The sequence below is a fragment of the Microtus oregoni genome, unplaced genomic scaffold, assembly GCF_018167655.1.
Source record: "Microtus oregoni isolate MIOR12 unplaced genomic scaffold, Mior012 000019F_ref0000042, whole genome shotgun sequence".
NCBI lineage: Eukaryota > Metazoa > Chordata > Mammalia > Rodentia > Cricetidae > Microtus > Microtus oregoni.
In genome coordinates this window covers 37119050-37402778 of record NW_024543078.1, presented here as the reverse complement: position 1 = coordinate 37402778, position 283729 = coordinate 37119050, and the positions used below count along the sequence as shown (strand labels likewise).

Genomic DNA, 283729 nt, shown 5'->3' with positions numbered 1-283729 from the left:
CTGCTTCAGCTGTCAGTTTTCTTGGACTATTCAAATCTTTATCACCATCTAAGGTTTTGTTTAAATGAACTATTAGATCAGGTGTTATCCCAACGGCTGGTCGTAGACTGGAAATGTCTCCTAACAATCTTTGGAAGTCATTAAGAGTCTTTAACCGGTCTCTCCTAATTTGTGCCTTTTGCGTTTTAATTTTCTCTAACCCTATTCTGTAACCTAGGTAATTAATAGAATTTCCTCTTTGAATCGCCGGCAGCCGAGCGGGGAAAGGAGAGGTTCTAAAACCAAACGTTGGGTGCCAACTAAAGGCGTAAGTCATAAACAATGCCACACCAGTTTGGAATTATGATTAATAGGGTGGTATTTATTTAAAGGGGAAAAAACTTACAGATCACTGTCAGCCCTCTGCGCAACCAGGAAGGGAGTCTAGTCGCCGACGGAGCAGGAAGTGAAGAGAGAGAGGAGAGGGAAGTGGCTGCTTTTTTAAAGGGAGAGAGACCACGCCCCAATGGGCTGGTATCTCAGCGGCGATAGGCTGGAGGAGTGGGAGGACCTCCCGTAACAATAATGCAGTATTTTCTCTGTATTTGTCAAATGTGATGGATTAGACATTGTTGATATTCTTATTGCCTGTATATATTGTATATAGTTAGTGTACTTATTGTGTAAAGTTTTTCTTATATTAGTTATAGTCTTTTTTGTTTTAGACAAAAAATGGGAAATGTAGTGATATTTTGTTTATGCTTTAACAAATCAAGCTTGCCTGAAGATCAGAATGCAGAGCTAAGCCACCAGAGGCCAGGCAGTGGTTATACACACCTTTAATCCCAGGATTTAGGTTGCAGAGGCAGATAGATCTCTTAGTTCAAGGTCAAGTCTATAAGAGAAACAGAGTTCACACAAAGGTGATCCCAGCACTTGGGATCCCACGCCTTTAATCCCATCACCAGGGAGGTGGAGACAGGAGTGATATGGATGGCAGAAAGAGGAATATAAGGTAGGAGAAGACAGGAGCTAATTGCAGTCTGAGGATGCAGTCTGAGGTGCAGTCTGAAGCAGTCAATCAGAGGAAGCAGTCTGAGGAGGCAGATTGTCCTTTTGGTCTGAGGATTTGGTAGAGGTAAAATGATGGAGGAAGGTCATTGGTTAAGTAATAAAGCAACTGCTTGGCCCCATAGGTTAAAACATAGGTGGGAGGAGTAAACAGAACAGAATGCTGGGAGGAAGAGGAAGTGAGCTCAGAGGCCATGCTCCCCTCTCCCGGGCAGACGCCATGAAGCAAGATGCCAGGTCAGACATGCTGAATCTTTCCCGGTAAGACTGATGCTACACAGATTATAAGAGATGGATTGATCGGGATATGAGAATTAGCCTGTAAGGGCTAGAGTTAATGGGCCAAGCAGTGTTTAAAAGAATACAATTTGTGTGTTGTTATTTCTGGTGTAAAGCTAGCAGTGCGGGAGCCAGGCAGGACAAAAAGCAGGCCCGCAGCTCCCCACAACAGTAAAAGGTTTCTTTTTTTTAAGATTTATTTATTTATTAAGCATACAATGTACTGCTGGCAAGGAAGGCACCAGGTCTCATTACAGATGGTTGTGAACCACCGTGTGGTTGCTGGGAATTGAACTCGGGACCTCTGGAAGAGCAGCCAGTGCTCTTAACCTCTGAGCCATCTCTCCAGCCCCTGGTAAAAGGTTTCTTTAGTCATTGGCTATGCTGCTTTTCTGATCTCTCAGCTTTCACCCCCTAATATCTGACTCTGGGTTTTATTAAGAATAATTAGAATTCATTCTACAGTTACCATTTAAGGTTTTATTTTAAACATATTATTCAGTTCATCATTTTTTACCACAATAGTGGGCCATAGGTAGGAAAATGTCTCCTAGCAATTTTTGAAGTCATTAAGTTCTGTACTTGGTCTCTCCTGATTTTCACCTTTTGGAGTCTAATTTTTTGTATACCTATTTTATATCCTAAATAACTAACTAACAGAATCTCCTCTTTGTATTATTTCAGAAGTAATTTGTAATTCCCGACAGGGCAAAATTTTCTTTACTTCTTCAAACATTCTTTCTAAAGTATCTACATTTGAGTCAGCTAGTAACATACTGTCCATATAGTGGTTAACTATAGATTGAGGAAATTGGTTATCATTTCCAATGACTGACATATAAAATATTGGCACAGGGTGTGACTATTTCCTGTGGGAGAACCTTCCAATGATATCTCTTAACAGGCTGAGAATTATTATAAGTAGGCACCATGAAGGTGAATGTTTGTCTGTCTTTTTCTTGTAAAGGAATAGTGAAGAACCTATCTTTTAAATCAATAACTATAAGAGGCCATCCTTTAGATATTACAGAAGGCAAAGGAATGCTAGACTATAAAGAGCCCAATGGTTGAGTCACCTTATTAATAGCTCTTAGATCTAATACTATTCTCCAGTTTCCAGATTTCTTTTTAATAACAAATATAGGAGAATTCCAAGAGTTTGTTGATCCTTCAATATGCTAAGCATTTAGTTGCTCCTGTAACAGCTGCCCTATGACCTGCAGTTTCTCCGTTGTTAAAGTTCATTGCTCAATCTATATAGGTTTGTCCACCAACCATTTTAAAGGTAGGGATGTTGGTGACTTTGAAAGATCAGCAGTTGGTTGGAGACATGCTTTGGTGGTTAAGAACACTGGCTGTTTTTCCAGAGTACCTGAGTTCAATCCCGGTATTCACATGGCAGTTTACAACTGTCTATCACTCCAGTTCTAGCGGATCTGCTGCCCTCACACAGGCATACATGTGACAAAACACCAAACAAATTTAAAAAGAGAGATCAGCAACTCTTGTGCCATGTTCTTATATAATCTGAATGGTCAGTGGCTGCTCTTATAATACCTTCTAATATTTTTCCCAGAAAAATACATTAATTTATGGTTAGTTTCTAATACTGGAGGGATGTTAATCTGAGTATTTCATTGCTGTAACAAATCACATTCCAACAAAGTCATTGTTATGGTAGTCACATATGACTTCAATTTTCCTCTCTGTCCTTCTGGCCCTATATACATTCAACCCATCTCACACTGTATTTTACCTGAGATAAAGTTCCAGTCCCTAAAAGCTGAACATTTACCTCCTGAAGAAATCAGTTTTGATTCCAAGATTCTGGTGCAATTATTGTTATTTCTCCACCTGTGTCTATTCAATGACATCATTTATTTGTATTTTTAATTATGGTCTTTGATTTTTTTTAAAGATTTATTTATCTATTTATTTATTTATTTATTATGTACACAGTGTTCAGCCTCCATGTATGCCCACACGCCAGAAGAGGGTACCAGATCTCATTACAGATGGTTGTGAGCCACCATGTGGTTGCTCGGAATTGAACTCAGGACCTCTGGAAGAGCAGTCGGTTCTCTTAACCTCTGAGCTATCTCTCCAGCCCCTGGTCTTTGTTTATTTATAGAAGTTTGCCAAAGTATTTGCTTTACAGTTCTCCTGAATTTTTGTTCTCTCTTCTATAGCTGTTCTATTATCCAGAACAGTATGATTTCTTACAATAGGTATTAGGTTCTTTAATTGCTCTGTGAAGGAGTGTCCTCCAGGATGACAGGAAATGACTGAACTTAATTTGGCCCCTCAATGTGTTTCCTAATTGCAAAGGGTTACCTTGACTGTCCATCATTGATCTCACTCATTAGTCCAATGCCTGTCCTTGCCACACCTGCTGCATAATTCAGAAGGGAGGGGTTTCTGTTTGGATTATGCGTAGAAAAAACATTGTTTCTAGAAATGCTCTGTTTACAATCCTTTTTTAGGTGACTTTGTTTACCACAATTGAAATACTTGACATTTTTTTCTTCTAACCTTTTCCTATCCAAGCATCATCATGGTCATGAGATTCAATATTGATTGTATCTCAGATCCATTCCTCCAAGGGTGCTTATCTTTAATGGCCTAATTACCCTTTGCATTGTGCATTAACCTTTTCAAATGCCAGAGATTTAATTATTATTTGTCTAGCTTTTGAATTTGGTATCATTCTATTTACTGCTGAAGTCAATCTGTAAGAAATCCATGAAGGTTTCCTTTGGGCCCTGTGTAACTTTTGTAAATGACTCAATTTTCTTTCCTGCTTCTCCAATTTTGGCAAGCATTCAAAGCTGCTGCATGACATAAATCCAATGTGTGGTCATTATATAGAGATTGCCTTTGTACATTAGTGTAATCTCTCTCTCCAAGAAGTTTGTTTTGGGAGATTTCCATACCTCTAAGCCCTACTTCATTGTCCAATGGTCTTAGCCTCATCTTTCCACCAGGCCCTCCATTGTAATTGAGGACCAAGCTCCAAGACTGCTGTAACCAAACCTCCCCATTCTTTATACATTAACCATGAGTTTAACATCTGCTTCACAAAGGGTGAATGCATACCATATGAGACTATCACTTCCTTGAATCGCCTTAACTGTAACATTTCCACAAGAGTTCATTCAGCTCTTTCACAACCTTGGGGATATCTATTGTTTGTCAGTTGTTTCTGTAAGGCTACCTGATAAATTAAAATTGGCTGTTTGAAAACTTTCAGCTGTTCCTTCTAACCGTAAAGTGCAATGCTGAGATTGGTTCCCTGTAGTGGCATTTCATTTGTATTTTAATAAATAAAACTTGCCTGAAGATCAGAGAGTAAAACAGACCCACTGGTCAGCTTTAGAGACCAGGCAGTGGTAACACACACCTTTAATTAATCCCAGTAGCCACACTAGTTGCCAGAGAAACTGGGTGGTGCTGGCATTTTATCCCAGCCCTAGAGAGGATTATAAAACAGGAGACAGCTCGTTTTCACAGTCTCATTCTGAGATTCCTGGAGGCAGGATCACTTTTTCTGATTGAGGTAGAGGTAAGAGCCATTGGCTGGCTGCTTTGCATCTTCAGGTTTAACCCCAATTTCTCTGAGTTCCTATTAATCATGCTTCAGTTAAAGCATTTACATTCCTCTATCTGGATCTGAATATATTTAAGATCTGTTTTAATAAGTTAGAAAAAAAGCCTGTGTCTTGGCACTCATATCAACCAATACTTTTTTCTTTTTTTCTTGATTTTTATTGCACTCTACATTTTTCTCTGCTCCTCTCCCTGCATCTCCCCTCCCTCTTCATCCTCCCCCAAGGTCCCCATTCTCCCAATTTACTCAGGAGATCTTGTCTTTTTATACTTTCCATGTAGATTATATCTATGTATGTCTCTCTTAGGGTCCTCATTGTTATCTTAGTTCTCTGGGATTGTGGTTTGTAGGCTGGCTTTCTTTGCTTTATGTTTAAAATCCACCTTTGAGTCAGTACATGTGATAATTGTCTTTCTGTGTCTGGGTTACCTCACTCAAAATAATGTTTTATAGCTCCATCCATTTTCCTGCAAAATTCAAGATGTCATTTTTTTCTGCTGTGTAGTACTCCATTGTGTAAATGTACCACATTTTCCTTATCCATTCTTTGGTCGAGGGGCATTTAGGTTGTTTCCAGGTTCTGGCTATGACAAACAAAGCTGCTATGAACATAGTTGAGCACATGTCCTTGTGGCACGATTGAGCATCCTTTGGATATATACCCAAAAGTGGTATTACTGTGTCTTGAGGAAGGTTGTTTCCTAATTTTCTGAGAAGTCGCCACACTGACAACCAAAGGGGTTGTACCAGCTTGCATTCCCACCAGCAATGCATAAAGTGTTCCCTTTTCCCCACAACCTCTCCAGCATAAGTTGTCATGTACCTGTCACGTGGCAGGAATGCCCTAGCTGACCTCTTAGCGTTTCTTCCAGTTTGGCTGTGCAAGACGTACAAAGGGAGCTGGAGGCGCTGAAACATCACTCAGGAATCCCAGTTAAAGACTTGTCACCTTTGTCACCCTCTGTCATCAACAACTGGACCCTGTTGTTGACCATTTAGATGGTTTTCAGTTCTTATTATGAAAAATTAGGTCAGGTCGGGCAGGAGACACAGCTCAGCTAGGTTGTGGTTAAGGGCACTGGCTGCTCATGCAGAGCACTTGAGTTCAATTCCCAGCTTGCACATGGTGGCCTGCAACCATCTGTAAGTCCAGTTCTAGAGGACCCAATCTGCTCTGACTTCCATGGGCATGTGGTTCACATTTGCAGGCATCCATACACATGACGTAGTAAAGAAACAAAAACTAGGTCAGGTGTAGTGGTCACACATGTAACCTCAGCTATTTCCTGCTGAGGGAGGGAGGATCAAGGGAGATCAAGGTGGGTGGGCAAGATGGCTGAGCAGTTAAAAAAGCACTTGTTGCCTATCCTAAAGCCCTGAGTCCCACATGATGGAAGGGGAGACCTGACTTCTACACGTCGTCCTCGAAACCCCACGGGTGCTACTTGCATGTTCCCAAGTTCAATTACAGGAGTGCATCACCAAGCCCAGCTCCCAAAAAGACTTTTTTATTTTGTTTATCTGGTTCTGGAAACTGGACCCAGGGTCTTGGCCTTAGCTAAGCAAGTGATTCCTTATCCCACCCAAGCTACAGCTTCGGTACTCTGAAAACACACGAGCCTGTCCCTTAGAACACAGCTGCACTGACCATACCTGATACCAACAAATGAAATTACTGGAACCAAAGCTAAATGTGTTTCCAGGGCTTTAAAATAGAGTGCAAAACCTCTCTGGAGAGCGGCACCAACTCATGCTCAGAGCAGAGCTACCTGAACAGGCTTACCTCAGCTCTGATGGTGATAAGACAAACGTCTGCTGGTTTGAAAACTGAAAACGGTTTCAGTTTTTTGGTACCCCGCGTATGCCGGGCAAACACTCCACTGCTGGTCTCACCCTTACTCCCTCAAAATGATTTCATTTTCATTTATTCAACAAGTATTTATGAGTGTCTTTTATGTACAATGTATGGTGCTGGGAGGCGGAAGTAATGAGGGCTGTGTTAATAAAAAAGAAAATTAATATATTGGGTGGTGGTGGTGCACACCTTTAATCCCAGCACTTGGAAGGCAGAAGCAGGTGGATCTCTGAGACCAGTATGGTCTACAAAACCAGTTCCAGAATAGAATATAGAGAAACTCTGTCTCAAAAAACAAAACAAAAAAAAAAACAGAAAAAAAAGAAGAAAAATACAAACTGTATATAATGACAGACTTGTAGATCTCAGTATGAAGCAGACTAAGGCAGAAGGGTCATGAGTTTATGGCCTGTCTCAAAAAGGAAAACAAAGTCTGGAGGATCCTCAAAACCAGAGCTTGAATCCCCAAAGACCCAACTAAGTGGCTTAGGTGTAAATTCCAGCCTTAAAAAGTAGAGTCAGTGCACGCTCCCTAGTGACTCTGTTCATGTTGGTGAGTACTGTGTTTGAGGGACAGATTCTGACTCATGAATGTGCTGGCAGAACAATCAAACATAATTCCCAACATCAACCTAGGCCTCTGCATGCGCGTGGACTTTTATGTATTCAATCCCACACACCTAAGCACCCCACATAGGAAAAGCATGCAGCCACAGGTACTCCACACGCACAAACCAAACACAAGTCACCAAACAAAAAGTAAGGCCTGGTGAGACGCCACCACCATCAGGTTCAAGGGCATGTGTTGTTAATCCCAGCACTCAAGAGGCAGAAGCAGGCAGATCTCTGTGAGTTCGAGGTCAGCTGTGTCTAGAGAATGATTTCCAGGCCAGTCTGGGGATGGGGGAGGAAAACAACAAACAAACAAATAAAAAAACCAAAAGCAAAACAAATGCACAAACGAAAAGTAAAAACAAAACAAAAAGGTGGTGGTGAGGTGATCTGGAGATGCAGCACTCCTAATAGCAACTGTGTGCAGGCATGGGGACCTGAGTCTGGATCCCAGACACCAGGTAAAAAGTCACACAGGAACATATGTGCCCCTGTAACCTTGGTGCTCTGGGAGATGGGAATGGGGAACAGGAGGGTCACCAGGGTTTGCTGTCCAACCACATAGTTCTAGGCTCAGGAAGAAACAGAAGCCCTGTCTTAAAGGAAAGATGGCGGCAGGACACTGGACATTCTCCTCTGAACTCCATGTGTGCTCACACAAGTACAAGAAATACTTGATATTCAATTTTATTATTAAAGATATTATTTATCTATAATATATAGAAAATTTTCTTTGGTTGATCATTGGACTGGGAGTGGAGAGAGAGAGAGAATTACATATATATGTGTGTGTGTGTGTGTGTGTGTGTGCGCCCTATCCCCCTCCATGCCCTATCTCCCCCTAAAAAATAAACCCCAAACCTTGACCCTTCAGTCAGGAACAACAAACACCAAGTTTTTTGGGTTCATGTCTGCAGCCCAAGCACTTGTGAGGTTGAAGCCAGAAGACTTGTAAGTTCAAGGCTAGCCTGGGTTACAGAGTCAGACCTAATTGTTTTTTTTTCTTTAGGTTTTTCGAGACAGGGTGTCTCTGTAGCTTTGGATCCTGTTCTGGAACTAGCTCTTGTAGACCAGGCTGGCCTCAAACTCACAGAGATCCGCCTGCCTCTGCCTCCCGAGTGCTAGGATTAAAGGCAGTCATCTTGTCAGCTAGAGGTCCTGGGTGTCATCCCCAGATCACAAAATTCCCAGGGTTTCTGAGACCAGAGAGAGTGTCTGAAACAACTCACACACATTATAATAACAAAGTGCCAACAATCCTGCTCCTCAGAGGAAGGCTGAGAGGACCAAAGGAGTGGGCATCTTTTACCCAAAGCTACACAGTTGGCAAGAGGAAAGCTGTGGCCTGAACTTTGAACTTGGGTTTGCTTGTCTTCAAACTGTGTTCTATTCCCACTTGAAGGGCCCGCTTGCTGCTGTGGCCAGAAAACCAGCTTTTCCGAGGGTGAAGAAAGTGGGCTGGCTCCTCGTGCCTGTCAGTCCAGCCTGACAAGAGTGAGCAGGCTGGTTTCTGGCTGTCTCGTACCTGTGTTTCTCTTCATATCCCAGAGGGTCCGCTGAGTCAAGCCTGGGTGTTGGAGGTAAAGCCTCAGGAGCTGCCACAGTGTTTGCCTTTCTCATTTGCCCATTCAGCAGTCTGTACAATGTGATCATCAGAGCAGGTACCTCCTGGGATTACGGTAAAGGGTAAACCAAAGAACAGATTTAGTATTCTGCACAGTCAACAATATTAGCTGCTATTATCCGTGCCCAGGCCTTGCCCTTGTGGGACTTTGGAAGGTGTTGGGAAAACACACATTTTTGTTTGTCATTTTTATTATGTTTTAGACAGGGTCCCACTATGTTGCCCTGGTTAGTCTGGTACTCACTACATAGAGCAGGCTGGCCTTGAACTTTTGGGTAATCCCCCTACTTCTGTTTCCTAAGTGCTAAGATTACAGACATGTGCCACCACACCATGCAGGGAAAAAAAACATTTAAAAGGTTTAAATTAATTTATCTATTTGTGTATGAGGAAGTCACAAAGGTCAGAGGACAACCTGAAGTGTTGGCTCTGTGTCTCCAAAATGCTGGCTCCGGGAATTCAACCCAGGTCATCAGGCTTAGCAGCAACACATTTTTATGCCAAGTCATCTTACTAGTTCTAAAAATACATTTTTGAAACAAGATTACAAAATAACACATATAGATAATTTAATAATTAAAAATGTTGGGAAAAACCCAACATCCTTCTTTTCCCAGCTATCTGGGAGGCAGAGACATGAGACTGAGTTTGAGGCCGGCCTAGGCAGCCCAGCAAGCTCCTTTTGGTTTGTTTTAAAGTGGAAAGGGTGTTGTGAACTGCTGTCCACTGGACGTGACAGCATCATGACACTCAAGAGTGCACAGCAGCTACCATCATCTGCACAGCGAGATCCAGCCACTCCACAGTCCAACATGGATGCGAGGACTTGGAGGGCTCCCAAACTAGCTGAGGAGCGATTGACTGTTAATGGCTGCTGGGGGAAACCGAGTCATTTTTCTTGGAGGGTGTGGCCACTGGCAGAGTATCCATGCTCAGGTGGATACCCCACACCAACGGGCACAAACAGCACCAACTGGACTCAGTGAGTTATTAGAAAAATAAAAAGATATGAGATGCGGGGGGAGAAGTACGGGGGTAGGTATAAAAGAGAGCATTTTGATTAGATGTGATCAAGGTTCACTATATATAGGAATAAAAAGTTTTCTAAAAACTAATAAGTAAAAAATAAAAGAGAATGCCTGGCAGTGGTGGTATACACCTTTAATCCCAGCACTCGGGAGGCAGAGGCAGGTGGGTCTCTGAGTTCGAGACCAGCCTGGTCTACAGAGAAACCCTGTCTCAAAAAAACAGAGATAGAGACAGAGAGAAATAAGCAGCAACCAAAGAAAACTAATATATATATATATATATATATATATATATATATGCAGAAGACTCTTCTCTCTCTCTTTCTCTCTCTCTCTAAGACAGGGTTTCTCTATACTGGAACTTGCTTTGTAGACCAGACTGGCCTTGAACTCACAGAGATCCACCTGCCTCTGCCTCCTAAGTGCTGGGATTAAAGGTGTATACCACCACCGCCCGGTTTGTAGCTCTTAACTCTTTTTTTTAATATTTATTTTATTTATTATGTATACAATATTCTGTCTGTGTGTATGCCTGAAGGCCAGAAGAGGGCACCAGACTTCTTTACAGATGGTTGTGAGCCACCATGTGGTTGCCGGGAATTGAACTCAGGACCTTTGGAAGAGCAGGCAATGCTCTTAGCCACTGAGCCATCTCTCCAGCCCTGAGCTCTTAACTCTTGGTAATATCATGGGTTCTTAGGGAATTTTTCCTGTTGCTCCCATATATTTTCTGAAATTCCTATGGTTTCCACAGCCAGGAAAAACTGACAAGAAGAACAGAGCTGTAAAGACTGAATGGGGGCTTTCCTTGTCTGGGCTTCTGCAGAGGGTGGTCCAGGAAAAGGGGGTCCGAACAAAGAGAGAATTGGGACTGGGGAGAGAAGTCAAGAGAAGACTTTTCTGTGTCCTTATTTCTTGTCTGTCTGCTTCTCTGGGCTTTGGAATTCCTGGTGGCAAGATCTGAAGTCTAGTTTGTTTACTAATGTATTCTCTAGCATCTAAAAAACCCACGAAACAAAACAAGAAAGTCTTGCGCTTAGTAGGTGCTCAATCAATGCTAATCTAAGGAATGAGTGAATGACCTCCACAGCTCTTCTTTGCCTGAGAGACAATGATGCTCTTCAGTTTGCTATCCAGCTGGTGCAGAGCCAAAACTGAGGTACACAGTTTCCATGGCAACTGAAGAAGGGCCAACAGGCCAGCAGCAGGAGGCAGACTCAGGGATTGTGAGCTCTGCTTCTCTTCAAGGTGTAGCCTAGAAACTGGGAACAAGGCAATAGGCTCTGTCAACAGAGATGGAGGGGGAAAGATCTTCATAAACAGTTATCCCATTTGTCACCGGGCAGGCTGGTTCAGCCAGTCAATGAGTGCTCAGGTAGGTGAGCTATAAAGGATGGGAGGCTCTAGTCTGGACCCAGAGGTGTCACCTTGAACAAGCATTTTAACCCCTCTGAGTCTCCTTCATAAGAGGGGAGGTTTGATGGAAAGGTGTGTAGTGGAGGTGTGAACGTGCAGCCATTGTGGAAAGGTCTGCTGGTTCCACACGAAGTTAAATACAGAAGCTGGCCATGGCAGTGTATGCTGTAACTGTAGCACTCAGGAAGCCAAGGCAGGGGATTGCCAGCTCTAGGCCAGTCTGAGTTGTGTGTTGAGATTCTATAAAAACATCTGGACGTTTAAAGTTATAGATGCCTGTGGGCCCAAGAGATGGGTGAGATAGAGAACCGGGTTATGGAAAATCTCTGGCTTCGCAGAAGCACCTCCGTGGTCAACTTTGGTATCTTCCCTTGCCTCCAGCTACTTCTCCAAGGAATTCCTGAGTCACTAGGCTTTCTCCAGAATCTGCATTTGCAAAATGGGGCTGTATCCTTTGTTTTCCTTAGAGCACTATGGGTGAGGAGTCCTGAGAACTCTTTTGCAAGGTGAGCCCTCTGGGTACATATGGTACCCAGTTTTTTCTTTTCTTTCTTTTTTTCCTTTTTCTTTTGGACAAGGAATACACAGAGGAAACCTTGTCCTGGAACTCACATCTGTAGATCCACCTGCCTCTGCCTCCCAAATGCTTGGATACAGGGGTGGGCTGCCAACCCGGCAGCATCTGTTTTCGACACATAGCCTACTGAGATCCAGCGCCTAATCATAGGAGCCACTAATGGGGTTCAGACTCCTGGCCAGGAGGACCCATAGCTGAATTGACTCCTGACTCTACCACCAACAGTGTGGGTGTGGGCAAGTCACTCACTTTCCACTTTGTCTGATGTAAATGTAAACATGCACCTCTAACCTGGAGAGAAGTGGATAAGGTGGACGCTGACAAATAAGACCCTTCTCTTTCTGCTCCCCAGCCCTGCCTGAGAAAGAACAGGGCCCTAGAAAACACTAGATGTATGTATGCTCTTTCTTGGAACCCTCAACAGCAAGCACTTCTGGCTCCCAGAATCTGCCTCAAAAATGCTGGGACCGACAGATTAAGGCAAAAACAGGATTTGAGCCCAATGGAACAGATCTTTCTTTAGGGTCAGGGAGTTTTCCTCAAATCTTATCCATCATTTTCTCTAGTAAATCTGGACTGTACTGTCTGAAGAGGGTGAATTCTCCATTAAGAGAGATGCTGCTTTGTCCAGTGTACAGGTTAAGAAACTGGCACATAGAAGTCAAGTAATTGGAACCAAGACACAACCAGAGAGCTCAGGTCTAGGATTTGAACTAGGGTCCTCTTACAGTGCCAGGCCAAGAAGCTTCAGAGAGTGCATGGCTAGGCTCAAGTTAGGCGCGCGGTGGTGGCAACCTCGCGCCGAGTTTAAAGCCTGGCCCGTTCATTTGCATGTTAATACCCAGAATGCTTTTCCACAGACACCGCTTCTTTTAATGGAAGCGCTCAGTTTGGAGCCGTGTAAAGTTTGGAATGTGTATTTCGCTCCCTTGCAACTGTGGGAACTTTGCGCCGGTACACGTGCCTTGCCTAGTCTCAGGCTCTGAGCCCAATGGCTCAGCGGCGGCCCCAGCAAGGCAACCTCCGTGTCCAACCCTCATCTGGTAGCATCCTCAGGCGGGTTAGGGACAAAGCGCTCAGGCCTGGCCGCAGGGTCCGCGGTCAGAGTGCCCGGCATTTTGTTGGGCGGCGGGCGGCAGGCATGCTTCTGGCTTGGGGAAGATCGGGGACACTTCTCGATCCCTAGGTTCCCTACTTTCCCTCAAAACTGCTGGGACGTGCAGGAGCCGTTGATTTTGTCCGTCTTGCCCATCGCCATCACTAGGTTGCTTCCTTGAGCAGGCGACTTTACTGCTCCCTGGGGCACAAAGCCCAAGGAGCGGTGGGTGGGGAAAACGACCTATCTCCCTAGTTATCCAGACACACAGGCCATTTGCCTCGGTCAGTACGAGGCGGGCAGAAGGTTCCGCCTGCGTCGGGCCGGGACCCCGCGTCCTTCTTAGGGCTGCAGAACGGGAGAAGGTCGCAGCCGACTTCTGGGGATTTCGGCCATCAAAGGAGAGCTAGGCAGGGTGCTGATGCCCGCCCGACCTGAGGGTGCGCAAGGCAGACTGGAGGGGGGGCTCAGATCCACACGCTCTGGCCGCCCCTCCCGCACGCTCGCCTACACTCTGGGCGGGCAGCGGAGGGGCCGCTGTTGCTGGTTTGCTGGCTCGGCGCTCGGATTGTATTGGTCGGGGTCGGGAAAGGGGGGGCGCTGAGGCTGCAGCCCCCGGCCCCGCGGGCGGGGTGGGGAGGCGGGGGCTCAGGCTGCGCTAGCATTGGCGGAGCTGGGGAGTGGGGAGGGGGGGCAGGAAGCGGGGGGGGGGGAGCGGAGCTGCAGGGGGGTGTATAAATAGGGAATGGGGGGACGTGCATCCTCCGCTGGGTGAGGGGGGGTGCTCGGCACAAAGAAAGTGGAAAGTTTGCGGCGCTAGGCGGCCCAGGCTAGGGAGCCCGGTGCGCACGTGCGGGGCAGGGACCACCGAGACCCCCCACGCCGAGCTCACTGCTTTTTTTTCTTTCTGCAAGCTGGGGGGGGGTGTTGTTGGTATCGCCCCCTCCTTCTCCTCCCCCCAGGGGTGAAAGTGCAAGAGGAAGTGCAGCCGCTGCCATCTTTCCTCCGTTCCGAACGCACTGAGCCTGGGGCCGCATCGCCGCCGCTCCGCCGCCACCCGTGCCTGGCCTGCGGAAGGGCCCACTCTGCCACTGCCACCCACTCGCTTCGGCCGCCGCCTTCGCCGGCCTCCAAGACCCGGCCTACACCACCGCTCCCGTGCGCGCCGACCGCCGCCTTCGCCTTCGCCTTTTGTTTCCTTTGCTCCGGCGCCCCCGCCCCGGCTCGCGCTTTGCAGGGGACGCAGCGCGCGCCCCCAGCGGGCCCGGGAAAAGCCTCGGAGCGCGCGCTTGCGCTTGCGCGGCGGACCCCTCCTCCTCCCTGCGCGCGCGCGCCTTTTGGCTGCGCGCCGGCGCCGCCTGGCGGGCGGGAGGGGAGGTGGTGGCCGCGTTTGCAGGAGGGGCGCACCTCTTCGCTGGTTTACCCCCTGGAAGGTAGACCGAGAAAAGGAGCCGGGTAGGAGGAGAGCGAGTGCGGCGCCGGGTACGGCGGGGTGTGGGGTAGCTATGTGGGGGGCAGTGCACCGCTGGGTCTAGACGTTCTGATTCGGGCAGGGGGCGTGTGCGCTGGGCGCACCTGCGAGGACTACCCAGCACCGGGCCGCACGTGCCGGGAGTGTGATTTGTCCGCTGAGCAAGGCGTCTCGCTGCCTAGGGGAAGGGACTGGAGACCGGCGAGTGCCCGGCCCGACTAACGGGGAGCGGGCAGCGGCCATGGAGCGGGTCAACGACGCTTCCTGCGGCCCGTCGGGCTGCTACACCTACCAGGTGAGCAGACACAGTACGGAGATGCTGCACAACCTGAACCAGCAACGCAAAAACGGCGGGCGCTTTTGCGACGTGCTGCTACGGGTGGGCGACGAGAGCTTCCCGGCGCACCGCGCCGTACTGGCTGCCTGTAGCGAGTACTTCGAGTCTGTGTTCAGCGCCCAATTGGGCGACGGCGGAGCTGCAGACGGGGGTCCTGCTGATGTGGGAGGCGCGGCGGCGGCTCCGGGCGGCGGAACTGGAGGCAGCCGTGAGCTGGAGATGCACACCATCAGTTCCAAAGTGTTCGGAGACATCCTGGACTTCGCTTACACGTCCCGAATTGTAGTGCGCCTAGAGAGCTTCCCTGAGCTCATGACGGCCGCCAAGTTCCTACTGATGAGGTCGGTCATCGAGATCTGCCAGGAAGTCATCAAACAGTCCAACGTGCAGATCCTGGTGCCCCCTGCCCGGGCTGATATCATGCTCTTTCGCCCTCCTGGAACCTCTGACTTGGGCTTCCCTTTGGACATGACCAACGGGGCAGCCTTGGCAGCCAACAGTAACGGTATTGCTGGCAGCATGCAGCCCGAGGAAGAGGCTGCCAGGGCCACAGGTGCAGCTATTGCAGGCCAAGCTTCCCTGCCTGTATTACCTGGGGTAGACCGCTTGCCCATGGTGGCAGGACCCCTATCCCCCCAACTGCTGACTTCTCCATTCCCCAATGTGGCATCCAGTGCTCCTCCACTGACTGGCAAGCGAGGCCGGGGACGCCCCAGGAAGGCCAACCTGCTAGACTCCATGTTTGGGTCTCCAGGGGGCTTGAGGGAAGCAGGCATTCTTCCATGTGGTCTGTGCGGGAAAGTGTTCACTGATGCCAACCGGCTCCGGCAACATGAGGCCCAGCACGGCGTCACTAGCCTACAGTTGGGCTATATCGATCTTCCTCCTCCAAGGCTGGGTGAGAATGGGCTACCCATCTCCGAGGACCCCGACGGCCCCAGAAAGAGGAGCCGGACCAGGAAGCAGGTGGCTTGTGAGATCTGTGGCAAGATCTTCCGAGACGTGTACCATCTCAACCGGCATAAGCTGTCCCACTCTGGGGAGAAGCCGTACTCCTGCCCGGTTTGTGGTCTGCGGTTCAAGAGAAAAGACCGCATGTCCTACCATGTGAGGTCCCATGATGGGTCAGTGGGCAAGCCGTACATCTGCCAGAGCTGTGGGAAAGGCTTCTCCAGGTGAGAATGGCCCCTTCCCCCACACTCTACCGTGTACTATCTTAGTTATGCCTCTTGAGACAGTTCCTTGCCAGGACAAGGATCTGGGGATGTGGATCTTGTGGGGGTGGAGGGTCACTGGACCTTAACAGAGCATGTCATGTTTAGACAAAATGTTTTAAGAGATGGTGTGGCCAAGAGCTGCATCTGTCCCTTCAGGCAAGTTCTCCAACACTCGGGCACTACTATCCTCCTCCCGAGGCCTATGGGAAGGGGCCGGATTCCTCAGGCCAGGGCCATTGGGCCTCCCCATTCTTCTCCCCTGGTTCCCTTTGTGTTTCCGGCACCAGGCGTGGGGCCCCCTCTGGGGGCGGGAGGCTGGGCTCCTCCCTCGACTTTCCCCGCCTGAATGGCTGCGGAGGGAGGGCCTGAACAAGTGCGTCTAGGACTCCTTATACTCCCGAGGCCCAGATCCTTCACCGGTTTGAGTAGGTCAGCCAGGAGCTGTAGTTCCCAGCTTTGCCCCTCATGTGACCTAGGATCGAGAGGCGTAAAGCCGGCTATCAGGGCTGTTTTGCAATAGTAATACTAGAATCTGATGCGCGCTCTGGCCCACTGGCCCTAGAATCCAGTGAGCCCACAGGTCCTGTGTCTGTTCTCGACAGATGAAAGGCAGAGGCCCTCTTAAACTTTTAGTGAGCCTTCTTGGTAACTGAGGACTTCCTGGGAGCAGGGGGCTGGGTTGTTTTTTTTTTTTTTTTTCCAGTTTGAGAATATTGAATAAAAGGCTGGTTTTAACTGGAATCCTGAGGACCTTGTGTGTGTCAGCTTAGGGACAGGGAATTCCCTCAGAGGGGCCCCAACTTCCAACCAGTCTTACCGGTCAGACAGCCCCTGCCCACCTGCTCTGGCGGGCATCTGGCCTGCCAGCCCAGCTGGGGACTTAAGGCTCCATCCCTGGCCTCTGGGGACTGAATTCCATCCGGGTGGCATTCATTGGCTGCTGTGGCGGGAGAGGCTGGGGGAGGGGAATGCAGAGCTTCTAAGGGGCTTTAGTCTGGACAATGAGTTCCACACCCCCCTCCCAGAAAGGCTGGGGCAAGGCATCCCTGTGTCATTCTAAAGCTGCTGCCTCAGGTCCTAGGAATCATTGAATTTCTACTGGGGGTGGGGTGGGTGGGGTGGGGTTAGCTAGATCAGAGTGAAACATTTGCTTCCCCCCCCCCCCTTGGGGGGGGTTGAGATGCTTGGAGCCAGAGCTGGGTGGTGACTTTGTCTTTGTCTTGCTGGGGTGGAGTCCTCCCTAGGAGAGGAGGTGGGGAGGAGGGAGGGAGACTGACCAAGTTTGGTCCATCTTTTTTGATGTCTTCTTAAAGTCTGTTGCTCTCTTCTCCAGGCCTGATCACTTGAATGGACACATCAAGCAGGTGCACACTTCTGAGCGACCTCACAAGTGTCAGGTAGGGATGGGACCAGGGTGAAGTTGGGTGGAAGAATGTGTTGCTGTGCTCCGAGCCTTTGGCCATGGGCAGGCTGCTGTGTCAGCCAGCTGACTGACCACTGCTTTGCACACACCTCCCACTTTGTCTCTCCAGTGTCTCCCTCGGCCCTCCTTTGTTCTAGACCCCAGCCCTCTTTGCTTCCCCCAGGGCTGAGATCCTCTTTCTTGGTTACTTGGTTCTGTTGCTTAGCTTTCCTGTCCTGGCCTTTGCAGGCTTCTGGCTGGTGGGCCACACTGCCACAAGTGTTGTCCTGGTGAGTCTGACACCTTGCTGGGCCTGGCTGCTGGTTTCCAGTAGTTTTTATGAACTGTAGGGATTGCAAAAGGGCTTCTGCTGGCCCAGCTAACAACCCTTCCCCTGGTTTGAGCTGAGTGGGAACTCAGGTTCCATCAGTGGAGAAAGCATGGCATTAGGAGAGGCTGGAGGTAGGGAGAGGGTGGTCCCATTCCAAGGCAAACAGCAGGAGCAAGGCAAGGCATTCTCTTCCAGTGTGCAATCTCATACGGAAGGCTGGACTGGATTTTCTCCTGTCTGCTTGAATTCTGTCTGGAGGCTCTATGGGCACCTAGAAGATGAGTTTTCCTTCCTGGCCTCTAAGCATTTCTGTGTGATGAAATATACACCGTCTTCTTGGTTGTTTTCCCCTCTGCTGATTTCAAGACAGTGTCGTGAGATACTCCTATAGTCTCTGACAGGGATAGCTACTTCTAACTTGTTGGCCAGCGCAGGTTCCAGGAGACGAGAGGAAGGAATGGATGTGCACAGGAGGGCAGAGTTCCAAGGACTAGGGGTAAGCCTTCTTCACAGAGGCATGGCTAGGCAGACTCTCCCAAGGATGCTGACTCAAGATAGGCCTGCTGGAATCTGTCTTTGCCTTGCTGCTTTCTGCCTCTCCATCTCTGACTCTGTTGTCACAGAGCACATTCTGATTCCCAGGTAGTGTGCTGAGCAGCCCCAGGCAGGATAGGAGGATCCCAGAGGGCAATGGGGGTGTGCCCGATGGCCTGGGGGGGTAACCTGCACTCTCTGCCCTTTTTCCAGGTGTGGGTTGGGAGCAGCAGCGGCCTGCCGCCCCTGGAACCTCTTCCTAGCGACCTGCCATCATGGGACTTTGCCCAGCCAGCTTTGTGGAGGTCGTCCCATTCAGTTCCTGATACCGCCTTTTCCCTCTCTCTAAAAAAGTCCTTCCCAGCCATTGAAAACCTGAGCCCAGCACACTCCAGCAATGCTCTCTTCTGCCCAGCCCCGCCAGGATATCTGAGGCAGGGTTGGACAACCCCAGAGGGTAGCCGGGCCTTTACTCAGTGGCCTGTAGGCTAGCCTGTAGGCTAGCCTGGGTCCTTCTGGAGTGGTGGAGGGGAGTGGTGGCTGGCTGGAAACCTTGCTTTTGGGAGAAGCCAGCAAGATGGTTCCTGCCCACCATTCCCAGATCTTTCCCCCAGCTGAAAGCTCTCAAATAGTGATTAGCAAGGAACACCTTTCTGAATGCCCCCTCCTCAGTCTCTTTCTGAACACTCTTGTCTCCCCTCCCCCTACCTTGACAGGGGATACCCTGGGCAAGCAACCTTGTCTGGGTGACTCTGGAAGTTGGAGATTGTCAGGAGCTAAGCCCCCCCTGTGTGCTTCCCTTTCCATGGCCTCACTTCTCATACTGATTGGGGTTTCTGGCCACCTTCCTCCCACTTGGGAGTAACTCCACCTCCCGAGAAGCCTCTGGCACAGCTTCAACAAGGGTCCATTGTGCTGTTGTGCTCTTCCTCCTCACAAGGTCCTGCTTCCATTTCTGCCTAGTGAGTTAGATGCTCATGGTTGAGTTTTTTTTTTTTTTTTTTCCAGCTGCTCTGCTCAGAACTAAACTAACCAGTAGCTTTGTATTGTGATACATGGCTTTAGGGGCTGACAAAGCAGATAGACACTCCCTCCCCCAGGTCCCTTGGTGTGTCCCTTAAGCCCTGCATACTCTGCTGGGAGATCAGGAGTGAAGATAAAAGTTTTCATTCTAACATTTGAGGCTTTGTGTGTTTTGTCCTTGGTCTGTTATAACAACTGGCATTATTGTCCCTTGGTGTATGAGCCAGCTCCTGCCCTGCCTCTGCCCTTCTGCACACTCTCTCATAGACCTGACCCTGTAGCCAGAACCTTCTGAAGACCCAGCAAGGTATGTGCTGCTGGCTGTCACACTCTAGGCTTAGTTAAACCTCAGGGGCCTCCTCAGCCACAGAGAATGAAAAGGGTCGGTTACTCAGACTGATAGAAAAGCCTTTTGAAGGTAAGGGGCAGGGAGCCTCAGGCTTGAGTCTCCTTAACTGGTTCACATGCCCCAGCCATTGTCCTGGCCTGGAATTCAGCCAGAGCTAAGAGGCTGGAGTGTCTTAGCCCTCTTCCATTGCTTCTAGTGACCCCATGTCTGAGGCTGGTCAGACAAGGATGGGGGGAGGGGGTAACATTCAAGACAAAGGGGCTAAGCCAGTGGAGCTAGACTTTATGTGTTACCCTTAGATTTTTTTTCCTGGCTTTTCAAGGTACCCCTTATGTCTTCTGACTGCTAAGGCCTCTTAGGGTTGGGGGGTCCCATCCTCCAGCTGCCCCAATCAGGACTGAAAGCTTTAGAAAATGTGGTGGGGTGGACATTAAGCATGACAGGCTCAGTGGTAAGTAGTGATGATAGGCCTGTTAACAGTCGCAGACTGTGAGCCTTGGCTGAGCACACAGTAGGCACTTCAAGCCAGGAGGCAGTCACACTATGCTCTTGGTTGGCTGGCTTCCTTTCAGGGCCCTTCTGTTTACTCCCTGTCTGAAGAATGGGGAGTTCTTTCTTCTGGGTCTCCTCTTTAAGGTCTGTCTCCCTCAGCCCCTTCATGTGACTAGCCTCTTTTGTGTTCTGTGCGGTCAGAAGTTCTGATTGGCCCAGACTTGGACTCACACACAGAAAAGCCCGGGGACTCCAGCCACAGAGGCCAATTGAACAGGAAAGCCAACAGTTACTTTAGTTTGGATGTGTATCAAGGTGGTAGTTTTTATTGTGCCTTCTTTATTCCAATAGGAGAGTGGAGGACAAGGTAGAGGATGCCAGCTGCATCTTCAGTTTTAATTTTGCTTAATTAATCCCCAAATATTTAATCCATTTGAGGATAATCTAGGGTTAGCTGTCCATTATTTTAGGTACCAAAGTACGACAGGGCAAAGCCTTTAAAGGAAAGATGGGAAATGGTTGTCAAGAGAAACAAGGTATCTTACTCTCCAGAAAGAGGAAGACAATCCTTCCACCTGGTCATGTTTGAGAGTAAAATGTTCTTGGTAGTTGAGGTGGCACACACCTTTGATCCCAGTATTTGGGAGTGAGGCAGTGGATCTCTGTGTTCACTGTCAACCTGGTCTACATGATGAGCCTATGTTTCAAAAATTGAAAACAAGCACCCACACTCTCACAGCGGAGCTAGCTCTTATCCCTGGATGACCACATGTCTGTCCCTCTCCCCCAGAGGTGTGTTTATGAGAGCCCTTGCTGTGGTTTACAGGGCGCTAGCCTGGGTGGCAGAGTCTGAACAGCCCTCTCACTGTGGCCTATCACTGGGTCATGATGATAAATAACCTTGAGACTGAATAGCCAAGATGCTTTCTAGGTTGTCCAGGTGCTGGAGTTTGCCTGCACATCCTTGCCCCAAGTACACAGGGTCAGTGTCAACACCTTTCTTTCTAGAATGCACCTGTATTGCCTTCAGAAGCGGAAAGGGTATAGACTTGAGGTCAGTTCTCAACTCACAGGGCATCTGTCTGCCCAGCTATACACTGGTCAAGACAAAAAGACCTCTGTGTAGCTGGAAGATGGCTTGGAGACTGATCTGGTCAGGGTGTTTAGATTGTTCCTTTCTCTGCTATTTGAGCCTTGGGCAAGTACACTATCTCATGTTAGCTTCCACATTTGTCAAAGAAAAACATAAAAGCAGAATGATACTAGGGTGACCTGTTTAAGTTAGCACTGTTTACTTGTGATGACAGAGAACAGGAGCCGGCTTGTGCTGGTGCAGGTGTCTGGTGTTGAGGAGGGAAATGGTGGCGGCATCTACCTCCATGCATTGCTGTCAGCTTCATGCTTTGACTGTACAGTAAGGACATACATATGTGTATGTGAGGACAGTGGTCAGACACTTACTTTGAGATTTCAGGTTATCAAGACCCACTTCTAACAGGAAATAAAGGCAGCTCCCTTCTGGCAAGCTGATGGGGTAGCGGATTAATAGCAGCACCCTCCACTGTGAAGGTTGCTTTCTCTTACAGCCCTAAAGCGAAGCACACACAGGGAAAAGAAATTTAAGTTCAATTTGACTTTAGCCCCTGAGGCATCTCCATGGAACCAAAATAGCTTGAAAGCCACTGGGTCTGCCTCTTTTCAAGGCTTTGTGACATTCTGTGTTCCACAAGGCACCCCAGCCTTTGCATGCCCCAACAGAGGAAGGGATGTTGGGGAGAGATAATTGCTAGGGAGCAAGATCCTCATTCTCAGGGTGTGGGTTCTGACCGTTACTTCACAGTTACAGAGCCAAGCTGCGAGTTGTGCTGGGTTGTACCTTTCAGTGGCTGCACATTCCTAGAGTGTGCAGGGGTAACAGCCTGCCTTAGGGGCCTGCTAAATGCGTGAGCCACAAAACACCAACGTCTCTGTATCAGTCTGAGCTCAGAGCCTGCCCCGCCACGCTGGTGTCACTCTTCTTAGCAACCCTTCTCCACCATAACATTGCACAGATGTCCTCAATGCCTGCAGCCCACTTCCTCCATTCTCACATTAGCAGAACTGACACTATCATTTTATAAGCTGCTTTTTAAATTCACATTACAAGAATATTATGAAGTGTTATCTTTGTACTTTGTCCTGCCTTTTCCATTTCCCTGTGGCCAAGACAAATGTCATATTTGAATGAAGCAAATATACTGGAGTCTTTGAATAAAGCAATAAGGGGAAACCCTGGGATAGGGAGCAGGAAGACTGGTTTATGTACTGTAACTCACTTATTGCCATTGCTCCTAAAGTCAGTGCTTTGTGGTTAAGAACGAGCAGATGTAGAGGTGCACACCTGTGATCCCGGCACTCTGCAGAAGGATGAGCAGTTCAAGGTCAGGTTCAACTACACGGACTTTGAGGTTAGCCTGCGATGTATGAGACCCTGTCTCGGAAAATCAAAGGTGGGGAGAAAGAAAATGAACAAATACTTAACTCTTCACTCAGTAGAGGAGCATAGGACTTAACTGGTCATGTCTTGAGCTTGTCTGTCTGTGGTAAAGAACCAACAATTCTATCTCATATCCCATGAAATAGCACTGTGGCAAGGAAGGGCAGCCCCTTGGCATTGTGAGTAGAGCCTTACCTACTCTACCTGAACCACCCAGCTTTCTAAAGGGACTGATTGCACAAGGTAACAGAAACGGCTTTGCTTCCTGGTGTACTCGGCCAAGTGTGAGATGTCTGTTGTTCCTCATCTTGTTTTCCTTTCTGAACTCAGACCTGCAATGCCTCTTTTGCTACTCGAGACCGTCTGCGCTCCCATCTGGCCTGTCATGAAGACAAGGTACCCTGCCAGGTGTGTGGGAAGTACCTGCGGGCAGCATACATGGCAGATCACCTGAAGAAGCACAGCGAGGGACCCAGCAATTTCTGCAGTATCTGTAACCGAGGTAATTTTCCCATTGTCTCCTCACTTTAGAGGATGGGCCTGATCTTGTGGAGAGCCCACTCTTCCCGGACTGAGAAATGCCTTCACCCAGGCTTTGAGCACATCTCTCAGCTAGTTGTCTGAAACCTCTCCCTTTCCAAGAGGCTTGGGTGCTTAAAAGAGCCCAAGAGACTTAATAATGGGAACAGAAGGAAAGAGGTGATTCCCCCAACTCGGGGTCAAATACACCTTCCACAGTGGCAGGATAGATGAATTCACAAATACACTAAACAGAGGTTGGCTAGCAAATGAGACTCAACAGCCAGGGAAGGAGGCTGGATCTGGAGATGAGCAAGAGACAAAAACTTTCTGGCATAAATATTTAAAAGATTCCAAACATATTGTGGTCTTGATGAAAGAAAGGCAAAATGGAAGGTGCTCTGAGAGGACAGTGCGTTGAGGCGAAGGTTGGCCTGTGTGGTGTCTAGCTGTGGCAGCAGTGTTATTTTGGATGAAGTCCGCCATGTTCCTGAGGCTCTGCTGGGTAGAGTTGGCTGTCGGAAGTGCTGGGAGTTTGTTTGCAAGCAGTGTCTGTGCTGAAGGAGGTTGGGGCGAGGCTGCTGCTGGCTTTGGCCACTTGGGCATGTTGCTTGTTGTTTCCCGGGGCCTCTTGTGTCAGTGTTTTAGTAAGTCTAGTATCTGACTTAATGGGTTGAACACTGAACCAGGAATCAGGAGACAGGGTTCAGTTTCAGCCTTTGCTATGTAGCTTTGGGCTCTCCTTGCCTTGCTTCTTCTCTTAAAAGTGATTAAGAGCCTTCCCCTTTCCATCTCATGGGGTTGCTGTTGAGTACCCTAAGAGAAAGTAACTGAGAATTCTTGTACCTTTGGGACACCCCTCCTTATACTGTAAAAGGGTAAAATGGTTTGATGCTGCTTCCTGATAGTCTGGTTTGGACAAGGCACAGGACCCCCTGCAGGGTGCTGTCTCCGTGAGGCACACTGCTGGGTAGATGTTTTCTTGGAGTCCTGGAACCAGGTGCCTTCCAGAGACCTCTCTCTGATTTGCCTTGAATGCAGCCACTAGCGGCTTCAGCAGCTTCAGTGACTTCGTTTCCCTCGAGGTGCAAATGTTGGGGTGGTGAGGGCAGGCATCTTAGAAAGCTGGTTTCTGCCTCGTTTCATCCTAACCTGGCTTCCAGAGAGTACCTCCAAATACCTCTAAACTTGCCGAAAAGCACCCTCAGAAGGACTTTGTCAAGTTTTCCCTATCCTGGACTGGTTCCGTTGGCAGAGCTGAGCGCTGTGAAAAGGATGTTAATAAAACCGGAAGTCCAGCCTGGATGACAGGCTCAGGCAAGAACTGCACAGCAGCCCAGGTGGGGCAGCAGCGAGGTTCACCCATCAGGACACAGTTTTCCTCAAGAGCTGCAAAGAGGACTTGAAAACCAGCCACAAGCCATGTGACTAGAGTGTGGCATTCACAGAGTAAAGCCAGAGCCTACCAAGACTGTGGACACAGGCTCGAGAGCAGTCTTCAGCAGCAAGTCCCACTCCTCCAGGACCAACCTGTGCTGAGTGCTCAGAAGAGAAAACAGCTGCAGCCATTCTCAGGCGAGGAAAAGCTGGATGCCGCCTCTGGAAGACCAAACGGACAGCAACACACAGACGCCGACAAAACAAGAGGGTGGAAGAGGATGAGGGGGCTCTGTGTCATCCTTTGCCCTGTGCCACCAAGGAATCAGGCTTAAATAAATGAATGTTCTTGGAGCTGGGCTTGTGAATTGATGGTAGAGCACCTGCCTGGCATGTCATGGCTTTTTGTCCAGTCCCAGGCACTGCAGAATAGTCTCAGGTGAGACTGAATCAGGTGAACTCACAGGTATCTTCTTCTAGTCCAATAATATTTTGTTACATTTTTTGGATTATTTTTAAATTGTGTGTGTGCGTGTGTGTGTGCGCGTGTGTACCATGTATGTACAGGAGCCCATGGAAGACATCAGATCTCCTAGAACTAGAGTTACAGGAGGTAGTGAGCCAGGATGTGGGTGCTAGGAACCAAAATTGGGTGCTGTTACAGAGGATTGTTTTTAACCACCGAGCCGTCTTTCTATCCCTACTGTTGTTGTAATAGGAGCGGCGGGGCTGCGTCCCCAGCACCCCGGCCGCCTGCTAGCTTATTCCCCGAAAAAATTACACGGAAACTGTATTCTTTTGAACACTGCTTGGCCCATTAGCTCTAGCCCTTACTGGCTAATTCTGATATCCCGATCAACCCATTTCTAATAAACTGTGTAGCACCGGTCTTACTGGGAAAGATTTAGCATGTCTGACCTGGTGGCTTGCTTCATTGCGTGCGTCTGCCCAGGAGAGGGGAGGATGGCCTCTGCTCCAGAGAGCGGAGCTGTCGAGTCTGCCCGGGAGAGGGGAGCATGGCGTCTCTGCGCTCACTTCCTCTTCCTCCCAGCATTCTGTTCTGTTTACTCCACCCACCTATGTTCTAACCAGTAAAATGGGCCAAGGCAGTTTCTTTATTTTTTAACCAATGACCTTCCTCCATCATACTGTGAAGCCCAGGCTGGCCTCAGCTTGCAGAATTGCTTGTGATCTTTGCATTGGAGAGACTGAGGCAAGAAGACAGCTCAAATTCCAAGCCAGCTAATGCTACACAGCGAGCTCTTGTCACAAAGGAGGTCAGGCCTAGTGGCCTGTTCCTGTGGCACTTACAGGGCTGAGGCAGGAGTATTCTCATGAACTCAAGGATAGCCTGGGCTAAATGGCAATTACTAGGCCAGACAAGACCTTCTGCCATAAAACAGAACAAACAACAACAAAAATACACAAGAGGGGGTTAGAGAGATGACTCAGAGATTAAGAGCACTTAGCTGCCCTTCGAGAGGACCTGCCTTCGATTCCCAGCACCTACGTGGCAGTTCACAGCTGTCTGTAACTCCTGTTCAGGGGATCCAGCACTCTCATTCAGACATACCTGCAGGCAAAACACCAATGTACATAAAATAAAAATAAATAAACACACAAACACACAAGTGGAGGCCAGGTGTGGTGATGCACACCTTTGATCCCAGCACTTGGGTGGCAGAGGCAGGCAGATCTCTTGGGTTCAAGCCAGTCTGGTCTATAAAGTGAGTTCCAAGACAGCCACGGTTACACAGAGAAACCCTGTCTTGAAAAACAAACAAAACACACACAAAGGAAACTTTCTCCTGTCAGATGAGCACGAGGGCAGCAAGGTGGTGCTGTGCCACTCTCCTGCACTGGCAGTCTTAATACACTGTTAGATTTGGCCCCTCCAGGGTTTGGACACAGAAAACGCAGTCCCCAGTCTCTGCAGGGACACAGATGAGAAAATACAACTGAAGAATAGTGGCCTCGCGCCATAACAAACTCTGTTTCTGGAGAGGATCAGACTTACTGGCAGCAGTCACATGTGTGCTCAGTGCTTCCATCATGGAGGCCCAACATCAAGCTGAGTAGGTGGGTGAGCTTAGAATTTCAGCTAAATACACTTGGCCTCAAAGATATGTTCTGCCCAGAAACTCAGTTTCTGTTTCATCCCAACACTTGACTTGCTGAGTTGCTATGTTTAAGCTCTGGGCTTTAAGTGGCAGCTGTGGGTCTGTTCTTGCCACTTTCTAGTTAAGTTTGCTATAGGTAGTACCATCCGCAAGCAGGAGAAAGTCAAGGGAATCCAGCCACATATTCCACAGAATGGTTTCTGGGAATATACAGCATGTTTTTATTGAGTATCTGCTGTATTTTCTTGGTAGATCACTCTCCCTACACAGAGTGCTTTTCTTTCCATTCACTTTGACTGTAGTAGACTTGTTCTGGCATTCCATGAGGGGGCTTCACTCTACTTCAGAGGCCCCAAAGGAATGAAAAACCAAAGAAAAATTCTCTTGTGAATTGGTAGCATTGTATCATCAGAAAGTTCTGTTGTCTTATACTGGTTTCCAGGGCCACTGTGTCCTGTTGGGTGTGTTTGGGTTTTACAATGCTACCTGGAGGGGTAGGACTAAAAGCCTCCTTCTCTTCTCTTTAGCCTTGCCGACCCGTTCTTGGCTATAGCCTACTTCTTAGGAATGTCTGTCCTCCAGTGTCTGGCCTCAGGCCAAGCACTTAAGTATAGCCCAAACAGCTCCCCAGGCAGGCCAGACAACTAGCACCTGGTCCAGGTCAATCTTTGAAGTAACTGTATTAAGAAAGGAAATACTCTCCTAATCACACATTTCCCTCGAGGACCACCACCACCTGCTATCCTCAGGAGTTTTTGCTAAAGAAAGTTCCCATAAGCCAGCCCTCTGTTTCCTGGCAGCCCATTCTAACACATTCATTACCGCACAGTTGTGGTGATGATAATGAACCCTATTGCACAAGTCCAAAGGACTTTTTTGTTGTTTGTTTTAAAGCTCAAGGGCAATTTTTTACTAGACTTTGAAAGAAAATTATCAGGGTATATTAGGCAGAGTTCTCTAGAGGAACAGAACTGATAGAATGTAAGTGTGTGTGTGTGTGTGTGTGTGTGTGTATAAGAAAAGGTGATTTATTAGAATGGCTTACAGGCTGTGGTCCAGCTAGTCCAACTGTGAGTGGCCTAGCTTGCTCATACTCTCAATACCTTTCATTGGTAGAGAGAACAAGCTTCCTTCTTCCAAGTTTTTTATATAAGCTGCCAACAGAAGATGTGGCCCAGATTAATGGTGGATCTTCCCATCTCAGAAGAGCCAGACTAAAAGTGGGTTCACTTCAAATTATTTAATTAAAAAAATCCCTCACAAAGCCAGGCGGTGGTGGCGTAAGCCTTTAATCCCAGCACTTGGGAGGCAGAGACGGGGTCTCTGTGAGTTCAAGGACAGTCTGATCTACAAGAGCGAGTTCCAGGACAGCCAGGGCTGTTAGGCAGAGAATCCCTGTCTCAGGGGAGAAAAAAGAACCCTAACAGGTATACATGACATGGCTGCTTGAGTTTTAGTTAATTCCAGATGTAGTCAAGCTGACAACCAAGAATAGCCATCACACAGGTAGACAAGTAGCTGCTGGGAAAACAGGAGGAAAAAGTCTGTCTTGCCTTTTAAATTAAGAATGTGACATGCCCACCGGGCAGTGGTGGCGCACGCCTTTAATCCCAGCACTCGGGAGGCAGAGGCAGTCGGATCTCTGGGAGTTCGAGGCCAGCCTGGTCTACAAGAGCTAGTTCCAGGACAGGCTCCAAAGCTGTCTCAAAAAACAAAAACAAACAAACAAACAAACAAAAAAGAATGTGACACATATGAAAATTACTAAGTCTCTTATTTACTAATCGGTAAAATGAGTATAAAATAATAATTTACAACAGGTAGAGTGTTTGGGGAACTTTGTAGAGTACTTCTTGCAGCACGCTGGGCCCTCGCACACTAAGAGCATTTAAAAGTGAACCTTTCGCGGAGCAGTGATGACACACGCCTTTGATCCCAGCACTCAGATGGATCTCTGAGTTCAAGGCTATCCTGGTCTACAGAGCAAGTTCCAGGACAGCCAAGGCTACACAGAGAAACCCTGTCTCAAAAAACCAAAAATATAAATAAATGTAATGAAACAAACTTAAATGGAAGCTGAAATACCTAAATGTGCTGGCCAGATCTGGAGTGGATTAAAGGAATAAAATGAGGGCACTGACCTAAGTGAGCATTATAGTAAAAAGCTTTGGCTCCTGCTAATGGTCCTTTCTGATCCTTGACTATGGTGGGATTTAATGACACACTTCCTCCCTGTCAAACTCAAGTCAGTCATTTTATTGGCCTGCCTGATTCTGTGGCTGTCGTCCTTGCAAGGCCTTGTGACATTTGTGGAAACTGGCTCAAGACCTGTTCTTCTAGCCTGAGATACTCGTACCTTAAACTGACTGCCACACAAGGAGTAAAGTGGAGCAGCTCTGCGATGCCTGGAGATCATCCTACGAGAACCTGACAGATGTTCCTAGACCAAATCCAGAAGACCACCATGGACAAGGGATGACCACGCTGCCACTTTTGTGTAACTCCCTGTCTCTGTTCTTCAGAAGGTGGAATCGGTTCTTAAATTATTGTTCTGAAGGTGGAAAAATTAAAATAGAGCATGCTCCAACATGCTCTATCCCCTGGAAGCTTCCTTGGGGACTTCATTTGTCTCCATTGGGTTTCCCTGTAAGTGATAATAAGCAGGCTTCTGCTGGCTGGAACCCCATATGCTTATCTGACCACATTTCTAGCCATGGTCTCTGCAGCTGACATGGGCCTGTGCGACATCACTCAAATCACCTGGTACTGAGGCACCAAGTGAGCCAAGCTGGCTGGCCTGGGCCCTTCAATATAGCCTTTCCAGAGAAGCTGACTCATGGACAGTGGCACTCTCCATCCTGACCTCATGGCCTGACGTGATTGCAGATGTTTCTGAGCCAAGGAGAGGACCCCTTCCAGGTGCAGCTGACCAGGAAATGCTAGCCAGAGCTGCCAAAGAAAAGGCATGGGGAGCAGAGAGTTATCTCTTGCTGGCTGTGGGATCTCATCTCCTTTTGTCTTGTTTAGGTTTCTCCTCTGCCTCCTACTTAAAGGTCCATGTTAAAACCCACCACGGTGTTCCCCTTCCCCAGGTCTCCAGGCACCAGGAACCCATCCTGAATGGGGGAGCAGCGTTCCACTGCGCCAGGACCTATGGCAACAAAGGCAAGCGACCCCTTGCTCTGCACTTTGCTTCTCTGCGCAGACTGTGTTGTGGGGGCGCTGGGCCGGGTGGTGGGGAGGCAAGAATCGCAGTGCTCTCCAGGACAAAGTTATCATGGGTATCTCACTCCCAAGTGAGTGAGGCTTTAGGGTACTGCTGATCCAGCCTGCCTCCTCTTCCCCAGCCTTCCTTCCTCTTGGGTAGCCCCTATTGTCTGGAGCCCTGCAGGGTTGCCCTAGGGACAGAAGAGGAGCACTGCATGATGAATTACTCTGGGTCTACCCACTGCCTGTTGCCCTGTAGGATGGTATGGACCTGTGGCTGAACGCTTTCTCCTTGGTTGTTACTATGGGTGGGTGGGAGCCAGTGGCTGGCTTCTTCCATGGTATCGGTGGTTTGTTGCCACAAGTGGCCTTTTCCAAGGAGCCTCTGGCTGCATTTGTGAGATGCATGGCAGTAAATGAGCTACCTGATTGCCTCTGATTTGGAGTTGGTTTGTTTGACAAGAGTTCCAGGCTTACCGTTAACTTGGTTCATGTTGTTTGGTGTCTCGCTGTTATTGCCTTTTCGCCAGGGGCATGGCAGATGGTAGAGATGGCATGCTCCATGCTCCCATCACAGACCTCCCATCCTGGCATGGCTCTCTGGACCCAGGCAGGAAGCTGTTATTTGGCAGTAGACCCCAGTGTGGGCCAGGCAAGGTAGGACAGTAAGGGGCATTTCTTGGTGTGGATGGGGCTACCCAGCTGACAAAGTTGTTCAGAGTTGCTGTTCTGTGTACTTTGGCTGTATGGTCCTGGAAGGGTCTCTGCAGAAGTGGAAAGGTTGTAAAAGCCTCATGTAAGGGTTGGTGCTGTCTGAGCCATTAGGAAGATCTAGCTGAGTAGAGGATCTCATGGTTCCAGTTTTGCCTGCTTTGTGAAGATAGCCACTGGCCTAGTGCAGCGGACAGGCCACTGACACATCTGCTCATCATAATCAGAATAGTTTTACTCCAGAGGCACCTCTGGAAGCACCTAGGAATTGGACGTCTCTGGGTTGTTCTGGGCAGAGGTAGGAGGGATCCCCTCCTAGCCTTCCTTCCTTTAAGCAGGCTGAGATGATGGTGAACTCTACACACACATCTGCATGAAGAGTTTAAAGTGAAGGGAGGCTGGTGGCCCCGGGCACTGTCATCTTGCTCCTATAGGCATTCTAGACTCCTAGACAGACCAGCCAAACCTCCGTGGGTTCTGCCAGGTTAGTTAATGGCCAACTATCCCTCCAGAGCCTGTGAGCTGGCCTCTCATGGTCCCTCCAGGAGGGGACAGATCCAGTGCCTGACCTCATCTCTTCCCTGGTTTTTTTTTTTTTTTCATAGAAGGCCAGAAATGCTCACATCAGGATCTGATTGAGAGCTCTGATTCCTATGGTGACCTCTCAGACGCCAGTGACCTGAAGACACCAGAGAAACAGAGTGCCAACGGCTCTTTCTCCTGTGACATGGCAGTCCCTAAAAACAAAATGGACTCTGACGGGGAGAAGAAGTACCCATGCCCTGAATGTGGGAGCTTCTTCCGTTCTAAGTCCTACTTGAACAAACACATCCAGAAGGTGCATGTCCGGGCCCTTGGGGGTCCCTTAGGGGACCTAGGCCCTGCCCTTGGCTCACCTTTCTCTCCCCAGCAGAACATGTCTCTTCTTGAGTCCTTTGGATTTCAGATTGTCCAGTCAGCGTTTGCGTCATCTCTGGTGGATCCTGAAGTGGACCAGCAGCCCATGGGGCCTGAAGGGAAGTAAGACGTACTGTGTCCCCACAGAACAGCCTCTGGGGACTGCCAAGAAATGCTGCAAATGTGGAGGGAAGTGATGTCTTTGGGTTCTGGAGCTGAGAGATTTTTATTCATTTTTAACCTCCATCCCTGCCCCTACCCTACTCCCCTTCCTGTCCATCACCCATTTCTCCTGATGGCCTTAGAAACAAACAGACTCTCATCCGATACTCTCTGCAGAAATATTTGAGAGACCAGGTATGGGACAAGGGCAGAAAACACTACATAGGCCTCTCCAGCAGCACCGGTCCTGGTTCTTCTAGTTCTGAGTGAGAGCTTCTGGTACTCAGCTCTTGGTGATCTTGGATCTCAGTGGTTTTGGTGCCCCCTACCCCCAACTTCTTTCATTCCTCATCCCCCTTCCTATGTCCTCAAAAGGAAATTACAGTTGGGTCTCTGCCCTCTCATGGCCAACTATTTTTAAGAAAGCCAGAAACCTACAGCATCCCATGGACTATAGTATGAGTGTCCTCTGAGAGCCCTTTGAGGTTGGCCCTGGTCTTCCTGAGATACTGGAAGCTAACATTTCACTGCCAGGACAAGCTTATCTACTGAGGACACATCTACCCCAAATTCCAGTTTCTTACTTGATTTTAGCCATTCAACTTGCTGTTGGGTTTTGATCTCTAATTCTTATTCTTGTTATTTTTAGGACCAGTTGTAGTGAGTTGCTACTGAAAGCTACCCCAGGTGACACAGAGCTCTTTGTAAACCGCAGTCACACTTTAGGGTTAGTATTAAACTTTGTTTAGATGTACCATAATAAACTTGGCTAGTTGTTTGAAGTCTATGGAAGAAATAGTTTTATGCAAAATTTTAAAAAAAAAATTCCAGTCTGATCAGGAAGCGATTTCAATGGTGTTGGGGGCCAGGAAAGTTGAAGAGCCTCAGGTAGAGACATTGTGTACCTTGGTTGTGTTACACTTGAGCAAGCCCAGGTTGACCTTGTGATGTGAATTGATCTGATCAGACTATATTAAAAACATTAGTATGATACTCTGCCTGCTCCCCTGAGTCCAGTTTTTCAGCTGTGTCTTTGGGACCTGGACATCAGCAGTCTATACCCCTTGTCAGGGAGGGGCAGTAAATGATTCTCCATTGCACCAGTTCCCTGTGCCTCATATGGGTAGATGTTCCCACCAAAAGACAGGTTTCCAGGACTCATTTACTCATTCAGTTCTTGTTTGCACTGCTGTGTACCAGGTATGTTTTTAAGCTCTGTAATAACAAAACAGCCCTTGGCCTGACTACAAGATTTAAGTATGGCTTTCAGGCAATGAGGAGTACAAGAGGAAAATGGCAAAAGGTGATGATGGGTTGGTGACAGCTAGTAGGTAGGGTAGCCCCCTCAAAGCAATGACCTGTTACAACTGGGAGAATATGTCAGGGAGAGAAACATGACCAGGAGGTTCACCCTCACATGTTGTAGGTGGTTTTGTTGTTCATTAGTTGTGAATGTATGAAGAGAAGATAGTCTTAGTTCTGTGTATGTATGTGCACATGTGGAGGCCAGAGGACAGTCTCCAGTGCTGTTCTAGAGGAGCCATCCACCTTGTTTTTAAAGGTGCTCTCTCACTGACCTGGAATTCGCCAAGTGGGCTAGCCTGCAGGCCCCTGGAATCCACTTCCAGTTCTGGGATTACAAGTGCACAGCACTGACATGGGCTCAAGGGCTCAAACTCAGGTCCTCATGTTTGCAAGACAAGCATTTTACCAACTGAGCCCCTAAAAGGAGAATTAATGGAAACAAAAACCAATCACAAGCCGGGCGATGGTGGCGCACGCCTTTAATCCCAGCACTCGGGAGGCAGAGGCAGGCGGATCTCTGTGAGTTCGAGACCAGCCTGGTCTACAGAGCTAGTTCCAGGACAGGCTCCAAAGCCACAGAGAAACCCTGTCTTGAAAAAAAAAAAAAAAACAATCACAAGAGGGACTGGGAGGCTTATAATACTGCAGGGATCTTGAGAAATCCCGAAATGAATAGAAAGTCTTTGATCTCCAAACAAGAAGAAACAAGTAGTGATAGAGAAGATAAATAGCAAGAGGGACAAAGCACAAAACTGCATAATTCCACATTAATAGTAATCACATTGCTATCTGATTTAAAGGTAAGTTTTTCTGGCTACATTTTTAAAGTAAGTCATCCATGGGTAACTTCCTACACTACACTTTGTGGACTGCAGAATCAAGGGTTGGCCATTTGATGCGAGTTAGCAAAGAAAGGCTGGCCTAGCACGCTGGAATTTTGCAGACATGTGGCTTTGTGACTATTACAGAATTTGCAACCCAATTATTCTTATGTTAAAGTATAGACCTTGAGCCAAGACTTAAATGTGTTTGGCCTCTGGACACCCTGGCCCTGCCCGGGGCAAGTGAGGACTGTAGTTATAAAGGAGTTTCTATCAGTGCCTCATGGCAGGAAGTGAACAACAAAACAAGCAGGTGCTCCTGCCTGCCCCCAACTACCTGGACCCTCCATGCCACAGACAGAAAGCTGTGTAAAACATGAAGGGTAATGGCCTTCGTGCCTGTCCAGGGTAGAGAGCTCATGCTTTTGCTCCTGAGCAAACCTTCAAGCCTCAACGTCCTCATCAGCATACTGCCATCACAAGCTAAGGATCTACCTGCTCTTCAGCTCAGCTGTGAAAGTGGCCCTGTTACTAGTCACCCACTTCCTGCAAGTGACAAACAGGTGCGGAGGTAAGCAAGCTCTTCATACCTAGAATGACACCTCCCACTCCCACCCCACCCCACCCTGGTGACTGGGACCGTACCCCAGACTTCCCTGGGCTTACTAAAGTAAAGGGTAGATCTGTCCACAGGCATACCATAGTGCTAGCTCAACTACTGCTGGAAGGTCCGGGCCATGAATCACAGGCGGAGACCGAGAGGCCCTGTACTCAGCTCCTATGGCAGATTAGCCTGTGAAGGTGAGGGAGATCCCATGTCAGAAAGGGTCCTAGTGAACATTGCTATGGACAAATTTGATCACCAGCAAATTAGAACCTGGATACCTAGCAAGACAGGCTTCCTGATCCTTCTCTTAGCAGCCTAGAGTGCCTCCATCCCCACAAAATAACTACATCTAACTTACCTTTGGATTTCCCACGCCATCCCTTGCTTCCTACTTGGTATTCTCCAAGATCAAGTCCCCACTTGATCTTTCTCTTTAATATGTCAGGCCTTTATGGCATTTTCCCTGTCATACCCTGTTCCAAATAAATGCAGGCATCATTAATAATAATGACACATGAGGGGTGCCAAGCACCTGCCTGAACTGTCCATGTATGATTCATATCCACTCAGGCAGTAAAGAGCTTACACCAGACAGCAGTAGGCAATCCAGGGAGACCGGAGTCCAGCAGTGCACCCAGCCTCCCATGGGGACTGGTCTTTCTTTACCCCAGCTGCCCTGGCCAACTGGAGCTTCCACACAGACTGCACAAGCTTAGAGCCCCAAGTTACCCCTAGCCTGTCCTCTTAGCTCTGCCCACAGCATGTCCCATCCTATCTTAATCTGCATGTCTGCATCTTCCAGTTTCCACAGCCTTCTTTAACTCTTGCTGCTCTCCTAAGCCCTGTCCTTTCTCAGGTAACCATCACTATGCTGTGGTTCATGCTTATCCCATCAACAGCCAACCTACTTCAGACCCCTACACTACCACTTTCAGAGAGAGCTGGGTCTAGTTAGAAAAACAACCAAAAAACTTCCTTTCAATTTATTTCAACCATCTCTGATTAGATGCCTTCAATGTAATGGAGAGAGTGAACAAGAGCAGGACTGACTACTATTCCTGCAGGGCACCAACAGGTAAGCATTTTTGCCGTTAGGAAGGGAGTGTTTATCCTGGCTTACAATTTGATGATGTACCATGTTGAAGAAAAGTCGGTAGCAGGAGTATGAGGCAGTATGTCACAGACTGCTCAGAGGAAACAGATTATCCAAAATATATTTATTTATTTTTGACCATGTAAAACTGCAGAGGTGTAGTGGCAGATGCTTAAAAGCCCAGCGCTTGGAAGGTCAGGAGTTTAAGGCCAGCCTCAGCCACTTAGGGAGTTCAAGGCCAGCTTGGGCTGTGTTTACAAAAACGTTTTAAAAAGTAAAGCACTTGGGTGTTATAACTAAATAAGTTATTCTCTGGTTGGACTGCATTTGGGTCCCCAGCTGCCATTTTATTGCAAGTTCAGCTTCTGCTCTGCTCGATCTAATCCTGTTTAGGGTCTCTGGTTTTATTCAGAACCAGGGTTTGGCCTCCTGCTAGCAGGCTCAAGGTTCATGACTTATTTGAAACCCAAAGCTTGGGATTCCGTGGTCTGCTATCAGTTCACTGACCCAGGCAGTACACTGCTATATCCTCTAGTAAGGCTGCTCTATGGGGGCACACACAAGGGGTCCAATGTGCTCATCACCAAGGCTGCCTACCCAAATCACTTTCTACCCTGTTTTTTTTGTTTTTGTTTTGTTTTGTTTTTGAGACAGGATCTCTCTATGTAGCTCTGTAGACTGGACTGGCCTTGAATGGAGATGCTTGCTGCCTCTTGAATATGGAGATTAAAGGTGGTGGCACAAAAGGCTGAAAAGATGGCTCAGCAGGTAAAGAGCATTGATTGCTCTTCCAGAGGACCTGGGTTCAATTCCCAGTACCCAAATGGCAGATCATAACTGTAACACGAGTAACCAGGGGATTTGGCACACTCACAAACACATACATGAAAGCAAAACACCAACGCACATTTAAAAAAAAAAAAAGGTAGCAGCACCATGCCCATCCCAGAGAACAACCCTTTAGAGTCTGATCTTCCACTATGGATCCCACAATCCAACTAAGATTTGTGCAGGAAGCACGTGAGGCATCTCACTAGACCTTTAGGGGTTTTTGTTTGTTTTGGTTTTTTTGAGATTGTCTCACCAAGTAGCTTCTACTGGTTTGTACTCCCTATGTACTGGAATACTGGGATTAAAGCCCTGGCAGCCCTTTAACTTCACAGCTTTGCTTAGGATGGTGGTAAACTATTGGCTTGTGTATGCTGCTTCCTTTGCCTGTGGTTCTTTTTTGTTGTTGTTTTGTGGGGTTTTTGTTTTGTTTTGCTTTTTGAAACAGGGTTTTTCTGTGTTAACAGTCCTGGCTGTCCTGAAACTCTCTGTAAACCAGGTTGGCATCGAACTCACAGAGATCCACCTGCCTCTGCCGCCCAAGTCCTGGGATTAAAAGCATGCGCCATCACCACCAAGCTATCCTACAACATTTTTTATGACTATTTCCCCATATAAGACCAAGTTTCTTTGAAAATGGGATGTAAAGATAACTCATCTTGAGGGCTTGAAAGATGGCTCAATGGTTAAGAGTACCAGTGCTCTTCCAAAGGACTTGTGTTTGATTCCCAGAGCCACATGGTGGCTCATCCCCAGTTCCTGGGGATGCAGTGTCCTTTTCTGACTGTCTCAGGCACCAGGCACACATGTGGTACACAGATACAAGCAGGAAGAAGACCCATACATAAAAATTTTAAATTAAAAACATAACTCATCTCAGTTACCTAGAATAGTACCTGACCCTTCACAGTCACTAATCCATTCAACAGCTCTCCTTTCTGAATGGCCACCATGTGCTGAGAAAGACTTAATTTTTGCCTTAGGAGAGAGAGAGAGAGAGAGAGAGAGAGCGCGCATGTAGTTCTATGGGGCAAGAGACATGCATAAATAAATGTCTTTACAAGAGGAAACACGACAGGGATAGGGGAAACAAGTGCTCTAATGTGCTGGCAGAAGCTGAGAAGCCAAAAGTCAGGTCTGAGAAAGTCATGGCATTAGAGAAGGTCCCTAGAGTATGCTTAAGACCTATGTGGGGTGGACAGGAGCAGAGGGGCTCAGTGGGACAAACTGCTCTGAAGTACAAATACCAACTGACATCAAAGTACAAACCCCTTCATCCTACCATGGGAGAAAGAGCCTTGTCAGATTACAGAAGAGCTTCTAGAAAAAGGTGGCCAGTTACCAGGCCAAAGGGGTCAGTCTGCACGAGCGCTTCCTGAAGCTACATGCCAGGATAACAGTGTAACTTGGCCTCTCAACTCCAAGCGGTTCACTAGCAGTCCTCACCTCAGAGCCTCTTTGCAAAGCCAGGGCAAAGGCCCAGCCGGGACGCAAGGGAGAGATGGAAGCCCAGGATGGGTAGACATTCCACTACTTGGGACTCCTTTCCAGGATTCATCCCACCCTCGGGTTCGAAAACATCTTAAATGTTTTAAGCTATAAACGGGGACTGGGAACTCCAAATAGGTGATCCTTGTCCCTTGTGTAATGTACTCTGCCCTCTTACCCCCCCAATACACATTGAGCTAATTTTTCTCACTAATAACTGAAACTAGAATACACTGGTCCATCCTACAGGGTAAGAACAGTCAGCTCCAACCCTGACAAGGAGTCTTGGGAGCTCTTTTTCTTTATTTTCTCCTTTAATGGATTTCCCTTTCTTTAAAGATGAGCCCTTACTCCCCCAGCATCAGCTCAGACCTGGACACCAGGCCCTATGCTTCATTCTCTTCTAAATCAGTGGGCCGGGCAGTGGTGGCACACGCCTTTAATCCCAGCACTCGGGAGGCAGAGGTAGAGGCAGAGGCAGGCGGATCTCTATGAGTTTGAGGCTAACCTGGTCTACAAGGGCTAGTTCCAGGACAGGCTCCAAAGCTACAGAGAAACTCTGTCTCGGAAAAAAAAAATCAGTGTATGTTCAGATGTGGACACCGCTCAAGGGTAACAGTCCTAGGCAGCACAGATACACATACTGCTTTAGGCTTTCCATGATTCCTGCCTGCCACAGAGAACACTTTGCCAGCTGGTCTGGTCCCCAGCTGCCCCCTGGTGGCTGCCTTCCCTCTTTTTATCTTCCTCCTGGGCCTACTCTTACCTTCAGGGATTCAACTCCTCCTGTCCTTTTGTAGAAGGCACCTCCCCCTTAAAAGAAAAAAAACGGGCTAGGGATACAGCTCAGTGGGTAGAATGCTGGCCTAACATGCACGAAGCCCCACACTGGGTTCCAGCACCACATAACACTGGGTGTGATGGACCCTTGCAATAGCAGCACTTGTAGAGGCAGGAGGGTCAGAAGTTCAGAGTCATCTTCAGCTATATAGCGAATATGAGCCCAGCCTGGGCCTCATAAGACATTATCTTAAAAACAAGTAACAACAAAATCACACACTTGTCAAGAATCTTCAAAATATTTACCTCCCTTGACCTAAGAATCCCACTGGTGGAAACTTTAAAACAGAGTAACTCAAAGATTTTTTTGGTGGTTTTTTTTTTTTTTTTTTTTTTTTTTTTTTTTTTTTTTTTGTCTTTCAAGACAGGGTTTCTCTGTGTAACAGCCCTGACTGTCTTGGAACTCACTATGTAGACCAGGCTGGCTTCAAACTCACAGAGATTCTCCTGCCTCTGCCTCCTGAGTGCTGATATTAAAGGTGTGCGCCACCAATGACTGGCTCTTTAAAAAATGTTTAAAGTTAGAGCTGTAGAGATGACTCAGTAGGTAAAGAGCATTAACTGTTCTTCCAGAGGACCCAGGTTCAATTCCCAGTATCCACATGGCAGGTCACAACTGTCTGTAAATCAGTTCCAGGGGATCTTACACATAAAATAGTTAAATCATAAAAATTCCTTTAAAAATATAAATTTTTTAAAGCTATAAAAAATCAGCTATAAGAAAACAACATTGCTTCTGTTATAAGGCCTGAACAATGTTAAAAAAAAAAAAGGATGCATAGAAAAGACTGGACAGAAATGTAATTGCACTTGGCTTACTTGCATGCCTCACCCTGAATCAATACAAAGCACTTTACAGTTGTAACAAGTCAAACCCTTCTTTTCCATTGGGTGGTTTGATGTATACCAAACAGGAACTTGAAATGTTGGCACAGTAGTAAGAGCACTTGGTATAAGGTCAAGAATAAAACCCGGGTTTGACTACAGGTATCACAAACAACACAGAATTTAAAACCTTTCAGAACTGAGTCTCTGTTATGTAAGACTCATTTAAAATGTTTACAGACATAAGATGATTCACCTTTGGGCTGGAGAGGTGGCTCAGTAGTGAAGAGCATTGGCTGTTCTTCCAGAGGACCCACAGTCATTTCTCAACACCCACATGGTAGCTCTCAAACTCTAGTTCCAGTCTATCTGATGCCCCCTTCTGACCTCCATAGAGATCAGGCACATACATGCGGGCAAAACACCCATATATGATTATAAAATCAATCGTTAAAAATATTCATTCTGTATGCGTATGAATGCAGGGGCTTGTTAATGCTAGGTAAAGGTTCTACCATCAAGCTATAATCCCAACTCTAATATTCATGTTGAAATGCTTATCTCAAGATCCCCTTCCTGGGATCAAGGGGATTCGTATTGGAAAGGAAGAAGTTAAGCTTTCGTTATTTGTAGATGATATGATAGTATACATAAGCGACCCCAAAAACTCTACCAAAGAACTCCTACAGCTGATAAACACCTTTGGTAATGTGGCAGGATACAAGATCAACTCCAAAAAATCAGTTGCCTTCCTATACACTAAGGATAAGGAAGCAGAGAGGGAAATCAGAGAAGCATCACCTTTCACGATAGCCACAAATAGCATAAAATATCTTGGGGTAACTCTGACCAAGGAAGTGAAAGATCTATTTGACAAGAACTTTAAGTCTTTGAAGAAAGAAATTGAAGAGGACACCAGAAAATGGAAGGGTCTCCCTTGCTCTTGGATTAGGAGGATCAACATAGTAAAAATGGCAATTCTACCAAAAGCAATCTATAGATTCAATGCAATCCCCATCAAAATTCTTCACAGATCTGGAGAAGACAATAATCAACTTTATATGGAAAAACAAAAAACCCAAGATAGCCAAAACAATCTTATACAATAAAGGATCGTCTGGAGGCATCCCCATCCCTGACTTCAAACTCTATTACAGAGCTACAGTATTTTTTTGTTTGTTTGTTTGTTTTTCGAGACAGGGTTTCTCTGTGGTTTTTGGAGCCTGTCCTGGAACTAGCTCTTGTAGACCAGGCTGGTCTCGAACTCACAGAGACCCGTCTGCCTCTGCCTCCCGAGTGCTGGGATTAAAGGCGTGCGCCACCACCGCCCGGCCAGAGCTACAGTATTGAAAACAGCTTGGTATTGGCATAAAAACAGAGAAGTCGACCAATGGACTTGAATAGAAGACCCTGACTTTAACCCACAAACCTATGAACACCTGATTTTCGATAAAGGAGCTAAAAGTATACAATGGAAAAAAGAGAGCATCTTCAACAAATTGTGCGGGCAAAACTGGATGTCAATCTGTAGAAGAATGAAAATAGATCCATATCTATCACCATGCACAAAACTTAAGTCCAAATGGATTAAAGACCTCAATATCAGTCCGAACACACTGAACCTGAAAGAAGAGAAAGTGGGAAGTACTCTACAACACATGGGCACAGGAGACCACTTCCTACGTATAACCCCAGCAGCACAGTCACTAAGGGTCTCATTGAATAAATGGGACCTCCTGAGACTGAGAAGCTTCTGTAAAGCAAAGGACACTGTCACTAAGACAAAAAGGCAACCCACTGACTGGGAGAAGATCTTCACCAACCCTGCAACTGGCAAAGGTCTGATCTCCAAAATATATAAAGGACTCAAGAAACTAGACCGTAAAAGGCTAATCAACCCAATTATAAAATGGGGCACTGAGCTGAACAGAGAATTCTCAACAGAAGAAGTTCAAATGGCCAAAAGACACTTAAGGTCATGCTCAATTTCCTTAGCAATCAGGGAAATGCAAATCAAGACAACTTTAAGAAACCATCTTACACCTGTAAGAATGGCTAAAATAAAAAACACCAATGACAGCCTTTGCTGGAGAGGTTGTGGAGAAAGGGGTACACTCATCCATTGCTGGTGGGAATGCAAAGTTGTGCAACCACTTTGGAAAGCAGTGTGGCGGTTTCTCAGAAAATTCGGGATCAACCTACCCCTGGACCCAGCAATACCACTCTTGGGAATATACCCAAGAGATGCCCTATCATACAACAAAAGTATATGCTCAACTATGTTCATAGCAGCATTGTTTGTAATAGCCAGAACCTGGAAACAACCTAGATGCCCTTCAATGGAAGAATGGATGAAGAAAGTATGGAATTTATACATATTAGAGTACTACTCAGCAGTAAAAAACAAGGACTTCTTGAATTTTGCATGCAAATGGATGGAAATAGAAAACACTATCCTGAGTGAGGTAAGCCAGACCCAAAAAGAGGAACATGGGATGTACTCACTCATATTTGGTTTCTAGCCATAAATAAAGGACATTGAGCCTATAATTCGTGATCCTAGAGAAGCTAAATAAGAAGGTGAACCCAAAGAAAAACAGATAGGCATCCTCCTGAATATTAACCTTCATCAGGCAAGGAAAGGAGATAGAGACAGAGACCCACATTGGAGCACGGGACAGAAATCTCAAGGTCCAAATCAGGAGCAGAAGGAGACAGAGCACGAGCAAGGAACTCAGGACCGCGAGGGGTGCACCCACACACTGAGACAATGGGGATGTTCTATCGGGAACTCACCAAGGCCAGCTGGCCTGGGTCTGAAAAAGTCTGGGATAAAACCGGACTCGCTGAACATAGTGGACAATGAGGACTACTGAGAACTCAAGAACAATAGCAATGGGTTTTTGATCCTACTGCACGTACTGGCTTTGTGGGAGCCTAGGCAGTTTGGATGTTCACCTTACTAGACCTGGATGGAGGTGGGTGGTCCTTGGACTTCCCACAGGGCAGGGAACCCTGATTGCTCTTTGGGCTGACAAAGGAGGGGGACTTGGTTGGGGGAGGGCGAGGGAAATGGGAGGCGGTGGCGGGGAAGAGACAGAAATCTTTAATAAATTAATTAATTAATTAAAAAAAAAGATCCCCTTCCTGGGTGACTTGTGGAAGGTAGATGTCATAGTCTGGATCTAGCATGCCCTTAAAAATCCTGCCTGTGTGTTAAAGACTTGGTCCTCAGCTTAGCACTATTAGTTTGGGCAAATTTGAATAAAGCTGCCATAAGCATCCGTGTGTAGCTAGGTGGGCGGACATATGCTTTCAACTACTTTGTATAAATACCAAGAAACATGCTTGCTGAGTCATATGGTAGGAACATGTTGAGTTTTCCTTTTCCTTCTTTTTTCTTGTGGGTGGGTGCATTTATGTGTGTACATGTGGAAGTCAGAGGCTGATATCGGTCTCTTCCTCACATTTTTGTTTTTTAAGACAGGGTTTCACTGAATCCGGAGCTCACCGATTTGGCAATTTGGCTGCCCCAGCTAGCATCCTGGTCAGTGAGCTCCAGTATTGGGACTGCAGACCTGTTCCACTGTGCTTGACTTCTATGTGTTAGGGATCCAAACTCAAGAGTCTCATTCTTTTTTTTTTTTTTTAGATTTATTTATTTATTATGTATACAACATTCTGCCTCCATGTATGCCCGCACGCCAGAGGAGGGCACCAGATCTCAGTACAGATGGTTGTGAGCCACCATGTGGTTGCTGGGTATTGAACTCAGGACCTTTTGGAAGAGCAGCCAGTGCTCTTAACCTCTGAGCCATCTCTCCAGCCCCAAGAGTCTCATTCTTATGTAACAAACACTTTGCCCACTGAGCCATCCGCACAGCCCCCCCCCCTTTTTTTTGAGATGTGGTACCATTTAGGCCAGCCTAGTCTTAAACTCATATGCAGTTTAAGGTGGCTCCAAATTCCAGATCCTTCCTCTACTATAAACACACACACACAACTTTTTGTTATTGTTTGTTATTTGAGCCAGGGTCTCATTACATGTAGACAAGGCTGATTCTGAATTCACAGAGATCCCCTGCCTTTACCTCCTGATTAAAGTTGAGCGCTAAAGATGGAAACCAGGGCCTCTGAATCTGAGGTGAGTGCTCTGACAGTAAGGCTCAGCAGTTTGGTGTCTGCTTTTGTTGTTGTTTTGTTTGTTTTTCAAGACAGGGTTTCTCTGTTGCTTTCTTTGGACCCTGTCCTGGAACTAGCTTTTGTAGACCAGGCTGGCCTCAAACTCAGAAATCCACCTGCCTCTGCCTCCCGAGTACTAGGATTAAAGGTGTGCGCCACCACCGCCCAGTGTCTGCTTATTTTTTAAATAATTTATTTTTATTTTATTTTGTGATTGTGTGAGGGTGTTAGATCTTGGAGTTACAGATACTTGTGAGCTGCCATGTGGGTGCTGGGTTCTCTGGAAGAGCAGATAGTGCTCTCAACCACTGAGCCATGTCTCCAGCCTTGTTTTTAGCTTATTTTTAAAATGGGTTATTGTTTAGTTTTAACAGTATATAGCTCAGTGCTGTTTAGCACTTTTCTCAATAAAATATGCTAGGTTTAGTGGTCCTTACTCTAAAACTAGCTCGTAGGAGACTAAGGTAAGAGGATTTTTGTGAGTTCACAACCAGTCTGAGTTGCAGAGATCCTGTCTCATCAAAGACAGAATTAAAAATTAGTGTCACAAGTAGTTTAGGTCACCTGTGCCGGCACATACCTGTATGTAATCTAGCATTTAAAAGGATGAGAGAGAATTCCAAGTTCTAAGGCAGGGGCTGGAGAGAGGGCTCAGTGGGTCAGAGCATTTGTTGCTCTTACAGAGGACATGCTGGCTCACAACCATCAGTAACTCCAGTTCCCAGGGAATCTCTGAAGCCCTCTTCTGACCTGTGGACACCAGGCACATGAATGGAATACACTGCTGGAATGGAATATATCTGCTGACAAAGTACTTATACACATAAAATTTTTAAAAAAATTAAAAAAAAACCCAGCTAAATCTAGGGCCAGGCATAGTGGTACATGCCTTTAATCCTAGCCCTCAAGAGGTAGAGGCAAGTGGATCTCTATGAGTTTGAGGTCAGTCTGGTCTGTATAGTGAGCTGCAGGCAAGTCAGGGTATAATAGTGAGACTCTGGCTCCAAAAAATCCTAAATAAATAAATCTAAAACAAATCTTGTTTTGTTTTTGGTATTTTGAGACAGGTTTTCTCTGTGTTGCCTTAGCTGTCCTAGAAGTTGCTCTGTAGCCCAGGCTGGCCTTGAACACCTGTCTCTGCCTCCTGAGTGCTGGAATTAAAAGCAAGTGCCATTACTTCCTGGCAAAAATGTATTTATTTTATTTTATTTTATTTTTTAGGAAAAAGTTTTAGGACAGTCTGGGTTATATAGTGATTTTTTTTTTTTCCGAGACAGGGTTTCTCTGTAGCTTTGGTGCCTGTCCTGGAACTAGTTCTTGTAGACCAGGCTGGCCTCGAACTCCTGAGTGCTGGGATTAAAGGCGTGCGCCACCACCGCCCGGCTAGTGAAGTGATCTTATTTAAAAAAAAAAGTTCTAGCCGGGCGGTGGTGGCGCACGCCTTTAATCCCAGCACTCGGGAGGCAGAGGCAGGCGGATCTCTGTGAGTTCGAGGCCAGCCTGGTCTACAAGAGCTAGTTCCAGGACAGGAACCAAAAGCTACGGAGAAACCCTGTCTCGAAAAATCAAAAAAAAAAAAAAAGTTCTAAAGCAGGTAGTAGTGGCGTTTAATCCCAGCACTTGTGAGGCAGAGGCAGGCAGTGTCTGTGAGTTCCAGGACAGCAGGGCTACACAGAGAAACCCTGTCTGGGAAACCAAACAAAGTTCTGGGTATATTTTGCATAATGGTCCTTAGTCAACTGTGTCTCATGCAAATATTTTCTTCCAGTGTGTTGGCTCATCCTCTCGTTCTCTTGATACTGTATTTCCCAGAGCATAAACTTTTGTAATTTTCATTAAGCCCATCTTATCAATTCTTATCAATGGTTTCCTTCATGCGTCATGCTTTTGGCATTCTCCCCCTTGCTTTTCTGTCTCTATCTAGTTATGCAACCTGGGTCAGCTCTGAACTTGGCTTCGAAGTGACTCTTAGCTGGAACTGATCACCATGGCATGGTGTCTCTACAAGTAATCACTATACTCCAAGTCATCTAGACTTTTAAAAAACCATGTAATCATGTGTGTGTTCCTTCAGCCAATGGGCTCGTACTTCAGCGACTATTGGCTTGAAGGAGTGGAAGGTCCTCCCGCAGCAGTGTGTGTGCATGTATGTGTCACAGCACACATGTGAATGTTAGAGGACTATTGCTGGAACTTGTTCTCTTCTACAATTTGGACCAGATACTCAATTCAGGTTGTCAATCTTAGCAAAATTGCCTTTATTTGCTGAGCCATCTCACTGACCCTCCATCTAGACACCCTTTCTCCCATAGAGTTTCAAGTTTAGTTTTATGTATTTTATTCTATGATAGTAAGTTAATTTTTGTTAAGGTATAATGTATGTGTCTAATTTCTTTTTCATGTAGCTGTGTAGTTGTTCTGCCATCATTGCGTATAAAAACTATCTTTTCTCCACGGTGTTGTCTTTGTTCCACTGGGAACAGTGGCAGCACACCTGCAGTCCCAGCTACTTGGGAGGCCTAAGGCTGACTCAGGAGAATCAGTTGAGCTCAGGAGTTCAGGACTGGTCTGGGCAACAAAGTGATCAGTCTGCGCTATTTGTGGGTCCTATTCTTGCACTCATCTATTTGTCTATTACATGAGGTATCTATCGCCTGTCCTCTCACCAGTAAGAGGCTGTCTCACTTGTTATCATTTGTGTGCACGTGTGGCTGGAGACTGGAAGTCAGAGGACAGCTTCCAGCTGGCTCTTGACCATTTCTTTCCAGCACACGGTCCTAGGCATGGAACCCAGGTCATGCCGCTACCTACCAGGTCTTGCCACTCCCCTCATTTTGAGTCTGAAGATCAGAAAATGTCAGTCCTCCAGATGTACTCCCTTATTTCAATGCTGGTTTGACTATTTTGAGTTTTTTTTTCTCCCTCCAGGTAAACTTTAGGATTAGTTTGCCTATATCCACAAAACAACTCACTGGGACTTTGGGATGATTCTCAATCTACAGGTCAGGTTGGGGAAGACTTACATCTTGGCAACATTGTGTCTTCCTATTCACAAACATGGAAGGTCTCTCCTTTAGTTTTCTGATTTTGTTCATTGAAGAGATTTGTAGGTGTTTTGTTAAATCTGTGCCTTATGCTTCATTTTCTACTGGTTCGCTGCTGGTGTATAGGGAAGCAACTGAGTTTCGTGTATTAACCTTATATCCTGTAGTTTCTCTACAATGGCTTATCAGTAACAGTTTTTCTGTCAGTTCTTTGGGTTTTCTAGAAATGGGTAGATTATTCCAAGCTTTGTGTCTTTTATGTCTTTTGCTATATTGCACTTACTATGCCTTCCCACATGGTGTAAAAAGGAGCAGGAGAGCAAAACCTAACCTTGTTCCTTACCTTGGTGGTGAGAAAACTTATAATTTAACTATAATATTAGTTAAAGTGTTTCACATTGAAAAGGTTCCTGTGTACTCCTAGTTTACAGTTTTGAAATCATAAATGGGATTAATTAAAAATCTTTACATTTTATTTACTGTGTGTATATCATGGTGCATGTGTGAAGGTCAGCAGACAATTTACAGGTAGGAATTGGCTCCTTCCTCCCACATCCCCACATGTGGGTCCTGGAGTTGAACTCAGCTCATCAAACCTATCAGAAGGTACCTTTCCCATTGAGCGTCCTGTCAGCTATTTCAAACATTTCTTTCTTATGTTTAAAACAACTTTTAAAATTTTATATATATAGTTTTTTTTTGTATACATGTCTGGGTCCTGCAGAGACCAGAAGGCACTGGATCCACTAAGAATGGAGTTACAGATGGTTGTGAACTGCCATGTGGGTGCTGGGAATTGAACCTAGGTCCTCCCCAAGAGCAGCCAGCACTCTTGACTGCTGAGTCTTCCCTCTGGCCCTCAAATGTTTCTTATTAATAGTCATCTCCCTGAGTAAGCCCAGTGGTAGTTATAGCCCCTTCCTTGTTCACCACAAATGTCGTTTACTCGTGTCCTGAAGAGAGACTATTTCCTGTTTTATTAATTTGATGCTGGCTGCTAATACCTTCCACATTCTAAAATTTATTTTTGTGTGCATGCAGGATCAGTTCTTTCCTTCCACCATGTGAGCTTTGGTGTCACATGTCATCAGCCTTGTTGACAAGAACCATTATCTGCTGAGCCATCCACTGCCCCCAAAGCCTATTGTCTTTGTTCCACTCTAAGTGGAATCATTCTGGATCTTAGGGCTTGGGATTGGAGAGGAGAGGTTCTACCCTTAGCATCTTACCATATATAACCCTCTTTCTGGGGCCTCAAAAGGGCTGGAAACTGGGGAGCATAATTCTGCTCTAGCTCACTTTTTGGAGAGCTGTGTCTTGTGGAAAGACAAGCCAGTAGGTCTGAACAACTAAGAAACACGTGATCTGGGCTGTGGCAGGTATGGGGACTTCTGCTTTGTACTTAGGACTGAAGAAGGTAGCCCCAGCAGAACCCACCCGAGATTCAGAATAGTTAATGGGTTTAAGGATTGAGGGCTGGGATCATGCATCCAACGCAGGATGGCAAATTCTGAGCCACTCCACTTTCACTCACCATCACACTCTGTGTATAGGAACCCAAACAAGACTTTGACAGCTCTGGCTGCCTGTTGTGACTATGCCTGACCTCAGGCTGCCTTCTCTTAGATGCAGAGGGAGCTCATCTCTGCTCTCAATGTGGAGTCTGGTCTTCACAAATGCTGAGTCAGTGGTGGACTCGTGTGGTTGGAATTCTGCTTGTACAGTACTTCAGACCAGGGGACCCACCTGAGGCGTGAAGCCACCATCCCTGATCCTTATACAGTAGGCTACATTTCCATTTTCTTTACATCAAACTGTCCTCTTCCTCTTCCAACCTGTTTGAACTGGCTAGAGTATTTCACCATAATGTTCTCTTTTTCTCTTCCCAGAATTTGCCTCTGGTTCCAGTCCTCTGTCATCAGGAGTGCTTGAATGCATCTGACCAGAAAAGACCAGAAAGGGGAGCCATGAGGGTGGAATGATATTCTTCAGCTAGGCAAAACACACGGGCTAGGATGTGGGTTCATGGAAGAGTACTGGCCCAACATCTGTGAGGCCCTGGGTTCAATCACCATGATGACCACCACCATCCCACCCCCTCCACACTACCAACATCTGTGAGGCCCTGGGTTCAATCACCATGATGACCACCACCATCCCACCCCCTCCACACTACCAACTACATATTTGAAATGGCAGTTTTAAGATTCAGGAGACTGAAAAGTCGTATGGATGTTGTATAGTAATTTCCTTGGATAAAACACTGCATCTTGGAGGGAAAATGTGAAGATGCTATATGTTCTGGGTGGTGGTGGTGGAGATAAATATTCCATCTCGAAAGCAAACTCATTAAAACTCAGAAAGTAAGCACAAATGTTTCAGCAAGTTCCTGAAACTGACCAGATTAACTAGGCCTGGTTGTCCCCAAGATACATAAGCAATAAGAACTGGAGAGAGACAGCTCTGACCAGACCAGCTGCCTGTTGTTTATGAGCTCCATAGTTCCAGCTGCTACCGATGCACTGTGAGTTTTTGTTGATTAAAAATAAACTCACTGGTTTGCCAGGCTGGACTCTGGTGGTCCCTTTACTTTGCTCTGTCACCACTTCACAATCAGGAGAAAACATTTGCTCACATCTCCCCATCAAGAGTGTTGCACAATAACGGAGTTCATCCATCCATTTGTCAGCAGTTTACTAAGGGGTTGGGAATGTAGCTCAACTCACAGAACGCTTGTTAGGAAGCCCTGTGTTCAGTCCCCAGCACCACATAAACTGTTCCAATCCTGAACCTCACGTGGTACAGTGAAAACATGGAAGAATTGGTAAGCAGAGGTCAAGCATTTGGGACAAAGTAGTGTGTAGTAGGTTCATGTCACTCAAGTGGGACAGACAAAAAAATGTAACTTGAGGCCTGAAGAAATGACTTGATGGCTAAAAGCACTTGCTGCTCTTCCAGAGGACCTGAATTTGATTTCCAGCACCCATGTCAGATGGCTTACAAACAGCTATAACTCTGCCTACAGGGGACTCAGCAGCTTCTTGTGGCCTCCACAAGTATCTGTATGCACGTGGTGCACACAGACTCATGCACACACACTTTTAAAAATAAAAGCCAAGCATGTTAGTACATGCCTTTAATCTAAGCAATCAGAAGACAGAAGCAGGAAGATCTCTATGAGTCAAGGTCAGCTTGGTCTACATATCAAATTTCAGACCAGCAAAGACTACATAGCAAGACCTTATCTTAACTTCCCCACTCCCAAACAACAAAATAATAGAATGTACGGCCAGAAAATACTGTTTCTACAAAAAGCTCAATGACAGAGCACTTGCCTAGCATGCACAGTATGTCACACACACACACACACGTGCAAAGGAGCACATGTACCCCCAGACACACATACACAGAAAGAGAACAACGTTAGGTATAATAAAACCTCCAACAGCAATAAAAATTAAGCACACTCTTCCCATCCAAGGGAAAGAACATCAAGAACAAGTAGAAAAGCCGGGCAGTGGTGGAGCACACCTTTAATCCCAACAGGCAGAGGCAGGCGGATCTCTGTGAGTTTAGGCCAGCCTGGTCTACAAGAGCTAGTTCCAGGATAGGCGCCAAAGCTACAGAAACCCTGTTTTGAGAAACCAAAAGAGAAAGAAAAAAAACTATTCACTACACTAGCACACTAACCCAGTTATGATAGAGAGTTGCATTGGGATGAAGGGAGCAAGCGTGGGGGATATGGAAAATTAGAACTTTGCACATGCTTTCTTGGAAGTTGTATATAATGAAGCCAGGGTTTGAGAGATGGCTTAGCAGTTAAAAAGCACTTGCTGTTCTTGCAGGGGACTGAAGTTCTGTTCAGAAAATCCAAGATAGCAGCTATCCTTGCCTCTTGTTCCATGAGATTTGGTACCCTTTTCTGACCTCTGTGGGCACTAGGCATGTAAATAGTACACAGACATACATACAAGGCATGTAATAAAATACAATCAATAAGCTAGGCTGTGGTGGTGCATGTCTTTAATCCCAGCACTTGGGAGGCAGAGGCAGTCGGATTACTGAATTCAAGGCTAGCCTGGTCTATATAGAGAGTTTCAGGACAGCCAGGGATAGACAAAGAAACCCTGTTTCAAAAAAAAAAACCCAAATGAATAAATAAATAACATAAATAAGCTAAATGTAAAGCTAGGCATGGTAGCACATGCCTTTAATCCCTGTTTTTAGGAGGCTGTGCAAACTGCTGAGTCCAAGGCCAGCCTGCTTTACATAGCAAGCTCCAGGCAAGTGAAGGCTACATAGTGAGACCCTGTTTCAAAACAAAACACACGCAAACAATATAAGCCAACAAACAAAATTAAAAGAAAGAAAAAATTAAATGTAGCTCAGTGCCTACCTAGCATGCATGCATGGACCCTTTTTCACTCCCCAACACTGAAAAAAAAACCAATATTGTTCATCCAGGACAAGAAATATTAGGGCTGGGGAGATGGTTCTATCAATAAAGTCCTTGCCTTGAAAGCATGATGACGTGAGCTTGATCCCTAGAACCCATGTACAAAAAAAAGCTAGGTGTACCCCTGCACTGCTTACAGTCCCAGTGTTTGTGAGGCAGACACAAGTGGATCCCAGCCTAATCTGTGGGGTCTAAATCAATGAGAAGGCCCTGTCTCATAAAACCAAAGTGGAAGTGTCTGAGGAACACTCCCTGAGGCTGACCTCTGGCAGTACACTAGCACAAGCACACTCACAAGAAATAAATCTGAAACCATGTACTTTCAAGCCTCAATCATCACTGGATCTCCACATAATCTTTAACTTTTATGTGTATGGGTATGCTTGTATGACTGTGCAAGCCTGGTGCCCCAGAGGTCAGAAGAGTGCACCAGATCCTCTGGAATTGGAATTAAAGATAATTGTGAGCCATCATGTGGGTGCTGGGAACTAAACCTGGGTCCTTGGAAGAACAGCAGTACTCTTAACAGCTGAGCCATCTCTCCAGCCCTGACCTTTCTTGTAAACATGGTGCTGGGGACTGAGTCATGAGCTTATATATGCTAGGTAAGTGCTCTACCATTCAGCTGCATCTTCAGTTCTTCTTAGTTTCCTTTTGCTAAGGTACCCAAGTAGGCCTTGAACTTGTGATCCTCCTGCCTCAGTCTCCCAAGTAGCCAGGATTTGAAATTTACATTACCCTTGCCTACCTCATCTGTAGGATTTAATTTCACCTTGTATAGTCCATGCTAGCTTCCAATAGTTACAAATAGTTATGCACTAACAACTTTACTGAAATGGGCACAGAACCTAAAAAGGAATGCCAGCTTTTTCAGAAAGTAAAAAGGAACTCAAAACTGTCCATGGGAATATTACTGAGATGCACATTCTTTCTGTTGCTTAAAAGGGAAAGAGTGTTCAGTAATGATAGTAAGGAAATCCGGGGGTGGGGCAGGGAGCAGGGCTGAGGAAGCACTGAGTGAATGAAGTCTTGAATGAATGTGTATTGTTTAACATGGGCACAGCTATGGAAAAATGGGAAAGTCTTCCCTGAACTACGCTCAAGGAAATGGCAATTCCTTCTCTCTTGGTGCTTGTGGGAATGTTGACAGTATATGCAGAAAATGCCCACCATAGCTCCCTGTCCTCCATGTTTACTGCCTGAAGACCCCTCCCCTACAGAGATTGCTCCTGTCAAAATTAGCTAAACCTGCCTCTTTGTTTAGCTTCATGCAATAACCCTGCCCTCCTTGTTCAACAGGGTATAGTAAAAATGCTTAATTTTCTGGATGCTGAGGCTTCTCCATTAGACAGTTCAGTGCATCCAATCCAAGCTTTTTTGTTAGTGAGTTTGTCTTTTCCTTATTCCCTTGCTGTCCCAGTCATGTGGAAGCCTGTAAGCCATGCTAGGACTTGGCAAGGGTGGGGAGTGAAGGTTATTTCTATTAGCACTGAGGTCACCAGGTTCTTTCAACAGGGCCTAGATCGTCTGGGAGTTCCTCTGTAAACACAGGACAGACTAGAAATTGCTGGCAGCCCGAGAGATTCAAAAGACAAGTTCTCTCAGTCAGTAATGGATCTCAGGAAAAGGTGTTCATGTGTGTATCCCAGCACTTGGAAATACAAGATAAGAGGTTTAATACAAGTTCTAGGCTATCCTGGGCTTCTACTTCCAAACAACAAAAAGCTAGTCATGGTGGCACAAGCCTGTAATCTCATCACTGAGGGATGGAGGCAGGAGGGTCAGTTCATCATCAGCTACACAGTCAGTTTGACCCAGCCTGGCTACAAAAGATACTGTCTCAGAAAACAACAAAAATCCTTACAATTCAGGTGGTGGTGGCTCAAGGCTTTAAATTTTAGCACTCGGGGGTCAGAAGCAGGCAGATTTCTGAGTTTAAGGCCAGCATGGTCCACATAGTGAGTTCTAGGACAGTCCAGGCTACACAGAAAACCCAACCAAACATAAAAACCTTTCCAAACAAAAAAGAAAGAGAGTGAGAGAAAATGGTTGCAATTTACCACAAAACATATAGCACTGTCGCAAGGCTCCTGAGCTTTTCTTAGCAGGCCTTCTGTCCACATCTGTCAGGAAGGGTCTGTCTAAGGGAGACGGAGCAGCCCAAAGCAGTCGCTAGCACTCCCTGACATCTAGGGGGGAAACAATACCTAAGAAGTTTGTGTACAGATCTCATAATATGGGGCCAGGCTTTGCCGTATATTAAAAACCAACAGATGAAGCAATAAGCCAACCACAGCAGTTAGGCGGTAGGACAAACACTTCTTTTTTAGTTACTATTTTATGTACATTGGTGTTTTGCTTTCAGGTATGTCTGTATGAGGGCAAAGGATTCCCTGGAACTGTTATAGACAGCTGTGAGCTGCCATGTGGGTGCTGGAAATTGAACCCAGGTCCTTTGGAAGAGCTGTCAGTGCTCTTAACCGCTGAGCCATCTCTCTAGCCCCTGGACAAACACTTCTTAACTACTTTAAATGGTAACAGTGCTGACTATTTGAGTGATCCACAAAGGAGTTGATGAGCTAAGAAAAGCAAAAAGGAGAACACAAAGTACAGATTACTGTATACAGTACTAAAATCACAAGCATATTTGGAGTAATAAAAATGACCCAGATAAAGCAGCATGCACCTATAAATCCAGCTATTTGATAAGCTGAGGCAGGAGGACACCTTGGAGTCTAGGATTGGAAGTTTGAAGCCAACCTCAGCGACACAGTGAAAATCATTTAAAAAAATAATAAAATAAAAATGTGCGGGTTAATAAAAATGAACATTTATACAGCTAATAAAATTATACAGTACTGGTATAGAGGATGTGTGTACCTCAATGAATAAAATTAAGAGTCCAAAAATAGACAGCTCTATGGACTATTAGTTTTCCACTAGGGTATTAAGACCATTTAAGAGCACACTGAAGTTTAGCAAGATTTAAAGTTTTGTACATAGGACTATCAAGAAAGTGAAGAAGGGGCTGGAAATTAACAATGGAGTGCATGTTCAGTATTCAAGAGGACCTGAAAAAAAGCGGGGAGGGGCGGGAGCGGCATTAGTCACAAGAATTCCAGGGAGCTAGTTCAAGAGCCTCAGACCCCAGGATTAGGGCTATCATGCTGTCCCATTCCTGAAGCCTGTGTGAGGACCATCACAAGAGGCTGCCAAACACTATGGGAAATTAGAGTTGCTGTGGCATGAATGAGGAAGACACTCAATGTCCTCCTTCAGTCTAATGCCTGGACTCTTAACTCAGGTCTTCAAGCTTGCAGGACTGTTACCCAATAAGCCATCTTGCCAGCTTCGTTCTCTCATTCTCTCCCTTGCTCCCCTCTCTTCTGGTTTTGTTTTTGGACAGCATCTCACTACATAGCCCAAGACAGCCTTAAACTTAGGGATACTCTTGCCAAGCCTCCTAGTGATGTAATTACAGGCATTTTTTTTTTTAACCGTGCCTGGCTTCCAGTAGTTTCCTATATGTAAACAGGTCCTATGTTTGTCCCTTCTCATGGCCCTGTTCAGTCTGGACCCTCCAGACCTTCCAGATGCCCCTGGTTGAGCTCTCCCTCACATCTACAACAAAACCTTCTCCTCAACCATAACTAGGAGTGGTCGTGTCCTCATTTTCATTCAATTTTTTTGGCTATCCCAAGTTGCTTTTAAGTCAGGGTCTCTCTACATAATCCCAACTATCTTGGAACTCACTTTGTAGACCAGGATGGCCTTGAATTCACAGAGAATCATCTGCCTCTGCTTCCCAAGTGCTGGGATTAAAAGTGTGAGCCACCACTGCCAAGCTGTTCAATGTTTTTTAACACCATCACTATAAGTAAAGCACAGATTCTTTTCAAAGTTTATGCTCATAAAGTATTTGATAAACTTCTGTGTAAGTCAGTGCTATGCTCATGCTAGGTTTTGGCAAATCTTGCTTTATATTTATTTCAGTTTTTTCAAGGCAGGGTTTTTCTGTTTATTTCTGGCTGCCTCGAACTCACAGAGATCTGCCTGTCTCTGCCTCTCAGAATGCTGGGATTAAAGGCACATGACACCACTGCCCAGCATTTTATATTATTTTATGTGTATAGAATTTTGCTTTTGTTTTTTGTTGTTTTTTGAGACAGGGTTTCTCCGTAGCTTTGGAGCCTGTCCTGCAACTAGTTCTTGTAGGCCAGGCTGGCCTTGAACTCACAGAGGTCTGCTTGCCTCTTTCTCCCGAGTACTGGGATTAAAGTTGTGCACCACTGCCGCCAGGCCTGTATGGATGTTTTTCTGCATTTGTCTATATTGTTTGCATGCCTGGTATGACAGAGGCCAGAATAGGGTGTTGGATTCCCAGGCCTAGATACAAAGCACCTATTGCTCTTTAACTCATGAGCCATTTCTCCAGTTAGCAAGCCCTTTCCCCCAAAACACACATACACATAATTTAAAAATAATAATAAAATCTAAATACCTCTGGTCTATACTTACCAACTATCTCATGCTTAACAGCTAAGTTTACAGTATCCGGTCTTCCTATGACCCTATGAGCATGTTTTCATAAATGGGAAAGCTATGTAATTTTTCTTACTTCCTTTCCTTCTTAGTTTCTTTTTTCTTTTCATTTTCCAAGACAGGGTTTCTCTGTGTAACTGCTGTGATTATCCTGGAATTCGCTCTGTAGACCAGGCTGGCCTTGATTAAAGGCGTGAGCCACCACCGCCCAGCTCAAAGTTTGTGACAGGGTCTCATACAACTTAGTCTAGTCTCAAACTCCCTGTGTTCATACTCAAGGATGATCTTGAACTTGTGATCCTCCTGCCTCTACATCCAGAGCTGGGATTACAGGGTTGTACTCCCCCACCCAGTTTGTGCTGTTAGGGGTCAAACACACTATCAGCTGAGGTGTTTAAGAGGACATGGCTCTGCACTTATGAGATCTGAGTTCAAATCCTCAGCACAAACATTAAAAGCCAGGCATGGCTATGTGTGCCTTATAATTCAGCACTAGAGAGCATGGAGAGGAGGGTCCCCGGAACTTGAGTGTGTTCTCAGGAGGATCACTGGCCAGCCAGCCCAGCTTAAGTGTCCTCCTTCTGCTTCAGTAAGAAATCCTGTTTCAAGGCAGTAAGACCCGAGACATCCTGCTCTTCCTTCTCTACACACACAGGCACATATCACACACCCCACGGGGTACCGCCCCCCACATACATGCAAATTCTTTTGGGAGGGGGCATTTATTTGTATGAGTGTTTGGTCAGCATGTGTGATATGGGCCAGGCTGGTGTCTGGAGGTTAGAAGAGGGTGCTGGATCTCTGCAACTGGATACAGTTGCTTTTGAGCTAAGTGAGGGGAACTGAACCTGGACCTTCTGCAAGAACAAGTGCTTCTAAGCACTGAACCATTTCTCAACCCTGACACAATGTTTGCTTTTTTTTTTTTTTAAAGAAACACCTCAGGAGAGTTGGAGAGACAGTTCAGAGGTCAGGAGTACTTGCCGCTCTTCCAGAGAACCTGAGTTCCCAGGGCACACAACAGTCACATCCCATGGCCCACAACTGCCTGGAACCCATGTTCTAGAGGACCCGAAGCTTTCCTCTGAGTGCAGACACAGATAGACACACAAATAAAAATAAACGTTTTCTTTTAAAAAGACACCTCAGGATTCAATCACTTCTAATTAGTTAGAATCGTGTCAGCTTTCTACTATGATAAAGTCCATAAAACTTACTTAGCAGTGTTACTTTCCCTTCCCTACATTATTGTGGCAAGATCAAAACAGAGTCTCCCATTTCTATTCTGGGACTTGCCTGAGTCACAAGGTAGTCTTGGCAAATCACTCTGCTCTATCTCTCAATTTACTGAGGCTGCTTGGGAACTTCAACTGCCAGCCAAACTAGCTCCAAAAGTCCCAAGTTACGTGGTGGATGTGGTTTAAGGATAGGAATGCATTACTGCAACTGGATTTCCTACAGACTGGTGGGGGGAGCCATTTTACTTAATTTTAGGGCTGGTAGAAAGGGCAGACTTTACAATACAGCTAGCAATCCCAGTGTTTGTATAACATGCATTTTCAACTAAAGACACCCTCTCCGCATTCCTACTATATATGGGTACCCCAAACCTCAAATGTGAGTAAAGGAATGTGACTGACCTGACCTTGGCAAAGTACAGTTTAAATACATACATATGGCTAGAGTTGCTTCCAATATTCTTACTTGTGCTGCCAATGTGCTCTTAAATGCCTCCTGCTTTTGTAATCAGCATCATCTCTCACTACTGCTCTGGGCTTTAGCCCTAATCCAGCCCACTCCACGATGCCTTCTGACACAATGGCTCTGTACTCACAGACGGAAAAAAGAAGAAAAGCTCTGGGGATGCAGTCGTGCAGGTCGCAAATGGATCTGCTGCTAAGCAAAGCCTGAACCTCTCGTCATTCTTGACTTGGCTGAGTTCCTCTCTTGGCTCAGGGTTAGTGATCTAGTATGGTCTAGGAGGCTTAGGACCCAGGGGGCGCCTTTTAGCTGACAAACACCTCGACTGCAGCAAGCTAGCTGGGAAGCTCCCAGTTCTAAAGAGAGGCTGTTTACCAGAAGAGCGAGCATAACAAGGGCCGGTCTCACTGCAAGGCTGGGAACTAGGAAGCAAAACTGCTGCCAAGGAGACCCCATTCGGACACTGGCTGTTCAGTCACCTGCAAGCCGGAAGAGGCAAGGATGCTGTTGGCAGTGGTACATATATTTCTTCTCAGCAACATGCTTCTGGCAGGAGCCTATGGATCTGGAGGTGAGATTACATTGTTTTTTTTTTTTCTTTCTGCAGCAACTTAATGAAGCAGAACGGGTAGAGCCCCCCGATTTCCCAAACGTGGCTAGGCTGACAGAGAAGGAAGCTTTTGGCTGTTTTCTTGTTATCCTACGAAAGCTCTTCTTCTCCCCTCTCTCTCCTTCCTTGCCAGAGGCTTGCAGCTCCATCTTTGCCATTAAGAACAAAGACAAGTCACTTTCTCTTCCCCTTTCCGTGTGCATGAGTGGATGGAGCTTGGTCCCCAGAGTCCTGCCCTTTTAAAGTCCTTTTGCTTGATGTGGCAGGCGCACAGACCTCCTCCCCTCTCCAGCTTCCTCCCGTGGCTCTCCGCTGAGGGGAGTGGGAGCTGAAGAGATGTGGCAGATTCCCTCAGCTGAAGTCTCAAATCATTGGCTTCACTAAATCAAAGGCTTTTGTGGAATTCTCCTGGGAGCTGGTGGTGTCTGTTAAACTAGCAGAAGGTGGCCGTACCCGCGGAGAAGGGAACATCAGTTTATATAACATGGACTTCTCAACACTGGGATGACTTCCAGGTCTGACTGCCCAGAATCAAAATCTCCACAGACCGACTTTAGCCAGCCCTCCGGCACCTCCACAGCGGCCCCAAATCCAAGAGTAACAACACCTTGCACCTGGGTAGGCTTTAAAAAAACAAAAACAAAAAACAAAAAACAAAACAAACAAACAAAAAAAAACAAAGCTAAATCTCTGAGTGTTGCCTGTGACCGGACGCCGCTAGGGGCATGACAAGAGCTCTCCACTTTCACTCTGAGGTACACAGGGCTTTCCACCCCACGAGGCCAGAGAGCCGCACTCAGGGTCCCGGGCGGGTTGCTCTTCCTCACAGGCTGCTTCTGGGACGGCGGCCACCTGTACCGGGAGGACCAACCGTCGCCCGCGCCGGGTCTCCGTTGCCTCAACTGGCTGGCCGCGGAAGGCGGCCGTGGGTCGCCCCCCGAGCCCAGTGAGTGTCCGCCGGGGAGGCGGGCGGGGTTGGAGGGCGGCGGCCAGCGGTCCCTGACGTCTCTTCTCTCTGCCTCAGGCTCCGGCAACCACAACTACTGCCGGAACCCGGACCAGGACCCGCGCGGGCCCTGGTGCTACATCAGCAGCGACACCGGCGTCCCTGAGAAGCGGCTTTGCGAAGACGTGCGCTGTCCAGGTACCCGCCCTGGATCCCGGGGGAGAGGACGCCAGTCCCCCAGGCGCGAGGCAGCGGCGGCTGCACCCGCCTCGCACGTGCGGCCGCACGACGCCCGCCCCGCCCCGTCCCACCCCCGCGCCGTCCGATTGGTCAGAGTTATCTCCAGGCCGCGGAGCCCGAAGCCCATTGGCCGCCGCTGCATTCGGAGTGAGCTCATCCTCCGCGAGCACTTGTAAACAACGGTGGGAGGCAGCTTGCTTCTTCAGTGAAGCGCTGCACCGGCGTTTGCTGTGTGTAGCGTCTGCTGTGAGCTAGACACAATGCTCACAATTCCCCGGGAAGAAGCAGTGTGAGGGAACTGAGTCACCCAGAAGTTCAGGAGACCTGCCAGAGGCTGTGGGGGTATCCGGATTTGTATCCAAAGCTTTTAGGCTTAAGATAACTAAGACAGTTCTCTAGGAATAAATGCAGTTATTCGTGCCCTTAACACTAATTGGCACGAATCTTGCGCTCAGTGTGGACTGTCTCCTGACGTGAAGACTGTGTCTGTGGCGACATTCTCCAGCAAGTCCAACTGGGTGTTGGAAGATAGTAAGGACTTGAAGAGACAAGTGGGAGGCAGGAGAGAAGTTGTTCCCGAAGACGCTTTCCTCACATTTGCCTTGTATCACATCCCCTCCCTTTCAGGCTTCATTTTGCCCCTGGGGCAGGCAGGGGAGTTGTTTTTTTTTTCCTTTCTATTTTTGAGACAAAGTCTCACTGTGCAGCTCTGCTTGACCTGGGACTCACAGAGATCCTCCTGCCTCTGCCTCCGGAGTGTGTCAATTCAGGTGTTCGCCACCACGCCTGCCCGGGGGCAGGCTTTGGTTTCAGTCTAGCAGAGCATTTTAGGGTGAACCCCTTCCCATAATGACCCCAGCAATCAGGTCAGGTTCAGCTGTAGAATGCACTCCGGGCAGTCTCTGATGAGAGCTTCTTCTCACCTCAGCTCCAGAGACGGCTTCCCAACCACCATCAGCTGCTACAACCAAGCTGGAAGAGAAGTCTGAAGCTCCAGGTGACAAAGAGGCACAGGTGTTTCCTCCTGCTAATGTCCTGCCAGCCAGGAGCGAGGCAGCAGAGGTGCAATCAGTGATTGGCATCAGTCAGCGCGTGAGGATGAATTCCAAGGAGAAGAAGGATCTGGGAACTCTGGGTAGGGTCGCCTTGGTTGGGATTCATCAGATGACGTCATTTGCTGATTTCTGGGGTGTGGCTAATAGGACTTTGTGTCCTGTCCCCCGCAGGCTACGTGCTGGGCATTACTATGATGGTGATCATCATTGCCATCGGAGCTGGCGTCATCCTGGGCTACACTTACAAGAGGTGAGTCTTTTCTCTTCCTGGCTCTCTCTAAATAGGGCTACAGAAGAGACACAATGTCATATCGGCTTCTAGGTGTCTTTCCAAAGGAGAAGGAAAACCCAGCTCAGGAGCAGAGATCTGGTTTTCGTCACTGCCAGGTGACCTTAGACAACTAGGGCAAGGACTTAAATACTGACACCCCCCTCCCCCCACGCCCAGGGTAGCTCAGACTGGCCTTGAAGGAGTAGTCTCAAACTCATAATCCTCCTGCCTCCACATATCACCATGCTCTGAAGAAGACTAGATTCATTTTTGTCGAATTTTAAAATTCTGCTACTACACCGGGCGGTGGTGGTGCATGCCTTTATCTCAGCACTTGGGAGGCAGAGGCAGGCGGATCTCTGTGAGTTCGAGGCCAGCCTGGTCTACAAGAGCTAGTTCCAGGACAGGCTCCAAAGATACAGAGAAACCAAAAAAAAAAAAAAAATCTGCTACTAAGATGGGTGCAATGATGTATATCTGCTATAATCCCAGAATTCAGAAGACTGAGGCAGGGGGTTTACAAGTTTGAAGACTGTGAGACCCTGTATCAAGAAGAGGAGGGAGAAAAAAACATGTCTTTTTTTTTTTCTTTTTCTAGGCAGGGTTTCTCCGTGTAGCCCTGGAACTCACGCTGTAGACCAGGCTGGCCTCAAACTCACAGAGATCCGCCTTCCTCTGCCTTCTGAGTGCAACCGCCTGGCTAAGAGTTATTTTTCTTTTCTTTTCTTGAGTTTTTGTCTGTATATAATGAATGTCTGTGCACTCCATGAGCACTTATTGCCTAGGAAGGCCAGAGAGTGGCTCTGAATTCCCTGGACCTGGAGTTCCACACAGTGAGCTATCCTGTGGGTGCTGGAAATTGAACCCCGGGTCCACTGGAAGAAGAGTCAGTGCTCTTAAGTGTTGAACCACCTCTCCAGCCCTAAGACACTATCTTTAATCTCAGCAGGCAGACACTGAATTGTGAGTGAGGCCCTGTGCCAAAACAAAACATTCTGCTACTGGGAAAGGTTCCTAGCTCCTGGTCTTGCAGTCTTACAGTTGGGGCTTAGAATTTCCTCAGTGGGATGTCTTTAGTGAAGAGAAGAATGGTGACAAAAGAAAACCCATCGCCACCCCTTATCCCGAAGGGAAAGTACAGGAGACTGCTTGAGAAGCAGGGACACACTTGCAGCTGGAGGGCAGCAGGAATGCTTGTTTTGAAAGGTCTCCTGACAAAGCCCCATGGGGCAGGTCTTGGAATCAGTGCTGTGTGGTTCTGAGTCCAAACTGTTGTTACAGAGCAGGCTGTTGGACAAAACAGGGTATTTGACTTCCAGCCCCGAGGATCAGCTGTATTTCTCTGACCCAAAAGCCTTCCTATAAAGGAAGTGATACAGCGGACTGCATTGTCCAGCAGTGAGAGCCATTGTCTGAGTCATATCAAAGTGCCTCTCAGCCATCATTTTATAAGCCCAGGGTATTCTTAAAGGTTCTGGGTTCAGCCCAATTGCAGACTGAAAAGGAAGTGTGATAATTACCACAGCAACCACAGATGTCACCTGCTGTTCCTGCTTCAAAGCGTGACACGCCCCAGCTTCACCTTTTGTTTTGAGACAAGGTAGTTCAGGTTGGCCTTGAATTCACTGTAAAGCAAAAATTGACTTTGAGCTCTTTGTTGCTTTCTTTCACGGTGGTGGTGGTGGTGGTGGTTTTTTGGTTGTTTCCTTTTTGGAGACAGGGTCTCACTATGTAATAATTCTGGCTGGCATGGATCTCTCTGGCTAGATCAACCTGGCCTTGAAGTCACAGAATCCTTGAGACAGGGTTTCTCTGTAGCTTTGGAGCTTGTTCTGGAATTCACTCTGTAGGCCAGACTGGCCTCGAACTCACAGAGATCTGCCTGGCATGCGTCACTATGGCCCCACATAGCTTCTTGAACTTTGAATCCTCCTGCTTCCTCCCCATTATGCTCACAGTTGCGTTTATGAAACAAATGCTGTTCTTCCCAGTTTTCTGAGGAAACTTGAAACAAGAAAAAGTAGGTGCCTTGCCTGTGGCTTCACATCCAGAATATGGTGGAACAGACTGCCATCTGGGTGACCGGGCAGGTTGTTTCTTGTTACTAGTCCAAAGCATTCCTGGGGGTCAAATGTGTGTTAGCTCAGTGCATGGCACACAGGAAATGGTTCCTAGTCCTGTTGTGCTTATCTATACAGTGTGGGTACTTGATGAGTTATTCACCTTTCATTAGGTGGGGTGTTCGAGATGATGATGACCCTGCAGCTCTGATGTTTCTGAGAAGGCACTGTTGACTGGATTGGTTTAAATCCCAGCTCTTCCATTGGCCTGAACAGATGGCTTTGCTGGTTTCTCTGATTGTTCATTAGTCAGAGAGCAGAGAGGTTGTTCTGGGAGCATCCTGCCTCCCAGACTGAGGCTGTGTCCACAGAAGGACTGCTGACGTGCAGATCCAGGGACACCTGCTTGTTCATTTAAAAAGTGAAGAAACAGAGTAGTTGCTTTGCCGGCACCAGCCATTGACGCAGACCATGCACTGAGCCCTGAAATACTCCCCTCTTCCTCAGCGTCTGGTAGTATTTGGCTGCCATTCAATCTGTGACAGTTTCCAGACCTTCCAGGTGCTCAAAGTAACTGCTCTTAATTCCAAGCCCAGCTGGTGCCCAGTGGAGAAACCAGGTCTTATTTCTTTTGTCTTACTCTTTTCGACTGTCATGGGACTGCCATGTGACCTTGAGATTACTTTCCTGTAAACTCGGGGGAAGGCACTAAGTCACTAGACTGTCACTAACCTCGGACCACCCTTTTCCTTAGCAAACATGTTCTGAGAACAACCTGTTCAACAGGAAACCACATGTGGGTTAGAAACAAGCTCTGAGCCTCCATCTCCTCACAATTAGGGGACAGATGTCAGGGCAAGAGCTGGAAGGTGAATGCCTTTTCAGGCAGCCTTTGCTTGGTGGATATCATGCCTGTTAAGTGGGGATATTTCTCCCCATACATCCAGCTACCCACAAGTGTTGTTAAACATTGTAACAGCAGGATGATAATCAGATAGAAACACAGCATTAGCTCTTTGTTTCATGCTTTCTTGGTAAGTCAGGCCCTGCTGTGCGCCTTTCTCTGCTCTTGCCCAAGGCTCTTCCTAATGAGGAGCCCAGGCCTAGAAGAGTTAAAGTACCAGGTCCTAGGTGCCCAGACTAGACCATGTGTTCTTGTTGTTATGTGTGTGTTCCTTGTTTTGACATAGGTTCTCACTGTGTAACTCAGGCTGGCTAGGAACTCTCTCCCTCATTTATATGTGTGGATATTTTGCCTGCATGTATGTCTGTGCACCATGTGCGTACATGGAGGGTTGTGAGTTGCTATGTAGTTGCTGGGAATCAAACCTGGGTCTTCAGAAAGAGCAGCAAATGCTCTTTCCTGCTTAGCTGTCTCTTCATCCACGGCCAGGAATTCGTGGTCTTTATGCCTCAGCTTTCTTGAGTGCTGGAATTTATGAAGCATGAACCACCATGCCTGGCTGTCGATTATCTTCAGAAAGTCCAGCGAAGCCCAGTAGCCTCATTTAAATTTAAATTTCTCAGGACAGTAGGAAAAAGTGAAACTTCTCAAAGAATGACTGAGTTTGGAAAGCAAAAGAAACAAGATCTTGTTCTGGAATTCCCTCCACTTGTGGACGCCACGCACTAAGCACATCATTTACCTTTTGTGGGTCCCAGCTTACTCCCCAGGCGTGAGCTCTGATGACCTACCAGCACTGATATTTCTGTAGAGGAAACTATTGCTTGGTTTAAATCCCAGTTCTGCTCTTGGTTTACACTTCCCTCCCTCCCCACCTCCTTCTCAGTCTTTTCAGGTCTGACATGATAACAGAGGGCACATGGGTTTCAGGAGGATGGAATCAGGGTGCTTTGGATGTACAGTAGCGTGCCTGTACAGTAGCCACCTTGGTGGCACAGAGCAGCGGGGTGGCACAGCGTGGCTTCTGACTCAGAAAACAGCAGCAGCTCAGAGTAATCTCTGAAGAAACCTGCACTGCCTCGAAGAGGCTCCGTTGTTTCCATAACCCAGGGGTAGGAAGCCAGAGGCAGGTAGCAGCTCTGTTTCCTTTTCTCTCTGGCCAGCCCAGCTTGCACTGGCCCCAGAGCAGTCAGGGTAATTCCTGCAAGTCTTGAACTCTGCAGGGCCACGGACTTGGCTGATGGAGGGAGCTTTCCAGAGCTGGGAAGGGTAGGCAGGCACCAGGCTTCCTCCTGCGAGGAAGAGCTAAAGGTGGGGGTAGAAAGGAACTGTTTGGCTGGGTCTTTGTCCTAGTAACTCTGGCCACGAGGTGGCTAAGCCCTTGGCTGGGGTAACTCCCTGTCCCTGCTGAGTGCTGTCTTAGCTCTGCAGGGAGCTCTTATTCTCTGATAAAAAGGGAGGGAAACAGTAAGTCAACACCATTTCACCCCCTTGGGAGAGAAGCTGAGTCGGTGAATAAGCCTTTGTTCTATCTTGCAGCCCGACAACAGCCCGATTTTCTCACCCGCCCCCACGGCAGGGAGACGGTTCTGGGCCACCTAATGGTCAGTTTAGCAGGCCTGGCAGCATCAGCTACTTCATCTCCAGGATTCCCAGGCAGGACTCAACAGGCACGTGGGGTCAGGCATGCTTCCAGGTTCCTAAATGGATGAGGCCAATCTAGACTAGGCACACTGTCTGTTTCCTTTACCCCAGATTGCCTTTCCAGCCCTGCTTTTCCCATGAATAGAAATAATCTCTCCCCCCCCTCCGGCCCTGCGCCTCCCAGACTTGTGTGTGATGAGGCCTGACAGTTATCAGCTGCTCAGCAGGCTACAGATACATGCTTCCTACGCGAGGGAGCGGAGGAAAGCAAGGCTTCTTCGTGTAGGCAATGGACACTGCTTGCGTAAAGTGTGTGGCATCCATCAAAGGTGTAGTTGTGCTCTTTTGCTGGGTGATGACACCCTTGGTACCTTGGCTAGGTATTTCGGAAGTCATGGGTTCCTGGTTTGCCTTCTTCCTCCATCCTTCTTGTAGACTTTGAATTTTAGCCTCTGGCAAAAGATACTTGAATGTTTCATTTTTGCAAATCGCTGCTAGCTTAGGGAGGAGGATCTCTTACCAAAATTAAACCCAGACCTTCCAAATGTTTCCGTTCACGAGCAGTCTTTTAGAAAGTGGCTTTTTATTATGCAGATAGCCATTAGCCACCTCCGATAGGTGACTCAGGGTTTGAGGAAGGGAGTGGTTATTGTAGAGAATCCCCTCTTCACGAATCGTGTACCTATCTTTGCCTGTGGTGCTCCGGGAGGTTTTCTGCTGTGGGAACTGATCCCCAGGACAGATGCTAATGAAAGAGTGGGCTAGGCTGGGATTACATGTTGAGAGACTTGGTTGCCATAGGAAGATGAGCTTACTGACCTCCTTCCTGTGACCTTCCATTTGGGATTAGAGCATATCTCAGGTGGACAACTCTTCCAGAATATCCAGGGTTCTGGAGATTATTACGTCCCAAATAGGCTGAGCAGGATCCACAGCAGAGAGACATGGCTAATGAAGAGTCCTGAGGCCTCTGCGCACTTGTCTCCTCCAGTACTCTGTTCTCCAGCTTTTCTCATTGTACATCACGTGACGGATGCAGACTACAGCAGATCAGAGCTATGTCCCTGAGATCTGAACCAGGCTCCTGTGCTGCTTTTTGTTTTGTTTCAGCTGGAGGGCAGGGCAGGGCAGGGAGCAGGTTCTCCTGGAGGGAAGCAGCCCCTACTCTGCTTGCCTGGGATAAGTGGGGTCCACAGCACACAATGGGCAGGTCCGTCTTGGAGATGTAGCCGTCCTTGTTGACTGGCGTGGATGCCTTCTTGTCCATTACTCTTAGGGGTCCACATCTCCTTCCCATTCCCCAGCACCATGTCGAGTGCCTGTTGAAGGCCTTCGCCTCGCCCAGGGCCTTCTTGTTGCAACTGTTGATGAACACTAACGTGGTGGTTTTTCTTTGTTTGTTTTTCGAGACAGGATTTCTCTGTGTAGCTTTGTAGCCTATCCTGGAACCCGCTCTGTAGACCAGGCTGGTCTCGAACTCAGAGATCTTCTGCCTCTGCCTCCAGAGTGCTGAGATTAAAGGCATGCGCCACCACCGCCCAACTCAGTGTGGTGTTCTTGAGCGACTGCATGAGCAGAGAGAGGACCTTTGTTGACTTTCTCATCCTTCCACTTTCGCAGTCCCTCTGGGGGTCATCTCACTCTTGAGTTTATTGAGACTTGTGGTGGAAGTTTCACTCAAAGATCACTCCCTCCTCCGTTGCATTGCTCTGGCCTCTACCCCAGAGTCCTGTGTTTATCACCCACTTAGTTCATATCTCCTTCAGATAGTTTCCTTGGCAGCTGAGCCTAAGTTGTTGGCTTCAAAGGATCTGCCCTGGGCTCTGTACTGGTTCTGCCATGCAGTCTATTGGAGTGTGTGTGTGTGTGTGTGTGTGTGTGTGTGTGTGTGTTGGCGGGTGGGCAGGGGTCCATTGGAAAGCATCATACATGTCCATTAAGAAGACCTAAGTTTGCCAGGTGGTTGGTGGTGCACGCCTTTAATCCCAGAATTTGGGCAGAGGCTGGCAGAGCTCTGTGAGTTCAAGGCCAGCGTGGCCTAGAGTGAGTTCTAGGACAGCCGAGGCTACAGAGAAAAACTCTTATCTCCAAAAACAAAACAAAACAAAACAAACAAAAAAGACCTAAGTTTGAATCCCTGTACCACTGTGCCTTAGGGGCTGACTCTTAACAGCAGTCAGTGCACAGTAAACTTGTTGGAGCCTGTCCTGCATCCTTGGAGCATCCCTTAAATGCACTGGGCCATTTATTTGTTTATAGAATGAACAAGAACTAAGTCTTTGGGCTGAACTGAGAATGACGTGAGATGATCTGTACATACATACGTACATAATACACACATCCATTCATCCCCGGCATGGCGTGAGTCGTCTACGTAAGCAGAGCGACTCTATGGCTCAGATGAGTCACTGAGTATCAGGAGGAATCCAAGGCAGTGACTGAGATGTTTGATTGCCATTTTCATTGTATTCTCTTGCTCGGTGCAGCCCTGAGTCCTTTTGTCTCTGCATGGGTTGGGAATAGTTCACTGCCAGCCTGGGCTCCCACTTTTCAGGACTAAAGGATGACAAGGCAGTCTTTGAAACACACAAACTTGTTTTGTGGTGGAGAGGAACATGCCTGCTCCTGCAGTTGTAGATGTCAGATGTCAGCTTGAGATGGGTTCTTCTGAACTCACGTCATCAGGTTTGGTGGTAGGTGCCTTTACTGGCTAAGCCATCTCACCAGCCCAAGAAGGCAGTCCTGTAGCAGGATGGGCTGCTCCGTTTTCTGGACAATTTCATTGGTTAGGGATGAAGCTAGGGTAGGTCTTTAGGTTTCTGGGACCCCTGGGCTGGAAACAAAGGCCTGCTTTCTTTCAGTTCCTTCTACACTATCCCCACTGAGTCTCATGCAGCAGCCACCCCACCTTACAGTAGGGGATCAGAGACAAGAGCCGGCAGCAAGGCCTTATGGAGTTTAAGGCGGCCAGGAGGACGGACTAGCCAGTGTTAGTCCTGGCTTGGTCAGGTGATTCGCCGTCACCAGGGTGAGCTCCTGCTCAGGCTTTGGTAAAGTTAATTGAGCACAATCTGAGTGTTTTCTTTTCCTGACAGGGGGAAGGACCTGAAAGAGCAACATGAGCAGAAAGTGTGTGAGCGGGAGATGCAGCGAATCACCCTGCCCCTGTCTGCCTTCACTAACCCTACCTGTGAGATCATGGACGAGAAGACCATTGTTGTACACAGCAACCAGACTCCCGCTGACCCTCAGGAGGGCAACACCCTCCTTGTGAGCCAGGCTGGCACCCCTGGGGCCTGAGCCCCTTCAATGGACAGGAGCCCATGAAGACACTGGTACAGGACAGGCCACACTCTTGCAGCTGGGAGGAGCTATATTTTGTGTTGTGGTTAAAACCCTATCCCATTTTTCTTTTGAGCGGGAGACAAGACTCCTCATGACACAAGCAGAAGCAGGGAGCATTATGGGTGAGTGTGAGGAGGCTGGGTAGGGTCCCTCAGTGCTCCTTTGCTATCCCTTGGAGCGGACTTGCCCCTGGATAGCGACTGCCACAGTGGTGCTGTGGCAAATAAGGGCTTCCACATTGCCTGACCCAGGGAAAGACAGGGAGTTGGCGAGGCTCCCCTATGCTGTACACCTAATGTGGCCTCAGTCTCTGCCTTTCCATTCGTCACCCAGGAACTTGAGTGGCGTATACTGTTATTCATAGTTAAGGTCAAACAGGTTATGCATGAGGCAGCATTTTTATATATAGTATTTGGGATGGAAGGTCCCTTCTGACTTCTGAGAATCAGAAGTGAATTTGTACACGAGTCAGAACTTGGGTTGCAAATGGGTTCTGGATGAGGGCTGCTGGGCGTGCTCCAGCTTGCTGGTAGTGTTGTGCCTTGACAACTCTGGGCCAGGCCTGGGCCCAAGGGACTCTTCCTGTTCTGTAAGGAAAGAAAGGGAAGAACTGCACTAAACATTTCGCTGAGGAAGACACACAAGGGCCTGCTTCTGCCTTCAGCTTCATATTTGGGTATCCAGATGGTCTCTCTCCATTTTGTGCTGATAAGAGAATAACCAGTCAACCCATGGGAATTACACATATCAGCGTCTGTGAACCTAGAATAGGCCCAGAGGCTAGGTAGCAAAGGCATGGAGGGGCTTGCCTTCACAGTACATCTTGGCTCACAGGCAGCCCAATGGCCTCCAGGCCAGTGCCTTCCATAGGGCTAGGATTGCAACCTATACAAAACAATCACTGAAGCACTGGGAAGGACCTTAAGGGGTTCCAAGTTTGAGACACAGGGTCTCCAGAGAGGGAAAAGTGTCTGCATCAAAGCAAAATCTGGATGGCCAGGGGTGCCCAGCTTCCTGGCCTGGGCAGTGTTCCCCAGCCAGACGCCCTCTACCGCCCACCACAGAGAGGGGTGGGGCGGCCCACTCCCTTCCCCAGGCTGCTCTCTGGAGCCATCTGTTGAGGGGGCCTAGACCTCAGGGTTCCCATGGTGGAACTGACTATGGGAAAGAGAACAGTACTACTTCCGACTTTTCTATGAAAGTATTTCTCTGTGTATGTTTTATATACCTCATTCTGACACCTGTGTATGAACTGTGGGAAACTGCTCTGCATTTGACTTATATAAACACAAAACACAACTCTGCTTGCCACGTTTTTGTAGTGCTGGGAATGCTCCCGAGTACCAATCCATACTTCTACCTTCTTGATCACTGTGACCCAGCCACTGGGAGGTAGTAATGGCTGAACTGTTACAAACTGCAGCCCCCGCACCGACTGTCAAGGCCGCCATGACCATCTTAAGGTTGAAGCGGCAAGTTAATCCCTTTATGTCTTCTCTCCTTTAGTATTCTTTCCAACGTAGAGGACTTAGGATGGACCCTCCCAAAATCTTTTGTTGGGGACTAGAAACAAAGGGGCAGTTGGCAGTTCCACAGCAGCCAAAGGAGAAACCACTGCCTGGGGCTGAGGGTGGTTCTTGCAGGTTAGGAGGGAGGCTCCGGGGTGGGGTGGCTAGGTAGTGTGTGGGGTATTTCTTCAAGTTTCAGCAGTGGACTCAGCAACAGGTCAAGTTCTAGGTATATCAGAGCAGAGTGACCTTGCCTATGTTCAGCCATTGCTGTTTTTAGATCACCAGTGTTTACTAGGGACTAGATTCTGCCCGTATTCTGCATCCTTCAGCTTCATAATACTTAGGTGAATTTAGGTTTATAGAAAAAAAATCTGGCTGTTGGCCTGACACTCACTAGGTAGGCTAGGCTGGCCTTGAATTCATGGGGATTCTCAAGTGCAGATGTGTAAACATACTGTAACACCAGGTGGAAGTTGTAGTTTGTGTTTGTGCACAGGACCTCACAACAGTAGCATCATTTGCTCCAGCCTCTGGTGTAGAAGCCTGGAAGCAGAAGGTCCCTGAGGACTGAGCCAGCAGCTCAGAGCCTGGCCTAATAGCCCTGTGGTGGGACTAAAATGAGGCCACTGACCTGCTCCACAGAGAAGGCTACCTCAAGTGGATGTGCATGACCTCGGAAGGTTTGCTGTCCAGGGGAGGGGATTCAACTTGAGACTGAGAATTCCCTGATGTGAGCACTTATGTGGCTTGGATCTGGAGGTGGTCAGATGAATGTTTCTTTAAAATTTTTTAAACAAAATTTGATAAGTGTATCTGTACCTGGGAATATATATGTGTACTGCATGTGTGCAGGAGCTCACAGATATGAGAAGAGGTGCTGACTGCCCCTAAAACTGGAGTGCCCCCAAAACACCCATCATGTGGGTGCTGGGAACCAAACCTTGGTCTTCTGCAAAAACAGTAACTGCTTTTAAGGGCTTACTATCTCCAACTCCTCCAGGCCCTGAGTTACTTTTCCACTCTCAGCGCCTTCGCTATGTTAACCACTTAATTTATTTAGTCTGCTTCACGGCCCAGCTCAGGCCCACCACTCCCACACTTGCTGGGGACAGTTCAAGCGTAACCAGTTGCAGGATGCTGTACCATGCTGGGAGTTCAGGACTCCCCTACAGCAAGTTTGCAAACTCCACACACAAGGACAGTCCACACAGTAAGTAAAGTGACCAAAGATGACTTCCCACCCCACAGTTCATCTTGTCTATGTACAGTATTTCACATGTCACCCAATAGAGAAAAACTAATAACAGCAACCACTCTCCAGATCCCCTTACCAGTACAACCCACCACACATTGTATTTATAACCAAACCCACTCCCAATTTGTCAAATACGGTGTGAGCTGGAGAGTCCCTGGATACCTGGCAGCCAGGGGTGGAAGGTACCCTGAGGGTTTCCAATGCCCGTGGCCCTGGAGTGTGGCTCAGGAAGCAAGAGCTGGGCCCACAACAAGGGAGGTAGAATCAAGAGGGCCCAGCTCAGGGAACTCTCTTCGTATCTCAGCTTTGGGACTCAACAGCCACCAGTTCCTGTCCCAAGTTGCTGCCTGGAGCGGACATGCTAGAGATGTGCAGTAGCTGCCACAAGGATGCCAAGAAATTGACGGGCCTCCCCTTTCCCTGCTTAGACCCAAAGTCTGAGACAGACCACATGGCCTCCAGAACCCATCTAGCATTGGACTAAGCCCACCAGCCAGGATATGGGGCTTTTTAAAGGGCAGGACCTCCTTCTCTCCAGCCCCAGCTTCTTTGGTGCTTTTGTGAGTGGCTGCTTGTTGAGACAGGACGTTGAAGTGGAAACTCCCACACACTGATGTGGTCCCTGGGCCGGTGAGCAGAACCAGTCCTTTTTCTGGATCTTGTGGGTTTTGCCACATACTAAGAGACTCTTGAGAACCTGCTCCAGAGGGCAGGGCCTGGAGTGGAGGAGGAATCACTGCTGCCACTTGGCATGCTCTGAAGGCTCTTGGTTGTCACTCAAACTACTGCTTGAAGTTCTGCACCTTGCTGGACCAGACTCCAGAGCCCTCAGGCCAGTTCATCTGTCATCCTGCCCAGCAGGCCCAGGCCATGTTGATTAGTGTAAAGCTACAGCCTCCCAGAATCTCACTGCCGCAAAGGTCCCAGGTAGTCCCTAGTAACAGACTGGTCTAGAATCCAGGCTCTCTTTATCTTCTTCACAGCTTTCAGGCGAGTGTTGGATTTACAGAGAGTAACCAGGCCCAGCACCTGTGGAGAACTGTTTCCCTGCACCCGCATGCCTCCTGGGGAGGTAGTAGGGATGGCTTATTCTGCTTCTAAGCAAGCCGTCAATCCACAGGAAGCCTAGACAGTCCTGCTCCTAGCAAGGACAGGGCGCAGAGGGGGCAATGCTGGCTGTGGAATGTCCCCCTGCAGGGGGATGGACCAGGGTTAGGGTGGCGAGTCCCGGGTCAGGCCGTACTCCATGCTCACAGTGTGGTCCAGTTCTTCCAGCTCTGCGGGCAGTGGGATGGCTAGCTCTCCCAAGTACAGAGACAGTGCCTCAAAGGAGTCCTCCAGCTTTGAGAATGCCGGTCTACAAAGAAAAGGGATGACAAGAGAGGGAGCCTGTGAGCATGGAGGGGAGGACACAGGGCTGGCTCTCAGCTGTTTCCTGGGTCTATGAGCCCTTTAACCTCTTGCTGTAAATATAAAAGGTAACGCTATGAGACGTCTAGCCAGGCTAGAGGTCCTGGCCTAGGACAAAAACATCCATAGGGAAAAGAAGCCCTTTCATGTCTTCTGAGTGGAGGCGACAATCAATGGTTAGATTGGACTTTTGCACTTACTAAACGAACATTTCGGTGCTGGTGATGTGGCCCAGCTGGTATGGTGCTTACCTACCATCCACAAAGCCCCGAGTTCAATTCTCAGCATATTAACGGGGCATGATAGTCCTAGCATGGAGGAGGTAGAGGCAAGAGAGCTGGAGGTTCAAGGTCATTTTCAATTATATATCTAATTTGAACCAATGTGGGCTACATGAGACATGGTCTCAAAAACAAATCTGCAAACAGAAAGATTGTGAGGACCCCAAAAAGAACATGTGTCAGGGATGGGAAGAGCTCTATCACCAAGCTGCATCCTTGGCTCCTGTGGTGGTTACAGTGAGCTCACACAGGCTCATGTCTGATGAACTGTTCTGGAAGGATTAGGACGTGTGGCCTTGCTGGGGCAGGTGGTGTGTCACAGGGCTTTGAGGTTTCAAAAGCCCAAGCCAGACCCTGCTGTGGATCAGATAATGCTCTAGTGCCATAGGTCTACCTGCCTGCTGCCACAATCCCCTCCATGATGACATGGACTCTGACACCATCAGCAAAAACCCAGCCAAGTGCTTTCTTTTATAAGTTGCCTTGGTCATGGTGTTTTGTCGTGGCAACTGAAAAGTAACTTAGGCAGCTTCTAAGTCTATTTTTATTATTCAGTTAGGTGCTTTATGTACAGGTCTCATAGTCCTTCTCTAGGTACCTCCTCTTCACGTGTGTTAGGTGTGCACCTGCCTATGTGGTACTGGGGATAGAACCCAGGGCCCTGGACATTCTAGCCAAGTGCTGTACAGGGTGATATCCTCGCCCTCTCCCCCTTTAGATAGCGCCTCACTGTAGCTCTGGCTGTCCTGGAACTCGCTCCATCTTTCCCCTAATGTGGCATGTCAGAGCTATCAAATGGCTTCAGTGGTTAGCAGTTTACCCTCGAGCTCAAGGTTTCTGCCACTGCTTGTGCCAGGGAAGGGCGTGGGATCACTAAAGCGAGCATCTCGGGACCTTGGGACTGTATGTTGGGAGGAAGGATGAGCCACCAACCTGCTCTCAGGCTCCAGTTTGCAGCAGATAGCAGCCAGGGGGAAGAAGGCTGGGGGGCAGTCTGTTGGGACAAACTTCTCCCAGAAAAGCTTTACATTGAGGCCAAAGTCCAGTGTGCGGGGCAGGCAGTCAGGATCAGCATACACCTGCCCAATGATCTGCAGGCGAGAAGACAGCTGGTCAGGAGGGTCTACAGAGGCCGCAGACACATGGCAGGAGAAGTAGCAAAAACCTAACCTACGCTAGAGGGCAGCCTCGTGTCCCCATCTCTCTTCATCTTGCTAATCCCAACCTCTCCATGCACTAGGAGTCTGGCTAATGAGGAGGGTTTAGAAGAAGCCTCCCTGCAGCAGAAGCAATGCTGGTAACTAGTACCCGAAAGCTAGAAGCTTCCATTTACCCCACCCTGTCCATGTCCCTTTGTAGCTATGTCCTCTACCAGGGCAAGGCTCTACAGGGTGAGGGGCTGGGTCTGATTAATGTCTGAAGTCCGTTAGCAGCAGCTTAGTTTTCTGTACTGACAGCTATTCTATCGCCATCTCCTGAAGGAAGTGATGGGTAAGAAACTTTCATTGTTCCACCATTGTTTGACCCTCCTCTCCCACTCATAACTTTGTAGGAGTCACAAAAGCTGTCTGATGTGACTGCTTGACCAAGTGCTTGGAGAGATACTGAGCTATGCTGCAGCCTAACTGCTGATTTTGTGGCAAACTGTTCACTTCCAGGAGAGCTCAGATCTGAGGCAGGCAGGGCCTCTGAGCCGGCGCTCACCTCACAGAGAACGATCCCAAAAGAGAAGACATCCACTGTCTCGTCGTAGCTCTTGCCTTGAGGAAGAGAAGAAAACAGGCTTAAGGTCATGTCTCTTACCTGCTCTGTACTGGGTCAAGTCAAGCCACAGCCAAGAACTAGGGCTAGAACACCATAAAGGCATCCCGAGATGGGCATCGCTTGGAAACCATCTTTACGGTCTCGGGTGGCCTGCCTGGGGGCTTGTAACACATTCCTCAGGATGCAGCTGTATGGCAGAAAGAACTGCACCCAGGTTCAGGTTCATCCAGGCTCTGGCTGTGAGCCACGGAAAGGCTGTTTCCAACAGTTTCCAAAGTCTGGCAACCCCACTGCTTTTCAAGAATGCAGGCCAGCATCCACCAGGGGGCACTACACTTCAGTTCTTGATCTGGAGCACCAAATGACCTGGCACTTAGCTACCCTTTGGAGACAAAAGCTAGTCAGGTTTCACCTGATGCCCAGGATGGCATGCTGCCACAGCTGAGTCTGGAAGGAAGGAATTTATTAGGTCTGGTTTGGCTGAGGCTTAAAAGAAACCCCATCCCCTACTGAGTGTCTGTCCTTAGCAGGCTTCCCCAGCTTATGGCCCTCAATTTCCCACCAGAACTCACCATTCAGCATCTCGGGGGCCATCCAGTAGGGATTTCCCACCACAGTGTAGCGCTTCTTGCGGTCACTCTTTCGTAAGGTGCGTTTCTTGGAGGCAGCCTTCTCTACTGGGGGCCTTTTCCTCTCTTCCACTATAAGACGTGACAGCCCGAAGTCTGCTACCACCACAGTCTTGTCCTGACCAAACAAGGGCCAGGTAAGAATTTGGCAGAACATTCTCTGGCCTGTCCCTGGGGTGTGGGCATAGGCCAGAAAGGTCACTGACAAGGGGAGTGGCTACATAGCAAAGGAGGGTCACACGGAAAGTTCTACAGAGAGGGAGTGGTTGGGCCTTTGTGGGTCTTTTCCTGGAAGTCTGATATCTGGCCACAGCAGATTCCAGGCTAAAGAGGGAGGAGCCCTGGACAGGTGACATTCTGGGAGCCTTCGGAGTGCATTCAGGTGGGTCAGGATTTTGTCTTGTTCTTAAAAATGACTTGTGGTTGCCAGAATAGGTTAAGAGAAAAGGTCAGGCAAAGGACCGGGGAGAGCTGTGGAGTAGTTGTGAAAAAAGGGGTAAGATTATTTTATGTTGGTTCAGAGGGAACTCAGCAGGAGAAACAACATGGGAACAACTAACTGAGGGCTGAGGGAGGAAGGCTGGCCTCAAACTGGCCACTGCAGCCTCAGATCCCGCAGGTGTCAGTGCGGTAGAATGGGGTTAGCAACTGTTTTAGGGGCCTGTTACAAGACAAGACCCGGCAGTGGGCTAGAGCTCTACATACACACAGATAAGAAATACAACCCCTATCCCCACCAAACCTGACACACTAAATTAGTGTGAAAGCTCTGGGTTGAGCCCAGAGCTTTCTGTCTGCCAGACAAGCAAGCTGATCCTTTCTAATAAAATGATTTCAAGGACTGCTACCGTGTGTGTGTGTGTGTGTGTGTGTGTGTGTGTGTATGTAAGAGAGAGAGAGAGAGAGAGAGAGAGAGAGAGAGAGAGAGAGAGAGATTGTTCCTGCATGTATGCACACATCAGAGAGCTTCCAGAAAACTGACGCAGAAGCCCCTAGGTGGTGTGTCCACAGCTCGGGCAGGAACGGGGACGTACCAACTTGATGAGGCAGTTGTGTGAGTTCAGATCCCGGTGGATGATGCACATGGAGTGCAAATACGCCTGCAACAGAAGCAGGAGCCATGGAGCCAGACAGACCCTGGCTCTGGACTGTGGCCAACGAGCCTGTTTTCCCAGGCCAGGCCTGCCCAGCTTCCCTTCCCTCAACCCCAGCCACCCTAGTGTCCCTGGAAGCTTGTTCAGCTTCCCATCCCCGCCTCCAAGCCATGCTTGGGTCCCCACACCAGCAGAGAGCAGCCAGCTCCTGTCCAGGTTTTCCCTATAGTCTCCAACTCTCCTGGCATGAGCTTCCATCCTTCCATCCTTTTTACTTAGACTGAGGCAGCCTAAAGGGAGTGCCCTCAGACACACTGCTCCTTCCTCCTCCTCCAGTGTCTGGCTTCAGCCCCTTTGGAGCTTTCCTGTCTGTGATGGGGAAGAAATGGCCTCCTGACTCACCTCCCCTGAGACTCCATCCGTCTGTCTGTCTGGACTTTAGTCCCCTCCCTCTTCCTGTCCAAATTGTTCTAAGCTAGTTTTGCTAGACATTCTCTTGTCACTCTTAGAAACTTTTTTCTTTCTCTCTCTCCTGCCAGTGTGGAAGGTACACTGCCCCCTTCCCTAAGCCCCTGTAGACTGTCTTACTGTTCCCAGGCCCACAGAGGTCTTCCTATAGCTGGACTACATGCCCTGGCTGCCTGCACCCGCCCCCAAAGGCTGTCTATTCCTCTCCATGCTCCCCCTGATACCCCTTGTGTGTTTGAGTTTCTCTTCCAGCCTCCTCAGGGTCAGTCCTTTCAAAGTTATCTTTTATTTAAAAGTTTTTCAAGACAGGGTTTCTCTGTGTAGCCCTGGCTGTCCTGGCACTAGCACTTGTAGACCAGGCTGGCTTCGAACTCACAGAGATCCACCTGCCTCTGCCTTCCGAGTGCTGGGATTAAAGGCGTGCGCCACAAATACCCAGCATAAAGCCATCTGCTCATGTGCTGACCACACTGCTTCAGTCTGTATACCTCTCCGTCACAGAGCTCTAGCTGCCTCTTCTCTTCGGATAACTAGGTGACCACCCCCAAATTCCTGCCCAAGGCATGCTGGGATGTTCTGCTGACAGGCAACAACTGCAGCTTTCCCGATCCTGTCCCTGACCATCACTGCTTGGTAAGTGGCAGCACCATTCTAGGGGCCATGAGGCTACCCGACTGCTAGCCTTACAACGTTTCCTCACTGCCAGCCAGTCTCTCCATTCTGACCCCACCCTGCCTCCCCACTGCCATTACCTTAATTACACAAACCTGAAATGTTTTCATGGCCTCTAACCTATTCTCTCTGCTTAAGGCTTCCTCAACTCCACCCTAACACCTTGGCGAAAGCCCAGTTCTGTTCACAACACCCCCCTCCCCGGTCTTCCTGATGATCTATCTATAAATCTAGAATCCTTAGTAGCTGATACACATGGCTCCTTACTGCCTCCAGCCTTCTCTTCCAGACTGATACTGTGTGAGCCCCCATGTGAGGAGCAATGCTAAAACCTCAGGTGTGGAGGGGTCACTGACAAGCCCAGGATCCCAACCCTGACCCTTTCTACTCCACATCTCAACTTGACACAAAGGTTACGGGAGGAATAGCCTTCCTGGGTGCTGGCCCCCGCACAGTGCCTGCCTTGTGGAAGTGCTCATTCCATCAGGACTCGTAAGCTGTGAGGACTGCTAGACTCATGCCCATAATCCACCCCATTCACTCTTCTCTCTTCCCGGTCTGCTGCTGTCATTACTAAAACTTGGGGCCTCTTTGTCTCTAGAAACCTTAATGTACTTCTGACTCTTCAGAATTCATCTAGAACTTGTTTCTTCCTCCTCCACTTCCTATTTTCTAGGCAGTGAGGTCCTGTGTTTACTCAAGGACCTTTCGCACCCCAACAGCTCTTTGGCAGCAAGGTCAGGGTACCCTGTGCTATGATTTGCCTTGTTCATGCCTTGTTTGCCGTTAAAGAGATTTGGAATCCTTTGAGAATTAGATTGCTGGCTGAAAGGCAGTAGCTGGCCAGAATTTCCTTGGCATTGAAAGAAACTCAATGAATAGCTGCTGAATGCTGCATCCCACACAGTGGGTATCTGGCTTCCAGAGCAGTCTGCGATCCCTGCACCTCACTCTACCCACGGGCAAGGCTGGTGGTAGGACTCACCATTCCAGAGGAGATGCCTTTGGCAAACCTGACCTTCTGTTGCCAGGGGAACGGGTCCTGCAGGGTAGGAGAATGTCCATAAGAGGTGTCCTCTCCAGCTCATGGTCTGGGCTCCATGGGTCAGCATGTGTGCCATAGAAACCTTTCAGTCCCTCCCAGTATACTCCTTTGAGGGCAAAGCAAGGTCCCTGGGTAATGGGCACCGGTGTCCCTCTGGTAACCCGCCAAGGCTCTTCGTGACTATGGGGCCATGTGCTCACCACGTTGCGCAGAAAGTCCTTCAGTGTGCCCCCCTCGATGTACTCAGTCAGCAGGTTTAGCTTCTTGTCCTTGTACAGAACACCAATAAACTTGAGCACGTTAGGGTGGTCTAGGCTTCGCATCACTTTCACCTGGGGGGGCGGGGAGGGGCAGAGCATCACACAGGTGGGAAAGCCTCACGGGTCCACCCACTGCCTTGCTTTTCTAGGAGTGCTCTGGGGAGCTAGGGGAGGAGGGTCCAAGAATGAGACCAAGGCCTGTGGTGACCCGGACCACTGGTGAACCCAGCTGCAGCTACCTAAGGTAGGAGGGGCGGTATAAACTAGATGGTCATAGGATGGGGTATCTGTTCCCTGGAGTCCCACTTCAGGGTGTTTGGTGGGGATCATAACAGCATGTGTATTAACTGATGTGTTCAATCACCCCCACCACCTGAATCGCATCCTTCCATTGGCTTGTACCGTCTTTAGTGAGTGTTCACTGAACAGAGGCACTCCTTTAGAAGGGACATTCCCCTTGGTCATTTTCCTCCTTCCCTTCTTTCTCATTTATTTATTTATTATTATTCTTTGTTTGTTTTTTGTTTTTCGAGACAGGGTTTCTTTGCATTGCTCTGGCTGTCCTGGAACTCACTCTGTAGACCAGGCTGGCCTCGAACTCACAGAGATCTGTCTGCCACTGGCTTGGGGCTCATTATGTAGGCAAGGCTGGCCTTGAACTCAGAGATCTGCCTGCCTTTAAGGATGCTGGGCTAAAAGTGTGCATTATCACACCTAGATCTCCCCTCACACTTTAAAACAATGGTCGAGGGCTGGGGAGATGGCTCAGAGTTTAAGAGCCTGGCTGCTTGTACAGAAGACCCCAGTTCAATCCCTAACACTCACTGTCTATAACTCTAGTCCCGTGGGATCTGATGCCCTCTTCTGGTGTGTATATATACATGCAGACAAAACATCCATACACATAAAAAAGTAGTAATAAAAGAAAGAGTGAGACAAAAGCAACTTTCAGTTCTTTAAAGAAATAAAGTAGTGGTTGAAGATAAATCTCTCTTTCTCTTCATCCTCCCCCGACTCCGTCCCTGCTCTTTGTCCCTCCCTCCTCCTCTGTCTCTTAATGGAACCCAGAGCCTTGTGCTGTTCTGCTGGCACTCTCTTACTGAGTTATCCCTAGCCCAACCCTTAATTATTTAGAACATATATGCATGAGTGTTTTGCCTTCATGTATGTATGTGTACCACGTGTGTGCCTAGTGCTAGAGAAGGTCAGTGTGGGCCTCAGATCCCTGGAACTGGAGTTATGGATGGTTGTGAGCCACCATGTGGGTGCTGAGAACAGAACCTGGGTCCTCCGTGCACACAAGTGCTCTTAACCGCTGAGCCATCATCTCTCCAGCCCCTCCCCACTTATATTTTCTGTTTTGAGACAACCTCATTATGTTGCTCAGGCTAGCCAGGCACTTCCAATCCTCCTGCCTCAGCCCCCTTGGCAGCTGGAGTGGCAGGGCTGGGCCACTAGGTCTGGCAGCCACGATTTCTTTTGGGGAAAACAAAAACAAAAACAAAAACAAAAGTGTATTTGTAGGTTTCTCCCTTTTGCAACAGAGGCAGCAAACTTCCCACACTTACATCTCGCTTTCTTTTCTGAACAGGGTCTCATGACGCCACATCTGGCCAGTTCGGGGCCAGGAGCCTCTTGCTTCAGCCCCTCGAGTAGCTACAAGCGTAAGTCTGATGGAAAGTCCAACCCCTTTCCTTACCTCGGTCAGGAAAGTCTTCTGTGTTTCCTCATCACAACGGATTAACTCCTTCATGACCATCACTTTGCCTGTGGCTTTGTGAGTCACCTACAGGAAGGGCATGTGTTAACAGTGCAGAGACCAGTTCTGGGGGGACTGTGAACGTCTGTGGGCCAAGGGAGGCACTCGGTGGCAGAGAACTTAGCTGGCATGCTCAAGGTCCAGGGTCTGACCTCCAGCACCGGGGGAAAAAAGCAAAGGAAATCGTTGTGGTGCACCCCCATTCCTTGGAGGACATACTAAGCCACAGCAGATTGCCCAGAGTTCATGTGTATAGGACAAAGCAGGGGATGGGGGGACTCAGGAAGGACATGTGTCTTCTCCCCTAGATGCCAGGCATGCACAGAGGAAAGCCAGGACTCCAGAAGAGGAAACTGAGGAAGGGGGGACACGCTGCCAAGCCAAGCAGGGGTTTTGCTCATCCGGCACAGAAGTGAGTCCCCTGGACGAACAGACTAGGGGCAGGGTGTCAGTGCCACAGACATGCTCCAGGGGACCGGGTGGGTCAGAGGTGAGGCTTCCAGTCTGGCTACCTGGAAAGCTGAGATACTCGGCTTACCTGACCCCCCCTCCCAGCTCTCAGCAGAGGAGGAGGAGAGAAAGAGAGAAAGGTTAGTTCCTGAGTTCACCAGGGTGGTAGGAGCCTTTACCTGGTGGCATGCCCCGCCCTGGGGCCTGTGGGCACCTGATACACACACCCTTACAGACTGGTGAGGGCTAGGGACCTGGATCTAACCTGGGTTTCCAGAGCCCAAGCTCACTAGAGCAGCAGTGCTGCTCTTAGGTGGCTGTGCGGGGACAGAAAGGCTACTTCAGATACCATCACTCACAGCCAGGAAGGCCGAGTGTCCTACAGGGTCGCAGTGTGGCACTGTAAGGTAGATTCGCTGAAAAAAGTGTGAGAGACCTAGCAAGGTGGCTCGGCAGGCAAAGGAACTTGCTGTATAAGCCTGACGACCAGAGCTGCAGCCTCAGAACACAGGTGAAGGTGGAAGGAGAGGACAGACCTGCTGCAGGGCCCTCTGGCCTCCCTATGTGTGCCACGGCACTACAGCACCCGCATGTACCCACACAGACATCACACACACAACGAAACAAAGAAAAGGAAAAGGAAGGTGGCGGCGGCGGCAGAGTCCAGAGGCTGTGCTCACCTTGATGGCCTGCCCGAAGAAGCCCTTGCCCAGGACCTCCCCGTGGAGCAGGTCGCAGGGCCGGAAGATCTGCTGTGAGTAGCTGCTGGAACAGCGCAGGGATTCAGAGCGGCTGATGTCACGGCTGAGGAGCAGGGGCTCCTTGGGAGAGCTGGGGCCAGGAGACTTGGAGATGCTGTTACTGCGCCTAAGGATGGGCAAAGGCAGGCTGTAGAGACTCAGCAAGACACCGCAACAGGGAGACACTGAGGTATACCTGGTCACTCCGGTGTCTGTAGTTGTGGTTCCCTGGGGGAAGGGAACTCTTATATCAGACAGATATGCTATTTGGGAACTGCAGACAGTATTAATCATAGTAAAAATACATTCAAAATGGGAAATCTGGAGACTAGAGCTATATCTCAGTGGTGAATTACCCACCTCGCATGTATGCAGCCCTGGATTTCAGACCTAGCACTGCGAAGTGCAGCGCTGTGCATTTGTGTGTGCACATGCGCGTGCATATGTGTGTGTATGGACAAAGAACTTCACATAGATGATTAACTATAGTCTACTAGCTTATGATACTCCGGACACAACAGCACTGTAGATAGCAATCCATTCCTGCTTGATTCAAGGTACCATACAGTGATGGAAAGCTCCATCTATAAAAGGGACAAATGCATTTTAGATCAAATTTTGAATAAATCTGTACCTGCCTGTACTGCTTACATTTTAAGATAATAAACATATGATTTTTATGGCAATAAAGCCACCGTATTTACATTTTCAAAAGCAGTCAGTTACAGCAACGGCTGGTGACTGGTTCTTCATCTTACTGAGGGCCGACAATGAGGACACCATCCTGTGCTGCCAGCTTTCTTGCCCCTGCTCTTCGCTGTGCTGCCTCATGCTTTCCATGCCTACGGCGAATGCAAGGGAGCTGCCTGTTCCTGCACGCGGCTTCTCTGGGCAGCTCTCCAGCCACTGCACTCCTCACCCTTTCCTGCCCTCTGCCCCTGCTGCTTTGCCTCTCCTCAGTCATGCTGGCCAAGGCCAAGCGGCTGTCAGGGTGATCTGGGGAGAGGTCGTGTTTCCGACAGAAGCCAGACGACAGGGACCTGACTGATTCAGCTCATCTGAGCAGGGGGTGGAGAAAGGATCTGGTTCCTAGTTACTCTAATGGTACATCACATTTATGGAGTGCAGACCTGGATCTGTACCTTGTCTCCTTTGCTTCATTTAACTCTTACAGAACCAAAGAGACAGTCACCTTTATTGCAACCCCATCACAGATGGAGAAACAGGGTAAAACGTAAGAGAACGTTATGGATATTTCTGCCTGAGAACATGGCACTTCTGACTCTGGTCCTCTAAGTCACCTCTATGGGCTTTGCCAGCTTTAGGTGTGGGGATGTTTGTCCCCAAGTCTTAAAACACCTGTTTGACAGCACAGCAGTGCTTTTGACCTAGCCCTCAGGAGGCAGAAACAGGCAGATCTCTCTGAGTTCGAGGCTAGTCTGGTCTCTAGAGTTCCAGGTTAGCCAGGGCTACATATTAAGATCTTGTCTTGGCTGGGCAGTGGTGGCGCACGCCTTTAATCCCAGCACTTGGGTGGCAGAGGCAGGCAGATCTCTGTGAGCTTGAGACCAGCCTGGTCTAGAAGAGCTAGTTCCAGGACAGGCTCCAAAGCTACAGAGAAATCCTGTCTCAAGAAAACAAACAAACAAACAAAATAAAATAAACAAAAGAAAAACAAAAGATCTTGTCTCAGAAAGGGGGGGAGGCTAGAGAGATGGCTCAGCGGTTAGGAGCATTGGCTGTTCTTCTAGAAGACCAAGGTTCAATTCCCAGTACGAACATGGCAGCTCAGAACTGCCTGTAACTCTAGTTCCAGGGGATCCGATACCTTCACATGCAGACAACACATGAATACACATGAAATAAAAGTAAAATTTTAAAACAACAAAAAACAAACCGAAACAACCCCAACAATACTGCCCTTCCCTATTTGTTCATCTCTCTTCTCTCTCTTTTTTTCCCCAAGACAGGATTTTCTGTGTAGCCTGGCTGTCTTGGAACTTGCTCTGTAGACCAGGCTGGCCTCAAACTCAGAGATCCGCCTGCCTCTGCCTCCCGAGTACTGGGATTAAAGGTGTGTACCACCACTGCCTGGTATTTATTCATCTCTTTCATAAATATATATATATATATATATATATATATATATATATATGATATGAGCCCCCCCATTTCCCCCATGTTGGATTGTAAAGATTTTTGGCATTATAATTTCCTGTCTAGCTTGAGCTTTTTTAAAAAATTTTTGGTTTTTTGAGACAAGAGTTTCTTTGTGTACTCTTGGCTGTCCTGGAACTTGCTTTGTAGACCAGGCTGACCTTGAACGCATGTAGATCTGCCTGCCTCTGCCTCCCAAGGGCTGGGATTAAAAGCACGCACCACCACTGCCCAAATGGCTTGAGTTTAATGGATAGAGCCGGATCCTCTGTTTTGGTGTGTGTAAACCTGTGCATGTGTCAGAGGGAAAGAGCACATTTGTGAGTGTGTGTGTGAGTGTGTGTGTGTGTGTGTGTGTGTGTGTGTGTGCATGCACTCATGCAGAGCTCAGCGGAGGATATCACATGTTCTCTCTCACTTTCCACCTTATTCCCTTGGGAGATCTCTCCCTGAACCTGGAGCTAAACTGGCGGCCAGCAAGTCCATTAATCCTCCTGTCTCCACTCCCAACAGTGCTGGGGTTTCAGGAACATGTCATGGCGTGTACAGCTATGCATGGCTTTTTACACGGGTCTTAGGATCTAAATTCTCCTGTCTGCTTAGCAAGTAGTCTGAACCCAGCCACAGCCTGGTCCTCTTTGAGACAGCATTTTACACTATAGTCCAGGCTGGCCTTGAACTCATGGTGGTCCTCCTGCCTCAGCTTCCTGAGTGCTGAGATTATGGATGAGAGCAATGCTTTTTTAAAACTTGTACAAGTCTCAGATCCTGTCTCTGGTCCGAGGTTCCCTAAGGCTGCTGGCCTCCAAAAGCCAACATAGCCTCTGAGAGACAGACGATAAACAAGACAGGTAGGACAGCAGGAGCACCTCAGGGAACGTCTCCTCAGTGTCCCCTCCTGATTCTCCTTGGTGTCCAGGGTGCCGAGCGTGTGAGAGTGTCCAGTACTCTGCATGTGGGGAGAAAGCCGGGTATCTAGCCGCAGCTGGTCCAGGCGCTGGGGGACAGGGTCATGCTCGATCAGCAGTTGAAGCGTCTGGCTTGTCTGGTTAATCGCACCTTCCACCTGTGGCCAACAGCAGTGTAAGGTTCGTCTCCACAACCTGTCCTACCCCAGGCTACCTACTGTCCCCACAAACGGTCTAAGCACAGTGTAGCCAGTGCTCAGTTTGGTTAGCGGTGGCCTCTAGCCACAAGAGGTCATTCAGTGCCCTCTGTCTGGCATTTTGTTACCTCGCCACCTCTCAGCCCATCTCTACTGCCCTGGAAATGTTAGGTTGATCCAGAAGGTCAGTATAGTTGTCACAGGCTCAATGCTAAGATGGTCCGCAGCCAGGTCTTCTGGGAGCCTGTTCTGTGTGCCTCCCCCACATCACACACTGGACACACACTGTACCTCCTCTACACGCAGAGTGCGGACAGGGGTCCCATTGATCTCCAGGATGCGGTCCCCAGGGTGGATGGCATTGCGGTTGTTGGGACTGATGTGCATCCGGTTGACCCTGAAGACAGACAGGAATTAAGGCAGGATAAAAGCATTCTGAGAACTCACCTGACTGCTTGTACAGGGAAATCTCACCAAGGCCCATTATGTCACAACTCTTAAGGCCACCCACATGAAAACACAGTGCCCATCTCAGAATGCTTTCTTCTCAATGAAGGGAACTGTCCTTACCTATTGGCCTAAGCCAGAAGCCTGGACATTGTCCCCATTTGGAGTTCCCTCAAATCCCTCCTTTCTTCCCCCCAACCCCCACCCACTTCTGAGAATCCTGCTTTCTCTCCGTCACCATAGTTACCAGCATCTCTCTCCTGGATCACTGGAGGAACCTCTGCTCTACACCTCTAGGCCTTTCCTCTCTCATCTCCAGCCTCCACACCAGTGAACTTCCAAATGTCAATCCACCTGGGTTATCTTGCTGCTTAAAGTCCTTCACGGACCTGCTGGGCCATCACAGTCAAGGTCCGCCATGACTAACAGCCACTTGGGCTACTCTATCAACTTATACTAAACAGTCCCAAACACCTACCTCTGGAGATAATTGGTCTCCCTCTACCCCAAACAATTTCCTCCTTTTTTTATCTACTGAAGCTACAGAACAGATCTCATCTTCTCCTGACTTCTTAACCCTAGTAATTACCCACCTATACTGTAAGACCCAGCCTCACAGTCAATATTGATAGGGCTCCCTTTCTCTCTTAGTCATCATGAGGTGAGTAGTTTTACCACACTCCCTGCTGCCAATATGCTCTGCCATCAGCCACCATGAGGTGGGAAGTTTTAGCACACTCCCTGCCATGATGCTCTGCTTCTACACAGACCCACAGAAAAAATGAAGCCAGGTATTCCATAGACGTAGTCTCTCCTCTGATCTTTGGACAAGACCCAGGGAAGGATCTTACCCTCTTTGAGGTCATGGACTTTTATTTTCTTCATCTTCCATTCAAATATGCAACCAGTAAGACAATAACGGATGACTTCCTACTAATGGCAGGCCCTTGAACACAGTACTGAACGAGCCAAACAAAGCAAGTTCCCTTCTGGAGTTTATGTTGGAGTGGTCTCTCAGTTAGGGTTCTACGCTGTGAAGAGACATCAACTCTTCTAAAGGAAATCAGTGGGGCTGGCTTACAGATTGAGATTTAGTCCATTATTATCATGATGGGAGGCATGGCAGCTCACAGGCAGAACTGCGCTAGAGAAAAGTCAAAGTTCTACATTTGGATCAGCAGGCAGCAGGAAGAGAGACTGACACTGGGTCTGGCTTGAGTTTCTGAAACCTTAAAGCCCACCCCCAATGACACATTCTAGTGCGGGACAATTCTGTATTCTGTCAATTATGTTTTAAATAAACTCTGATTGGCCAGTAGGCAGGCAGGAAGTATAGGTGGGACAACCAGACAGGAAGTAGAGGTGGGGCAACGAGAACAGGAGTATTCTGGGAAGAAGGAAGCTCTTCCCTCCAGTCCTGTCTAGACACTGAAGAAGCAGGATGTGACCTGCCCTGCTGAAAAAGGTACTGAGCCATGTGGATAACACAGCTAAGAATAATGGGTTAATATAAGTTACAAGAGTTGATAAGAAGCCTGAGCTAATGGGCCAATCAGTTTATAACTTATGTAGACCTCTGTGTGATTTTCTTTGGGGATTTACCGGCTGTGGGAACTGGGCAGGACAGAAACCCCAACTAGCAGGACCTCATGTTACAACATTCCTCCCAACAAGGACACATCTCCATTAGCCACTCCCTAAACATTCAAATACATGAGCCTATGGGGGCCAATCTTATTCAAACCACCACAAGTAGGGAGGACAGATGACAATCAAGCTGATATGCATTAATCAAGCCTGATGATTTCAAGGAGCAAACATGATCTGAAACCTGACACCTGAAGGCTGAGAAGGCAGCCTTAAGAATCTGGTAGAAAGCAACTTGGGCAGAAGAAACATGAAGCACCAAGGTCAGGAGCAAGGTGGAGGTGAGAATGGAGGAGACTCCACAAGTTCTGAGCCCTGTGAGGACTACCTGTGGACTTGTACCATGAGCCTCTGCTGCAAGGCTCCCCAAACACTCACTCTTTTACTTGCACGGTGGTGGCATAGTTAGAAGAGGCACTTTCCACGGACACGGAGAAGCCACGTCTGCACTCGGTGGTGGCCGGCATGGAGATGAGTGTGACCGAATAGGGCAGCTGGTCCTGGACAGACTCCGTGGACAGCCTTTCGAACATGGGTGCCAGCACCACATCATTGTGGCACTTCCCACTGGAGAGAGGGGCACAGAGGGAGCTGAAATCCTACCGACCAACCTGGAAGCCCCCAGCAGGCACTATGTCACATGCAAGGAGTCTTGATGGCTTGAGGAGGCTAGGACTGGGTGGCAAGCCGAGACAGGGGCAGAGAGAATACTGGGAGGAACCCTGGCCTGGAGATGAGATGGGCTGGGTTTTCTTGCTCTGCCTAACTCACAGTAAGAACCTTGTCCTAGACTCTTGTCCCCTCTCTGGGCCCAAGCAAACTTCTTTTGTTAACCAAGATAGTTGGACAGAGGGATATGGGTGAACTCTAGGGCCTTTTCTCTAATAGGAGGCTGCTCCTAAGAGGGCATCTTCTACCCATTTTCTCCCTCTGGAAGGGTTACAGGACAGAGTGAAGTCCTGGGACAGGTCAGGATGGAGGGCAGTGATGCTATCTAGCAGTCCTCCTAGGATACCACTCCAGCTGCCTTCACCCTACTGCTCCTGCGCTCCTGTCTCACTTCCCTGGCTGCTATTACTGGCAAGGACACACAGGGACATCTTACCAGTATAGTGTAGCATGCTGCACCAAGGCATACGCATCCCCATCCTCAATGATCACCTTGCAGCTCATGCAGGCAAAGCACTCTGGGTGGTATTTAAACTCCCCAGCCACCTGTGAGCAGATGGGAAGAGTGCAAAAGGAAGAGGTGAGCTATCACTTTTGTTAGAGTGGATGGAATTAGTGGTGGTGAGTGGCCTGCATCAGGGCTGTGCTGACTGCAGCCACCAAGATCAATTCTTTACAAGTAAGGACTTGCAGATCCCAGTCAACACCCAAGCTGTCAGTCCCTGCCCTAGAGTTTCTGTAGAAGTGACATGCTATCTCCTGCTGTTTCTGACACCACAAAAAACCGTTTCCTCAGTCACGAGAACATGTCCCCCAAGGTAATCACTCCTACTGCCAAGGCTCACCATCCCTCCGACACAGGGCTTTCAGGTCTGTCTATGCGTGAACTTCACTGTATAGAGTAGCTATAGGCAGCAGAACCTCTCTCAGCCAGTCCATTCTGGTTCCCACCATCCAGTTTCCTGATCAGGACCTAGATACATCCTCTTCCCAACCTGTCACCCTGTCCTTTAAGGCTTCATCTCGCTACACTGTGCTTTTCCCCTCTTCTCTACCTTCCCACTCCCAACAATGTACTGTAAAGTCTCTAGGAGTATAGTAGACATTACACTGCTATGTTGTCATGTGTGGTTTGAGCTCCCCAAGATACTGGCTCTGGAAGTGGGGCTGCCCGCTCCCATTTCAGACCTAAGAATATTTGTCTCTAAGTGTCTTCCCAGATCCCTTGTCTGGAAGCGGGCTTGCCCTTCTTGCTCTGAGAGGGTGGGAAGAGATTGAGAGCACAACCCAAGAAGAAAAACACTGTCCTGAGAGCAGAAGGTGAAATCACTCAACAGAGGCTACTGCTGTTAGTTCATGCTATAAAATGCAGAAGAATTTTTACAGAGAACTTGGAAGTTCCCTGGGATGCTCATCTTTGGGAGAAAGCTCAATCAGGAATGCTGACTGCTTCCAGTGTCTGCTGGATGTTTCACACACCCGACTCGATGTCACCTTTTTGTCATTTGTTCTTTACTTGGAAGCTGAGGGGATGCTCTGTTCTGCCTTGGACTCTCCGAGGAGCCTCTCACTCAGGAGCCGCAGCTGGTGCCCTCCCTGGGTCGCAGTCATCTGCTGGTGTCTGTGAGCCTTTGATTTGATGAGCTGCTCCAGCGGTGTCTGCTACGTCCTAGGAGCCGCTACACTGCTCGGGCGTTGGTCTCTGCTCACCATCTAAACTCACTCGCTGTGAGCCAAGCACAGCCATCACAGAAGGTCCTCTGGCCCTCGCAGGACAGAGGAAGGCCAGACCTGTCTTTTAAGAAGGGCTCAGCAGACACCTATAGCTGAGTGGATGATAAAGGACGGGCCCTAGCTAATGAAAAGACCAACCGTGACTGACCATGGAGAACTGGAAAGGATTATTGTTGGACTGTGGACAGGGGTGGGGGGTGGAGGGACAGGGGCTCGCTCACCATGGCAGGCCCTGTCATCAGCAGGGAGCAGCCGTGGCAGAATTCTCCAAACTTGGCCCAGTAGTCCTTGTGGCAGTAGAGCCTCCCATCCTTCTCGTAGTACCAGTTGGTGAGGGATTCCTGGCATTCGGAACACCTGCCGGGACAGAAGAGAAATGCTACTGGGTCGCTAGGACAAGCCCACAGGTGGCCCCTTGGCTCCCAGCTTAATGACGAAATGGGCACGCCTCTCTTCTTTCAGAGACAGGATGGAAGGAGCTAAAGCTTAGTGCCCTCCCAAGGGAAAATGCTCCAGAGCGAACACGGCTCCAGATCCCGCTGTGTTGAGTCGCCTGCTCCTGTGAGCAGATGCAACAGGCGCTGGAGCCCTGAGAGAAGCTGCGAAGACCAAAGAATCCTCCCCTAGAAAAATGCACATATAATGTATGTGTGGGGTGTGTGGGTAGCCCTCAAGTTCATGCACAGCCCCAGTTAACAACCTCACTGCCGGGTGGTGGACCTCTGAGTTTGAGGCCAGCCTGGTTTACAGAACAAGATCCAGGACAACCAAGGCTACACAGAGACACCCTGTCTCAACAAACAAACAAACAAACAAACAACCTTTCAGAGCTGGAGAGATGGTTCAGCAGTTAAGAGCACTGGTTGCTTTTCCAGAAGACCTGGGTTCAATTCCCAGCACCTGAATGGAGCTCACAACTGTCTGTAACTCTACTCCCAGGGGATCTGACACCCTCATATGGATATACATGCAGGCAAAACACCAATGCACATAAAATAAGAATAGATCATTTTTAAAAATGTTAAAAAAAGAACCTTTACTCTAGATAGATGTTTCAGTGATCAACAAAATTTCAACCAACCCATCTTCAAAAGTCACAGTATGATGGTGCTCCCCCCCCCCCAAAGACAATGTTTCTCTGTGTAACAGCTCTGTCCTAGAACTAGCTCTGTAGACCAAGCTGGCCTTGAACTCAGAGATCTGCCTGCCTCTGCCTCCTGAATGCTGGGATTCAAGCCACCACCATCCATCACCACTGCTGGCTATGGCGGTGTTTCCTGAGGAGAGAAAAAGGAGGCGGGGAGAAGAAAGCTCAGCATGAAGAAGTCTGTCACCAGGCTCAACACTCACTGACAGCATCACAGCAAAGAGCCAGAGTGTGTTCCCAGCACTCCTCACTGGTTCCCAATTGCTCACATCTTCATAGTGGGGGTCCAAACACCTCTGGCCTCTGAGAGCGCCACCTGCACTCACACACATACCTACTCACTGATAGACGCTATAAACCAAAGACACCATGGCTCCAGGGCATGGTTGAGGGGAAAGTTTTTATTGTAGATATGAGGGAGACTACAACCAGAGGCATTGGAAGGGTCCAGAGCAGACAGTCAAAATAGTAAACTGAATATGGCTAGCAGAATGGACAGGGCCATAAGAGGAGGGAGATGGGGAGATCAAGAGATTGTGGACAGATGAGACTAGGAGGGAAGGTGGGAGGGGCCAAGAGAGGGGGAGAGAGAGAGAGAAGCACAGCCTTAATAAATAGCAGGGTTATCAGGGAATGAGAAGCCAGCACAGGGAAGTTCAGGAGCAGTAGAAGGTTAGGGTAGATGGTGGGAGAAAAGAGCTAAAAAGAGGTTGTTGTGACACCGAATGAGCCTGGAGGCCAGCGTGCTTTGGCATGCTAACAGGCACCACAGTTAGCCATTTAATTCTTAGGTTTTTTTTGGGGCCTGATACATATACATTAAACTAAAATAATTAAAATTAATAAAATCTTAAAAAAGACTCAGTTTCTTTTGAGTGGATGTTTCGTCTGCATGTATATATGTCTATCAAGTCATGCACAATGCCTAAGACATAAATCCTCTAGAACTGCAGTCAAGAATGCTAGAGAGCATCACAGAGGGGCTGGGAACTGAACCCAGGTCCCTCTGCAAGAGCAACAAGTGCTTTTAACCACTGAGCCATCTCTGTGGTCCCAATAAAACAAAATCCAAAACAAACAAACAAGTTAAAACAAACACTTCATCAGGCTGGCTGGTGAGAGTGGTGCACCTTTAATCCCAGCACTTACCCCGCGATACAAAGAAAACCTGTCTCAAAAACAAAACAAAAACCACCTCATCCCACAAATTCACCATATGAGCTTGGTGATCTGGGTAAGACTGGCCCCACAGGCTCATATATTTGAATGCTTAGTCAAGAGAGTGGGGCTGACTGGAAGGATGAAAAGGATTAGGAGGTGTGTCCTTGTTGGAGGAAGTGTGCCTTTTCACAGCAACAGAGTGTGCAGGACAGTGAGGAAGAATGGCTGCCAGAGGTAGTTAATACGGGGGAGGCAGATCAAAGGCTTTTTGTTGTTGTTCAACACTGGGTCTCATGTAGCTGAACTAACCGAAGAGAACCTTGGACTTCTGATCTGTTCATCTCCACCTCCCGAGTACCGAGATTATGAACACGTACGCCATACACAATTGACAAAATATTTTTGAGCCAGGCTTGTTTGGCGCATGTCTTTAATCCCAGCACTCAGGAGGCAGAGGCAGGCGGGTCTCTGCAATAGAGGCCAGCCTGGTCTACATAGGGAGTTCTAAGGACACAGTGAGACCTTGTCATTTTTAAAAATGTTCATACAAATATACATTGTATATTCAAGCAGATTCCTCACTTCCTACTGTGGCTTTGTGAGGGGTCAGACTACACTATCAACTGTCACACCAGCTCAGCAGGGACAGCACTTACAACCGTTTACTGTGCTCATATATACGTGTGTGCTCACACAGACGCTGCTCAGGAGAGCTCTGTGGAGCTGGTTGTCTCCTCCCTTGACTTGTGCTCCGGGTCAGGGGGCCTTTATCCAAGGAGTCAGCCTTATGGCTCCCATCAGGGGATGGTAGAGCATTCCTTTAATCCCAGCACTTAGGAGGCTGAGGCAGGAGGATCTGAGTCTGAGACCTATGTTTGAGTCCTAGGGCAGCCACATAGTGAGGTTCTAAGGGTCTTTTTTTAAAAAAATAAATCTTCCTTCCTTTTTTGAGACAGAATCACAGGTAGGCCACAAAAGCACAGTGCAGCCCCAGGGCAGACTCCTAATTCTTCTGCCTCTAGTTCCCTGCAATAAGCTAGCCGCCACTAGGCCTTGACTATTGTCATTAATATTTTCTCTTTCTCTCTCCTTTCTTGAGAAACTTCTATTATTTCTTACTGTTGGCTAAACTGGCCTCAACTACTTGGCAAGACTTGAAAAAAAAGCCCATTTCATTGGAGTTGTAAATTTCAGAATAGATTGTGCGAGCGCTCGCGCGCGCGCGCGCACACACACACACACACACACACACACACACACACACGCTTTTTTTCTCTGTGTAACCCTAGCTATACTGGAACTTGCTCTGTAGACCAGGCTGGCCTCAAGCTCAGAGATCTGCCTGCCTCTGCCTCCTGAGTGCTGGGATCATTGGCATGTGCCACTAATGCCCAGCCACAATTTTTAGTATTGTAATTAGCCTGAGTTGTTCTTTTCTTTTCTTGACAACTTAAGGCTTTTCCATAGTTTATTGTACCATTTTTTTCATTTAAATATTTTGGCACATCTATTATACACATTTATACAGATTTATTAATTTTATGTAAAATCTCCTTTTTATCTAAACAGAAAAGGGGAGGTGATGTGGGAGTCCCCTCTGTGTGTTGCTTGTATTGGTTAATGAATAAAGAAACTGCCTTGGCCTAATAGGGCAGAACTTAGGTAGGCAGAAAAGACAGGACTTATTTCTGGGAAGAAGAAAGCAGAGTCAGGGAGAAGCCATGGATCCTCTGCCTGAGACAGACGCAGGTTAGAATTTTACCCGGTAAGCCACAGCCATGTGGCAAGATACAGATGAACAGAAATGGGTTAAATGAAAATATAAGAGTTAGCCAATAAGAAGTTAGAGCTAATGAGCCAAGAAGTGTTTTATTTTTTTTAAAATATTTATTTATTTATTTATTATATATACAATATTCTGTCTGTGTGTATGTCTGCAGGCCAGAAGAGGGCACTAGACCTCATTACAGACCGTTGTGAGCCACCATGTGGTTGCCGGGAACTGAACTCAGGACCTTTGGAAGAGCAGGCAATGCTCTTAACGACTGAGCCATCTCTCCAGCCCCCAAGAAGTGTTTTAATGAATACAATTTCTGTGTGGTTATTTTGGGGCTAAGCTAGCCGGGCAGCCGAGACGAACAAGCAGCCCCCTGCTTTGTAACAATTTGTGTATGAGTGTTTGCCTTGATGTGTGTCTGGGTACCTAGTACCTGTGAAATGAGAAGGTATCAGATCTCCTGGAAGGGGTTATAGATGGCTGTCAGCAGCCAAGTGGTTCCAGGACAGGCAGGTAGAGTCTCACTATGTAGTTCTGGCTGTCCTGGAACTCTCTCTGTAGACCAGGCTGGCTTTGAACTCTGGCCTCGGCTCTTGAGTGCTAGGATCAAAGGTGGGCGCCACCACGTCTGGTGAAATTTGTTAATTTTCTTAGCCTTAAGAGTAATAGCTGTCACCTGGTGGGCTAGTTCAGTCGGTTCAGTGTCCCTCAACCTGTGTTTGCACTGGCACCTCCATCTCCTTCCTGAGCCTCCCAGCACACACAGCTCAGAGCCGGCTCCCTGGCCACCCAGTCAATGTACCTCCTTCCTTTCAGTTAGACTCTCTTTTATTGAGATGGGTCTTACTATATTGCCCAGCCTGGTCTTGGACTCAAGAGATCTTTCTGCCTAAGCCTCTCAAGTAGCTGGGATTGTAGGCACCTACACTGTGAGGATAGACTGCCTACTGTAAGTGGCAAACGCTCTGCCTCCCCTACACTGGCTACCTGCTGTAGCCCCTTGGTAGGGCTCCTAGACCTGCCACTTACTGACTGTGCCTGGGTAAGATACTTTACCTTTCTGCTCAGTTCCTCACCTGTGAACAGACCGCTGTGGAGATGAATGAGACAACAGGTATATATGGGTATAAACGCACAGATAGCTTATATAAAAGGCCCAGCACAGCAGGGACAAAACAAATGTTAACTGAAGTTAGAGGTGACAGCTCATGTCATTGCACTAGTTAGGCAGCTTTGTACAACTTTTTTTTTTTTTTGAGTCTTTCTGTGTACTCCTGGTTATCCTGAAACTTAACTACATAGCTTCTAACTGGCTGGCTTCCAACTCAGAGAACCTCCTGTGTCCGGCTCCTGAGTGCTGGGGTTAAATGTATGTTACCATACCTGGCCTTGTTATTGTTTTTTTTTTTTTTTTGTTCTGTGATAGATGTTCACTCTGTAACCCAAGATAGTCCTGAGCTCACAGTAATCCTCCTGCCTTACCTCCCACTATACCCAGCTTGGACAAGTTCCCTTAGAGGGCTGTGTTTGAGACAGGGTCTGACTATGTAGCCCTAGCTTCCATGGAACGCAGAGATGTCCATCTTCAAGTACTGACAGTAAAGGCATTCATCACCATGCCTGGCTTTCTTAGAAGCTTTGTTAGCCAGATGTAATTAACAGCCAACGTCAGGATCCTGCTCCAAGGTCTAGCAGGACAGAGACTCTTACATAAAACAACTGATCAAAGCGCAGGGTTCTGGAGTGCTCTCCCAGCCGAAGCATCTACCTGGGCTCAGGGAGCACCGTGCAAAAAGGAACAGAAAGACTGAAAGACTGATCTAGAGAACAGGAAGTTGGGTTGGTTTGTTTGTTTGTCTGTTTTGATTTTGGTGTTTTGAAACAGAGTTTCTCTGATTAGTCCTGGCTGTCCTGGAACTCACTCTGTAGACCAGGCTGACCTCAAACTCAGAGATCCCCCTGCCTCTTCCTCTTGAGTGCAGGGACTAAAGGCATGTGCCACCGCTACCCAGCCAGGAACAGGAAGTTTGATTGTGAAAATGTGTCTCCTAGAAGTGTCCAAGGAGCTACTTGAGGTCTCTTATCTCAGAAACACCACCTGCCACCTACCTGATCTGGGTTATCCCCTTTCTCATCTGTGAAACGGTAAGATGGTCTCAGGCACTCAGAGTGGCTGTGAGGGTAAATGGTTCTGAGTGACTGGGAGGCACCTAGCAGGAAAGCCAGCACTAGAAGCAAGGGCTTCTCGTCTTCCCACTCCTGACTTCACACTCTTGTGTAAGCGGCCTTCTCTTTCATCAGACTGTAAAGTCCTTGAGAGGAGAGACAGGGTCCTAGTCCCTCTTGGTACACTCAGTATCCAGGCCATGGGCTAGGCAGAGTAGGCCTTCAGCAAATGTTTTCAAGCTGAAAATGGTGCAGGAACCATGTGTCAGGAGTAACCATGAGCTAACGCGGGAGTACTAAGGTCCCAAGTCATCAGACCTGTCCCTTTCCAGTCTGCTGTAGTGAAAAGCTGGTGCAGGCATATTTGTACCCGACTGCAGGCCTGGGCTCTGTTACACCCTCACAATGGTATGTGCGCCACCTCAGGGTATGGGAGCACCAGAACACACCCTCCTTTCTACTGCCAGTATCCTGCTTTTGTTCACTGCAAGTAGCTCTTGCCAGGCAAGGGAACAGGCAGAGAAACAAGTGTAGGCACGCAGTAGCAGCCACACCAGCCTCCTGGGAAGCACACCTGGCTGGAGAACGACATCGCCAACGCACGTTGTGTGTCATGGAATGTCTTTGTAGAGTACGGCCAGATACTGCACAGGTGCCTGAAGTACAGGACGGCGAGCAGCTGACAGAACTGGCTGCAGGTCCCTTAAGCTCTGCTCTTGACAAGGAACTCGATGGGACTCTCAGGCCACTGGAGACTTCAGAGCGCTAGCTGAGCTATTAACGATACCTGCTATTAGTTGATCAACACCCAGGTGACGAAGCTGTGACCATCTCTGCCGCAGCTTACCTCAGACACGGCATGTCTAAACTGCCAGGCTTCAGGATTCCTGTCTCCAGTAACTGGAAGACTGGAACCGTGACAGCCCAAGTTGAGTGCTAGCCCTTCATGCTGTTTCCCCCTTAGCTTAGCCAGTGTAACTGGGAACATCCATTCTCTTCATTCATGGACCCACTGTTCTGTTCTCCAGTGGTAATGTCTGTCACAGACTCCAAAATACACCGTGGAAAGGGGGCACCATGCAAAGATGTCTGTCCCACCTCCGAGTCTCATAAGCCATGCCTTTCCTCCCCGCCCCCAGCTTTCAATTTGTGAGAGCTTCAACAAGTCAGTCTTCTCTGGCTCAGACCCCAAAGCACCCAGCTAGGAGGCAGTAATGGTGGGTCAGAAAAACCAGGGCTCCTGAGGAATCAGGTATGCAGAGTTAAAAACCTCAGAGAGACACACAGGAGGCCAGGGACAGGAGCTGAACCTAAGGGGAGCCTTTGAAAGGCTGGGCAGACAGACAGGGTGAATGAGAACAGGGCGCTACTTCCCTCCGCCCTGACTCTACAGAGAAGGCATCAGTGACCAGCTGAGACTTTCCCAGGTAACCGCCACCTTTCACTGAAGCCAGCTGCTCAGTGACTCTCGTGGAGCTGTGAAAATGACATCAGGTGAAAAACCCCCAAGGGGCAGTCACAGCAGCTGCCCAGGAAGTCTTCCATTTCCTTTCTTCTCCAATTTGAGAACAGTAAGGGCAATGGAGATGGACCCTCTTCCCTCCACACCCAGGGAATACAGATCTATTCACCTAGAATTAAGCAGGCTTCCGGGAGAAAGGGGAGGTGCTGGAATGAATTTCGTGGAGTCTTAGCAATCAGGGCCTCATTACTGTGCATCTACAACACCTAAGGACCAACCTTACCAACACCTAAGGTAAGTGCTGAGAGAAGCCAAGTGATACAGGCCCCACCTTCACACACATCCAAACCAGACCGATGTTTACAGGTAAGCTCTCAAGCCTGTGGCGTGAGGGAACTGAAGAGCCATCACTTGGGTGGGTTTACACAAATTAAAGCACAGGCCCTCCCATGTCCTGGGGACGGCGGAGCTGGATGCTCTCATCTCTCGAGAAGTAGCTCTGGCTGCTGCTGTCAGCCTCTTGTCTCTGAGTTTGGACTAGGCTAAGTAGGAGAAAAAGAAGCTACATAACCGGAGGGTACCACGAAGTAGGGGTGCCAATTGTCCTCCAGGGCCCACCAGGGTAGATATGAACAGGGGCATGGATCCACCGCCACACCCCCTCTGGTGCTTCTCCCCGAAGACCCTATGGATTGAAATCATCTGCAAATACACTGCGCCTCGTGTGGACTAAAGTTGTTATTCCGTTTTTACAGAATCCACCCGACATACACCAAGTTTCTGCTCAACCATGGCGTGAACTGTAAAGCCAGGAGGCTGGCGGTTCAAATAAAGTGTGCAGCTTCACAGAGGGCTTCCTCTCCCCGGGAGGGGAAAGTCTGCATGCCTGAGTAGCCAAACAAGTTACAGTTAGGAACCATTTACCTGATCCAAGCCCTTCGCTTCTTCAGATAAGAAAGTCTCAGAAGGCTGAAGGGAGGCTGCCAAAGCTTATTACTATGTTGAGTAAGTTTTCTTTTTAAACATGGGTTGCTAATTTATAATGCAAAGCTGTGTTTGTTTTCTTCAAGAGATAATGTAGGAAGCAAGCTCATTAAAGCAATGTTGGACATTAAGGGAAATTCTACACTAGGGAATTTCTTCAAAGATGGGGTGAAGAGGGCACCCGTCACTCTTCCGACTGAGGAACATAACTCAGTGGCAAGAGCTCCCACTGATAAATGTGTGAGGCTGTGGCCTCATCGGCACTACACAAAAAGACCACTCCCTAATTTACGTCTTCTGTAAGCGGACAGTCTGAGGTGTTTCCTTACCTGGGGCAGACAAGGAAGACCATGTACTCTGTGCTAGTGAGGACTGCCAGGCCGGGGGGTGTACAGGGTACAGGGATGACACCCTTCCTTCCCATCTCCCTCTTTCCCCATCACATGGTCACGCCTGATCACGTCCCATGGAATCTGGTTGCGTCACCTTCCTTGCAACCACAGCCCAGAACTCCAGGACTTTACTCCTCCAGAGGCCTGAGGGTCAAGGACTTAACTTGTTTGACACAATCCAGGAAGGGCTCTGGTTCAGGAGCCCAGGAAGTCTCATCCCTGCCTTCTGTGTAGGAACAAACAGGCCTCGGGAGGGGACAGGCACTTGGTCACAGAGGAGCACACATAGGAAGGAGGGGGCTGGTGGGAGGCAGCTTTATGACCAGGTAGTGATTTAGCCCGAAAGCTTGGAAAGCAGAGAGTTCAGGCGGTCCCTCCCCTGGGGCACAAAGCCTCGTGCTGCCCCCCTTCAGCAGTAGCTTCAGGAATGTGGAGAGGGCTGAGGGTCCACTGCAAGCCAGTGCCCTTTTGATTCCAGCTGGGCAAACAGAGCCTGGGGAATGGAGGTGAGGTCATCAGGTTTCCCAGAGGCTGGTGTAGAACAAGACAAAGGACTGTTGGACCTGGGAGGCTCTGGGGACCCAGCTCTCAGAAGTTCATTACCTGCTCCAGCTCCAGAGAAGCTCATGACCACACAGATTAAAAGGGCACAGTGTTCCTGGTCGCCAAAGGAACAACCCTTCCCCCAAGATTCCTTTCCAGGACTTAGAGGAACAAGGACCCGAAAAAAATGGCTACTACACCACTTGGCATTTGGATTCCGCAAGGTAAAATCCACCTCCTAAACTCAGAGCAACTTCTTTCCACAATTCAGAAAAAAACAAAACTAAGACCTCAATAAACCTGGCAAAAACATCCCTTTTCTGCTCTGCTGAGGGGAAAGTGAACCTGAGAGCAGGTGTGTGAGGGAGATGTGGACAGAGGCAGCTGCAGCCCTCTAACCCCCAAGGACGAGAAACTCCAAAACCAAAGCAAGCCTTGCATTTTGCCGCTGTTGAGTCTGGGAGCTTCATCAGTAAAATGGGGCTTCACAGTCTCTTTTCAGGCTTGACAGACAAAAGCCTGAAGTGCCTAGCAGGATGGTTGCTGTGTCACTGAGACCAGTCCCTCTCAGTCTCTGCTTCCCAGAACTCTACAAGGGCCCAGTCATTCACTGAAACCTCGTGGTAGCAGCTCTTCTGCCCAGGGACAGCCACAGATTACTATCCTAGGAGTGAGATCTGGTCACCAAGCTGGGCTGGGGAAGCTGGAAGAAAAAGTTAGGCAGGACTACTGGTAGAGGGGAGGCAGCCCTCAGAAAAACAGGTTTCTCCCAAAGAATAAAAACAAGCCCCACCCCAGGCAGGAATGGCTCCATTCAGAAGGGACCCAGAGGGCCAGAAACCCCCTGGGGAGTTTCTCTTGAAGGTGGGGTGGGGCAAAGAGCAGAGACAGACAGGTCAGGGGAAGAAAGTTTCACGCCTCCTCGTGGAAGGGCCCACAGAGAGCCCCTGCGGACACTCAGACCTGGGGGCTGACCCAGAAACTTCACTCACGGGAGCTAAGAGACCATTCAAGGCCAGGGCAAATATGCTTGCTATTAAGAGAACACATACACAGTGCCTACTGTGTACCAGGCTACTTACACCCAGGCCTTGCCAGCTTTCAGTTTGGCAAAACCTGCCCATCCTGCTTGTTGGGACTAACTCCTGGGCAGGCAGCACGGCCTGTAGGTAAGACATGAGAGGGTTACAGAAGGCAACCCACTTGTGGTTCTCCCCAGAAACGGCAACAACCAAAGTGCGTTAGGAAGGCAAGCCCGGGCTCCTAGGCGCTTCCTTCACCTCCCTGTTTTCAGGACATCGGGGTGCTCTTTCCAGGCCGCTTCTGCCCTGGTATAAGCTCTTCTGGCAAAACCAGGCACAAGTGAAGTCAGGAGAACAAGGAAGACATCAGCCTTCCCCTCAGGAGCAGGGGCCGGGAGAGGGGATGAGGAGGAGGACTTGGAGAGCAACTCACCTAAAGGGGTCTCTGGAGGTGAAGTAAGCCGGGACAGACAAGTAACTCCCCATCTTCTTCCCACACCAGATAAACAGGCTCAGCTGCAACCCCGTCTGGGAGTGCCTCAGGCTGGCTGCAGACGGCCACCATGACAGGCGGGGTTCCCGGCACCTCTGGTTGGAGCCGGCCGCCCGGTGCTCACCTCTGCCTCCGGAGCAGGAGAGAGGACTCTAGGCCCCTGGCTCCCTGGCAGATTCCCGCAGGGGCACAAGGGTGGTGCTTCTCCTCCCTAGTGCTCGGGAGCCCCGTGGCTCCTCGGGGCTGCGGGAGAAGCACCTCTCTTCAGAGGCTGTGAACACTCAGGCATTCTGGGGAAGGGGCCGGTGATTAGCTAAAAATGAGATGCTGCTGTCAAGTTAGTCCCGGCCTTCAGTCCCACCCACCCCGAATGAGGGAGGGAGGAAGAGGAGGGGCTCGGGCAGAACCGAGGTGTGTGGTTGGAGCAGCTCTTAGGAAACAGAGCTCGCAGTGAGGGGTGGAGCCCGGGCGGGAGCGAGGCTGCAGGCAAGCGCGGTAGACAATAACTGGAGGTAGCCGCGCGTCCACCGCACAGCTCAGGGCGGGACAGCGCGGGAGGGCCAACACATCCGAGTCCGAATGTCCCCAGCCTGAAGAGCTGCCCGCGGGACTGACTCGGCAGAGACGTGAAAAGCACGTCAGCCAGCATCGGCAGAGAGACACCCACGGGAGGTGGGGGTCTCTCCAGGAAGGGAGGCCGCTCCCTAGAAACATCTTCAGCTCCGGACTGGTTCTGTCCTGGTGTGGGGACTCCCATCCACCTACTCCCTCTGGCTTGGTCTGGGGACAGCCTCAAGGGAGCTGGTCACTTCCACTCTGGGGCAGGGCTGTGCTGCCGGACAAGGAAACAGGGCCCAGGGTAGGCATTCTCTGAGATGGAATCATCCCCACTTTATATTATAGGAAAGTGAAGTGGCCAGAGATTAGGTGACTTGCTGCTGGCCGAAAGCCATTCAGTGATGAGGCTGGGACACCCAGCTTCGTTCCCATAAGTCACTTATTGATCCCAGTAAACAGTGGTGTTTCTTCCACCGTCTGTACAAGGGAAACCTCAACTGAAGAATTACCTCAATCAGACTGGTCTGTGGCCCTGTCCCTGAGGAACTGTCTTGATTGATGATTGATGTGGGAGGGCCCAGCAGGTGAGTCTAGAAAGTGTAAGAAAGCTAGCAGAGGGCCAGGTACAGTTGCCCACACTTTTAACCCGGAGAAAGCGGCAGGCCCAGTACTACGTAGGAAGCGTCTGTCTTTTTGTTGTTTGTTTTGTTTTCGAAAACAGGGTTCATGTAGCCCTGGATGCCCAGGAACTCGCTCTGTAGACCAGGCTGGTCTTTGAACTCGGAGATCCACCTGCCTCTGCCTTCTGCGTGCTGGGAATAAAGGTGTGTGTCATCACCTACAGCAAGACCTTGTCGTAAAAAAATAAAATAAAAAATAAATAAAGCTAGCAGAAAATGAAAAGAGCAAGTAGGAAGTAGCTTTCCTCAAGATTTGTACTCCAGGCTCCTGCCTTGAGCGCCTCTCCTGACCCCTCAAGGAAGGGCTCTGACCTGGAAGTGTAAGCTGAAATAAACCCTTCCCTCCCCAAGCTGCTTTTGGTCCTGGTGTTTACCACAGCGACAGAAAGTAAAGTAGGCTAGTGTCCAGTGTTACTATGCTTCTCCCACCGGAGAATGGACAGGTGGAAGAGACGATGATATGAGGAGCCGTCCAGGAGAGCGAAAGCCCTAGATATCTGGGATAGGAGCAGACCAAACCAGAGCCTACATGAAGATCTCCTCTCCCCGAGTCTAGAGGGCTACAGAGGGTAAAGGGAGACTGCTGGAGGGGACGAGGAGCCACCCAGGCCTTGATGGACAGGAGGGCTGAGACACAGGCTCTTCCCACCTGGTATGCACACCTAGTCAAACAGCAACTATTTGTCACAGTGAAGGGTGACAGGGAGGTCCAAGACAGAAGTGATCCCTAGGTGACAAGGGACTGCTTTTCCATTTCTCCCGCTGGGTGTGCAGCCTGGCTGGCCTGTGTGGTAAGAGCCTAGGTCTGTATCCTGGCAAGGAGCGTTCACTGAGCATGTAGTATGTCCTTGGCCCTGGGTTAAGTGCTCACCAAACATTCTCTACTGTTTTAAAATGGCCCAGTCTGGCAGTGGTGGCACGTGCCTTTCTTAATCCCAGCACCCAGGAGGCAGAGACACGTGGATCTCTGAGTTTTGAGGCCAGCCTGGTCTACAGAGTGAGTTCCAGGACAGCCAGGGCTGTTAAACAGAGAAAACCTGTCTCAAAAAACAAACAAAACGAAATAAACAAAAAAGCCTTTGTGCGGCATACATGTTACATACATGTTACATACATGTTACACCCACTGAACAAATGACAAAAACACAGTTCTGAGGGGTTATTGCCAGCTTGAAAACACCTTGTTAATAGTGAGGATGGATCTCAACCCCAGTAAGAATAATGCCTCTGGAGGGGGGCAAAACACTTTCTTCTGTAAGGGGTTAGAGGTCAAATAGGTCAAAGATCATATAGACCCTGTCCTAGCTACTCAATATTCAATAACACAGCATCCTCAGTAAAATATAAACAAATAAATACAGCTGTGTTTCAATAAAACTTTATTTGTGGATACTGATATTTGAATTTTGTATAATTTTCTGGTGATGTGAAATAGTCTATGGCTTTCTTATTTGTTTGTTTACCCCCTCAACCATTTAAAAATGTAAAAACTTAGCCTGGTGGTGGTGGCGCACGCCTTTAATCCCAGCACTCAGGAGGTAGAGGCAGGTGGATTTCTGTGAGATTGAGGCCAGCCTGGTCTACAAGAGCTAGTTCCGGGACAGGCACCAAAGCTACAGAGAAACCCTGTCTCGAAAAACCCAAAAAAGGGGGGAGGGGGAGGGAAATGGGAAGCGGTTGCGGGGAGGAGGCAGAAATCCTTAATAAATAAATAAGAAAAACCAAAAAAAGTAAAAACTCAAAGACAGTGCAGAAACATGGTTAAAAATGGCTCTGAGTGCTAAGTGTGGTATTCTAGCAGAGACAGGTGGATCTCTGGGAGTTTGAAGCCAGACTGGTTGTCATAGAGAGTTCCAGGCCAGCCAGGCTGCATAGTGAGACCCTGTCTCCAAAATTAAAGGTTTTGGCATCTGTAGTGGATGCTGAATTCAGGTTTGCCCATTTACCACTGCAGACAGCACTGCAGCTCTAGAAGCAGTGGAGAGCGAGCGGGGAGGGGGCATGCAGCCTGCACCTCATCAGTGGAGAAGAGTGAGCACGGGATGGCCACGCAGCCTGCACCTCGAACTGCTTGCAACATTGGGAATGACGGTTAACCCACTATTTGGTAGTGCCGTACCCACCCCACCCCCCTTAGAGAGGAAGGAACTGAGGTACACTGAGGTTATCTAACTGAACAACTAGGAAGGGAAGCCAGGATCTGAACCTAAGCTAGACAGGATAGGCTGTGCTTCACCATGCTGGACTGGGGTAGTGCAGCCTGGGCCCAGAGCCAGACTGTCTGGGTTTGAATGCAACAATGCACTCCCCTTAAGCCCTTGGCATTGAGTCTGGAACACATTAAGAGTTGATAAATGCTAGCTGTTAATATCATTGAGACTACTGTTCAACTTCTGCACTAGATGCGTAGCCTTTAGAAAGCCTCTGCCGGTCTAGGCTTTGGGTTAGGTCTCTACATAGCTTCAACATCCTTTCATTCCTATAAGGGGCTGGTGGGCTCCCTGTTTTCCTTGGACCTCAAGTTGAGATTAAATCTCTTGAGCCAGTCTCGAAGGAATCAGGATCTTGGCTGGGGGCCACACAAGGGCCACAGGGGGGTGAAGCAGAGTGGAAAGGAGGCACCACAGGACACTGAGGGCTGGTGGCTGGCTGGAAGCTCTTTTTCCTCCAGCTACAGAGCCCAGATGTACTACGCTCCCCTGTAATTCAATCAGGCAAGGAGGGAGCCCCTATTTAAATCTGCAGCTAACATCAAATTTATCCTTTGATTTTCATCTGATGAACGGAGTGTAGATGGAAGAAAATCAAGGCACAGAGGCCAGGGCCAGGGAGCCCCTGAGCATAACTCCTTTTGACATTTCCCAGGGCTCTGTTGCTCCGGTGGCCGCGGGCTGCAGTGAGTCGGTGTCTAGGAATGCAGGCTGGAGGCTGCAGGCCTTCTCCTCTTCCCTCTCTCCTCACAAAGGATATGGTGGGTGGAATAGTGGGGAACTAAGAAGAGGATTCCTCAGCGCCACGTGAGTGCCCCTCACCCGGAAGTGTGGCAGCCGTCTCCCCCAGCTCTGGGCTGCAGCGGAAACCCCTCCCTGCTGGAATCTATCTGACCCCCATAAATCTGGCTTTCAGGAGATGCCTTTAAAGGATTGATCACCAGATAAAGGGAACACTGGTTAGTCAGATGCTGGCTACTCGTAGTGAGATTCCTTCAGGCCAACCTCAAAGGGTCCAAACCACTCAGAACCAGGAGGTGGAAAGCCACACTGGGGGATACACTTTCCCTTTCTGTCCAGAAAAGGGAGCTGCTCTGAAAGGTCCAAGGAGCAGCTGGGAGGGACCCACAGTCACAGATGCCCAACGCAACAGCAGGACCCTGGGACTGGCAGTTATAGCTCAGACAAAACGGCAAGGTGGTGCTAATCTCCTGTACATTTCACGATTTGGAAACAAACTGCCCAGAACCAACTGAGACTCCAAGGTGCCTGTATTTGGTACAGGTTGAAGAACAGTTTTCAGAGCTGAGAGCCTCCAGAGGTCATCCTGGCGAGCTGTGGTGAATGAATGGATCACTCACCCTATCCTCTGCCTGCATGAAAGCTTCAGACAAATGAGCTAAAACTCAGCGACCTGTGTTTGCTGCACGAGGCCCTCTGTTGGTGTGGAGGACTCCAAGCAGGAAAAGGTTGCTGCCTGCTTGCTTGCTTGCTTGCTGGGGACTACTTGAGCACACTGGGCTATAAATTCATAGCTCCTTTTCTTTTTTAAAGAAAAATTTAAATTTTGAAACAGGATCTCAGAATGTCAGGCTGTCCTTGAATTTGTAATCCTCCTGTTTCAGCCTCCTGAGTAGCTACAGGCACACGTATCATGGCCGTCTGGGAACCTGTCTCTTATCCTTGCTGCTAAACACAGCCACCCCCCTGAGCAGACCATCCGGTCTCTGCTCTTCCCCTCCCCAGCTTACTTTCTAGACTTTGGAAGCACCTAGAAAGAACACTTACAGCATGCCCCGATAGCTTTATGTCACCTTGACACAAGCTAAAGTTATCTGAGAGAAGGGAACTTTAATTAAGAAATTAACTTCATACTCGGGGTGTGGTGGTACACATCTTTAATTCCAGTACTCAGGAAAAAGAGTCTCTGAATTCAAGGCCAGCCTGGTCTACCTTGAGTGAGTTCCAGGACAGCCAAGCCAGGATTACACAGGGAAACGCTGTCTCGAAAAAAACCCAAACCCGAACCCAAAGAAGAAAGGAAAAGAAAAATGAAAGAAAGGCAAAAAAACCCCAAAAAACAAAAAAAACGCCCCCACAAAATAATGCTGTAAGCAAGCCTACAAGGCATTTTCTTAGGGCCTTAGTGGGAGGGCCCAGTCCATTGTGGGTGGTGCCACCCCTGGGCTGATGGTCCTGGGTCTAAGAATGTAGGCTGAGCAAGCCATGAGCAGGGATGAGGGAGCATGTGCTTTCTGCCGTTCACACACCGCTTCACCGTCACAGAATTCCTCAGCACAAATCCCTCACAATCCCTCACACACACCCCATCCCCCTCGGTGCTGTCATCCTACCGAAAAGCCTGGCAGGACCACCACACCAGGACCTGAGGCTGTCACTTTAACTACTCCACCAGATAGGCTGCTTTGACCATATCCTGCCCTGACCACAACTGGCTTCCCTCAGGTACCCCCAAACCTCTGCTCTTAGCTCCTCCCACAGCCTCCTGTGCCTTCATCTGGCGGCTGTCTTTTTTTTCTTTCACCCAACTATAATGGAACACTCATTCCCCTCATGGGTTTCGACATGTCTCCAAGCCCTCCACACACAAGCAAGGTTCCGTGTCCATGTGCGTCCAACACTCTGCCATATCAGGCTCGAAGACGGTAGGTGCCAGGCACTAGGTTTTGGCACAAGACAAGCCTAGCCATGTGCTCCGTAACTATGGCTCTAGACTCTCTATGTGGGTGTGACTACAGTCCAGAGGGTGGACGATAACTAACATCTTCAAGGCATGCTCAGTTCCCAAGGAGTTTAGTCCCTCACAATGGTGGGGCACGGCAAGCCAGCTCAGCGGCGTCAGGCAATCCACCACATTCACATGGACTGAAGTACAGGGCTGAGGTAGAAGCAGCGCCCGCTGATCTTAAATCTCAAGGCCTTTCTCCTTCACAGACCGAGTCAAAGATTTGGGAACAGGGCCTGCACTGGTAGATGTGTTGGGTCCTGCTTTCTGGTTTTTTCCCTCCCTACAATTGTATCGTGAGGATAAAAATGGAAGGGTAACAAACCCCTGGGAAACCCCAAGAGAACTGCATGGCCAGCAAGCCCCTGGGAACTAGAAACATCCACTTCCTGCGGAGCCTAAGCAATTGGCTCCTCTCCCAGGGGTTCACTGCCACCTGCCCATCATCTTCCCAGAATTTGTATGGTGTCGACAAGATCATAAACTTACTTTTTTCAGGATCTCTCTTTCCCTGTTTAAAACAAAACAAAACAAACTGGGCCACTTGTATGTGTTTTTCCCTCTCAGATCCCCATCCGGACAGGCACGGAGACGGAGGGGGCAGCCATTAGACTCTGGGCATGACCACCCTTCTCCGGTCTCTCTAGAGCTACCACAGGGGCTCCACCACTGAATGTGCTTTCCAGCTGCCCCCTTTCAGGGTATTAGGATCATCTAATATCACACACATCATATAATGGGCGCAACTGTACATTTGGGCTTTTCTATTTGCCATTCCTACTTTTGACTTAGTTTCCATCCAGAAGCCAAGCTGTATGCTCTTTCTTCCCGTGAGAGCTGGTTAGTGTGATGCCTTCGTCAGGGCTGGTAGGGCAGCTTGAGCCCAGGAGCTCATAGTCACCCAGTAGAGGGTACTTAGTTTTCATACTAGGAAACGCGGAGTTCCACAAGGCAGACACAGAGGTGAGCTTGGTATGCACACACATACGGTCACTAAATTCCCACACTGGGGGCTGTCACCTCCTTTTTACAGAGGAGGAAATGAAGGCTTTTCTTCAATTGAGATGGCCTGTCAGAGAGGCTCCTGTAGAAGAACTGGCAGGGCTGGGATTTAACTTGAGTATCCAGGTTCAAACACTGAAGTTGTCACAAACAGCTATTCTGTGCTTACTTCTTGATCACAGTGGTATTTCTCAAGGTGTGGAGGAAAGAACAGCTATTCTGGAGCCCGCTAGGAAAATGACGCTATCCCCGGCAGTGCCCAGTACACAGCACCACAGTTTCTGAGGCTGGGGGAAGACAGTAGTTGTGGTACACACCGAAAGCCGAGGACACAGCTTTCTTCTTTCCAAGCACTTCACTTGATTTCGTCTCCCTGCCACGCTAACCCTGGATGTGGACAGAATAACTATCGCTCCCTCGCTGCAAACGTAAACGTGAATGTACAGAGAGATGCTCATTTTATGCTGAAGGCTGTTTGCTCACTGTCAGGGTTAGGGTTGCTTAAGCCTCGACTTACTGGGAACTTTTGCCTTCCTCGTGCTGCTATTACTCATTTGAAACTCCATGGCAACTATCACCCCCTTTTTGCAATGACACTGTATGGAAGAGGAGCTTAGGAGACATGGCCATCCTGTTCCAACTGGAGTTGCAGAAGTGACTCAGTGATAGAGCTTTTCTAGTATGCAGAAGGCCTTGGGTTCCACCTCCAGCAACACATACGTGCACATACATGTAAGCTCAAACAAATGCGTACTGTTAACTTCAAAACCCGTTGTCACGTCTACAAGAGTCAGTCACGGAGGAGGTGGGAGGTAGACCTCTGAGCCAATCACGTGTTTCAGAGCACTGTCAAGAAGGCGGAGCCAGATGATGACGACAGAGACACAGAAGGAAAAAAAAACCCTAATTTAAGTCTGACATGGGATGCCGAAGCTGTTTGGTCATCGTGCGGAGAGAGAAGACAGGAGAATTGTGCTGTGGCACATGCCTTGCGTTCAGGAGACAGACAGGAGGATTTCTGTGAGTTTGAGGCCAGTCGAATCTACATAGTGAATTCCATGACAGCCAAGGCTATGCAGAGAGACCCTGTCTCAAATTCCTGCCCCATCCCAAAGAGAGAAAACTTGGTAGCACCTCTCTAGCATGACTCAGAGAGAGAAGGGGGGCGGTTCTAACATTTTGTGGGGGTGAAAGAGAAACAGCAGAGTGGATTGCTATGGCAGCAAAGGGGAGGGGGCTTTGATTGTTTAATACTCAGTCATAGTATAGACAGAGGTCTTTCCGTTTGTCTGTTTTGAGACAAGGTGTTCTCTGTGTAGTACTGGCTGTCCTAGAATTCACTCTGTAGACCAGGCTGGCCTTGAATTCAGAGGCCTGCCTCTGCCTCCCGAGTGTTGGGACTAAGAGCGAGGGCTACCACCGCCTGGCTCTAGACAGAGGTCTTATTACACTGTCCATCTCAGAAGAAAAGCTTGCCTGGGGTACTGCACAGCAGAGAGGATGAGGGTGCACACGAGAAGGACTTCATTCAAGCTCTCTGAAACATCATTTCACAAGGCACTACTCACCGAGCAAACACTCTGACACCGCTCCATTCTAGGCAGTGTGCGAAGCCACGCAGTGTGCAATGCCACGGGGCACAAAGGTAGATTAGTTATGGTTCCACCCTTGGAAAACTATACTTGAAGACTACGGCTGGGTGCACAAACAAATACAGCAAGGGCTATAACTCAAGTATGAGGAAGATTAACAAGGAGGGTGAAAAAAGTCTCCTCTGATTGGTGGGGATGGACATGGGGTGGGGTTCCTCCAGAGGACAAGCTGGATCAGCTGACATAGCAGGCTGATTACCATGCAGACAAGAGACTTCTAGCTTGAAGGAACAACATAACCCTGAGCCTGTCCACTAGCAACAATGTAGTTGAAGAGGGGGGATGGTGAGACCCGATAGATTACTAAAGACCAGACCCCTGGGCAACTAAACACACACACAGGCAGTGAAGAGTTATCAAAAGCATTTAAGCAAGTGGAGGGTCTCAATGGCTAGGGACCTGCTAATATCTGTTTCTAATATCTGAAACACCAAGGTGCTGTCTGAGCTCAAGTCTTTGTCCTGAGGCCACATCTCCATGGACCTGGCTATTTTAACCACTGACATTTAGCTGTATGGCTGTAAGCACTTAGAATCAAATGGTGGCCCCTGTAGATAATCATCCACTGCTCTGTGATACTGGGAAATTCAGGGCTGGGATGTGGCTCAGTGGTGGAATGTTTGCCTAGTACTCATGAAGTCTGGAGTGGATCCTCACTACTGAAAACAAACAAAAACATCACAAGAAAAGGGCTGGAGAGATGCTCAGTGGTTAAGATGCAGCAGATCTGGGCTTGATTCCCAGCACACAAATGTCTGTAACTCTAGACCGGGAGATCTAATGCCCTCTGCGGGCACCAGGCATGTACATGATGCACGGACACGCAAAGGGGAAAAGCACCCATAAAAATGTTTAGGTATGTGTGTGCCTGCTTGAGTTTATGTGTGCCAGGTGTGTGCAGGTGTTCATGGAGTCCAGAGTGTGTCAGAACCCCCAGAACTGGAGTTAGGGGGTTCTGTTGTAGGTGCTGGAAACTGAAACCAGACTTTCTGCAAGAGCCACAAGTGATCTTAACACTAAACCATCTCTCCAACCCCTATTTAAAAAAAAATTAACAAAAATAACAGCAACAACAACAACAACAACAACCTCGTAAAACAACAGCAAAACTGTTGGCCATTCAGTGTCAAATGCTTCATCCGCGTGGACATTCTTCTCCTGGGCACTGGGAGGAAGAAATCCTTTTGCTATGCCAGCACATCTTAAGGCAATGGCAGCAGAGTCCATAAAAGACCTGAGATCCTTCCCTAGTTAACAACAGCTTACTGTGTGATCTCATCAAGGCTTTAGCCCTCTCTGTGCTTCCGTTTCTTATTTGATAAAGGGATTAAGGTGAGAAAACAATTCCACACCCATTAGGTCAATGCTCAAAGACGCCATCGTAGTCAGAGGAAGGCCGGCTGCTAACCACCCATAGCCCTCTCTACAGCTGGCATCTTGGTGAATGAACTAAACTGGGCCCTTCGGTAGAGCAGCAGACGTACCCCAGAGAAGTGGAGACACACTGTGACGGTTTACCAACACCACTGTCTACCTATACAATGACAAGAGAAATCAGCACAGGGAGGACTGAGACCTACGCTGGGCATCGCTGGGCATCGTAGTACACACACTTAGAGCTCCAGTCAATTGGGAAGCTGGGGCAGAAAGATCAACTGAGTCAAGCCTTAGGGCTTAAAACCAGCCTGAGTGACGGAGTGAGACCCTATCTCAAAAACAAACAAACAAGGGGCTGGAGAGATGGCTCAGAGGTTAAGAGCACTGACTGCTCTTCCAAAGGTCCTGAGTTCAATTCCCAGCAACCACATGGTGGCTCACAACCATCCGTAATGAGGTCTGGTGCCCTCTGCTGGCCTGCAGGCATACACACAGACAGAATACTGTATGAATAATAAATAAATACTAAAAAACAAACAAACAAACAAACAAACAACAAACAAAACAAAGCCTGCGTGGCTAACTTGGGCATCAGAAGGCTGTTTTGGGTGCATGGACAGAGATTTTTTTTTCCCCTCTGAGATGTAATGAGTTGGTCAAACTAGCTCTGTTTCCATATAGAAAGAACCTAGCCCCTTACAGGCACAGCGATGACTCTGCCTTGTGGCCTTTTCACTTCTACCTTGCTGCTGGCCACTTAGTTACTCATTTTTCTTTTGTGCGTGTCTTAGTTAGGGTTCCTATTGCTGTGTAGAGGCAGCATGACCATGGCAACTCTTATAAAGAAAACATTTAGTGGGGTGGCTTACATCTTCAGAGGTTTAGCCCCTTATTATCATGCCGGGATGTGGCGGCATGAGGACAAACAGAGTGCTGGAGTTGAGAGCCCTACATCTCGGTCCTGGCAGCAGGAAGTGAGCTGACCTACTAGGCATGGATTGAGCATATACGAGTCCTCAAAGTCTACCTCCACAGTGACACACTCCCTCCAACAAGGCCATACTTGCTGCAACAAACTCACATCTCTTAATAGTGCCACTCCCTTTGGGGGCCATTTTCTTTTAAATCACCAGTTTGTTTTACTGTTTTGTTTTTTTCTACGGCAGGGTCTTATGTATCTAATGAAGCCCTGAGAGTGTGATGTCCTGATTCAGTACATGCTGTTGACTTGAGACAACCAGTCAAGGACAAAGTCTCAGACCCACAGGAGATTGGCAAAGCCTCACTGTCCCCTATCCCCTCAATGAGGCTCGGAATGGTGGCAAAGTCCCTCTCCTCGAGAATGAATGTTGACAGTGTGTGCAGAAAACGTCCACCATAGCTTTCCCTACCTGGATGTTTACGGCCTGGAGTCGGCTCCTCTACAGAGACTGCTCCCACAGAGAGTAACTAACCCTGCCTCCTCATTCAGCTGTATATAATAACCCTGATTGTTTAGCTGGATATAATAACCTGCCTCCTTGTTTATCTGTATATAATAACCCCACTCCCTTGTTCAGCTATATAGAATAACAGTGCCTCTCTGTCCAACCCTATATAATAAACACACGGGAGCCCAGTCCACCCTACCCCAACTTTTCAGTACATGTGTCTGTCATTTCTTCATTTCCTTGTTGCCCTAGACAGAGTTCTAGGATTCAAGCTATAGCAACCCCCGGGCCGGCCTCCAACTCACTATGTAGCTGAAGAGGACTTATCTTTAGTGTCAACTGATAAAACACTTTTCCTCAGATTGCCCTGTAGACAAGTCTGTGGGAGCATTTTCTTCATTAATGACTGACGTGGGAGGGCTCCATCCACGGTGGGTGGCGCCACCTCTCAGCAGCTGGTCCTGGCTTATAAAAGAAAGCAGGTTGAGCAAGCCCTGGGAAAAAACCAGCGTGCAGAGCTCCTCCTTGCTCCGCTTCAGTTCCTGCATCCAGGTTCCGGGCCTGACTCCCCTCAGTGACGGGCTGTACTGTGGAAGCATGAGATGAAATAAACCCAGGTGGCTTTTGGTCCTGGTGTCTACTGCAGCAATAGAAAGCACACCAGGGGAATGTGCAAGGCCCGTTTCCAGAGCCACACGCACTATTTCACTTGTGCACCCCCCACACTGTAACACTAGCGGATAGGACACAAGTTAGATCTCCAGTTAGGAATGAATTAACAACTGAAGTCTGAGCACGGAACCTGGAAATAGGAGGGGAGACAACAAGTCACAGAAAGTACCTGCAGTGCGCAGCCAGTCAGGGCACAGCCAGGATGTGCCCCTGGAGTCTGGCCTTACCACATGTTGCTGCTCTCATGGGCTGATCATAGGCACAAGCTTCATTTTCTTAAAGAACTGCCGTGTATTCGCCATCCCCACCACAAGCCAGCTACGGCATAAGTCAAAGCTGCCATTCAAGTATTCCATTGTTTCCACTCTATGTTCGGCAGTATCTTCAGCTAGTGCCGTACTTTGCAGGTAAATTATTTTGTTTTAGCAGTGCTCAGGACCGAACTCAAAGCCTTGTGCATGTTGGGTACATAGTCTACCACTGAGCTAGAGATACCCTCCCCTCCCCTACCCCTGACCCAAAGGTAACAGTAACACTGCCGAGCAACAAAGTAGCTTACTACTGGTTGGGACTGAGAGCTTGCACATTCTAAACAATTTAGACTTGGTGTGGATTAGAGCAGCTGGACTTATTTTCCCTACTGCATTCTTCCCAGAGATCCCAGGCACCCAGGACTTGCTCCTGTCTGGGCTGTACCTACAAACGCAGCTCAAGGCTGCTGGAGAACAGGCTCTCGGGTCTCTTCACTGCAGGCTAGCCCCTCTGAAGGCAGAAGACAGGCTTATCTTCTTACCTGACCTCACAATTCTCCAGAGCCCAGTGTCTGGCCCAATTCCTCCCTGCCATTTACGGGAACCGCAGCCACAGCCCGCTAAGGGAAGGATGTGGAAAAGCGGAAGTGCAGGAAAGGCCGCACTTACATCACAGCTCAGGCAACTCTTTCAACGACTTGTTTCCTATACCAGTGATGTGTCGGTGGTGACACAATGAGGGACAAAATGCCCAGAAGTCCCTGAGGTCCCTTACCATGAGAAGTCACAGGGTACCATAAAGGAAATCATTGCACAAATCTAAAACTTCAAGAGACGCGTCAGATGAAACTGAAAGCTCGGATGGGGAACTGAGCAGTATCCTTCAAGGGTGAGGAATACCGGTCCCTGAGCCATCCAGGGACAGACCTGACCTATGAGCAGAAGCTAATGAGGCAAAAAGAGGGAGCTGGCATTCCAGGCCCAGGGCACAGAACAACACAAGCATTGTCAGCAGGAAAAGCAGGGGGGTTCAAGTGCAGAAAGCAGGAGGCCCTGGACACACACCGCTGTGGAAGACAGTAGAACAGAGCATGTGCAGATCCTTTTCAACACTGGGGAGCCCTGTGCATGCCAGGCGATCACTCTGCCACAGAGCGGCAGCCTCAACCCGTTTTTTTGTTTGTTTGTTTTGTTTTTAATGTGTTTCTGAGAGTTGCAACTGAATGAATGTATTTGTACCACAAGTGTACAGCACAGAGAGGACCAGCAGAGGGTGTCAGAACTCTAGAACTAGATTTACAGACAGCTGTGAGCTGTCATGTGGGTGCTGGGATTGAACTCAGGGGCCTCTGCAAGTGTTCTTAACCTCCAAGCCATCTTTCCAGTTCCCAGATTTTTTTCAAGATTTATTCTTTTTTTTTTTTTTTTGAGACAGGTTTTCTCTGCATTAAAGAGCTCTGGCTGTCCTGAAACTCATTCTATAGACCAGGCTGGCCTCAAACTCACAGCGATCCACCTGTCCCTGCCTGCTGAGTGCTGGGGTTAAATGTGTGCGCCACCACTGCCTGGCTATTTTAGTTTTAATTGTGTGTGTGGGTGAGCATGTGCAGGTGAGTAAGCTGCCTGCGGAGGGCACGGATGCCAGGTCCCCTGCACCTGGAGGTGCAGGAAGTTGGGAGCTCCTTGACATGGGTGCTGGCAACCCAACTCAGGTCCTCTGCAAGAGCGGTCTATGCTCTTAACTGGTAGGGCATCTCCTCTCAGATATTCTGTGAGTCACACACTTCGGCTGCTCTGGAGAGAATGAGTGGCTTGGGAGGTGGGAGAGTGGGAGGGGAGATGGACAGCTTGGGATGGGGCAGGAGAATAAGAGACAGAATAAAGTGAATACATTCATAAACAGTGTACGCTGGAGATAGAGCTGAGAGGCCAAGGCTAGAGATGACTTAGGAGCTAAGGGCACTGCCCGCTTTTCCAGAAGATCCAAGTTTAGTTCCCAGTGCCACATCAGGTGTCTCACAAGCACCTTTAACTCCAACTCCAGGGGATGCAATGCCTTCTTCTGGCCTCTGAGGGCATCCCCACCCATGTGGTACATATGCTCACACACACACAAACACACACACACAACCACACAAATACAAATAATAAACATAAACCCTGGGCCAGGCATGGTGGCGGACACCCTTAATCCCAGCCCTTGGGAGGCAGGAACAACCTGGTATACAGAGTGAGTTCCAGGACGGTCAGGCTATATAATAAGACCAAACCTCAAAACTAACTAACTAACTAACTAAATCTGAAAAAAAAAAAAAAAAGACAAACAAAAACTGACAGAGGCTGGGCATGCGGAAAACGGGGGCATGAGGAATGTCATGGAAGCCAAAAGCTGGGTGTGATGATTTAGACGGAGAATCCCAGCACCAGGAAGCTGGGAAGTGTGGCTGCGGTTGTGGACAGCCTGGACTATGTAGCTAATTCTAAGCCAGTCCCAGAAAGACAGAGACCATGTTACACACACACACACACACACACACACACACACACACACACACGTCAACTATTCCTCCCAGGCCTTTCTGTTTTAGTGTAAGGTGGAGGTGACCATGAGTGTTATATCAGATGAGAAAGCTCTTAGTGTAGAGCCTACCAAATGTCCACAAATGTCCCCCTATCTCTTTCCACCTCTTCACTTCTGTCGGACAGTGACAGCAGGCCTCCTCACTTCACAAAGAGCAGTGCAGGATGAAGGCACACTGATGGCTACAGACTGCCACATCCCAGAGACTCAAGGGGGACAAAGAGGGGTCAGGTGTCTGTTCTTCCTTCCTTTCTGTCATGCAGGCTCGGCTCCAGCCAGCATCCAACAGTTAGCTTTGGTGACCTGCCTGTGCCTCATTTCCTCAAAGATAAACTGGATAAACAATCTCTTTCCTGAGTCATCACAGCCAGAATTGAAGCCGGGGCTAGCACCAGCAGTGAACAGCAGAGGGCGGAGTTGCTCTACAACCTGCGGCCCCAGGAGCCCAAGGCAGAGAGTTAGCTGCAGGTAGAACTGGCGCTGGGGAGGGCAAGAAGACTTCAAGGTTATCTGACACAAGTGGTGTGCCCCCCTCCCCCTTACAGAAGCAGAAGTGAGGTTAAATGACATAGCCAGAATTCAGCAATGCCAAGGTTCATGACAGCAGATGCCTGGGTTCAGATCCCAGATGGGTGGGTGTCTAACCGGCTGCACAACTTTAGCAGATAACTCTCGCTTCTCTAAACAGAGGCAAATAGCAATTTAAATGCATTTACATCTGTTGATTTGTTCATTTTGAGGCAGGGTCTCACTCGGTAGCCAAGAATTCATGATACTTTTGCCTCGGTGCTCAGATTACAGGCAGAAGGCACCGCGCCTGGTTTGGTTCTGCCTTTTGCATTTAAGACAAGGTCTTACTGCACAGCTCAGCTGGTCTCAGGCTCACAGCCCCCCGGGGCAGCCTCTCAGGTGCTGGAATTATAGGTGCGTACGAACACTCCTCAGCTGTCCACTTTCAAAGGTAAGACAAGTAATTCATTTACTGAGTTATCTCCAAGATTAAATAACACAATGCTTGTAAAATGCTAAGCCAGTGCCTGGCATGGGTGCTAATTTGTGGTTCCTAGAACTGGAAGTAGGATACCACACCTACATAGAGTATGGTCTGGCAGTTCAGAAAGTTCCTTTGCCAGGCGATCTGCTCCACTACAGCTTCGGATTCTCAGCCATTTCCTCGCTGACATTTTTAAGGTCACAAGCGGAGCAGAGAGTGGCATTAGCCCTCCCAGAGCACAGGCCTTGTCAAACACTTCTTACAAGACACAGTTCAGTCTGTGTTTGTCATCCTGAGAAAAGAGGCTGGACAGTTTCCAGGGCCCTGGGAGTGGTGAATTCCTTTTGTTAATTCAGCCAGAAACCAGTTCCAAAAACAGCAATTCAGTAAGGGCCATGAAAGACTAACAGCTGCTCCTCCTTCTCCCAGGACCCTGCTTACAAGGCTGACCGCCTGTGGTAAGAGCGAATCCGGAAATCTGAGAGCTAGCTTGTGGTAATGCGTTCCCAGAACTCCAGAGGCTTAAACAGGAGGCTCTCAAATTTGAGGCCAGCCCGAGATGCTCATAGACTGGACAACTTCGTCTCCAGATAGCTCAGTGGTAGAGCACACTGTGCAGTATGTAAGGCCTTGGGTTCAATCCCCAACAACGGAACAACCACAAAGTCACCAAGAGGCGGGTAGGGTAGGCACGCCTGTAATCCCAAAGCTAAGGACACTGAAACAGGAAGGAGTTTGAGGCCCAGCCTGGGTTACGCTGCAAAACGCTCTCTCAAAAATTTTAAAAGGGCTAGAGATGTAGGTCAGTTGGTAGAATACTCGCATGGCACACGGGAAACCCTGGCTCAATCAGCACAGCATAAGCCAGGCATGGTGGTCCATACCTGCAGTCCCAGTCCAAGGCCAACCTGGGACATGAGACTGTCTTAAAAAGAGGGGGAGATGGACAAGAGAGACAGGCAGGCCAGCCAGGTCACCATTCACAGTTCACATGCTAATTTCAGCTGCCAGCGTGTGTTTGGGTTCCTCTCTCGCCCCAGGAGGCACCCAAGCCAGGAGCTTCAGAGAGAACAGCTCCAGATTTAGACTCAGTGGCATTCTTCAAAGAAAAGCAGGTCAGAGGCGCTCACAGTTTAAAGGGGAAAAGGAACGAGGGCAGGGCTGGTCAGCCATGTCTCTGATAGTTCAGAAGGATCCTGGCCAAGTGCCAATGCTCTGAGCTACTTCCAGGAGGCCCACCAGGTGGACATCCCTGAACCTAGGGAAGCCTCTCAGAGGTGGGCCGACAGATGTCACTCCAGATCAAGGTGGAACCAGTGAGGGAAGGGGGAGGGGGGGAGCAACCCCAACAACCTGTTCATTCAATCCAGCCTCGCCCAGTTACAAGGTGTGTGTGGTGGTGAGGGATGGGGAGCAGGGGGATGGGACACACATGTCCCTTACTTTTCTTTTTTCTTTTTTTTTTATTTAAATTTATTTATTTATTAAGGATTTCTGCCTCGTCCCCGCAACCGCTTCCCATTTCCCTCCCCCTCCCCCGATCAAGTCCCCCTCCCTCATCTGCTCGAAGAGCAATCAGGGTTCCCTGACCTGTGGGAAGCCCAAGGACTGCCCACCTCTATGGCCCAGCTAGGAAGAGCAAGCCTAGAAGGAAGTCATAAAGAATGAACTTTTCTGAAAGCCACAAAGGGAAGGTCCTGCCCCAGCGGGCCCACACCACATACTCTAAACCAGATTGCAGGCGGGCTGGCTGGGTAGGAAGACTGTAAAGGACTGTTCAAACCCCTTAGCCCCACATTCCCCTTAGCCCAGTTTGCCCCTGAGGTCAAAAAATGCTCATTCCTAGGCCTGAGGAGCTTTCTCTGATTTGGGCAAAAGTAAAACTGGATCTAAAAGACAGCAACCCTCCCGGAGGCGTGTGAGCATACTCTGCGGGAGGGTATCCCACTTCTACCATGAGAAAGCTCCCGGTGAGAGCCGGTCTCCTTCAGAAGAGTCCATTACAGAGCTATCTTCAAGGCAAAGCAGTCATCAACAGGAGCAGATGCTCTACCTGCCACCCGCCACGACCCAAGTCCCCACCCCCACCCCACCAGTCCCCACCTACCAGCCCCTCCACACCTCCCCCCAGTCCCCACCCCCACCAGTCCCCACCTGCCCCCCACGGTCCTCACCCCCACCAGTCCCCATCTGCCAGCCCCCCTACCCACCCCCCCAGTCCCCACCTGCTCCCCACGGTCCCCACCCCCACCAGTCCCCATCCTCCACCCCCACCCGGTGATCTTTGCACCGCAGCAGTTCAAAGCCACCCTCCAGAAACTCCGACAAAGGGCCAAGAACAGAAAGAGACAGCTACTAGTTATTAAGGTGTTTTTTTATGGGCAAATTATCTGCAGAGTAATTTAGAGTATCGATTACCCGCAATGAGCCTGAGAGCTGAGTAATGGTCTTATCTAAGGCAACAGGACACCTTGAAAGGCTCTGAGAGCTTTGCCGTCCCACTCCAGAGCCTGCAGCCTTATGTGGTCATCTGCGTGCTAACAAGATTTACCTTTTGTCTTTTTAAGGTAAGGGTATTGCTTTGTAGCCCAGATTCGTTTCAAACTCAGAATCCTCCATCTTAGTTTTCTGAGAGCTGGAATGACATGCACGCCACCCCGCCCTAGGTCTAGTTCTCCTCACACCCTCACAAGCAAACATCTGATCAAAACTTCAAAGGGTTTCAGCCCTTGTCGTCCACGGCCCAGCAACCCTGAGCGGTCTTCTAATCTTCAGTGTGAGAGGCTACAGATTTAACAGGTAGCCTCTTCTAGCCATCTGAAATAACAAGAACTAGCATATGTTTAGTGAGAGGCCAGCCTGGTCTACAGAGCAAGTTCTAGGACGGCCGGGGCAAAAGAAAGAACGAACGAACGAAAGGAAGGAAGGAAGGAACAACAAGCACTAGCTTGTTCTACCATGCTCTGCTGATCCGAACAGAAAACAATATTGATAGGAATGTGGACAGGGACAAATTGTGTGGGTCAGAGGCCAAAGCAAGGCTGGCCTCAGCTCTGAAATGAAAGCACTAACTAGCCAAAGGCTTTTCCTACAGGCCCCTTAAGGCTCTGCTAACCTCTGCCTCTAGCATATAACATAGCACAGAAAAGGCAGAATCCACTTCCCCAGGAGCAGAGGGAGGAGGAGCTAAGGCAATGAGAACTGTGAACAAAACAAGAAGTCTGGGTTGGACCTAAAGAACAGGAAAACACTGGTCCATCTCCAGCCCTTTGGCAGTCAAATCGCTCCAGGCCATCCCCCACCTTGAACCTGGAGGGTGGAGAGAGGCAAGGGCTTAAAGGACCCTTAAATTATTTGACACCAGCTTTGCACAGAGAGCTGTGTGGGCAGCCAGAATACACAGCACGTGTTCTCTTGTCAACATCCATCTCATTCTCAGGACACGAGCCTAGGGGCGACACACTCTCACCCCGCCTCTGGAGGGGACAGTACCTCATCCACCAGTTCAGAATGACTGTGGGCTAGAACTGTTGTCTGCAAAAACAAGGCTCCTCCCCTTGAAAGGAGATCAGTGTTCAGTGGGTGTCTACTAAACACTGCATACTGGGGTCCCTAGGAACATCTCTAGTTCCAGATAACTGAGCCCCAGAAAGCAGGAACAAATGTGGCTTTGGAGCCTGTAATATTTAAAAACATCTATTTGTCTGTCTGTCTGGTTGGTGTGCATGTGAGGTCAGAGGACCACTGCTCAGAGCTGTCCCACCACAAGGGCCCGAGCATGGAACTTGGTGGCAAGTACCTTCTTGCCTGCTCTGACACTGTCATTATTAAGAAACTGAGCTGCTTCAATAATAATCTGGAAGCAATAAAAAAAGTCACACAAAGGAGGGCCACAGGGAGGCATCCTGCGGGACAGAGATGACACTCACGAGGCACCTCATAGCCAGTGGTGTGGCCATGGGGACAGTCACTCTCTCTGGTCTGCTCCCACACCCTAAGGTGAGGGCGTTGGAGAAACCCTAGACAGCCCCCCTTCCTCTAGCTGTCCTCGACTCACCTGTGGCTCCTGCACTTTAATCTGGCCTCAGGGGTGTTCCTCCTTGGCGCAATCCTCTCCCTGCCCCTAATGCCCAACTGAGATTAAAGTTCTCGGGCCAGAAAACTGTGTTTTTCCAAACATGAAAACAGTGCAGGGCCACAGGATGGCGGTGAGGGGAGGAGGGCAGAAGTACTTACCGGAAGCAGGAGCTGTGCCAGGCTTCACTGGTCGTCCTGTACAGTCTCTGGCTCAGAGGAACATAGCCCCCACAGCCCCGGCACCTCCAGGCTTCCTCACCTGAACACAAAACCAAGACAGTCAGTCCCTAAGTAGCAGGAAGCAAAGGACCGGAATCTCAGTCATGTGGAATAAGATCGAGTTAACAGAAGCTCCGGCTGAAGGAATTAGGCTCTATCCATGCTTGGTCCACCCCTCCACAAGACCGCTGCTAAACACTTGCAGGGAAGGGAATTTCTGACTTCAAAAGTAATCTCAACCAAAAAAAAAAAAAACAAAAAACAATGGCTCTGACTGGGCCACTGAGATAGACCAGCGAGTAAAGGGATCAGCCTGGGTGACCAGGCACCCACATGGGGGACGGAGAACCTGCTCCTGTGAGTTGTCCTCTGTCACACACATGCCACAGTGTGTGTAATAAACATTAAATATTAGTCTTCTCTATCAAACATGGTAAAACTTGTATGACAAGGAACTCAAACCTTTTTTTATCGTCTCCACCTTGTAAAACCTTTCTGCAAATGTTTTAATGCCCATCTGGTTAAAGTCTTGTTTGTCCTAAGGCCTTGCAGCATTCTTGGAACTAAGTGACTGTGGCAGCGGGCCCCATCCCGCTGTCCTTCACTGCATTCTGAACTAAGTGACTGCAGCAGCCGGCCCCATCCCGCTGTCTTTTGCTGCAATCCATTTAAAACTAGTCGCTCCGGTTACAATAAAAAGCGAGCTGCCTGTCCTCCTGCGTGAGCGGAGGTCCTTTCCGATCATGGTGGTCTCTTCTGTGCTCCTGAAATCATGTGCACACACAATAAATTAAAATGTCAGTTAAAATGACTGACTGTTTCTATCTCTAACTCCATTATTTTTCTCTTCAAAACGGGTTTCTCTAGATAGCCTTGGCTGACCTAGAAAACTCAATATGTAGATCAAGTTAGGCTCAAACTCAAGGACATCCACCTGCCTCTGCCTCCTGAGTGCTGGGATTAAAGGCGTTTGCCACCACATCTGGCCCTATTTCTATTTTTAACTAATATAAAACCAGCCTTTTATAGGTAGGTGTCATAGTACATGCCTCTAATTTCAGTGCAAACAGGACTTTGAGCATGAGGGCCTGCCTGGGCTACACAAAAACTACGCTGGCGAGACAGCTCGGCGGTAAAGGCACTTGTCACCAAGTTGATGACCTGAGTTTGATCCCCCTGACCCACACAGCAGGAGAGGGCTACTCCCTTAAGCTGTCCTCTGGCCTTCACCACGGCACACGCATCCTCTCCACACACAAAGAAATGTAAAAAACAAGAAACCAAACCAAAATAAAAATTCCAAACCTAAGACCTAAGTCTACTAACCAACAACAAAACCCAGCACTTTTCCCCTTTCAGTAGAAGCGAAAGGGTCCCCTCCCCAGCTCCTTCCTATGACTGTCCCCAGCTGTACCCAGAACCGCTCTGTTCTGGCTCACACAAGCTATTGTCTTTACTGTCTCCCACCTCCATCACCTGGTCCAGGAGCTCACTCATTTAAGCAACACCACGGCGGATGGACACTGCCTCGCTGCTTAGAGAGCAAGTCCACTGGAGAAGAAGCACCCGTCCGTGTTTTGCTTCAAAGGTAGAGCCTTTCAGAGGTAGAGTTCTCTTTGTTTGGTGACAGAACAAACAGACAATGCATGTTTCCCGACTCCTGTATACCAAGAGCTACTGCTGATTTTACAGAGCCAATTGGGTTTTATTCTTCTCAAACAAGCTGCATTCTTAACGGATGGATGGGAGACTGATGCTGAGGGCTGTGTGTGCACATTTGTGTGTGTGTGTGTGTGTGTGTGTGTGTGTGTGCGCGCGCGCATGAGAACTGATGCTGAGGGCTGTGTGTGCACATTTGTGTGTGTGTGTGTGTGTGTGTATGTGTGTGTGTGCGCATGAGAACTGATGCTGAGGGCTGTGTGTGCACATTTGTGTGTGTGTGTATGTGTGTGTGTGTGCGCGCATGAGAACTGATGCTGAGGGCTGTGTGTGCACATTTGTGTGTGTGTGTATGTGTGTGTGTGTGTGTGCGCGCATGAGAACTGATGCTGAGGGCTGTGTGTGCACATTTGTGTGTGTGTGTGTGTGTGTGCGCATGAGAACTGATGCTGAGGGCTGTGTGTGCACATTTGTGTGTGCGTGTGTGTGTGTGTGTGCGCGCATGAGAACTGATGCTGAGGGCTGTGTGTGCACATTTGTGTATGTGTGTGTGTGTGTGTGTGTGTGTGCGTGAGAACTGATGCTGAGGGCTGTGTGTGCACATTTGTGTGTGTGTGTGTGTGTGTGTGTGCATGAGAAGTAAAACAACATTTAAGCAGAGGTCTGGCCTCTACTCCCTCTGTTCCACCACATTAATATTGTTCCTTCAAATGAGGGGCAGAAAAGTCTCTGCAGAGGAATTGGAGCCTTGAGCCGAGCCTTGAAAACTGGAGATTTCCAAGGATGGAGAGAGGATGTTGCAGGGCTATGCGGGTGGAGGTCCATGATCCTCCAAAACAGAGGAAACCCAAACAAAACACAGTACTCTTGGGATGGAATAAAATAGGCAGCTGAAATCAAGCCATGGTACCTAAGTCAACCCTAGAAACAGGGGCAAAGTTGTTACAAGACCCCCTTGTGCACTCTGTATTCAGCTTTGTTCTGTCTGGGTAACTCCAGACTGCCACAGGCACAGGGGCCATGAATAGACAAAGCAAGGCTCCAGGGATATCAGGACGGCTCAGCACTCCGGGGGCAGCCAGGGTATGGGCTGTCTTCTTTGTACCCCAGAGGAAAATTAAACGAGTGCTCAGGATTTGAAACTTGCCCCTCTCCACTCCTTCCTCAAGGTGGGACATCAATCATTCTCCTTTCTCTTTCTGTGCTCCTGGGATTTGTTCCAAGGCCCTGTTTGTTCATACTAAACAAACACTCCACTGCTGATACCTTACTAGTCCATCTCTCTCTCCCTCTCTTTTGGTTTTTTGAGACAGGGTTTCTCTGTGTAATAGCCCAAGCTGTCCTTGGAACTCAGTCTGTGGACCAGGCTGGCCTCAAACTCAGAAAGATCTGTGTGCCTCTGCCTCTTGAGTGCTGGGATTAAAGGCATGCAACCCCTCTCCTGCCACACACACACACACACACACACACACACACACACACCAGCTTAGCCCTTCTCTTTTTAGACAGAATCTTATGACAATGTCCACAGTGGTCTCCAACTCATTCTGTAGCACAAGAGGACCTGAGATAGCCCATCTACCTGCCTCACTCTTCCCATCAGCCAGGATTGCAGTCCTGTGCCATATCAGATCAGTTTATAAACCATTCTTCCTGAATCTGATTGTTTTTTTCCCTTCTTTTAATTTTTTTTTTTTAAGACAGGGTCTCTGTATGTAGCCCTGGCTGGCCTGGAACTTGATATGTAGACTGGGATGACCTAGAACTTAGAGATCTTCCTCTATCTGCTTCCTGGATACTGGGATTAAAGGAATATACTAAAAAGGCCTTATTATTTATTAGTATGTGTATGTGTGTGTATACAATGTATATGCATCTAGATGTGATGCATGTTGTGTCAAAATAATAGTACTCAGTGTATATACATTGTTTTTCTTCAAAACTACAAAGTAGCTGGGCGGTGGTGGCACACACCTTTAATCCCAGTACTCGGGAGGCAGAGGCAGGCGGATCTCAGTGAGTTCGAGGCCAGCCTGGTCTACAGAGCTAGTTCCAGGACAGGCTCCAAAGCTACAGAGAAACCCTGTGTCAAAACAAACAAACAAACAAAAAAAGTAAAACCTTTTAAAATTTATTTATTTTTATTTTATGAGCATCAGTGTTTTGTCTGCATGCATATCTGTGTGAGGGTGCTGGATCCACTGAAAGTGGAATTATAGGCAATTATTGTAATGGTCTGTCCTGTCCCTTTAAGAGACAAGCCACGCCCACTCCCCCCATCCAGGCAAGCTCATCTTCAACTTCCAGCCTGAGTCTCTCCTCCCTGAACCTCACAAAACAAATTTCAGCAAAATACAAATACAAGTTATTAAGGCATGTACCTGCAAGTTATAAAGGTGTGAGGACAAGTGCACACTATCAAAATTCTCTCTCACACTGACTTTCATAGTCTTAAAGATACTTTCCATTATGCAAAAAATATCTGTCACAGTCATTCTGATATAAGTATGCTGCTGTTTAAATTTTCACAATCTCAAAAAGTTCTTATGAGTTCCAGGGAGCTGAATTGAAGGATCCACCTTAAACAGGTCAGATACACCCCTCTCAATTCCCTGGTCCTAAATTTTTTTCCCCCCGAACTTAACTTTGTCCTCTGTTCTGCCAATACCTTAAACAGGTGTAAAAGACACCAGACATTTCTATACCACAAACACCAGACAGGAGCAAAGAGACCAGCTACCCTGCCTTCTCAGGTTCCCCCCAAAGATGACACCCACAAATAAGCAAGAAGCAGTCTTGAGAATCCACGGCCCTAATTCCTTTAACCTGTTGTACCTAACCTCCCGCCTTTTAATTATAAAAAAGAGATGGGAATGTAACGGTCTGTCCTGATCCTTTAAGAGACAATCCCTGCCGATTTTCCCATCCCCCCTCACTGCTGAGGCAGGCAGATCTTCCTATCTGCAGCCTGAGTTCTTCCTTTCTGTCTCTTTCCCAAAGAGGTAGCTTTGGCATGCCTATCCGTCTCAGTCTCTCACCCACCCCGTGGTCTTGGGACCCACTGCAGACCCACTGCCTACCCACTGCTTGGAGAGGGGGGCTGCAGTGTGGTCTCATCGCCTGCTGCCCACTGCCACCACTCGGGGACCTGCAGAGTTTCTGCCGCTGCACCCCTTAGGGAACAGCGGCATTTTATCTTTAACATAACAGTTATGAGCTGCCATGTGGGTGCTGGGAATTGAACCTGGGTCCTCCAGAAGTGCAGCCAGCACCCTTAACCACTGAGCCATCTCTCCAGCCCCCAAAGGCCCAGACCAGGTCAGACACTGAACAAGAAGATGAATCAGTGAGGAAGAGGGGATCTGTGGTGTGCTTGCGTTGAGGATCAAACCCAGGGTCTCAGGAATGCTAGGGAAGTGCCCTATGACTAAGTCACACTCCCACTCGAGCGAGAGGGGCTTACATGTATATACAATGTTTACTGTGTGTGTGATGTGTGTGCGCATGCATGTGTGTGAATGGCGGGGGTGATATGCGTGTGCTGCAGTATGTATGTGGAGGTCAGAGGACAACTTTTGGGAGTAGTTCTGTCCTTCCACTACGGGTTCCAGGAATGGAAATGGGCCACAGCCAAGTCAATCTCTCAGGGCTTAACAGCCTGCTTGAAACAGTTAATGCTTTCCAGCGCCCACAACAGCCTGCTTGAAACAGTTAATGCTTCCCAGAGCCCACAACAGCCTACTTGAAACAGTTAAATGCTTCCCAGCGTCCACAACAGGCTGCTTGAAACAGTTAATGCTTCCCAGCGCCCACAACAGGCTGCTCACCCCTGCTACCTGTAACTCCAGCTCAGGGGCTCCAACACCCTCCTCTGGCCTCCTTGCCCCCCTCCCCAACACACTTTTGATTGATCGCAGAGTACAAGCACACACACAAATAAATCTATTAAAAAAATTTCTAAGGGGCCGGGCACACCTTTAATTCCAGCACTCAGGAGGCAGAAGCAGGAGGATCTTTATGAGTTTGAGACCAGCCTAGTCTACAGAACAAGTTCCAGGACAGCCAGGGCTATAAAGAAATTCTGTCTTGAAAAACAAACAAAAAAAAACAAACAAAAACATCCTTTTAGGATTCGTTCAGGAGATGCCCATCTCATCTTCCCTACAAATGTCATTACTCTGAAGCCTAATGTAATAGAATACATTATGTACCTGAGGGTAATCTTGAACTCCTGATCCTCCTACCTCCTACAGCTCGTACTTCCTCTCGTTTTTACTCTATAATCCAGGAGAAATAGGATTTAACCTGACTACCCACCTACTGAACAATTCAACAACACCTTGGTTCTGAATGAATAACGTCTGTTTCCAAAACTCAGGGCACCTAGGCTTTCTATGTACTGCCTCTCTCGTGAGCGCGCCCTATTTCCTCCAGTCCTGAGAGACCTCAAACACACACAGGAGGCTCTTAGGTCAGTGCCTGCTCAGTGTTCACCCCTAATGCCCTCCTTCCCCAGACACAGTGTCGGGTCCTTTCCTGTCTCTACCCTTTGAGCAGTCTACTGTACAATAGCTGCTGGCTCACCCACACTCTGGGCTATCTCAGTTCCAGGTCAGACTCAGGACAAGAGCTGGGCTGTCTGACAGGGCCCTCTGTTCTAGATCCCTACACCACTCTGTGAAGATACATTCTTTCAGTTATTGCCTCCCTCCCACCCCACACCCGCTCCTTTCCATTGTCATTTAAATAAGCAAGTCTTTCCTAATAGAAATGGCTGCAGCGGCAGCCATTCCCGCTTCTCCCTCTCACAGTCTAGGAAAAAGCTGTCTACACCTTACCGGTAGCACTCAATGCCTCACTTTCCGATTTCTTCACAGTCCACTGCCATCCACCATCCACCCATCATTTCTCTGAAACTGCCTCACCAAGTGACCATTTATTGCTAAATTCAATGGATGCCCTTCAGGCCATTATTTGAGGACATATTTATTCCATGCCAGCTACGCCTCCAGCCTGTGTTTAGAGCGCAACCCTCAAACAGCCTAATTGTGTTTATAACTGGGGCAGTGGCATGGAGGCGTAGTGAATTCAGAACTGGGAAAACAGGAGCAGGGAAAAAGAGGATTCCTTGAAGAAGTAATTTCTAAACTGAGCTCTGAGGAAATATAAATGAACTGGTGTGGGGGGATAATGCTAGAGATGGAAGGGGTGACACAAAAATTCACACAGTGTTAAAGTTGGCCTCTGCTGACTTCCAGGACTCGGGAGCCAACCAAGCCTAGGTCTTGACCTGTACAGTCCTCTGATAAACATTTCTGTAAGGAGGGAATGGGGGCTCGGGCTGTACATAGTTCAACTGACACAGTGCTTGCCAAGCACCGCAAAGCCCTAGGTTCAAGCCCCACATAAGCAGATGCCTGGAATGTTGTAGCCTGTAACCTTGACTGGAGCCAAGAGAGTCAGAAGTTCAAGGTTATTCTTAACTACACAGGGACTCGGAACCCAATCCAGAATACTGAGCTCAAGTCTCAAAATGGGGGAGGCTTTCACAAAGTGACCACAAAGAACCTATATGTCTCATTGCTCTTTACAAAGGGGAGCCTCGTTACAAGATGGTCTGCATTCCTGCCCCATGTTCACACCCTTGCGCTCACTGTTCACACCGCAAGCTGCCATCTGTTCAGCAACCTTCTCCTCTGTTCACAGCGTAAGCTACTGTCTCTGATCAGCACGCCTGCCTTCTCCTCTGTTCACACCGTAAGCTACTGCCTTTGTTCAGCACACCTTCTCCTCTGTTCACAGCGTAAGCTACTGTCTCTGATCAGCACGCCTTCTCCACTGTTCACACCGTAAGCTACTGTCTCTGATCAGCACGCCTTCTCCTCTGTCCACACCGTAAGCTACTGTCTCTGTTCAGCACTCCTTCTCCTCTGTTCACACTGTGAACTGCCGTCTCTGTTCAGCACGCCTTCTTCATTAAATGTCTTTCTTGGCGCTTCCAAAGGCATGGCGAGTTTCATCTGTCTGCACTCACCGACACAACCTATTCTTTCATTACAGCTCGCAGTGCAAATTCTGCCTCTCTTAACCCCTTACTCGCAACTCTAAGGGGCAAACTGTGTACCTTGGTCCTCTTTCCTCCAGGGCCTAGCATAGGTCTGGCACAGAACGGACAATATTTTGGCAGCAAATCCATCCGGAAGGTTGGATGTAATTGCCACCTATAAAATTACCAAAGTGGAACTCCAAAGGTCAGCGAGGCAACCACTGAAGTGGTATTCTGGCTCACGGGACCTATGGAAAAGTCTCCTGTGAATGAACCTGACCTTGGTTTGTTTCCCAGTTACATCACTGGAGATGGAGATGGCTCAGCAGGCAAACACCTGCTGTGCATGCCTGACAACCTGAGTCTGAGTGTAATCCTGCGACACACTTGGAAACCCCAGGACTCCAGGGAGAGACAAGAAGCTCACATGTGCAGCACAACCATAGCAACAAGACCCGACCTCAAAACAACACTGCACTGTGGCCTTCATAGGCTGGCATACAGGCGCGTGTGCATGCGAGCACACCCCCCCACACACACTGCTTTTCCTATAAATGGTATTAGGTAGAAAGATATACACACCCAGATATACCCTACCTCCTTCCCTTCTTCCAGTGTCCTCATTGCACAGAACTTCATGGCCCCTTAGAATCCCGCAAACCAACAATCCCGATTCTTTTGCAACCTTTAGTTCAGGAACTACAAGAACAACATAATAGTATGAAGTCTTGGGGAGTCCTGTAAATCCTAGTACCCACAGGATGGTTCACAGCCATTTCTAACTCCAGTTCCAGGGGATCTGACACCCTCTTCTTGCTTCCACAAGCACTAGGGACACATGTAGTACACAGACACATGCACATAAAATACATTTAAAAAACGAGACCGAGAGAGACGGAGAAAAGAGCACAAGACAGGGGCTCACTGTGTAGCCCAGGGTGTGCCAGAACTCCCCAGGGAGACCTGGTCGCCCTCGAAAGAGATCTACCTGCCTCCTCCTGGGAGGCAAAGGCAGGCAGAGATCTCGGTATCTCTGTGAGTTTGTGGACAGTCAGGGTTGCACAGAGAAACCCTGTCTCAAAAACAGAAGAGAACAAAACAACAACAAAAAAGAAGCAACCAGGTATGCGCCTTTAATCCCAGAACTCAGGAGGCAGGCAGATCTCTGAGCTTGAGGCAACCTGGCCTACAGCGTAAATTCAGGACAGCCAAGGCTACACAGAGAAACCCCATCTCTAAGAAAACAAAATGGAACGAGGGAAGATTAATGCTGAGAACAGTAGCAAATGGCTTACTATAAGGATTCCCACCTTCAGGACTTCCTATTTAATCGGTACTGTGACTCAAACAATCTGTGACTCTAGACAGACAGACACTAAGGCAGCGGAATGGCTGAGGGCGGAAGGGCTTCAGTCCCTAACTTAGACACAAGGTCTCGCTACATTGTCTAGGCTGGCCTAGAACTCATGACCCCCTGCTTCAGCTTCTCAAGTAGCTCGGAATACCGGCATGCAGCATGGCAGACTTAGAGAAGAGAACCTTTAAAATAATCTAACCGAATCATTTAATTTTTGTAAAAGACACACAGACTTGGAGGAAAGGGGAGTTGCCATCACAGAGCTCCCAAAAGCTGGTCCCACAGGAACCCCAACCTTTAGCCCAAGACCACCAGGCCAGTTGCGGTTTTTATTACCCTGAGGAGCCTCAGGCAATGTGAGACTTGCTCAGACCACAGTCGTTCAGTGGGAGGGCTTGGTGAGGTGCCCTAGCCCAGAGTCCCCACTTAGCCTTGGCTCAAAACTAAACACAATCTCTTCAGATTGGACCCCAGGCTTCAGGGTGGTGAGAAATCCACATGCAGGAAGAGACCCTGATGCCTGAACGAACACGTACAAAGCCCAGACTCGTGTTTGAAGACAAAACAAAACCCTTTGAATTGTCTCATGTTCCACCTGACAGTGAGAACCAGGAACAAAATGCAGCCAATTCAGGGCAACGTGAAACAGGTCTGGTAACTGCTGGACCCCTTTGGGAAGGGGCAGATCAGGTGTAGAAACCCCACCTGTCCTGGGACAAAGCTGAAGGGTAGGCAGGGCAGCAGTTCTGGGGAACAGCCAAAGAAGAAAGATTCCATTTAATGATGTAGCTCCCAACAGGCCCGGGAGCAACAATTACCATCTTCCGATATTCTCCCGGCATCCCAAATCTTTTCTTCCTCACCAAGTGTCACCACAGAGAGGGTCTCACTATACAAGATAGACGGACTTTAAAGGGGCGCCTGGGTTTCTCTAGACCTTGGGTTCTTTTCTGTACAAGGCTCTGATGCCTCCTTCCAGCCCAGAGAGCCTGTGACACCACACCCGGCCTCTCACTTCCAGGTTGGAGTACTGACACGGACAGGAGACTTGGCGGTGTCTTTCTTGGTGTTGTTATCTTCTTTCTCTTTTCAGTCTATCTGTGAGGGTCAAGAAGAACTGGAACTAAGAGCTGGACTCCAGGGCTCAACTGGTGGTTCAGTGGTTAAAAGCACTTGCAGGTCTTCCAGAAGATTCGAGTTTGGTTCTCAGCACCCAGTTCAGGTAGCTCACTTGCCTGTTAACTCCAGCTCCACGGGTCCAACATCTTCTGATCTCCACAGGCACCCACATGTAAACAGCACAGACATGCACATATACACATGAAAATTTTTAAAGATTTATTTATGTGCATGTGTGTGTGTCACATGTGTGTCTGATGCCCACGAAGGTCAGAAGGCACTGGATCCCTCTGGCACAGAACCTACTGATGACTGTAAACCATCACATAGGTGCTGGGATTTGAACCTGGGTCCTCTGGAAGAGCCACAAGTGCTCTTAACCACTGAGCTATCTCTCCAGCCCCATGCACGTAACATTTAGACTAAAAGAGAAAAGGGCCAGCAAGACGGCTCAGCCAGAAAAGGTGCTTGCTGCTAAGCCTGACCACCCGAGTTTGATCCCTGCAGTCACATGGTAGAAGGGCAGAGCTGACTCCCACAAGTTGTCCTCTGACCTCCACACACTCCACACGAGTCATCAACAGCACCACCCCCATCAAAAAAACATCAGTGTAATCAGGGCCGGAGATCACCCAGAGGACTCAGGCTTGATTCCCAGCATCCATGTGGTGGTTCACAACTTCCTACAGCTATAGTTCCAAGGGATCTGATGCCCTCTTCTGGCGGCTACAAGTGGTGCACACCTACACACACACAAAACCAAATAAAAACCTGGATTTAAAACCTGGCTCCATTACTGACTCTATGTCCTTGAACAAATTATTTACCTTCTCTGAGCCTCTCTCCTAATTTTCATTTGCTTGTTTTTGGTTTGAGAAAAGGTCTCATGTAGCCCAGGCTATGTGGCCAGGGTTGGTCCTCCTACCTGCACCTCCCAGGTACTGGGATCACAGATGGGCACCACCTTATTAACTTCTCTCCCCATTTTAAAGAAGTATTATTTATTTATTTATTTTCATTTTAGGTGTATTTGTCCAAATACATGTTAAGTGCACCATGTGTGTGCCTAGTGAGTGCAGAAGCCAAAAGAGGGTGCAGGATCCCCTGAAACTGGAGTTACAAATGATTGTGAGTGGCCATGTGGATGCTAGGAACAGAACTTGGGTCCTCTACAAGAGCAGCAAGTGCTCTTAACTACTGAGCCACCTCTCCAGCCTCCTTGCTCACTTAGGTTTTTCTTTCTTCCTTCCTTCTCTTCCTTCCTTCCTTCCTTCCTTCCTTTATTCTTTCTCTCTCTTTTTCAAGGCAGGGTCTCACTATGTAGCCTCGGCTGTCCTGGAACTCAGTATTAGACCAGGTTGGCCTTGAACTCACAGAGATCTGCCTGCCTCTGACTCCAGAGTGCTGGGGTTAAAAGCATGTGCTAACATCGCCCAGCGTCCCTTTGCTCATTTTTAAGGAGGCTAAATAAAGTCACCACCTTTCAGGATTAACCTTACGGGAGACTAGAAGTAGTAATGGCCGTGTGAACATCTCTTGGGTGCCTGGCTCTAAGCTGGGCCTGTCTGTGAGCTTCTTCCCCTCCTTCCTGCAAGCATGTCCAGAGGTTAGCCAGAGAAAGGGCTGAGTGGACTGCCTCCCCAAATCCAATGTTTTCAAAACAAGTCCTGTGAATTTGTTCTAGGTGCCGATGTGCAAGGCACAGAGCAGGCCACAAACACGCAGGGCCTGGTGAGTGCTCCCTGGGTGAAGGACAAGGACGTGTGGATAAGTCAGAGATAAGTCAGGTTCTGGGGACAAGGTGAACTGTGCACAGTAACAGTCGGCACTGCAGACCAGTGGGACGAAGGCTCCTCTGGCTGACTGTCAGACTCCGACTTCATTTGCTGTGAGCAGGCGTTTTCTTATCTGGGGAGCCCCACAACGGACCTCTTATCAGAGAACCCCAGTTACTTAATTCACGGTTTCTCATTCAGCAGTTCCCTACCTATTGTCGATGACAGAATTGCTTTGAGTCCTCACCAATCTGCAGCATCCTAAGCACTAGTCAAGTATGGATTAGCCAATCAGAGGTCAGGACCATACCATCAGACTCCAAACCTATGGTGTTGGTTAGAGTTTAGACTTCCTTTCATTTATTTATTTATTTAGAGCCAGGGTTTCTCTATGTAGTCCTGGTTGTCCTGGAACTCACTCTGTAGACCAGGCTGGCCTCGAACTCAGAGATCCACCTGCCTCTGGAGTGCTGGGATTAAAGGTGTTTTAGACTTTCTTTTCTGATCCATCGGATTAGAGGAGGAAAGTTACCTCATCAAATAGAATCTCAGGGTGAAGTTCAAGGAATGCGCTAAGGGAGGTAGGTGAGGTCTCCTGTCCCAGCTGTTAGCAGCTGAAAACTGATAAAGGATGTGACTCCCACCGCTACGGAAGTGTAACCACAGGAAGACCTGTGACTGCTACAGTCTCACTGAAGTATCAAAGCGACAGGATACATAGAGGCAGTCCCCATCCTTCCCTAATATGTCTCAAAAGACCTCTTCCAGGGCTCATTGACCAGAGCCAGCCCTGGCATGGTAATCACCAGAAAACACAAAAAAACATATCATGGATGTGGAGGCCCCAATCAGCATCCTAAACATGATGAGTTTTATTTTTTTAAAAATATTTTTATGGTTTATTTAACCTTATTTTATGTGCATTGGTGTGAAGTGTCAGATCCCCTGGAACTGATCTTCAGACAGTTGTGAGCTGCCATGTGGGTGCTGGGAATTGAACCCGGGTCCTCTGGAAGAGCAGTCAGTGCTCTTAACCACTGAGCCATCTCTCCAGCCCCCATGATGGATTTTATAATCACCAGAAAACACAAAAAACCCATCATGGATGTGGAGGCCCCAATTGAGCATCCGAACATGATGGGTTTTAGTGAAGTTAAATATCTTGTGATTATCTTAGGTCCGACCCTGGTGTCTTCACCGCACATCGAGGGCCACCCAAGTCACCTTGCCCTACCGATGCCATGAGGCACCTCCTACCGGTCAGTGCTGCCTTTATTACCACTAACACCTCGTGTCAGAGGCCACTGTACCCACCTGCAGACTGGCATCCTGTGCCCATGCCATGACGTCTATGAGCCTAACCCCAGAGTGTCGGCTGTGGGCTGGAAAACTCCACAGTCCCTAGCCTGCTACTAAACACTCCACAGTTGCCAACCCCAGCCTCCTGCTTCACGGTCTCCCCAACTCCCATTCGTTCTGAAGATTGAAAGTCACTCTATGGTTTCTTCACTGTTATGTTCTCATTCCTCTCACATTAAAACAAACAACAACAAAAACCATCTACTATTTCTCAGATGTTGCCTTCAAGAAGTATTCTCTGGTACTAAAGGCACAGCTCATTGGGAACATTGGTGCCTAGCACTTGTGATCAGTTCCCAACACACACGCACGCATGCATACACACACGTGCACACATGCACACACACACATGCATGCACACATACACAGACACCACTCCTCCACACGCATAGTGTCCCTGGTCCCATGCCTGACCAAGACTGGCAGCCATTCAGCACACTGCCGTATTTCCACTCTCACGGTTGCGAGCACACCTACTGACCGCCCATTGCTCCTCGCCCCTCTGACTTTCAGAGCACCTGTCCTGATGACGCGCTCAGGTTTTAATGTCTAGCTGCCATCAGCACACACTCCACAGAGGAAGGGGCTTGTCCTATCCTGCCTCCTGCTTTGCCACTCATGGCTAAACATGCGAACACAACTTCTGACATTCCATTATCACACAGAGGCTTTGCAGCAATGCATCTGGATTTCCATCTTCTTAATTACCCTGACCAGGCATCAAGTTTCTCAAAAGCCACAAACCACGGATTATTCACATCCACAGCTACTTCAGTGTGTGCACGTGAACATGGGTGCATGTCCATGCATTAGGGTGCATGGGCATTGCATGAGTATACATGGGGTCAGCCTTGCATGTTATTATCCTGGAACCACTCACTCTGGTTTTTGTTTGTCTCGATTACATTTATTTATTTATGAGGGGTAACGATGTGCACACCACCAAATACGAATACAACTTACAGAAATTAGCTAGGCTTCTGGTGACCAAACTCAGGTCTTCAGGCTTGACAGCCATCTGAGCAGTCCCAGACATCTTGTTTCTTTGAGACAAAGCCTCTCACCAGGACCTGGGGCTAACCAGTCCAGCTAGGGGTCCACCTGTCTCCGCCTCCCCAGCACCAGGCTTATATACGAGCACCACATCTGGCTATTTAAAGGGGGTTGGGGATCAAACCGGGATCCTGATGCTTGCAGCACCTCACCAACTGAGCTGCCCCCTCGGCTACTCCACGGGTATTTTCTAAGGGTCTGTAGGTTGCTGCCTCCAGATGTCTCCCTATGTCCTGGCCGACCCTGGACAAGCCTGTTTTCCTCCTGGAGCCTCAGTTTCTTCAGATGTAAAACGAGGAGACGGCACATAGTCTCAAATGTCGTTCCTGGCTCTGGCATCTGTTAAAATTTGTAAGAGGTAAAACTTGGCCTAGCCAGTTCCAAAGACTTCACAGGCACTTGGTAAATATTTGATTTCCTTGTCGTTGATTCTCCTGTTACACAGGAATGCGAGGTGTCCGAGAATGTATCTGAACAGAAGGAACAAGTAAGTTCCAGGCCCCACTTCCTTCTCGGACTCGCTGGACAACCTTATTCTGTGGCTGGTAATGCAGAAGAGATGAAACACTAAACTGAGACCGCAAAACAGAGTCATGGCCTGTGAACAAGGCACTTCAGGCCTAAAGTCTCCTTAACAAAAATAAATACATGATAACAACAATAATAAAAAAGTAAAGCCACTTTCAGGGCTGAGGATAGAGCCCAATAGTAGAGTCATTGTCTAGCACGTGCAAGACCTCAGGTTCCATCCCCTCACCTATTAAAAAACAAACAAAGCCTGCCTGCCACTTCAGCAGGTGCAGTGCCCAGGAGACTGAGGGAGAACCAACCTAAGCAATGTAACAATGAGCTGCTGTCCTGAAACAGAAAAATAGCGACAGCACTAGATGCTCTTGCAGAGACCAGAGTTCAATACCCAGCACCCACACGGTGCTTACATCCATCAGTAACTCCAGTCCGAGAGGATCTTCTGGCCTCTGCAGGCACCAGGCATGCAAGAGGCACATGTGTGCACATGCAGGCATGCACATAAAAGAATGCTTCAGTTAAAATGCAGGGAGGTTTAAACGGTGCTGAGGATGTAGCTCAGGGGCAGAGTGCTCAGCTAGCTCGCACCGGGCCCTGGACTCATCCTTAGAACCACACACAAATCAAAAATGGCTAAATTCTTTCACAAATTTCTGGGAATCAAAGATCAAAGTTGAGACTCTACAGCGGTTAGAAGAAGTCACCAAGGTGCACACCTTTGATCCCATCACTCAGGAGGCAGAGGCAGACAGATCTAGGACAGCCAGGGCTGCAAGGAGAAACCTTGCCTCAAAAAAATAAAACAAATAAATAAAAATAAGTCACTGAAAGTCAGTTGAGCTGAAGAACACATCTGTAAATTAAGGGACCGATTTTATTTCTGTGTGCGCTCTGTGTGGATACACGCCATGGGAGTGCAGGCACTGTAGAGGGCAGAAGGTGTTGGGTCTTCTGGGGTAGCAGAATTGAGAAGCAGCCGGATGTCAGGAGCCAAGCTCTGGTCCTCTACACGAGCAGCACACACCTTAACCTCTGAGCCATTTCTCCAGCCTCATAAACACAAACACAGGATCTCTTGTTTAGCCCAGGCTGGCCTCACAGTCCCCACGTAGCAGTGGATGACCTTGAACTTCTGATCCTCCTGAGCACTGGGAATGCAGGCACGCGTCCTGTAAACGTCTAGGCAGTGCTGGGGATGAAGTCCTGTGTTCCACCAACTGAACTGCAACTCCCAATCCCCAACTCATTTTTGCTTTGTTTTGTTTTTTATAGAGAGAGACATGGTTTCACTGTGTAGCTCTGGCTGTCCTGGAATTCACTATGTAGACCAGGCTGGCCTTAAACTCACAGAGATCTGCCTGCCTCTGCCCCCCGACTGCTGGAATTAAAGGCATGTGTTACTAACGACAGGCCTCATTTTTTAAAAATGAGTTATTTATTTAGAGACAGGGTCTTATTCTGTATTCCAGATTGATCTAGTTAGCACTCCACACGCAGACCAAGCAATTCTCCTAGTGCTGGGATTACAGGTGTGCACCACCACAACCAGGCAGGGAAAAAAAATAACTAAAGGGCAAGACAGAGGCATTTCCGCCCGGTTCTTTCTTTCTCCAGAGCATATTATCACCAATGAAAACAAAAATCCCATGCTCCCATAGAGAGGAAGTGACCCACTGGCGGCCCAGTCCTTGAATTCAGGATGGAGGAAGTGACTGTCCACAGGCCCGAAAGCCAGGAAGTGGAGGCAGCTATCCAGTCCCTCCCCCACTCCTAAAATTCTCCTTTGGCCTTTCTGGAAAGCTTTTGAAAATCGACACTGGTAGACCCAGAAATTGAACCATTCACACAGGTGGCTGGGAAACAGGCAGCAGAAGGCTCCTGGTGCCGCAGGGCAGGAAGCTGCAAGGTGATGCGTGAAGGGACTTCAGACCCAGCCAAACCAATTCTGAAATTACCTTCCTACAACCCTTCCTCTCAGGGTGCCCCGCTGGCTTCCGAGACCACTGAGGACTCAACAAGTCCCCTGAGAAGACTTGAAACTTCTCCACATGATGTGGCGAGCTTTGCGCCTCGGGAAAAGGGTTCGCTCTCTTCTCCACAGTCCACATCTTAAGCTCTATACTCCTATTTCCAGGACCCTCCAAAAATCCTTGGCTCCAAAGACACCTTTAAGAACTTTGGATCTACAGAAAACCCAGGACCCAGAATAACTCGGAATCTCATATCCTGAACCCTAGAAGACCCTGTACTTCCCATTCCAGACTCGCCCATCACAGAGAATCTCTGCCGTCGGCTTCCGTAACCTGGAGACCTGCCCCGACTGCAGTCCCGGGGACCCACCTCGTGGGAAGCTCCCCACGCGCAGGCCACTAGGAGCCCTCAGTCTGCAGGACAACCCACTCTAATTCCAGAGTCCCAGGACCTCTAAGTCCCGAGCAAGTTCGGTCCTCCCACCCTGCCAGGACCCAAGAGGATCAAGCCAGCCAGAAACCCGCGAGCGGTGGGCAGGACGGCGTGGCCCTTTCTTACCCGCCAGCGCCGCCATGGTTCCGGGCGCGGACACCAGGGGAAGGACCAGCCGGTAGCAGCAGCTCAGGTCCGCGCCCGCTTGCGGTTTAGAGAGGAGGTTGTCTTTGCCTCTGCTGCAAGAAGGATGCACCGCCTACGGCGCCCGGGGAGGACCAAACCGCACCTGGCACCGGGACCCGCCTGCCGACGCCCCGCCCTGAAGCCCCGCCCACTCAGGTTCCCGCCCCGACACTTGCCCCGCCTCTCGCACGAGATCCGCCGCGTCTCTGGCGCCCCTTAGCGAGTGGCGGTCCCTAAAAGCGTTCGGATTGATTATTATAGGCTGGGGGTCGCAACACAGAAGACCCTCAGCGCTCAGTGTAGCCCAGTTTCCCTTCTACACTGCTTGAAAATGGCTTTATTCATCAGGTGCAGAGCGTGGATGGGAGTCTCAGGTCTTTTGACCCCGAGTTTGTAATGAGCAATGTGAACACGGAGAAGCTCTCAGCTAAAAGAAACCACTTTTGCATATCAAAGGTAATTATTGTGGAAGTGAGGTCTCCAAGAGCAGGTGCTTCTGGAGACTAAGTAAATACAGTCTATTCTGAGTTACTGGAATGTTGAGTCCAGGACTCTCACCACCCATATAAAACCCCTGAATAGTTAAGTCTCCTAGTAAATAGCATACGCTTTGCCTGTAATCTATGCATAATCCTCATATGCTTTATTTTATTTTATTTTTTGTTTTGTCACCAGGTCTTAGTATGTAGCCAGTCTGAACTTGAACTTCAACACTCAGCTTCTAGAGTGCTGGGATATACTTGCTTTAAATCATCTTTAGGTTGCTTCTAAAACCCAAAACAATATAGATGCTATAACATAGTTATCTTATTCTGGGACAAAGAATAAGGAAGACAGATCTGGGCACTGGATCTGGGGCGCAGTTGGGAGAATACTGTCCTAATAAACACCTGGGTTTGATTCTGAGCACCATGAAGCAGCTAACTTGTGATGCCAGCAGGAGGTGGGAAGACCAAAGTTCAGGTCATCCTCAACTTCATACCAAGTAGTAGGCCAGCACAGGAAACAAAAGACTTTATAAGAAAAAAGGAAGACAGATTCAACGCAATGCCCAGCAAAATTCTGGAAACAAAAGACCTCGAAAGAACGGTACTAACTTCATTTGGAAAAGCAAAAAACCCAGGGTAGCCAAAACAATCCTGTGCAATAAAAGAACTTCTGGAGGCATCACAATCCCTGACTTCAAACTCTACTACAGAGCTACAGTACTGAAAACAGTCTGGTACTGGCATAAAAACATACAGGAGGACCAATGGAACCGAATAGAAGACCCAGATATCAATCCACACGTCTTCGAACACCTGATCTTTGATAAAGAAGCAAAAAATATCAAGTGGAAAAAATAAAGCATATTTAACAAATGGTGCTGGCATATTTGGATATCAGCATGCAGAAGAATAAAAATAGACCCATATCTATCACCATGCACAAAACTCAAGTCCAAATGGATCAAAGACCTCAACATAAAGCCAGCCACACTGAACCTTATAGAAGAGAAAGTGGGAAGTACACTTAAACGCATTGGCACAAGGAACCACTTCCTAAATATAACCCCAGCAGCACAGACACTGAGAGAAACAATAAATGGGACCTCCTGAAACTGAAAAGCCTCTGTAAAGCAAAGGACACGGTCAACAAGACAAAACAACAGCCTATAGAATGGGAAAAAATGTTCACTAACCCCACATCAAACAGAGGTCTGATCTCCAAAAACACAAAGAACTCAAGAAATTGGTCACCAAAAGATCACATAATCCAATAAAAAAAAATGGAGTACCGACCTAAACAGAGAACTCTCAACAGAGGAATCTAAAATGGCTGTAAGAATGGCCAAGATCAAAAACACTGATGACAACTTATGCTGGAGAGGTTGTGGGGAAAAGGGAACTCTTCTGCATTGCTGGTGGGAATGCAAGCTGGTACAACCCCTTTGGATGTCAGTGTGGAGATTTCCCAGAAAATTAGAAAACAACCTTCCTCAAGACCCAATAATACCACTTTTGTGTATATATCCAAAGGAGGCTCAATCATGCCACAAGGACATGTGCTCAACTATGTTCATAGCAGCTTTGTTTGTCATAGCCAGAACCTGGAAACAACCTAAATGCCCCTAGATCGAAGAATGGATAAGGAAAATGTGGTATATTTACACAATGGAGTACTACACAGCAGAAAAAAATAATGACATCTTAAATTTTGCAGGAAAATGGATGGAGCTAGAAAACATTGTTTTGAGTGAGGTAACCCAGACCCAGAAAGATAATTATCACATGTACTCAGTCATAGGTGGTTTTTAAACATAAAGCAAAGAAAGCCAGCCTACAAACTACAATCCCAGAGAACTTAGACAACAATGCGGACACTAAGAGAGACTTACATAGATCTAATCTACATGGGAAGTAGAAAGTAGAAAAAGACAGATCTCCTGAGTAAATTGGGAGCATGGGGACTTTGGAGGAGGGTTGAAGTAGGGAGGGGAGAGGCAGGGAGGGGAGCAGAGAAAATGTAGAGTTCAGTAAAAATCAATTAAAAAAAGAAAAAAAGGAAGGGGCCTTGAGAGATGGCTCAGCAGTTAAGAGCACTGGCTGCTCTTTCAGAGGTCCTGAGTTCAAGTCTCAGAAACCACATGGTAGGTGGCTCACAACCATCTATAGTGGGATCTGATGCCCTCTTCTGGCATAATGGCATACATGCAGACAGGCAGTCATACAAAAATAAATCTTAAAAAGCGATGGGTTGGGGTGGGGGTTGCTCAAGAGATGGCTCAGTAGTTAAGAGTACTATTGGTTGCTCTTCCAGAGATCCTGAATTCAATTCCCAGCAACCACATGGAGGCTCACACTGCCTATAAATCCAGTTACAGGGGATCTGTCACCCTCACAGAGACATACAAGCAAAATGTGAATGCACATAAAATAATAAATAAATAAATAAAAAGAAAAAAGGATGGGCTAGAGAGATGGTTCAGTGGTTAAGAGCAGTGGCTGCTCTTGCAGGGGATCTAGGCTCTGTTTCCGGCACCCATGGGGCAGCGCAAAACCATCTGTAAGCCCAGTTCCAGGGAAACCAATGCCTCCATAGGTATCAGGTTCACATGTGGTTCACATACATACATGCAGGCGAAAACACTCACACACATAAATCAAAAATATTAGCTGGGAGTGGTAATACATGCCTTTAATTCCTGAGTTTGAGGCCATTCTGGACTACACAGCAAGTTCCAGGACAACTGGGACCACACAGAGAAACCTTGTCTCAAAATAAATAAATAAATAAAAATAATAAATAAATAAATAAATGGAAAAGAAAGGTGTGAATGTGTGTAGCAATGGCATAGGTTTATTTCCCTCAATAGTTTTAATAGTGTTCAGTTTTTGTTTGCTTTGCTTTTCTTTGAAATAGAATCTCATATAGCTCCAAATGGTCTCAAAATTATATTGTCAAAAAAAAGCTTTGAGTTCTTGAGGCTCCTACCTGTTTCCACTGTGCTGGAGTTATAGACACGTGCCACTGCAACTACTTCCCTAATAGCTTTGGTTTCGGGGGCGCTGAATCTACAGTCCCAGAACTGTGGACCAGCAAACATACTGCAGGATGAGGATGCAGAACAAGAGCAGCCTGCAGCTCGCGTGAACCTGCATCCCCAGCCTCCAAACTGTTCAAAACAAGCACAACTTACCGCTCTTTTATAAAACTTCTTTAGATGCTGATAATAAGCGCCAGAGGACCCAGGTTTGATTTCCAGGACACACAAGGTGATGGTGGCACACGCCTGTAATCCCAGCACTTGGGAGACAGAGGCAGGTGGATCTCTGTGAGTTTGAGGCCAGCCTGGTCTATGAGCTAGTTCCAGGACAGGCTCCAAAGCTGCAGAGAAACCCTGTCTCAAAAAACAAAACAAAACAAACAAACAAAAAAACAAAAAAAGAAAGAAAAAATAAAAAAAAAACCAGTCAGTGAGCCAATCAATCCATCAATCAATCAATCAATGGGCAATGCAAGGCAGGGCAGCACACAGGCAGCACTTGCCCTTCCTGGGTTCGGAGACTGGGTTTCTCTTGGCCATGTCAGTTGCTCCCTCCCTAATGTCTTCCGATCTAATTCTCTCATCTTGGGTCTTAGACCATTGCTACTTTCCTCAATCAGATTTAAGTAAATGGGAACGGGAAAGGTGTCTAGAGGATAGGGAAAAGGGTAGGAATGGGACCCAAGGAAACCAATCCCGCCTTCAACTCTCCCACCAGCTGCCTCTGGTTTCACCACTTGGGTAGACAGCACAGTTCTCTGTCTTCCTACCTTGACGTTTTAATAGAAATGGCTGCTAGCTAGATGTGTCTTCTGTGGCGCCTCTGTATGACCTAGTGCCCTTCCCTCCTGGGAACCCTCCCAGGCTGTGGGTTCCCGTCTGAGGAAATATGTGATTTTTAGGAAACACTAGATTGTGTACTGACTTAAAATGAAAGAATCCACAGGCCTCTTCATGACTAGCAGAGAGGAAACCGGATTTTACTCATCCTGCATATGGAGGGGTTCTGCTGTATTTTTCCAGCCACAGAGGAATGGGAAGTCTTAGAGCCAACAATCCCTGGCTTTCTTCTTCGTCCTTCTCCTCCACAATCCAGCACCCACATCTGTCCTCCTCCCATTCTGTTTACCGCCTGTCCTTCCCTCTCCCTCTTTCTCACTCAGTCCACTTTCTCAGTATCTCCAGTCTTGTATCACAGAGAGCAGGTGTGGCCAACTCCCTCAAGTTCCTCCAGGAAAGTCCAGGTAATTCAGAGAAAAAAATGTAAAGGAAGAAAATAGCTATCTGAAGGATGACAAACCTAGAAGGCAGCATTCCAATGTGAACCCCAAAACCATTCTCACACCATCTGAGAGTAACGAGGAAGGTTTGGAGAGCAGGAAGGGTCTACTAAGTTTCTAGAAAGCACCCACCTCGTCAGCTTATTTAGCTAACTCTACTTGGTTAGTTAGTATGGGCTGAATCACAATGAAGTCTCTAGACTCTTGAAGACTTGGCCCTTACAACTACTTCAAATTGGTCTTGGTGACTTCATATCTGTGGTCCCAGACACTTGGGAAGCTGAGGCAGGAGGATAGCTTGAACCTAGTACTTCAGGGCCAGGTCAGGGAATACAGAGGAAATGCAATGGGCTCCCTATTGTGAGCAAAGAATTGAAGCAGAAGATTAAAGTAACAACTTTATACATTTCAGGATGGACTAAAGATGAACACCGGCTTAGGTATTTCACAGGGGCGCTGGGTCTTCCCCTTTCCCCTATTGGTTCTCTCTAGACACCCACCCAGCCCTGTGCCTTCCTGCATTTTCTTCTCGAAGAATCTTCTGAAAACAAGAAGCTACCATCTCAGAGAGTTTTCCTTTCCTACTGTGTATTTCTAACCCTGCTTCAAAGTCATGTTACAAAATAAACAAGCATGCTGGGCGGTGGTGGCGCACGCCTTTAATCTCAGCACTTGGGGAGGCAGAGACAGGAGGATCTCTGTGAGTTCGAGGCCAGCCTGGTCTACAGAGTGAGTTCCAGGACAAGCTCCATAGCTTTTGTGTCCTGCTTGTCTAATTAGGACAGCTTACTGTCAGCAGTCAGTTGAGGTAGGGGCATTTTCTTGCCTAGTGGCTTGCTTTTGACACAAAGAAAGTAAACTCCATGTGGTGTTTCTTCGATGCCGATTATCTTCTCTGAAGTAGATTGGTGCTGCCAGGAGCAGACATGTCTCATTGTCATAAAAAAGATCCTAGGTTATTAAAGCACCTTAAATGCCATATTCTGTAGATTTCTGAAGTGTTTGAAGAGGACCTGTCTATCTAAAATATATCTTTGTTTGACCTTGAAAACATACCCAATGTGACTACAAGTTCAATTATACTACGTGATTAACTACTAACCTTTATTTCCTTATTATCCTAAAAGATGGTAATAATAATTTTCAAGAACTAGAACTTAGCATTATATTGTTAAATGAACTGTATAGGTATAATACCTTGAACAAGAGTAGAAATGTAGTACAGTATGTTTTAACAAATCTCAAATTTGTATCAATATACAAAATTTGTATACAATACACAAAAGTTCAATCCAATGTAAAACATTCAAAACTAGTAGCTGTTTTTTTAAAGTAGATTCAATAATCTACCTTTTATCTTATCTTTATCCTCCTTTTAGATTCAATAATCTACCCTTTTATCCTATCCTATCTGTATTCTCCTTTTTTCTTTTCAAAACAAAAACCTTGAATCTAATTTCCTTTCTTTAGCTTTTCTCCTGACCATTGTCCATGACAATTTGCAACCAACCCTCTAAACAAAGACAAACATCCATAATCCATTTTTTGGGAATGTGGGTGTAGTTTTCTAGTTTACTTGCTGCTGATTGGGGCCACTGATGATCTGATGGGGACCCAAAGAAATTTTAGTCAAGTCCTGATTGGAGTATTCTATGAGACTGGATCATCTCAGCTAGCAGTCTTAAAACTATTCTGGATGTAGAACTCAGAGGAAACCGCAACAGAGGTGCTCTGAACTGTTGAACCATCTGGGCCACCAGCTCCTATTGGAGATTTTTCAGGGGGATCTTCCTTGATCAAACCTTATTTTTCTTAATGCAGAATAAATCCACAGCCTCTCATTTCCTGTGGAAAAAAAATACAAAACTTCTCCAAAGTAACATCTTTTGACTTACATTTTGAAGTCAAGGCATTTTCAAAATATATAGATTGGATTAATCTAGTAGCATTTTTTTGTCTCCCTGCCCCCCACCGAAGTTGAGGACTGAACCCAGGGCCTTGTGCTTTCTAGTCACGTGCTTCACCACTGAGTAAATCCCTTCCCCCAATCCAGCAGCATTTATAATCAAATGTCTTTCAGCAGCTGTTGCTCCTTCCTCAGCAGTCAAACAATTCAAAGACAATACAATAACATACAGTATCGAGATTCTCTGTGTGTTTTCCATCTTTATGTGGAAGCTAAGTCAGGGTGGATGGGAGTTGTGAGCACTAGTTTTTTTCCTGAACCCAGGTGGCCAGGTTTTGGTTCTAATTCCTCTGGCCTGGGCTGTTGGCTAAAAAGCCTCAGGCAAATGGCTTTTTTGTAAATTCATGCCCCATGTTGGGTGCTAAAAGAAGGATGATTAATAAAAACTCAGCAACAGATATTGGGGTTCAACCTGAAGATCTGAAAAGCAAAACAGCCAGCCACTGGCTCTTACCTCCACCTCAGTCTGAAATGGCGATCCTGTCTCCAGGAATTTCAGAATGAGACTGTGTCTGAGAGCTGCCCTCTCCTGTTTTATAATCTCTCTAGAGCTGGGATAAGAGGCATGCACTGCCCATTTTCTATGGCAACTAGTGTGACTACTGGGACTAAAGGTGTGTGTTACCACTGCCTGGTCTGCAAGGTTGACCAGTGATGCTGTTGTACTCTCTGATCTTCAGGCGAGCTTTATTTATTAAAATATAAATGAAATGCCACTACAGTCAATGTAGGAGGAGGGGGTCTTCCATTATTGCTCTCACTCATCTTTGGTAGCTCCAGCGATCCTCCTGTCTCTGCCTCCCTAGCAGTAGGATTAGAACTGCACCACATCAAATTTTCTACAAGGGTGCTACGGATCCAAACTTGGGTTCTTGTGCATACTAAGCCATATCTCTAGTCACTATTTTGTACATTTTGTTCCCCAATGAAAACTGTCAGGATTCCCAAATTACTAGCATGAGACCGAATCCAATACAAGGACAAAGAGTCTTTATTGTGAGGTAACTTGGGTCCCTCAGTCCTTCCAGAAAGGCAGCAGTGATAGCGGCAACAGGAGCAGAGCAGGAGAGACCCTGAACAGGGCAGGAAGGGGTTTTTATAGAGGAAGGCTTGTGGGAATTCCAAGCCTGCAAGCTTGGGATTGGCTGCCCTTCTGGGCTAAGGTCGGGAAAAGGTCATGGTAGTCTCTAGGCTAGGGGTTACTACTTCCCTAGGCTTAAGATCTATGGGGAGTCACACCTCTAGTGGTTACTACTTCTCTACTCAGGGATTGGTTGGTTTGGTTTTCTGTCAGGGGCAGAGATGGCTCTGATTTCAGGCAAAGTGTGTTCCTTTCTCTGGTCCTTTTGAGCTTTTTGATTCTGATTTTAGGGCAAGAGTGAATTTCTTTAACAGGCTCTGATTCTAGGGGCAAAGTGTGTTCCTTTGGCTCTGGTTTCAGACTCAGTATGCTTTTCTCTGGCTCTGGGTTCAGGGGTAAAGTGTTTCTTTCACTGGCTCAGATCCCAAATCCAGGGTATATTTCTTTCATTGGCTTTGGGTTCAGAGCTGGGGTGCTCAGGGATTGTGACAGGGCTACAGATCACAGATCAGCTGGGGTCTGGCCTGGGTCTCTGAAAAACAAAATTCTGTTATTACCGGCTTATGAGTTCTAGGGGTTCATTTATGTTTTTGTTTTGTTTTTGAAGGTATTTGGGATTGAACCCAGGCTTTGCTGATATAAAGTGCTCTATCATTGAGCTGTATCTCTAGCCTTGTTTTTTGCTTTTTTAAAAAAATTAAACCTTATTTTTGTTTGTTTTTTGATATAGGGTTTCTCTGTGCAGCTTAGAGCCTGAACTTGCTCTGTAGACCAGGCTGGCCTTAAACTCAGAGAGATCCACCTGCCTCTGCCTCTAGAGTGCTGAGATTGAAGCATGCACCATTAACTTTTTATTGTGTTATGATGTGACAGGGTGGGTGGAGGTCACAGGACAACTTTTGGGAGTTGGTTCTCTTTTCAGCCACCCTAAGGGTCCCAGAGATCAAGCTCAAGTTGTCAGGCTTGGTGGTGAAAACCTTTACCAGGCGGAGCCATCTCACCAGCTCAAGACCTCATCAGACTTTTTATCCTCCTGCCTCAGTCTCCTGAATGGTTGGCTGGTGCCAACAGGCATTTTCTGGTTTCCTTACCTCTGCATTCTCCTGTTATATTCTGGCATTGGTCAAATTGACCCTTGTTAGGTCAAAGCCTAAGAGGAATAAATGCACTTCTTTTAGAGGGTATGACCTGTAGCTTTGGTGTTTTGGGGCCTGAAGCTGAGACAAATTCATAACCTTATCAATCTCTCTTTCATACTGTAATACATTAGTGAGCAATCTCAAGGAGGGCACACTCCCTGCTCCAGAGAGAGGGATTGGCTTGAGGGCCTTTCTGCTCTATACCTTAACACAGGGAGACATTTTAATACTGAGTAACCTGTGATTTCTCTACATGGGACACTCAAGGCAAGGCACAAGCTAAGCTTCATCATGGCAGCTTGGTGCTTGCAGACTTAGGAATTCCATGCATTTGTCAGGACTGGGGCCGTCTGCCACAGGCAGCTAGACCTCTAGTTCACTTTATTATTCATTCCTCATTCTGAAGACGCAAACTTTCCAGGGGCCAAATCAGTGTGCCCACTCCCAGTCACTAACATCCCAAAACACAAAGTCCACACTCACAGCAATGTAAAACCATTTAATTCTAAATCAAATCACTTTCACAACAGTGAAAATCAACGGCTGGTCAATGTATGCTGCCTTATATGTTCCCATTTTCTGACTGTCCTTGTCCATGGGGTGGCAGGAAGGTGGAGGCTGAAGGACACACAAACTTAGAAGGGGAAGCTGCCTTGGCCATAGGACGAGTGGTGAGCCTTCAGAGGGATAGCCTACAAAGGAGAGGGAACTCCCAAGTTGGCTGTCCTGCCTCAGCCGCTGGCAGGTGTGTAACTCTGTTCACAAAGGATACACAGCTCATCATCACAGCTTTGCTACTGGCGTGCCCTGGGATACCTTAGGTGAGTACACACTGGGTTCATTCCATTTTACCAGATTCCAAATGATTCACTCCACTACTAAAACTCTTCTTTCATTTCTCTTGTGTTCATTGGTTTAAGTTTTCCCTCTACTACTTAAGGCTACACTACACTGAGGGCTCCTATCAATTCTCTCTAGAACAGAGACACTCCAGGCGCCCCTGTGACTGGGGATTCCCAAGTGACAAAGCATATTTTAAATCTGTCAGCACACTATAAAATTGGTGGCTTATTGTTATCAGCTGGATTTGCCAAACCACCCTCCTACTCAATACTTCATACTGTATCCATTTTGATATTAATACTGGCATTGGCAGGTGGGGACCGTGCAGGGAGGAGGAGGGCTCTTTCACCATCCTCAATCTATTATCTAGGATTCCATAGATAATAGAGAGCCTATCTAGAAAAATCACCAGGCAAGGCAAAAGCCCAGTTTCTGGTTATTGCTAGGGCAATGGTGCTGGAAAAGTGAACAAAAGAGTCCTGCAGAAGTTCATTTTGCTGCCCTGCTGAGGTCTCCAAGAAGAGTTGTTTTTAAGATGAAGCCTCACAGGCAGAGCAAGAACGGTCTGAGCAGGCAAACTATTCTCCTGCCGGGTACCACATTCCAAGAATCAGGTTCAGAGGAAGCATCTTATGAATTTCAAGAACAAATCAATGTGTGGGAAGAATGAAGAAGGAAGACCACACTGTACCACTGTGGTCCTTTGCTTTTACATATCACCAGGGGAAGCTTGCTCAGAAGCCTCATGTGCCTCTGGGCTCAGCACACATTCAAAGAGTTTTCAGGTAAATCCATCAAGCTATACAAACATGAGGACCACAGGTGGAATCAATGTCCCAGACTCTTTTAAAAAGGACAATGGCTTCTGAGGATGGTAGTTCTATGTGCAGCTGGGCTGACCTGAGGAAAGCCTCCAGTTTCTCTGGGCAAGTTCTGAGAGAGGACTACTCAGGCTTCTACAGCCAAGGGGCAGGGCTACTCGTCCTTCTGTCCCTGCATCAAAGCTCTGAAGCAGAGTAGTTGGTTCAAATTCAGGAGTAGTCTAGAGGAGGAAGCTGATGGGAAATCTGAGCCAAGTGACACCAGGGACAATCTAACCAGGAAACCAGGAGGTCATTCAAGCTGCTTTCCAGAGCCAAGACACTGCATGAGACCCAGGGCCAATCAAAGACCAGAGTCTCCGGCAAAGTCACATAGCATCTTCAGCTTCTGCTGCTGCAATTATGGCCTTCTTGGGGCAGTAATTCTTATGTCTTTGCTGAGGAAGGGGAGGGCAGGAGGGCAGACAGAGCAGCACTGGTGTCTGGACCAGAGTCTCACAGTAGAGGGAGTGGAGGTCACTTACCACCAAGGGCATTTAAAATGATGAAAGTAAGTTTTCATAAATACCATTTGGTTCATCCCTTCATTTCTGTAATATAAAGTTCTGGTGAAAAAACTGTTTCTTTCTTCCCATCTCTTCCCTGTATGGAGCTGGGACCTGCTGAGAAGGCTGGAACAGGACTTCACATTGTCACCTCTGAGAGGTGATTCAACAAAAGACCTGAGGTTATAGGAGGGTGTCTACAGCAGCGGTGGAACTGGGGATTCCTCGTCAACTTTTGAGTTCCAAAGCTCTAATGGAGAAGCAAGACTCCTTGATGTGTTTCTGACCCTTGATTCCAGGGGTCGGGATTAAGCAAGTCAAACACCAGAAGTGGGTGTGGCACATCACCAGTCCAGAGGTGCTGCTGTAGATGCAAACAGGGTCCTGTATTAGGCGATCAGGAGCCAGAACATGATCACTAGGGCTACAAACAGGAAGAGGCGTGACAGAAACTGCTCATCCACGTACTGGGGTGTCCCAGGGACAGCTAGAGAAACAAGAGGAAGAGACTTTGTCAGAAGGCTGTTCATACTATCTTGTAGCATGAATTCTAATTGGTATTGTTAATAAAAACACGGAGTCAGATATTCAGGGTGAAAGCTGAGAGATCAGAGAAGCAGTGCAGCCACTAGAGAGACCTTTTACCTCTACCAATGCTCAGACTGAAGGCATGATCCTGTCTCTACAGATCCTCAGACTGGATTTCAGATGGCCACTGAGTTCTTGTCTCTTCCTGCCTTATATTCCTCTCTCCACCCAGTCATATCCCTTCTTGTCTCCACCTTCTTAGTGCTGGGATTAAAGGTGTGAGACACCACTGCCTGGGCTCTATGGCTAACTAGTGGCTTAGCCCTGCACTATGATCTTCAGACAAGCTTTATTTGTTAGATTACAAACAAAATATCACCACAGTACCCAGTGGGGGCAGAACTGGAGAGGATAAATCTCTGTTTCCTTATAAAAGCAGAATCCTACAATAAAAAAAAAAAAAAGACTCCCAAACTTGGAATAATAGGAGCCAAACAAACACAAGTGAAATACTACAACGAGGCCATGACCTCCAGTGTTCTCCACAGAGCTGTCCTGAACATGCAGTGAGCCAGTCAGTGGACTATCAGGAACCCCTGCAGGAAACAGAGATCCTCCTGCCTGTCTTCGCTATGCTGCCACTGCATGGTACTACTTCATAGATCTCATTTAAAAAAGCAGCAGCAGAAGCAGAGTATGGGGCTCCTGAGACCAAAAGGGCTCACACATGAGCAGTGGCACTCTCCTGCCTCTCTGCACACTGTTCCAGATGGCTCACTGTCTGTCTGTGTGCCTGCTTTTTCCAGAAGAGAACCAGGGCCCAGAAATCATAATTCAAGGTAGAGGGAGACTGAGTAAGAACCTCTGCTAGTAGAGGAAGGAAGGTGACAATTCACATCCAGGCTGTGCAAATCCTATCAACCATGACGAAGAAAAACTGTGATCCAGAGCCCAGCCTAGCTGGAAATGAACTGGGGGAGATCCAGTCTGCATGCTGGACCAGGCTGGAAAGCATCAAGCTAGTCAGAAGTTCCTGTTGCTGCTATAAGGATCTGCCTTTCCTTTAAGGCAAATCACACCCTTCCCTTTGCAGTCCCCTTCCTCTGAGAAAACAATGTGTGAACAGCAGAGAGACATTCCAGGCAGATAAGATATGGAGTAGTGCCCAGTATTTTGTGGGGTTGCATGCCATTCCCTCAAAGTTGGTTGCTCTGATAAACCCATGCAGGCAGGCAACCAAGAGATTCATCACCTACTATGTCCAAGGAATCGGATGAAGCAGGGAACAGCTCTGATAATTTCTGAGCAGGTGATCATATTCAGAGTATAAGCTCCTGATCAGAGCTACACTAGTTACTTCTGTTCCTCATACTGAATTCAGGGCCCAGAAGGCTCTGACTATAAGCAGGGCTCCGCTGACCATGTCATCTTTCATAGGCTCCATGACATGGGTGGTGGCTTAGGCATTAGAGTGTAATGGAGTCAGTCAAGCACACACCTTGCTACCTTGCTGTACTCTGGATATAGCTGCTATAGACAAGTGGCTAAAGGGAGAAATGCAGCAGGTGACAGATATAAACACAGTCCCCAAAGCTCTGAAGTTTGGAATCAGTCCCATTTTGTGTCCTGAGAGAAGCTGGGCAGAGACGTCAGGGAACAGGCTGCCCTAACATTTCACTTCTTCTTGGCCCCAAAGGGTCAATGAGAGAAGGAGGGGGAGGGAGAGGGAGAGAGGGAGAGAGGGAGAGAGGGAGGAGAGGAAAAGGGAGAGGAGGAGAGGGAGAGGGAGGCGGGGGTGGGGAAGCACATGTGTAGAATTAATTAAGCTTTTCATTTTAGGTATTGTTTATAATTTTCAGTTTAATGGTCATGGGCTGTGTCTTGGAATCATTACTGAGAATTTTCTGATCTATAAAGCAGCTAACTGTATAAGTATCTGGAATGTAGATTGTGAGCCCCTCAGTTTGTAACGACCACTAGATGAGTTTGGCAATCTGCAAAGAATCTGAGGGATTTTGGAAAGTCTGATTGCATGTACTGACAATTATCTGTAACTTCTATACTGCTGCATTCCAAGGGGTTTTCAAGCACGATATGTTCCTGATTTTCTTTTCTTAAAGAAATGAGGCTTACCTGGAGGAGGCCGTCCGTCATTTATGTTAAATGCTGTGGCAAATATCCCAAATGGAAATGCTCCGATTCCAAAAGACATCTGAAAGCCACCATCTCCAAATCCAAATCCTTGAAACCCCTTTGGAGAAGAAAGGCAATTAAGAAAAATAATCAGATTCATCCCACATTTCTCGAACAATGTCTTACATCATAGTACATGTGGCACCCATGTTTCTTCTTATTTCTCTGCCACAAACAGGGCCTCAGCTCTTCCTCCTACCCAGGCCCCAAAGTAAAGGAACTCTAGAGTCACCTCTGACCTTCTACTGTTAGCTTCAATTTAAGGAGCTATATGGTGCAAAAAGGGCTCACTCTGACCAGAGGTGAAACCCACTGTGGTCAGCATGTTTAGATCATTTATACAGATCTAGACCATTTTCCAGGGTTCCAGTAAAATTTCCTACATGCTATTTATAATACACTATTGCAATTAGTCCCACAGCCAAATGCAAAGGAGCATCACAAACTACATACTGTAAGTCATATAACAAAAAAGATAAAGCTCTAGTTGGTCAATAGCATCAGTCAAACAAAATATTGTAATATGTTCTTTAAGGACCCTGGTGCTCATTTATGAATCAAGACAGAAAACCTCTTTTTTGGTTTTTTTGAGACAGGGTTTCTCTGTAGCTTTAGAGCCTGTCCTGGAACTCACTCTGTAGACCAGGCTGGCCTTGAACTCAGAGTGCTGGGATTAAAGGTGTGCACTACCACCGCCTGGCAACAGAAAACCTTCTTATGACTTAAACTGTCAAACTGCTTAAACATCCACAATGACAATATAAGTGTGTTGTCAAGGTATGGGTAAGTATTTCCCCTGAAGCCTGCAGGGGCTGTGGATGTAGCTAATCGTGAAGCGCTGGGTTTGATCCAAAGAACTGCTTAAGTCGGGCTTGGTGGTACACACCTATAATCATAGCACTCACGAAGTAGGCATAGGAGGATCAGAAGTTCAGGTCATCCTCAGCTACATAATGAGTTCAAAGTCAGTCTGGGATACATGACAGGACCTTGTCTTAAAAAATTATCTAAGCTAAGGGGTGGTAGTTGGATAATTAGTTCCTTTTCAGCATGGTCTATATAACAAGATCCCCTCCATTAAAAAAAAAAACAGAAACAAAATACAAAATAAAGAAATTTTTCATGTCACAAAATATTAAATATTTAGAACAATTTAAGTTTTTCTAATTAATGTAGAAACCTGGGTGTGGTATTGTGGTCCTAGCTCATGGGAAATGGGGACTGGGGGAGAGAGAAGAATATGTACTTGTCATAAGAAAGTAAGTCAGAGATCTTCCTAAATAGCCACTGTCAGCTGTGTGTATACGAGCCTTGGTTTCTTCCCCAAACACATTTATCACACATGGTCTTTTCCAAGGACGGACTCAGTAGAACACCAATAGCTCTGCTAGTAAGTGGTGCCTCTATCTGAGTGCAAGGACTCCTGGCACAGCACACACAAATCCAACTTCTCCCTTCCCTTCTCCCTACTCTGACAGGATCTCACAGGTTGCTTGGGCTGGCCTAACATCTGCAATGCTCCTGCCTCAGCATTCTGAGTGCTGGAATTACAGATGAGTACCTCCAAGGGCAGTAGCTTATGTTTAATTCTTGCATTAGCATTTTACAGAAGACTAAGTATGGCCAGTTTGATCCGAAAATTCAAACTTTAAAAAATGTGCTATTGTGTATAGTGTTCCTATGTGTATCACACATGTGTCATGGTGCACATGAGTTGTCAGAGGACACTCTGTGGAGTCAGTTCTCTCTCTCTCTTTTAATTTATGTGATTTCCGGGGATTGAACAAAGGTCACTGCACTGGGCTTGCATAACAAGAACCTTTACCCACAGAGCCAACTTTATCACCGTGCACAATTTACAAATTCTTTTCCTTCTTCTATACCGTTGGTGAGCTCTTTAGAACAAATGATGAAATAATAGAAAGACTGGAATTGGGGAGCAGACATTGTGGTACACACCTTTAATCTCAGCATTTGGGAGGCAGAGGCAGCAGGATTCTCTGTGAGTTCAAGGCCAGCCTGAACTACACAATGAGCTCTAGCTAGGAAAGACAGGGCTTAAAAGAGATCTAAAAGAAAGACAGACAGACAAACAGACAGACAGACAGACTAGACTACTAGCAGCTGCAGGTGCTTATGACACTAGAGGTCTGCCTTTGGCCATCAGGGCTAAAGTCTCTGATTTCTGTTGGCTGCAAATGCTGTTAGAGCAAGCAGAGCCTGAGAAGGCAAAGGGCTGCTATCTAGCAGTGGAGAGCAGGGACATCGGTAGCACCCAGGACGGGTTTTGGCTCTGTGCCCCTAAACAGGCACACTACATGTATCTGTCCCTCAGTTATCCCCTTTATATAGAAATTTTATGAGGCTTAAATGAGATCATGCATACAAAACTATTGTTTCTAAAGTTTTTTTGAGACAGGGTTTCTCTGTGTAATCCTGGCTGTCCGAGAATTCATTATGTTGATGAGGAAGGCCTCAAACTCAGAAATCTGCTATCTCTGCCTCCCAAGTTCTGAGATTAAAGGTAACACTACCATCACCCAGCAAAACTCTTAATATAGGAGAAAAGACCCTCAATTTCCATTAGACCTTGACCATATAATACTGGGATTCCTAAAGAAATGTACCAATGCCGGGCGGTGGTGGCGCACGCCTTTAATCCCAGCACTCGGGAGGCAGAGGCAGGCGGATCTCTGTGAGTTCGAGACCAGCCTGGTCTACAAGAGCTAGTTCCAGGACAGGCTCCAAAACCACAGAGAAACCCTGTCTCGAAAAACGAAAAAAAAAAAAAAAAAAGAAATGTACCAGTGAAGTCAGGTGGTGGTGATGCATGCCTTTAATTCCAGAACTTGGGAGGTAGAGGCAGGTGGATCTCTTGAGTTTGAAGTCAGCCTGGGCTACAGAGCGAGTTTCAGAACAGCCAGGGCTACACAGAAAAACCCTGTCACACACACACAAAAAAAAAATTAAATAAATAAAATTAAAAAAAGGAAAGGAAAAAAAAGAAAAAAGAGAGAGCAAGAAGAAATGCACCAACTCAACTGAAAAAAGGATGTGTATAAACATTATCATAGTATTATTTAAACAGCAAAATCTATGAGCAACTCTAAGGCCCTTCAATAATGAACTGAAATTATACTGAATCAAAATTCAATGGAAGGGTAGTGATATAGCTCATTGGTACAGTGTTACCTAGCATACTTAACACCTTGATTTAATATCTACAACATTCCTACACACACACACACATACACACAGCCTTTAATAAAGGGGACCCAGAGGATTAGAAGAATAGTCCGGATGAATAGAGCTGCCTAGCATACACCAAGCTCTGGGTTTGACCCTAGCATTGGAGAAGTGCAGGCAGAGAGAATCACAAATTCAAGGTTATTCTCTATTACATATCAAGTTCTAGAACTGCCTGAGATATGTGAGACTCTGCCTCAAAAAGTACAAAATAAGATAAAAGAAAATAAAAAAAAGCAGCATTAAAAAAGAAACTGAGGGTGGCATATATCTATAACCCAAGCACTTGAAAGGCTGAGTTCAAGGCCAGCTGTATATGGCTATATATGGAGATGCTTTCTCAAAAATAAAAAGACTGGGCTAGGGGTTGGAGAGGTGGCTCCGTGGTTTTTTAATTGATTTTCTAAGACAGTTCCATATAGCCCAGACTGGTCATGAACTCACTAGGTAGCTGTAGTGGTCTGAATGAGAATGGCCCCCATAGGTTCATATTTCAATGGTTTGGTCCCTAGTTGGTGGAACTGTTTGTAAAGGATCAGGAGGTGTAGTATTGTTGGAAGAGCTGTGTCACTTGGGGTGGACTTTGAGGTTTCAAAAGACTTGAGGCATTTCCAGTTAGCTCTCTCTGCTTCCCTGCTTATAGGTAAGGATGTGAGCTCAAAGGTATTGCCCAGTGCCCTGCCTGCCTAGCTGCTACTATGCTCCTGGCCATAAGCTACATTCCCAGGCCTCATTAATATTTTAACAAGAAATTACTGTTTGAAAAAAAGACTAACATTTTATTTAAATGTGTACATATTTTGAGCCAGTAATTCTATGAACTTACCATAATAAAATAATGGTGGTTCTGTACAAAACTTTGTAATTTCATTTGAGCATGTTTAAGATAGCAGAGGTAGCAGGTAAGTGTCCCATAATACAATGCATGCCATTACATTAGGTCTATACATCAGCTGTCAAATGTTGTTGCTATGGGTCTCAGTAACATTTTAAACTGCACTGCTGAAATTCCAATTCTCATGGGTACATTTCATGAGGGCAGAGACCACTTGCAAGTTTTGTTGATAAATTACCACTGCCAAAATTGTGACCAGAGCACATTAAGGTACGTAGTATCTGTAGAATAGACGAAAATTTAAGAATTACAAAATAAGAGCCACATATTGTAAAAAATCAAAAAATCGGGGGCTGGAGAGATGGCTCAGTGGTTAAGAGCACTGTCTTTTCTTCCAGAGGACTTGGGTTCAATTCCCAGCACCCACATGGCAGCTCACAACTGACTGTTATTCCAGTTCCAGAGAATCTGGCACCTTCACATAGATGTACATGTAGGCAAAACACCTGCACATAAAATAAAAATAAATAAAGAAATAACTGAACTATGTATATATATTAAAAAAAAGCAAAAAAACAATAAAAGTATGTCAGGCACAGTGGCCTATGTCTATAACACTAGCACTGGGAGACGGAGGCAGGAATATCATGCGCTCAGGTGAGCCTCGGCTACACAGTGAAACCCTACCTCAAAAAGCCAAGAAATAGGCTGATAAGACAATCTGGTGGTAAAGGGGCTTGCCTGATAACCTAAGTTCCATCTCCAGGGCTCATGACTGAAGGAGGGAATCAATTACCCAAGTTGTCCTCTCACCTCTATACATATGACCCCCACCAGATACACGCAAATAATAAAGTAAAAGTTAAATTTAAAATACCTAAGAAATAAATATGTAAATGTACAATCAATAAATACATGTATAAATTAATAAACTTTCTCTCTCTCTCTCTCTCTCTCTCTCTCTCTCTCTCTCCCAGTGGTTCTCTCTGGATGAGTGGTTCTAGGATTTCCCCCTGCTTGTCTTTCTGTACTTTAGAAATTTTCCTCTACAACCTTTCTCAATGTTTTAAAAGAAGAAGAAAAACTGCAAGGTCAACAGGAAAGTTTCAAAAGCCACAAGCACACTTCTGGAAGCTTCTCCTAGAATGTTCCTCACCCCTCTATTTTCGGGCTCCGGCCTCTGGCCTTGAGGACGAGGAGGAGTCTTCTCTCTGAAAAAAAAATTGTACAAAGTAAGGCCATCACAAAATATTGTTAGCTGCTCTCTGTGAAGACTGACCCACAGGGTTTGGGTGGCTCTCCTGTTTCAACAAATAAAACTGCTGGGCCAGGCGGTAGTGGCACAGCCTGTAATCCCAGTACTCAGTAGACAGAGGAAGGCAGGCTTTGAGTTTGAGGCCAGCCTGGTTTACAGAGTTCCAGGACAGCCAGGGTAACACAGAAACCCTGTCTCAAAAAACCAACCAAATAAACACACAAAAAACTGCTCTGGCTTAAGCAAATGCTGGCTTAACTCCATTCTACCTCAAACCAGGAAAACCAGCTTGTTCTGAGAGAGCCACCAGTTTACACAACCTATCCTTGCAACAGAGATCTTGACCCAAGGATGGTTATGAAAAAATGGCCAGTTGCCTTCCCTGGGATTGCTTGATATGAGCTCATGGGTGCCAGAGATCCCAAGCTAGACTAAAACAAAAGGTAGATTGTCATCTGAGAGGGTTAGGGTTCAAGGTCTTTCTGATCTGCCTCTATTAACTTCCATTTGGCCTCTGTTACTCTTGGGCTAGTACCTCACGCTATCTTACTTTTGCCTCTAGTTTGCAGACTGTCATCTAAATAGCTTGACTGAGAGTTTATGGCACAAGTAGGCACGAGGCAGGATGCAACCAATACTAACAGGTGACAGACCCCACCTTGAGACACAATCAACACAACGTAATGGGGGAGCATTAGTGTGTGAGGCGGGAATACGGGTGAGGGCAACTCATATGGAGAAGATCACTTGAAGGAGAGAACTTGAGGGCTTTCCTAAAAATATGGGCAGGAATCAAGAAAAGGCTGCAGGAAGTCGGGTGGTAGTTTGAGTATGTAGGAGCAGAGCATAGAAGACACAGCAAATCCAAGCGTGACAAATGTAATAGGGCAGCCCTTTAGGAGAAGTTCAGGATGTCTCGTGGACAGGAGATGGGAGTTGGGAGAAGTGCTAGAAAAATTAAGATAGTCTTCTGAAAAGGTATAGATGCCAGATCAAAAGGGCCACCCCCAAAAGTCATCCAGACTTCCTGGTCCATGTCTCCCCAGATTCACATTCACCGGTGCTGCAACCCCACTCCTTAGTCAGGCTCCTGTTTCCCAGGGAGGGAGTGCGTTCACAATACTCTGCACACTTGCTGTTACGATGTCTCAAACACTGCAGGCTACCCGCTAACTGGGTACCTACTGGCAGATGACACTGAGCAGCTACCGAACACTGGCCAGCACATGTCAGCTTGGCTCCTCTCCTCTCTCAAGCCCCATTGTTCCCATGTGACTTTCCTCTTGACCAAAATGCCTCAAAATCAAGCAGCCAAGGGTTAGAGTGCTAAATGGATGTGAATTCATGTCCAAGTAGGAAGTGGGTATCAATCAAGTCTTTACCTGGGATCCTGCTGCCCGGTGCTGCCCCTGCCATAGAGTGGGATGACCTTGTCTCGGCTGATTCCAGCTTTGCAAACTGGACACACTTGTCTATTAGGTCTAGTCTCCAACCACTGCAAGTGAGAGAAAAATGCAAGAATGGTCCAAAGTTGTCCCGTCTTCAGTTAGTACAGTGTGGGAACATGGAGCCAGAGTCCGAAAATGGGAAACACCAGCTGGAGTAGCCTGAGTTGGGAAACTTCAGGAACCAAAGTTCTGATTTCTGTTCCTAGTATTGAAAAATTCTTACTGGGGTTAACACCAAAACTGCCTTTAAATACCAGTAACTAAACAAGCTCCTTCTCTGTCTCTTACTCTCTGGACTGTGAGTAGTGCAGAAGGAGGAGCTGCAAGCCTGAGGTCTTCAGGCAGGCTCCTGGGGTGAACAGAACTTACATTCAGGATCAATCATATTGTCATTATCTTGTTTTTCTTTCTGTGATTTCTCATTTTTCTTAAAAAATATTACCTCATTTTTAATTATGTACATGTCAGTGGAGGCCAGGGGTATGTGCAAATAAATATGTATGCCCTTGGAGGCCTGAGGAGGAAGCTGAAGCTGGAATTCCAGGTGGCTGAGAGTATGGGAACTAGGAACTGCACTTGGCTCTCTGGAAAAGCAGTAAGTGCTCTACCTCCTGAGCCACCTCTCCAGCTCCAATTTCTCATCTTATAGCATTTCCCCGATGGTGTAACCTGACATCAGCACATGGATGTGTTAACCACTTCTGGGTCGCTTAGTATTAGATTCTGCTTATTATCTAAACTTTATCAATGTTTTATACTAAAACATTTGTATTTTATTTTCTTAAAAATGAACAAAAGATTATTTTAAAATGTTATACTTGTGTTTTTTCCTTTTTTTTTTTTAAGGCAGAGTCTCATTCATTTGAAGATGATGCTGAATTCTTACCATCACGCCTTTAGCTTCCAAGGCCTGGGATATAGGAGTATGTCACCACACCTAACTAGTGATCTCTTTCTGGGCACTGGATGGTTTCTCATGCATATTTTCCCAACCTTTACTTACTTTTAGCACTAGGGATTAAACTCAGAGCCTTGCACATAATGAGTATACACACCATGGATGAATTATGTCCCAGCCCCTCAATATTATTTTAGGACATAAACTGCACCTCTAGACATGGAGATATGAAGTTCACCATATGAATATGAGCCAAAGACTCAGGGATACGGAAATAACAGCATCTCATGATTTTATATACTACATTCCCACCTGTCGATGGTCTCTCAGAGCTCATGCCACATGTTCTGCCACATTTATTCTTTCAGATTGCTTTGGGTCAGAATGCTCATCCCTAGTTCCCCCCTTTTTCCCCCTATGAGGATCAGTCAAGTCCCTGTCCACCACCTACACCCTCTAAGCCACCAAGGAGTGTGCTGCTGAACTTCTGACACCCATGGAGATAGATACCTGGCTGTGATTGTTCACATCCAGTTGCCAATGCCAAATCCAGTTCTTAGTGAACACTAACAGGTTTTCATAATAAATTAAAACAAAGGAGACAAACTTTCCTCTTCTGCAAAAGCTATCTATGGTTACCAAAACATTTGCTTCTTCTCAATGATTTCAAGATTTTTCAGGAAAGTGAGGTGTACTGATATGAAAGGAGTTACCTTTCTACTTCTTCAAATTTAGTTTTATCTCAGTATGTATGTGCTGGTGTGTGTGCAAGAGTGTGTGTGTGTATACCATAGAGGTGCTGGAGCCCCTGAAGCTGGAGTTACAGATACTGGGAAATGAAATTGAGTCTCTGCAAGAGCAGCAAACATTCCCAACCACTGAGCTGTCTCTCCAGGCCAGAAGTTATCTTTTAGAAGTTATCTTTTATAAATAAATATATAAATTCAGAAACTAAAAATAATCTAATAACTGAGGATGTGGCTTAGTTAGCAGATCAAGACATCCTGGGTTCCCAGCACCACATGAAGTGGGCACTGTGGTGTGTACCTAATTTCAGCCCTCTGAGGCAGGAAGATTTCAAGGTTATCCTCAGTGAGCTTGGGACACAGGTGGTTTCAAAACAAACAAACAAACAAACAAAAAGGCTCTAACATTATCAAACTCAACCTATTTTCAAATGAGCCATTGAGACACAGAAAGTGGCAGTCAGCCAAGGCCATAAGGGCTATTCTATTGTTGGCAGAATCAGGTATGAAATGACCTCTTATTACATCAAATACCTGTCAGTGGGCAGGTGTATAAAAAGGGCAACTGAGCCCAGAAGCAAGGGAGATTGCAGCTTCTGACAGTAGTCCCTTGAGACGAGGGATGTCTTGTGCAACTATAGCTGATGAAAGACAAAGTAAAATGAAGTACATCTTACCTGATGCAAACACGGCCAACTAGAGAGTCCCCAGGGCAGCCAATCATCAGGAAGGGAAGCAGGAAGAAGAAGAAAAATGCTTTCATTAGCAGAAACACTCCATGAGTAGGGAAGACATCAGAATTGGGTGCCTGGGGTGCTGTAACCCCAGTGAGCCTTCTTCACAGGGATTCCTGGCATCACAGATAGAAAAAGGAAGGGAAGGCTAAACTGGATATAGAGGCATATATCTGTAATTCCAGCTCGTAGAAGGTAGGGATAAGGAAGGATCAGGAGTTCAAGGTCATCATCTGCTACTTAGTAAGAATGGGTACAGCCTAGGCTATAGGAGATCCTGTCTTAAAACAAAAACAAAATGAAAAGAACAAAACAGATAAGAAAAGGCTAAACTCACAGGAAAAAAAAATGAGAGAGTAAAGAGTGAAGACTCCAGTCTCTAGCTCAAACATCATTACAAAAGCTGACTCCCTTGGCCCAGACAATCCAGGAACAATTTACCCACAGGTTAGTCTTGAAGAGATTACAGGCTCTGAAGAAATCCAATAAAAGCCAGGTAGTCTCTGCAGGCAAAGTTAAAGCACACAACAATATGAACACACACGCACACTCGCAATTTGCACCAATGTCAGCGGGTTCACAGCCTCCTCTGCTCATAAGTGGTATATGGATTCTCTGTTATTTCAGATCCATTTTAACAAACTGTGTTTCTGGCAGGAAGCTGTTTAAAGTCCAGGCCTATTCAAAGCATCTTTGAAATGGAAAGGATGGAGAGGCTACTCAGAAAAAAGGGTTACTACCTCCATCTTACAGAGTTGCTGCCTAACACTGCTTTTTATTTATTTATTTTATTTATTTAAATGCAGGGTCTCACCATGTAGCCCAGACTGGCTTCAGACTCATGATCCTCTGCTACAGACTTCAGGGTACTAGGTTTACTTGATTTTATTTTTATGTGTGAGTGTTTGCTTACATGCATGTTTGTGGACTACATGTGTATACCAGGAGCCCACAGAAGCCATAGGTTATTCCCCTGGAACTGAAGTAACAAATGGTTGTTAGCTATCATGTGGCTTCTGAGAATCAAACTTGGGTCTGCTGGAAGAGCATCTAGTGTTCTTAACCACTGAGTCACCTCCTCAGCTCCCTTCAGGGCGCTAGGATTACGGATGTGTACCATATCCCTGGTTCTAGTATCTCACTTTTTAAAAGGAGGAAGCCAAGGTACCGAACATGTAACTTACATTAGGACTACAAACTCTCTACTGCCTTTTCAATACCTAGCACTATATAAAAAAAATGACATTATAATATTGAGGAACAATTACTCAATTCCAGATTTTTAGTATTTCTTTTCTTATTAATAAAGTAAGTCAACAAATATCTACTACAACTTACTATGTGGCAGCCATGGTGTGTCTCACATATCATGTGCCTTTTCTAGATGAATAAAAACTGTGACTTAATCTGAATCCAACACTGAGCTTATGGTGACACGAGCCCTCTACAAATCAGAGCAGGACTCCATTAGAGCTCCCTTTAGTATTATGAGGAGAAGAGCAAAGCTTAGGCTGTACTAAAGGTGCAATTCCAGAGCCGGAGGCAAAGGGAGGGCTAGAATTTCGAGGTCAGTCTGGTTTACCTGTCAACTCTGTCTCAAAACCCAAACAAACAAAACTAACGATGAAGATTTCTCCCATTTATGAAGCAACTACTGTGTGTCAAGAGAGTGGCTGAGCTGATTTTTATTTTGTCATTGGATGATCACCAGGAGATAAAACCATTCCTACTTTACAGAAAAGAGAACCCCTGATGCGCAGAGAAGACACTACAGTCTGGGTGAAATTGCTTCTTCAAATCTGTTCTTTTTAATGGTACTCTGCCTCTTAATTCTGTCATTTTGGTCTATCTATAAAAACAATTAAGTCAAAACAAAAAATTTAAAACAAAAAAGAAAAACCTCTGCTCCATTTTACTAACTCACTAATAAGTTTACCTTTTATATTGCTGAGAATTTAAACTTTCGTCACCATTTTCTTGCACAAAAACATTAAACCGCTCTATACCTCTAGGTTTGGTAATCTGGTTGAGCCTCCACAGCCATTCTTATTTCCTAACATCTCCAATCCCCATCCAGGGTTCTGCTGAGAGGAGGACGATAGCTCGGGGACTCAGAAGACCCAACAGTGCACAGATCCACACCTAGGAATGGCACATACCCTTCATCTTATTTACCATTATTTCCCCTCAGCTTTCAAGGCTTCTCCATAGGCTTCAAAGTCTAGCTCAACATCTCAGTAGAAAAACAACCACTTCTCAACATTCACCGAAGTTCTCAGAGACAGCAGGGATTTCTTTAAGCATGGAAACCAGAAGGACACAAACCTTGCTGCTTCATTTCACAACATACATATTATATATAGAACAATTACAATCATAGCACACACACTATGTGCTCTTTTAACATGTTTACTAGTTTTGGTTCACTTACTCAATATTCACAAATAAGCCTGTAAAATGAGGCAGAGTGCATGTAAGCACCCTGTCTAAGGTCACCCCTTAGGGAAGTGGCAGAGTCAAGACAGAAGACGGGAAGTTTGGCTACACAGTCCTTGCTCAAAACCACTATGCAATGCTGTCTACAGGCTCATCACAGCAAGTGGCAGTAATGCTCACTAAATGGGGTTACTGCTGGAGAGATAGGCAGACAACTAGGATGGGAACAGGATTTGCCCTAGGTTACCCAGAACTTCAGCAGTAGAGATGGGATGAAAACTGAGGCTTCTTGTCCCTTGGGTCTGAGTGTAACAGGGCTCAGTATGAGTGAGACATCTGCTCCAAACATCTTCTGTACATAGTGAGACATCTGCCTAGGACTTGGTAGGGTATCCACAGAGATGAAAGGAGGGAACTTACCAGAAGAGGTGGCCACACAGGCTGATGACAGCATCCTTGGCTGTATCCAGGCATATGTTGCACTCGAAGGTACTATCCTGCCCTCCACTCTCACCAGTGCCATTGCTGCTGCCACTGGGCCCCCCTGCACTGGAATTCTCAGTGGATGCAGAGGCCGAGGGCCCCTTACTCGCCATCGCTGACTGCCAGCAAAGATTTCCGTGAAGATTCTTCAGACAATCCTGGAAGGCAGAAAGCACTTGATTGTTCATTGCCACAGCCCACTTCCTACAATGTCCATGTCAATGTTTCCATCTTCTTTCAGCTCCACACAATAATTACGATTGAATTTGGTAGCAGATTTCCCAGAGGGCTGCAGGGACAGTATCTGTGGGGCTATGCCTTTCTCATGAGTTGCTCATGAACATGGCCCAAAACACATCTCATAAAACACAAACAGAAAAATACTGAGCAGCCTCTAAAAGGTTCTCAACAAAGCTCCCCCATTTATATTTATATTCTGTATTAACCATACCAGTCGATAAATATATGTTCCACTAAACATTAAGTTGAACTGTCAAGCTATCCTTTAATTTTGGACAACTTTTATATTGACTAGGAGAACAGACTCTATTCAAGACTGTAATTGGTATATGGCAGAATAAAGAAATTCCTGTGACTGTCGAAGATTAGGAAGCTTGGAGCAGCCAGATGATGGTCTCTGATACTTCCTGCCAGATGGAATACCACTTATCGTATTTTGTCTAGATTTATCAACACCCTTAAAGAGGTAGTTGTATCAGTGAAGGAAAAGTTGTCTATCCCATACCACCCAAGGTCATCTGGCAAATCCATGATCTGGGCAATCGTGATCATTTCAGGAAACAGTAGACTAAATTATCTGGCCAGCTGACTAAGGTGGGTTTGAGACTAGGATTCATGGCACACTATTTGTATTCAAACCACCACATTGCCATAGATAAGGCTGGTCACCAATAGCCCAAGGAAACATATCACAGTTGACCAATTCCAAATCAAAAAAAAAAAAAAAAAAAGGAAAGACAATGAGATCCATACAAGGGATACCCAGGGACTCTGAGAGCACATTAAGAACCTGTCAGGCGCCTCATCTGGTTGCTCTCATTATCTCAGAAATTAGAAGCAGGAAATACCACACTCAGAGAACTGAAGCTTAGAATCAGTCCAGCCTCCAGCTTGCTAGGAACTACACTTTATCCTGCTATGCTTTTCTCATATATAAAATGAGAACTCACCACAGGGTACCTGAAGACCACCTTGATTTCAGCTTCCAAAGTAAGAAAAGATGAAATCCCCAAAGCTGGTTTTCTCTGACCAAGAAGCCTTCTTTCTACTGCTTCTTCCCAGGACAGACTTAGAGCTTAGGGCTCATGAACACCTCTCACTACAACAGCAGCTTAGCGACTTGAGCAGGAAAGAGGCCGGCTCTCCACCACTTTTTCACTCAGTTACATCATTTTACATGATGTCCCAGAAGGGCAGCTGGCTGCTGACAGTAGCAGTGTCTTGTTAGCTTCAGTTCCAAGACCTTCTCCATGGTGGAAAGCTTCCTCCTCTTTTATAACTGTGTGTGTGCATGTGTGGTATACTGGGGAATAAATGTAGGCCCTCACACATGCTTGCTAGACACTAAGCACTCCACCACTGAGCTATAAATATCCCCAAACCCCAGTGTTTCTTTGTTGAAAAAAAATCTTTTTGAGATTTATTTCATTTTATGTGTATGACTGTTTGTCTGCAGGTATTTATGTGTGCCACATGTGCACCTGTTGCCCAAGGAGGTCAGAAGAAGAAACTAGAGCCCCTGGAACTGGTGTTATGGATGGTTGTGAGCCACCATATGGGTGCTGGGAACAGAACCCAGGTTCTGTGCAAGAGCAACAAGTGCTCTTAACCACTAAGCCATCTACCCAATCACCTTCTTGTTTAGAAAAAAAAATCTTTTAAAATTAAGAACTAGCTGGGTATGGTGACACAGTTATACTCAGTTAATATTCTGGACATTTAGGAAATTGTCAACTGAGAAAAAAAATCAGCCAAGTTAACAAAGAAGTGGTTTTGCTTTTGAGAAGGGTCTCTCTATGTAGCCCAGACTGACCTGGAACTCACAGGGATTCCTGCCTCCTGAGTGCTAGGATTAAAGGTATGACCGCAACACTCAGTCCACTAATTAGGACTATAACCCAGGAAAAATATATTTAAGCAGTCTTAAAAATGTGTTCTGAGGTCAGGTGGTGGTGGAATACTTTTAATCCTAGCACCCAGGAGGCAGAGGCAGGTGGATCTCTGTGAATTCGAGGCCAGCATGGTCTACAAAGCGAGTTCTAGGACAGCTAGAACCTCTACACAGAGAAACCCTGTCTCGGGGGGAAAAGAAAAAAAAAGTGTTCTGAGGTCTTAGAAAATTGTATCTTTAAACTGCTAAAGGATCAGAGATTTCATTGCTTTTCAAGAAGTATGTCTTGAAACTGATTTACCACTCAGGTGGTAAAGGCACTTGCTGCTAAGCCTGACAACCTGAGTTTGATCCCTGGACCTACGTGGTAAACCAACTCCAGCAAGCTGGCCTCTGACTTCATGGTCTCCACACATGTACACCATATACAATAAACAAGCAAGTGTAGTTTAAAAATTAAAAAAGAAAAAATCGACTGAATACAGTTTCAGTTTCTGAGCAGTTCAGCAGAGGTTAACAATGTTCCAAGGTCAGCTCCCATCTGGGGTGCCTGTCTAGCCTGATCCAAAGGCTTAGCTGGGAATATGCCTAAGGTCTGAAGAATGGACTGCTTGTTCCATTTTGGGTCTCAAACAAATGCTCATCTGTTTTGTTTTTCTTGGCAGAATTACTGTTAATTTTGTTGGGTATGGCTGCACTATGTAACTTTAAAAAAAATTACCATCTGGCCTGGAGAGATTTCTCAGTCAGTAAAGTGTTTGCTATGCAAGCACTAATGCCCAAGTTTGATCCATAGAACCCACCTAAAATCGTCAGGTATAAGGAGATACGACTGTAATCCCAATGCTGGAAGGGATTCCTGGGGCTTGCTAGCCAGCCAACCTAGCCTAATCAGGCCAACTCTGGGCCAACCTATGAGAAACCCTTAGCCAAAAACTAAGGCAGTTCCTGAGGAAGAACATGCAAATATATATGCATACACACACACACACACACACACACACACACACACACTTACTCTCTCTCTCTCTCTCTCACACACACACCACCTGCTAGAGATACATACAAAATATTTATTAAAGAATAGGATATTTGGGATTTACTTTATAATATTCCAAAAATGAGGCTTGGGAGATAGTTCAGTCAATAAAGTCTTGCTCAAATTTGAAGACCTAAGCTTGGGTCCCCAACACTCACATAAAAAGCCTCCTCTCGCTCTACTCCAGAGACTGGAGCAACCATGGGAGTGGTCTGCAGGCAAAACCTCCACTATGAGTCTCCTCAATAAACCCAAGAGTGAGATGACCGCAGAGGAGCTGCAGAAGCGAGGGAAGGAAGAATTCAACACAGGCCCCCTCTTGGAGCCCACAGTCAGTCAAGAACAACACGCATGTGCTCATTAACTGTTGTAACAACAAGAAGTTCCTTGGACAGGTGAGGCCTTTGACAGGCACTTCAACATGGTGCTGGAGAATGTGAAGGAGATGTGGACTGAGGTCCCCAAGAGCAGCAAGGGCAAGAAGAAGTTCAAGCCTGTCAACAAGGACGGCTAAATCTCCAAGATGTTCCTGCGTGGGGACTCAGTCATCCTGGTGCTGTGGAACCTGCTCACCGCAGGCAAGTAGAGTAGGGGTCTCTTTCCTCTATGGGAGCCTGCTCCCAGCCCTTCCCAATGGCATGGAAATAAAACTCTGTGTTTTTTTGTTGGAAAAAGAAAAGAAAGGAAGGGAGAGAGGGAGGGAGGGACGGAGGGAGAGAGAGAGAAAGCCAGGTGGGATGGTGCATGTCAGTAACCCCAGAGCTAGGGGCGTGTGTGGAGACAGATTCCTAGAGCTCACGGACCAGACCAGTCTAACTGAATCTATGTGTTCCAGGTTCTGTGAGAGACTTTACCTCAAAAAAATGAAGTGGACAATGACTGAGGAAGGCACCTGACATTCAACACTAGCCTTCACACATCTGCAATGTGTATATAGGTATATACACACACACACACACGGTGGTGGTGATAAAAGATGAAACAAGAACAAATAAGTTGGCTCTTAGAAATAAATGATATGCTGGGTGGTGATAGTGCATGCCTTAAATCCCAGCACTTGGGAGACAAAGGCAGGCGGATATCTGTGAGTTCCAGGCCAGCCTGGTCTACAGAGCAAGTTTCAGGACAGCCAGGGCTACACAGAGAAACCCTGTCTCAAAACTCCCCCATCTAAGAGAAAAGAAAAGAAAGGATGTGTTAGGATTATGTAGCATTTTATTTTTATGTATATTTTGAAGCTTTTCATAATAAAAGAAAAAATTTAAAAAGTTGCCAAAAGGTATATTTATAAACTTCTTTTGAGTTAAAATTTATACATGCAAACACACACACACACACACACAATGTCTAGAAGGCAATACTGATCTATTAATTACTTCTGGTATTATGAGGATTAGGAACTTTGAACTTTTATATTCTTATTCTATTTTAAGGCTTTATAACAAGCCTATTATTACTTTTAAAATAACTTTTATAAAAGAGAGTGAATGTGTGTATATTACGTTTGTTGCATAAATTATAAATTTTAGGAAGTGTCTTTAAAGTTTTTTAATCTTTATTTTCATTTTTTTTCCAAGACAGGGTTTTTTTTGTGTAGTCCTGGATGTCCTGGAACTAGCTCTGTAGACAAGGCTGGTCTTGAACTTAGAGAGATCCACCTGCCTCTGCTTCCTGAGGCCTGAGATTAAAGGTGTGTGCCACAATGCCCAGATGTATCATATTTTTAATACATTACTTTTGAAATCAGACCAATATAGCAGTACCCATAATGTCAACACTTCCCCGATCCTGAAAAGCTCTAAATTCAAGATCTGACTATACTACTGACTTGCTATGGTTTAAATTTCTTTTCTCTAGAGCTGGGGTGTAGCCCAGTTGGCAGAGTGTCTGCCTAGATACATGAAACACTTGGTTGATTTCCAGTAAAATCAGGCATAGTGGCACACACCTATAATCTCAGAACTTGGAAGGTAGAGACAGCTAGATCAGAAGTTTAAGGTCATTCTTGGCTACACAATAAATTTGAGGTAAACTTTAGGTTATTAATTGAGGGTTAAAAAGATCTTATCTCAATAAATAAATTAATTTCTTTTGTCCCCTGAAAAGTAAGTACCAAGTAATCTACCAAGATGAGTGAACTGGAAGAGGAAACAAAGTGGGAGTGGCTAATGCCACATATGTACCACTTAGGATGGACACCAGGATCCAACAAGGTTCTGCATGGCTTAATCTACCGCAAACAGGTACAGAGTGTGTAAGGGCAGAGGATACAGACACAGTACAACAGGCAGGTGGACAATTCACTTTGCCAAATTCAGTGTAGAGGAGCCCAGGGAATGGTAAAGAAGGCAGCAAAAGCTAGGAAAGAGCAGGGAGGAAGTCCGTAGATTACCCAGAGCCCTTTAGCCTTGGCCTGCTTGCTCATATTCCAAACTTGGGTCCATAACCTGAATCCCCCATCCAACCTCCCAAAATGCCCTATGATTTTAATGATGCTCTCCCTATCCGGCTCACTCCAACTCCTTAGCTAAGTAGACTGACATCTACATCCAAATGGTGGATTTGGGTAAACATAGATTATATTATGTGACGCAACACTATTATATTATCTTTTATTTTATTTTGCTTTGTTTGAGATAAGGTCTTGCTATGTCACCCTGACTGATCTGGAACTTGCAGTGAAGCTCCTGCCCTTGTCTCTTGAGTACTAGGATATAAGCATGTGCCACCAGAGACAGTCAGCCCACCATACTTTTTTTCTTTTTAAATGGAGGTGAGGGGTGTATGGGACAGATATCTCAATTGATAGAGTATTTGTTTCACAAATATAAGGACTTTAGTTTTATTCCTGAAGACCACATAAAAATGCTAGGTATAATGGTATCACACACATATAATCCCTGCACCAAGAACGTCAAAGTAGAAGAATTCCTGAGGCTTTCAGGAGGAGACAGTATTCCTAAGAATGGCACCCAAGGTTGTTCTCTGGCCTCTATATGCAAGCACAGAAGCCTGCACAATCCACGAACACATACACACACTATCTTATTATGTAACACTGGGCTTCACCCAGGGTCACTGACCTAGGCTAGGGCCTTACATGTGGAAAAAAGTACTTAGTCACTGAGCTGAATTCCCAGCCCTTCCTTATATTATCCCAGTTTGTTGCACAGAGATTATATTATACTTCCACAGAGACTTTACTTAAATGAGAATTTTACCTACATGACATAACGTTAAGTGAAAAAGCAATATACAAAACTGTATACAAAGAGATGATGAGAAAGTGCAAGCCTATAAGATCAGCACTTGGGAGGCAGGAGCATGAGTTTGAAGCCAGCCTGGACAAAACTGTTTCTCATAAAACAAAACTGTATACAAAGTCAAACACGGTGCCATATACCTGTAACCTTACAGCTCCTAGAAGGTGGAAGCATTATAAATTTTTTTTTCAAGATTAGTTTCAACTACAAAGTTTGAGCCCAGATGCTTCCTACATGAGACCCTGTCTCAAAATAAAATCCCAAAGAACCTTGTATATAAAGTTGAACATATTCTATATATGACTACAAGAGGTAAAAACCATGTAAGGAAAAAATGTAAAATATTTATGAATAATTCTGAAGAAGAATTATGGTCAAAATTCTTAAGCTTAAAAATTTTTGCGGGGGCGAGGCTAGAGGTCAGAGGACCCAGGTTCATGTACCAGACACAAGAGACCCAGTGCTTTCTTCCCTGGCCTCTGAAGGCGTTGCACACACGTGGCGCACAGACATACATACATTTAGGAAAATACTCATACACATAAAATAAAAATAAAATCTCAAAAAAAACTGAAACAAGGTCTTGAACTCAGAGACCCACCTACCTCTGCCTCCCAAGGAGGCTAGAATGAAAGAAGTGCACCACCACAGCCAATTAAATTTTTTAAAAATTACTTTTATTTATTACGTATGTAAGCGAGTCCATGCAGTGGCAGGCGGGGAAGTCAGAAGACAACTTTTAGGAGTCAGTTCTTTCACCATATGGATGCTGGGGATAGGACTCAGGTCATCAGGCTTGGTGACAGATGCCTTTACCAGCTGAGTGATCATAACAGCCACAGGGTTGTAGTCCACTCCCCTCCCCACTTGTACTTTCTGCTTTGCCCACAATAAATACTATATTTAAATGTTTTATTATATTTTGGGTGTGTGTATACCTGCCACAAGTGACTTGTGTAGGTCAGTATTTTCTCCTTCCATCATATGGGATCTGAGGATTGAATACAGGTCATCAGGCTTGGCAGCAGGCACCTTTACCCACTGATTCATCTTGACAGTCCACATATTCAAAAATAGGGAATTTGTTCAAAATCCTATACCTTTATATTTCAACAGAGGACAAGAAGGAAAACAAGCAGACTAAGATTCATTCACATGAAATTGTTAATGAGTTTTAGTACACTTTTCTTAGAAATTTTAGGTTTTTGTTGTTGTTATTTTTGAGACAGGCCTCACTATTCATCTCTGGCTGTCCTGGAACTCATGACATAGATCTCTCATAGAGATCTGCTTGCTAGGATTAAAGGCATGAGCTACTACATCTGGTGACATTTTAGCACATCACACAGACACAGACACACACACACACACACACTCCCTGTATCGGGAATAAACCTAGGGCCTCACACACCAAGAAAGTGCTCTACCACTCTCACATAAACTTATCCTTTTTAACATTTAGTTCACTCTTGAGAGACAGAGTCTCTTTATAACCTGTATTGTCCTAGAGCTCTTTGTGAGTTTCTCTCAAATGCTGGAACTACAAGCTTAGGCTACCATGCATACAGTTATTTTATTTTCTGAGACAGAGTCAGTCTAAGTTTTACAGACTGATCTTGAACTCACTCTGTAGCCCAGACAGACCTTAAACTTGAGATCGTCCTCACTCCATTTCCCCAGTAGCTAGGATCACAGTTCTGTGTTACCAGAGTTAGCTCATTTTCAATTTTTATTTAGTTTTCATTTTTTAAAAAATATTTTATTTTATATGTGGTTGTTTTGTCTGTGTGTCTGTGCACGATGAAGAGGCAGTGTCCGAAGAGACCACAAGAGGGAGCCAGATCCCTCTGGAACTGAAGTTACAGATGGTTGTTAGTCAGCATGTGAGTGCTGGGAATTGAACTCAGGTCCTCTGGAAAAGCAGCTAGTGTTCCAGTCCCTTAATTATGTATTGCTAATACCTTCAGATGCTCATAAAGAAAAGACTCTCCCAGCCCTGGAGCTCAATCACTCTGTTGTCTGATCTGGAGACCAACGGAACTAGATCATGTCTTTAGGGTAAACCTTAGCAGTAGAACTAGAGCCAAAGGGTGTATGTGTCATTTTAACAAACACCCTCCAGAAATAATGTACTAGTCTGTATTCCTGATAAATATGCAAAAGTGCTTTTATTCTCCAAGTCCTTGACAATATTAAGGCTTTGGTTTTCAAAAGAGAATGCATACTTTCAAATGGAAAGTAGAGTACTTTTTAGTTTAGAAAGGGTTAAAGTGAAATTCACTGTTTCCTTCACTAATTAGTTATCAGGACCCATATTGGTCCATGTACTATGGCAGACACAAGAAACACATCAATTTTCCAAGTACAAGTCAAAGTTGATAGGGGAATCCAGGGACGGCCTTTTCATATTTTCTTCCAATATTATCAATTCAAATGGTGTTTCTCTTGGTGAGGCTCTGTTTCAAAAAAAAGAGTGAGCTAGGCAGTGGTGATGCATGCCTTTAATCTCAGGACTCAAGAGGCAGAGGCAGGTGAATCTTTGTGGGTTTGAGGCCAGCCTGGTCTACAGAGTGAGTTCTAGGACAGCCAGGGCTACACACAGAAACCTTGTCTTGAAAAACAAAGAAGCAAACAAACAATAAAGGTGAAAAAAGGGGCTGGAGAGATGGTTCAGTGGCTAAGAGCACTGGTTGCTCTTCAAGAGAACTTGGGTCTAGATACCAGTGCCCATACAGCAGCTAACAGCCATCTGCAACTCCAATTCCAGGGGATCCAACACCCTCTTCCCACCTCCTTTAGTCCCAGTCTGGTCTCCAGAGAGAGTTCCAGGAAGGTAAGGGCTACACAGAGAAACCGTGTCTCAAAAGACCAGAGAGAGAGAGAGAGAGAGAGAGAGAGAGAGAGAGAGAGAACCTCAATTTAAAAGACGTCCTTAACCAGATTGGCCTGTAGTCAAGTTTGTGGGACATTTCTTGAATAATGATTGGTGTGGGGTGACCCACCTACTGGGGGCAGTGCTACTCCTGGGCAGGTGGTCCTGGATGGCGTAAGAAAGCAGGCTGGACAAGCCTGTAAGCAGTATTCCACCATGGCCCCTACTTCAGTTCCTAACTCCTGGTTCCTGCCCTGCTTGAGCTCCTGCCTCGCTCCCCCCAGTGATGGAGTGACTGAGAGTTGAAAGCTGAAACAAACCCTTCCCTCCCCAAATTGCTTTTGGTTGTGGTCCTTTATCATAGAAACCCTAAATTGAAGTAATAGGGGCGGCGGCGGGGCTGCGTCCCCAACACCCCAGCCGCCTGCCCTGCTAGCTTATGCCCCGAAATAATTACACAGACACTGTATTCTTTTAAACACGGCTTGGCCCATTCTCTTCTAGGCTAATTATCACATATTAATTTAGCCCATTTCTAATCATCTGTGTGTAGCACCCCAAGGTGTGCTTACCGGGAAGATTCTAGCCTATGTCCATCCCGGGTCGGAGCTTCATCCCGGAGCACGGCATGGCTCTGCCCCGAGAGGAGAGCTGTCGAGTCTCTGAGCTCACTTCCTCTTCCTCCCAGCGTTCTGTTCTGTTTACTCCTCCCTCCTATCCTCTAACCAATAAAATGGGCCAGGGCAGTTCCTTTATTAGCCAATGATTTTCCTCCATCACTAAATAATCCAATACCCATACATTTTTGTTAAAGATTTTTTCATGAATGTTTTGTCTGCACATACATCCCAGTGTAGGAGGTCCTTTTGTCTTTGTGTTGCTTTCATTGGTTAATAAAGAAACTGCTTTGGGCCTGTTGATAGGGCAGAACTTAAGTAGGCAGGGAAAACTAAAGGGCATGCTGGGAGAAAGGAGGCAGAGTCAGAGAGAGATGCCATGGATCCTCTGCCTGAGATGGAAGTGGGTTAGAATCTTGCTGGTAAGCCACTGCCAGGTGGCAATATACAAAGATTAATAAAAATGTGTTAAATCAAAATGTGAGTTATCCAATAAGAGGCTAGAGCTAATGGGACAAGCAGTGATTTAATTAATACAATTTCTATGTAGTTGTTTCAGGGCTAAGCTAGCCAGGTGGCCGGAATGAACAAGCAGCCCTCTCCTTACAACAACTGCTCTTGCCTGACCTGCTAAACTGGACAGGCAACATCTGCAGAAAAATGACCACTGAACTTGCCTAAAGGTGAAATGATCCTTCAGAGTTTCTACTTCATGAAAGAGTCTGCCAGATATTCTGCAGGACACAGAAGAAAGTGACTGACAAACTGCCAATATAGGCAGAACTGTCTTTAAAATTTCCTGCTTCATGGAAAAGTCTCCTGGATACTATGGGCCTGTAGGCTGAAGATGGATGCCCCAACAGTACAGAAGAACTTTGAGTGACTGTCCAGGCAGCGAGATGTCTCTGTCAATTCTAGAGTTTTGGAAGTTGCTTACAATGCACTTCCTGTTTATTTAGGTAATATTATATCCTTCTGGAGTCTTTGATGGAGTTGAAGAATTTATAGTTATAGTTTTCCTTAGTCATGATAAAAGATAAAGTAGATATAAATATTATAACTAATTCTTGCTTGATAATTGTTTTGTTATATGTAATTTTACTATGTTAAAGTTAAAGCCTTCCCTTTTGTTTAAATAGAAAGGGGGAAATGGTGTAGGAGGTCCTTCTGTCTTTGTGTTGCTTTCATTGGTTAATAAAGAAACTGCTTTGGGCCTGTTGATAGGGCAGAACTTAGGTAGGTGGGGAAGACAGAACTGATGGAGGAAGGTCATTGGCCAATAAAGAAACTGCTTGGCCCTGTGGGTGGAGTAAACAGAACAAAATGCTGGGAGGAAGAGGAAGTGAGGTCAGAGACTTGACAGCTCTCCTCTAGGGAGCAGACGCCTGAGAGAGACGCCATGCCCCGCTCCCGGCATGAAGCTCCGACCCAGGATGGACTAGGCTAGAATCTTCCCGGTAAGACCGGTTCTCAAAGATGATTAGAAATGGGCTAAATTAATATGTGAGAATTAGCCTAGAAGAGAATGGGCCAAGCAGTGATTAAATGAATACAGTTTCCGTGTAATTATTTCGGGCATAAGCTAGCCGAGCAGGCAGCCGGGGTGCCGGGGACGCAGCCCCGCCGCCCCTATTACTACATATGGCGCCCAACGTGGGGCAACTGCTTCCACATAAAGCCTGAGACAGCTTGGGAAGTAATTCTAGAACAAAATGAAAGCATTGTGCCTGGTTTCTTGGTAGCAGCAATTTCTCGGTTCTACTCTGCTTGCTAGACACAAGCAAGCGCCTCATCTAAGAGAGGCTTCCTGACTCAGCTTTAGCTGCAAAGCCTGCAGCTCATTAAGAGGTCCTGCCACGAAACACTTAAACGGTGTTGACGAAAAGCTGAACGCATACTTTTCGGTTTTCAGCCGTAGCAGGAAAAAAGCTGTGCCGTTTAAAAATGCCGGATTTCTGGGCTGTCCTGCCAGGACAAACTCTGACTCTTTTACACAGGCGGTTTGTGCGGTTTGCAAGCACAGGCTGCTGAAGCTCGCTTGCTGGCTACAGCCAGTACCTCAGCAGTGAGGCTGGAAAGCTAAGGAATGGGCTGGATCCAGCCGGAAAAACCACGCCTTTAATCCTACTGAGATTGCTTGGTAAATTAAAGATTCATGTGGTCAGAAAAAGAGAGATATACAGTAAAGAGAGATTCAAAGACAGAGAAAATTTCTGAATGGTTTAAAATGTGTTAAAAATATATGCAGACTAAAAGTTGAAGTTCTTAAAGTAAAAAACAAAAAAAAAAGGAAGAGAGTTGTTGTGTGTGGTAGCACACACCTTTAAACCCAGTGCCTAGAAGGCAGAGGCAAACAGATCTCTGTGAGTTCAAGGTGTATTAGCTTACACCTTTAATCCCAAATGCCTGGGAGGCAGAGACAGGCGGATCTCTGAGAGTTCAAAGACAGCCTGGTCTACAGAGTTACTTCAGGTCAAAGACACAGAGAACCTGTCTCAAAAAGCAAAGAGTTAAAAGTAAAAATAAACAAAATAGAGGTTAAAACAAAGCTGTACAAAGATGGAAAATACACAGAGAATCTTGATACTGTATGCTATTATGCTCTCTTTGAATTGTTTGAATGCTGAGGAAGGAGCAACAGCTGCTAAAAGATATTTATTTATAAATGCTGCTGAACTAATCCGACATAGATATTTTGATGCCTTGACTTTGAAATTTGGATCTAAGGACATGATGCTTTGGAAAGGAGTTTCTTATTTTGTTTTCACAGAGGATGAGACGCTGTTCATTTCTTCTATTCCGATTTGGTATGATGGACCACAACCTCCTGAAGGGTTGGTGTAAACATCTTCAGAAAATTGCTTCGCTCAACTGCCAACTGAGAAGAAACTAGCACACAGGTTAATTAGGTCTATGAAAGACCTAATTAACGACGCCCCCATTCAGCAGGAAGCAGTTTGGAGAGAAATAACTGCGCCCATATTCCCAAAAAATGTTTATAAATGTTCTTTTACATTTAAAGGGGGATATGATATAGATATGAATAATTTGCATTAGTATAGATTTTGCTTTATTGATAGAGATTTAAGGTCAATTTTGTTATATGTATAAGTGTTTCTGATTTTGATTAAGGTATTGTGATTGTGTAGTTCATTTAAATATGTACTGTATAATTAAGAAATATAGGTTGTTAATGGATAATCATCGATAATAGTAAAGCTTGTAGTCATGTTAATTAGATTTTCTAGATATATAGAGATATATTTTAGATAGGCATTCTTCATATTTTTCAAAGATTATAGAATATGGCATTTTAAATGTTTTAATAATTTAGGACTTTTCATGACAATGAGACACTCTGCTCCTGGCAGCACCAATCTACTTCAAGAGGAAGATGGGCATCGAAGAGGATCCTTATGGAGTTTGATAGCCATTTGGGCAAGAAACTGCTCTTGCCTGGACTATTGTATAAACTGGACACAGAGAACCTGCAGAAAGAGGACTACTGAACTTGCCTAAGGTGAGATGATCTTTCGGGGTTCCTGATTCATGAAAGAGTCTGCGAGACATTCTGCAGGACACAACAGATAGTGACTGAACTGACTTTGAATTTTCCTGCTTTATGGAAATGTCTGCTGGATACCATGGGCCTGAAGGCTGAAGATGGATGCCCCAACGGTACAAAAGAACTTTGGGTGACTGTCCAGGCAGCGAGATGTCTTTGTCATTTCTAGAGTTTGAAGTTTCTTAGTTCTTGTTTACTTAGGTAATATTATATCTTTCTGGAGTCTTTGATGGAGTTAAGAATAGTTAGTTATAGTTATAGTTTTCCTTAGTTATGATAAAGATTATTGTAACTTTTACTTGATAACTGTTTTTTTATATGTAATTTTGCTATGTTAAAGTTAAAGCCTTTTTTTTTGTTTAAACCGAAAAAGGGGAAATGATGGAGGAAGGTCATTGGCCAATAAAGAAACTGCTTGGCCCTGTGGGTGGAGTAAACAGAACAAAATGCTGGGAGGAAGAGGAAGTGAGGTCAGAGACTTGATAGCTCTCCTCTAGGGAGCAGACGCCTGAGAGAGACGCCATGCCCCGCTCTCGGCATGAAGCTCCGACCCAGGATGGACTAGGCTAGAATCTTCCCAGTAAGACCGGTTCTCAAAGATGATTAGAAATGGGCTAAATTAATATGTGAGAATTAGCCTAGAAGAGAATGGGCCAAGCAGTGATTAAATGAATACAGTTTCCTTGTAATTATTTCGGGCATAAGCTAGCCGAGCAGGCAGCCGGGGTGCCGGGGACGCAGCCCCGCCGCCCCTATTACTACACAGAACTGAATGCTGGGAGAGTCAGAGAGATGCCATGGATCCACCATAGATAGATGCTGAGAATTTTACATGGTAAGCCACTGCCACATGGTGATACACAGATTAATGGAAACGGGTTAAATTAAGATGTAAAAATTAAGCCGGGCGGTGGTGGCGCACGCCTTTAATCCCAGCACTCAGGAGGCAGAGGCAGGTGGATCTCTGTGAGTTCGAGACCAGCCTGGTCTACAAGAGCTAGTTCCAGGACAGGCTCCAAAGCCACAGAGAAACCCTGTCTCGAAAAACCAAAAAAAAAAAAAAAAAAGATGTAAAAATTAGCCAATAAGAAATTAGAGCTAATGGGCCAAACACTGATTTAATTAATACGGTTTCTGTGTGGTTATTTCAGGGCTAAGCTAGCTTGGCAGCTGGGATGAACAAGCAGGCCTTTCCTCCTACAATGTCCTTGTACCACGTGTATGTCTGGGGTCCAAGGAGGTCAAAAGAGGGTGTTGGATCCCCTAGGACTAGAGTTGTGAGCCACCGTGTAAGTTCTGGGAATCAAACCCAGGTCCTCTGCAAGATCAAGTGCTTTTCTTAACTGCCAAGCCATCTCTCCAGGCCCCAAAACATTTTTTTTTTAATTGAAAAGAAAAAAAAATGGCTGGAGAATAATTCGATGGTAGAAAGTTTGCACAGCATTAGAGAGAGAGAGGTCTTGTGTTCAATCCCTAGTATTGTAAAAATAAATAAATAAATACAATTTCATTAAAATCATGCCACAGAGCTTTGATGGCTCTGAGTGCGAATTTTAGTTCCCACCTATTCTGTAGCTTTATGCAAGTTATCTCCTCTCTGTGCTTGTCACAGAGAAAACTGTACGGGACTCCATCCAGGTAAGGACTCTGAGTTCAGGGAACAGTACTGTTTACACTCCCCACAGAGCAACGAAAGCAGCCAAATGAGTCACAATTTCCCTTTCTCAAAGAACACTGTTCCTTGAAGGCAGACTGGGTAACTGTCCATGCATTGACAGAAATCCAGTATGGGACACAGTTTGATCCAAAGAAATAAGATTTCTACCTAAAGTGTTGAAGTCAGGGGCATTTGCACTTCTTACTGTAACTTTCACTAACTCCACAGTAAAATTGTCTGTGTGAGTTATTTCATTTTAATCTTTACAGCCTGCCTTGAGGCGAACACTACTACAACAATGTTAGTATTCCTGGGATGTTAAATTAGACCCAGAATAGTTTAGGTCATTTGGTTGATCACAGAGCCAGTCAGCAGCAAAGCTTCCCAACCATAAGTCATGCATGTAGCAGATGGTACCTCAGTGACTTGTGCTTGGGTGTTTCGTCATGTCTGTCCCAGCTTCCAGATGCATTACTCAGCACAAGGTTTGGCACCTAAGGAGCACCTCATAAAGGTGGATGGTGTGTCAAAGCTGATACCCAAGAGCACACACAACCAGCACAACTCAATACTAGTCAACATACTCCATTCAAGTTTTAGAGAGTCAATGCCTACAGGAGCAGTGGTTGTTTAGAGACCTAGAACTGTATTACAGAGCTGACTCACTCCTTGTTTTTCAACTGTTGCTCCAAACTCTTAAGGAAGGAGCGGGAGGTACTAGGGATGGATGCCAGGGCCTTGCAAAAGTAGGCAAGTATTCCCACTAGCCACACTCCCAGTCTTGGTACAGACTTGGAAATAGAAAGGGGTGAGTACAGGGGACAGACCACAGGGATTTCATGGATACGACCAGAAAACAGTCTAGGTTATCTGGGTTGGCATTTGTGACTGGGATGTGTGTGTACGTGTGCGTGTGTGCATCCATACTGTAGACTGACTATGCAGTTTATTGTGTGCGTGTCATGTGTATGCGTGTGCAGTCATACTGTAGACTGACTAGGCAGTTTGCTGTGCACTCTTATAAGACCCAACTGCTAGTTCAACAGCACACCTGACAGGGAGAGGACATCAAATAAGGTACGTAAATGAGTAGGAATTTGGCAATTTTAACTCAAATCAATATAGGTGGGCAATGCTGCACTAGGAAAAAGCTCTCCAGATTGGAAAGATCCCAGTTAAGGACTGTTACTTTCTAGTAAAACATGATTTTAAAAAAAGTATTTAGAGCCAGAGGACATGGAATGAGGCTTATCTTTGCCTCTCACTCGCCAGTATCCCTCATCTGTAAACAGTGATAACTGCTCCTGCTTTCTTTTTTGCTACAAGAAGAGTTCATAAAATAAGGGAGTGTTTTGCTTCTACTGTCATGCAAGTCAGTAGAATATCATTAATTTAGGTTTTCCCTGGGGTTGAGCTAAACGCCTCTAAAATACTCCAAACTATTAAAGGAGAATAAATAGGGGTGACATTAAGGAGAAAACTTTCTAAGAGTTTAATACCAAACAGCAAATACCTGACAAAATAATAATCTCTTTTTGGTTTCTAATAGTTCTCAAAGAGGATCTGTGATCATAAACAATAAAGCCAGGGATGAGGAACAGATCAGTTGGTAAAGAGCTTGCTTTGTGAGTATGAGGACTCAGGTTAAATCCCCAGAACTCCACCCTCATCTGACACACACACAAACAAGCTGGGCATGATGCCATACAGAGGAAAGGAAGACAAATCCCAGGGAACACTGGCTCCCAGCTTTGCCTACTTGGTAAGTCACAGGTAAGTGAGACCCTGTCTCAAAGAAAACAAAAGTAGATGGCACATGAGGATGGTGCCTGAAGAGGATGGTGCCTGAAGAGGATGGTGCCTGAAGTTGCCTTCTGGCCTTCAAGTGCACATGTTCACGAGGCACCTGTGCACACAGGCACACAGACACACACACACACACAACATAAAGCCAGGTATCACTTGGAAAGTCTGTAACATCAGCTTTTACGAATCACGCTTGCACCCTAACGCTTCCTTTAGCAGCTGTGCTTACTGCCATTTAGAAAACGCCAACTAGGCTCAAAGATAAAAAATAAGCCTGACAAGATCTGTTCCCTGGCCCCAAGGAGTCTAGGGCCAAGTCGGAATTTAACTTTTATGTAATAGTAACAAATTTCCGCACGCTGCACCATATCTTGGATCCACTATCTTGGATCCACTTTCATATTCAAAGAGCTGTCTTTCTTTACAAACCCACCATGCCCACATCACCAGGTACTTCTGAGGAACAGCTGGTAGAATGGGAACTAGTTTGTCAGGTGTTACAAAGACCACCCAGGGGTCAACCTGGCAACTAGTCTTAGAACAGAACAGCCAGCTTAGATTAGTAACCACAGAAATGAAGCTTCAGTATGTCCCACGGTCACCTGGAGGTCAAGGGCTCCACATTCAACTGTGTGTACACAAACAAAATGTCTAATCCTGCTGAGGTGAAACAGCAAAAGCAGGCTCCACTTGGAAAGTGAAAAGTTCTGGAGAGAAACAGCGATGATGCTTCTACAGTATCAATTTTCTTAAAGATGGCTAGCATGGTCATCTTATTCTATGTATTTTAGTATGATAACAAAACAAAACAAACTGGGTAGCCGGATGGTGTTAACATTCAGATGTTAACAGGCTACCTGCTAATGGTTGGACCAGTAGTCCCAGGTACTTGGGAGACTGAAGCAGAAGGACCAACTGAGGTCAGGAGTTTGAGACTAGCCTAGGCAACCCAGTAAGAGCTGATCTCAAATGATGATAACTGGAAAAAAGTGGAATACAAGAACTATGTATGGCAACTGATTCAACTATAAAAATGTACTCAGTGGTGAGCCAGGGAGATGGCTAAATGATAAAAGTCTTTGCTATGTAAACATGTTTGACTCCCCAGAAATCATGGAAGACCGTAATGAAAGTGTTCATAATCCTAGCACCCTTACAAAGCAAAGTCAGAAGAATTTCTGAAAATTTATGGGTCACCTAGCCTGACAGTGGAAAACAAAAGAAACAAGGTGTTTGAGAAGAGGACTGACACTTGAGATTGTCCACTGATGTCCACATGCACACTTGGCATGCACACTGATCCTCCCTCTTCCTCTCTGCCCACACCCACACCCACACCCACCTGCGCTGTACCCAGTGACAAGAAACAAGGAACTGAGACCAACTGCAGCAAAGGTTCTCTTTAGATGATACACGGATAACAAGGCAGGTAAGAGGGATACTTTTCTAAATTTCCCAAAGTAAGTAATCTTTAACAATTTAAACGATGGGGGTGTTTGTTTTAATATTCATGATGGTGTGGTTAGGGCCAAAGACTGTGGAGTCAGAATCAGCACGGTGAGCCAGCAGTTCCGGAACCCTAAGCCTACATTCACCCTGAGTACTCCACAGTATCATGCACCCCTGGCCTCTCTGCCTGTGACAGACACAGGATCTCCACATGCTCTTACCACATTTTGGATGATGCCGTGCTTTCTGGGCACAAATAGTATCCCTTGCACAGGAATATGGTTGCTTAGATCAGCAATGATTGGGGCTGTGCCAAGTTTTGCATAATCAGCAGTCTAAAATGGACAACTTACTCTGTGCTTTAGAATGTCCAAATCACCGGGCAATGATGGCGTACACCTTTAATCCTAGCACTAGGAGGGATAGGCAGGTGGATCTGTGAGTTCAAGGCCAGCCTGGTCTACAAAATGAGTTTCAGGTCAGCCAGGACTGTTAAACAGAGAAAACCTGAGCCGGGTGGTGGTGGCGCACGCCTTTAATCCCAGCACTCGGGAGGCAGAGGCAGGCGGATCTCTGTGAGTTTGAGACCAGTCTGGTCTACAAGAGCTAGTTCCAGGACAGGCTCCAAAACCACAGAGAAACCCTGTCTCAAAAAACCAAAAAAAAAAAAAAAAAAAACAGAGAAAACCTGACTGAAAAAAAAAATAATAACAAAAGATTAGAATAAAATCCTATAGAATGTCTAAATTCAACTTCCTTCAGATAAGGAAGTTACTGGCAAGTTCTCATTGTGCCATTAAGCTCATTCTGAGTTACTCCCAGGGCTGTCAGAGATTAATTAAACACTCTGAATATTTATAACCAAAATTGTACATGTGGACAAATAATCCAATTACAGAATGGATAAAGGAACTGAATGAAATTTCTCCCAATAAGACGTACACAGATGAATGGGTTGGCAAGAGCTTAGTAGGTAAGGGTGCTTGCTGTCAAGCCTGAGAACTTTATTTCAATCCCCACAAACCCAAATGAAAACTGATTCCTGCAAGTTATCTTCTGACCTTCACACATCCATCGTGGCACATGCAGGTATACACACAGAGAGACACAAATGAATAAATAAAATGTAAAAACCCTACAAGATATATAAATGATAGTAAGCACATGCAAATATGTTTAATACTATCAGTATGAGGAAAATGTAAATCAATAACATAATGAGATGACCCTTCCTCCTGGGAGGGTGTGTACATATATATGTGTATTTTGTTTAGTTGACTCATTTTGTCATTTTGACTTTACTATGTAGTTCTGGCTGTCCTGAAACTCAAAAGATGAACTGGCTTTGTACTCACAGAGATCCACCTACCTCACCTCAAGTGCTGGGATTATGCTTTAGACATATAAAAGCTGGACTAGGGAGATGGCTCGGCTGGTAAGTGCTGCTGCACAATGATTAGGATCCGAGTTCAGATTCCTAGCACACACATGAAAGCTGGGCACTGTAACATATATATGTAACCTTGGCACTAAGGGCTGGGAAAAGACACAGGCAGATCCTGGGAGCTTGCCAGCCAGCCAGCTTAGCTCTAGGTTTAAACCAGAGCTATTTATTTTTTAAACAAAATAAAAAAGTAGGTGATAAGTAAGTAAATAAATCAATCAGAAAGCAAAGAAGTACCTGCACACACACACACACACACACACACACACACACACACACATATACAGCTCCAAGCACAAGGATTTAAAGCCATACAAGTATAATGACACATCTCAGCACCTGGACAAGAGGGCCACCAAAATTTGAGACCAGCCTGAGCAGGAGAGAGGGAAAGAGTAAGGCTCAGTTTATAAGATAGGGAGAAGACTGACCCAAACACCTGCAACCAGTCCTCCTTTCTGTGATCCACAGTTCACTGGCAAGTAGAGCCTTAGGGGGAACATAAGCAATCTTAGCATTTGGAGGCTGAGGCAGCAAGACCCTGAGTCTGAAGTCAGCCTGGGCGACATAATACTCCGGAAGAGAGAGACAGACAGACAGACAGAGTGTTAGTTCACAGTGTTCAGAGGCTTTCTAAATTATTTTTAGAAAACAAATTACTAATGTCAGATATAGCCTAGCACTGGGGAGCCTGAGGCACAAGCCTGGGCTATAGTGAGGCCCTGACTAATAAAATGAATTAAAAAAATCAAAATCAAAACAAAAAAATTACTAACCAATGGAATGGATCACTGTTTCTCAATACAACAAACACTTCCGACACCTTCATCAGATACCGGGTGGTTCCAAAGTCCTTGAAAAGAAGGATGGTGAACTCGACGACTCGGAAAAGATTACATAAGGCAAGTGTGTGCTGGTCTGATTTACAGGAGATGTAGGCTAGAAGGAGGGCTCAAGAGAAGAAAGGAAGACAAAGAAACTTCAAATTCAACTGGCATAATACTAAGTAATGAGGAATCCCAGCACTGAGACTGAGGCAGGAGGATCAGGAGTTCAAGACCAACCTAAACTACAAAAGGAGTTTGAAGACAGCATGAGATCCTATCTCAAACGACAAAGGAAATGTCACATACACTCTGAGGGCAAGTTAGAATAAGAGACTTCCAAGTTGGAAGGGCCCTCCCTCTAAAACCTGTATATCTTCTTCCATTAACGAGACAGCCAGTCAGTAGTCACTTCTGAAGATTCTTCCGTTAAATTCTTAATAGTAAGCACACATTTGTCTTCCCGTAAAACCCACCTATTAATCCTCGTTGTACGTCTTTCAGCCCCAAAGTTTAGGTGGGAGTCCTCGTTGCCATAACCTACGTGTGCCACGCCCCCGGCCAGTTACACTCCTCCGGTGGGCTCTCCTAAGCTAGACGGATGTTTCAAAGAGACGGACGGGCCCCGGCTGCCTCCCAGCGAACCCCGCATCCACAGCGGGAGAGCGCCCCACATGACCAGGCTTCAAACAGCGGTGGACACAGGAGTCCCGAGGAGAACGTTCAAAAGAAGGTTTCCTAGGTTCCAAACCCAGATTCGAAACAAGCTGTCGGAGTTGTCCGGCCGGGGCTGGGGAGCGGCACCCCAGCGGACCTCAGGGCGGGTGGGTTTTACAAGTGTGGGAGGCGGCGACCTCGGATCCAGGTCTCCCACGCTTCCCCCCACATCTGTCCACCACCCTCCGCAGCTCCCCACCCGGCCGAAGCTCTACCTACGGGGGAGACGGCCCCGCACCCGAGGGAGTCAGGGAGTCCGGGTGAGTCCGTCTGGAAGGGGAGCTGCTGCGCGCCCTTCCCTTTTCCGGGGCCTCAGTTTGCCCAATCTGTACCCAAGGACGCCGGCCTGACCTTCCTTCTGGGACCCGGCGGGACTCAGACAGGCTGACTCCGGGCCCCGGGCTCCAGGCCCCCCAGTCCCTGAGCCCCGGAAGGGGTCCCGCGCCTCCCGGGCCCGCCGCCCCAGCTCGTCACGTACCGGCCGCGGCAGAGCGAGCGCCGGCGACGCCACCAGTCCCCGTCGGTCCCACGGTGGACAAGCCAGTCTCAGAGACTCGTCAGTCTGAAGGATTGAACCTCCGGCCCCTCCCACCCGGACTTCAGTCACCTGACGCGGAGCCGCCTCTGTCAGCGCGACTTCCGGTTACGGCCGGAAAAGGCTGATGTGTGCAGCGCCGAGCTCCGGCCAGATGCGGGGCTCGTAAGTTCCGCCCCGGGGCCGGAAGCGGAGGACGTCCGGCCTTTGGATAGTGTTTCCTCGACCGTGGGGAGGAGAAGAAGGGAGTTCAGTGGATGGAGTGCTTGCTTCGCCTTCTTGAGGTCATGGGTTCGAGTCCCAACAGCGTGTAAAACGTGTCTGTGCCCGGCAGTAATCTCAGCATTCACTCGAGTGGTGGATCAGAATTCCAGTGTTGTTTTCGAAGCAAACTTGGGATGCAAACTGTGTTGCTAAACAACGGTAGTAAAAAAGTATGGGCGGGGTGGGGGGAGGTCTGCCTTTTGAAAAAGCCAGTTCTAGAGATACCACGCCTTGTACTAGACTGTAAGGATGATGGTGACGGCTGGGAATGTGTAAATGACACTGGCGCTACCTTTGAGGCTCTTCTAACCAAATCTGTGAAATTTCTGTATCAAGATGGCTCAGTGGGTAAGGATACTTGCTGCCAAGCCTGTCAACCCTAGTTCAATCCCAGGGACTCACAGTTGTCCTGTGACCTTTCCTTGTATACAGACACAATTAATTCATGTTAACTTTTTATTTTAAGAGTATAATTAAGCCGGGCGGTGGTGGCGCACGCCTTTAATCCCAGCACTTGGGAGGCAGAGGCAGGCGGATCTCTGTGAGTTCGAGGCCAGCCTGGTCTACAAGAGCTAGTTCCAGGACAGGAACCAAAAAAGCTACGGAGAAACCCTGTCTCGAAAAATCCACACACACACACACACACACACACAAAAAAAAAAGGAGTATAAATAATTAGATGAACTGGTGACCAATGAGGGATTGTGGGAAGTACACTTATTATCTATAAAAATAAGTGAATAGAAAAATCAAGGTCTTAACTTTCAGCTGTTATTCCAGTGCGGCAGTGTTCAGTGCGGATGAGTGACTGCCACGCAGCCCCTCCAAAGCTGTGATGCTGCACAGGGTGGGCAGAGAGCAGGCACCTCATTCAGGAAACAGGATGGGACCTCCATCCTGGCCTTGGACAAGCAGGAGCAGTACCTTCCACAAGTGCAAGCTGAGGTGGGGCTGGCACACCGACCTTGAAGTATCCTACACTGGACGGTTTTCAGCTTCTGCTTGACGTCTTGAGAGCCCGAACTCCACCTGACGGCTGAGACTGCACGTTCCCAGAGTTCCTCCCTTGTCAGTCTCTAGCTGTAGCTCCATCTGTGGAGGACCTAAGGAAACTACCAGAATACTCCTCTCGTTTTGTTCTTGGGAAAACTACAATTCTTTTTTTTTTGGGGGGGGGGTAGTCTCATTAATAAAAGAATTTAGGAGTGGACTCACAGAAAGTTCAGGAGCAATTTTGTTAGAGTCTGGGAGAAAAGCAGTACAACTGAAAATCCGAGCAGCTGCCAGAAAATGGGGGAAAGTCGTGTCTTTTAGACTATGCTTGGAATAGAATAAGGGAGCTTATCAAGAAAGAGGAAAACTGGCCTGGCAGTTGTGGCACCTGCCTTTAATCCCAGCACTCAAGAGGCAGAATTCAAGGTCAGCCTGGTCTACAGCACTAGCTCCAAGACAGCCAGGACTATACAGGGAAACCCTGTCTCAACCCCCACTCCAAAGGAAAAAGAAAAGAAGAAAAAAGAAAAAAAGGGAAGAAAGGGGGAAACTGGAGGTGGAGAGATGGCTCAGCTGTTAAGAGCACTGGACCAGAAAACAGGGTTGATTCCCAGCAGCCATACTGCTCCTAACCTTCCCCAACTCCAGTTTCAGGGGCTCTGGTGCTCTCTTCTGGTATCTCTAGGTGCTCCATGAATTTGGTGCCTAGATATGCTTACAGCCAAAACACCCATACACATAACATTAAAAAAAAAATTAAGAGAGAAAAACCTGTCTGGAGAGATGGTTCAGAGGTTAGGAGAGATGGTTCCGAGATTAAGAACACAGGCTGCTCTTCCAGAAGTCCTGAGTTTAGTTCCCCACAACCACATGGTACAGCTCACAACCTTCTATAATGGTATCTGATGCCTTCTTCTGGCCTCCCTGGGCACCAAGCTTGCACATGGTGCACAGACATACAGACAAAGTACTCATGCACACAAAAGTAACTAAAGCACACATGGGAAAGAAAGAAAAGAATAAACGGGGGGGAAAGAAGACTTCCAGCCTCTCCTTTGAGTGGAATGCCGAGCAGGAAATATGATGGAGTCAGGAACTAAACAGGATGCTTATGCAGACGCGTCTCTCACCATTAGTCATCACAATGCAGAACCAGTATGTTATAGCGTCTTGGCCAAGAAGAACAAATTATATCAAGGTAATCAATGTCAACATCTTCTCAACAGGTCAAGCAGATATCACGTGGCTCCTAAGAAGATACACATCACTTCCATGTGGCTGGGGTGCCAGTAAGTAACAGAGCTCTCATGTAGCAATCCTGAGGGCCTGGGTCTCAACGCCACCATTGCCACCACCTCTTAAAAAAGAAGAGCTGGGTGATGGTGGCGCACGCCTTTAATCCCAGCACTTGGGAAGCAGAGGCAGGTGAATCTCTGTGAGTTCAATGCCAGCCTGGTCTACAAAGGGAGTTCCAGGACAATTAGGGCTGTTACACAGAGAAACCCTGTCTTGAAAAATCCAAAGTGGGGTGGGGTGGGGAAAGAGTGCATGGCCAAATCTCAGGAGAAGACATGGGATCAACTACAAAATAGCTGAGTCCTGCAAAACTGAGGACTAAAAGGAGCACGACAACCAAGTGTGCATGGCTCTAAACTGTGTCCTGGACTGAGGACTGCAGTAGAACAACCTTAATGAGCAGTATCGGGACAAATACCAGCATCTCTATATGGACGGTAGAGTAACTGTTAGTACATAGTGTTCAAATGGCACACATAAAGGGTGTAGCTTTATGTGGCACCCCAGTAGCTTTCCCGACAGTATCTCCAAGTCATCCAATACGTGCCTGTTAAAGGGATTGTCAGTGACTGGGCCTGAGTAGAGAGTGGGTGCGATGGAGGAAAGAGAATCATAGATGAGGACCCCACACTGCAAATGAAATGACATGGACTTGAAAACAGGCTCAAGTACAGGATTTCACAGAATAGCTACACCCCTTCGTATTAGGGGAGAAAAATCACCAACAATCACATACAGATGTAGACTTGGCATGCTCCAATGCCCAGCAGGGCACAGCCTACCAGGACAGTGGTGGCGTGGATATCCTGGTGATACCCAATCACTTCCTAATTGGATCTTGTGAAAGATCCTGATTGGAAGAGAGTGAAACGGGCACGCAGACCATAGCACAGCTGACGCCATGATGGAAATGCCATTCTGGCTGCCCAGCATGTAGGCAGCACAACCTGCCAAAACCAGAACAAAGTCCTGATCCAGTAGTTCTCAACCTGTGGATCGTGACCCCTAAGATCATCAGAAAACACAGATATTTACATTACAATTCACAACAGTAGCAAAATTACAGTTATGAAGTAACAACAAAAATAATTCTATGTTTGGGGGGGGTCACCAGAACACGAGGGACTGTATTAAAGGGTCACGGCAGTAGGAAAGTTGAGAACCACTGTCCTAACCCATCAAAGTTTACAGTTCTGGGAAAGTCCTTAAGTGTGGAAACCTTGAAACAGGAGTATATGCCTGGCACGGTAGAATTGGTTAAAAGCCTTTGGTCAGGAAAGTCCAAGGTCCTCTGGGAATACCTACTATTAATGTTTTGCTAAATGGATATGTAGTTAAATTGTTCTCTTATATATTTATCACATACGAGTGTGCGTGTGTGTGTTCTGTATATTCAAGCCATAGATGAGTACTATAACAGGGCCCCAGACCTTAGCAGGCCCTCAGATCTTAGCACAACTAACTCCATGATGGAAATGCGATCCAGGATGTAAAACTCAGCAAGCAGACATCACCACCTGCCAAAATTGAAAGCAAAGTCCTAATCCATCAAAGTTCATAGTTCTGGGAAAGTCTTTAAATGTACTAACCTTGCCTTTTGGCTTCGGTAATTCTGCTTCTGGATAACTGTTCTTGTTAACTGAAGTATGTCAACCCAGAACATGGTTTTTGTGCATAAAAGATCACCCCGAGAAAGGCTTAGGGCTACACTAGGAGCCTAACCACCCAGTCAGCTACTAAAAACTTTCTATTGGCTTAAACCCAGTCTTAAAATCAATTTTCTCTGGTGAATACACCACAACATTTCTCACTGAGATCCCCAGAGACCAGACCTTGAGACACTGGGGGTCTCAGGGTCCCTTGGAAGGAGGAAGACTATGGTGGTCAGGGGACTCCTAGGGGGTGTGCAATCTGAGACGTTCCAGGTACCCAGGACTCCCTTTGATCAATCTCTGCCTAATGCTTCAGAGGGGTCTGACACCTCCACCCCACAAGGAAACTAATTAAGTCACCTGGTCTGTCACTTCTGGATGTTAAGTCTGGTTAAGGCTCCTTCTGTTTGGACACATAGGAGAGGTTGTGCAGCTGCTGATCCAGGATCCATGTAAGACATCACTAGATCCCTCTGCCATTCAGATATATGAATGTATGGTACCCATCCCTGGTCCTTTTTACTGTGTATGTGTCTGTGTGTCTTTCTATATGTTTCTGTCAGTTTTGTTTCTTTGTATTGACCAGTGGCTTTCTCTGGTGTGAGACTACCCCACTCCGACCTTGCTCCATTTAAGACCTGTGCTCCCTCCTGTTGGAGACCTGAATCCTTTGGGCTCTGCCAAGTCACCCACCTGTCCCACCCCAGGAGCAGGAACACTTGCTTGGTTTTTTTGTTTTTGTTTTTGTTTTTGTTTTTGTTTTGTTTTTTGGATTTTTTGAGACAGGGTTTCTCTGTGAGCTTTGACTATCCAGGAACTCGCTCTGTAGATCAGGCAGGCCTCGAACTCCCAGAGATCCACCTGCCTCAGCCTCCTGAGTGCTGAGATTTAATGGTGTGTGCCACCACACTTGCTTGATTTCTGCTCATGGCCAGGGTTGGTTCCTGTGGAAGGGGAGGAGGAGCTGGGCCACTTATCCAGGTCCCCTGCCATCTAAGCCGAGTGTATACAGGGAGGGAGAAATAGTTCCCTAGGTGAGCATTCTCTCTGGCCTGTGCCTGCTCTAAGCAACCCCAGGGAAGAGGAAGTTCTCCTGAGCTAAACCCAAAGGAAAAGAGAAAGTTGCCTCCTTTCTCTTTCATGACTTATGCCTTGTAATTAGTCAGTAATCTGTATAATTGGAAAACTCAAAAACCAGCCATTCTCTGAAGATCCCCCTCCCCCTGTAGAAGAACTGCCCTAGGGCTGGGCAGGGGAATTGTTGCCCACCTACACAGCCTGTACAGAACAGGTTTTCCCTCTGTCCAACACTGACCAGGGAGACTTTAAACGATTTCACTAGGTCCTTTCAAGAAAGCTTAGAGACAACTGCTAAAAAGATGTCCTTTGTTACCAGTTGGCCCCAAATATTAAAAATAAAGTTATGAAAGTTAGAACTGTGAAGATAAAGTAGGTCCCAGTTGCTGGCGGTGGATCAGAGGGTGTTGGACAACAGGGAACTGATTTCGACAAGACATATTGCATAAATTGGAAACCACTGTCACTTGCTCTGATAAGGAAATGCAGTTAGACTTACAAATTTTACCCAGAAAATTTTGGTGTCTTATCTTCTGTCGGAAGAAACCTCCCCCAAGGGCTGGCCCAACACCAAGCTCCTATAATAGTTCAACTAACCAGTTCTGCTACCTTTGTCTAGACAATACCCAATGACTCTGGAAACAAAAGGGGGAAATGCAGTCCATATGGCTTGGCTTAAAGAGACAGGCATCCTAGTGCCCTGCCTGGCATCCTGGAACACGCCTCTCCTGCCTGTGAAGAAACCTGGGACCTCTGATTTTCATGAGTCTGATTCTTCCAGACAAACAGGTGTATACTGTCTTTACCTAAAAGATGCACTCTTCAGCCTCCAATTGGCAGAAGTGAGTCAACCCATCTGTCTTAGTTAGGGTTTTATTGCTGCAAAGAGACACCATGACCACAGCAACTCTTATAAAGGAAAACATTTCATCGTGGCTAGCTTACAGTTTCAGAGATTTAGTTCATTATCTTCATGGTGGGAAACATGGCAGACATGGTGCTGGAGAAGGAGCTGAGAATTCTACATCTTGATCTACAGGAAACAGAAGGAGTCCTCAAAGCCTGCCTCCACACGGACACACTTCCTCCAACAAGGCCACACTTCCTAAAAGTGACACTCCCTATGGGCCAATCATTCAAACACATGAGGCAATGGGGTCCATTCCTATTCAAACCACCACATGGTCTATGCTTTTAAATGGACAGATCAGCGGGAGGTTACAGAGAGAGAGAGACTTACATGGACCAGGTTGCCCCAAAGACTTGAAAATTAGCCAACCCTGTTTAATAAGACACTAAGTGCTGACCCCTGTCCTTCCATCAGAGGTGTTCTGGGTAAACAGGCTATAAAAGGGTCCCTGAGGAACTGCTACGAGAGTTACAAACCTTAAGCCACAGAATGCGGGCTAAGAAAGTCCAGTTTGTAGAAAGCTACCTGTCCTGTCTGCCAGCTGAGGGGAGGCAAAACGAGCCTATCTCTGAGTAGGATTGCGGCCATCCTTCAGAGCCCAACTCCAAAGACTAAGGCACAGACTAGTTCAAGAGTTCCCAGGTACAGCTGGGTTTTGTTGCCTCTGGACACCAGAATTTGTGAAGAGACAGGAGCACAAAGTGGGGCAGTGAGCCCCTAATCATGACTGAGACTAAACAAAAGATATTATGAAAGGGATTTTAACCCAAACTTTGGAGCCATGAAAATGCCCTATGACACACCTGTCCATAACAGGTCTTTCTTTGAACTACTAGTTCTCAATAATGACTTAAAGATTTTTTATTAGTTATGAAAGCTTGGCCTTAGCTTAGGCTTGTTCCCAAGTAGCATTTAAAACTTAAATTAACCTGTTTATATTAATCTGCATTCTGTCACATGGCTCATTACTGTTCTTCAGAAATGTACATTCAACCTCTTCTGAGTCTGGCTGGCAAATCTCCTGCCTCAGATTCTTACCCAGAGTTCCTATCTCTGTCGGGAAGTTCCGCCTATCTTCTCCTGCCTAGCTATTGGCCATTCGGCTCTTTATGAAACCAATCAGAAGGTGCCTTAGACAGGCGAGGTTAAACAGAGGCACATCTTTACACAGTGTACAGGATGGCCCACCTGTCCAAGAGCAGTGGCCACTGCTACTAGTTTACTAAAAGAAAGCAAACAAGTTAACTCTAGATCGAAGACCTCCTCACTGCTTCCTAGGCTCAGAGACCAGCAGTTAGCAGCTTTAATCCCAGCACTTGGCAGGCAGAGGCAGGCAGATCTCTGTAAGTTCAAGGCTGACCTGGTCTACAAAGTGAGTTCCAGGACAGCCAGAATTGTTACACAGAGAAATGCTGTCTCAAAAACTAAACCAAACCAAGACAACAGGACATAAAAAAGCAAAACCAAACAAACAAACAAAACAACTCTAACAAAACTCTCATTAGAGTTCAATAAAGGATAGATAGTCTGCTTTGCTTCAGCACCCTGCATCCCTTATAGGAGGGATTTACCCCTATGAGATTATATTTGGAAGCCCTCCCCTCCTGATTCCCAGGCTCGGAGATCAGCAGCTGGCTGAACTCTCTAACCGTTTCTTTCTTAAGTCACTACAGGCTCCCCAGTTCTCCACACAGGCTGTTCATTAAACTCTCTGAGGGACCCAGCTGACCTGAGTCCACCAGTTTTCTTTGTTTGAATCCAGTGATTCCATCCAGGTCACGTGGATAGCCAAGGGGGCACTGAAACTAACCTGGAAAGGTGGAAAGGAACCAACAAAGTGATTCTCTCCACTCCTATGGTGACAAATGCGGCTGCAACACCCCATGGATCCACCACACCCAGGTCAAGAAAACAGAAGCAATACATAGGGGAAACGGTTAAAAAGAAAAGAAAAGAGAAGAGAAGAGAAGAGAAGCAACAGATGCCGCCAAATGACTGTCTCTGGACTGTGGACCTGTTAAAATTAATGTTTCATTGGGCCCAGGGCTCTTCCATTCCCTGCCCCTCTGCCTTCTCCAGAGTTGTGCTTTGCACTGTGGGTATACATACAGGGTCGTATATTCACATGGAGGTCAACCCCGCCACTCTCAGGCCTGGACTGGAGACTGAGGAAGACAGATGCAGAGTGTATTAGCTGGTGTGACTACAGACCAGCGACCCATATCCCTTCTTGACCTTTACTTGCTGATGCCCACTTCAAGTTGGGCTAACGTCTGGGGCCTGTAACATTCCCCGCTGTCTTAGTGAATGAGTCAAACCATGAACTCCTTCTGTTTTACTTTAAGGGGCAGGTTCTCACTGTTAATCCAGTCAGAATGAGAAAGGCCCAACCAGTGCTGAAAAAGAAATATATGGGAATTCATCTTTTGAGATAAAAATACAGAGTTTGTAATTTTATGCATGCCCCGTGACTGGGCCCTCTAGTTGCCAGAAACAAGGGAGTTTCTATTGCAAAAACTGAGGCTTCCTGAAAAATCTCTTTAAAAAGATTCTGGCCTTTGGGAAACAGGAAAATCCTGGGGAAATAGTCTCTATGTCACAGGAAGGGACCCTGGGGATGGAATTAATCATTCCCAGGCAAAAATTAGGATACAGAAGAAACTATTTTTGAGAAAAAAACCTGGTGTTTCTATGCTAATTGATTTGGAATAATTAAAAAAAAAAATCTTGCCATGGCTGAAAAGAAACTCAAAAAGAAAAAAAGATGAAAAAAAGATGAAGACATAAATGAGATAATTGACACCAGTCTGTTCTCTTGGTTCCCTGGCTAACTACTCTGCCATCAGCACTGGTTGGGCCTTTCTCATTCTGACTGGATTAACAGTGAGAACCTGCCCCTTAAAGTAAAACAGAAGGAGTTCATGGTTTGACTCATTCACTAAGACAGCGGGGAATGTTACAGGCCCCAGACGTTAGCCCAACTGACTCCGTGATGGAAGTGCTATCCAGTCCCTTTACTTGCTGTTAAACTCAGCAAGTAGACAGCACCACCTCCAAAACTAAAACAAAGACCTAATCTATCAACGTCTGTAGTTCTGAGAAAGGCTCTAAATGTACTAATCTTGCTTTTTGGCTTCTATAGTTCTAACTCTGGCTAACTGTTCTTATTAACTGAAGTATGTCTATCCAGAACATGCTTGTGTGTGTGTGTGTGTCTGTGTGTGTGTGTGTGTGTTTATAAGCTCACCCTAAGAAAGGCTTGGGCCTACAATGGAATCCTAAAACCCAGTGTAGTTGCTGTTTGGCTGATAAAGACTTTGTATTGACTTACACTGGCGTCATCTCTGGTGAATACCCCACAACAGGGCAGCTTTAACCACAGTCAGCGAAGCCTCTCTTGGCAGTGGGCAATGGTCACAGTGGGAACTCAGGCCTAGTTAACGTGCTGAGAAAGAGTGACTGCTGAGTGCTTGGCCCAAGCAGGACATAAGTATCACCTGCTCTGAGGCTTAGAAAACATCGCAAAAGAGAGGATGAGTGTCGTGGGAACTAAAAGGATGGGGAAGACCACAGCATGGCTGTTATCTTCTTACATAATATGGACGTGACAATCATGAACACTCAGCAGAGGTGACTGTCTACATGGGGTCTGAAAAAAGAAGTGAGGAGGGACTTGAAGGTGGTGGGGTCCAGCTGGGAAGAAGAGGGTGGGCAGGAGTGCTGGGGCGTGAGACAGGGTATGGGAGGTGAATGTAATCGGTACACTATACGCAAGTATGACAGCTTTGAAAATTAAAAATGCCTGCTTGAGCCAGGCATGTGCCTCACACCTGTAATCACAGCCAGAGGAAAGTGAGGCGGGGGATGGTGAAGTCCAGACTCTCCCAACAAAACAAAACAAAATTTCTGAACAAACAAAGCAGTATCAACGACAGAGACAGAGGGAAACAGGGGAGGGAGGGGAGGAGGGAGAGAGAGATCTTGCTTTAGCTAGTATTGCCTTTTTAGAAAGATCACAGATCATAACCATTATGAAAATATTGAAAAATGTTTGAAAATATACTGACTTAATCTCAGCTTGAATTTTTTATTTTTAAAAATGTAATTAATTAATCAATTAATTACCCCTGAGACAGTCTCTCTATATAGCCTTGGCTGCCCTGGAACTTACTCTGTAGACCAGGCTGGCTTTGAACTAACAGAGATCTACCTGCCTCTGTCTTTCAAGTGCTGGGATTATTTTTTATTTTATGTATATGAGTGTTGGCCTGTATGTATCTATGCACCACATGTGTGTCTGGTGCCTACGAAGGTCAGAAGATGGTGCTGGATCCCCTGAAACTGAAGTAACAGATAGTTGTGGGTCACTATGTGGGAGCTGGGAATTGAACATGGGTTCTCTGGAAGAGCAGCCAGTGCTCTTAACCTCTCCAGTCCCATTCAGCCTGAATTTTATACTCCTGTTAATTGTCGTTGAATTTCTAATGCGGACTGAAGAAGAGAGGTCAACATGGTGTGTGTGGTGCTGTGGACAGAACCCAGGGTCTAGTACACGGTGTGTGTGGCGCTGTGGACAGAACCCAGGGTCTAGTACACGGTGTGTGTGGTGCTGTGGACAGAACCCAGGGTCTAGTACACGGTGTGTGTGGTGCTGTGGACAGAACCCAGGGTCTAGTACACGGTGTGTGTGGTGCTGTGGACAGAACCCAGGGTCTAGTACACGGTGTGTGTGGTGCTGTGGACAGAACCCAGGGTCTAGTACACGGTGTGTGTGGTGCTGTGGACAGAACCCAGGGTCTAGTACACGGTGTGTGTGGTGCTGTGGACAGAACCCAGGGTCTAGTACACGGTGTGTGTGGTGCTGTGGACAGAACCCAGGGTCTAGTACACGGTGTGTGTGGTGCTGTGGACAGAACCCAGGGTCTAGTACACGGTGTGTGTGGTGCTGTGGACAGAACCCAGGGTCTAGTACACGGTGTGTGTGGTGCTGTGGACAGAACCCAGGGTCTAGTACACGGTGTGTGTGGTGCTGTGGACAGAACCCAGGGTCTAGTACACAGTGTGTGTGGGGCTGTGGACAGAACCCAGGGTCTAGTACAGGGTGTGTGTGGTGCTGTGGACAGAACCCAGGGTCTAGTACAAGCTGTGCAAACGCCCTACCACCGGGCTAACACTCACGAATTCACGTTTTTGCTGGGCATAGTGCTGCACGCCTTTAATCCCAGCTTTTGAGAGGCAGAATCAGGAGGATTGCTGTGAGTAGAAGGCCAGCCTGATCTACAGAGTGAGTTCCAGGACAACCAGGGCTACACAGTGAGACTTTGTTTGAAAAGAAATTTACCTTCTTTGTTGGAAAATGGGTAATTCTCAGGGTCTTATCTAGGAAGCAACAATTAGGTTCCTGAAATTTTAACACTGAGGAAATAGCATTTTCCATTTCATCATGTTCTTGTTATTAAAATCGTCCCCAGGAATTGGAACTGTGAAGTTTGGAATCACTTTAGCTTCAAAAATAAACCAGGCAGGTCTGGATGGATAACTCAGTGATTAAGGGTGCATCTTGTTCTCACAGATGATCAGCGCGTGACTGCCAGCACCCATGTCGGGTGACACAAAACTGCCTGTAGCTCCAGCCCCAAGGAATCAGATGTCCTGCTCTGGCCTCACACGGCACTGCACTTACATATACATACTATTGCACTCCTAAAAACAGTTAGATGGATAAGTAAATCAAACAATGTCTTTGCTTCATCACACGAAGGCACTTAACTGATCCAGGTCAAAGGTTCCTCTCTCTTGTCTCAACTGGAGCCATCTTTGGTTTAATCTGAAACTGACCCCCAACTCCCTTTGCTACTCCTACCATGAAAAGTCCCATGGGAAATTTCCCAACCATGTTCTAGAAATCCAGAGTCAAAAATACCCCAGATAATTTTATGATCTTGGCTTCTACTAAATGTCCTGCTTGCTTCAATGCCCCCTGCAACTTCCAACAAAGATGTAGTTTTTCTGTGATTTTTTTTTCCCCTTAAAAGCTCCTGTAAATGCTTTCAAGGCTGCTCCGGGAGAAGTGCTTCTCTTCAGGCAGTTGCTGTGACTTAATACAGACCCTCAATTCAGACTTTGAGTCTCTACCTTGCAACATTTGGAGGTCCCAGAGAGATTCTTTCAAGACTCCTGCCGATTTGACCCACCCGCAGGTTTCAGCAGGAGCCAGCCACAGACCCTGGTGTTGTGGACTTCCTCCTAGGAAGAGCACAACCTGAATTATTCCAGGGTTCTGGGAAAGTCTTGGCATTTGGAACAGTTAGGCCCCTCTGACACTTATCTCTAAGTTTCCTTCAGTGAGAGTCATCCAATCTGTCACCTCTGGAGGTGAGTCTGGTCAAGGCACGTCTGTGTGGATACATAAGAGCTGTTGTCTGTCCTGTCACCTCTGGAGGTGAGTCTGGTCAAGGCACGTCTGTGTGGACACATAAGAGCTGTTGGACAGGAGCCCAGGATCTGGAATCCATGTGAGATGCACCAGATTTCTGCCCCACCCATATGAGTGGGTGGTGGCCACCCCTACTTTGTCTCTTTATTGTCATTGTTTGTTCCTCTTTTGTCTGTCTCTGTCTCTTCTGGTTGGTCTGTTATTTGCCATTATGAAATGAGATCTGGTAAATCAAACCAAGGGCAGTTTTGCTTCCAAGCAACTCACTCCTTTGAATTGTTTATTCCATGACTTTCAGGGAGATAGACTAAGGGGTCCATCTTTTGAAAGGACACCTCTGGACTCTCTGTAGAGTGGCCCTCTTTTGCTGTTGAATGTCTGTTTGCAGGTACATACAATAGCCACATGACCTGAACAGTATGACTGGCAATCACAGGCAATCCTGGTCACCCTGATCAGTTCCTTACATAGATACTTGGCTAAGTCTGTTACAAAATTTCTTCCATGGCTCAGGATCTGTTTGTTCCCTTAAAGTTGATAGCGAAATTCTGGTAGCTAAGCCCCAGTGGGGAAAAGCATCAAGAATTATATTGAGCAACCCAGAGGAGGAAGAATACTCTCACCCAATGTCCCTGGACAAAAGTGACCCCCATTCCAGGTCTCAGTCCCAGAGGCCCACTCCTATTCTTGTTCTACAAAGACCTGCCCTGATCTACATCTTCCCTGCAGACCTTCAGTGGCTCCAGTTACACTTCCTATCTGAATCCAGCAGATAACTCAGTTACCATCTTGATTCTCTGGACTCCCTAGATTTGACCCAGACCCAGCAGTTTCTGCCATTCTTTCCTTCTGGCAAGCCCCTAGACTCATTCTCTCTGAGCCAGAGAATCTGAGTGAGAAGCCCCTATGCCCAGTTGTGTTATATGTACAACAGCAAGTCCTAGAAACCTTCTAAGAAGCTTCAGGTATTCATCCCTCTCTAGAGACTGTTTGCTCTTTTTTTCTTTTCTTTTCTTTCTTTCTTTTTTTTTTTTAGACAAGTTTTCTCTGTGTAGCAGTCCTAATTGTCCTGGAACTCATTCTGTAGACCAGGCTGTCCTCAAACTTACAGAGATCCATCTACCTCTGCCTCCCATATGCTGGGATTAAAGGCACGTGCCACCACCGCCCGGCGAGACTATACCTCACCTGGGATGATTGCCAACAGTTACTGGACACCCTCTACTGCCACCTGGCGCAGACTGTCTTCAGACAGTTCTGGGCTTGAAAGGAATCTACAGTGTCAGAACAAGCTCAGACTTTTCTTTCTGAGGAGGTTAGGGGAAAAGACACTCTTCCATATTCTTTAAGGTCTATGTGACAGTAGGAAAGTCCAGCCTCTTCTGATGGACTGAACTGGACTGGGCTGGGCTTGGACTAGACTTGACCCTGAACAGCCCTACAAAGGCATATTATAGATTGGTACATAGAGCATTTCCTCATACCTGATGTGGGATTTCCCTCTGTATACTGTGAATATGTTTTATTACCATTGGTTAATAATAAAGCTGTTTCAGTCAAAGGCTTAGCAGAATATAGCCAGGCTGGAAGTACTATATAGAGAGAGTAGGCAGAGTCATAGAGATGCCATATAGCTGCCGAAGGAGGCAGATGCCATGTAGCTGCCCAAGAAGCAAGAGGTAACAAACCACGAGCCTCGCGGTAAAATATAAAATAATAGAAATGAGTTCATTTAAGATGTAAGAGTTAGATAGGAATACACCTAAGCTATTGGCCAAACAATGTTGCAGTCAATATAGTTTCTGTGTGATTATTCAGGTCTGGGAGACAGGAAAAGGAACAAGCAGTCTCCGTTTGCACATACCACAGTTTCTAACCATAATTTACATGTCTTACTGAAGAGGAGCACCCCATTCCTCCATGACTGTAATCCTTTACTATGCATTGTGTGCAATACATAATAGTACAAGAACCCCAGGTGTATCTGAGGTGTCTTGTGATCAAAGTCATGGGATGGCCACAGGCCCTCTTGGCAAAACAGTCACTGTTTTCCTTAAGGATTCTTCAAGATCAAGACACTGCCGAAAGCAGCTGCTCATTCTAATGTCTACCCCGTCCAGTGATTCCGCTGAATTCCTACAGAGCACAGGTAAAAATGCTTTGTTTCAGCTCACGATGCACACTGAAACCTGGGACTGTATCTTTCAGCATTAGTGTCTTTCAGCATTAAGATGAAAGGAATTGGAGCCAGCCTGGTTCCTGGGACTCAGCTGCTTCTCTTAGTCATTAACTTGAGCTATGATCTAGGCAGGTCCTTAAGTGAAACTCATAGGCCCCTGCTTTGTAACATTTTCTTATGTTTGCTTTTATTCATCAAAACTCTGTATAAGCTAGCATTTTTATTCTCAATTAGATAGCACAGTTTAAGAAGAAGTCATCTTCATAGTAATCCACAGGTACAGATGCTCATTAGAACAGGATGTTTCCATGAGATAAATACATTACATTAGAAGCAATGGGAAATATCCCAATTCAACCATGTCAGACATCAGAGAAAGACAGCAACAGCAAACATGTAAAGGCACAGCAGAAGCAAAAGATATTCTGGGGTTTGTGATCTCAGTGGTCCTGCCTAACCAAGAATTATCCATCCGAGGGGGTTGTCTCCTAGTGGGCTGATACCCTGGACCTCAATCGCCACCGGCTGCTCCTCTGACATGGCCACCAGCAACCCTATTTATAACAGAAGAAAGGGACTGCAAAAACTTAGAAGCTAAGAAAGCTGTCCTGGTTCTGTATGGGGGAATCTCTGGCTAGTAACACTTACGGCATCAAAGGTATATTTATGTTCAACCAACCCCACTGGGATCTTAACACTGACCAAGGTAAAGGAGTACTAGACACCTACCTCAGAGTTTACTGGTTTAGCTCCAAGCAGTGGCACAGAAGCCCACAAACCTGTCAGAGGTAAGTGAGGTCCCACTGGGTTCCTAGAGTACCTTCTAAAGGTTTCCTGTACTTATATGCCCATAGACCCAGAAGAACCAGAGAACAGGCAAGTGATCAACACTGTCTTTGTTACCCAGTTAGTCCCAGGTATTAGAATTTATTAAGTTTAGAGGGATTGAAGGTATGAATAGGTCCCACTTGCTGGAGGTAGCTCAAAGGGTGTTTAACAACACAGAAACAAATGCAAGTCAGAAGTATAAGGGACTTACCAGGGATATAGTGTGGCCTTATAAGAAAACTCAGATAATAAACCAGTCTGGTGCAATAGGCAAGAAGGAGGCCAGGAGATACGTAAACTACCATTAGAGAAAGACCAATGTACCTACGGCAAGGAGAAAAGACATGGGGAAATGAGTGCCCTATTGGAAGAAGAAGGCCTGCAAGTACTACGGTCAGAAAAGTGACAGGGCACAAGGCTCCTACACTTTAAGTCCTAGGGTAACATTTCAAATTGGGAGCAAAGCAACTGGCTTCTTAGTAGACATTGGGATGATATATTTAGTCCTTAAGAAGTCCCTAGGCTACCCAGGCAGTGGTGACACATATCTTTAATCCTAGCACTCAGGAGACAGAGACAGGCAGATCTCTGTGAGTTCAAGACCAGCGTGACCTACAGAATGAGGTCCAGGACAGGCTCGAAAGCTGCAGAGAAACCTTGTCTTAAAAAACAAAAACCAGCTAGGCAGTGGTGGCGCACGCCTTTAATCCCAGCACTCGGGAGGCAGAGGCAGGCGGATCTCTGTGAGTTCGAGGCCAGCCTGGTCTACAAGAGCTAGTTCCAGGACAGGAACCAAAAGCTATGAAGAAACCCTGTCTCGAAAATAAAACAACACAACAAACAAACAAAAAAAAAACCAAAAAAAAAACAAACCCAAAACCAAACAAACAAACAAAAAAATGAAAAAGAAGTCCCTAGGCCAATTGACTGATCAAAAGATTGTACAAGAACCAACATGAAAAATGGCCTGCTAGCCCTGGACCACTAACCCATTCCATAGACCTTGGAAAGAGGACAGTAACCCACTTATTCTTGGTCATGTGTGATTGCCTCTACCCACTACTGAGATGAGACTTTTTGCATAAGCTGAAAGCCACAGTCCTTCTCTGATAATGAGATGCAGTTAGACTTGAGCTAGCCAGCAAAATTTTGTGTGTTGCTTTCTGTCAGAAGACTATCTCTTAGCTGAAAGTCCTGACCCCAATCAAAAGATACAGTTAGGTTATCTCTCAGATTTACAACAAAGATTCCTTGGGGTGTGGGCAGAAAAGCAACTTCTTGGAACTGGCCGACACCAAGTCCCTATAATTGTTCACCTAACCAGTTCAGCTATCCCTATCCAGATTAAACAATACCCAAAGACATTGGAAGCAAAAAGGGGAATTGCAGTCCATATTGCCAGGCTTCCAAAGACAGGCATCCTGGTACCCTGCCAGTCACCCTGAAATATCTCTCTCGTGCCTGTGAAGAAACCTAGGGCCTCTGATTGTAGACTCATTCAAGACCTGAGGTAAGTAAATAAGAGGGCCGAAACCATCTACCCACAGTGCCAAACCCATACACTCTTATCAGGGACCAGCCTTAATGAAATTCATACGTTCCTGGGTAGGAGTGTGAGGATTAAAATTATTAAGCAAAAGGAACAGAGATAAGAGAGAAATAAAAGACAGAAACACAGAACAGTGCCAGGAGGGAAATTCAGTGATTACTAAACTGCCCGCATTTATTTTCCACATGCTTATATGTTTCAGTCCAAAAGGGGAGAGGGGGGAGCAAAACAGACTTCATTAACATGATATAAGGAATAGACCAAGTATCATGTAGGCAGCTACTCCCTGGAACCTCCTGCCAATCTCTTTTGAAGGAGCAGGAATAGCAAGGTGGAGCGGATTCACCTCTATACTCAAAATACTAATTAACCACACCCTAGATCAGGATCTCTTGTTTGTAGCCACACCTGTTGTGAACAACTTTGAAAGAGCAAAAATAAAATAAGCTCAAACTCTCTGACCTTTAGTCATGACAGAACAGACTTGCATCTGTGGGGCCTGATAATTCTTTCCTTTTTATATTATTTAATAAAGCCTGTGCTTCAAAGTCTTCTTCCACTTTCCAGACCTACCTGGTGTAGGAGAATTGTCTGTATTCTGTCAATTATATTTTAAATAAACACTGATTGGCCAGGCAGGAAGTATAGGCGGGTCAACCAGACAGGAAGTATAGGTGGGGTGATGAGAACAGGAGAATTCTGGGAAGAAGGAAGCTTCTTTGCCAGTCCTCCCTGGATCACCAAAGAAGCAGGATGTGACCACCCTGCCCCGCTGAGAAAGGTACTAAGCCATGTGGCTAACATAAATAAGAACAATGGGTTAATATAAGTTACAAGAGCTAATAAGAAGCCTGAGCTCATGGGCCAATCAGTTTATAATCTTATGGAGATCTCTGTGTGATTTTCTTTGGGACCTAAATGGCTGGGGAACTGGGCGGGACAAAAACCCCAATGAGCCCAGCCCTCATGTTACACTTACTCATCATGGGTACATATATTCCATCATGTACTTCCTGTCTTAGATTGCCGGGGGTGGGAGTGGGTGATGGGGAGGTGTAAAAAAGATCTTACCCATCTTTGACTACCAGCCTCTGTAAATAAAACAAGAACTCTGAATTGAATCTCCCTTGTTTAGCTTTCTTCCTGATCATTAGCCATACAACTTGTAATCAACACTCTAAACAAAGACAAACATTCATAATACATATTTTAGGAATGCAGGCGTAGTTTTCCAGGCTACTTCTTGCTGATTGGGGACACTGATAATCTTATGGGAACCTAAAGAAAATTTAGAATTATGATCAAGTCCTGACTGGAGTATCCTGTGCAGCTTGATCATCTCAGGCAGCAGTCTTGAGGCTGTTCTGGATGTAAAACTCAGACATTGGCTATCTGCTCCTATTGGAGATTTCTCAGGGGGCCTTCCTTGATCAAACCTGACTTTTCTTAACCCAGAACGAATCCACAACTTCTCATTTCCTGTGAAAACAAAAGCAAAACCTCTTCTCCAAAGTAACATACATTTTGACTTAAATTTTGAAGTCAAGGCATTTTCAAAATATATATGTTGGATTAATCCAGCAACATTTATAATCAAATAACTTTTAGCAGTTTTTGCTCCTTCCTCAGCCAAACAATTTTTTGTTTTGTTTTGTTTTGTTTTGTTTTCGAGACAAGGTTTCCCTGTAGCTTTGGTGCCTGTCCTGGAAGTAGCTTTTATAGACCAGGCTGGCCTCGAACTCACAGAGATCTGCCTGCCTCTGCCTCCTGAGTGCTGGGATTAAAGGTGTGAGCCAACGCACCCAACTACTCTTTCTTTCTTTCTTTCTTTCTTTTTTATTTTAAGGACTTTATCCTTTTTCTTTTCTCTCCCAAGCCTACACATATTTTTAAACACACTGTAGGCTGTTTAGAGGTTTTCTTCATCTAAATCTATCTTTATTGTATATCTTTCTTTTTCTGACCACATGAGTTATTAATTTGCTAAATAATATGGCTAGGATTAAAGTTGTGGCTTTGATGACTGGATCCAGCCCATTCCTTAGGTTTTTTTTTCTTCTGAGAGTCTAGCCTCATGGCAGAACTACTGGCTGGAGCCATATTTATTGCCACAACCCTCTGAAATTTCGAGGTCCCTGCTACCACCAAAAAGCATACGGTCAGCTTTCCATTGACACCATTTAAGAGTTTTGTGGCAGGACCTCTTAAAAGAACTTCAAGGTTTTACAACCAAATCTGAGTCAGGAAGCCTCTCTTAAATGAGAGCACTTGCCTCTAGCAAGCAGAGCCTACCTTAGAAAGTGCTACTATCAATAAGCCATGCTTAACTCTGTTCTTTTTTGACTAAATCCACTTAAAAAACCCGAGAGAGTTTGGAAAATAATTCTAGACAGGGTAAAACCATTGTCCCACAGCAATTTGTATCATGAAGCAGTACTCCCTAGAACCTCCTGCCAATCTCCTTTGAAGGATCAGAAATAGCAAGGTGGAGTGGATTCACCTCTATATTCAAAATGCTAATTAATCACACCCTAGGTTGGCTCTCTTATTTGTAGCCTCACCTGTTGTCAACAACTTTGAAGAAGCAAGAATAAGCTCAAACTCTCTGACCTTTAGTCACGATGGAACGGATTCACATCTGTGGGCCCTGACACACTCTCATGAGTCTGATTCTTCCAGAGAAACAGGTATCCACTGTCTTGCACCTGAAAGATGCATTCTTCAGCCTCCTATTGGCAGAGGCAACCAAGATGGAGGTTACAGCTGGCAACTTACCAGGACCATGCTGCCCCAAGGATCAAGAAATTTTCCAGTCTTATTTGATGAATCACTAAGTGCTGACCTCCTGCCCTTCCATTAGAGCTTTCTCAGGACCACACTCTTAAAGTATGTAGGTGACCTCCTAGCTTCTGAAACTAAAATAGATTATAAAAGGGCCACGGAGGGACTGCCACAAGAGTTACAGACTGGGCTACAGAGTGCCGGCTATGAAACCCAACCTTGCACATCAGAGACTACCTATCTTGGCTCCCAGCTGAGGGGAGGGTAAAAGGAGCCCATTTCTGAGTAAGATTGCTACCATCCTTCAGATCCCAACTCCAAAGACTAAGAGACAGGTTCGAGAGTTAGTATGTGTGTTTGGATATTGCTGCCTCTGGATGCCAGGGTTTGTGGAAATAGCAAGGCCTTTTTATATACTACCGCAAAGAGGGCACTGAGCTCCCTAATCTGGACTGAGGCTAATCAAAAGGCTTTGGAGGCTTTGAAAACAGCTCTGACTTGGGTCCAGCCCTAGCATTTCAGATGTCTCAAAACCTTTTTCATCCATTTGTTCATGAAACAAATGGCATTGCAAAAGGAGTTTTGACCCAAACTTTGGGGACATGGAAACTCCCTGTGCATACCTGTCTAATGATTGGCCTCCATAGCCACAGATGGCCACTTGTCTAAAGAAAAACAAACAAGTAAGGAAGTTATTTCTGGGCCAGGATCTTATATTCACAGCACTTGGAGGAGGGTTAAGGCCCTCCTCCAAGAAACACCAGAACACTGTGTTTCTCAAGCCCAGTTTGAGAACCCCACCACCATCAGTCCTGCTACTCTCTTGCCTGATGACGACCCCACAGGTGCTCATCCATGAACCATGTGGCCAAAGCTGCCCAGTTCTGCTGCTTGTTGGAATGTGGTCACCTAGTTCAATCACATCTGTACCAACTTTCTGTTGTTGATGCTTGTTTTCACTGCTTCAACTTCTCTTTAATTCCTCCCCACAGTTGGAAACTTAGCTGGATGGGATTTTGCCCCACTTAAGATGTTCAACAGTTTTCCTAACCCAAAGTCCCAAAGTCCACATTCAGTCACAAGCAGCATAGTCCGGCCTGTCAAACAATACCCTACTACTGGTACCAACTTCTGTTGGTAGAAACACAATGACTGAGGCAACTCTTATAAAAGAAAGCATTTAATTGGGGATTGCTTACAATTTCAGAGATTTAGTTCATACTGTGATAGTAAGGAGCATGGCCACGTTCAGGCAGATATGGTACTGGAGAAGTAGCTGAGAATTCTACATTCTGATTCACAGACAGCAGGCAGAGAGAGACACTGGGCCTAGCTTGGGCTTTTGAAACCTCAAAGCCCATCTCTAGTGATGCACTTCTTCCAACGGGGCCAAACCTCCTAATCCTCAAGTAGTGCCACTCCCCGATGACTAAGCATTCAAATATATGACCTATGGGGGCTGTTCTTATTCAAACCATCCCAGCCTCCAAAACAGCTCAGGGAAATGTGGCTTTGCCTTCCAGGTACAGAGTGTGGAGTGTGTGAAGGGCTGAGGCAGTGAGGGCTGAGCCCTTGCAGAGACATCAAGAATCTCTCCAGAAGAAAGAAAAGAAAAAGAAAAAGAAATGGAGATTTGGAGAATAAAACTAATAGGAAGTCATTGAGAAGCTTCAGGGAGAACCACGATCTGAGCTAAAGGGTTTGGGGACCAGGAGGACTGAAGAACAAAGAAGAAAACACTGTAGAATGATGTGCGGATTAGTTTTTTGTCAGCTTGACACAAGCCAAGTCAACTGGGAAGAGGGAACTTCAGTTGAGGAAATGCCTCCATCAGGTTGGCCTGTAGGTAAAAGTCTATAGGGCATTTTCCTGATTAAAGATTGAGGGGCCAGCTCACTGTGATGATGATCCCTGGCAAATGGTTCCAGGGCTGTATGAAAAAGCAAACTGAGCAAGCCACAAAGATCAAACCAGTGAGCAGCATTCTTTATGGCCTCTGGTTCAGCTTCTGCCTTCAAGTTCCTGCCTTTTGTTCCCACCCTGATGTCCTTCAGTGATGGACTGTGATCAGAACATGCAAACCAAAAAAAAACCCTTCCCTTGCCAAGTTGCTTTGGTTACGGTGTCTTATACAGAAGCATAAGCAAACTAGGCCAGCCAGGAACAGGATGAGTGCGATCCAAAGCCTTAGTGTTCACTTGCCTGGAAAAGGAAAAGCATCTAGACCAAGAAGTCTTTCAATCGCTTGATCCCCGTCCTTCTCTGGGCCTCAGTTTTCTCATCTCTTCAGTGCAGGGAGGAGATTCCAGGTCCCAGGAGGTCCAGCTCTGGGAGGTGGTAGGAAGGCGGCACTACTTCCTCTTCTGGTCTCCTTACCTGGTGCAGAGGAGTTGGGTGTCTCTTGGCATGGTCAGCCCACCATGCTCACCCTCAGAGGTGAAGACAGAAAAAAACCATGTATATAGTCAGAAGAGAGACTAGACCAGGGAAGCAATCTTCAGTGCTCAGCAGAAAACTGGGTTAATATTAACCAGTCCTCACATCTGGACAGCTAGTTAAGTCCTTGCTGAGTGCCCTCAGGCCTCAGACTCCTCTCGTTCTCTCTGCGTGACCCCTAGCAAAGTTCAGAGCCCAGTGCATCCTTACCATGTAGTCCTCCGCCCCAGGAAAGTTCAGGGTTTATTCTTTTCCATTAGAACCTTCAAAATGTACTAAAATAGAGCTTCCAAATAAAATACAGCATGTCCAGTTACATTTGAGTTTCACAAAAAGTCAGTTAATTGACCTGGAACAAGCTTATACGAAAAGATTATTCATACATATTAATCTAAAATACAAAGTTAATTCAGTAACTTGTTTTAATGTTTTAAAGAGGTGTGTCTCACTCTATTGTTTAGTCTGGCCTTCAACTTTCAGTCTCCTGAGTAGTTGTGGGTCACTGCACAATCAGTTTGGTGTTTGTTTTTCCAAGTCTATAAATCCCAGTTAGAAGGAATATCCAGGCCCTCAACAGCAGGGACAGGCAGACTTGGACCCCAGAGATAAGTGTGGGTGGCATTGTGATTCCCTGGCACTAACATCAGGCCACCAGGTGGCAGCCAAGGTTTACACAGCTTTGGCTGTAGGGGGGCTGGCTCCCAGAGACTGCTGACAATGAAGACTTAAAGGGACAAGGACTCTATTCCCTCAGTTTCTCCTAACCCCGTCGGTACCCATCTGTTCATCTTCAGCCTCTTCTATCCCACCAAATTAATCCACTTTTGCCTAGTCACTCTCCAGCCAGCAGTTCAAAAATTGTTCTCCACCCCTAAACATAAACATTAGATACAATTTTCAAAAAAGAGTAGCCTTCTGTTTGGCTCCTCAGAGGTCTTCATAAGTAAACACTGCACCTGCCTGTAATTCAAGGGCTTGAGAGATAAACACAGGAGGATCAGGAGTTCAAGACTAGCCTTAGCCACATAGCAAGCTGAAGGCCACCAGGTTATAGAGGACCCTGTTTCAAAGCAGACAAGCACAGGCATATCCACACAGACAGACAGACAGACACGCACACACACACGCACACAGAGCTGTGCTGTTTGATACCCTTAGTGAGCACTTTAGATGTAAATCTTAGTTGAACAATGCAGCAAGTGTAAAGTAAACACAGAATTTGTTTGTTTCTGTGCCAGGGTCTCACATAGCCCAGTCTGACCTCAAACTCGATATGTAGCTGAGTACAACCCTGATCCTGTCTGTCTTCCTGAGTGCTGGGGTTGCTGGTCCTCAATACCACGGCAGGCTGCTCAAAGGATTTATAAATAGACAGTATGAAAGGCCTGTAAAATTCCCTGTCCATCCTTTAACATGTCAACAGCATGTCAAAATAATATTTGGTGCAATAGATTATATAAAATATACTACTAAAATTAATTTCCTCTGTTAATTACATTCTAAGCCGCATCAAGACTTTGCTAGGTTATCTCTGAGATTTGCATTAGCATTCTCTTGCTCAGGGCTGGCGTGAGTATAGTCTTATTATCTTTGAGACAGGGGGGTATCCTGTAGCCCAGGCTGGCAAGGCAAACTTTGAACTCCTGATCCCCCGCCTCCACTTCCCAGGTTGGGATTACAAGTATGCACGGCCATGCACGCTTGTGTTCATCTATTGAGTAGGTTCTTGGAGACTGGGATTCATTAGTTACCAATCACAGCTACTTCCAAATCACAGCAGCCGGGAGAGCCTGGAGCCTGACACAAACACCTCCCTGCCCTTGAGGACTTGGGCATAGATGCAGGACAGTCACTATTTAGTCAAACAAAGGTCAAATCCTATAATGAGGCCTCCTTGAGTGTCCTGATTCACCTTTCATGTTTCCCAAACATCCATACTTTTCATTCTATTGGGTGAGTTTAGCTCCCAAAGTTTCCTTAAAAAAATATTTGTTTATTTATTTAGGTTTTTCAAGACAAGGCTTCTGTGTAGCTCTGGCTGTCCTGGAACTCACTCTGTAGACCAGGCTGGCCTCGAATTCATAGAGATCTGTCTGCTTCTGCTTCCTGAGTGCTGGGATTAAAGGCGTGCACCACCACTGCCCAGTTGCTTTGTTGTTGTTGTTTGTTTGCTTTTAATGTGTATGAGTGTTTCCTCTGCATGTATGTCTGTGTGCCATGTGCATCCCTAAGTGCTTAAAGAGGTCAGAAGAGGGTATTGGATGCCCTGGGACTAGAGTACAGATATGAGCCACAATGTAGGTGCTAGAAATCGGATCCGGGTCCTCGACAAGAGGAACAAGTGCTCCTAACCACAGAGCCTCTCTTCAGCCCTGTAAATAAATGTGATCACCAGAGACACAGTCAAGATGCTGTGGGCTCTGGTTATACCAAGACTTTGATCATCATTTTCTATCTGCCCTCCAAAAAGAAGGACAGGTAAGGATTAGCGTAGCTGAGGATCCTAGAACTTCTTAAAGACGTATCAGTAAAACCACAGGATGCCAGTTAAATTACAATTTTTTTAATAACTTTGAACTCCTGGCTCTTCTTTCTTTAATCCCATGCGCTGGGATTGCAAGAACGTGCCACTATACCCGGCTGACTATAATAGAAAACAACAAAAATATTTTTAAGGATTTCTTTTTAATTTTAATTGTGTTATGCATGTGTGTTTGGGTGAGGATATGTGTGTGTGGATGCAGGTGCCACTGAACGGCTAGAAGAGGGCATCAGATTGCCCAGCAGCAGGACTTCGGGGCAGTGGTGAGTCATGGATACGGGAACTGAGCTTGAGTGGTAAGAGCCATCTCTCTAGTCCCAAATACAAAAACACCAACAGTGAGCCAGTGAGAAGGATCAATGGGTAAAGATACTTGCCACCTGTGAACACCCTCAAAAACTTACTTTGCTCAACTGCCAACTGAGATGAGCCTACATACAGGATACACCATAAAGACCTGATTAACAGGGATCCCATACAGCACAAAGCAGTTTGGAGAGAAAAAACTGTGCCCATATTCCCAAATATTTCTTATAAATATTCTTTTACATTTAAAGGGGGACATGATATAGATATGAATAATTTGCATTGGTATGGATTTTGCTTTATTGATATAAATTTAAGGTCAGTCTTGCTGTATGTATATTTCTGCTCTTGATTAAGGTATTGTGATTATGTAGTTCATTTAAAAATGTAATATATAATTAGGAAATATAGGTTGTTAATGGATAATCATCAATAATAGTCAAGCTTGTAGTCGTGTTAGTTAGATTTTCTAGATATGTAGAGATATATTTCAATTAGATAGGCATTCTTCATATTTTTCAAAGAATACAGAATATGGCATTTAAAATATTTTAATAACTTAGAGTTTTTCATGACAGTAAGACACGTCTGCCCCTAGAAGCGCCAAGCTACTTCCTGAAGAAGGTGGGCATCGAAGAGGCTCCTTATGGAGTTGGTTAGCCATTTGGGCAAGAAACTGCTCTTCCATGGAATGATGCATAAGCTGGACATAAAGAACCCACAGAGAGATGACTGCTGAACTTGCTTAAAGGTGAGATGATCCTTCAGGGTTCCTGATTCATGAAAACGTCTGCAAGACATTCTGCAGGATACAGAAAAAAGTGACTAAACTTAAAAATTTCCTGCTTCATGGAAAAGTCTTCTGGATACTATGGGCCTGTCAGCTAAAGATGGATGCCCCAACGGTATAAAAAATACTTTGGGTGACTGTCCAGGCAGCGAGAAATGTCTCTGTCATTTCTAGAGTTTTGGAAGTTGCTTACTTCTGGTTTACTTAGGTAATATTATATCCTCTGGAGTCTTTGATGGAGTTGAAGAATAGATAGATAGTTAAAGTTTTTCCTTTGTTATGATAAAAGATAAAGTAGATATAAATATTATAACTGTAATTCTTGCTTGATAACTGTTTTGTTATATGTAACTCTACTATGTTAAAGTTAAAACCTTCCTTTTTGTTTAAACAGAAAAAGGGGAAATGGTATAGGAGGTTCTTCAGTCTATGTGTTGCTTTCAATGGTTGAATAAAGAAACTGCCTTGGCCTTTTAATAGGGCAGCACTTAGGTAGGTAGAGTAGACAGAACTGTATGCTGGGAAGAAGGACATTGTGGCAGACGCCATGTTTCTCCTGCCCAAGACGGATGCTGGTTAGACTCATGTCGGTAAGCCACAGTCAAGTGGTAATACACATTAGTGGAGATGGGTTAAACTAATATGTGAGAGTTAGCCAATAAGAGGCTACATATAATGGGCCAGGCAGTGTTTAAATGAATACAGTTTCTGTGTGATTATTTTGGGTGTAAGCTAGCTGGGTCCCCCGCCTCCCCATCAACAGCCACCACGCTGACTTATCTGAGTCTGATGCCTGGAACACACATGGTAAAAGGAGAGAACTGACTCACACACATTAAATAAATGCTATTCTTTTCTCCAGGTAAGTAAAATGTAACCAGAAATTTCATCTGTTCCCTTGCCAGTGGTGGGACTGTAGTCGTAAGTGCTTTCTAATTAGGAAGGCTGTAAGTTTTACACTCAGCATCACCCAGTCCCATACCCCAGGGCTTTTGCCGCCCATTGTCCAGCTGTACAATACCCTCAGGGCCTTGCTACCCATGTTTCTTCTGATTTTTCTTATAGCTCCTGAGTTAATGTAAGTTTTCTCTTTGCTGAGCTCCTTCCCTCCCCTTGGATCCTATGATCACTAGCCCTTGGCACTGCTGGGCTATGGTGGGAGCTTTGAGGCCTGGGGGAGTGAAACTGGTTATTGCTCTTGAAGGGGCATTGGACCTTTGGCCTCTTCCATATTTTCTCACTGACTCCAGGAGGGCACTGCATGAAATTGTTCTCGCTATGAAGACTCTGTTTGACACTTCTGAGGAGTTAGAAACAAATGTAACTAACTTAAATGATCTCATTTCTTTTTAACTACATTTTGTTTCTGGACTTTTTAACCTTTCTTTATTCTATGTATCTTTCTTCTTACTCCCCGTCTGACTGTGCAGCTGGGTGATGCCCCTGGCATCCTCCTCTCCTCTTTTTCTTGCTCTCTCACTCTGCTTTCTTCCCTAGACTTCTCCTCCTATTTATTCTCTCCGCATGTCAGCTCTGCCTACCCTTTCTCCTGCCTTGCTATTGGCTGTTTAGCTCTTTATTAGACCAATCAGGTGTTCTGGATAGACAAAGTAACACAGCTTTACAGAGCCAAACAAATGTAACATAAAAGGATGCACACATTTTTGTATCATTAAATAAATATTCCACAACATAAACAAATGTAACACATCTTAAACTAACATTCCACACCAGGCATCTTAGCTTTTTTTTAGACCTTCTGGGGAAATGGAAATGGAAAGAGTTCACAGTCTGCTGCCCTGGGGACTGGGCCTCGGGTCCATCAGTCACAATGTTGCCCTTCCTTGCTCCTGCCTTCAAGCCTTCAACCTAAATGAAGATCTTACTTGCCAAATGCTTCATGATAACTAGTGAACTTTGCTCCCACCCACATCAGTCCTCGAGCCTCATATCTCTGTTTTAGTAATGAAGACTAAGGAAAAATTTGTACGCGGGTCAGTGAGATGGTTCAGTGGATAAAAGCACCTGCTGATGAGCTTGACAACTTCAGTTTGATCCCAGGATCCACATGGTCGAAGGAGAGAGCTGACCCTCTCACATTGTCTTCTGACTTCCATGTGTGCTTCCTCCCATACACACACACACACACACTAAATACGTGTGTGGGGGGGAATGTTTTAAATTTGAACACAAATTAAGGCCTATATTGGGCTTATTTCAGCCTGTCGTCATACTTTGTCCCTATACTATACTCTAGATGACCTAGACCAGTAGGTCATTCTTTAGTGACAGGGTCCTTAGTAGGAGGACCACGGATGAGGAAATAAAGATGATAAGAAAGTTGGGACCAGGAGGTCTTGCATAAGCTGATAGCTCATGCCAAGCAAGTTTATTTACACCTAGAAGTACAACATGTATGATTTGTGAGGGAAAACAAGCCAGAGTCAGCAGAAAGCCATCAATCAACAGTACAAAGTCAATAGGAAGTTAATCAAGCAATGCTGCCCAAAGGGAACATGGAATATCTCAAATGTGTCACAGACCACACACTTAGCTGCCTTGGGACTGATAATCACAGGCCTTTAAGGAGCAGTGAGGATAAGGATGGAGTGATGGGGTGTAGAGTTCCCAGGATCTGAAACCACAGCTCTCCCAAGGCCCTGGCCCCAAGACAATTCTGGTTCTGCAAAGCATGCTGCTGGTTTTAGGCAAGGAATTATGTCTTCTCCACATATCAGGGCCTGAGGGAAGCCTGGCTCTAATACTGGATACACCCTAAGTGATGGAAGGTTGGTGTGTTCATGTGTGGTCTCATGTGGTCTGTGTAGGTGCATGTGCATGTCTCCCTATGGGGGTGGTGGCCGGTGGTTAATGCTGGATGTCTTCCCTCAGTTGCTCTCCACATTTTTCTTTTCCCTAAAGGTTTTTATCTTATGGATGTCAGTGTTTTGTTTGAATGTGATGTAAGTGCGTGTCTGATGCTTTCAGTGTAAGTACTGTGCAGGAGTTGGGAGCCAAACCTGGGTCCTTTGCAAGAGCAACAAGTGTTCTTCAACTGCTGATATCTCTCTCTAACCTCTCTGCTTTTATATTTTAAGACAAGTCCTTTCATTGAACGGGAAGTATAAAATTATTTTTGTTTTTCTGTCTAAGATAATTTGCATATTGATACAAATTCAAAATTATATCTGTTATATTATTTATGTTCCTATTTCTGTTTACAATGTTTTTGTATACAAATGTAAAATTACTTTGTTATACTGTATGTATGTTTCTACTTCTACTTAAGATATTTTGTATATGATACAAAGTAAGGATATTTTTGTCATATTTCACTATACGTTCTTACCTATGATTAAGATATTTTATATATTGTTTCATTTTCAAGGTCATTGTCCTCATGCTGCAATCTGTTTAAAGAATGTTTATTTTTATAATGTGAAGCTTTAGTCTTTAAGATATATAGGTTATTAAGAATTACAGGTTAAACTGGGTGGTGGTGGCACAGGCATGCCTTTAATCCCAGCACTTGGGGGGGCAGAGGCAGGAGAATCTCTGTGAGTTTGAGGCCAGCCTGGTCTACAGAGCTAGTTTCAGGACAGGCATCAAAGCTACACAGAGAAACCCTGTCTCAAAAACAAAAACAAACAAAAAACCCAAAAACAAACAAAAAAAAAGAATTACAGGTTCATAATCACCCATGTTTGTCATACTTACACTTATGTTAGTTAGGTTCTCTAGATGCACATAGATGTACTCCTCATAGATAGGTAGACTTCAAACACTTCAAAGACCTACAGAATATAGCATTTAATGTTTTAATAATTTAGAATTCTGTTGATGAGAGACACAACTGCTCCTGGCAGCATCAATCTACTCTTGAGTGAATGGTTGGCATCCAATACGCTCCATATGGAGCTTGTTTTCCTACTGGTAAAACTGGCCTATCAGGCAAAGAACTTCCCTTACCTCGACTGCTGACAGCAAGCACGCCGTCCAGTCTGAACAAGCAGGATACAAGGAAAAGTGACTGTTGAACCTTTCCAAGAGAGGGTAGGACAGTCTTTAAATTTTTCTGTTTCTGAAAATGGTCTGTCAGATATTCTAGGCCTACAGCCAAAGTTGATTGCCCCAATGTTGCAGAGAGACTTTGGGTGACTGTCCAGGTCAACCTGTTTATGTCATTTCTTGCATCTTTTGGAAGTTTCTTGCTTGTACTTCCTGCTTACTCAAGTAATATTATTTTCCTTCATAGGTCTTTGATGGGATTGAAGACTAGATATTCAGTTACTATCCTCTCATATTTTAGCTAAGACATTTGAGATACAAGATTTAGATTCTTCAGGATAGAACATCTTTTGGAATAATCTCTGTTATTCATGAATTACCTGTAGCCTGGGCATTTAGTATGTGATTCTTGCTTGATGTTGTTCTTGTTAGTTGTATTCCATTTTTGTTATTACCCTTTCTTTCTCCTGGACCATACTTGATAATTGTTCTTATTGTATATAGTTTTGTATTAGGTTTAGAACCTTCTTATTTAGACAGAAGAGGGAAGTGTTGTGGGAACTCATTCTGTCTACAGCCTTGGGGCACCAGCCCTAGGGTGTGGTCTCCTCTGCTAAGTGACAACTGATAAACTTGTGAAGAATGGTCTCTCACTCTCTCTCGCTCTCTCAGTAGGAGCTGAGCAGGCAGCTTGCTGTTGGTGCTCTTTCCCCTTGGGCAGAACAATTGCGGTGGCATCTAACTATCCTGTATCAGTGAGTGTTTACCCCTATTATATATCTAAATAAACTCTTTTGAACCCCTCCCAGACTCTCATGGAGTCCCACTTCAGGGAAATTCACTGATTCAACGAGGCTGGCTGAATCCATGGATCTCCTCTGCCCGCCGTCCTCACCCCAGTCCTGGGGTTACAGTCATGTGCTGCCATGCCTAGCGGCCTACATGAGTTCTGGTGATCCAAACTCAAGTCCTCATTCTTGTGTGAAAGGCACTTGACCAACTGAGCCCTTCCCACCCTGTACCAATGCTTCAGGAGTTCCTAGGTAGAAAATCCATCTAGGCGGTGGTGGCGCATGCCTTTAATACTAGCACTGGAGAACAGAAGCAGGTGGATCCCTGTGAATTTGAGGCCAGCCTGGTCTACAAGAGAAACCCTGTCTCAAAAAAAAAAAAGAAAGAAAAGAAAAGAGATAAAAAAATCAATCTAGAAACATGACAGTTTTGTTTCTTTCCTTCCAAAATTTACACTAAAATATTTTTTCTTACGTTATTACACTACCCAAGTCTCTGGCATTATTGCAGGCACCCATGATATGTTCTCATTTTATCTTATTACTGTTGTTGTTATTATTTACTTACTTATTTATGTATATGTGTATGGATGCTTTACTGGCATGTATGTCTGTGTACCACCTGCATGCTTGGTATCCACTGAGACTAGAAGCAGGCATTGGACTTCCCAGAACTGGAGTTACAAAGGGCACTGAACTACCATGTGGGTGTTGGGCATCAAAGCCAGGTCCTCTGGAAGAGCAGACAGTGCTCTCAACCATGGAGCTATCTCTCCATTCTGTATTTTCCATTTCAATAGAATGTTCCTGTGCTAGTTATCTATTGCTATGTTTTAAAAAAATCTTTCTCTTGACTGGGTGTGGTGGCACACACCTTTAGTCCCCACACTAGAGAGGCAGACACAGGCAAGTCTCTGAGTTCAAAGTTAATCTGCCCAGTCTATGGAGTTAGTCCAGGACAGCCAAAGAATCAATCAAACAAACAAACAAGGAAATAAAGTTCTCTCTATATATGTATCTACAAATTAAAAAAAAGATCACCCCATTTTGTATGTCACAACAAGTATAGGTTTATGAATGGATTGAACGGTATTTCAACTTACACACACACACACACACACACACACACCATTGCCTAAAATGCATGAGTTCATATTCAGTCCCTAGCACCTACTGGGCATGTGTGTATCTGTGTGTGTCTGTGTGTGTGTTACAGTCTCTGAAATTCAGGAATTCAAGTAGCTTAGTTGAGTGGTTTTGGTTCAAGACGCATGAGGTTATAGTGGTAATGTATGTTAGCTATATTTCTCTGAAGATTTCAGATATACAAAGGGCAGCAGGCTCTGGGAATATGCTCACTTCATAAGCCATTAGGGAAATGCAAGTAAATGTGATGCCACTCCACAATAGGGCAGCTACAGCAGGGCCAGCAACTAGTGCTGGCAAGAAGTCAGAACTCTCACATCTGCTGCTGAGACCGTAAAATCATAAGGCCACTTTGGAGTGGCTTAAAATGTCAGACAGTGTGACCCCCGCTCAGCAAGTTCCCTCGTAGGTGTATACCCAAGAGAAAGAAAGAAATCGTACAAACATTTGCACATGAACATTCAAGACATCACTGTTCATGTCCACCGGTTGATAGATAAACAAAACATGGCAAATCCACAAAATGGGATAGTATCTAGTTATAAAAAGTCAGGAAATTGGGCTGGAGAGATGGGTCAACAGCAAGGAGCACTGGCTGCTCTTCTAGAGGACCCAGGCTTGATTCCAGCACCCACGTGGTAGCTCATAACCATCCGCAACTCCAATTTCAGGGGATCTGATGATCCCTTACAGCCTCTGTGGGCACCAGGTACACATGTGATGCGCTGACAGACATGCATGCAAAACATTCACACAAAAATGTAAATAAAACTTTTAAAATTTAAAGGCATGAAGTACTATCGCATTCCATCACATGGACAAACTTTAAAAACATGCGATTGAAAGAAGCCTGTCATAAAACACCACATCGGAGCTCTCTCTATGCAGCCATTCTCCACATTACGCAACAGCGGTCTGCAGGCTCCCTGGTGGTCCTTGCTGGTTAAGCCACCTTGCTTGTTGCTGGAAGACCTGAGCTCAGTTCTCAGCATGTCAGCCGGCAGCAACTGCCCTCACCTACAGCTCCATGGGATCCAATGCTCTCTTTTGAACTCCAAGGGCAACTACACTCTTGTGCCCAACCCTACCCCCCATACACATAATTAAAAAGAAAAATAAAACCATTTATAAAAAGATTAAAATTGCTGGAATGTTCCAACTGCCTGGTGATTTTGTACTCAGAGTGCAGAGCACAGCGCATGACTCACGTTTTGTGGTGACAGAGGGACAAGGAGCCACGGCACCACAAGTTCTGAAAGTATAGCATATGCAATTAGGCATAGTAAATAGCGCTAGCTAGTTAGTGACACATGCCTGCGTAACTGATTTATGTATTTATTGTACTAGTTTATTGTTATTTCAGAATACACTCCTTCTACCAAAAACTTTACTGCAGAAGTGGCAGGTCTTGTTTTGGGGTAGCGCCTCCTCAGCCTCGTATTTAACTTCTCTCTTTGTGCATCCAGGAGTCACATGGAGGAACTGATTCAGCTCCCTTGGTTTGTGTAAGCACACTCTATTGTGTTTGCACAGTGACAAACTCATCTAAGCAGGAGTTTATCAGAACATGCCCTGCTTGTTAACACAGCGTTACTGGCCGTGAACTGTTTGGAACAGATTGCTCCACAGAGACCGATGCACAGTCACCATGCTAGAAGGAGGCTGAATAAACTATTACTAGTTCTTATTTATATTACTGGGGATTGTGGAAATACTCTGGAATTAGTGGTGCTGGTCACACAGCTATGGACATTGTATACTTTTTTATTTTATTTTTTTAAATATTGATTTTGCTTTGTCTTCTGTGTCTGAGTCTCACTATATAATCCAGGCTGACTTTCAAACTCACAGTCCTCCTGCTTCAGCCCCCAGAGGGCTAAGATTATTGGTGCCTGTGACACTACACCCTGACCAATCAATGTACACTTTAAGTACATGCACACACACACACATGCACATGCACACACACACATGCATGCACACACACACACACACACACACACACACACACACACGAGGGGAAGCGAGAGAGAAGGAGGGTAGAGAGAGAGAGCAAGAGCAAGCTGTATTCCTATGAAACCTGAAATACTTCAGAGTGGTTTGCTCACAGACCTTTCTACTCACCTCTCATCCCAGGAGCCTTTTCACAAGGCTGCCCCAATGACAATGACCGCCCTGCTTCCCAGCAGGGACCATTCCAGAGAAAGAGGAAAACAGTCCCTTCCTGAAGCTGGGAGTTTGTCACTTCCAGCACATTCTAACTGTCAGAGCAAGTCACTATTCAGTACAGCTTCTACTCAAGTGAGGGGTTTGAGGCCCCCTCCTTTGGAAGGGAAGAGTATCAAAGGATTTGTGGGCTTATTTTTGGACCATCATGGTTTCCAATGGTGCTTAGTGAGGTCCATTGGTTCCCATAGTCTCTTACTTTCCCTCATTTATTCTTTCTTTCTGAGACAGGTCATACAGTCCAGGTTGATCTTGAATTTGCTATGTAGCTGAGTTCCTGCCCCTCCTGCCCCTACCTCCACAGTGCGGGGATTACAGGCGTATGTCACCGCAGTAGCCTAGGCAGCTGCAGCATCAGACCTAATGCTGAGCTGTCTCGTTGGGCCTCGTTCTGTTTCCTCATACTTTGATCTGGGCACAGTTGCGGTCAGGAGCACAAGGGACCCAGTCCCACCTGGGAATCTTACAGGTGTGTTCTATACCCAGTATTCCTTTCTCTGTGGCCTGAGATCTCCCGGGAGAAGATTGTCCCTCTCACTAGCCTCCTCGGGTCCCTGTGAGAAAGCAGTAGACTGACAGCTAAAGCTGCAGTTCCTTCAGGATCTGCAACAGAGACCACTGATGTCTTGGGAAGCCTCCAGCTACTGACAGAACAATGGGGTCACTAGAGCGGGACTGACTGGGTCCAAATGGGGCTCCTCCACAGGAAATCTTCACACCAGAGCTTGTTGGCTGGCTTAGACCTGCTAGTATCCTGTTACTTCCCTTCCCATAGATGTCAGAGCTGAAACATGGCCTCAAGGGTTCCCTTGCCCAGTACTACATCCTCTCCTTTTATCTTTATCCAACTATTTCCTCCCATAAATCTCTATCGCTTCTAACTCAGTCTTGGCAGTGGCTCCTGGAGGAGCCAACTGAGACTGGGCTCCAGCGGCTCTCCCACTTCCAGCCTCTCTTCTCCCAGGGGAATGTGCTCCCTTCCTCTTCCTCCCCCTGAGCTCCCCCCTCTGCCCACCCCCGCCCAGCTCTCAGAAGCATCTTCTCTGCAGGGTCTCATCCTGTGCCTGGCACACAGTAAATGCAATGACTTTTTGTTTCTAAGTGAATTGCATGCTCTGAAGCTGGGCACAGCCTGTCCCATTCTCAGAGTACAGAGCACACGGCGCCTTCTGGGTAAAGCTGGGGGTGCCAGCTCAGAAGACCAGAGCGAGATACCATTCAGGCTGGTGGAGAGGAAGATTCTGGGGTCAGAGTGGGGTGGGGGCATACAACAATGGAGCATCTCCAGGTCCTGGGAAGGTATACTCCCTCTATGTATCAGGTGTGGTGTGCACTTGGGAGGCCATAGCAGGTGGATCTCTGCAGGGTGCAAGCCAACGCGAGCCATTCAGTGACTTCAAGTTCTGCCTGAGGTACAATTCTGAACACTCTCTCAAATAAAATAGGACGAAAGCCCCAAAGATACAAATAATAATGAATAGCAGATAAAAGCTATCTAACCAACACATTGGGAAGGGCTGATAAGGGGTTCAGCTACCCCTAAATTCATATTTGAGTGCTGATCTGAGCTTTAGTTTTTTTGGAGGGGAGGTTTCGAGACAGGGTTTCTCTGTGTAGCCCTGGCTGTCCTGGAACTCAGTCTATAGACCAGGCTGGCCTTGAACTCACAGAGATCTGCCTGCCTCTGCCTCCCTACTGCTGGGATTAAAGGCGTGCACCCCCACTGCCTGGCGGGTTTTAGGTTTAAATTGAAGAAGAAATGGGACAAGAGTCTACATGCCTAAGCAGTCCTGGTTGTGCGAGGAGGTACTAAAAGGCTCTTATTTGTTTGAGGCCAGTTCTCAGGCAATGATCATTCATATCCAAGGTGCAGCCTTAGCAACATATACGATCGCAATTGCAGGGTGGTCTGTCCTTCATGGATCTGCTGTTCCCGAATCTACGGCAGCTGAAGGTTCAGGACAACTGGGGCCCAGGATAGGACACTATAGAAAGGTGACAGTAAGATGAAGCCTTGAAAGGGAATGAAATGGGGGAGGTCTCTCAAGTTTTGAGATGGCCACTCCATGAATGATCTGCACAGCTACATGCATAGTTAGGCAAGAGACAGGTGGAGCTGAAGGCAGAGACTCTAGGTTCTCGGCCCACTTTTACCTGTAGTTACCAAGTGAGGAAGGAGTCAATGCTCTTTTAGCAAAAACAGTCCCTAAGCGTCTGTTACAAAATGGGCCTGGAGATGTTGCTCAGTAGCAGAGGGCTTGGTGAGTGTGTGTGTATAAGGCCCTGGGTTCTAGAGTGCTTGGTGAGTGTGTGTTTATAAGGCCCTACGTTCTAGCCCCAGCACCATAAAACAGAAAGGAGTGGGGAGTGAAGAGATGGAAGCAAGAAGGAGACCCACTGAGAGAGAAATGGAAAGAGGTGGAGAGATAAAGTCAGGGAGATAGGAAGTCGGGGCTCAGGGAGACAGAAGAGACCACAGGCAGATGGGGATATGAGTGAGAAGCCAAAGGAACGGAGTCATGGAGCTGGAGCATGGTGTGCTCACTGGTAAGCTCAGCGTTCGGAAGGCTAAGGCAGGAGGAGTCCAAGTTTGGTACTAGTCTGGGCTATTTAGCAAGACCCCACCAAGAAAGAAAGAGGAGGAGTGGAAGGGGGTGATGTGGACAGGAAAAAAAGGACTGATTTCTTGGGCAGACATCTATTTCTTATCCCACCAATGCCGGCTGTGAATCAGGGTGGTGAAGGCTCAGGGGAAAGTTTACACCTCTGTCCTATCCTGCTCATTTGGACCCCGCTGTTCTCCGAGGGACACCCTGATGGGACACAAGGTACAGCTCCTGTTGGCAGACTCATGTGGCCACCCAGGGAGAGTGGGGAGGGAAGCCCAGTGATTGCCTCCCTTGAGGCCTGTGCTGCTCCAGCCTGCCTTCCCGCGGGGCCAAGACAGGAAGAGATCTCAAAGATGCTCCCCACGGTACTTCTCACAGCAGAGGAGGAAAACAGTGACCTAGAGAAGACCAAGTTCCCCCGTGAGGCAGTGCCCTGGCCACAGTCCCACAGTCCCCGCCCCGAAGTGGGTAGATACAGACACAGTGGCCCCCAAATCTTAGGATTTGCTTTCTCCTAGATAAGCTGCTTCCTGCTGCCCTGAGGCATGAGTATTTTGGACCACAGATGCTGGGTCTACATTAAGAGTCTTGCCTAACATTCTATAGGTGACTGCAGGGATTGCTCTGCTCATGCAGAAGAGGAGACCAAGGCTCAGAGAAGTTGACTTCTACGGCCAGGCTCACGCCGTCCCTGCTGGATCTGTCTGTTTTTTCCAAAGCTGGGCACTTGATGTGATCTGTTCCGGCCTTTCCAGGCGATGGGTGAGGAAGGGTGTGGAATGTGGAAAAGGGAGCCAAGCTGGAAGTCAGGCCCTATGACAAAAGAAAATACCACAATAATGCAAAAAATTTTTCCCTTTAGAAAGGTTCCGCTGGGCTTGCTTGTGTCCCTACCCTCTCCCCCTTCTGTCACCACTTCATCAACTCCTCACCTTCTTTCTCCACCTCTGGGGAGGGTTTGGCATGGAGGTTACTTACACCCATCCCCTTTTCATTGTCCTCTGCTATTTCCCCCCAGGTCGACGATAGTTCTGCAGCCACAAATATGGACCTCACGATCTGGTATTCACTCTCCTGAAGCAGCACACTGAGCTCCCCTGCCCAGTGTTGGCTCTGACTCTGCCAAGCTGGGATTTGATTCCTGGAGGGATAGGAAGGGGACTGGAGAGGGGCTGAGCTAGGCCGACCCTGATTCCCTGCTTCGTGGGGCCTGAAAGCAATTTGAAATTTAAAAAAATTTATCATCCTTATGGAGTTTCGGTTCCTTCCTTCCTTCCTTCCTTTCTTTTTAGTTTTTCGATACAGGGTCTCTCTATGTGGTGCTGGCTGTCCCGGAATTTACTATGTAGACCAGGCAGGCCCCAAACTCAGAGATCCACCTACCTCTGCCTCTCAAGGGCTGGGATTAAAGGTGTGTGCCACTACATCCAGCTGAGTTCAGTTTCTTCATCTATATAATGGGTGTAAGTGCCAGCTTCCCCAGATGGTTGGAAGCTGAATGACACATCAGCTTGGGGACAAAAGAAACAATGCTGAGTATAACCCTGTCCCTAATAGAGAGTCCCGTGTCTCCTGGGGGACATATGATACCTTCTGAGTCCTCAGGTGACCATGCTCCTAGAATTAAAGGCATGCAGACCTGGCCTTCTGAGCCATTTTCTGCTTATCCAGGGGACCCTGTTTCTCTAATCCCCCAGTGCCATCTCTGCTCCACGTTGTTTTCAGGTCTTCCTCTGGCTGTGGATCCCCACTATCAGGTGTTGGACCAGATGTGTGCTTAAAGTCCCAGGGGTCCTGGAGGTCTCAGGGGTCCCAGGGGTCTGGGCACTTTCTTTGGAGTATACTAACAGTCTTTTTGAGAGCCAGGACCCAGAAAGACTTGGGAACTCCCAGGGTGGGCCCCAGAGTCCCAGCCTGTCCTCACCTCTTTTACCCGCCCTGGATGAGTGAGGTACATGGCCTCTTGCCAATTTTGTAGACTTGGGTGCGGCAGCCACAACTGGGTTAGGAGGACAACGACAGGTTTTGGGGGTCCCTGCACTCTCTTCTTACTCCACAGGATACACAGCTCCTCCTTGGCTTCTTTCCTCCACCCCCCACCCTCACAGCCCAAGGCTTTGGCTCCCACAGTCGCATCTTTACAGGCTGGCCTGGGGCAGGTGACTGGACAGCACTGAGGGCAGGGAGAGTGGAGGCGTGGACCCAGCAATGCACTTCTCAGCCAATCAGAAGCCTGCCCAGCCGGTGGATTCGGTTACAAGCCCAAGATCACCCCATGCTCCTGCCTTTCTCCTCCTCCTTCAGCTCCATTCATTGGTCCGACTGACACCCAGGGCCTGCTGACATCCCTTCTGATCCAGACTCAGCAGCTGCCTCGTGGGTAGCCAAAGGCAAGCATCCAGGGGGCTTTGTCTGAGCAGGCTGGCCTAGGACAGAATGGGGGTTCAGGGGGTCCTTCTGGGGATGCTGGCTTTTCTAGGGGTTGCTCCAGGGGGCTCCCTTACCCTTCACTGGGACAGTACCTCCTGCTACTTGGCCAAGCCCATCCCTGGTAACCCTCTGGGTTCTCTGAGCTTCTTGGGCAAAGATGCCCAAGGCCTGGCACTATTCCAGGCCCTCTGGGATGCGCACTACAGGCTGAAGGTATGTATCAGGCAGGATGACTCTGAGCTCATCAGAGCTTTCGGGGTCCTCTGTACACGTGAGCCCTGGAGGCACTCCTTCACCCACACACCTGGACCTGAGCTGCAGAGAGCCCTGGCCACCCTGCAGAGCCAGTGGGAGGCCTGTCAGGGGTCTCAGGATAGCCCTACAGGAGCCAGGGAGAAGCGAGCCTCAGGGCAGAGTGGAGCACCTGACAGCGGGCACGTTAGAAGGAGGAGAGGCTGGACCATTCCTGGCACGCTGTGGTGTGGAGTTGGGAACTCTGCAGAGAACTCCTCAGAACTGGGTGAGCCACGGGGGTGTGTATGTGGGGAGGGGGCTGTCTTTAGAGAAGTGACTTAGGTACTTTGAACCTCAACTTTTTTTTTTAATCTGTAAAATGGGGGGTGAGCATGAGTAGTTCTTCATGGGACACATAAGTGATGTCATGGATGGGTCTTACTCAAACCCAGAGTCCTGTGAATCACCTTCTGAGGGAGGAGGCAGGTTGGGGAGGATCCTACTTCTGCTGTTCTAAACAGCCTCTACCCATGAGGTACTTCAGTGGAAAAAGCCCCTCAGATCTGGGTTCAGATTGCCGCTCAGCACATTCAAACTGGCACTTCTTGTAGCTTCAAGTTTCTTATCTATAAGATAAAGGGCCACTTCCCCTTCAGGACTGCTGTGAGCTTAGCTCCTGGGGAACACCCATGAAGGATGCTATTGCTGGGGCTGTGGTTGTTGGTGTGTGTCTGCAAGGGGAGCTGGTGGGGAACTTGACCTGAGTAGGCCACCCAGAGCCTTGCGGTACCAGAGAAAATGTTGCACCCCTCCTGCCCGTCATTCCATTACACACACCTTCATAACTTGGAGCTTTATTTGGGTGTGAGCTTGAGAACTCTGTGAGTCAGCTCTAGTGACTTCCGAGGAAGACACATCCACATGCTGGAGTGTGAGCTTCCTGGCATGGGGGAGGCAAAGGAGGTTGCGAGCCTGGATGGTCTTCTCAGAATATGTTGGCGCTATGGGTGTTGTGTATCCAGAGACCAACTGTCCTGAGGCCACCGTGGGCTGGGATGACAATTGGGCAAATTCTAACTACTATGGCCAGGTCGGCATAACTGGTGCACGGTATCCAGGGCCCTGCTCTAGCCTGTTCCCTCTTCTCTCCATGCAGGTATGTTCCACGGCCCTGACCTCTGCTGCAGGGAACACGACCAATGCCCACAAACCATCTCACCCTTGCAGTTTAACTATGGCATCCGAAACTTCCGATTCCACACCATCTCTCACTGCGACTGTGATGCCAGGTTGGCAGCAGGCAGAGAGGGCCCGGGGCTCAGGGGGCAGAGCAGAGTTACCCAGTCTTGGGTATCAGCACTAGAAATCCAGAGTATTCTAAAGATCAGAAGCAGGGCCCCCTTCCTCTCCCGACCACCTTCAGTGCAGATGGGCAAAACTGAGGCCCCAGAAAATGAATGATCATCTATAGGGTGGGCTGAAGAATGTGCCAGGAGGCTCTCTGGGGTCCCGGGACCTGAATTCTGGTTCTGGGGGCAGGTTTCAGCAATGCCTGAGGAGCCAGCGTGACTCCATCTCTGACATCATGGGCATGGCTTTCTTCAATGTGCTGGAGATCCCATGCTTTGTGCTGAAGGAGCAGGAGGCCTGTGTGGAGTGGCACTGGTGGGGCGGGTATGTGGAGCGTGGCACTGGCGGGGTGGGTGCGTGTGGCGTGGCACTGGCGGGGCTGGTACGTGTGGTGTGGCACTGGCGGGGGGGGTTCGTGTGGTGTGCACTGTTGGGGCGGGTGCGTGGGGCGTGGCACTGGTGGGGTGGGTGCGTGGCTGCCCACTTGAGTCCTTGCATAGCCAGCAGGGCAAGTTGGGCTCCAAGACCAGGGAGGGAAGGAGGTCTGTCTGTCCTCTAGAAACCGTGCATTGCAGAGTTTGTCCTTTCCTTTGGGCAGGGTCAGGGGTTTGGACCCTTCTGGGGTTTATCCCATAACCCAGTGGGATGGCAGATGGGACTGGCAGAAATTTAGCCTCTGTAGAGATGACTCTGGGGCCTTTGTGAACAGGAATCTGGGTCATCAATTGCCTTGAATTGTTCCCTTCAGGTGCAAGGCGTATGGCTCAGTGCCCCTCGCTCACCTCCAGCCCAGGACCTACTATAATGCCTCCTGGGAGGCTGCAGCTACCTCACCTGCCTCACCCAGCCCCCAGAGTCCAGCTCCCAGCAAACTCCCCCAGAAGAGGCGCCTACAGCAGACACAAGTAGAGCACCAAAGCACAACCACCACCACAACCCTCCAGACCCCTGCTGTTGCCTCCAGGCCTGATGTGGTTCCCAGAGCTCAGTCAGGAGTCCCCCATCCAGGCTATCACAAGGGCCCAAAACTTCAAGGTGAGTTAAAAACCAAACTTTCAGGGGGTGGGGTGAGTGGGTGTTCTTGCTTCTGTGTGCAAATGCAGGAATTACTTCTTTTCTTGCTCTAAACACCTCCCAGGCACCCCAACTTTTCTCATCACATCTGGATAGCCAGGGGGTTCCATGTTTTAAAAGTGGGGCCACACCACATCCTGTTGAGTCCCTCACCTCTCCCAATATTAGCTAATGGAATCTCAGCACTCAGAACCCTTAAGCCCTATAAACTCTGACTGTACCCAAATGCCAACTGCAAGGGTGAGATGTACCCGGCTGGATGAAGCTGGTGGCGAAGCATTTGTCTACAACATGCATGGCCCCAGGTTCCATGCTCAAGCCGAGAAGAAACAACTGAAGCCCTCAGAACCAGCTCTCACTGCTAGGCTTTGATGCATGCTCTTTCCTGTCGGAAGCACCCCCCCCACTCAGACTCATCTTTGTAGTCTTTATGTCTAGGAAGCCTTATCTGGGATCTCCAAACAGTGACTGGGCAAGGGGTGTGGGGTGTGGTTCATTCTATGTGAGTGACGTTTTGTGACTATAGGGGCAGAGACAAAAAAGGACCATGTAACTAAGCATATGTGCTGGTGTATCTCCTGAATGGTGGCAGGCACGGGTGGGCTCCCTGGTGGGCCAGGCTTTCTTAATGACCACATCTGTCCCCAGGTGCCCACCGAGTCTGTCGAAGGCTTCAACACCTGGACCAGTGCAAACACCAGATCAAGCCCCAGGAAACCAAGTTCCACCTTCTCAACAGTGCCCAAACGCCTCTTTTCCATTGCAATTGCACCCGCCGGTGAGGCCTGCTGGGTGGACTTGGGGGTGGGCTGCCTGCTGCCAGGACTGTGCAGGGGTACCTGGCAAGGCTCTGGCATGGCCTGAACCTGCATCTACCTTCAGTCTGGCACACGCCCTGAGGCTCCACAGCCCCCCTGCCAGCACCAGCAAGGTTTGGGAGCTCCTGGGAACCACCTGCTTCAAGCTGGCCCCCCAAATCGACTGTGCTGAAGGCAAAGGGTGAGTGATGGCAGAGCCAGGAGGAGTGGGGGTCTTCGCCAAGGGCTGGGTTTGCCTATATAGAGACCAGTTGTGTGCCTGGGACGAGGGGCCTGGAAAAGGGTCCGGGGACTCTGAACTCCATGCTGCCCTGGGCCCAGCTTTGCAGCAGGCTGGGGTGGCTGGGGGGATGTATGTGCCTGGGCTCTGTGATTTAATCCTCGTTTGTCTTTGACAAGCTGATGTAGCTTGCCAACTGTCTACCACTTTCTCATCTGTAGAATGCTATAGGAAAGGCAGGTGTGGGGTACGTGCCTGGAGTCCCAGGACTTGGGAAGATGAGGCAGGATAAAGTACTCTGAGGCCCAGCCGGGTTAGGCAGCAATTTTAAGGCCAGTCTAGGATGCACAAACAAACAAACAAACAAACAAAAAGATTTCAGGAGACAAGAAAATAGCAGATGTGCTGAGCATAGCTCAAGACCTGCTTGATACAGAGATAGGGAAACTGAGGCTCAATTACTGGCTCAGGTTTCTACAACCATTCCGTATGGAACCTAAGCCTCTGGTTACTAGCCTAGGTTAATTCTGCCTCATCTGGGTATAGCCATGCCCTCTCTGCCTTGCTGGTGACTCTGGCCTCACACCTGCTCCTCTCTGGGCCTTGTAGGATGGAATTCTGCTGGTTTTGACCCTTGCTCTCCCCACAGCTGCTCCAGAGACCACAGGGCCATCAAGGTGTCAGCGCGGCACCTGCAGAGGCTTCAGCAGAAACGACTCCGTTTCTGGGGTAAAGGTGCAGATGGGACTGTGGCACAGCCTCTGGAGCCTTCAGGGACCTCCCGGTCATTCTACAGCCAGTGTCTACAACTAACCCGTGCAATCTGGAGAGTGGGTGGACAGAAGACATTCCAGAGCTCATGACCTCAGGTGCAGCAGCCTGGACCTCCTTCTGGCTTTGCTATGTTCTGAGAGACTCGGCCTCTTCTTCGAGGAGCAGCATGACTCACATGGACAATAGGAGGGCTTGATGGGACAATAGGAGGATAGACGCTGGGCCACATCTGCTGCACTGGGTGACCTGCAGCTGGTGACACAACCCCCTGTGCCTGTGCGTGCTATTGAGGAGGTGCCTTCTGAAGCCTTGGGTTTCGACCTTGCCGGGAAACTTCATGCACAGGTGGAAACGGGGAGTGACTGATGGCAGAGGTACCAGAAGTAGGACCTGACTGTCCCTGCTGCAAAACTGACGTGTACCGGGCCCTGCATCCGGGAGCCTCAGCACCTGGCTCTGAGGCCTAGAGCTGCAGGTGGGAAAACAGGGATACAGCGGAAACACCCAGATCTGAACCCAGCACGGGGAGCATGCTCCCTGCTCTCCTCACCAGAGACCCCCGTCTTTTAATAGCCCTTCCTAGCCTGAGCTAATCTTTCTGCTCTAACTCTAAACTGAAATCTCTTCTGTGCCCTTGCGGAGTTAGGGACCTCCTTCCTCCTGCTCGACCTTCGTTTCCTCCTCTGAAAAAAGGAGGTGTTTCTTTTTTTGTACTTGTTTGTTGTTTTGGTTTTGTTTTTTGTCTGAGCCAGGGTTTAACTGTAGCCCAGGCTGGCTTCTGCTATGTGCATGAGTATAGCCTTGGACTTCTGGTCCACTCTCCTCTACCCCCAAGGACTGGGATTACAGGAGTAAGTCGTCACGCCAAGTTTTATGTGGTACTGGGAATGGAACCCAGGGCTTCAACCCTTCAACTCAGGGTTGCTAGGCAAGCATGCAATCAACTAAGTTACACCCCCAGTCTGAAAAAGGGAGCCGTAAACATGAACTACTTCACAGGGCTGCTGAGGAGTAACTGAATTAATAAACACATGTACAACCAGTAAACATTCTCTTCTTCTAGTGCATAGCCAGACTGAGCTTTGCTATCTGCTCTTGAAACCCTGAGGGGTCCTCTTGGAGGCTTCAGTTTGCCCATCTGTGAAATGAGTCTAAGATTAAATGGGAGATTAAAGGAGATGACATGTTTCCATATACAGCTGGTGCCTAATATATGTTAGCTTTATCACTCCTCACATCTATAACTCCTCCCACCCTCATCTGCAAACTTCTCACAAGTCAGGAAGGAGCCAGGAGCGAAGCTGGAGAGTTTTATTCCTAATGGATGACCTCCCAGATGGAAACACCTGCCAGAGTTTTCCCCCTCATCCCAGATGGGGGCCCAGGCGAGGCTTTGCTGATTGTCACAGTTTAGGTGGTGCCAGGACTGAGTTTGGGGAGCTCCAGATGGCCACTCCTGGCCAACACAGAGTGGCAGGTGTGGTGGACAGACCGCTGGAGCAGCAGCAAGAGAGAGGCAGGCAGGTTTGTGGAAGAGAGAGGCAGAGTGAGGCTGTCCAGGCCCTTCTGCCCACGTCAGGGCCCCAAGCCCCCTTCCTCTAGGCCCAGTCGGCCCTGGGGACTGGGCGATAGGCTGTTAGGGTCAGGGGCCTCCCGGTCAGGTCTCCAGGAGCCTCCACCACCAGGGTCTACGGTCTCCAGGCGCAGGGCTGGAAGCAGGCCCAGGCTTCGAGGCACAGCAGGTGGGAAGGCCCATGGGCCAGGGAGCCCAGAGGGCCCCTCCTCACTACTACCTCGGCTGCCACTACTGTGACTCCTGTCAGGGGCCACCCGAGGCAGCTGGCGACTCTGGGGTGAGGGGCTCCGGCTGCCACCACGGCGGCGTTCACAGGATGAAGGGCGGAGAGCGAGACTAGGGAAGCGGGCTAGGCCAGGGCTGCGGCTACGGTGTCTCTTGGACTTGCCAGGGCTGGGACTGCGGGACTTGGGTGCGAGCAGCTCCAGAGTGCTGTCATCCTCACCCTCCGAGCTGGTGCCGGAGCTGTCTGTGCTGCTGCTGGCCGATTCTGAGGTAGGCAGCGAGATCTGCAGAGGACACCAGCCACTGCCGCAATCCCACCTGCTAGCCTGCCCACTTCCTCCCTCCAAGTTGGCAGACCCAGAGCGGTAGGGCTACTGGTCTCGGAGTCCCAGAGCAGAACCCAGAAGATGGGACATTTGACTGGGACTTCTTGATGCGCTTTGGCCCTAGGGTCTGATCTGTTTACCTGAAAGGGTTCAGTGACACCAATAAGGATGCTGTGGTGGTGGCTATAGTAACCCAGGATGAAGTCTCCATGGCCCTTGGGCAGTGATTCCTCACTGAAGGTCACCTGGTGGGCACAGGGGTAGAGGCCCAAGCTGGGGCCAAGGGGTAGCCTCAGGACCCCCTCCCCCAGGCAGAACCCTTGTGTCCCCAGGGCGATGGGGACCTTCTTCCAACCCTCTTCTCCTTCTAAGTACCTGGTAGACATTTCCATCTACTTCTTCGTGTTTGGCCCAGACATAAGCCACGTAGTCCTTGCAGTGGCGGAAACCCACCTAGGCAAAGAGGAACCAGGGTTGGGACACCCTAATGCTGCAGCTTCCCAGCAGAGAGTCAAACACAGGACAAGCCAGTGATACTGGGGTGGGGGTAGGCCCCTCCTCCCTGAGAGTCCCAGACTCTTGCCCGTCTCACCCGGTACAAGCCAATCCAGTCCCAGGAGCTCCGGGCGAACACTGTTTCCATGCGGTACCGCACCACAGCTTGCTCTGGCCGGGCCCACTCGTCGGCTACCTCCAGCCGTACCAAAGGCACGTCATCCCTGAAGGCAAACTGCCCAAGCAAGGCAGGGACAGGGGACAATGTCAGAAGATGCCCTTTAACATCTCACATTACCTAGGGCTCTTGGGTAGTGACCCGTGTTTGTAACAACAGTCTTACTGGAGGCCGAGGCAGGAGGATTTATAATTTGAGGACTACCTGGGTAACACAGCAAGTTCTAGACCAGAATGGGCTTATAGTGAAAAACTGTTCCGAAAACCTGGTAAAAATCCAAACCAAGCCCAAACAAGCAAAGTTCCTGCCTCCATTTCGGGCCTCCTTTTACCCTTAGCTTTCTTAGGAAGTGAGCAGAACGGAGCTCTGAAGACAGCCAGTCTTAGATTTGGCCTCTGCTCAGTCATTGCCGGCTTAGACAGAGGGTTACTTCCTAGTCTTTTCTGAAAGGCAGGGCCTGATCTATAAACTCAGAGGCTCTTGTCTAGTTTTAACTTCTAAAAAAAAAAAATTATCTGTATGAGTTTTTTTGGCTTGCATATGTGTCCGTGTACTGTGTGTGTCTGGTGTCTGGACCTGGAGTTACAGATGGTTGTGAGCTGCCATGTGAGTTCTGGGAGTTGAATCTGGTTCCTCTGGAAGAGCAGCCAGTGAATGCTTTTATTCGCTGAGCCATCTCTCCAGTGCTCAAGCTCTTGTTTTAGACCGGGGATTGTACTGCTGATTCCCTGCCTTCCCTGAAATGCAATTGGTAACATTTTCCTCAAACTGCTTAGGTGCTCACTAAATAATCTACCTAAAGGCTAGCAAGGGAGATAGACAAAGCCCTGGGGTATTTGAGATCCCAGGATAAGCGTGGTTCCCTGGAGCCAACAAGAGCCCAGACCTCAGTGCGTTTTCTAGCTCTGTCACCAAACTGCTGTGTGACCTCAGACAAGACCCTAGTCACTCCAAACTCGGTTTCCCCCATCTGAATCTTACTATGAAGGGCCCACTAATAACTGCCTGTCATCAGTCCAGGAAGACAAAGTATAAACATGAGTGTTTTCCCCCCCCCCCCGGGACCAGCCAGGACAACCAGAGAGTCACCTGACTAGGTGGAGTTTCTGCAGTGGCCAGCAGCCAGAGGACTGGCCACCTGTGTCCCTAGGAGCCAGCTCAGGTGGTGCCAGCCCCAGGCCTTTGTCTGGTCCCTGTTGATCTGGTTTCAGGTTTCCCTCCCTCAGCTTCAGAGCCTAGCTGTTCCAGAAGAAACCAGTGCATTCCTTTCCTGTCCCAGGTTCCTAACAGAAGGGCAGGTTGAAATGTGAGCCAAGGCTTTCCAAGGTCAAAATCTCTGCAGAGGCACGGTGGTCCGAGTCTATAACCCTAATTCTTAGGTGGAGGCTGGAGGATCAGATCCTAGGATGGTCCTTGGTTGGAGGCCAGACCAGACTACAAGGGACTCTGTTCTAAAAAGACAAGAACAAAGAAACAAAGAAATTCCCAATCAATCAAAACACAAGGCCTGAGAGATGGCTCAGTGGGAGTCTTGGTCCTCAGTCTGACTTGAGTTTAATCCCTGGAATCCACATTTGGGAAGAGAGCACGAACTCCCAAAAGTTGTCCTCTGACCTCTTCCAGGGAGTGCACACCTGTGCACATAAATGAATGAAATTTATTAAAGCAAGGGGCTGGAAAGGTAGATGGCTCAGTGTTTAAGAGCACACTGTCTGTTCTTCCAGAGGACCTGGCTTCAATTCCCAGCACCCACATGGCAGCTCACAGCCATCTAGTTTCAAAGGATCTAATGGCTCCTTTGGCCTCCACAGGTACCAGTTCACAGAAACACACACAGTCAAAACACATAACATAAACGAAGAGCATAAAGTAAATAAATAGACTCGGTTTCTCCCAACCTTCCAGGGCCTAAGACATTAGGGATGGTGCGTGCTAAGTGTCCATGCACAGCCTAACACAAAGTAGGTGTGTGGTAGTAACTCTGGGCTTTGTTTCTGAGACAGAGTCTCTGTGCACCAGGGACTCCTGAAACTCACTGAATAGCTTAGACTGGCCTTGGACTTGAAATTCTTCTGCCCCAGCCTCCAAAATACTGTAATTAGAGAAATTTGCCACCATGCTTGGCTCAATGGGTAATTTTTATTGTTGTTTAATCCAAGATCTTACTATGTGTCGCACAGGCTAACCTTGAACTCTTTCTTTCTTTCCTTCTTTCTTTCTTTTTCTTTTCTTTTTTTAAAATATTTTTCAAGACAGGGCTTCTCTGTGTAGCTTTGGAGCCTGTCCTGGAATTCATTCTGTAGACCAGGCTGGCCTCGAACTCAAAGATCTGCTTGTCTCAGCCTCTCGAATGCTGGGTTTAAAGGCGTGCTCCACCAATACCTGGCTCCTGGCCTTGAACTCTTGATCCACCTGCTTCTGTATCCTGAATCCTGGAATTACAGGTGTAGGCCACCAGTCCCAATTTATGCTAACTTTTCAAAAAGTTATTTTCTTTTAGTTCTTTTTGCAGCACTGGGATTGTACCTGGTGCCTTGCCCATGTTAGGGAAATGCCCTACCACTGAGCTGAATTCAAGCCCCAGGTAACTTCCCCCCCCCCATCCACCACAGGAAGGAGCAGGTAGTGTGGCAAAAGTGCTGAGTCTCAAGGTGAGGTCCCTGACTAAGGGCTGGGGTGAGGTGGCACATATCTGTAACCCTAACACTAGGGGATCTGAGGTAGGAGCTCATGAGCTTGAAGAAGCCTAATACAAAGTAAGAAGCAATCTAAAAATGACAATAGCAAAAGCTCCCACCCTGTCCCTGTCCCAGAGTTCACGTGAGACCAGGCTTGGGCCAATCTCCATCTGCAGTTGAAGTATTGGCTTAAGTCCCACTGACTGATCACATGACAAAGTTAACATGGGAAACATTCTTTGGACTGCAGGGCTCCTTCTTATCAGACCAAGAAATCCAGAAAACACAGCTTAGGTTTCCAGGTAGGAAACATGGAATCTATCCAGTTTTGCTTCCTTCACTGAACCTTTATGTGACTTGAGGCTCACAGCCATCTCAGTAGGAGCCTGAGGTTACCCCAAAGTCAATCATGGAGTTAGATGACATCATCTTCCAGTTTCTAAGAGTCTAGAGCTCCCCTCTTTCACTTTGGCGACTAGAAACTGCAGCTCTAACCCAATAAAGTCCCCCCTGAGCGTCTGAGTGTGTTTGGTTTCCCTGGTAGACACTGAAAGCCAGGGATGCTGGTGTGCCTCTGTACAACAGTTTATAGCATGTACGTGTACCTGGTACAGCCCTCTGTGCACTTTCAATTCTTCCTAGATTACTTACACTTACATAACATACAATATAATAGAATACAGTACAATATAATGCAGATGATATGAAGGTAGTTGTTACTCCGTACTGTTTAAGGAAAATGACAAGAGTCTACATATATTCAATATAGGCACATGTTTTAAAACAATATTCTTTTAAAATTTTGTGCATGTTTGTATGGGGAGGTAAGGTGGGTATGTGCCCTGTGGGGGTGTCCACACAAGCTAATGGCATCAGATCTCCTGGATCTCGAGTTATAGGTGATTGATTGAGAGCTGCCCTATTCGTGTGCTGGAAACTGAACCTGGGTCCTCTGCAAGATCAGTTAAATTCTCTTAACAGCTGAGCCATCTCTCTAGTCCCCCTGGACACATATTTCCTCAAAATATTTTTATCTGTATATCTGTAGATGTGGAGACCGTGGCACTGAGTTTGGTGCAGGGATAGAGCTGGGGGCCTTGTACATGCTAGGCAGGTAGTCTGCCAACTGGTGTATCTACAGCCTGACTTTGCATTTTTTTCCTCTCTCTCTTCTTCATCACTGCCCATTTCATAATGCCTGCCATATGATAAGACGATGATCATTTAATAAATTAACAATAAATGAAAATCACCTGGGCTTTGAGCACACATTTTGACTTTGCTGCTCTGATTATACATGTGGGTTGTTTTTTTTTTTGTTTGTTTGTTTGTTTTTTTGTTTTTTGAGACAGGGTCTCATATACCATAGACTGGCCTCAAATTCTCTATGTATCTAAGGCTGGTCCTGAACTCTTGATTCTCCTGTTTCCACATTCAAATTTTAACTTGTTGCCCTAAACATTTCTTGGAAGAAGGAAGTCAGTTATAGATACGAGCTCTGCAATCAAACAGCAAATACTTTCATTTCCTCTTACTACTGTGTGGTCCTGGGCAAGGGAGGGTGCCATGATCTTATCTGAAAATGGAGATTATAGCCCCATGTCCTCTTGGTTTGAAAGAATGGATGTTGTTAAGGACAGATGAAAAAGACTGCTAGATAGATAGAGGATGGCTAAAAAAAATAAATAATAGGGGATTCTCAGTTGGGCCAAGGGGCCAAGGGATGTCACGAGCTGAGGATGTGGCCAGGACTCACTTGCAGGATGAACTGGGCAGCAACGGGCTTGTGGTCACTGACAGTGTATTCCATGTGGCTGCGGTAGCTGTGCTGGGTCACCTGGAGCCTGTGACTCTCTCGTCCTGAGGGGCTGGGACCTCCACTTGGAGCCTTGACCTTCCACAGAATACGGTCTGTCCAGGCTGGCTTCCGCTTCTTGGCACTGTGTAGGAAAGGTTACTTGAGTTTCAGGGGCTGGGGTGGGGCTGGGGTCAAAGCACAGTCCCAGGCTTATCTTCTGCCCTGATTCTCACAGGCTCCCTTTCCCTCATCCCACCCCATCTCTTGGCTTACCTGGTATCATATTTGTTGGTACCCACATCAAACTTGAAGGTGGGAGCAAAGTTAAGGGGCCCTTCCTGGAAACCTTTCAGGATGGGCCAAGTGCTCTTGGCCATGTTGAGCTGTGGGGTCCAGAAAAGCAGAAAACAAACAACTTGGGCCTTGCAGCATTCAGACATGGGATGGGGCAGATGAGGATGGGGGCAGAAACCTGAGCTGTTGGTTGAGTTCAGGGTTGAAGGAGGGAGAATAGGGTTCTTACCTGATCCTTTTCCCAGAGCTGATGGAGCTGGTTGCTGTCTATGGCAAACTTGACAAAGTGTAGGTCATAACTCTCAATGCGGAAGTTCAGGTCCCCAAACCAGAATACGAGGCTGCTCCGGGGTAGGAATGGGGATTAGTGGGTCCATGGGGTGCGAAGGCTCAATCTAGGTCCTTCCTGGCACCTATCCAACCCCACAGCACTGGTACCTTTTGAGGTCCCAATGGGCGGGGCCTGCCAGAGCCTTCAGTCAGCCCAGGAATGGAGACGGAGGAGTAAGAGGGTCTAGAGAAATTAGGTTAGGACCCTCAGCAAGAAAGTGTCCGTCAGCAAAGTTCCACCTTGCAGGACCCACCCCTTCCCACCAACCTGCTATCTGCCTCCATTTCCCTACAGGTAGTATGAGTGGGTCCCTCACAGTCAATAGGCCCACCTTTCCGCATCCATCCAGCCAACACTCTGCAAACCCACTTACTCGTGATCCAGGATGCCGTGTGCACCCGGTCCCTGGAACTGCTGGAGGCTAAGGATAGTCTGGAAGTTATCCTTGCGCTGCTCTGCCTTGTCCATGTGCGCCGGCAAGTGGCAGTTTAAGAAGCACAGCATATGCCCGAAGGCTGCTAGGCGCACGCTTACTCCGCCCTTGTTACCCTAGGGGCGAGGTTTGACAGGTCATGGGCCTGGCCTGGGCTGGGCATCAGAGCTAGGGGTGGGGTCTAAGGAAAGAAACAGCGCGATGGTACAGGGAAGGGGCAGAGAGGGGACACAGTCTAAAGAAATGGGCCAAGCGATAGGTGGTGCTTGGGCTGGGGTACGCCTCAGGGTGAGGGATGCAAGTGTGAGGCAGGAGTCTCGCAGGCCACACTCAAGCCGGCTCCCATGCTCACCCAGTAGCCACCCAGGCCAGTCCGTGTACAGTCCGTCTGCACGTCCCGCAGGAAGGGCAGGTGGTAGTACTTGGCAAACAGCAGAAGGATGACACCCTGCATCCTCACGGTGCTCACCTGCAGGGGGAGGCCTGTTGGGGGCACTCCACATACAGCTCTCCCCCAGCCTCTGCCTCTGTTTCCTGCTCCCCCCTCTCTCGGATTCAAAGGCCCAGCCATAGAGTCCCTGAAGAGAGCCCTTAGAGATGGGAGCAGGAAACCGGAAGCATCCCTGCTTCCCACCAGGGTGTTAGCGTCCTCACCAGCACGAAGTTGAAGGGCCCCAGTGCATCCATGAAGAGCTCGCTCCACTGGTCGGTGAAGAGCGCATCCTTGAGACGCTTGTTGATCATGGAATTGACTTCTTGCAACCTGGGAGGCAAGGGGGAAGGGACCAACCATCAGATTGGAGGGGCTGTTTTAGAAATTCCTTCTAAGGGTGGGTGTCCAGGAGGCCGAAATGCTTAGGAAGGGACACACCCACATGACTCCTCACCCTATGGCAATCATATCTGCACCATCACTGTCATGGCCACCGCCCAGGTGAAGAAGAGATGTGACATCGTCAGGGGGCATGGCAGTCCCCACGTTCCATGTAACCACAGTGATCCTAGAGGCAGGGGCATGGTGGAGTTTACTGCTGGGCACCATTTCCCCACCCTCCCTTCCTCTCTCACGGGACTCTCTCTGGGGAGTTAAAACGAGGCAGGTAAAGATGTAAGGGCCCTTAGAAAAGACGCAGAGTCGACCTAGCATCCCTAGCTACCTTCCTGGGGAGATAAACTGAAGGAAAAGCAAGTCCTCTAGGAAGATACAATATCTTCTAGGGCAACCAAGTGGGCCCAGCAGCACTGCCCCGCACCAGGATAAATACTTAGGGAGGTGAACTGAGTGAAAATACATCATCCCCCCCCTGGAAGAATGGCCCGTCTCTGCTCTCAAGACCCAGTAACTTTCCATGAGAGAAAATGCCTCACCGGAATCCAGGGTCACTCTTGCAGGTAGGCTGAGCTGACCAAGAGGAAGATGGTGAGGTGGTGGTGGAGGCTGGGCTTTCTTGTGCCTGTGGGTTAGGGCTCGGGGACCTGCCAGGCACTGCATTCTGGGTGCCAGGTCTTGGGAGAGCTGTCTCAGGGGCTGGGGGTGCACAGGGAGAGCGGTTGGGAGAACGACTAGGGGAGCGGCTGGGAGACCGAGGTGGCTTGGGCAGAGGTGGGGGCACAGTCTGGTTTGAATGAGTTCCTGGTCGAAAGGTAGGGGACAGAAGTCCAGGGGAGCGGGTGCCCGGCTCTGGAAGGCCTGGGTTCACTTCCAAGGGCAGGGTCTGTAGTGGCGGCGGTAGGACTGGATCCTCGGGGCTGTGGCGTGGAGCCTCTGGTCGGGCACGGAAGGAGGGGGAAAGTCGGGGGTCTGAGGAAGCTTGGGCCCTTGGTGGAGAGGTGGCAAGAACAGCTGCCTGAGCTGGAGTCTGGAGACACCCCTCTGGAGGGGGAATGGGCCTGGGTACTACGGCATCTTTTTGTTTAGCTGGCAACTGTCTCTCAGAAGCTGGGGCTGGGGCCGATGTCATAGGTGCTGGAACCAGGGTCTGCCCCTGAGAGGGCGACAGAGTAGGACTGGGCACTGGGGAAGGACTGGAGGGTGATTGCAGGGGCTGCTCCTGAGAGGCCAGGGCCAGGCTCAGGCCTGAGGCTGCCAGAGCTGGCTTAGGTCCCACAGAAGTGGGTGATAACTGCTTCTGGTCCTTGGAAGTTGGAGAAAGGATGGGCCCCAGGGTAGCTGGAGGAGGCCTTGGCACAGCAGAGGCCGATATTACTAGCTGCCCTAAAGACTTTGGAGCCAGGATGGAGACTGAGGAGGCTGCTGGAGGCTTTGGTCCTGCAGAGGCAGACACCACCAGCTGGCCCACAGATGTTGAAGCCAGGTTGGAGGTGCGGTGGGATGGAGGTCTTTTCTGTTCTCCAGGAGTGGAAAGTCGGGAAGATGCTAAAGCTGGCCTTGGTCCCTCGGAGGGAGGTAACACAGCTGCCCGTGGTCCCACAGGTGCCATAGCCAACCTTGGTTCCGAGGTTACTGGGCCTGTGTACTTTGCTGAAAGCTGAAAACTTGAGTTCACCTTGTGGAGGACAAATCAATGACTCAGGGTGAATTTTACCAAGGGCTTGAGTCTCCATTTCCATAGAGACCCCGGCAGACCCATACAGCCAAGCACAGCGGATCCCATGGAGACCCCGGCAGACCCATACAGCCAAGCACAGCGGATCCCATGGAGACCCCGGCAGACCCATACAGCCAAGCACAGTGGATCCCTTGGAGACCCCGGCAGACCCATACAGCCAAGCACAGCGGATCCCATAGAGACCCCGGCAGATCCATACAGCCAAGCACAGCGGATCCCATGGAGACCCCAGCAGACCCATATAGCCAAGAACAGCAGATCCCATAGAGACCCCGGCAGACCCATACAGCTAAGAACAGCAGATCTCATGGAGACCCCAGCAGAACCACACAGCTAAGAACAGCGGATCCCATAGAGACCCCAGCAGACCCATATAGCTAAGAACAGTGGATCCCTTGGAGATCCCAGCAGACCCATATAGCTAAGAACAGCAGATCCCATAGAGACCCCGGCAGACCCATACAGCTAAGAACAGCAGATCCCACGTAGACCCCAGCAGACCCATACAGCTAAGAACAGAGGCTCATTCCAAGGAAATTCTCCCCTGCTATTGCACTCCAACCCATTCTGCTCTAGGTCAGTTTCTCTCTCAGAAGACACGGGATACAAAGCCATGTTTCCATATTAAACTTTAAAAGACTGAGAGAGACCCAGAATGGACCAAGAAGAGCATGCTTCTGAATCTGAGGGCTCTCCCAGTCTTCCTCTATCCTGACCAGCTTCTAGGGCAGCTACCACTGTAGCCACTACAGCTTCCCTTACCGAGGGTTGCTGACGATACTCCAAGTCTGTCCGTGTGGGTTTGGGGACACAGGGTCCACCCTGCTGAGTGCCTTTTCCTCCCTCCACAGTGCCAGTAGCCCTTAGGTGACCCCTTGGTCACAGCCCTGCCTGTGCTGATCCCTTCCCAGTGCTCTGTGCAGTGTGAAGAGCTGGCAGCTGAGCCTGTCATATGCATTCCCACCCTGGCTCTGTGATTTCAGGCAAAGGGACCCTGGGAAGGGTCCCCACCACAGGGTGAGCAGCCTGTCACCTTTAGCCTAGCACTTCCTGGAAGTCCCTGAGTACTGGAGAGTGAGTCCACCCTTGGCCAGGTATCCCAGGGAGTGTGGTCTGCTGCCACGCCTCTCGCCTCTCCATGCCCAGGCTGTGCCCCCTTATCCTGCCTGTCCTCTCCCCACCTGTGAGGACAGGCAAGTAGGGACCCTTTACACCCGACAGATGGACAAGGACAGTAGGCCCCCTGCCTCGTCAGTACCGCTATGATGTTCTCAGTCTCCAGAGGCCAGGAAAACTGTCCTTTGCCAGGGAGGACAGAAGGTCCGCATTCACCCCAGGGTGGCCCCATCCTGCTCCGTCCCAGTCTCTGTCCGCGTCCTTCTCGGTTCAGAGAACCTGAAACTCTGCCTCCTCCTGGAACTCACTCTTTGAGGCTGCAGTTTGGATACTCCCCTTGGGCTCCAAGTGTCCCACTGTGTGCCCCCTCCCCCCAACCACCATACCGCCTCCAGCACTCACAACTTAGACATCACAGATGTCACAATTCTAGTCTTCAGACACAAACCCCCTCATTTTGCATGGGCTCAGAGAGGACCAGCAACTTGCCCAAGGTCACACAGCAAAGCTGGAGAATATCTGGGTCCCCTGACAACCATCCAGAGTGCTTCTGGGGGGCTCTGGGCCGTGGCTGATTCTATTTCTCTACGGGCACCCCACCACTGCCCCTACAGGGTGACCTTTTTTGTCCAGCACCTGCTTGGTGGGCACAGAAAAGTACCAGTCTCTTAACCACTTAGCCAGGGGCACCAGAGTGCCCGCAGAGTGTGTGTGTGTGGTGGGGGAGTGTGAGACCAGGGATCAGGAATGGGAGCTAGGGTTTGGGGGCTCTTACCTTTGAGGGTGCCCCAGCTTGCAAAACCCCATGGGGCACAGGCAAGGGTCCCAGGCCAGTTCTGGTACCTGGCCTGGCACTACCACTGCTGCTCTGGCCCTCCATGTCTGCAGCCCCCGGCAGTGCAGCCTGGCTCCCTAGGGTTCTGACTCCAGCTCCTCAGCTCCCGGGAACCAGTGATGTCATCAGCCATTTCAACCTGCTGAGAATTTAAAGGCACAGGCACCCACTTCCCATATTGAAGGTGGCCAGGGCTAAGTGGCCAAGCTCTAGGAAAACTTCAAGCTGTCTGCTGATGCTGGAACATCCTTGGGTAATATAAGCACCTAGCAGCCTGGCCCTAATCCCTCCAGGATGCTGGAAGAGACCCTCTGTCTGCTCCACCCTCCAGACAGTGAGCCAGACCCACCCTTCCTCCAGGGAGGGCCACAGGCACACCTGCAGGTTTATAGGGACTGGTGGTTCAGAGGTCAGCAGCCTCTTTAAAGGACTCAGGGACACCAGAGTCCCTGCCCAGTTGTTTTCCTGACTTCCTGATTAGCTCAGGACTTGGCTTGGCCCCCACTCTTGCCCCATTTTTAAGCCTTGGGCCAGCTCCCCCTCCTCCACCTCATCCCCATCTGGCTTATTCTTCTCAAACCAAAACCAGACAGTCGGGCTCCAGCCACTGGAGTCTTCTCTCTTTCAAAGCCAGAGCCAGCCCCTCCTCTTCTGCAGTTATCTCATTGCCCTCAGATGTCCCCACGAGTCCAATCTCAGCCTCTCTCTAACACTCACTCACTGGCTGTGGATCTGAAAGGCCCTTGTCAGGGTCGGTGCAGGAACTGAGGAGGTCCTGCCGTTCAGTGGGTTAACCCAGCGATCCCACCAACCTGAACCAGTGGGGCACATGGGGGAGGCAAACTAGGGAGGAGTTCACAGTAGGAGGGGGACACATATTATCACCCCAAAACCAAGGAGACCATCACAGGAGACTTGCTGAGAGTTTGGGGGCTATCCTGAACTATAGTACGAATTCAAAGTCAGGCCTCTTTTGGGTGTACAGGGAGACTTCTCTCAAAAAGCCGAAACCAAAAACAAGCCAAAAGCTCACTAGTCTTTCAGACCTTAAAGATAAGAACCCAGAATAGGGCCTGGTGCCCAGCAGGTGCAGGAGTATGTTTGATGAATGAATGAGTGAGTGAGTGAGTGAATGAGTGAGTGAGTGAGTGAGTGAGTGGAGAAGAGTTGATCCATCTGTAATCCCAGCACTTGGAAACAGGAGAATCGAGAATTCAATGCCATTGGGCTGGAGAGATGGCTTTAGCAGTTTAGAGTGTGATTGCTTTCCAGGGGACCCAGGTTCGTCTCCTAAAAGCCATGTCAGGTGACTCACAACCTGCGACTCCAGCTTCAGGGGAGCTGATTCTGTGAGAGCCCACACACATGGCATACACACACATGCACACAAGATGAAAATAAAAGTTCAATGTCACCTTTTGTTATAAACAGTCGGGCCCCACTGGGCTATGTGAGACCATTTTCAGTAAAAATAAGTAAGAAGAAAAGAAGAGCGAATGACTGAAAAGGTCAGGTTTGGCCAGGGATAAATGCGGGCTGTAGGTTTTCATCCTGCTCCAAGTTGACTGGTCTCAGCTAAATTACCCTGGAATCTGAATTCATCTAGGATCACTAGGTTGTACCACAGATGAACGACACCCAGGTCAGGCAGAAAACGTTCAAAGTTCTTTTGTTTGTTTGTGCGGCCGTGCAGTATTTACTTCTTTGTTTGTGTCGTGCATGTACTTGGCGTGTGCCTGTGTGTGCAGGAGCATGTGTCCAGGTGCACACATGTGGAAGCCCAACGAGGACCTCAGGTGTCTTGTTCTGCCATTCTCTACCTTATTCCTTTGAGACAGGGTCTCTCACTGAATCTGGAACTAGGTTAACAGCCAGCAAGTCACAGCAAGCACCTGTACCTGTTCCATGATAGGGTTTCAGGTGCACACAACTATGCCCAACTTTTTACGTGGGTTCTGGGGATTTGAACTCAGGTCCTCAAGCTTGCACAGCAAGTTCTCTTATCTACTGAGCTGTCTCCCCAGCCCAAAATGTTCAGAGGCCTGTGCCCAGAGTCCATGTAGGTCAACGGCCAGCTCTGCATTTTCACTGTGCCAACCCCACTGAAGTTCTTGGGAACAGATACTACAGGCTGTCTGTGCTCGCTCTTCTGGACTCGCTCTGAGTCAGGCCTGTGTATCTGGATTGGCTTCTTTGTAAGTAAGGCTGGACTCTGGAGGGGGAAAGACTCAGGCCAGTGTAAAGCATGGGATGGAAAGATACTTTGAGGCCGATGGGGGAGATGACTGTCACGGTGGGGGTGTTAACGCACCTGATGATGGTGGAAGCAAGGGCCTGTGGGCAATAGCAGGGGTGGAACGGAAGGGGTGTCTGGTAAAGGTGGGGGCCGTGGTGGTGAGGATGACGGTGTGCGTGTGGTGGAGGGGCTGATGGCAGATGAAGTGAGCAAGGCAGTGGTGGTGGAAACCGTGGGGTGAAGGGACAGTGACAGTGATGAGGGTGGTGAGGTGGAAGAGAAATGGAGCCGTGGTGGGAGTGTGGCATCGATGGAAAGGGTGCTGGGAGAATTGGAGGTGAGGATGGGGGTGTTGAGCCGTGGTGGGAGTGTGGCATTGGTGGGAAAGGGGCTGGGAGAATTGGAGGTGAGGATGGGGGTGTGTGTGAGGGAGAAGGAGCCCAACCATGGTCACCAAGAGGGAAGAGAACCCTGTCTGGTCCTCCAGCTCCTGTTTCACAGTGGGTAACTGGGATTCTCAGGAGAGCTGGCCTCGGATACCATCCCGGAGGAGTTTAAGGGTGCAGATTCAGGCCTCTCAGTCCCAGGGCTGAAAAAGGGGCACCTAGGCCCTTGGCAAGTGATGCAAATATCACAAAATGAATGGGCAGGTTATTCCTCTGCCAACCAAGGTTCCCCACTGTCACTGCTCACTGGGCTCAGGATGCTGCTGGGAGCTTTGCTCCTGTCCCTGTCCCTGATTTACTTGGGAGGTCTCTGAGAGTCCTGATCTGTGTAAGGAAAAGTTAAAACATCAGATGTTTGCTGCATTTGCCACGACGATTAAACAAGCTATCCGAAGAAGTTAGCTTGGAGCAGGGTGCGAGCAAGCAAGCTCTTAGTAAGCCGCTCTGCAGCCATTACCATCCCACCATCTTTTCCAGACCACCCATTTAGTGGATGCTGAAACTGAGGCCTGGGGTGGTTATATTCTGGGAAGAGAAAGGAAGGGGAAGGGGTGGGGGGTGGACCCCTGCTGAGACAGGAGCTGGTAGGGAGCTATATTTGAGCTTCTGGAAGGATGACTAAGGAGGTTGATAACAGGCTCCCGGGCTTAGGGCGGCAGGCCGGGGGCAGCTGCCACGGAGAACCGCCCCCCTGAAGACAGCTGTTTTCAGAAGCCCCTCCCAGCTCCCTGCTTTGTCTCACTCTGTGGAGGTTACAGCTCAACCTGGCACTTTCTGGAAACTTCTCACACTCCCCTTCAGACTGTTGAGGTCAGGGAAGGGAGAGTCCTGGAGGGGGAGACTAATCCAGTCCCTCTCCCCATCACCCCGTTTTCCTGCCCAGAAGGTCCCCAGTGACAGAGGGAGAAGCTGAGCTTAGGAGAGGACAGGGTGGACAGTGCTCCTTGGGAGGAAGGAGATGAGTAGTTCTCCCCTACAAAAGAGGTCACATGATCGTCGAATTCTTGCTTGGCGGAGGAGTCTGAAGTGACAAGGAGAAGAGAAATAAATGTCTGGGTGCCAGGTGACGGCTAGGGTGTGGAAGATTCACCTGAGGAGGATTTGAAATTTGGTTCTGTGCCCTCCTGGCCTTATAGCCCAGACGGAACACATGAGCAGGCAAAGGAGAGAAGGCCCCTCCCTCCCTTTTCCTCCTCCTCTCCCTCACTTCTTCTCACTCGCTATCCTTTATCGTCTTCTCTGCAACCCAACTCAGACCCACCGTCAATGAAGTCACTGTGGCACTATGTGAGAGATGCCTACAAAGGAACAGAGGTAGGCATCAGGGAGCATGGCGGCCACAAAAGGAGCCCTCCTCCTCCGAGGGTCCTCATTGGTAACAAGTGTCTCGTCCTAGGGCTGGCTCCTCGCTCCCACTTTGTGGGACAGATGGATGTTCTCCTCATCCAAATGCTGTCATGCCACTCAGTAAGTGGGCTGGAGGAAGAGGAATGACTTTCCCAAGGTCACACAGCTGGGACTGAGCTCAGACATCCCTCCTCCCTCTTCTCTGCTCCCCCTCCTCCCAGGCAGCCAGGCACCCGATGTCAGCTGCTCTGAAGTGAGTGGCTATTTTTATTCTGGTGCGAGGGACCTGAAACAGCAGAGCCATGTAGGTTAGAAGACTCGAGGACACCGGCCTCAGCAGCAAGGAAAAGCTCACTGCAGCTACTGGACCCTGCTAAGCTTGCCTGGGGGAACTCTTGTTCCTGAGCTTCTGGGTCTTCAAAAACTTCTTCATCGGAGGTCAAGGTAAAGCACAGAACCGGAATAAGGTCTATTCGCGGCCCTCATCCTATACCCAGCTTGAATTCTAACCTTGAGATTGACTGAGACTTGATCCCATACCAAGACAAACCCTCTACTGCAGCTCTCCAAAGAGCTCTGACCATCACCTTAGAACTGCTCTCTGAGCCGGCGGTGGTGGTGCGCGCCTTTAATCCCTGCACTCAGGAGGCAGAGGCAGGTGGATCTCTGTGAGTTCGAGGCCAACCTGGTCTACAAGAGCTAGTTCCAGGACTGGCTCCAAAGCCACAGAGAAACCCTGCCTTGAAAAACCTACACACACACACACACACACACACACACACACACACAATTGTTCTCTGGCGAGCCACATACTGACCCTGACCTAAGCCTGATAGAAGGCCAATCCCCGCTTGAGACCTTCATTCTGGACCAAGACTCAGCCCTGTTCCTAGCCTAAGGATTGAGCCCCACTCACAGAGAGCTCATTAACCTCAGTCAGGATTACCTCTTGCTGAGACCAAGTCCTTGCTCTGATATAAGTGAAACACCGTTTTGTCCACAGATCCCTGAGCTTAATTATTGACTGATTCTTGATCTCATAATGAATTCTCACCATGTATCATACAAATTCTGTTTATTTTGGTCATAAATGGAGCCTTGAATCTGGTCAAAGTCCAAGTCCTGAGTTTAGTTGTTGACTGAGCCATAACCCTGGTCATACACTGAGCCTTAACCTGGACAAAGACTGAATTCTGACTTCATTCTAGAATTAGTTCTAAACCTACTGTGCTTTTGTTACTGCTATTGTTATTGATGGTGATGATATCTATCTGTCTATCTGTCTGTCTGTCTGTCCATTCATCCATCGTCCATCTTCTGAGAAGGCATCACTATGTAGCTGATCTCACAGTTGTGTTCCTCTTCTGTCTCCCTCTTCCTCCTCCTCTTCCTTCTTCAAGACAGGGTTTCTCTGTGTAGCTTTGCCCGTCCTGAAACCCTCTGTAGACTAGGCTAGCCTCAAACTCAGAGATTCCCCTGCCTCTGCCTCCCGAGTGCTGGGATGAAAGGCATGCACCACCACCACCTGATTTCTTTCTTAAATCTTCATTTAAACTAAAAGCTGCCCCTGACTCTGACGAGCCTAAACTCATCATCACAGGCTAAGCTTCACTCCCGACCTACCCAGGGTTACACTCTGCCACCTGAGGGGTATGGGCTGTGAGCAGAGCTCTATCCTGGGATGCCTTGTGCTGCTGATGCCAGAAACTTCCTGATATTGCTGTGGCCTTTGTCTCCCTTGCTGGTTCCATCATCTGGTAGTCAACCCTCAGCAGGCCAATCTGTGGTCCAACAGCCACAGCGTCTAGGTTAATGCAATGAGAGTGGTTTGGTGGCATATGTCCAGTGAACAAGAAGGGCCCATGGGGCACTGGGGCTTGGGTGTGTCAGCAGAAAAACCACAGGCTCTGTGGGGCCTCTGGTTGCAGTTGCCCTGGGGCCCTTATTAAGATAGAAAAGGGCTGGGGGGTGGAGGGAAATAATGTGTTATATTCCATAGTTTTATGAACACAATTTACGACTTGTGTTTAGTTGACATACACTTACAGAAAATACAGAAAAAGGTACAGAGAAGAAAAAAATTACCTATAGTTTCAACCTCTAAGAGACAGCCATTTTTTATTTTTAAATTTTTTTCTTGATTGTTTTGATCTAGTCAAATATATTTGTGTATGCATAGTTTATAATATTGGTTGGCTATGTTGGCCATCATCACACGTATTACCATCTACGTCTTTCTTAACAGGAACAGGGATGTGGGTGACCTTGTCCCCAGCTTTAGGAATGGGTCAAAATTGGTTATTCTGATGAGAAACTCTCACGGCACATGATTGGATCATGGAAAGATTAATGGGATAGAAGGAGATTTTTACTGGGAATTTGAAAAAAGAACCTTACTTTCTATCCTGGCAAGTTTGAGAACCCACCCTTCCTCTCTTAGAAGTGAATGTTGCCAGCGATTCTTCATCAACTTGACCTTTTCTATTTTTATTTTTTAAGATGCAGTCACACTGTGTTGCTCTGGTTGGCTTGGAACTCACAGAGATCCACCTGCCTCTGCCTCCCGTGTGCTGGGGTTAAAGGCGTGCGCCACCACACTCAGCTTTAAGATTATTTATTGCATGTATTTATTATGTGTGGGTGTGGGCATGCTATGGCTTGCCCACAGGTCAGAGGACAAGTTCCAGAAGTTGGTTCTCTTCTACCTTGTGAGCTCCAGGGATTGAACTCAGGTTGTCAAGGCTTTGCAGCAAGTACCTTTACTAATTTTTTTAATACGCTATCTCACTGAACCCAGAGCTCAACGATTTGGCTAGCCTGGCTGGCCAGCAAGCCCCCAGTATCTTCCTCTCTCCTGGTGTTCATTGCAAACATGGCCTGGTACACTTGGCTTCTTATGTGGATTCTAGGGCTCTCAACTCAAGTCCTTGTGCTTGTCTAGCAAGTACTTAACCCACTGAGCCATCTCTGCAGCTCTAAGCTTGTTTCGAAATCTTAGCAGTCAAGCCAGTGAAAAGGAGATGTAGGGGGCTCTTACTCTGTAGCCAAACTGGGCCTTGAGCTTGAGGCAATTTTCTTGCCTTGGCCTCCTGAGAGGTGGGATTACAGGAATGCACTGTCATACACATGGCTAAAATCCCTTGTGTATGTGTATGTCGTATTTTTTAAGACTTATTTTCTTTTATGTGTTCTGATGTTTTGTCTGTATGTATATATGTGCATCACATGTGTGCAGTGCTCATGTAGGCCAGAAGAAGGCATCAGATACCTGGATGGGTGTAGTTGTGAACCACCATGTGGGTGCTGGGAACTGAACCCTGGTCCTCTCGAAGAACATGTCCATGCTCTTAACCCTAGGGCCACCTCTCTAGCTTCTCTCTCTCTCTCTTGGGTCTTATAGGTTAGGCTGGCCTTGAACTCACTATGATACTGACGATGACTTTTTAAACTTTTTTTTTGTATATTTTGTTTTGACTTTTTCAAGACAGGATTTCTCTGTGTAGCCCTGGCTAGACCAGGCTGGCCTTGAACTCAGAGATCCACCTACCTCTGTCTCCTGAGTGCTGGAATTAAAGGCATGTGCCACCATGCCCAGCTCTTTATTTATATTTTAAGTATGTGACTATTTAGCCTGCAAGCAAGTCTGTGTATCACATTTGTTCCCCCAGGACCTGCAGAGGGTAAGTTGAGGCATAGGATCCCCTGAAACTAGAGTTACAGATAGTTGTGAGCTGCCATGTGGGTGCTGGGAACCAAACATGGGTCCTGTGGGAGAGCAGTCAGTGCTCTTAACTGCTGAGCCATCTCTCCAGCCCCTCTGAGGATGACTTGAACTCTGATCCTCTTGCCCTGTCAAGTGCTTTATTATCACGACCAGCTTCTCACATTGGTGTAGGGACCCAAACTCACATCTTCATCATTATGAAGCTCTTGATCCTACATGTTAAACTATCTCCCCAACTCAAAAACCCAATTGTTTGCATTTACTTATTAGTGTGCATGTGTGTGTGTGTGTGCACATGTGCACACATGCACGTGTGCAAGAATGAGAACTTGACACCACATACATGTGAGGATCAGAGGACAATTTATGGGAGTCTCTTCTCTCATTTTGCCATATGGATTCTGGGAATTGAACTTAGGGCGTCAGTGTAGGCCACACGTGCCTATAATCACTAAACCATATAAGCCTCCCCGCATCCCATTTTTAATATGCACTTTTAAAGTGGGGAATAAGTTCAGGGAGGTAAAAATACCTCAGATCACCAAGCAGCCTTGGCTCAATGTTGACAGGGCTCTTTGGATTCAGTGGGAAGGGGCACAGAGTATTTTTACTGTCGGCCAGCGATTAGTTCCAGAGTGCCCTTCCATACACCAACTTGAAAGACGAGGATGCTCAACCCCATAGGTAAAAGGCTTAATATTTCCCTCCAATCTGTGTGGCTCTCTCTTGTACTCACACCGTCTCTAGATAATTTATAACACCTAATACAATGCAAGCGCTATAAATAGCTGTCGCATCTTATTGGCTGGAATAACGACGAGAAAAAGAGTTGGTGCATGTTCAGTACAGAGACAGCTCCTACTTGCCGATATTTCTAACTTGGACTGGTTGAATCCAGGGTGAGGAAGAGCTGACTGTACTTGCTGTGTCTGCTGGAGGCGTAAGGAGGTGAAGTGTGGCGCCTGTATCATCTTTGGGCCGGCGACATGACCCACAGAGGTGTTTGGGGTTCAAACCCAGATCAAGGCGTAACTGGGTCTGTTTTACATTTCTGAAACCGTTCCTAACCTGCAAAACGGAGTTCGCTGGGGGAGGGAGAGTTTTGATGAGGAAAGCGGAGGAAGGACAGCGGAAGGCTACACAGCAGGAATCTGTCCTGATAATCCCAGCCCTCGGGAGGCTCAGCTCAAGGACAGCCAGGGATAGGTGTGGGGGGCAGGCTGTACAAAGTGAGTCACCCCCACCATCTCTGACCAGATACTGTTCTAATGAAATGTATTATGAATATTAACCCTTTCAACCTTTCTAGCTAAAAAGGATAGGAAATAATCCTTTTTTAAGAATTCATATTTATTATTATTATGTGCGCGCTGTGACCCGAGGTATCCTGAGCTTATTCCACCACTTTAAATATATATATATATATATATATATATATATAAAATATCGGTGCAGACACGCTCATGTCAAGGTGCGTGAACTGGGGCGCGTGTGAAGGACAGAGCAAAACTTGTGGGAGCCGCTGTTTTCCCTTCACATTTTTGCGGTGTGGGGGTATCAAACTCAGGTGTCAGGCTCGCATGACTTTTATCCACTGAGCCTTCTCGCGCTGGGGCATAGGTAATAGTTCTCTCTACAACGTGGGCTTTGGGGGAATTGAAGCTTTGGTCGGAAATTCGTTCAAAGACATCAAAAGAATATAAAGATTTCCTAGGTTTCTATATCCTTAAGTCTGACCCAGTTATCCTCGCGTCCGCCTGCGACCCGCCTGCGCTCTCTGGTGGCGAGAAGTGGCGCTGTCTTCTGGCATCCTGCGGGAACGTCCACACTCAGTGGGCAAAGACAGCATGGGAATTGTCAGGACTGGGAACGTGAAATCTGGAGGACCCGAGAGCAACAGAGACCAGGAAGGGGGCTAGTAGGAGGCGCCCACCGGATTCTGGGAAGGTGGTGTTTCTAACTCGGGGGGCGTGGGCTATGGATGGGTGGGCGGGGCCTTTAGCTGGGGCGGGGCCACCCTGCGGGCCAGACGTGGCGCTGCGGCCGAGTTTGGGTGCAGCCTGCGGAACGCCTTCTGCCAGGCACAGATGAACATCCTACTGTGGCCGCCGCCGCTGCTGCTGCTTCTCGCGGCCTTTGTGGCCCAAGCCACCGCCGCCACCACCTACCGACCGGACTGGAACCGTCTTCGAGGTCTGGCCAGGGGGCGGGTGGAGGTGAGTGCGCCTTTTCCCATCCTTAGTAGGACCGCCCTAGAACCCTGCAGCCCCTCAACCCTGGACTACAGCTCACTCCGGTCTCGGGAACACCAGAATTCCCAAGGCTCCCTCTTTCCCTCCTGCGTGGCGCCGGGGATCATTCCTTCTATTCCCAGCCACAGGATGCGCAGCATGCACTGTGGAAGCAATAGACGTCGACCTTGCGGCCTGGCATTTTGAACCTTGGCTCTGCTCCCGATTAGGCCGTACCGTGGGTCTCTGAACACCCAGCCCCTCTTTTCCAGGTTATATTTCTCCTAAAACTGCTCCTTAGAACCCAGTTCCCCCCACTGATAACCCCACTTTTTTCTATTATTCCTCCCACATCCCGTTTTTAGTGCCTGGAGTTCAAGAATCTTCTGGGGGGGGGGGGAGAGAAAAGACCTTCTAAGCTCCTCCCCTCACTGTTCTATGCCAGAGCTGGAGGAGCATGCAGGGAAATGATACCAAGCATCCCAACAGCCCTGGACCACCACCCCCATCACTCCAGCCCCACAAAGGAATTTCCTAGAGTCGTCCTAAGTGATTCAGATGCTTACAGACTCTTCATGGGCCTTGGTTGTATTTTGTGAAAAAGGAATGTAAGGGAGGCCTGAAATAGGAGGCTGTGAGGTCTGCGCTTTTTGTCAGAATGTGGCCTCCCTCCGGGGGAGACAGAGGGTCCACCCATCCTCCATAGTCAGGGAAGGGTAACCAGATGGTTTGTGGAGCTGGACCACAGGTGGCTAGCAGGGTTAGCTCTGCAAGGGGTGGGTAGGGACCAGATGGCTGTTACCTCTAATGCGGCCCTTAGGGCAGTTCTGAACTGTTTTCTTATGGTCTGACTTCCCAAGTGGTTCCAAGGGCCAGAGGGCAGGTTTAGAACTCTTCTGGCAGAAAGGAGAATGCTGTATATGTGTCTCCTGGGCACTGGTCAGCTATCAGTAACCTGCAGGCAGGAACCCATAGCTAGCTCTTCTCTCGGATCCTCTACCCCATGTCTCTGGGTCTGAGTTTCTCTGACCTGTACAGAGGTCTTCTTTCCACAGGACCCTTTTCCCCCCTCCATACCTTGATGCTTCCAGATCCCAGCCTGACCCAACTCGGTGTTAAAGATAGCATGGTCTTGGCTGTATAGTGATGGGCTCCTGATTTATCACATTTTATCTCTCTCCAGACCTGTGGAGGATGACAGTTGAATCGCCTAAAGGAGGTGAGTTCGAAGGAAGTGGTCCCCTTAAGGAAGAAGCAACACGGCTTACTGACTGGGGGCCAGGGAGGAATCCTTGGACCTGGCATTTCCCCATGTCTAGAGAGTTCTGAGGTCTCATTTTCTAATGTTGTGATTCCTCCCCAGGTGAAAGCCTTTGTCACCCAGGACATCCCACTGTAGTATCCTTCTGTTCTGGGGAAGGGGAAGGGGAAGGAGAAGGGGAAGGGGAAGGGGAAGGGGAGGGCTACTAGTTTTCAGAGATAGAAAATGATTTTCGTCGGCCAAAGAGGTTGATTGGCCAGGGGATTCTGCGGAAGTCTCAAAATTAAGTAGACAAGAGAGATTATTAGCTGAGAGAAGGGCCCTTTACTTCTCTGAACCCCAATCTCACAGTGAATGAGGATCGGGTCCCCACCTAGGCTCAAAGTAAGTGATCAGCTAAGGGGGTCCAGGAGCCATCATCACTTTGCCTCTGTCCCCACCCCCTTAACATCTCCTCCAGCCACAACCTGGTGATGAAGCACCTCCCTGGGGCAGACCCCGAACTCGTGCTGTTAAGTCGCAATTACCAGGAACTAGAGGTGAGGCATTGACGGGAGGGGCCCCGGAGCAGTGCTGAAGTACTGACCCCGCCTTTTCTCCATCTCAGCGCATCCCACTCAGCGAAATGACCCGCGACGAGATCAATACGCTGGTACAGGAGCTCGGCTTCTACCGCAAGTCGGCGCCAGACGCGAAGGTGCCTACCGAGCACCTGTGGGCGCCCGCTAAGCCACCCGAGGACGCTTCAGAGCGCGCCGACCTGTAACCCGGAGCCCCAGTGGAGCTGGGACCCCCCCCCCCCACCCCTTGCCAGCGCCCCGGAGACAGAATGAGGCGCTCAGTATCCCGGGAGCATTTCTCTTGCTGAGAGCTGACGCCAGTCTCCGAGGCAACGGAAATGGGGTGTGTGTATGGGGGTCCTCTCAATCCTCCTTTTTCCCTCCCCAGCTCTACTAAATCCCCTTCCACCCTTACTAAGGCTCTTCTCTTTACTTGCTGCGAGTAGACGGTGTGGGAAATCAAACAAGAGTTCTCGAGTATCCTAGGGTGACTCCTCCCACTGCCTGGTTGAGGGAGTTGGGGACATTTGGGGGATAATTCAGAACCCGATACCATTCCCAAAGACAACAGAGAGAAGTCGGGATCGTTGAAAACCAATAATTTATCAAAAACGCTGCGTGTGTACAAGAGGGAGGGGGGTTCCGACAAACCGGGCAGCAGTGGGCAGGCGCACTGGGGGGGAGAGGGGCGGGAGCGGTGCTGGGGTGGGGTGGGGACAGCCTGCAGCGCGGGTCGGGCGGTGTGAGCAGAGTGGCTAGACATTCTTGCCGCGCAGGCGCAGCTCATGGCGCCGCAGGTGGTTGTACAGCGATTGCACGTAGGTGAAGACGCACTTGGGGTCGGGCTTTTTGCCCATGATCATCATGTCCTCCACCTCCACCAGGGGCACACAGTCCACCAGCATCCTGCAGGGGAAGGGGCACAGGAGTTGTCGTCAGTGCCGGCCTGCTTTTTGCTGTGTCCCTCTACCCCGAGGTCTTTTCTGTGCCGCAGCATGTTAGTCTTTCCATAACTCCAGACTGTCCATGGATGAGAAACACTTTCCAGGAAGGGAAAGCCACAGCCAAACCCAGAGGCCATCCTGCCCATAGGCTAAGCAGGTAGAGAATAAGATGGAGCTGCGGAGTAAGTCATGCCCCACCTCAGGCAGGTAGGTTCTGGTTCTAGACCCCAACTTCTCTCTGGAGGGTCCACCTCCTGCTCACGCACTGGTATACCCCAGTCGGTAGTCTCAGCTACGCCCCTGAGAGCGTTCCTCTTTGGTTAATATCTCTCTACTGCCAGGATTCCCCAGTGACCCCTTTTCTCCTGGGGACAGGTCTTCTACTGGAAATAGAGGCCAGGGGGCTATGTCAGGAGTGGCCCTTTAGCTGTTATCACCTGCATTGGGCTGAGCAAGGGAGGCAGGTGAGGATCCCAGCCACATGAGCTGGATCGTCTTCCCCTACACTATGCTCTCTGGTGCAACTGCCCTTCTGATTCTCCTTCAGAGTGCTGCACTTCACACAGCTTCACAGCTCAAAAGGTGCCAGGCTGGACCTGGTATGGGATACATGCCCTTAACCGTGGGTGCTTGCAACTGCCTGGAACTCCCCTTTCCCTACTGTAGGAACCCTTCCCCCACAGCTTTAAGACGGGGTACAAGCTCAGCTTTACTTTTCCTCCTGTCCCAAACTATGACAGGAGTCTCTTCTGTGTTGCCTCCTGTTTGTGCCGGCCCGTTGTTGCTGCTGCTCAGTAAGCTTACTTTGGCAGGGAAGGGAAAAGCAGATTGCTGCTGGTCCCCAGACATGGGATAACTCAAGACCCAATCTGGTACCTTCAAATCCAGGACTGTGGTAGGACAAGAATCTACTTCCAGCTCACCTAGACCATCTTTGTGGTGGTACTGGAGATTAAATCCAGGGACTCAAGCTTGAGACAGAAGCTCTCCATCACTGAGCTACATCCTAGCTCTTTACCTTTTGAGATTAGCGTCTCAATAAATTGCTGGGGCTAGCCTTGAAATCACCCCCAAAGCCCAGGCAAGCCTGGAATTTGTGGTTCTCCTACCTCTGCCTCCAGCGGAGTTGGGATCACAGCCCAGCTCCTCACCAGATCTTTTACAAAGACACTGAGAAGCTGAAAAGTTTCTGTCCTGGTTCCACCTCTGACCACTTGTGGGTGCTGGACAAAACTCTGCCCTCTGTGATCCTACCCCACCCCCATTAGTCATCCCTGATCTCATCTGAGACCTTGGAAGTACTCAGGATAAGTGACAGGTACCTGGCTCTACTGATGATGGACTACGTGCTTTGGGGTCATCCCCATCCCACATTTGGCTTGTTTATCCAGCTGTACCATGGTGAGAAGGCAGCCTCTCTCTGGAGCATCTTCCAACTGCAGCTATCTTCCCAAGGATCCCTGCCCCCAACCCCCCTCCTGCCCATGGTGCCTTCCCTGGAGACCTTATAAAGCCATTGTTTATACCGGGGTACATGGTTCAGGCTACCCAAGTGACAAGCCAAGCACCAGGCAACTGAAGCAACAGCACATAGCTGAGTCACACTTTCCTACCGGACCAGACCTACACTAAGCCCCTTTCTCTTTAGAGTGGCCCGCTGAGCTGCAGCTAAGTCCATATAAGACCTAGAGCCTGTACCAAGTCTGTTTTCCACACCTGGACCTCTGGGTGTATGCGCACATGTGTTCCTCCCCCCCCCCCCCGGGGACCCTGACCCAGGAGGGAGCCCCAGCGCATCCTTGTTGACTCTCTGAGTCAGATACCTTCCAGCAATCCCTTTGCTCCCTGGGGACCTCTCTTTGGTCCTAGCTCTAACCACTTGAGGATGCTGGATATCGCTCTACCCTCTCCTGTGCTCCTACCTTCGCCTCCAACTTATTTCTGCCACAAAATTGGTCAGAACACAGTGGTGGAGCTAGAAAAGCAACCGCTAAGGAGTCTGGAATCCTTCTGTGGCCAGCCTGAATGCTTTCCTTATCTTTCTGGCTTTCTGAATTCCTTATCTGGAATGGGACATTCAGTTCAGGTGGGAATTCTTTACTGGGGCCCTGAGGTGAGATGACCAGAGAGGAAAGCCATATGGCTCAGGCAATGCGGCCAGAAACATCTTCCTGTTGAACTGGCCCTGTTCCCAAGCTCCCCACTTTGGAGAAGGACACCTCCAACTCCCCATATGGCACATTCCAAGCTTGTCTGTGTCTTGACTCTCCTCCCTTTCTCCAAACCAGATCAGAGAGCCTGTCTACCTTTTTTTTTTTTTTTTTAGATAGGGTCTTGTAGCAAGACAGTGCTGGCATACATCTTTAATTCCAGCACTCGGGAGGCAGAGGCAGGCAGATCTCTGTGAGTTCGAGGCCAGCCTGGTCTACAGAGTGAGTTTCAGGACAGCCAGGACTACACAGGGAAACTCTGTCTCGAAAAACCAAACCACAGGGTCTTGCTATTCTGCCCAGGCTGGCCTTCCACAGTGATCCCCAAGCTTCAGGCTCCTGAATGCTGGGATTGCAAGCTCACACACCACACCTGGCTCTGCCCTCCCTACTGCTGCTCCATCATGAACATCTCAAGTTTCACCCGAGGATCGTTTTAGAAAGCTAACCTGAGCACACCTCTCCTGTTTGGATACCTTTGATTCCTGGGTCCTCACAAGGAAGTTCAAACTCAAACTGTGGTCGTCTTCTCTCATCAAGACCCTCCCTTCCAGGTAATACTATATTCTCCATCTCTCTTGTTCCTGGCCCTGTCGGGCCTGCTCCTGTGCCTGCAGCTCCTTCTCTTCCTTCAGGCCGAACTGCTCGGAGCCCAGTTTACTTTTCTCTTTTTTACAGACTGCCCCACCCTGGGCCTGAAGCCTGAGTCTGGGGCCTCCTGGGCTCCCCCACCCTGGGCCTGAAGCCTGAGTCTGGGGCCTCCTGGGCTCCCCCATCTGTCTTCCTACTTTATCATCACTCCCCATGGGCAACGGTGTCACCTAGGGTACTGCCTGTGTCTCCTTTGGCTTTTCTAAGGCTCCCCCTGCACTCCCCACTTTCCCCTCATCCCTCTTTGTGCACTGATGAGCAGATTCCGGAGAAATGGGACAGGTGGGAGAGGCGACATTTCTCACCGTGGGGCCCCAGGCAGGGGTTAGGACTTTTTGGTTTTTACCAGCCCCTTCTGGACCAGACAGCGGTAGAATTCCTGGATGTACGTGTACACGCACTTCCAGTCAGGCTCTCGAAGCCGCACCATGTCCTCTGTATCCAGGAGCTGCGGGCAGTCCGCATGGGTCCTGGGGAGGGTAGGGGGCCAGGAAGGGGCGGGGGCAGGACCCGGTGGAGGAAGGAGGGAGAGAGGCCGAGAGAGAAGGGAGGACAGAGACACACACACACATACACACACAGAGACATGAGTTCAGTTATGTTGTCAGTGCCGCAGTCTGCCAGCCTCCCGCATGCCCCCTCCCAACGGTGGACGTGCCGCTCACTACCCGTCACTAATGGTGTGCGGTGCAGACAAGGGTGGGGGGTCAAACCAGTCAAGGTGCAGAGAACTCTTGGGGCAAGCGGGGACGCAGGGGAAGGGGGGCAACGGCACTGGTGCCGAGGTTGGAGAGGAGGGCTGTGCCCCAGGGATGGGGGGTGAGGGAGGCGTGAGAGGAGTGGGGGAGGAGGAGGAAAAATCCAGGAGGGAACCAGAAAGAGAAGGGGAGAATAAGAAAAAGATGGAGGAGGGTGCTTGGGTGCAGTGTGCAGAAGGGGCAACGATTCCAAAGTGGAGGGCTTTTGATGTCCTATATAAGCCTATATAGGTCACTCGGGCACGGTGCCTGGGCCAGGAGCCTCCTTTTGGAATCTCCAGCTGGGATCCCGTGGGAGCAGGAAGCTCTGGTGATAGTGGGAGGAGAGCAGGACAGAGAAATGGAGAGAGGAGGGACAGGGGCAGAGGGAGGAGGGAGAGGTTATGGACTGGGCCACCTGGTGGGCTGTAGCCTGGGTTGGTAGGCGAGCCTGCTGCTCCTTCCTTCCGGTGGGCACCTGGCACACTCAGCAACAGGTGGGCATGGGTGGAGGAGGATGGAAACTCTCTGGGGAAGGGGGGTCTCGTCTGCAGACCCACAGAACAACTGGCCACTTCCATGGGGTCTCGGGGCTGCTGAGCCCAGCTGACACCAGGAGGAGGGGGCCCACACTTACTCAGCAGATGAGAAGGCCATTTCAAAATTCTGGCGCCTGTTCTGTGGGCTAAGCTGCCCATAGTCAAAAGCCTCGGGGAAGAAATTGTGCACCAGGGCACAGAAGGCCATCCCGTCACTCCAACTGGAGGAGAAGTTCTGAATGTCCACATGCTATGGGAGGAAAGAGCACTGGTCAGGACCCTAGGGAAACCTTCCCGTGCTTGCTGAACCCCCCTTTCCCACGTCCTGCATCCCAGACCTACGGCAGTTGGGTTCAGACAGACTTTCGTAGCTTGTTGAAAGCTATACAGAAGGTGAGCAGTCAAAACATGAGCCTCTTCCAACTTGGTTTATGAACCTCTGAGCTGTGATTTTTAGCGGGGGCGGGGGGAGAGCTACTGAGAGCCCAGTGCCACTTAGCTAAGGCTGTGGCCAATGTTCCAGTCACTCCTTCCCTCGCTATCATTTACTCTGTGTAACACTGACTGGACTCCAAGAGCAGGATTTGTCCTTGAATCATGCCCACCAGCGCAAAGGGCCTTCCTTCGTTAGGCCCTCAGGATCCAGAACAGGATACATGGTCTACCCGATACTTAGTTTTCCCATCTGAGAATGTTTTCCGTGTTTCCTGCCAGAGCACATGGTAGCGGCAAAATAATTCTAAGGAGCGGGTACAAGCTGAGATGTTCCACTGGGCTCACCTCGTAGCCACGGGTCTTGGCTCTGCACCAGTCCAGCAACATCTGCTTGATGCTATTGGCATTGGGGACTCCGAAGCTGGTGGAACGCTGTACAGCTGTACGGGGTGTGCCAGGACTGCTGTGGGGGGCAGTGTGGGAGGAGGGTCACAAGACACCATTAGTGGGCCAGCCTACCTGTTGGGCCTCTGGTCTAGTCTTCCATGATCTTCAGCCTTTCTATCCCACCTCTGGCTCCACCGAGCTTCAGGCCCCATCCCCAATGCCCAGACCACGCCAGCTGGACAGCCCACACCCTGTACCACTCACCCTGCGGAGCCTTCTTTCTCCAGTTTCTCAATCATGGCCTTGCGTGCTTGCGACGCTGAAGTCTTGGGCAGACTCTGGGCCTTCATTAACTCCTTCTTTTTCTCTGCCTGGCGCTTTTCTAGGGCGGCCAGGCTGCCAGGACGTGGGCTGGCTTGGTCCTCTCGGTCGAAGATGCTGGAGGGTGACAAAATGCATGTTGTGGGGCCCGCCCTCTTGGCACCAGAGCAGATCATTAGCTTTGATGTTGTTGGTCTTGAAAACGCTGAAACCGGTGCAGCTCTCTGCACAGCTGCATGGTGTCCTCCTGAGCTGCTTTGCAGCAGCATTTAGGAGAGGTCTTATACTGCATGAAATGCCACCAGCAACAAATGAAGAACGGGTTGGGGGAGTAGAGGGTGGTCCTAACAATGGGGAGTGGTGTCCTTGTCATGCCCATTTTACAGAGAGGGACATAGAGGCACAAACACAGGAAGCTGGCAGTCATGCTTGTCTGCTCAGGCTTCGTTCCCAGGACTTTTCTAGGGGTGTGTGTTATACTGCCAAGTTCTAGACAAGCTCAGCATCTAGGCATTATCAAGTAATAACAGCGGCACAGGCTAGTAATCCCAGCTACTGGGGAGCTGAACCAGAAAGACTGCGAGCTGGAGGACCATCTGAGCGATATGGTGGCTGACTTGGGGAAACTCCTGACTCACAATAAAAAATGAAAGGGCAAGTAGAGAACTTGCCTAGAAGCACAAGGCCCTAGGTTCCATCCCTAATACCTAAACCAAGCAGTAAAAAGTAATGAAGTGAGCATGAGCCTTTAAGACTTTCTCGTGTGTTCTTTTATTACTTCTAGTGCTGGGGGAAGGAATCCAGGGTCTCCGGAGTGCTAAGCAAATGCTCTACAAATGAGCTACACCCTCAGTCCTCCCACTGTGCTATTTAAACACCACAGGGGACTCTGATGTGTTGGTGTGCTCCTGATATCCCAGAACTCTGGAGGATCACAAGTTCAAAACCAGCCTGGGACACAGAGTGAGACTCTGTCAAGTGTCCACCTCTCACCACATCGTAAAAATACAAAAAGTTTAGGTCTATAATACCAGATACTCAGGTAGCTAAGGCAAGCTCACAGCCTGCTGAACCACAGAGGGAGATCAAGGCCAATATCAGCAATTTAGGGAGAGACCCTGCCTCAAAAGAAAAAGTGAAGAGAGGACCAGTGATGGAGCTCAGTGGTGCGGTGCTTGTCCAGACAAAAACAAATCAACTTTGCAAGGGGTGAGAGGAATGCATGCTGTTTTCACTAACAATGTGGAAATCGAGGCCTCTTTCGTAGGGTTTCAGAGGGCACAGTTGCAGGGCTATAGCATCTGCATTGCAGTTCACCAAATGAGAGCTCCTGGAGCCACTGTGCTCTGCTTTCTTCCGGCCCTGCATCCTCTGTACTGTGGAGCATACCTCTCTGTACTGTGGAGCATACCTCTCTGTACTGTGGGCGTACCTCTCTGTACTGTGGGCGTACCTCTCTGTACTGTGGGTTGTATCTCTCTGTACTGTGGGCGTACCTCTCTGTACTGTGGGCGTACCTCTCTGTACTGTGGGTTGTATCTCTCTGTACTGTGGAGCATACCTCTCTGTACTGTGGGCGTACCTCTCTGTACTGTGGGCGTACCTCTCTGTACTGTGGGGCGTACCTCTCTGTACTGTGGGTTGTATCTCTCTGTACTGTGGGGCATACCTCTCTGTACTGTGGGTTGTACCTCTCTGTACTGTGGGGTGTACTCTCCCTCAAGTCAAGCTCTGTGACCCAGAAGTGCCTTGCAGATGTGGGAAGGTGGCAGTGCCAGCAGGCGATGGCAGGTCACTCTCTAAGGTTCAGTGTGAAACCCACACCAAGGGTCTGGCCTCCACAGTCCTCCACCCGTACCCTGTGGTGTGGCTGAGGATTAAGAGAGATCACAAAGCAAGCAGGGCACATTTGGTACCTCCCTTACTGTAGGCCTATCTTCCCAGTAGGTCAGCCTGCCCCCTTGCAGAATGAATCCCTAGCGAGATCCCCATAGGCACTGTCCCATGCTCACCTGCCCATCTTTTTGGATGAGGAAGAGGAAGAGGAAAAGGTCTTGGTTTGGACTGTGGTGCTGCTGCTGCTACCATCTGCGGAAAAGGGGGTGAGATGAGGACCTGGGCTGGACGGGAGGATATGGGGGTGCTGCCCGGAGGGATGGTGATAGACACAGTAGAGAAGTGAAAGTGGGGGCAAGGTTGAAGACACAGAGTGTTTAAGGAAGAACTTAAGGAGGTGAGCAGGCAGCAGGCAGCAGGCAGCAGGAACAGGAGAGAGCAGGTGGCCTTACTCTCCGAGCGCCTCACGAAACTTGACTCCACAGTGGTGGTGCGGGCCGTCTGTGTGCCATCGTCTGGAGGGACAGCAAAAGGACAAAGAAGCGTGTGAAAGGTACAGGGAGTTAGCCTGAGCTCGCCCCGAGCCCCAAGCCCTGCTCAGTCTTACTGGAGTGGACGAGCCGCTCAGTTTTGGTAACTGTGCTGACAGCTGAGCCGTCAGCCGCCCGCTGACTGTGCCTCGTGGTGGTCTCCGTAGCCAGATTGTTTCGGCTCTCCCCTGGCCTGGCCCGTGCCTCCCGTAGTCGCTGTTCTCGCTCCTTGTCCCTCTGGTCTGAGCAGGAGATGCCCCCATGCATGCCCAGAGGGGCCGCCCAGCGCCACACAGCACACATGCACAGACACAAGGGATACACGGGATGGAGTGGAGGCAGCTCATTAGAAACACCAATGACAGAAAACCCGTGCCTCTCTAGGGATGGTTGAAAGTGGGTGGGTGGGGGGACAACCACAACTTGGCACAGAGCTGAGTGTGTGCTGAGGGTGATGGGCTCTGAGATGGGAGGGGGGATATTTGGATCCAAGACAAGTTTCTGTGGGACTAAGCAGCCAGTCAGGAGGGAATAGCTGACATCCAGAGAGAGCTGGGTGGGCACCGCAGCTGACTGGTGAACCCTTCAAACTAGTCTCAGGGAGGAGAGGAGCAACTGCAAGGAGGATGCCGAGATCCAGGGGTGGGTGCAGGTACTGGGAGAAGCCATCAGATCCAGGGAAAGAACACTTGAGAAAGAAGCTGGTGGGGAGGGTTAACTGGGTCTGCTGAAAAAGCAAGTAGGCTGGGGACCGGGGACATCAGGGCACAGGCAGTTCAGCGGGAGGGAGAGCGCTTGTCGGGGCTGCAGGAGGCATTTGACTGCCAGTTGGGAGTGGGGTAGGCTGGGGGAGTGATTGTTCTCAGAGAACAACTGTTCCAGAAGTCAATCTAGAGTATGAGGGAGAGAAGAGCCAGATCCAGGGAAGAACCGCAGGGAAGGGAAATGACCACATATGGGCTAGAGGCTAAGGGGAGCAACCCAAGGGAGAGGAGCAACTGGGGGATTATCTGGATTAAAGCAAGGCACAATTAGATGCCAGGTGAGAAGGGCCAGGGAAGGGCTGGGAATGCACAGCTGGACACAGGGCAAGGAGGCCAGGGAGCAGATGGCTCCAGGGAGGGGGGCACGAGGAGGGCAACTACTGCCTCCAGAATGAGGGGGACGGCTGAGGAATGGAGCGGCTACATCTAGTGGGCAACTGGCTCTCTACCTCTCTTTCTTTGTCGGAGCTCACGGAGTGCAGCCCGGATGAGCTTCCGTTCCTCAAAGTTCGTAGTCTGGTCCAGCTGTAGATGAAACAGTTGCTGCATACTTGGGGCCTGCCAATCCCTACCCTCTGCCAGCCCCCAGCCTACCGGAGCTAACATACCATCTTGTCCAGGACTCCTTCATCCTCAATGGCCATCAGCTCCTCGGCACTCAGGGGGCTCCGCCCCTCTGGGGCTTTGTCCACTCGAGTCTGCTCTGTGCCATTAGCTGCTTCCACTGTCACAGAGGGGGGCTCTGCTGGATCTGGCTCCATCTACAGAGTGTGGAGAGGGTGTAGGGTTTACACAGGGATGGGAGTGAAACCTGGGTGGGAGAGGATTAGATCCTGGGGCTGCAGGCATAGCACTGGAAAAAGCCAACAGCGCACCAGGCCTACTAATGTAGGTTGGCTATGTTGGCTTCAGGTCCAGGGTAGTCAAAGTGGAAGCCCCGTATACAGTTTCCCACATATCCAGAATTCAGAATCATATTAATCCAAGTTGGTGGCAGTAGGAACAATGGTTTCCCTTCAGTAGAAAACATCTGTATAAACACTGGGGATAATATTATCCCTGTCAGATACAGGGGAAACTGAGGCTAGGCCCTCTGTGAGTGTGATATGACCTGGGGGTTGAGCTGCAGTAGTTTAGCTCCTCAACTTGAGTTCTTTCTAATATTTTTTTTCTAGCTTCCCCCAGGCAAGTATTGCTTGCCAAGGGGCTGGACCAGGTCCCAAGGTCTCCTAACAAGGTGGCCGAGTCGGGCTACCCCAAACTAAGACGTCTCGTCTCTGGAGGTCCAGACCACTTCCTTTCCCACCTTGCTGGGTACCATTACCTAAGGGGCACCAGCACTGACCTATCTCCCCCAAGGGAACTTCCTCCCACCTTGCCCCTTGAAGCCAAGGCCCAGCTCAACTACTATAGCTGTCCCCTCCCAGCAGGGCCTCTGTCTGTCATGAGGGTAGGGAGAGCCAAGGTGGCAGCTGCTCCAGAGAGGCCTGGCCTGGTTGAGGCTGCAGGACAGCTACCAGGGTTAAGAGTCTGGGACCTTCTTGCTCCAATCTTAGAGTACCCATGCTTAGTCCTCAGTACAGTGAGGTAAACTGAGGCTGAGGCAGTGTTGGTCTGTCTACAGACACTCAGCAGAGCTGGGTTCAAATCAAGTCCCTCCCATGGCTGACTTACGAGACTGCTGCTGCGAGAGGGACCCGCAGAGGAGCTGCGGCGGGTGCTAAAGGCAGGCGGGTGGGCCACAGGAGCCCCAGCATCCTCAGCTGCCTGGAAGAGGGCCTCAGGGTCGGCAGCAGCCAGCAACAACTCGCTGGGCTCTAGCTCAGACTCCAGGTCCGGCAGAAGTGGAACACCCAGCCGCAGGCTCAGTACCTCCACCTGCCTAGTCAGTGTGTCTAGTCGCCGGCTCAGAGCGGCTGTCTCTGCTCGAAGCTCTTCAGCTGCCTGAGCCACCGGCTCTACAGTGGCTAGGGCTGCATCAGCTGCCTGGGTCACCGCAGCCCGGCCCGCTTCAGCTACCGCCTGCAGCTCCTGTAATGCCCGGCTCAACCGTTCCTCAAAGGCCGCAGCCATCTCGGGCCCAGGCCCTGGTACTCCTGGCATCGTGCTAGCGGGGACTCTTTGGGGTACGATGGTGGGACAGTAGCAGGGGCTGCTGTCTATGCTGGCAGTGTCAGAGTCTTTGCAGCTGGTCTGAGGGCGAAGGCAAGGGCAGTGAGCCTGCCCCGCCCCTGCTGGCCTCCCAGCCTGCCACCAGCCAGCTGGAGCAACTGCCCAAATAGAAACCTATTCTGGGCTCCTCTATGGAGGGGATGGAGGGGGATGGGTAGCCTGCCCAAACAGGCACACAGCCTGCTGCATGTCTCAAGGATTACTGAGACCAGAGTCCCATGACCCATAGGTAGAAAAATGGAAGCCGGGAGCAAGACATGGGCTGAGACAGCATGTGCATTAGCTGTATATCGTGTATACCGTGTACATTCGATTTGCTGGGCTCCTGCAAATCTCTGCCCTCATGACACGTTGTCTTAGAAAGTTTTGAGCAAGTCAGGGAAATGGAGGCACAAAGAGGTGGGCCTTTAAGCAGCCTGCAGGAGAAGGGCTTGGCCCTGGGAGACATGTTCTCTCCAAGCCCAGATGTTGTGCAAGTACATTACAGACACACCATCTGCTCCCCAAGCTGGGGAGACAGGTGAGTTGTTAGCACCAAAGTCATCTAACCCTGACACCTTCCATTCACCCCGAGAACCTCATCTGTAACCATCCCTCATGACACCCCATCCCAATCTGTTGGGTCCTGCTTTGTGGCAAGAAGGCCACTGTCATTCCCATTATCTTCCTGTCACCCGCTAGAAGACCCAACACTAGCTCCGCCTGACCACCTCACCTCAGTCAAAGTCCCATTCGGTCTTTGGTACAGGATAGAGGGCACTACCTGGGCAGACCAGTGGGAATCTCTTCCCCATCGGAGCTCCCAGCCAGCTGATCCCGGGCTCGGGAATGAATAATAGAAGAAATACATCGTATTTAGTTCCCGTGGCACCTGCTGGGCCGATGCCTCATTGCCTGATGCCCCACTGCCTGCCTGTCTTCATCAGTGGCCCTGCTCTGCCTCCAAAGCGAAGATGCTAATCAACAATCTCCTAATGGACCAGGCTGAGCTTGCGTGAGCCTGTGATCTGATCTCCATGCTGGGGCTGACGTCCAGCGTCGGATGGCAACAAGGGTATCAGGGCTGCCATAGGAAGACAGCGGGAGCCCCTACCACCTTCTCCGAGCCTCAGGCTTCACACTTGCTCATGAAGAACGAACTGATCAATTTAGGTACAAGGATCAGAGACCAGCAAATGGACCCAAGCATGGTGGCTCACGCCTGTAGTGCCAGCTCTCTGGAGGTGGAGACAGGAGGCTCACTGAGTTTAAGTTCAGCCTTGGCTATGTGCAAAGATCATTGCCAACCCAGGGCACAGGAGACTCCACATCAAACAAACTAAACAACAAAAGGTCAGCACATGGGGAAAATGACTTCAGCTATGTCTCTGGGTGATACAGTGGTTCAGTCTTAGTCATGCTACCCACCACCTGTGGACTATTGGCAGTGATGCTCCTTCTCTGACCTCGGTGGCTTTGCACGCACAGTGGCGGAGGAGCATCGCAGAGAAAGCCTGCTAGTCCTGCACCCTTAAAGCAGCCTCTGGAGCTGGTGTATGGTGAGGCTGGTGGATTCAAGAGGGGCTCACCTTAAAGTTGCAGCCTCCTCGGTTACCAGGGGAGGCATGGCTGAAGGAGGTAACCTGAGTGACACTACCCAGTCGGGTCACAGTCCCAGGGCTGCTGATGTGGCTGATGGTGCTCTTGCCCCCACTGCTGGTGCTGAGAAGAGTCGGGGGTGCCCGCAGTCCCAGGGTCAATTCTGGTTGGGGAGAAGGGTTGCTGTTAGGGCCAGTTGGAGTGAGGGCAGTGCCAGTCAAGGGAGTGACACCTTGGACACTGGACACTGCCCTGGCCACACATGCAGAACCAGGAGGGAGGGGTGGCAAGGGCTCCACCCTGGCAGTGAGAAGCCTACCTGCTCGCTGGTTGCCTGTGGGCAGCAGCACCCGGCCTGAGGAGGCCTGGCCACGGCCATCCTTGATCTCAATGGTAAATGTGGTCTTCATACTGCCCCCTGGTTCCCCAGTGCCAATGCCCACAGGCAGCGGGGTACTGGGCTCTTCTGAGCAGGGCCTGGGCCCCCCTGCTCTGTTTTCAAGGGACCTGGGAGCCAAGCCCCGCCCCCCAGGGCCCTCCTCTTGAGGGCAGCTCTGAAGCTGGGCCAGGGAATGAGCAAGTTCTCTCTGCTTCTTGTGGGAGGAAGTGTCATTGGGACCTCGGGAGGAGGAGTTGCTGGAGGAGGAGGCAGGGGTGGTGCCAATGAATGAAGGGCCCAGGGGCCTCGTGGGGGTCAGCGAAGTGAGGGCTGTTCGAGGTGGGCCATCCTGGAGCCTGGCAGCCACCGCTGGGGTATCAGATGTAAACTTGCGGACTCGGTCTCTCACGGAGCCAGCCCGTTGGAACTGGGACCGTCCTGCAAGGGGGACCGGCTCTGGAAGAGACAAGAAGGCTGTCAGTGACTGGGTGGAATAGGGACTGCCCAGAACTTGGGGGTAGTAAATACGGGCAGTACCTCGATTTTGGGTTGGCTGTCGGGGACTGAGCACAGACAGGGAGCGTTGGCAGGGCTGTGGTTCAGCCAGATCTGGTAGGTTGGTGAGTAGGTGGCAGTCATATGGGGGAAGAGAAAGAAAAGTGGATGGTGGGGTGGTGTCCAAGTCACTTTCATCTCAACACCTCGGCGGCACCTCGCCATGCCCGGCACCCCCACTGCTGAGGCCTGCCTACTCAGCTGCAACCCTCGTGCAGGCTCCTCCTTTCTCTCCTGCACTGACCCAGGATGACGTGCGCACTCTTAGGAGCCAGGGGTAAGTTTGGGCCAGAGAAGGTATCCAGATTCTCCTTACTGATGGGACTAGGGGACAGTCCCCCCACCCCCCAGCCAGTACTGCCCATAGATCCAGCTGGGTGATGGGTGTACTCCCTTATTGGGGAGAAGAATGTGCCTGAGGCCTGTTGCCTTTCAAGGCTGTGAGGAGGCCTCTGGCCATGGGTGGCAGGGGCGGGAATACCTCGGGGGCAGCGGTGGGGAGTGCTGGGGACTGCCTGAACCTGGAAGCTACAGCTGTTGAAGCATCAGAACCCATCCTACCGGCAGGGAAAGGGAAGCAGGGGAAAGCGGAAGCCTGTAGCAACCTGCACAGGGATCCTCACCTGTTCTCTTAGTGCTGGAGGAGCCTCTGGTGGGGGCCAAGGTGTTAGAGGGCTCCGTGGAGCCAGGCGGGGGCTGCAAGGGAGACATCACATAGGAAGGGGCTATCAGACCAAGGGCCTTACCTGCCTGTCTTCCCTGCCTCTCACCAAACTCACCTTGCTGATGACCGGCCCATGAGAGCTGGGGGGTGCTGGTGACATGGGGGGTTCAGGGCTGGGAGCTACTGAAGGGCAAGGAAGTGGCTCGGAGCTGTCCAGAGCCTCAGCAGCAGGACACTGGGCTCCAGCCGGCTCTGGGAGAGGCTCAGGGGAAGCAGTGGTGGGTGAACTGTCAGGTGAGGCAGGTGAGCTGGGCGTGCCCCCAGGCGGGGCCCTCAACAGGAGTGTCACTGTGGTTACATCCTGGCTGGTGTCCTGAGGGGCTGGGGCTGGGGCTGGCTCTGCCACGTCTGTCTGCTGTTTCTGTTGCTCTTGCTCTGGCACCTGCAGCGGACCCACAGGACGGAACCAAGGTTTCTCTGACTCCGAGTGCTACCCCCACCCAGGGAGGGCCAAGCTGATAGAGCAGGCCATGCAAAGCAGAGGGGCTGGGCATGGCTTCCTGTGGGCACACCTGCGTAAGGAAGGCTAGTCAGTGCCAAAGGTGGGTTGACAATGACCAGATCCTAACGTCAACAGTTGGTGATGACAGGAAACTGGCTGGGGGGACTCCTATGTCCAGAGAACCTCGAGAGCAGAGCTCTGGCCTCAGATTGGCTAATCAGAGAAAGCCAGCTGTGCAGGACTGGGCAGCTAGCACCCTCTGCTGGCCATTTAGTGGAAACTGTATGTTGTGACTTCTCTTCCACACTCCTGAAGAATAGATGACGCTGAGCACTGCTCAGCAGGGGCCTGGCAAGCAGGCCACGGTGAGGTAAGGATGCGGTACTTTCTGGCGGGTGAAGGGCAGCACGGGACGTGCTTAGTCAGGGGAGGTACCAAGACTAGACTTGCATTTCTAGGAGATCCTTTTGGCTGCTGAGCACAGGCAGGGTGGTAGGGGTAGGGGTGGGAAGTAGGAGTGGAGTTGGAGAGGTGCCAGCGTATCCATGAGAGTAGCGATGGGGAAGGAACAGTAACTTGGAGTTGTGTAGACAGGCTGGCTTTGAGAGAAACACCTGAGTTCAAGGTCTGGAGTGGAAGGCGTACGCCTGAGAGTACAAAAAACTAACTCCAGGGTTTCCTCAAACACTGGCCAAGGGCCAGCTCCCCAGTCAAATGACAGTGTAGCAAAAATGCCCTGTACTACTGGCACCAGGAGGCACAAGACACTGGCTCCCCCTCCCTCCACACCCATACTCCTTACCTTACCAGGGTCCAGTCTGTGCGCTGCCTGCCTCCTGCTATCCTCTCGGGAGTCACTACTAGGAAGTCTACTGCACAGTCTCCCAGCCAAGGTGGCAGCTGGAAGAGCAGGGGCAAGTGTCAGGAGGTGACTGAGATGCTGTAGGCAGCAGCTGGTAGGGCAAGGGGGGGCTCTAGGCCAGGGCACCTACCCTCAATCTCCTGAGCTCGCACACGGCGGATGGCAGCTCGGATCAGCTTGCGTTCCTCGTACTCACCGGCACTCCGAAGCTGTGGGTGACAGGCAGGCCACAAGGGATGGACTGTGGAGTCTGGGTTTTTATTTACCCTTCCCCTATCCCTTGCCTGCCCTGGGCCTCACCAGTGTGGTCAACTCCTCTACATCATTCATGGACTCCAGCCTCCCTGCCAACCGTGCGAGGGCAGCCTGCTGCTCGGCTTCCCGCTGTTGAGCGCTGCAGAGACACCATGAGCATAACTACCATTGTGTGACAGGGTCTGGAGGGTGTGAGCTCAAGGAAAGGGTCAGGATCAGAGGCCTGAACCTTGACAGAGAGACACGGAGCTGTCTGTGTAGAATCTCTGAGCAAACATCAATATATATATATATATATATATATATATATATATATATATATATATATAATCTGGGGACACAGGCACTAATGCCACACTCTACCCATACGGCATGGCCACAGTTGGCACTTGGTCCATACCCACAGGTATCCTGTGCATTCCAATGCTCACAGGCATCAGACACACCTGTCTCCACACGAGATGACCCCCCTGGCACCACCTGCACTTGCAAACCCAGCCCCCTCTGCCACTCACTGTAGCCAGTTCTCCTTGTTGTCTTGCCGTTCGGCGCGGAAACGTTTGGATGCCAAAGCCCCCTCGTCTCGTTCTAGCTCCTGCCGCTGCAGCTCCCGGATGGCTGAGCGGATCCGCCGCCGCTCTGCTAGATCTGCCGTGACCTCCAGCTGCAATGCAGGTGGGAGTGAGGGGTAGGGCATTCTGTCAGGGGCAGAGGGACTGGCACTAACTGCCCATAGTTCTGCCTGGGACACAATGAGAGGCTTGTCTCCAGTCTCTCTACCCTAAGCCTTCCACGTGCCTGCCTCCCACTCAGGGTCTTTAGGAGAGACCAAGCTCATGACGCCAAAGATCCTGAGGAGCCCACTGTGCACTGTGGTACACAGACCACCTTCTATGAGTGCAGGGCCAGCAACCACACACCCAGGTCAAGGGCCAAGCAGTCAGGCACTCCTTTCTGTGACTTGATACCTGCTCATTAACCTTTCAGACCAAGGAGCCACAGGAGGAAGAGTATGGTCACCCTTCTGAGGGGCCCTGGAAAAGGAAGGGTGATCCAGGTAGCTGAAGTCCCCTGTGATCTAGACCCGGAGTAGCAGGGCCCTGCTGGAAAAGATGTCAGATAGGGAAACTGAGGCAGAGGAAGGTGCTGTAGGGTCCTCGTTCTCTGCTCGGCTGAGGGTTACTTTTCCCCTTTCCTGGCTCTGGCCTAGCCTTAACCATCATGGAAGAAGTCAAGGCCCAGAATGAGAAGGGCTGGTCCCCTAGAGAGATAAAGATAAGGCAGCTAGCACCAGGGTCTACCTAGAGCCCCCAGAGGTGTCCACAGAGTTCAGGAACTCTTATCAGCTTCTCAGTTCAGAAGTTCATGGGAAATTGGGGACCTGATAGAAACAGGTTTAGAAAAATGTGCTCCCTCTGTGGTGTGTGGGCAATGCCTTCCCCACACCACCCGGCACAGTGGCCCCTCGAAGGGATCTTATGGTAGAAGCCTGGCTCAGGGCTGGCCATCAGAGCAGTGGCAGAGCCAAGCCTGCCGTGTGGGTCTAGCAGGCAAACAGGAACAAGAAAAGCACACAGTGACTGACTCTCCCTTTTCAATGCTCTTCCTTCTCGGGTAGGGAGCTGAGTGGACAGAGATAAAGAAGCTTCCGTTGGGACTGTGAGCTGGTCCAGTTTAGCCAAGAACCAGCTTGTCTTCATCTGAAGAGAGCAGGCAAAGCCTTGAGGGACAGCTCTCCAAGATCCACGTTCCTGAGGAGCTATGGAGGGTCAGTCCCTTGCAGCTCAGGCCAGAGCCCCCATCAGGTTCCAGTCTTGGCTCTACAGTAGGGGTATATTCCTTAACCTCTCTGTCACTGCTTCCTAATTTTCCAGATGGAACAAAGGCCTTTGGAACTGGGCAAGAACAGGGGGAGGGAGCAGTGACTCAGGGTGGCCTCTTCTACATACACAACACGCACATGCAAAACCATTGCCTCTCCTCTGGGTTCCCATCAGCCAGGAGTAGACGGCGAAGGAAAGACAGAACATACTGTCTTTTATTTATTGAGACCCAAATTATGTCAGGCCCTGCACTAAATCCCCACCTGTTGTTTCAGTTTGTTTGTTTGAGACAGGGCGTGTGTGTGTGTGTGTGTGTGTGTGTGTGTGTGTAGCTCTGGCTGTTCTGGAACTTGCTTTGCAGAATCTCTGAGCCTGGGGCTCAGAGATTTGCCTGCCTCTGCCTCCAGAGTTGTTGTTTTTTAAAGATTTATTTGTATTTATGTGTATGCATGCGTCTGTATGCGTGTATGCTTCATGTGTGCTGGTGCCTGTAGGGGCCAGGAGAGGGCATCAGATCCCCTGGAGCTGGAGTGGTTGTGAGCCACCTGATGTGGGTGCTAGGAACCAAATTTGGGTCTTCTGGAAGAGCGGCAAATGCTCTAAACTGTTGGGCCTATCCAGCCCCCTTATCTACTCTTGATACATTATTTCTATCTGATAAGAGAGAAATGAGTGTCTTGTTCATGATCAAAAAACTTGAAAGTTTCAACGTAGGTCTTTCTGACAGCAAGGCTCATCTAAGACTGAAGATGGCTGCAACCCTGGAGTCTCTGTCAAGGTGGGAACTTTGAGGTTCTGTATTGGAGACCCCTCTAGCCTGGTCTAGAAATGTCAAAGCCTTAGGAGACCTTATCACAATCAAGGGAAAGACGCTCATTTCCCTGAAACATTTGGAGGTTGGTAGCCTTCGGGACAGCTGGTCCAGACTGGTCCAGACGGTAAAGGCCCCGAGATACAATGACTAATCCTTTATATCATGGGTCCCCGTTTCCAAGCCCTAGGGCGTGGGGAGAATAAGATGGGAAGTTGGCCATTTCTTCAACCCCTGGGTACCTCAATATCTCGATCTGGAAACTGGAATCCTCCCTCTGAATCTCCTAAGTGGATGGGGTGGCCGAGGGATGGACCTCATTCTGCTGGCCACTTCCTGGCATGTTCCTTCCTTTTGGGACTGTGGGCAAAGCTCTGACCTGTGTCCCTCTTGTGTGTCTTGTGTTCCCCACCCTCTCACACATCAAAGGTCAGATCACAGTGTTCCTACTGTGTCCAAAGTTCCCCACCCTCTCAGTAACCCCCACTGTGTGTGGAGGGGACTGTGGGAGGGAGGGAAGGAAATACAAAGAGCTATTGTCCACCAGGGGGAAGGGGACGGTTTCCTAAACTGCCTAGTGAAATTCTCCAGGGAGGAAGGAGGGTGCTTCCTCCTCCTGCGGGAGGCCGGAGGGGGCGGGACGGGCAGGACTAGAGTTCTGGCGCTCTCTACTCTTGCTGCTGGGGCGTCCGTCTCTCCACCTGCCTAAGAACCGATTTCTCCTTTCAGGTCCTCCCTCAATCCCAGGATCAGAGCTGCCCACAGTGTTGAGAGCAATGGGGAAACGCCTCGCAAGGGGGCGCTGAAGGTCCGCAGGCTGCGGCCACTAGCGCGGGGCTCGCCCGCGCCCCACCCACCCCAGTCTCCAGCCGGGCGCCGCTGCTAGGAGTCCGGCAGGAAGCCCCCCGCTACCGCATCTGCAAAGGAAGGGAGGTTCACAGCACCTAAGCCGCTTCCCAGGTCACCCGGCTGGGAGGTGGAAGACGCGCAGACACGTGGCATGGGGCACACCCGGCGTGCTTGTCCCCGGGTACCCCTGTCCTGCGCAGCCCACCACCCCGACCTCAGGAATGTGCGGGAGAGGGGCCGGAAGCAGCTGCGGCTCCCGAGTCAGCTGGGCACAGCTTTCCCATATAAGGCCGGGCCCTGCGGGGAGGAGCCGGGCTTGGGACGCCCCCGTTCCTGCCACGAGGCCGGAGGGTGGGACCCTCACAGCTCCGGGGAGCAGCAATGGCGGGTGCGGGGCGGTGGAGCTGCAGGGCTGGGGTGGGCCTGGGACCGCGATCCGAGCCGGGGTTTGGCCTCGCTTGTCCTTTCCTCCCAGGCCCCGGGGCCGGGAGGAAGTGCGTCCGTCAACTACTGCTTCTGTTTCTTCTCTCTAACGCTTCCCCCAGCTCCCAAACTTTGCGTGCGTGGGGTCTGATGCTGGATAATCCCCGAGATGAGAGTGCTTGGACACCCAGCCTGGCTTTCCCTGTGGAAAGTCTGCGACTCTCACGAGGACTCTGACTTCTTGAGGGACGGTGAAGACGGCTGCGGGGCGTCTTTGGAGACCCAACCCCATCTCCTGGCTCTAGGAGTGGCTGCCCTAAACTCAAGAGGAGGTTAAGGTGCTGGCCCCAGGATATACAGGCCAACTGCCTAGGGGAGGTCAAGGCAACTAGGTCAAGTGGCCCCAGCCTCTTTCTCTAGGGGCAAGGATTGCTGGTAGCATGGGGCACTTGTAGAGAAAGTAAATCTCTACTTTTTTGCCCAGGACAGAGATCAGAGGCAGGGTGGTGGGGCTCTGGCCCCTCTCCCCATGGCCTGCTGCATGGCCGTGTGGATGGACACATTACTGACCCGTGTTGTCGCACTGCCTCTCTGTACATGGTCGTAGGAAGAAGGTGGTAAACAGGGATGGTGTGGACTAATCCCAGCCTCTATCCCAAAGTTAGGATCCTATCTTGTTTCACCCCTGTGCTAACACTAGCAACCTTATTTATTTATTTATAATTTAAGTGCATTGATGTTTTGCCTGCATGTATGTCTGTGTGAGGGTGTCAGAAGCCCTGGATTGGAGTTACAGACAGGTGTGAGCTGTCATGTGGGTGACTTGGATTTGAAGCCAGATCCTCTGGAAGAGCAGCCAGTGAGTGCTCTTAACTACTGAACTATCTTTCCAGCCCCCTCCCCCCCATTTTTTAACAAGTAAGAAACAAAACAAAACAAAAAAAAACCCTGAGGCTTAGAGAAGAAAACAACAGACGAGACATCACAAGACCCATAAGGGTCCACAGTCTATTTCTCTCTCATGGCCAGACTCTGGGTATCCCACGATCTCCTCTGGAGTTTGGACCTAGTAAAGCTTATAACCCGGAGCGTTTGGGTATGCGATTTCAGCACACAGGTGGCAGCATCATGGCTCTTGGAGCATGTGTGAGCATTCTGTAAGATGGTGTACTCAGTGCCCTGCTGTTCTGCTGCCATTATCATTGGGCAGGCTTCCAGGAGTGGGCAGTGCCCAGGCTGCCTTCCCACACCTGCGGCAGCCCATGGGTGAGTCCCCAAGAAGTTACTGTTTAAACAGGAGATGACAGTTGGGGGTGGGTAGGGACCAGGTCTCAGCACTGGACATGGACAGGCACATGCCACAAGGGCCTGTGGATCAGCCGAATGGAACCAACTTGGCGCTGTTTCTGTAACCTCTCCTCCAAACCCCTCCTTCTTCTTATGCGCTGAAGAGTGCAAAGCAGTGGCCCTATAGCCCTGGCTTGGCTCTTGCCCACCCCATAGTACAGTAATAGGGCTACTTACCAGTTTTCGGAGGGCTCCCTCATCCAGCCCAGCTAAGGCCTCATCTGCCATCTTGCTGGCCCCTAGCTCCTTAAGTGTGTCAGCTCTCGGTGGCACTCGGGGAATTCTGCAAGAGGCAGACATGAGTTGGATTGCTGAAGCTTGTGGAAATCTCAGTCCCTTAGTTTCACGCCTGTTTCCCTCTCTACCCCCTGAGCATTCGTTTCTGTTCTATACTAACTACCCAGCCATGTGCTCCTGGCTAGGAGCTGTCCTCTGCCCCAGGGTGGTTTGCTGAAAAACTCACTAACCAAGAATAGGTGTTCGTGTTTCAGCCTTACCAGCTTGGCTGCCAGTCTGCCCTGTGGTCTAAGTTGGCATCCTGACCAAGCCCCAAACAAGGAGGGCATGGACCTGGACTGGGAAAGGACTCAGCAAGGCCCACCCAAGCTGTTTACCACCAGGGGGTGCAAGCTTCCTGTCACACCCATTCATCTCCAGGGCTACCCAGCCTTCCCCTCTACCTGCCCTCCACAAACTGGGCGTCTGGCTGTGGGCTGAGGCCACGTCCATCTTTCTGCTCCTGTCACTAATTCCTTCAGGTGTGGGGGCTGCTTGTGTCTTCTGAATTCTCAGAGCCAGCCTTCTGGTACATTTCCTCCCTGCAACGCTGACGGGCCTGGCTCTCTGGAGCCGGGTGTCCAGTTCTCCCAGTCAGCTCACACACTCAGAACTCACCTAGAGTTTGCTTCCCAGCTGGAAGTGCCTTGGGAAGCTGACCCACCCAACCTCTGGACTTTGGGCAAACGGAGAGAATGGGAGAGGGCCAAACGGTCATCACAGGGGGGTCAGTAAAACTCAAGACTCAAAGGGCAGGAAGGATCTAATACAAATCGTGGTTATTTCTGCCTTCTCAAGTCCCCTCCCAAAAATGCCGCCAAGACTCCAGGGTGTTTGTTTCTTGTCCAATCACTATCAAAACGGATCCCTAAATCTGGTGGCAGTCTTTTTAGCCCAACTCTCTCCTTCCTGGACCCCGGAGTCTCTGGAATTTGAGATTCCATGGCCTAGCACACCTAGATACTTAGTTAATATGGTGACTGGAATGGCCTCGGGACCCCCACCTCCATTGATTCATCCCGAAATCATCCCTTCTCTCCACAAGTCACTTAGTGTGAGTCACCCCATCCGGTGAATGGGTCTGGGGGAACCCTAATGTACACTGATTGGAGTTTGAAGAACCCCGTCTGTTCAAGTCAGTGCTTGAGCTTACCAACCATTCTTAGGGTCTTTGCCTCCTGATCTAGCTATTCTGTCTGGGGTAACTCCCCCTCCCCGGTGTCATTTAATGGTTATGTACACATGCTGTGCTTCCTCATGTTGGGCAAGGCTGTTCCTAGTACCACTCTGCTCAGAAATTCCTGTCACTGATTGCCACCATTCCCATGGCTTCATGCTACACAGTTTGGGGTCCTGGAGATTGTTAAGGCCCTGTGGGTGAGGGGTCGGGATCTGGGAAAGTTTCCTCAAGGTATCAGTTCCCCACAGATTAGTGTCTCTGGGGACCGTGGAGCCCTTTAGAGGTCCACAGCTGCCTTCACCAAGGTCTCAGAACCTTAATCCTGTGGTCTGAAGCTCCCATAATTTGGTTGGGGCTCCCGGACCTGAGAGTTCCAGAATCCCTGTCCTGACATCTAGGTTTCACTACCCCACCCCTGACCCACCCCCTGACTCATCTTGGCTCTGAGGGTCGCCCCAAGATCCTCATACCCACCTCTCAGTCCGGCCCGCCTTTTCCGTGCGGGTTCGTGTTTGCTCGGGACCCGGCAGATGCAGAGGAGACGGACGGGCGGGCGGGACGCACCACAGCCCGGGATCCCAGCCGGTTCAGCAACGTCCCCTGGACTCTGCGGTAGACGCCTGTCCCGCGGCGCCTGCCAGCTGGCTGGCCCCGCCCTGACAAGCTGTCCCAGCCAATTCTCTGTTGGGTCCCGCCCCTTCTCGGGTCCTATTGGGAAAATTCAATTTTTGGGTCCCACCCCCATTAAACTCCCGCCCCTCACTGTCCAGGGATGTTGGGTATTGTAGTTTTGGGGGCTGCTGCCGCGGTGTCCTTGACCTCCTCTGGTGGGCTTCGGCAGGACGCAGGCTGTAAACCGAAGTCCAGGAAGGTGCCACAAGCCGGGCAAATATCTTGAGATGGGGTAAGCTCTGAGAGGTCTGGACAGTCCCTCCCCGCCCTCCTCTTTGTTCCTGAGACTACATCCTTTCTCCGGACTCCACCCACTACTGGCTTCGGAACTCTGGCTTGCTCCGCCAACGCTCATGGAGCGCTTTCGGGACACCTGGTTTTTGCCATCGCAGGGTAATGACCAGCAGCATCTTGACCCTGTATCGAGTCGCCAAGGACCCTCTGAGATGGAACAGGATCAATCATACCGGTAGTACGTCTTCTCCTGTCCATAAAGCATGCTCTCCCAAACATTTTAAAGTCTGCCTCTGGGAGCCCTGTAGTCCTAAACAAGGTCTATGAAGTTCACAATCCTCAGCAAATGGGGGGGGGGAGAGCAGAAGTCCCAAAGAACCAATATTCCCAAGATCAAATAAGAGCTCAGACCCTGTAGAGAAAGCCACCTCCAGCGTCCAGCCCTGGAAGCTGTGGAGCCGCCCTACCGGTCTTGGTGGAGACAAAAGTGGGTGGAGCCTCAACTGGGAAGGAGCCTGGCCAGGTCGAGTCTGGAATCCTGCTTGATAAGTAAAAACTGTAAGTCAAATAAAAACTATAAGAACACCAATTTATTTATTTTGTGTGTTTCATGTGCCAGATTATAATATCCATGACAACAAATGAGATTTGAACTGTCCCATCCGTTGTACAGAGGAGGACAAAAGCCAATGAAGCGGCAGTTCATACCTCCTAGCCTTGATTCTAATCTGTGCTTCGGACCTCTGTGACGTGGCATTGTGGGAGCTGAGTTGGGGTCCTGTTGTCTCGGAGAGCGCCAGGTCAGATTTCTCCAAGACCACCCTGTACACACCTAAAGAGAGGCCCTGTGTCCATTCCGAGCGTCTTTTCTCTGTGCCGTTCGTTTCCTCCCACACCTCAAGAGGTGGTCCTCTCATCTTACGCTCACTGGGAAGTGAGACCGAGAGAAAGAAGCTGTTTGCGAGTCAAGCAGAAGTACCCAGCGTGGAGACTGTCGTTCCAAGCCCTCTCTACCTGAGCTAGATACCAGCTTATTCTCCAGAACGAGGGCGAAGGCTCTGCAAGGCCAGATGGGGAGCACTGCAAACCTTGCGTCCCTGGGGACCCACCTTTCTGCTGGACATAACTAAGTCTCAGGATCTGTTTGAGTGGGAGCCGATTGCTCCAGTGAACCGACTGCTGGGTGCTAACACCCTGGATGCCTGTTTAGAGCTTGTGCTCTCTCGCTCTGACCTAGGCTTGGCAAGCCCTGGCCTGCCTCCAGGTTGACCTACCCCGCCTCTTTTTCTTCCTTCTTACAAGGGATGGGCGCCATGGGTGGGGGTGACTGGTGGTGGTGATGGTGATCTGGGCATCAGAGGGCAACCCAGGGCAGGTGGCCAGAAACTTTATAACCACATGCAGGGAAGAGTATACACCCGGTGAGAGTGCCCAGCAGGTGCTGTACACCAGATCACCAAGATAAACACCATGCCTGCCTGCTTCTACAAGGAGCAAGCCGACTTGCTGGGAGGCAAAGGCACCATCATGGCAGAATGTTGCCCACTGCCAAAGCACCTCTCCTAACCTTGTTTCAAATATGGAAGAAATCTCGGAGGGCTTCTTAGAGGTGGTGGTATGCTAAATATTACTGAAGATAAGTACAAAGAAAACTCACCTGATAGAAGGACATTTTCCAGAAGAGACCACCTATGAACAAAGTCTGGGAGGCGTGTGGGTGAGAAGCGGAGGTGAAGGGGCTGTGGGTAGGAAATACAGGTAGTGTTGCCAGTGAAGAGCCCTGGGCACCAGAGGAGAAGGAGGAATGAATTTTGAAGGCACCCCAGAGGCCTGAGTTTCTATCTGCTCAGTTTAGAAAAAGGCAGTGCCAACCTCTGACGGACTGACTGGCTCTCAGTCCTCCAAAGGGCTATAACAGGAAGGCTCTGGATTCCCCCACATCCAACCCTGTCCTGGCAGAGTTAGGGCACAGTGGCTGGAACAGCTCACGGGCCAAGGGTAATATTTTGCTCTAAAGCCTAAGTCCAAAAATGATGATTTTTACCAAGCTGGCAGCATTGGTTCCCTGACTCACTCTGGGTCCCCGCCCCCCCCCTCCCCGCCATTCCCTCTCCCCCACCACACCTGGGGCCAAGCAAGAGGCAAGAAAATTATGTTTTCTGATCCCAGCTCTGCCTTGTGCAAGGCCTTAGGCTTCTCAGAGCCTTCTTTGTTTCTTTCTCTGCACGTTGGAGGTGTTTTCCGGTGAGGAACTTAAGGACCCAGACCCGTCAGACAGATCTTAACCTTAGGCTATGCCTGTTTGTGCCTCTAAGTGGCTGTAAGGCTAGCTGAGGCCTGAGCCTTGGAGTGTGAGGTGGTCTCGGAGAAAGAATTGGGGAGCGAGGGGTGGGTTGGAGACTGATGGCACAGCGGAAGCAGGAGGAGAGAAAGTACCTAGAGCCCAAAGGCTGCTGAGAGCAAAGCTTGGGTTGGTGTCTGAGAGCTGAAGGAAAGGCAGCTTGCAGACAGCCAGAGCCGAAGGCAGCGCGGAAGCAAGGTGACTGAGAGGGAGCAGTCGGGCAAATAAGGCTAGACCAAGGTTCCGAAAGAGAACCGGTTCTCGCCGGTGCTGGCTGGGCCCTTTCTCTCTGGGGGCAGAGCTGGGGCCTCCAAGGTCACAACCTTGAGTTTGAGGAGGTCAGCTGACCTGCTTCTCCAACCGGTTTGTCAAGGTCATCACAAGTCTTCTAGCTGTTGTGTCTCTGGGCAACTATAATCTTGGAGGAGAGGAGGGGCTATGAGACCCCTGGGTGGAGTGGATGTCAGAAGAACAGCCCCAGAGACAAAGGGGAGGGCTTAATGTGAGCCAACCTGGATCTCTTATGACTTTTAAGGAGTTCCTGGTGAAGGGAGAAGGAAGGTTCATTGGGGTATAGATGATGTGAACCCTGGTCTGCAATATCATGTGGCAGCTCTATCATAAGGACCCTTGAAGCTTGAGTCTGGTGAGATGTCACCCTTACAGAGATGAGGTGATCCCAGTGAGACTAAGTTCTCTGACACCCACAACTCAAACTCAGACCCTTATCCTAATCACGAATCTGCTGCCCAGTGGGAGGTAGGCCCGTGTGATAGTTTGTTAGCCCCCCCCCCACCACCACCACCACCAGGGTTTCCCTGTGTAACAGCCCTAGCTGAGCTGTCCTGGAACTCACTCTATAGACCAGGCTGGCCTTGAACTCACAGAGATCCGCCTGCCTCTGCCTCCTGAGTTCTGGGATTAAAGGTGCTCATCACCACCGCCCAGCACTTTGTCAGATTCTTAAAACAAATTCTCTTACTGCTTATGAGCACAGGAGCTGGGTCTCGCCACCCCAAAGTTCTAGATGTACCCTTTATGATACAGGTGGGTAACCTGAGTCCCAGACAGGGCCAGGAGGAGGAGTTAATCACACAGCAAGTCAAGAGCAGAGCCACCGTGGACCTCAGTCTCCTCGATACCTTTTCTTTCTCAGAGTCTGATCCACCCACACAAGCATGAAATAAGATCAGTCCTGGCACATACTGAGCACCTGCTGTGTACACTTCAGTTGTTCAAGGCGGAGCACAGCTCTGTCAAGTAGGTGCTGGGATACGTTCATTTTACAGAACAAAAAACAAGGGCAGTTTAGAGACAAGGAGATCCTCATCCAAGTTGGTGTAGCCCAATGGTGGAGGGCTGGCATTTGAAGGCAGAGGTGTGCACCTTTCTTCTTCAGGAGACCAAGGAACCCTTAAGGGATGCATGGAGAGCCATAGAGGGGAAAGCAGATGGCTCTCTCGCAGGCTCTAGAGGCAAGCAGGATGGACTCCAAACTTCTGTGCAGGTCTGACCGGCCTTCTGGGGGCTGATAGGAAAGTGCTAAAGGCTGCAGAAGGCCTCTGAGCCTTCCCAGAGGAGGCAGCTGTGGTGGGAGGCAGTGCTTAGCTCCAACCTCAGAGCCAAGTGTAGACGTGGCTGCTGGACCAGCTGCAGGCAGGGTGGGGCCCAAACCCACATCCAGCCTCCCGGCTGTGATCCCAGCCTAGTCCCTGCCTGCTCCTCTTACTCCCCATCTGGATTGGAGACGAGGACTTTGGGCCTAATAATAGCCAAATGGCAGACAAGGCAGTGCCTGGAGCTATAGCCAGTGATGTGGGGGGGCTTGGGGCCCCATCATCTCCTGCTGGCCTTGAATAGCCTTCAGAACCTTAGAAATATAGAAAGTGCTTATGGGAGAAAAAAATCAAACCACAGCCTACAGTAACTCATTCATCCCTCATGACCACTCAATGGGATAAAGCTATTATGAGCCCTTTTGATGGACAGAGCAACTGAGAGCCACACAGTTGAGCAGCTTGCCCCTGACGACCACTAAATTTGGCACCCAGCAGTTTCTTAGTCCCCTAAGCAGCTGTGTGCTGTGTCCCTCTGGGCGCAGTGCTAAGAAGTTGCAAGGGTGTCAGGTGTTGCCCACAGCCATACTAAGCAATTTCCAATGAAGTCCCACAGCCTTAGAGATAGGCCCCAAGTTGTAACAGAGAAGAGTGATGTGCCCAAGGTTAAACAGCCATGGTGGTGGGAGTTGGGGCCTAAACCCAGGATGCTTCAGCCGTCCATACCTTAGCTTCAGGAAAAAGACAAGCCTGGAGGGAGGTCCTTGCCTCTTGCTGTATGACCATGACACATGGCTTGAGTCTGGCCTTCCTCCTCTGTGGACTGGAGGTGTTGGTAGCG

The 283729-nt window shown here is 48.2% G+C and overlaps 7 protein-coding genes, 1 non-coding gene and 2 pseudogenes across 20 annotated transcripts; 5 read left to right on the top strand and 5 right to left on the bottom strand.

Annotated features, from left to right (window-relative positions):
- The first annotated feature begins 13891 nt into the window (after positions 1-13891).
- Positions 13892-32997, top strand: LOC121459482 (POZ-, AT hook-, and zinc finger-containing protein 1). 7 transcript variants are annotated; one of them, XM_041669299.1, is made up of 5 exons: positions 13892-16127; positions 17503-17566; positions 23107-23278; positions 29820-29957; positions 31316-32997. In XM_041669299.1, exons 1-5 carry the CDS (start codon positions 14857-14859, stop codon positions 31732-31734), a joined length of 2064 nt encoding a protein of 687 aa, XP_041525233.1. In that variant the 5' UTR covers positions 13892-14856; the 3' UTR covers positions 31735-32997. The 7 variants fall into 7 exon arrangements, with proteins under 7 accessions (XP_041525233.1, XP_041525237.1, XP_041525239.1 ...); XM_041669303.1 differs by having other exon boundaries at positions 29885-29957; positions 31316-31497; XM_041669305.1 differs by lacking the exon at positions 29820-29957 and adding an exon at positions 18650-18741 and having other exon boundaries at positions 31316-31451.
- Positions 32998-57700: 24703 nt separating this feature from the next.
- On the top strand, positions 57701-69889 carry LOC121459811 (phosphoinositide-3-kinase-interacting protein 1-like). Its single transcript, XM_041669835.1, has 6 exons — positions 57701-58072; positions 58941-59057; positions 59136-59255; positions 60226-60432; positions 60524-60602; positions 68327-69889. The coding sequence occupies exons 1-6, from the start codon at positions 58003-58005 to the stop codon at positions 68529-68531; spliced, it is 798 nt and encodes a 265-aa protein (XP_041525769.1). The 5' UTR covers positions 57701-58002; the 3' UTR covers positions 68532-69889.
- Positions 69890-71139: 1250 nt separating this feature from the next.
- Positions 71140-138819, bottom strand: LOC121459809 (LIM domain kinase 2). 2 transcript variants are annotated; one of them, XM_041669832.1, is made up of 16 exons: positions 138695-138819; positions 121210-121309; positions 89895-90030; positions 88376-88485; positions 87649-87837; positions 85468-85573; positions 84941-85137; positions 81855-82041; positions 80665-80751; positions 78906-79037; positions 78646-78702; positions 76461-76526; positions 75370-75544; positions 74738-74793; positions 73967-74124; positions 71140-72699 (listed from the first exon to the last, which is right to left on the bottom strand). In XM_041669832.1, the coding sequence occupies exons 1-16, from the start codon at positions 138708-138710 to the stop codon at positions 72555-72557; spliced, it is 1917 nt and encodes a 638-aa protein (XP_041525766.1). In that variant the 5' UTR covers positions 138711-138819; the 3' UTR covers positions 71140-72554. The 2 variants fall into 2 exon arrangements, with proteins under 2 accessions (XP_041525766.1, XP_041525767.1); XM_041669833.1 differs by lacking the exons at positions 121210-121309; positions 138695-138819 and adding an exon at positions 100761-101088.
- A 9411-nt stretch (positions 138820-148230) lies between these two features.
- LOC121459664 (E3 ubiquitin-protein ligase RNF185) lies at positions 148231-186740 on the bottom strand. Of its 2 annotated transcripts, XM_041669603.1 has the most exons (7): positions 186620-186740; positions 164695-164915; positions 161782-161800; positions 159395-159507; positions 157914-157968; positions 152617-152734; positions 148231-150442 (listed from the first exon to the last, which is right to left on the bottom strand). In XM_041669603.1, exons 2-7 carry the CDS (start codon positions 164868-164870, stop codon positions 150345-150347), a joined length of 579 nt encoding a protein of 192 aa, XP_041525537.1. In that variant the 5' UTR covers positions 164871-164915; positions 186620-186740; the 3' UTR covers positions 148231-150344. The 2 variants fall into 2 exon arrangements, with proteins under 2 accessions (XP_041525537.1, XP_041525538.1); XM_041669604.1 differs by lacking the exons at positions 161782-161800; positions 186620-186740 and having other exon boundaries at positions 164695-164748.
- On the top strand, positions 168160-168513 carry LOC121459665 (annotated as a pseudogene).
- A 24727-nt stretch (positions 186741-211467) lies between the features above and the next one.
- LOC121459948 lies at positions 211468-211578 on the bottom strand. The gene has a single exon (XR_005976011.1). It is a non-coding gene; the product is annotated as a U8 small nucleolar RNA (small nucleolar RNA).
- A 14353-nt stretch (positions 211579-225931) lies between these two features.
- LOC121459794 (group 3 secretory phospholipase A2-like) lies at positions 225932-231436 on the top strand. Its single transcript, XM_041669801.1, has 7 exons — positions 225932-226445; positions 227316-227448; positions 227699-227833; positions 228258-228544; positions 229232-229361; positions 229466-229582; positions 230271-231436. The coding sequence occupies exons 1-7, from the start codon at positions 225932-225934 to the stop codon at positions 230482-230484; spliced, it is 1530 nt and encodes a 509-aa protein (XP_041525735.1). The 3' UTR covers positions 230485-231436.
- Positions 231437-231692: 256 nt separating this feature from the next.
- On the bottom strand, positions 231693-243577 carry LOC121459875 (phosphatidylinositol 4,5-bisphosphate 5-phosphatase A-like). 2 transcript variants are annotated; one of them, XM_041669956.1, is made up of 13 exons: positions 243191-243575; positions 240098-241236; positions 239617-239730; positions 239384-239492; positions 239082-239198; positions 238670-238845; positions 238195-238306; positions 237945-238054; positions 237630-237813; positions 233115-233252; positions 232898-232975; positions 232663-232767; positions 231693-232480 (listed from the first exon to the last, which is right to left on the bottom strand). In XM_041669956.1, the coding sequence occupies exons 1-13, from the start codon at positions 243293-243295 to the stop codon at positions 231971-231973; spliced, it is 2997 nt and encodes a 998-aa protein (XP_041525890.1). In that variant the 5' UTR covers positions 243296-243575; the 3' UTR covers positions 231693-231970. The 2 variants fall into 2 exon arrangements, 1 of the variants encoding a protein (XP_041525890.1); XR_005975991.1 differs by having other exon boundaries at positions 232340-232480; positions 232663-232795; positions 243191-243577.
- Positions 243578-252995: 9418 nt separating this feature from the next.
- Positions 252996-255469, top strand: LOC121459613 (annotated as a pseudogene).
- Positions 255470-255639: 170 nt separating this feature from the next.
- On the bottom strand, positions 255640-278715 carry LOC121459632 (smoothelin). 4 transcript variants are annotated; one of them, XM_041669531.1, is made up of 21 exons: positions 278560-278586; positions 276807-276912; positions 271892-272040; positions 271422-271515; positions 271252-271330; positions 271062-271159; positions 269873-270199; positions 269717-269789; positions 269076-269147; positions 268479-268994; positions 268150-268322; positions 266084-266176; positions 265018-265170; positions 264859-264934; positions 263723-263887; positions 263568-263630; positions 263292-263367; positions 261223-261396; positions 260917-261034; positions 260235-260386; positions 255640-255961 (listed from the first exon to the last, which is right to left on the bottom strand). In XM_041669531.1, the coding sequence occupies exons 2-21, from the start codon at positions 276855-276857 to the stop codon at positions 255811-255813; spliced, it is 2853 nt and encodes a 950-aa protein (XP_041525465.1). In that variant the 5' UTR covers positions 276858-276912; positions 278560-278586; the 3' UTR covers positions 255640-255810. The 4 variants fall into 4 exon arrangements, with proteins under 4 accessions (XP_041525465.1, XP_041525462.1, XP_041525463.1 ...); XM_041669530.1 differs by lacking the exon at positions 266084-266176 and adding an exon at positions 259166-259330 and having other exon boundaries at positions 255823-255961; positions 278560-278715; XM_041669528.1 differs by lacking the exon at positions 266084-266176 and having other exon boundaries at positions 278560-278715.
- Between the last annotated feature and the right edge of the window lie 5014 nt (positions 278716-283729).

Excerpts from the sequence above, each read along its gene's own strand:
- LOC121459809 (XM_041669832.1), bottom strand. Across the intron at positions 90,031-121,209 it reads TGGCACAGCTCCTGCTTCCG|GTGTTCCGAATGCCAGGAAT; the intron begins GTAAGTACTTCT and ends CTGTCCCGGCAG. Across the intron at positions 78,703-78,905 it reads AGGACTTTCTGCGCAACGTG|GACCCGTTCCCCTGGCAACA; the intron begins GTGAGCACATGG and ends CCTACCCTGCAG.
- LOC121459794 (XM_041669801.1), top strand. The coding sequence starts at position 225,932 with ATGGGGGTTCAGGGGGTCCTTCTGGGGATGCTGGCTTTTCTAGGGGTT. Across the intron at positions 226,446-227,315 it reads AGAGAACTCCTCAGAACTGG|GTATGTTCCACGGCCCTGAC; the intron begins GTGAGCCACGGG and ends CTCTCCATGCAG. Across the intron at positions 227,449-227,698 it reads CACTGCGACTGTGATGCCAG|GTTTCAGCAATGCCTGAGGA; the intron begins GTTGGCAGCAGG and ends TTCTGGGGGCAG.
- LOC121459811 (XM_041669835.1), top strand. The coding sequence starts at position 58,003 with ATGCTGTTGGCAGTGGTACATATATTTCTTCTCAGCAACATGCTTCTG. Across the intron at positions 59,256-60,225 it reads CGAAGACGTGCGCTGTCCAG|CTCCAGAGACGGCTTCCCAA; the intron begins GTACCCGCCCTG and ends TTCTCACCTCAG. Across the intron at positions 60,603-68,326 it reads CTGGGCTACACTTACAAGAG|GGGGAAGGACCTGAAAGAGC; the intron begins GTGAGTCTTTTC and ends TTTTCCTGACAG.
- LOC121459875 (XM_041669956.1), bottom strand. The coding sequence starts at position 243,295 with ATGGAGGGCCAGAGCAGCAGTGGTAGTGCCAGGCCAGGTACCAGAACT. Across the intron at positions 238,846-239,081 it reads CTGGCCTGGGTGGCTACTGG|GGTAACAAGGGCGGAGTAAG; the intron begins GTGAGCATGGGA and ends CCTCGCCCCTAG. Across the intron at positions 232,976-233,114 it reads ACTGGATTGGCTTGTACCGG|GTGGGTTTCCGCCACTGCAA; the intron begins GTGAGACGGGCA and ends CTCTTTGCCTAG.
- LOC121459482 (XM_041669299.1), top strand. The coding sequence starts at position 14,857 with ATGGAGCGGGTCAACGACGCTTCCTGCGGCCCGTCGGGCTGCTACACC. Across the intron at positions 17,567-23,106 it reads AGCGACCTCACAAGTGTCAG|ACCTGCAATGCCTCTTTTGC; the intron begins GTAGGGATGGGA and ends TTCTGAACTCAG. Across the intron at positions 29,958-31,315 it reads CAGGACCTATGGCAACAAAG|AAGGCCAGAAATGCTCACAT; the intron begins GCAAGCGACCCC and ends TTTTTTTCATAG.
- LOC121459664 (XM_041669603.1), bottom strand. The coding sequence starts at position 164,870 with ATGGCGAGTAAGGGGCCCTCGGCCTCTGCATCCACTGAGAATTCCAGT. Across the intron at positions 157,969-159,394 it reads ACCGGGCAGCAGGATCCCAG|AGAGAAGACTCCTCCTCGTC; the intron begins GTAAAGACTTGA and ends TTTTTTTTTCAG. Across the intron at positions 150,443-152,616 it reads TGACGGACGGCCTCCTCCAG|CTGTCCCTGGGACACCCCAG; the intron begins GTAAGCCTCATT and ends TTGTTTCTCTAG.
- LOC121459632 (XM_041669531.1), bottom strand. The coding sequence starts at position 276,857 with ATGGCAGATGAGGCCTTAGCTGGGCTGGATGAGGGAGCCCTCCGAAAA. Across the intron at positions 269,148-269,716 it reads CTCCAGCACTAAGAGAACAG|ATCTGGCTGAACCACAGCCC; the intron begins GTGAGGATCCCT and ends CCAACCTACCAG. Across the intron at positions 265,171-266,083 it reads CCTCTCGCAGCAGCAGTCTC|ATGGAGCCAGATCCAGCAGA; the intron begins GTAAGTCAGCCA and ends CACACTCTGTAG.